The sequence below is a fragment of the Equus asinus genome, chromosome 7, assembly GCF_041296235.1.
Source record: "Equus asinus isolate D_3611 breed Donkey chromosome 7, EquAss-T2T_v2, whole genome shotgun sequence".
Taxonomy (NCBI): domain Eukaryota; kingdom Metazoa; phylum Chordata; class Mammalia; order Perissodactyla; family Equidae; genus Equus; species Equus asinus.
This window is the reverse complement of record NC_091796.1, coordinates 79,784,380-80,046,953: the sequence shown is the minus strand read 5'-3', so window position 1 is coordinate 80,046,953 and position 262,574 is coordinate 79,784,380. Positions and strand designations below refer to the sequence as shown.

General features: G+C 39.0%; 1 protein-coding gene across 10 annotated transcripts; it reads right to left on the bottom strand.

Annotated features, from left to right (window-relative positions):
• Positions 1-29,422: 29,422 nt before the first annotated feature.
• PCNX1 (pecanex 1) lies at positions 29,423-200,182 on the bottom strand. 10 transcript variants are annotated; one of them, XM_070513902.1, is made up of 37 exons: positions 199,543-200,182; positions 167,852-168,060; positions 157,524-157,629; positions 152,373-152,418; positions 151,446-151,535; positions 142,507-144,213; positions 131,634-131,766; positions 125,738-125,922; positions 112,018-112,108; positions 110,217-110,274; positions 107,847-108,064; positions 101,623-101,776; positions 98,709-98,741; positions 95,928-96,099; positions 95,340-95,450; positions 87,000-87,091; positions 80,116-80,225; positions 79,601-79,706; positions 78,145-78,237; positions 75,190-75,340; positions 72,648-72,789; positions 71,745-71,922; positions 69,163-69,271; positions 68,202-68,331; positions 65,103-65,161; positions 63,146-63,361; positions 57,300-57,553; positions 55,406-55,636; positions 48,311-48,411; positions 47,382-47,532; positions 41,068-41,298; positions 39,939-40,213; positions 38,351-38,556; positions 35,706-36,148; positions 35,151-35,291; positions 34,910-34,946; positions 29,423-34,762 (listed from the first exon to the last, which is right to left on the bottom strand). In XM_070513902.1, exons 1-37 carry the CDS (start codon positions 199,693-199,695, stop codon positions 34,725-34,727), a joined length of 6,960 nt encoding a protein of 2,319 aa, XP_070370003.1. In that variant the 5' UTR covers positions 199,696-200,182; the 3' UTR covers positions 29,423-34,724. The 10 variants fall into 10 exon arrangements, with proteins under 10 accessions (XP_070370003.1, XP_070370001.1, XP_070370004.1 ...); XM_070513900.1 differs by having other exon boundaries at positions 29,423-34,946; positions 107,847-108,049; XM_070513903.1 differs by lacking the exon at positions 131,634-131,766 and adding an exon at positions 116,204-116,343 and having other exon boundaries at positions 29,423-34,946; positions 125,820-125,922.
• Between the last annotated feature and the right edge of the window lie 62,392 nt (positions 200,183-262,574).

Sequence of the window (262,574 nt, the reverse complement as noted above, 5' to 3'; positions counted from 1 at the left end):
AAATCATAGGCTGGAGCAAGTTCCGTCACCGTCCTCCCAGCCCTCAGGGTCCCTCCAGTGCCCCTGTCTGCAGCAGCAAAGCAGTAATGTGTGTGTGGAGTCCCAGCCCTAGCATCCCAGGGTAGGGGGTGGAAGGGTGAGTTTGAAGCAGAAAGAAAATTAATCAGCGTCACAGGGAGATGAGTGTCCCCAAAGGAAGGAGCTTAACTGTAGAGTGAGGGAGAGTCGGGGAGACACCAGGGTCAAAGGGCAGGAGCTCCTTCTACACCTCCTGCCCAGAGTCAGGGATCAGGGGCTGGACACTATTTCACCTCTGACGACTTGTCACAGGGAGCACCTTGTTCCAAAGACACCACGTCTTGCTATTTGAGGAGCTCGCCAGCTCCAGCCACGGTGTGGGTTTGTGGGGGGCAGAGGGTCTGAAATACCCCATTAAAGGGCTCAGTCCTCTGGGGTCACTCCGCCTCCTCTCACAAAATGCAAATACACTGAAGACGGTAGCACATTTGTTTTCATTCTAAGATATTTATCACATGCTTACCATGTGCCAAGCACTTCTAAATCATTTTAGAACCCTAAATTCCAGGCATTTCTACATCATTCCTCCCCTCACAGGAGAAAACATTAGCCCTGTGGTGAGCCCCGTGAAGGGAGTTGGGAAATCTGGGTGAGGAAAGTTCCTGAGCTCAAAATGTTTAGGGAAGTTCAGGCCAGGGAGACAGGAAGTGGATTTGTGGCTGCCAGGGGCTGGGAATCGGGACAGGAAGTGACTGCAAATGGTGCGAAGTTCCTTTCTGGGTTATTGGGAATGCTTTTAAATTAGATTGTGGGGATGTCGCACAACTCTGTAAATACACCAACAGTCATTGAATCATCCACTTAAAATGGATGACTTTTGTAATATGTAAATTATACCTCAATAAAGCAGTTTTTAAAAAAGCATGAAAGTACCTCAAAAGAAAGTTTTTATGGACACTTGAGCAGATAAGAAGAAGAAGACATCCACGGAGCACTCTGCAGTCTGTGGCTGGCACGGTGTCTGCTGCCGTTAAAAGTCAGTGAAGCTGAATTCTTGCTTCTGCCACCCCGCCCCCCCATGCCAGGGCTGCCTCTGCCCCCCAAGCCCCACCGAATCCAAACCATCATCTGTTTATAATCCGCGTGCGGTCCTGCCTCTCCATCTCTCTGCTACTCTGGGTGGCCAGGAGGGCACGTGCACTTGGGGTCAGCCCTAGGTGGGCTCTGGCATTCAGCTCCGTCCTCGGCTTCCTATTTCTGTGCAGCCTGAGATGGAGATTCAGGAGTGAGGTTCAAGGGACTATGGCTGTGGGCTCCTACTCAGCTTTCACCCCAGTTCTGCAAAGAGGTTACTGGACTATGGCTCAGCTTTTAGTACAGTGGGGATATTGATCCCTATTCTCCACTTGCCACTCATGTGTGTGTAAAGAATAAGACATCATTTGAGCATTTCCGGTCTCCTGGCATAAAACAATCAAAACACCATCCAACCCCAGAGATACAGCCTTGGAGCATTTCGGGTTGAATTAGCAGGCTGTTCCATTGCAGGTGCTGCAAATTCAGACCCTGGACCCACACCAGTGGGGCTGATCACTCAGTGATGAGCCTGGGGATTAACTAGGGCAGCGCTGTTCACACTTTATGTGCATATGCATGACTCGAGGGTGGCCCCCCAGATTCTGCATCTCTCGTAAGCTCTGGGTGATACCCAGGCTGCTGGTCCCTGGACGACACGTTGAGGAGCTTGCATCTAGAGCTTCTCTGCCCAAGCTGCAAAGCTTCTGCTTCTTCTCCTGGAGCATCCAACTGCAAGGGAAGAGGCAGGACTTTTCCCAGCAGAAGTTCACAGGAGCCACTGGGCTCTCTGGGAGTACACCGAGGGACTCTTGCCTCTGCATCAGGTCCAGGCTCGGTGTCCTGTGGTGGCTTCAGGCTGGGACAATAGGAGAGGCAGCAGCTGCCTCACCCCACCACCTCCCCCAATGAAGAAAGAGATGAGCGGCTGAATAGGCGTGAAGGGATATGCTCCAGCTGAGATCAGTTGTTCACCACAGACTCCCTTTGCGCGGGAGATGGCAGATGCTGTATGTCCCCTGCTCAGCATCTTTAAGGCCCGACTCCTGCAGGAGATGGATGGGCTCTGGAGCACTGCCAACAACAAACAAGAAAGAATTTGCTGCTAAAGGTAGAAACAGCTACCCTTGAAATCATGTGGCTATTCTCTGAGTCAGAAAACATTTGTTTAGCATCACTAGGTGCAAAGCACAGCCGATGAACACAGAGATGATTAAGACCTGGCCCTCATCTCTGGGAGCTCACTCCCTTGGCGCAGTGTGAAATGTGAATGACCTGTGATACACTGCAGGGCCAGTAGGCCCAAATACAGAGAAAAACTGCCTGGAAAAGGGAGACCCATTGTGAGCCTGGAGAAGAAACTCCTGTGGAGGACGAGGCATCAGAAATGAGTCTGAAAGGATGGGTAGGGTTGTGGTGGATGGAGATGAGCAGAGGAGAGTTATCATAGTCTAGGTGGGAAAATAGGGAAGGGGGAGCTGAGCGCACGTTCGCAGAATGGATTGGATGTTTCTGATGAGGCGGAGATCTGTGGTGAATTGTGTATACTAGGCATTCACGATGTGCTGGGCACTGTAGATGCTGTGGGGCTGCAGGAAGTGGCTAAAAGGAAATACTCTTAAAATGATAGCACATTTGTGCCTTCTAAAATATACAGAAGCCATGGCAGAAAGGGCCGTGAGGAAAATCTAGAGCCGTGGAGAGGTTCAGAGAAGGGATACATTCTTCTGGACCCTGTCTTTAGACAACTGTGGGACCTGGAAAGCAGACAAGCAGGCAGACTATCCCATTAAGCAGGAGCGGACCCTCTGATCAATGCACTGGAGCTTGCAGACCGGACTAGGAAGTTTGGCCCTTTCTCATTGGCATTCTGCCTCCACTTTCAGCAACTTCTCCCCACATGCCTGATGATGAAGGATCTGGTCATACCCCACGGCTGTGTAGCTGTGTCCTTGACCAGCTGCTGTGGCTGTGAGGGTTACCTGACAAGCATTAAGAAAAACTTTCCAGAACCTGGAAACAAGGCCAGGAGGATATTTCCATGTCCTTTCAATGTCATGCTGAAATATTGTTTAACAGGCTCACCCAAGGATTAGTTATATTCTAGGAGAATGTAGTATTGTTTGACTACATTATTTACTTTTAGTTAAGGGCTCAGCCTCTGTGAAGTTACACGTTAGCTTGTAGAATTGCATAGATGATTCCTGTCCAAGAGAAAAGATAACCTCTAAAGTTAGGGTTAATTGTGCTGTAGGGCATTAACGAGTTTTGTATGCACTATGGATCCAATATTCTTTCTTTAATAGGATTATGTAACCCCCGATGCCTCCAATGCTCTTTGAACCAGCCTTACCATTTTATTGTTTCCGTCATTCATGAATGAGCTGAATAAAGTTTTTGTTGTGTTCATTCTATATTTGTAAGAAAGTCACGTTTTTAACTTTTGAACATTATACTTGCCCAGATAAAAACTGAGGGTTCAAAGTGTTAAAGAGACAAAAAGTCTGATTTGATATTGTTCAATAGTATTAGAGCTTTTTCATAGGCTAAGATGGTCATTACCAAAGTCCACTGTCAATGAAAGGAACCACAGACCCCAGAGGAAATTCATGAGAAGGAAGAGAGCATATAGACTACTTCAGTAAGTTCCTGGGTGAGCTCTGGGATTTTCTCTTGTAATGTGTGGCTCGGGCTAGAAGCCCCCACAGACTTGAGAACATTGGCATAACCATCATGCTTAGGAAACAACAGGAAAATATGTGAGTGTAACTTAAAAAAGGCTGTAATCTTGGGGACCCCATGTTCAGGGACCTGGACCATGTTGAGCCTCATCCCAGCAGGGCAGAGGACAGGTCACCGTGGGCTGTGCAGGACCCGTTTTCAACAAGATGCCATGTGGCAGCAATAGAAGCCATGGTAAGCGAGACCTCAGCCTTGCTGGAGGCTGGTCAGACACCCCCACCCTGGTGTCTCTCTGCCTGACATTTGGAAGGAGGCAAGTCCTGGGGACTGAGCTGCCCTCAGTCCAAAGGGCAATTCAAGGCCTCAAGAGGAAGGTGTTTGACTTCCTGCAGGTGGGCACATGAAAGACAAAGTGAAAATAAAAAATATACGTAAATTTGTACCCCAAATGGTAAACTGGGTCACACCAATTATATATACATGAAGATAAAGAAGAGATTTTCTTTCAAATAAGAATCCACAGATGAAAAGGAAAAATTTGGAGAAGTCTGCTTCGGAGCTGTAGGCAAGCATGGGAGGAGGAAAGGGACGTGGAGGAAAGCATGGGAGGAAAGGGGAGCCTCAGAGAGCACAAGTCCTCCAGTGGTCTCCTGGATCAGTCTACAGGGCAGACCATGGGCGCCAGGATGGGACTGTGTACCACTTTGCCACATAACAAAGCAGCCCACACTCAGCAGCATGAAATAACAATCATTCATTATCATGGATTCATGGGCTGGCGGGATCCATCTGCCAGTCTAGCCTGGGCTCAGCTGGGGGATCTGCTCCTCACTGCAGGTCCGTGGGCTGCTCTGCTCCACCCTGTGTTCAGCCGGGGGGGCCAAGGCTGGAGAGGTGACAGTTACCTATGCAAGAGGACAGGCGGAGGCATATGAGGCCTCTCAGGCTCAGAACCACACACGGTTACTTCCGTCTACATCCTTGGCCAAAGTCAAGGTCAAGGGGGTGCTCTTTGCCTATGATAAGGCTATGGCAAACTTTTAGATGCAGGGAAGGGTAAAGGATTGGGTCCAGTCACTCCATCTGCCCCAGAGAAGAGGCTAATGGCCTTTGGAAGCCCTAATCTCCCGTATGTCTGCCTCTTTCTGGCATGTCAAGGAGAGCTAGGCTGCCTCTAGCCCACACGTCCACATCCTCAGCGAGCCTCCAGGGGGAAAGGGGCTCAATTGTGTGACTGAATGGCACTGGGCTGGCCAAAAAGTACAGCCTTCTCTCAACTCGTTCTTTTTTTAAAATGTCTTCCTTCCTCCCACTACTCTGGTGAACATTTTAATAATTCCAGAACTGTTTCCTAGAGTCCATTAAAATGGCTCTCCTTCCACCTCATCGTGCAGAAGTTTCAAATCAGCTTAATTAATGTGTTGGCATCCCAGGGATGACACGACATGTCGAATGGACCCCAGTGGAGACCCGGTGTTTACCAGGTGGTATCTGTAATTATCAGTAAAGTTTCTTGCAGCCCCGACTGCCCCCCGACTCCCTATTGTAAGGACGGTGAAGAATTCTAATGACTAGACCAGGGACCGTGATTTGGGGCTTCAGGACACAGACAGACAATCGGGGAATCAAACAACCAGGGTTATTGTCTATTGAGTGTGAGCTCCAGTTATGTGTCAGGTGCGTGCTGGCGGCTCTACACACACCGGGCAGGGATGGTCTCTCCCTGGAAGAGGGATGGGCCACTCTGGGGAAACTGGTGGGTGCTGGGAGCAAGATGGCCTCCACTGGGGGAAGATGGGGCCGGGTGTGTGGGGGTCACTGGCCAGGATTCAGGGGCTAGAGAGGGTGGGCAATTTCTGAATGTGGCTGAAGTTAGAAACCCTTTCATACCTGATTTACTGACACTGTAGAAAAACTGTAGAAAACAATGTGATCACTAAGAGATCAAATTGTTGAGTAATTAGGGGACACTCTGGAGCTGAAGCCTTGATCTCTATGACAGGGGTCCCCAGCCAAGGTCACACAGATGGAGGTCAGTGGAACGAACAGTCGTGCTCACCCTGCTGTCATGCCCACCGCCCATTGTCCCTGAGGGAACTGAGACCAAGTGGACAACACTGGCTTCGGTGAGTTGCGGGCCTCGTTCTCCACTAGTCTCCCAGCAGGAGAGGAGCAGAGTGCTGGGAAGCCAGACAGCTCAGTGTTCCTGCATGACCCTGAGTGGCAGCAACGGCCTGGAGTCCTGCTCCGCGGCAGCCTGGAGAGATCCTCCAATTTCCTCTCCGTGAGGAAATTGCAGCCAAGATCTGATGCCTCAGCTGATTCTGCCCCGACAGTGTGGATTTATCAGGGAGGGACCCCCAGCAGAGGAAGGCTACTGTCATGGTAGTGACATGGGTGCTCACTCTGTTTATTCTGAATAGTGAATGAAATGTGTCCGTATGTATATTCCACACTGGAGATGCAGAGCACAACAGTTACACACATGTTCTCCCTAATCCTTAACACAACCTTGGGAAATACATATTATGATGATTATTCCCGTTTTACACACATAGCCAAGTCTTTATTCAGCAAGAGCCAGGCAAAAGCTTGTTGGTTCTGTGCTCAGCCAGCCCTGGGGATGGGAAAGGACAGTGGGGTGGGGAGAAAAAGTAGCCTGGAGGAGAGTGGATGGGCTGGCTGAGGTGACAGGGCAGGCTGGCTCCAGCCGTTCAGTGCCCGGCTGACAACAGACACTCAGACATCCCTAGGGAGCCTCAGAGGGGCCTGAAGGACGCTGAGCTTCCGGAAGCTCTTAGATGCAGGTGTGAGTTACCCTGATCTAAATCTCTAAGGGACAGCTGACCTCTAAGGCCGGGGGACAGAAGCTATGAAACCTGGACTGTATGTATGCACTGAGTCCCTAATATGTGCTAGGCATTGGACCTTTACATACATTGCAGGGTTTTTTCATTAAAATTGAAAACGAATACAAGAATACATGCTTGTAGAAATTCAAACAGTGTGAACGTGTGTAGAACAAAAACTGAATCGCCCTCGACACGTCTGGCCCTTCTACTCCTGGCGGCTCTCCTGTCCCTCCTTAGAGACGCTGTTTCTCCCACGGTGGACATCGTGGCGTGTGTGCTTCCAGACCACTCCATAGACAGTGATATTTGTAAAATAATAACATGGCATAGACGAGTGCTTACTAGGACCAGATGCTATCTTGAGTTTACACATAGACACACACTCACTTTTTTTCTTTTTTCTTGAGGAAGATTAGCCCTGAGCTAACATCTGCTGCCAATCCTCCTCTTTTTGCTGAGGAAGGCTGGCCCTGAGCTAACATCCATGCCCATCTTCCTCTACTTTAGATGTGGGATGCCTACCACAGCATGGCATGCCAAGCGGTGCCATGTCTGCACCCGGGATCCGAACGGGGCGAACCCCGGGCCGTCAAAGCAGAAGGTGTTCACTTAACCGCTGCGCCACCGGGCCAGCCCCACACACTAACTTTTTAAAAACATATAGATGCGATCACACCCTACCTATTTTTCTAACTTGCTTTTTACTTAATATGTTTCTGAAATCTCTCCATGTCACCACTTAAAAATCTGCTGCTTAAAAAAAAAAATTATTTTATCTTAAAAAAATAATGCATGCACACGGTAAGAACTTTAGCCAGAAGGATGCGAATTGGGAGGTGAAAGTTTCCTGGCTGTCCATTTCATTTTGCTCTGAAGCATATACTTCTGTTAATTGTCTAGGCAAATCATTCACATATATGTGTCTTTAAATCTTTCTAGTTTGAGAAATAATCGACATACAAATTTTTTTATTTAATAGTTTGGCAACTCCCTTTTCTCACTTCATATATCTTGAACATCTTCCCTTATTAGCAGATAAGCATCTACCACATTCATTTTTAACTGTAGTGCAGTATTGCACTGAATGAGTTGCCATTCTCTATTTAATCAGCCCTGTACTTGCAGATGTCATTCAGACTGTTATTAGGGTTTTTGCAATTATAAAAAATGCTGCAGTGAACACCCTTATGCCTACAGCTACACTTACATATGTAAGTGTTCTATCAGAAATTGCTCAATGGTCTCTGTTAACCAAACTTCTCTGCTTTCTTTAGTCATACAGCCCCTGAATTTTAGTAGGCACATGGCTGCCTACAATAAAAACTACATTTCCCAGCATCCCTTCATTTAGGTATGGACATATGACTAAGTTCCAGTCAATGGGATATAGCAGAAGAGGTGTGTGCCACTCTGGGATTGTGAACTTAAAGGGAAGGAGTGTGCCCCCAGCCCTTTCCTGGTTGGCCCTGGGTGGAATGTGGATGTGGTGGGAGCCGTCTTTCACCACACGGATGAGGGCAGTACTCTAGGATAGAAAAGCAAGAAAATATGGAGCCTAGGCCCCCAATGCACCCCACAGCACCCCAGCCCTAGATTGATTAAGCTGGGCTGCTGTGTTCCGGAAAGAAATATATCTCAATTGTGTTTAAGCCACTGTTATTTTGGGTATTGTAGCAATCAATCCAATACCCTAATTAAAATTAATATATTCACAGGATAAATTCAGAGCAGTGGAATTGCTTCAAAAAGTATATGCTTTTAAAAAATTGATTTTTAATGCCAAATCGCCTTCCACAGCTACCATACTAAGTACTAAAAGTATTTTTATACTCCCACCAACAATATATGAAGAGGCCCACTTTACCACACCCTTGCCAACATTGTGCATTATCAAACTTAAAATGTTTGCCCATGAGTTGAAAAATATCTCATAATTTTAAAATTTGCATTAATTTAATGATGATGGAAATTCAGAGTCTTTGCCTATGTTTATTATTCTTTTTATAGATTATCTTCAATCTTTTTCACAATTCTGTGGGATGTTATTACTGTCCTCATTTAGTTTATCCTCTAGAATGTTAAGTAACTTGTCTGAGATGACACAGCCGGTAAGTGGTGGGGCCAGCTTTGAATGGTTGGACTCACTCCAGACCAGAAACCAGGGCTCTCTTCCCTGCACCACACCTCTGGCCTTGCAAGGCTTCCACCTCCCCCCGCACCACCTGTATATTTACTGAACAAGAACTTGAGGACCGTATAGGCAAACCGCCCTCCACAGCCAGGTCCAACTGGGCCCATTGGAGCATCCATAAATTAGTACTGTCAGCTCTGACTTCAAGTAGTTGGGACTCATGAACTTCTGCATAAGACAGAGGGAGCTGTGCAGTCTCTGCCATCCCCATTGAGCAGGAGGGTCACCAAGCCCGACCATCTCATAAGAATCTTCAAAACTATTTTTTTCCTTTGGTTTTGTTTATTATGTCCAACACCAGTAGAGAAAATTGTCTTTCCAAGTAAAGGCTGTTGCATCCTCATCAATACCCTACATTCTAGGCCAAAAGCACAGCATCCTGACCTAAAGAAGAGGCGGCCTTTAAGCTTCAGATTCCTCATCATTATATCGGGAATAATTAGAGCTTCTTATATCTTTGCATGTGTGTGTGTGAAAGAGAGAGAGAAGAGGAAAGGAGAGACAATAAATGTAAAGTGCTCTGCGTCTAGTAGAAACTCCATAAATCATACCTCTCTTTTTATTGTTAGGGCTCCACTTCATTCCATACACCCTTGAAGCTCACAGTCTTGTGAGGTATACACATTTATATTGATCCAACTTTTCTAGCCCCATTAACTCATTTATTCAGAAAACATTCGTTGCTCAGTCTTGGCATCTTTGGGCATGACATATGGAGAACAGTCACGATGTTACTAACAGATGCATGATGCTTATGCTGGGCCAGGCACTGTTCTGTTCTTTCCTTGTACCGACTCCTTAATCCTCACAACCCAACCGTAAGCCATAGGATCCCCACTGTACAGTTGGGGAAGTCCGAGTTCAGGGGTTAGTGAGTAGCCCCACCTCTCAGAGGCAGTAAGCAGTGAAGATGAGAACTGAACCCTGGCAGTCTGGGTAGACTCCTTATACTTCTTATCATTCTCAAACTGTTGTTCCCAGGTGCTCCTCCCCGTGGAGAACATCCTTGTCACCTTCCCTTCCAGGCCTGCCTCGAGCAGCCCCTTCTCTTTGCTGCCCTCTCCCCCGAGTCTTCTCAATTCCTGGCTCTATTGTAGGCACTCACTAAGCCCTGACAACCCACCACCAGCCCTGTGAGCTTCCTGGGGGGAAGGATGTGTCAGATTCATCTGCTCATCTGGGGCTTGGTCTGGCTTAGTCTCTACATCAGGAAGAATCAAGGCTGGGGATGGAAGGGCCACATCCAGGGGAACCAGGGCCACCTTCATGCTCCTAGCAGTGAGCCTGCTGCAGAAGGACAGGGCTCACCCTCTCAAGAGGTGTGGCCTGCGAGCCCATTGTGTTTTAGGCCCCAAGGGAAGATCCTGGTAGAAGACAGCCCAGTCCTAGGGAAGCTGGCGGCTGACACCAGTTTGAGGATGAAAGCGCAAAGGTGGAGCAGGGGGTGGTGGAGTGGCAAAGAACATTTCTCCCCACTCTAGGAATGGGGCAGTGACCTCCCTGGTCAAGTGGACTGGAGAGAAGAATTTTACAATGGTGTCTGGATTCTTTGGGTGGTAGCCTTAAAGATGGGATGGAAGGGCTGACACCATAGCAACCAGGGATACAGAAAACCTCGTGGAAACAGGGGGGAATCTGCTGTTCAGAAGACTCTGTGGGAACCCCTTCCCCTTCTGAGTCAGAGCGAGGGCCTCACAGGTTCATCTGATCACAGAGGCTGTGAGAGCAACCACTGCCTGTAGCCCCTGGTGAGGGCTGGATGGAAGAGGACGAAGGGGAAGGGGCCTGTGGTTATAGGACAGAGAGAGGAGCTGCAGACTGCCCCATTGTCAGGCAGCAAAAACTCAAAGGCGATAGGAAACAAAAGGATGCTAAGCTATTTTCTCCAGGCTCGGTTCAGCCTGGCCCCGGCTGTTCCATTTGTGTTTTGTGTTCTGGGAGATGTTTCCCATAGATCATGTGCTGAGACAAGAGAGCCAGGCGAAAGAGTACAGGCTTCAGGAGCCCAAGTACAGGCTTCAGGAGCCCAAGGTTTGATGACCATGGGTGGGCCATGTGCCTGCTTTGGCATGTCCAGACCTTAAACCAATTCAATATAAAAAGGGAAAAGTCCAGGGAATTCCAGTCTGACAACAAATTATTGTGAAGTTTTTGCCTGATTTGAACCCATGTAGATTTCCAGGTGGACCTGGGAAGGACTCGGGGGCCAGAAGGGGAGCTTGCTTATGGAACTTTGGCCTCCATCTCCAGCCAAGAGCATTGGACCAGGAATGCCTTGAGGACAGGGGTAGAGGATGACTCTCTTTTGGATCCCTAGCCTTTAGCACAATACATGACATACATGGGGTTATCAATGTTTTACTGATTGAGTAAATGAATAGATGGGTGGATGGATGAAATGAAGACCAATGATGAATCTAAACAACTCTAGTTTAAAGTACCATTCGTTAGTAAGACCAACCCTCCCACTACCTGGTAAGTGACTGGGGCCTTGTGTTCACATTACCTCCTTTCTCAAGGATCACAAGTGCTTTAAGATAACTGGGCCACACCTGGTAAGATGTCCTGAGGTCTTCCTACTGAGACTTGGAAACAAGAGAATTTCCATGTGGAGGGTCCTCAGGTAGACCTTTTGGTCTATCCAGGGCCAGTGGTTCCAGGATGAAATCATTAGAGCTTTGGAAAGATGTTGAATAACTCTATACCTCAGTTTCTCAATCTGTAAAATGGGGGTAAACATTACAACTATCTTGGGGCTAGCCCAGTGGTGTAGTGGTTAAGTTCACAAGCTCTGCTTCGGTGGCCTGGGGTTAGTGGGTTCTGATCCCAGGTACAGACCTACACACCACTCATCAAGCCATGCTGTGGCAGCGTCCCACATACAAAATAGAGGAAGATTGGCACAGAATTGCCATGCCCAAAATGTCCATTTGGTTGTTTGTCAGCGGGTTTAGGGAACAATTTGGGCTACTCACTCAAGCCTCCAGGAACAGTGGAATTGCAAGAGGGGAAAATGTCATAGAAATAGACTATAGTTTAACGATTCCACTGTTTGGTGTGAACACAGGTTAGTGTCTTTTTTCTGACACCAAATCTGTGGAGTTTTTCTACACCAAGTATTTCTCTGACATCAACTGCGTGTCTGACAATTCAATTCAATTCTTACACTAACTACGTGGAGTTAGCAGAGACCTCACAGTCCCACAAGCCTGCCCCCACTTCAGACACCAGTCACAAGTCCCAGAGGCCCCCTGTAATTCTGACCGACCAGCTATAAGTTCAGGTGTTCCCATGACTCTCTCCTCAGGTTTGATAATTCACTAGCATGATTCACAGAACTCAGGAAAGCCCTTTACTTACATTTATCAGTTTATTTTAAAGGACACAACTCAGGAACATTCAACTGGAATGGAAGAGATGTACAGGGCACAATGGGGTGTGCAGGGCCTTCACGCCATGGCTGGGCACACCACCCTCCCAACACATCCATGTGTTCACCAACCCAGAAGCTCTCCATACACCATCATTTAGGGTTTTTAATGAAGCTTTCACTACATAGGCACGATTGACTAAATCATTGGCTGTTGGTGATTAAACTCCATCCCCACCTCATTTCCTCTCCCTGGTGTTGGGAGTTGGGGGTGGGGCTGAAAGTTCTAACTCTCTAATCCCATGGTGAATTTTTCTGGTGACCAGACCCTATCCTGAAGCTGTCTAATCCCCCCATGAATCATCTCATTAGCTTCCAAAATAGCAAATTCCAAGGGTATTTGAGGAGTTCTGTGTCAGGCACTGGAGACAAAGACCACATATTTGTTTTGTATTACACCACAACAGGTTAACGCCAAGCCGTGGATGTCTCAGGCTGACGGGGAAGGAGAGTTTTTGAATCAGGAGACAAGAGCGTGACAGTGAGAGGTGTCCTCTGTGTTCACAGTCTCCTGCGTGGTTAGTTGGGGCTCAGACTTCACAGGACGTAGGTGATGTGGGGCCCCCTATTACCTCATTATGCCGTAACCAGGCTATAAGATCTCTCAGAGGCCAGGCTTTTTGCAAAAGCTGGGAGAGGGCACATCAAACTTCAGTTTTCACTCTTTCTGCCCTTGCAACTGCCCTTGCAGATGGAAAGAACAACTGAGTTTGCTTTCTCTCTGCAAACCGCCATGCTGATAGACGGAGGAACCAGAGCCTGCTTTCTCTCACTGTGTCGAGTGCAGCATCCTCCAGAACGCAGCAAAGGCGGCATGAAGTGAGCCTACCGGGGCGTCCTCCCCGGTCGTGGGAGGGGACTACGGACACAGGTTAGCATGTTTCCTGTTGTCAGTGGTGGCGAGATTTATAGGGGCCTTTTCCTGTCTTTGTTCAAAGCACTGACACTAAGGGAAGTGGTGAAACCATGGGCTATGCTCCATTTTAGAAATCTGATATTTGGAGACTTGCAGATCTGAAGAGTTGGGGCTTCTCATGAAGATCTGATACAGAAGTGTTATCCAGAGAAGGAGCTGATTCATTAAGAAGGGTGGTGGACATTTACGTAAAGCTTCAAACCACAAATGTTTCACCTCTAAATTTTGTAGACTTTGTTAGCTATTTTCATTAAGCATTGTGTGAAACAATAGGATGACTGGTTTCTTTACCCTGCCCTACATACCCTGCATACATTCTTTATAATATGATATGTGATCAGCTTACAAGGAAGGATTTATTCATGAGTCTGTCAGGGATTTTCAAATGGAAGACCTTTAGGAATGCAGAGTAGCTGTTATTTTTGTGCATGAAAGTATGTGAGCCCCAGTCCTCATCCCCAGTCAGGCCACTGGGTGGGAACGATGTGGTTACTGATGGTGGGAGAAGAGAGATGGTGGGAGTTTCCTGCAGAGGGCCCATCACTGAAGAAATCTCTACTTCCTGATTTGACCCAGGTTTTTCAGGGATAAAACAAGCCTCGATGTTTGATGGGGAAACAAAAAAGTAACCATTTTCCAATTCCCAACACACATCCCTATCTCTCCACAGTTTCCGCCTTGCTCGGCTCCCAGCAAAGCAGTAATGGGTCCAAGCTGATCAGATGGCAATGGAAAGGGGTGTTTTCCCTGGTACCTGCCTATGTGCATCAAGAGGGACTCATGATGGCCAACAGCACAGTCTCTGTCAAAAGTGGGTAGTAGCAGCAGCCAAAAGGTGGAAGCAATCTGAGTGTCCATGGGTGGATGCACAGAGAAACAAAATGTGGTGTAGACATACAATGGAATATTATTCGGCCCTAAAAAGGAAGGAAAGTCTGACACATGCTACAACATGGATGAACCTTGAGGACATCATGCTAAATGAAAGGACAAATACTGTATGATTCCACTCACATGAGGTACCTGGAGTGGTCCGGCTCATAGAGACAGAAAGTCGAATGGGGGCTGCCAGGGGCTGAGGGGAGGGCATGAGGAGTTGTTGTTTAAAGTTCAGAGTTTCAGCTTTGCGAGACGAAAAAGTTCTGGAGATGGATGGTGGTGATGGTTGCACCATGTGAATGTACTGAATGCCACTGAACTGTCCGCTTAAAAACGGTTAGGATGATAAATTTTATGTTATGTGTATTTCACCACAATTTTTCAAAAAATTAAAAAAGAAGGAGGGGTAATGGTACAGGGTTGTTGTGAGGATTAAATGAGTTAATTAGTGTAAATCAGTGGTTCTTTACTAGGGAGACCCCCTCCCCTTCACACACAATGATCTGGAAATCGGGTGGGAAATTCAACCTGTTGTTACTGGTACCTCCTCCTGCACACCCCCCAAAGGTGAGAAGAGACTCTGGGCTCTTGCACAGGGCTAGACATCCAAGGAGGCTCTTCTGGCCTGCAGCCCACCCAGGGTTATCCCTGGTGGCCCCTCTACAAGCCCGCATGATGCCCGGAAGGCTGAGGTTGCCAGCTCTGCTGCTCCACTGCCCAGAAACCTTTGGGGTGGTCAGGAGTCCCAGGGTTGGGGTTCCAGCCTCCCCATGCCTCCCATGAGGTCATCCTCCTCTCCTACACTGTCCTGGCCAACGCCCTGCCAGCTCCCCGCCACTGTGAGGACCCTGCAGATCTCCACCCGCTTCCTACTTGCGGGGATCTCCCCTCTCTCCTAGCGTGACTCCATCACCAGCTGGGTGGTGACCCTGACCTTCAACACAGGCTTACTTCGAGGCAACTCAGGGCAGAGCTGCCAGGCTGGTGGCTGGTCTGTCATCTCTCAGCTCCAAAGTCCCCTTCCCCACTCCAGAGGTTACCGTTGTCTTTTGTCAGCTGTATCCTTCCTGGGTCTGCCAGGAAGGGCCAGAGAGAGACTGGTGGGTAGGAGGAGGGAGAAGGGACAGCTCCGCACTTTCAGCACTGCTCCACCCAAAGCCCTTGCAGTCCATTCCAGGTTCAGCTGTTTCTTCCACCCTCCCAGGATCAGCTGTGTCCTGCCACCTCAGGGTACCGCAGCTCCAGGCAGAGCCCCTCCTCCCACTGACTAGGTCCTGAGAACCCAACCTCTTCCATCACCAGCTCTGCTCCTTCAGGCGTCCCTTTCCGCTCAGTTTTCCCTCGCCTGTTTAACCAACACGTCATATTAAATTCTCTGTTAAACCAGACTGCGTGGTTTCTACCTGCTGTCCTAAGATCATGTGTGGGGGGTGGGCATGCCTGCCCGCATCCTACACCGAGATGCTGCCTCCTACAGTGTCGTCAGAAAACTGCCTGGGATGAAATGATCATTTTGAGTTAACAGAACACCAGAATTCCCTTACTGCAGCATATTCAATTTGTCACTGTCACCTGTCCCTGTCCACCAGGGTGGAATTGGGGCAGCTGGCCATTTGTCCTCCAGAGGCTACCACTCACTTGCTCCTGAGAGGGAAGGCTGAGCCGCCTCAGACACACAGGGTGTCCCTCTGCGTTCTGTGAGAAGCACCAGCCTCACAGCCCCAAGCGAGGTCTCCTGTGAGTCAGCGAAACAGTGGAAAGAAGGCCCTTTGTGCAATGTTGATTCAGTCAGACCCGGGATGTTCTAACGGGCAGTCATGATGTTATGGTTTATGACTGCAAGGCCCACATTTAGCCAGGAGAAAGAACTCAGACGGGGCAGAGGTGAATAGGTTCAGGAGTTGAGCAATACACGTGTGAACGGGCCAGGGTAGAGGAAATGGCACTTGGCCAGGGCAACTACCGGTGTGCAGACCCCTGAGTTACCCAGGTTCCAAGGGTCTTGTCACTCAGTTATTTTTCTGTTCCTCACACCTGCTCTGGAACGTGTGGGTCTCGGGCCCTGTCCCGTGTGGGCTGAGCTCCTGCTGCCACCTTGTGGCCGTTGGGTGAGGGACACCAGGAAGGTAGAGCCCTGCGCCCCTCCTACACTTTCGCTCGCTGAGATGGGGAGATTTCTGGACTCAGAGCTCCCATCATTTTCTTCACACTCCTCAGCACACTGCTGCCCCTTGTGAGGGCTCAGCTCGCATGGAACGCACTGTCCCTGCCACGGGAATCCTCACGGTCCACAGCCGAGGGTGCCCTTCCTTATGCACAGCACAATTCAGTGAGATGGGACACACACGGTGGGGGGGGGGGGGGGGCGCTGAAGGCGGGGTGTCACTGCTGACAGGGCAGGCACAGCTGGAACGGCACTGACACTAGCTCTGAACTTCAGAGCCCTGCAGGAAGGAGTCGTTCCTTCTGAGTCGGGGATCTGGGTGTCTCTTGAGAGAGGAAAAACAGGAGCTCCAAAGCTAAATAAAAAGCTCCATCACATCACAGCATTGTCTTTTTAGCCACATCCCTCACTCATGCTGCATACTGAAATCTTGGCACTGTCCTGACGCTTCCGTTGGTGTATGGTTTCCAGTCGTGAGCCCCTGGAGGTCAAGGACATTTTGTGTGCATTACCTGGATCTAGCAGAGGGCTGAGCACAGAGAAGGTATTAATGTTTCTTCAGTGAGAGAACTCCATGCTATCTGATCAGCACATCCTGTCGAGTCTTCTTCTACAAGTTATTCTCCTGTCTGTAGCCCTCACCTTTGTTGCCAGGGCCAATGTAATGGATGCTGTGTGCCACCCAGATTTCCCTTCACAATGAGATGCCCATTCCCCTTGACCCCACAGAGCTAAGGACCTCCCCAAGAATTGGCCTCCTTCCAAAGGAAGCTACTTACCCACGGTTAAGCCTCTTCCTGGGGGCAGCCCACATCCAATAACCGGCCAATGCTGGCAGGGGTGACTCCAGCCTCTGCACCTCACATTGAGGTAACTCTGAAGGACCATGGAAGATCCAGAGCTTCGCGTGGGTTGGGCTGAGGCCTGTGTTGTGACTGCATCGCAGATCACCTTTGCCCTCTGCCCCAGCATGCTTCCTTTATCCCTCACAGGTTGAGGGCTCTCAATGCCCTAGGGAAAGACAGCAAGAGGCTGAGGACAATTACTTGCCTATTTAAGTCAGAGGGGCCTCCTTGGCAGTAAAGAGATTCTCATCTCCTTCAGCCAGAGGGCCAAAGCAGCAGAGGTGCAGGCCAGGACATAAGTGAAGGGAGCAGAACTCCAGAAAAGACTGAATTCTCAACCAGGCAAGTCTGCCGTGCCAGGGTCAGGGCCCCAGCTGGGAAGGGACTTGAGATGGGGATCATGGCAGCTCCAGAGCTCCCTGTGAGATTGGCTGTTGCCTTTGTTGTAACTGCATTGCAGTTCCACTTGACGCTCTTGAGAACCTTGAAACCCCAGATCCCCAAACACTGGCCTGCAGGTGTGACCCACTGCCCCCTGCATGAAGACAACTCAAAGGCTTCCCCTTCGTAATCTGTTCCCACCCCGCCTCCTGGCTGCCTAGCCAATACGTGGTCAAGTCACACCACCACGTGGCCAGAGAAGTGCTGGGTCAGTGAAGGGAGGAGAGTCCACAAGTCCCAGGAGCCGTAAGACCCCATCAGTGTGCACTGGCAGAAGCAAGGAGAAGATAGACGGGACGGATCTGGAGGATGGCAAGTCCAGGGAAACAGAATGTAAGTTCTGTTTCTGTCCTGTTATATTCAGAACATAAGAATAAAAAGTTGGATAAGAGAGAGTTTATCGATATAACACTCTCCTATCATAGAAGATTGATATCCTTGGCAAAGTCCCTAGAAGATTATGCAAATATGGGATAGGTTGGTTTCTAAAAGTTTGGAAAAAGCAATAGTTCATACTAAGTAAAACAAAAATGCCAGAACTGCCATGGTAAGTGGTGGAGAACGGGATCCAAGGCCCAGAGAAGTGGATATGCTAAAATGGTATATGATCCAAGGTCAGAAAACCCACCAACTACGTTCCATGGGAGGAAGGGCCAGAAGGACACTTTGTTTAGCAAAATGATGGGAAACATGTTGGTGAGAGGGGCACCGGCACTACTGAAAAAGCTCAGGGGTGGCAGCCCTCTGTGGGCCAGGGCTGACACTAGGAGATGCTATAAGACAACTGGCTTCCCTGATAGCAATGGGATGATCGAGTCTCAAATTAATAGAGGCTGGGAAGCACATGGCACCAGAAGCAAGGTGGATGCAATGACTGTAATAAGGAGTGAAGTCAGAGCAGCAGCCAGGGAGCCTGACCCAGAGAGAACATGGAAATGGTTAATAGAACATGGCACCTGAAGAACAAGATAGACAGATGGGCAGCCAACACGGTATCATGCAACCTAACAATTAAAAGAAATTGAGGAGGCCAACGAAAGTACTCCAACAAAAAAATCAGAATCTGTTGCCCAGTTTCTGGCCCTGGGCCAGTTTTCAGACCTGGAACTCAGTGACTAAAGGAAAAGCTCGGCTCGGAGGAAGGATCCTGCAATACTACGGCAACATATACGGGATGATTACCTCTGTCCTTCCCCAGGGGACCTATGAGCCAAGGGGAATATCCAGAGTCTAAGGCCTGGTCGGACACAGAAATAGGACATTGATATTGGGCACCCAAAGCATTATCATGACCCCTGTTTGAAGGCAGGTGGGGGAGAAATATGGGGACCATATCAATAAAATACACATAACGTCCTGGTGCAGGTCTGAGAGTGGGCCCCCTGGGTCCACAGACCTGCCCAGTGGTTATTTCCCTAGTCCCTGAATGTATAACCAAAATGGGTATATTTGGTAGTTAGGCAAACAAACTAGTTAACCAACCACACTGAGGAAGACCAAGTGGAAGACTAGGACCCCCTGAACCCCACCCCGCACCAGCAGAGAGAGTAAATCACAAACAGTACCATATCCTGTGGGAATGAGAAGCCATATAGAGGAGAGGGGTGGTGGCCCCCATATTCCCAACTGATTCACCAGTCAAGTCCCTACAAAAACCAGACAGATGTGGTATCTTTGCTAGAGAAAATTAACACTGCTTCAGGGACACAGTGGTACTTGGTATACGGCTACGCAGGCAACTGTATTCTTACCTATCTCTATTGCGAATGAGGGCCAGGAGCAGTTTGCATTCATATAAGGTGGATAAAACTATACATTTAGGGGCTGGCCCGGTGGCAGAGCAGTTAAGTTCACACGTTCCGCTTCTCGGCGGGCTTTGCCAGTTTGGATCCTGGGTACGGACATGGCACCGCTTGGCACGCCATGCTGTGGTAGGCATCCCACATATAAAGTAGAGGAAGATGGGCACAGATGTTAGCTCAGGGCCAGTCTTCCTCAGCAAAAGAGGAGGATTGGCAGTAGTTAGCTCAGGGCTAATCTTCCTCAAAAACAAAACAAAACAAAACTATACATTTACCGTCTTGCCCCAGGGCTATGTTAGCTCTTCTGCCCTCTGTCAACATACAGTCTGAAGGAAACTGGACCTTGTAGACATGCTGCAGGACATCACATTGGTCTACTACACTGATGACATCACATCAATCAGACTGGATGAGCAAGAAGTGACAACTATTGTGGGAGATAAAGCCTATAAAGATTCAGGAGCCTGCTGGGACATCCCCTTCAAAGTAAGGACTCATTTCTCCCCTCACTAAAAAGGAATCATCATGCCCCATAGGTCAATGTGGATTCTAAGGTCAGCAAAGTTCATTCGTGGAATACTACTCTGACCCACTTGCCAAGTCACATGGAAAGCTTTGAGTGGGGCCCAGAGCAGCAGTGACTGCAGCAAGTACAGGCTATGATGTAAGCAACCTTGCCACTCGGTCCATACATCCTGGTAGAACTTATGGTATTCAAAGCACCTATGATGGTAAAGGGTTTATGTAAACTTAACTGGAGAATCACTGTAGATGCACAGAGTTCTGGAGTAAGGCCATGGCATTTGTAACAGAGAACTGCCGTTGGAAAACAGCTCCTGGTTTGCTGCTGGGCCTTGGTAGAGTGTTTGATCACATGACTCGTCAGACATATAGCCATAAGTCTGAGTAGGCCCAGCAGCAAACCATTCTAAGATGGAAGTGGTACATAGGGCATTAGACATGAGCAGGGGCAGAGGCAAAAGTAGGCTGCATGAGCAGGTGGCCCAGAGTCCCTCTCATGTCATTCATTGCTGTCACACAGGTGCCTTTCCCTCAGCTCACACCTATGGGCAAGATGGTAAGGATGTGTTCCTTATGGCCAACTTATAAAATAAAAAAAAGCCAAGTTTGCTTGATAGGTGGGTTGGTTTGGTATGCAGATACAAGCCCAAGTTGGACTGCTGCTGCAATATACCCCCACTCAGGTGGCCCTTTACGACAGTGGTGAAGGGAAATCATTGCAAGGCAAGAATCAGGCTATCTAGTCATCCACTCATGTGGGAATAGAACAGCCCCCAGGCCAGTAAAAAAGCATGAACCCATGGGAGTAGCAAATAGCTTGGCTGGTTGGTCAAGAGCCCAAAAGGAGAAAGATGAGGTCAGGGACAAGGGTAGAGGCACATGAATGGATCTATGGGAGTGGGCATGGAGTAAAAAAGATGTTTGAACGCACGTTAATGGGCACCAGAGAGCATCCACTATAGAAGAGGCACTAAACAACCAGGTTTAGTGACCAGTTGACATCAGCCATCTTCTTCATTAGCCACTCCTGTGCTGGCAAATGGGTGCATGAAAGGAGTAGCCATGGTGGCAGCAATGGAAGCTATATAAAGGGATTCCTCTCACCAAGGCTGATCTAGCTACTGATGCTGCCAAACGTTTAACCTGAGAATACAGAGATCACTGCTGAGCCCTGGATACAATACCATCCCTCAAGGAGAAGCACCATCCATTTGATGGCAAGTTGTCTACGTGGGACCTCTTCCACTCCAGATGGGGTAGTAGACTATTTTTCTTGACCAGAATTGACACATTTGCCTTTCCTGCTTGTAGGGCTTCAGCACTGATCATACGAGGGTTTACACAGCATCAGATCCACCAACACAGGATCTCACATAGCACTTAATCGGACCAAGGGACTTTACAGCAAAGAGGGTGGAACAGTGGGCACATGGCCACGGGACCCACTGGTCCTATCACGTACTATAGAAGCTGCTGGCCTGACAGAACAATTGAGTGGTCATTTAAAGGTGCAGTTGAGGCACCAGCTTGGAACTGATATCCTGTGATGATGGTGCACCATCTTTCAGGATGCAGGATACATCCTAAATCAACGACCATTCTAGTGGTTCTATGGCCCCAAGAGGTGAAACACGTGAGACTGGGAACCAACAAGTAGAAATGGAAACGGCTCCACTTATCATCTTTACCAATGACCCACTCGGGGAATTTGTGCTTCCTACTCCCACAATTATAGGCTCTGTGGGTCTAAAGAACCTGGTTTCCAAAGGGGATGAACTTCCACCAGGGGTAGTGCTGCTGTCACACAATGGGAGGAGAGAACACGCCTGACATCCAGTTGCTACACTGGGGTGTCTCTTAGTAACCTTTTGCCTAATTTAAACGGAAAATGGTGAGTCAAATGCAGCAGCCACTGCTTGAGAAGGGCACTGTGGCCAGGGCCTCAGAGATCTCCAGGACGAGGGAGTCTGGATCACCCCAGCAGGCAGGTGTAGAGGTTAAGAGCAGGTAAGCACCTAGACTAGCAGACGTGCCAGTCAAGGGGAAATCTCAAAATGGTAGTAGAGGAGGGAGCTATGTAGAAATGAGCAGTACAAGAACTGGAGTGGATGTTGTGGTGCTCTGCCCAGATTCCAACTCAGGACGGAGGGAATCATTCCCCCAAGCTGTGGGGAGTGTGGCCCTCCCTGGGAAGTGTCCTCAGCATCTTGTTTTAATTCAGAACATCTCAGAAGGGCCACCTCAGCTCCAGATCTCCCCACGGATTTCAACTAAAGCCTTTGTTGTCATGCATCACAGTTCAATTTCTTCCTCTGCTCAATCGAGCTTCTTGTGCTCCCACACACATACTGTCCCCCCTACCACCCCCCCAGTAAACTTCCTGTGCAAAAATACCAGGCTCAGAGTCTGCTTCCACAGAAGCTAACCCACTGCAGTCAGCATCTTAGTCTAGGCCAACACTGCCTCAAGGCTGACTTACCGCAACAGCCTCCAGTGACTTCCGCAGGGCTTCCCGTGCAATTCAAATGTCCAGCACATCATCGAGGGGAATTTTTTCTAATCTTGCCTCCATCATGCCACTTATCAGTGAACATCAAGGTAGAACAAACTTGTACCTCAAACTATGCATTGTCTATAGCACTTCCTTAACAGATTCTGATTAAATGGGAGCTATTTTATAACTTTGTAAGTTGTAGGTAACTGATAAGACACGTAAATTCTGGCCCCCCTACTAGAGGTTCAATTGATGCCCCCCTCTAAAAAACAACAAAAAAAACCCTGTCTCCATTTTAAATTCAACATTCCTTTAAGTCCATATAAATTTGTTTTTTTTTTTTTAAATGTGAAATTTGAACCCGTTAGAACATTTGGTTAGTTCTCCAGATTAATGCATCAAAGTCTTGAACATGTGTACCTTTTTATATCTGAGAGTGAGGATTTTACCTTCTGCTGAAAACCATCTTTTAACCCTCAGCTTCTGCATACGTAAGACAACAGTAAAAACATCCAGCAGGTTTGTTGTGAATTTATCTGGCACACAGTAGGGACTCACATGCTTACTGCAATCAACCCTTTTCAAAGAAAATCATTACGGCTTTATATTGAGTCCTTTCACTGAAACTTGCAATGTAAATGTGTTTTCCAGAATCTCTATTCTGGCAGCAGTTGCCACTTGCCAGCCCTTTGCCACAGACATGTCAGCAACTTCAGTTTCTTTCCATTTTTACATTGACGGTGTCTCATCAGTTGATGACTGTAATTTATTATCTTCCGTCTTTGAATAGGGAACATTTCCAAGATCAGTTTACTTTACAACAATACTTTTCAGGACAAACAGACCCCAAATTTTAAACTTTCTTTTTAAAAATAGAATGTACTTTTTAGTCTCTTTAAACATTTGTTTGCTCTTAGTTTACAAGTTATGAGTCAGAAATTCTTTGATACAGTCCCACCCCTCACCAAATTGATGGTGCATTTGGAGAAAGTAATTAAATTCTTCTTAGTTAGAAATGTAACAAAGTAGGAGTTCTGGTAAATCTATGTCCTCTGAACTGTAAGATAGAGAGAGGGACTTTTCCAGGCTTAACCTAGTAAAATCCACACCTATGGCTAAGACCAATTCTCCCAATCAAAGCAGGAAGGGCCAGGTGTGGCAGTGAGCAGTGCAAGCGTCTGGGCAGCAGCGGAAGCTGAATGTGAAAGAAAGCTGGAGCCTAACACAGTCGTCTCACCATAACTGAAGCAAGGATGTGACAAGAGAAGAAACGTGGTCTGCCTGGAGTCTAGAAAAAGGAAGCCACAGAGCAAAATCTGACAGTGTTTACCACAAAGACCTAAAACTGACAAGACATAAATATTCTATTCCTAGGAAAATTATAAAACATGCTTTTCCCAAGCCAGGAAAAAAGATGACGTTCAGAATTATACATGTCCTTGTGCTCTAATTCTGTCCATAAACTGACATCTGATGACCAACGTGGCCTACCACTTCTCTTCTGATATGAGGCTGGGGGTGCCCCAATCTCTAGAACTATAAATTAATACACTGGTACTTTGATCAACACATGGATCTTCTACTACTTTCTTTATCATTAATTGGTTCTGAAGTTAACTCAGGTTCTGAAGAAAATCAAGTTTCTAAGGCAACTTAGTTCTGACAAAATGAAGAGTACTAACTCCTAACAAACCCTAAAGTCAACCACATTAGGACAGCCAATCGGCCTTTCTGGAACCTCTCTCGTGCCACATTAATTCTAGCTCTTACACCATCTTTCTTACTCCTTTATCTAAAACACACTGTGCAACTTTCACTACAAAGTGATCTAATGAAAATTTCATCATGGAAAAAATGCATCCTAAATTTGACTTTATTCTCCATGTTAGCTAGAAAAGCAGGGGCTGAGGATCTTGCATTTTTTCAGGCCCAATGTCCAGTTCCCATTAGGCTTGCTGTGGTGGCCATGGGCAGATTAGCCAGTGTTCGCCTGAGTGGTTGTGCCACCACCCGATGATGGGAGACATGGAAGTTCCCCTGTTGCTCGGTATTGGTCATTTCTTTGGCCCTCTCACCCGTGGCCCAGATCACATGTAGGTTTTTGTGATGTGCATTTCCAGAGAGTGACCTAATACAGGTTGAGAAACAGAGATGTTAACTAGGGACATATTGAAACTTTCAGAATTGGACAGCTTTCTGGTTTCCAGACAGGAAAAGATATTATCTTTTTGCCTCCTGTCCTCTGGACCCGTATTTGCAAAGAAAAAGTACGTCTAAGGTTACACAAAATGAATCATAAGCCTCTGGACTGGCTGGTTTTCAGTAATTAAGCCACTTTGTTTCTCCAGACACATTCCACCCAGCTCAGAAGAGAGAGATAAAGTTCACTTTTACCTGAAGCACATTTCAGTGCTTAGGCTATCAGTGGAGATTTTGCTCCATTTACAATGAATTGAAAGGTTAAACTTACGACTGGCAAAGGACTTCGCACTGGCTACCTTGTCTCTGCTACTACTCCAGGTCTATCACCCTGGTGTGTCACATCTGATACAGGAGGGTCAAGAAGGACTCAGACAAATCACTGCCTAGAACAGAGAACATGGAAAAACCCACAGTGTTGTGACTTAAGAGGAAACAGTGATTTCTAAACCACAAATAATGTGACTCTGTAATCTAATCACAGCTTGCAGGCCTGAAAATATTAATGAAACTCTGTGTATCTTTCATTGGGCCACTTGTTTTATCTGAGATGTCTGCCCTACCTCAGTGATACATTTTGGACTGTATGGGAGACAAACTTCAGAATAGCTGCCACACCCACATCTACTTCTGAGGCCACTGATCCTGTTTTCTCTCAGCTCCTGCTATCTCAGAGGACGTGGTTTATACCATGAGACCCTGTGCATGCCACTTGCCGCCTCCAACCCTCTCCAGCATGGGTGGCTACAGTCTGTAGGTTAGCTAGCAACTTAAGACATGGCTGGGCTGGAAATGAAATAATACCATAGGTAAAGTCAAGGGGAAGGCAAGCCAAAGCTTAAGCAACATGATATTATGATACAGAGATAGAGGTGAGGATGCCAGTTGATAGTAAGAAAAGGATTAACATTTCACATGGGACATTCCCCCTCTCCCCTCAATAATGGCAAATTAGCTGACCAACCCTTCAACCAAAAACAATGAGAAAAGCTGTACAAAATATAAAAATATATTTGAAGGCACTGAAGAGCTACTAGAGAAACTACAACTTTAACGGTCAAGACCTCAAGAGAGAAGGGAAGCCCAGACACAGGACTGGCACTTGGTGCCACATCTGCCAATCTGAATGCAGCGGCTGAGAGGCTGAGCAGAGCTTTGGAACTCTCACAGGCTGGAGTGCCAATAATTACAATTCAGGACCCACTAAGGATGAAACCCAGACTTTAAGCATGGACACCTGAAGGACTATGCCACAGGAGTCAAGGTGAACTAGAGACAGACTGGACCTTCAACTTCCAAACGGCTCATTCTTTAATTTCCTACTTTGTCTACCAAAAGTAAACGTACAAAGTACTACCTTGAGGAACATAATACCATCTATACATTTTCATACATGTTATTTCATATCAGAAATAAGCATGCAAATAAAAGACAAAAACTGACTGAGAAATAAGAGAAAAAACAAAGGAAACAGATGTTCAGGAGGTCCAGATATTAAAATTATTAGACATAAACTTTGAAATAATGGTGGTTAATATGTTTAATAAATTAAATAACAAGAGAGAATATCAGCAGTTAACTGAAAACTATTAAAAAATCAAATGGAAATGATGGAACTGAAAAATACAAAAACTAAAATCAAGAACCTAATAGATCAGTTTGACAGAAGATTAGATATAGCTGAAGGAAGGAAGAAATAAACAAAGATATGTAGAAGAAAATATTCAGATTGAAACAGAGAGAAACTAAAGACAGGAAATTCAGAAAACAAGATAAGAGATAATAGATGGGAGGGGAGAATGACAATGTGGCAGAAGGAATATTTGAAGAGAAAATGGCCAAGATTCAAGAGACAATAAAAAACTTAGGCAAGATAAATACAAAGAAAACTACACATAAGCTAAACATGGAGAACTACTAAAAATCAAAGACAAAAATGAAAACTTAAAAATAACCAGAGGAATAAAAAGGCACTGCCTTTTAAAAGAACAGTAAGACTAAAAGAAACCATGGAAACCAGAAGATAATGGAGAGGGCCAGCCCCATGGCCAAGTGGTTAAGTTCGCGCACTCCGCTTTGGGGGCCCAGGGCTTTGCTGGTTCAGACCCTGGCCGCCGACCTAGCAATGCTCATCAGGCTATGCTGAAGCGGTGTCCCACACAGCCGAGCCAGAAGCACCTGTAGCTAGAACATACAACTATGTACTGGGGGGCTTTGGGAAGAAGAAGAAGAAGAAGAAAAAAAGATTGGCAACAGATGTTAGCTCAGGTGCCAATCTTTAAAGAAAGAAAAAAGAAGATAATGGAACACTATTTTTGAAGTGCAGAAAGAAAATAACTGCCAATTTAGCACCATATCTCATCTAGGAAAAAAAAAGACATTTTCACACCAAGAAAAATAAAAACTCAGGGAGTTTGTTATTAGCAAAGCAAGAAACAGTAAAGGGAGTTCTTTGGACAGGAGGAATATTATCCAAAATGAAACCACAAAAATACGGAAAAGAATAAAGAATAACAGAAAGAGTAAATATGTGGATAAATCTAAATTAACATTTACTATATTAAATGATAATAATGCCTTTGAAGTTTTATATACGGAGGTAGTTTAAAACATATAAGAGTTAAAAATGCATGTACAAAAGATGGGAAGGTAGTGATGGAGTTAGTCCAGGAGATGATAAGGTACTGAGTAGGCAAGGTGTAATTTCAATAACCCCTAATAGAATATTAAAAAGATGTTTAGGTAATAAGCAAAGGGAGGGGTATAATAATGCCAATGACTTATTCCAAAATGTGGCAAGAAAGGAGAGAAAACACATGAAAAGATAGGACAAAAAGGAAACAAATAGGGAGATGGTAAATTTAAGCCAAAAATATCCATAATTATCTTAAGTGTAAACGGACTAAATACTCCATTTAAAAGAAAAAGATTATCAAACTGAATAAAAAATCCTAATTATATGATGGTTTATAAGAGTACACCCTAAATGTAAGAGATAGGAAAGTTGAAAGTAAAAGAACAGATAAAGTTATACTACATAAACCTGTTAAGCTATACTAACATAATATACAGTAAACTTTAGGGCAAGAAGTATTACTAGAGATGAAGAGTGCATTTCATAATGATTAAAGGCATCAATCAATCTAAAGAAATCTTCTAAATTTACATGCACTTAATAATGTAGCCTCAAAATATATAAATCAAAACTTGATAGAACTAAAAGGAGAAATAAATCTGAAACTATAGACCAAAAAATAAAAATTAACAATATATAGGATCTGAATAATTTAACAAAATTGACTTAATTGATATATACAGCATAAAAGGCTTTCATAACTGCAGAATACACATTTTTTCCTCAAATGCCCATTGGAACACTTACTAAAATTGACAATATACTGAGACACAAAGCAAGGCTAAGCAAAGTTCAAAGGATTAATATCATACAGAGTTTCTCTGACCAGTTATTAAGCAATAACTAGAAAATCTCTAAATTTTTGAAAATTAACCAATATGGGTCTAATTAACCCACCAAAGATAACATAATGAAAATTAGATAATTAGAAATAATAACGGAAACTGATAATAACGATTGGAATGGAAATATGACATATAAAATCTTGTTTGATGGAGCTAGAGCCAATGCTTAAAGAGCAACGTATAGCCTTAAAATGCACATTTAAGGTAAAACCCAAAGAGTTAACTGTCCATCTCAAGAAGTCACAAAAATTGCAGAAGCGTCACGAGACGTGAGGCAGCCCAGGGAAGAAACAAGATGTCAGACCTATGCCCACCTGAGTCTGCTGACTCTGTTCCAGGTCTACTACAGATGCATCCCAAAAGACACCCTTTATTCCCCAGGTGGTCTGAGTGTCTATTTCTGAAAACAATACTCAAGTTCTGGAAAACTATGTACAGATGTGTTGTGGACAGCGTGATCAACTCCTCTGCATGCATTGTGCAGCAACCACACAGTTTGGGGAACGGACTCCAGGTTCAGGGCTAGGCTCTGATTTGTCTGAGCCAATCATGGTGATTCTGTTTCTCTTGATAGTGACTAGTTTAGAAAATTAGCAAAACATTTTTGGATCCTTTAAGAGAAAAAATCCTAAGTATACTGCACTTTAAGAATAATGAAGAGGTTTTATGGGACTCAAATTTCATGTCCACCGCCCTTTGAATCTGTGGATCTAAGATTAATGTAGCTCATGTACACAGAGAATTCCTTTCTTTAAAAGATGTGTTTCATTTAACTGACATGTTTCCTGTCATTAGAAAAACTACTGTCCTTTAAAGACTAAATATCACCATATTCCCAGTTGTGCCACTGTGATCCAGGGCAGGAAGACAGCAAATTGTTTGGGACTCCATGCAGATGGCACATAATCTGCACCCTGCCCGTTTTGGTTGTTACTAATAGTTAACGTGATTCACTAAAGGTTAATAAGCAATTCAATTAAGAGTGTATCTATTCTCACTGTAAGTCAGCTTGCACTTTCTTTAAGTACTACAGATGAAATCAGTGGGTTAGAACACACCCCAAGTTAGCAGTTGCCTGATTTGAATGACCATAATCCAAATGTTTTTTCCTTTTTCTGTATTATAATTTAGTGTAAATAGAGAGCACATATGCTTTTTTATCATTCTACATTTTCCATCTAATATTATATCATTAATATGACACATTAAGATAAATTCAGAAGATGTAAACTACAACCTTCCTACCAATGTGAAAAGATATCCTTTTAATATGAAATATGTACATTTTTACTATAAACTGAATCACATGTTTATAGGCCAAATCTTCTGTTTAAATTATTTCAGAACCAAGTACATGTTTTAAAAATGTGCAATGCAGAGCTTAACATGGTGTACTCTAACTTTTCTTAATTTGACAAAAATGGACAGAAGGCAAAATGAGAAAAAAATTTATTTCCTCAGTGTTTATCCACTGTCAATACTGTATTTTTGATGCAATATATTTGCAAAGAAAAAACAATCTCAGCTTTTATTTTCCATTTTAAACAACTACAATATATTTACAAGCTCTTTAGAATAACAAACACTCAGACGCACACACACTCACAGACACACGCGAGTACATATATCCTTATCTCTGGTTTATACTGAATGCTGGTAGAGGCAACGAATACTTTCAGAGCCCATGATCAGAAAAGAGAAACCCATTTTCCCTCCTCACACCTACATCCCTGGAATCACTTTTAGTATTCTTCCTTCCATTTCCTCATGCAGAGCTCACTGCCAGACTTGTACACAGTTAAGGTAACCAGTTTTTACAATTTATTTTACTTAAACTATAAGCTTTTAAAAAGCATAAGCAGACATGATTTCCTCCCATTTCTATTATTTTGGTTGTAGAATCAAGCTTCGTATATAAAAAATCTTGTTTAACCACAATTACACTAAACCCAAGAGTCATCTGGAGCAGCCATCTCATTCTCTACTACTCCTCTGTTTTAAATTCCAGGGTATCTAGCACCCCATCTGTGCAAGCAATACCCAGGAATTCACCCTTCTCACAATCTTAGATAACCTTTGTTCCTTCCAGCTGGCTCCACTGAATCACAAATTGTCAGGTACAGAACTGAGGCATAAGAAAAAAGGTATAAGCCTATATAATAGGTATAAGTCTTAGGACGGAGTTGTCATATAACCTTGCGATGACAATCAGCTCTGGTTCCCACAAAGAATGTTATGCTGCTTCTATAAAATGGCAGATAATGAAGTTCAACTCACAAACAGAACTTATTCACTCTAATTCAGAAAGAATATGTGGCTAATAGGCAATAAAGAGAAATTCTTATCACACAAAGTTCTTGACAGATGACTCTGGTGAGGTTTTCAAAGCAGAAAATATACTTCTGTTTCAAGCAAAATTAATACTCCACTCACACACCTACCAGATTTATTTGTATAATACTTAATTCCTTTTCCAATCACAGTTCTTACCTAAACATTTAACAAGTTAAAAATGAGAAGGCCTAGGTGACACCGAGATTTTTTTTTTTTAAAGAGAAATGAAGAAAAGAGAGGCTGGTTTTTAAATACTCAATAAAAAAAGAAACTACATATATCCAACGTAATATTAAAATTTATGCTGCACAAATACATGGTAATATCTAATTTTCATCTTTCTCTAGATCAGTAAAACTCAATTTCCACATGAGACTGAAACAGAAAAGTTCAAAGTCCATTAACAAGTTCCACATACCATCTTAGCCTTGATTGAAATTATTCTCTCCATTCATCTTAAGGAAAAGTCTCTAGAATAAAAATGGATGTTTTGTACTTCATCTGAACAATGTATCGTATCAAAGGAAAAAATTGACTGGGTCTGTGTGTAGGCAAAGTAATTTTATATGATTACATTACTCTACAAAAAGAACAAGAATGAATACTGAGGACTTAAAAAAAAAAGGGCCTTGTCCATATTTATGAGAAAGTAATGAAAATAAACACAAAAGTAATTAACAATCTGGGCAGCAGTTTACAGTTTAGTAGTTAGTAAACGTAATTGAAAAAATTCTCATGCAAAATTGCTAAATTATCTTTTTCTCAAGTCACACATTTGGGAGGAAAGGTTTTTGAAAGTTAACTAAAAGAAAAAGGTAATTTTAGACTCTAGGCAAATCCTAAGTTTAAAAGACCCAGGTCTGGATGAATGACTCAGTGCAGCAATCGACCAAGTGAAGACTTCCTGAGCAAAGGCAGGAGGATGCTGCTCAGGAGCAAAGTGGAACTGATTAAGGCTAAGCTGCCCTTGCTTAGATTTGAGGTTGTTTTTTATATTTTGATATGAGATGGAAAAATAAACCAACCCAGGAAGAAAAACACATCTTCTTAATGAGCTGTAGTTTCCTACATAAAAACTTGTATTTTCACTGCCTGACATCTGGTACACAGAGTAATTTTCCATATCTCACTCAGGATAGAAATATTGTCTGTAATTCTGTTTCAAGGATTAGTACAACTATCTCAGATGCACTAGAAATATTTTAAAAAATACTTCAAATCTAACGGAAGTTAATCTTCCAGTAAAGGAAACTCAAAGAAAGAAGAACACTGATTAAGTCTGTTCACTAATTTCCTGGAAGGTAATTAATCTCCTCTTACCTTAAAAATATAACAGCCTCAGCACCTATTTTCCCAAGCCCCTTAAATATCAACATCTAGACTCTTGGAAAAATTAGAATTCTTTAGAAAAAAAATGAACGTCTTATGAAGTATTGAAAATGGTGTAAAAAGAGGGCTCACATCAAGTTATAAGCTGGAAGATTAACCAAAAGCTGAATTTTGAGTTAATTTTTTACCACTGAATGAGAGGAAACAAGAAATAAAGCTAAAAATTTATAACTCATTCCAGGACTCTCTCTCAAAAGGGGGAAAAAACAAAATCGAACAAGAAAAAAACCAGACAGCTATCAATGAAACTCTATTTAAAAGAAATAAGTAAAAAGCTACTGTTTTAATTATATATTTTTACTTTCAAATTATGGAACTTTGAAAGTTTTGGCAATTATGAACTAAAGACACTAACGTCTGTACGCTGGAGTCTTGTACATGCACGAAAAAGCTCAGCAGGGATTCAAGAGCTCACTATTCCCCAAGGCGGGCAAATAAGACAGGGATGATCAATGTAATTAAAGTGTGTATATTTCTATATAATAATTTAGGTCAAATTTTCTTCAATTATCACTGTTTCCCCTGGTGCAATTATTAGAAAGTATTATGATTTTTAAAAGACTATCAGTTTTAGATTTAGACAATAAGAACAGGGTTCTCTTAGGGTTCCTAATTCATAAATTCACTAGTTAAAGGGCTATCTGATAACAAAATTCGACCTGTTTCAAGAAAAATGTCCATTAGTTGCTACCCTAAATCAAGACCCAATATATATGTTCTGTATAAAATCTAGTTTTTTTATTTGAAATCTGACTTTTAGAGCGTGTGATGTGTTTAACAATTGGGGGTGTTAGGGTGGGGAGCTAGGAATAAAAATAATTCTAGCCCTTCTGATTGAATCATCTGAAGTTCAGATTATTTTTTCTGTATAGGAAAATGAACTATCTTCCACTTAAGAGTAAAAAGGCTCCACTTATATTCTCATCTAGGCAATGCACACGAAAAGATCATGTTCATTTCAAAAACAGAACAAACAGAAGGGAGCATCATTCCTCCTAGATTTTAAATAAACACATAGAGATAGAAAGATCACAATCAATTTCAGGAAAAAAAAAAAAAAGCCTGAACCCTCACGGCATACTGTAGATTTGCCAAAATGAGGCAAATACAAAATATAATGATGGTATCAGGAAAACACATTTTAATTGGTCGATTTAGAAAGGGTACCTTTGTGTAAAGGTTCAGAAAATCATATCACAAATGTTTTTAAATAGTAAATTTTGCAAAGTGTAAAGTCTGGAAACATCAACACGAGGCACATTGGGTTGTGAATAATCACAAAAATTTGAAAAAGGAAAAATAAATAGGTTTTGGAGTGGAAACTCAACAAGATGCTGTATATTAGCTATTTACTTCCTTAGTTTTCATTCCTTCTACTGAAGTGTTATACTGAACTGCAGATCTACATCAGAATTAGAGGGAAAAACAGTTTCTCTCTCCTGGCGCCTCATCAGAAGATACCTTAAACCCCTGCTAATCAATACAGCAGCCACTAGGCTCACGTGGCTAATATGTACTTGAAATAAACCTAGTGCCACATGTTGGAATAGTAATACTTTGGATATATTGGATTAAATAAAATGTATAACTGAAATTAATTTCACCTGCTCCTTTCTACTTTCCGTTCACAGGGGCAGAAAGATGGCTGCTCCTACATGCTCAGAGACGTACAGTCTTCTTTGGAGTTTCACACAAAAAGGGAAAGTTTTCTGAAGGATTTAAAAAATGCCCAAAGTTGAAAATTAAATCTAAATTGCAGTTCCCACCTAGCCCAATTGTAAATCTGAGTTATATAGTTCCCCGAATACACGCATTTAAAAAAAAACAATAAAATTTAAGTTATGAGACAACATATGAATTAAGTCAATTTCACAGTTATAAATATTTCAAATTACAGCTATACATTATAAATTACAGAAAATAAAATTCAAGTAATAGAAAAAGAAGAGAGGAGGAAAATAAAAGGCAAAGTTATTAAAGAGGGATATAACAATAAGAACTGCACCATTGGGACAATTTTGTTTGAAAAATTTTACTTAACTGAACTGCATATGAATAACTTCAAGAGCTAAGAACTCTTAAAATAAAAGGCAATCAATCCTTTCTTTAAATTCCTTGTCGCTCATCTTCTTCTTTGAAAAGCAAAGTATTTTCTTCCCAGAACTGAGCCCAGCAGCGCCTGCCCCAGTGGAGAAGAGCAGAGCGCCAGGGCACGCACCGGCTGCAGCGCGTCTGCAGTGTGGACACAGGAGCTGGCAGTAGTGTTCACAGGACTGAGTCACTGACTATTGGCTCTGGGAAACGCCAAGGACGAAGCTATGTATATGCTGAGATTCAGTAATCATCTTAAAGAAAACATCCAACGTACTGGCATGAAGTACAGACTACTAACAGAAAAATAAGCAGCACAGTTCCTGCTACGTATGTTTACAAGGAGAGGAAGGGGTTAATCCCAAAGGCAATTTAAATAATGGTATTTTATTTTTATATATAAATAAATGTTCTGAGAAATCTCAGACTTTAGTGCATTGCTGTAAAAAATTAGTGCAGTTTTTTCATTAAAGTTTTTAGCTCTCAAGGAATAAGATAAATCTATGTCTGTTCATAGTCTCTTTCACACTGTACATTAAACTTTTATACCACTATATGTCAAACTGAAGGTTTCTACACTGGTCTGTTTTTAAAAATCAAAGTAAATGGATTTCATGTTCTATGACAAAACATGGCAGTTATTTTTGGCAAAGAAATTAGAAAAATATGAGATCATAGTTTAGAAATCAAGAGTTTGTTGATTTAAAGCATAGGCAATGCATAGGAAAAAACTGTTTTTAAGGATGCATTTTAACAGAACTTTATCCTTCATGCAAAACGTTTTCTCGGCGGCTAACTTAAAAAAATATTTCAGCTTTATTTGGGGATGGAGACAGTGACAGGAGTCGGGGCGAAGGAGAGGCGCTTAGCGAAGTCCACTCTATGTCCAAGTCTCTCCTACATAGGATCAAAGTGACACCTTCAGGCATCTTCTGCTCTCTCCTCTCTTTTTCCGGTGTCTTGGAATTGAGAGGGAAAGAAATATAGTTATAAAACACTGGCTCACACTTCAGCCCCAAGTTCTAGTACACCAGTTTCAATTACAGTCACATATTTATCATCAATCTGGACCAGAAGCACTGTCTTGTCGATGTGGGATCTAGTACCTGGATCTCTGCTGCAAGGCACCCATCGGTGAATCACCTATTGATTCAGAATACAACAAGAAGTTAGCGGCAAAGACCTTGAATATACTCACAAACTCTTATCCTGCACTAAGGATTAGAAGTAGCAATTCTGTTTGATAACTAAACATAAGTACATAAATCAGCTAAAAGCATGCATAGAAGTCAGTCAAACTACAAAAAAGGCAGAGCACCAGACCACTAGCTTCATCAGAGAACTTACATGGCCTTCCATGCCCTCCTGAGGACTCCAGTCTTTCCAGCTATTTCTCCCAGCTTTTAATCGAACACCCTCATCAGGCCACTGCAGCTCTTTCCTTTTTGACAGGTTGATCCCATCCAGAATTTGACTGGGATCCACAATCTATATTGTAAATAAACAGGGATCATTTCCAAATCATTTTTTTCCCTGATGATGAAACATTATATAATCTCAACAATATTTCTTTCACAGTGCTGTGTCTCAAGTTCTCCACTGCCTATAATGGCATAAAAAACAACCTAAAGAGCCATTGCCCAGATTCCTTTTAGCCTACTGGTAGACCTTACTGCAATGGCCAATGGCAACAGCTAACTAGGAACAAACATTACCACTGAAAAACTGCTTGCTTTCAGCTTTTACGCTGGTAGAAACTTTTCTTTCAACAGCTAAAAGTATTCTAGTCTTCAGACTAAGTAGTATCAGGTGTGTTTTCACAAAAGTCCTTTACTCAACCAGCGTGAAATAAAAACAAATGAGGAAGAGAAACAGCGCAGGAAGAACACTGGGCTTACTCACCTGGACTCTGTAAATCACCTCCCCCTTTTTGGCATGTGAATTACTGGCGGGACTTAAGGTGTTGCCTGGCTGTGCCTCAGTGGCACTGCCCTGACCTCCGTCTGTCCCAAGAAAGCCCACGAGAGTGTGATGCTTGCAGGCTGGGATGCTTTGGCTGGAGCTGCTGGAAGAAGGAAGGCCATGCTGCACACAGGCCATGCCGCCCTGACCAGAGGGCTCCATCTGGTTGACCATGGAGAGGCGGGACTGGATGGATGACGGCAAGTTTCGAAGCGATATCTGACTGGTGGAAGAGCGCCGACAAGGCACAAATCCCGTGGTGGACATCCGCAGAGATGAGTGCCGGCTGCTGTAGCAGTAAGAAGACTGGCTGGCTACTGAGGCCCGAGCAGGGGACTGTCTGACCAGACTTGACTGCACCGAGTGGGAGCTGTGGCTAGTGCCTAGGGTGGAGAAACAGCAGGAGCACTCACTCCAAGAGGAAAGATTCAAACACAACTCTTCCCTTGTAGGTCCTAGGACTTTCTCCCTTAAGCAATTACTTGGCAAATTTATAGAATTTAACATTTAAATCTAAAACTTTTAAAACTGTCAAAAAGAAATAAATATCTGAGATCTGTTTTCTTGCGCAGTTTTTATAACATTATTATTTGCTGAAGCTTTTTAAAACTAAAACTTGGCATAAGAAAGACACAACTAAATTTACAGTAATTATTGGGACTTAAGGTTGGGACAAATAGTAAAATATCTTTCACAGAAATATGTCAGAATAACAAGAATACCTCTTTAATACATCAGAAATGATAGATCTCATGGAAATGAGACAGCGAGAAATATTAAGGATCTACTATATGTAACTACTATTTCTTAAAGTACAGTATTAATGCTCTTTCAATCTGTTCCAGTGACAAGCTATACTGCCTGTAGAGAGAGAGTGATACCACACTGTAATTTCCATATATATATTAAGGGATTACTACTAAATAACACACTATCAGCGATACTGAATTCTTCTGTATTCTTTTTCAAATGGCTTCATGATTCTTCAGATTTGTCCTTTTCCTGATTCATAAGTGATGTGAAGATTATTAGAAAACTGCTAATTAACTGAAAAAATAGCTACATGGACTTTTTATCTGAAAATAAAAAGAGCTAATCAATGTAAGAGCAAAAGATATTTAAAGAATCATATTGAAAGTTTTAGGTTTTCACTCAGAAGTTAAAAAATGACATGCCAACTGTTGATCACACACCTATTTAGAATCTTAATAATTCCAGTGCCATAGGATTTTTTTTTTGCATGTGTGTGAGAGGAAGATTTGCCCTGAGCTAACATCCATTACCAACCCTCCTCTTCTTTTTACTTGGCTTGAGGAAGATCAGCCCTGAGCTAACGTCCATGCCAATCTCCCTCTACTTTGTATGTGGGATGCCTCCACAGCATGGCTGATGAGTGGGGTAGGTCCACGCCCAGGATCCAAATCTGAGAACGTGGCTGCCAAGCAGAGCATGCAGAACTTTAAGCACTTGGCTGCAGGGCCGGCCCCTGGACTTTTTTTTTTTTTTTTTAACTCAAGTAAATGTCTTAAGACTTCATCTCATCCCTGCAAAGAAGTGGGAGAAAGGACAGCGCTGGATCAACCGACCAGTCATATGGCCACAGATGAAATCTGATTTCTGCTGCATATCAGGTGGACGGCAGGTCTCATGTAAAAGGTAAATTAATAAACAGATACCTTATTTTGGGACAGGGAAAACTTTCTTAAATAGAATACAAAAAGTACTAATCATAAAAGATCAATAAATTGCTCCATACTAAAACTGAAAACTTCTCATCAAAGAAGGCACACCACTCTTCACAGGAAAATGGAAAGCCAAGAGATAGAACAGGAAAAGATATCTGTCGTACAAAATACTGAAAAAGAGCTCAAAATCCAGAATATACAAATATAAATAAGAAAAAAACCAAATAGGAAAATGGTCAACAGACTTAAGAGGCAGTTCAGAAAGAGGAATAGCTGATAAACTCATTTAAAAGCTTCCATTCTCAGCATCAGAGCAATGAAAATTAAAATAATAAAATTAAAGACCACCCCTTCTCCTGTCCCTCTGAACAAGCAGGGAGCAGAGGTGGAACTGATAATACTCAAGGCTGGTGAGAGTTTACAGGATGGGCATTCCTCTACACAACTGGTACAAAAACTTTCTGGAAAGACTTTTGGCATTGTGTCATGAGTCTTAAATATTCTCATAAACTTTGACTTAGAGATTCCATTTTTAAAGTCTCCGGCCTAAGAAAAAAGTGTTTACAAAGATTATATACAAAGATTATTACATTCAGAAGAAACCAAATCATTCTCCAATAGGACAGAAGTTATATTATGTATAAATAAGTTATATTAATTAAATATTATTAGTCTTTAAAAACGATACTTTCAAAGAAATATTTCAAATTATAAACATATATTTATATTATTATATATATAAGATTAATATAAACGAGGATAATATCCAACTGCGAATCAAACAACATACTCTATTCATATATTTCCCTATGTAATATGTTGTCCTCTTTATACACACATATTAACCAAACACTACAGCTAACATGCTAACATTATACACATAATTTTGTTTCATACTACCGAGTGTTGGAGCATAAGAGGTGACAGGCGGATGGAGTCCTGCTCCCGACCCCTGGCCTGGATTTCCGGTGCCTCCTTGGAACACAGTGCTGTGGGGATCATTGGCAGTTGTTGCATTGTTACTAGTGCAGGAAGTTCCACCTCCAGTATCGGAATCTTCAATGTTGCCACCGCTGTTACATCCAGCTCCACAACCTTTCCTTAACCTAGGAACAAATACCAGAGTAGGAAGCATTATCCCAAGATCACTTCAAGGTAAGTATTTTATCTTTTCCTAGCTTTTCTGAACGTTTAATGCTACTAATGTTCAGCTTTTGAAAGTCTTTATGGTGCAGTCAATATTAGGAACAAAAAAAAATCTGTCACTATGTGTCTATATCCCCCTCTTGCATTCACTGCCTCCAATCTTCCCCATCAACTTCACTTTTACACACTCTATCATCTTTCCTACACCGTAATAAAGAACTGCACAGAACACAGTTGTACCATTAAGGTCACAGCTGGAAACAGAATTCTTGCCAGCGTCTATTTAATGCCTCTGAACTATGCAACCCCCAAAAATCTAATTTACCTAAATTAAACCTAACTTACGCTGCAGCACACCTTAAACAAGCTGCTGTGGTATTCCTCTCTCTCTCTCTCTCTTTTTTTAAAGTGTTGGGTGACCAGCTGTCCTGGTTTGCCCACAACTGTCTCTGGCACTAAGGATCCTGCACCCCAGGAAACCCCTCAGTCCCGGACATGCAAGGCGCTTTCAGCATAATACATCATTCTGAAAAAGTTTTCTTTGAACGCTATCCTGGTTTGTGTTCTTCCTTAGCCTGAATAGGGACTGATGTTAAAATGGTGAGATTTCAGTCTTTAACGTTGGAAATTCCCAGAAGAATTTAAAAACACACCATTAAGAGTTTGTTGCTCTAATCCTAGATCCTGTTTTTCTTAAGCTATGATAATTTAAGGCTCTGAGTAACAACTCTTAAGAAATTGAAAATAACAACCTGTGATTTTTCTTCACCATCCATCAAATTATGATATTCCTACACCATACATCATAATTTACTAGAAAAAGGAAGAGAAAAAGTTCATGTGCATTCCCGAAGACACTACAGATTTGTGACATGAGTGATAACTGGATTGTTAAAAAGGCAGCGCAGCAGTGTCTGCATCGTTTGGCCAGGAGTTCATGTGTTGAGTGCTCCCCCTACTGCTGAAACGGAATAAAAGAGAACTTGCACAAGTCTCTCACGTTTTTCTCTAATTTGGCCTGTTTGCTGACCCGCACATTCCAATAGTAGTAATATGCTGCAACGGAGAGTCAAAAAAATTAAAGAAAGGATACTATTCAAGATACTATTCACTGAATGCTAGAGCAGTGGTTCTTAATCAGAGTTGTACATTAGATTTATCTACTAAGAGTCTGAAGGTATAAATGCTCAGATTCTACTTCCTGAAGTTCATGTATAACAAGTCGATGTTATGCTGTGGCCTCTGTATTTTTCCCTCCAGCTTTCCGGTGGTACTGATGCACTCTGCCTACATGAAGAGGGACAGGATACACCACCACGAAAAATGCAACTTTACGGCTCACCTGTGCCAGGTTGATACTATAAAGTTTCTGATATTTCCCAAGCTGATAGGTCCCCCAAGAATTTCTTTAAGCTGTTCATGGCTATCAGAGTAAGAAGTTGTCAGGGGTGAGACAAAGATTGGGTAGCCAATAGGCTGATCACAAGACGAGTTTATCATGTTTCTCAGAGCCTGCTTTGCATTTTGGATGCTGCCTCTCTCTGGGTTACGGTTACGCAGAAAAACAAGCTCCTGCTGTTGCCCAGCCCAAAGACCTCGGACACATTCCTTATTCACCTGAAAACCAGAACACACAGGAATTAGGTGAAGGGGCCAAGAATGAAATTCATATAAACAGAAGAGCAGAAATGGGAGGGATACAAAACACATCATGATAACCAACTGCGAAAGCAGGAAACAAATGTAAGCAGGTTACATTTGAATAGGAGTTCACCAATTTTCCACTGCCATTAGCAGGCTGTGAAGTAATAAGCACCTACAGAGCTCTTCCCTCTGCTCTGTCATATAAAGTGGAGTCCATTTAATTTTCCAAATTGGAAAAGTATTGAATTTTGAAACTGAGATAACAGACATTTTTGATAGAAATGAGAGGTAATAAATATTTAGAGTTGAAAGGATGTTTGTGATTTTGGGGACTGATTAGATGAAGGAGAGAAAAAATAAAGCATTACAAACTATCAAAATAAAATTTCAGAGATTAAGCCTCTTAAAGCTATGAGATGTTTTAAAAAACAAGGAAAAGTTAGAGTGAGCCATTTACAGTTAGCTACTGATCACTATTAAGTACAAGCTATGCTATTATTTTGCAAGCTAGTAATTACATCATGTTAGCATAATGGTGCCCAGATTGCATATTTAATAGATAAAAGACTGCCATAAAATGGATGAAAGACTGCTACAATAGAAATAAGCAAAAATTTTAAGGCTTTATAGTACTTGAGAAAATTTCAGAGAACAGAATAAATTACTGACAAAATAAATCAAATTAAGTGCTCACAGACAATAAATGTGAATGTAGTATGGTCATTTTTTTCCTATATAAGAGTTTAATTGAAACTCTTTTTAAAAGTCTGGATAAGTTACCTAAGTTCCATTTTTTTCAGACACAAAAATATGCCTCAAGAACTTACTTTAATGACCCTGAAGCTAAGGTAGCGTCTGTTCAGCATGATGATTTTATACTCGTTGGTGCCATCATCCATGACGTGCCGCAAAGCCAGCAAGGAGGGAGAGTTGGCAAGCACTGCACTCCGCCAGGCAGGGTCCCCTTCGTGGGCTATTACAAGGTTCTTTTCATGAGATACAATGGCTTCATAGAGCACAGTAGGGTCATCGTACTCATCTGGAGAAGTGAAATGATCCTATACACAGAAATAAAAATACGTCTTTTTTAGGAAAAGAAGAGAATGACTTCCAGGATGACAAAAACTTCTATAATTACTAAATCAGTTACTAAACGAAAATTCTTAAAAACCAGGTTATGTGAATATTTCATATCAGCACGTCAACATTATTAGAGATAAATTATGGATTCTTATCCAGGTCAGGAACTCACTTATTACTGCTACACTACTTTTGTAGATTCCTCAACCCAATCCTATCCTCTAAACAAATATTTCCAATTCTTATATATTTTGTTTTCCTCATTCAAGTTGGTTTTTCACATCTTCATTCATACACATTTTTTTCTGTTAAAGGATTATCTCACTGTTATCAGTTAAGGAAGGCTAAAACTACATAAATGTGTCTAAATTGTGTTTCTTTTAACTAGGCACTTTTCACACAGAGCCACATCTCTGGAAGATTCTAATGGATCATTTATCCCCTCTCATCTAGTTAAGATAGGGCTCAAAGCTATGAGCTCTGAGGACAGATTAAGGGTCCTAGTCCTGGAGAAGCTAGTGAAGTCATCCCTTAAAAAACCTCTTGGTCTTAATAACTACTCATTCATTTCATGAGCAGTTATTTAATGTCTACCATGTGCAAGAGTCTATGGCAGGCAGCACGAAAGAAACAAAAGAGAGTGTGAAATGCATCTCTTGTTCAGAAACCTACAAATTAACAGGGGATACAGGAAAGGTACCTAAATAACCATAACACAAACCTGAATTTCTGAAATGGCATGTTAATAAGGAAACACAAATATTATATTGGCTGCCTTCATATTGGTAGTATAGAGGGTTGACACATTTTCACATCCAGGTAAAGCAACTCATCTCTTCTCAAGCCAACTGACCAGAGTGTGCTATCTGAGGGGAGATGAGTGAGGGCAAGGAGGCAGTGTCCCCAGGAAAGCAACTCCAAGCCTGGGGGTGGCCTGCAGGGCAATAATAAAAGTATTCACTGTGAATGTGAATAATGCTTCAAAATGTAAAAAGTTCTCCAATACACTATTTCCTCTAAGTCTTACAAGCCTTCAAGTAGGTTGAGCAGATAATAGCGGCATTTTACAAATAGCAAAACTGAAGCTCAAAGAGGCTTAGCTGCTTCCTAGGTTTATGAGTATTTTTTCATTCTGATTTTACAAATTATATGATTATAAAAGTTAACTGAAAACCTGTCAAGTCTAGTTGATGTGATTAGGGAAAGCTACACGATACAGGTGGGAACTGGGGGCCTACGATGGTGCCAGGCACTGTGCTAGGCACTGGGGAAAACAGGAGTGAGCAGGACAGACACAAGCGCTGCTCTCATGGAATCTAGGGGCTAGCTGGAAAATAGTGAGACAATTAGAAAACGAACTTTTAGCTAGATTGTGGGGCGCCTCACTGGTGCCTTGTCCAGATTTCTTTTACTAGGCTGGTGCACCCCTCTCTCCACTGTTTTGAGCATCGCCTCTTAATGGCTCACAGCTGTTCCCTCTTCTAAGAACTGCCTTCAGCTGTCAGAGCTGCCTGGGGGGGGGTGCATTTCCCCCCAGGGTTTATTCTCCCCTTGGTTGTGGGGTATGAGGTATAGGACATAATTCTTGGTGATATTCATAGCCCAGAGCTCCCCTAGACTTCAGCAGAAGCTGGAATTCAGCTGAAACACATTTTTGCTTAGCTCCTTCCCTTGTTCTTTCCTACTTCCATCACTTCCTTGCATATTTTCCTGAGGGCACCCTCTCAATTAATCTCTTGCACAAGAATCCTACTCTGTGACTCTGCTTCTAGAGAAGGTGGCCTAAGATAGCATTTACAACTTAAAATACTGATAGGCAGTTCCTGACATCTGTATATCAACTCTCTTTTCTTTAAAATACTGAGTTCATTTTTTTATACCAGCAGATAGCAAGATGTCATAAGATGTGCTCTCTTTTAGTAAACAGTTCCATTAGGGAAGGAATGACATCATTATATAGTAGTATCGGTACAATTATTATTGTTGTTTATTTTGGTGAGGAAGACTGGCCCTGAGCTAACATCTGTGCCAATCTTCCTCTATTTTCGATGTGGGATGCTACCACAATGTGGATGGATGAGCTGTGTGTAGGTCCACACCTGGGATCTGAACCTGCGAACCCCAGGCCTCTAATGCAGAGCCTGCAAACTTAACCACTACACCACCAGGCCACCCCTGGTACAATTATTTGAACAGAAAATAGAAGTGCAAACATAGGCAATAATCACATTCTTAATAAAACGGACACAAAGTTGGAAATAATCAAGCATGGTAAAAGTGGAGAATGTCTAATCTTGTCCAAATATTTCTTTTCACTGGGCTTAAAATGGTAATGAGTATGTAAAGTTCTATATCATCATTCAGCAGTGTTCTAGTGGCAAAATATCTGAAACAAGCAGAACGTCCATGAATAGGAAAATGGCTGAATAAATTGAGTAAAAATTATACTCTGGAATACTACAGAGCCATTACAAAGTGTGAGGGGCCTCTATAGGTACTGACTAGGAAAGGTGTCCACATTATAGATCAATTTAAACAGCACAATTACATCTTTAAGGAGGAAAATATTTATATAGATAGAAATGTCTATAAACTGGAGGAAATCAGAAAAGATATGCATTAAAGTATGGGCAGTGACTGCTTCTTGGGGGTGTTCTCCAATGGTCTAGGGTGATGGGAAGATGCTTAATTCCTGGGTGATGTTTACTTTTTAACATTTAAATAAAAAGAGATAATCTTCCCAGTTCTTCTAGGAAAAGTTTTCAGAAGCATTTTAGAAATACACTTGAGAAGTTATGAGCAGATACCCAGGAAATACAGTTTTTTGAAAACAATGAAACTCATTCATTTAACAAACATTCATTGGCTGCCAAGCACTGTGCTAAGCAATGAGGACGTGAAGATTAATAAGAAATTATCCCTGTCCTCAAGGAGATCACACATTGTAAGATTTTCATCACTTACCACTTGTAAACCAAATTGGACTTCGACTGGTTTATTTTAGTTCTAACAACCATGTAATCCCTAAAGAGACTAATAAAAAAGGAAGAACAGATAAGGGGGTAAGCTATTTTACAAACTATTAAATAGAGAGCAGGAGAGAACACATGAAAAGGGCAATTTGCTTAATTTCTCTGAGTTTTGGTTAAACTTCATCTACAAAATTTGGATTAAAATAATTTTCTGGGTCGTGGTGACATAATGTGGTGATATATGAGAGCACTAATACATTATTCAGCACTACATAATTATAAATATGCACACTATAACAGCTTTAATTTCTCAAGTAAAAACATGCAACACTTTGGACTGGAGAATTAAAAAATAAAAAAAGAACTCTAAAGGAAAAAGCAAAAGTAAAAAACACCCATGAAGTACTAAAAGCACACTATCAAAGACTGTTTGAAAGGCAAAGGTTAATAGAAATTTTATGTTTTTAGCTCTGGAAACAGAATCTTTTTTCTTAAGTCCAGTTTGAGGTAAAATTTACATACCATAAACGGCCCCCATTTTAACAGTGCCGTTAGATGCACTGTGACCAACAGGCACCCGTGTAACCACTGCTACAATCTAGAGAACGCTTCATCACCCCAAAAAGTTCCTTCCTGCCTTTTGGCATTCAGTCTCTACGTCCCAAGCATCCACTGATCTGCCTTCTGTCGCTAGAGATTAGTCTGGCCTGTCTTAAATTTTATATAAATAAAATCATACACTATATAGTCTTTTTACTTCTGACTTCTCTTGCTCTGAATAATGTTTGAGATTCATTCATGTTGGGGCATCTAACAGTAGTTCATTTCTTTTTATTGCTAAGTAATATTCTATCACGTGGCTAGACCATAATTTGTACATTCATCTGTTGATGGACATTTGAGTTGTTTCCAGTTTGGGGCTATTATGACTAAAACTGCAATACACACTTGTGTGTAAGTCTTTGTGTGGACATATACTTTCATTCTCTTGGTAAACATCTAGGAGTGGAATTGCTGAGTCATATGGCAAGTGTACTAATGCTTGCTTTTAATATATAAGCCTATTGTTCACTTTCGTGGATTTTCATGAGTATATAACACATAAACTTTGGAGATGACCACTTCTGAGTCACACATCGATCTTTTCCTGGCCCAAGAGTCCCTCATGAACAACCCAATGTTTGGCTCAAAGTGATGCTCGATAAATGGCTGTTGTTTATTACTTTATAGGTCAATCTCTACCCTCCTTGAAGGTTATCAGAATTACAGGACTTCTCCAGGTTGCATTTGCCTTGTCTACCTCCTCCCTTCCCCCAACCCTGCATTGCTCCCAGGTTCCCGATTCCACCTCTTTGTCACTGTTGTTGCCAGTCATGGCTAATGATGAGAGTGTGGTGTACCCGAGTGTGTTGGGCCTGATTATAAGGTAAAGAACCACTGTCACAGGCAATATCACAACTGAAGAAACATGTAAGGAAATGGATCCAGCAGCAATAGGCAAGAGCACTTGTAGGGAGAGACTGGGGCAGAGACCTAAGGTATCAGAGGCTTGTGCCTCAGTTTCTTCTCTGCAAGACAGAGAGAAAATATCTGTCATAATGTCCAGAATTAACTGAAGATGTCTGTCAGGAGTTGTTAGATAATAATGCTATACAAAACAGAGTATTTCCTACATTGCTGTTCATTGCTAGTGCCCATCAAATCAATTCTGACTCCTAGCGACCCTGTGGACAGCAGAGTGGAACCCTGCCCAGTCTTCTTATGCCATCCTCTCACCTTCTGGGGCCATATCAGACAATGCTCCACTGCTATTCACAGGGGTTTCATGACCAGTTTTTTTGGAAGTGGGTGGTCAGGTCCTTCTTCCTAGTCTGTCTTAATCTGGAAGCTCCGCTGAAACCTATCCACCATGGGTGACCCTGATGATATTTGAAATATGGCAGCATAGCTTTCAGCATCACAGCCACACGCAGCTGCCTCAGTACGACAACCGACAGATGGGGGTGGGTGGTGGAGTGGGGGTGGGTATGTGTGGTGGTGGTGCTGACGGGAAACGACCCTGGGCCATGGCGGTCAGAGCGCCAACTCTTAACCACTAGACCCTCAGGGCTGGCTATATCCTACATAGCAGATACATAATTGGTACCTTTTGAGAAGTGCTGAGGTTTTAAAAACATTTTAATCCGAAGTTATCTTTTTCTTTTAAATTCACTGAATTTTGTCTCAAAACTCTAAAGCTAGTCTGAAGATACACAATTCCATTTGCTCCCAAATGTATATTTTCCCAATTATCCTCAAAAAGTATTACATTTTTCACAGATTTTCAAATAATATATCCCAGTAATGCTCTTAAATGAGACATTAGCTTCACTGCAATACTTTAACCACAGTAAAATCACTTAAAGAATAATTCCTCCTTTATCTGAGGGAAAAAAGATTCAATCAGATTTGAGCACAAGCAGATGCATTATAATGAGTCTTATCACGTGGCCTCTATCATCAGATCTGATAACTACTGTCAAGTGGAATGACGAGAGCCGCCAGTGCCAGTACTTAACTTCAAAATACATTCTTGACAAGACCCAGGGCTTTGGATATGCATTTTTGGGCCTCATTTTAATTTTATTACCCTACTAGGTTATTTAACTAATGCTAAATCTGTCCTAACCATCTATTACTCTAAATAACATGCTAATGAAACTCACAGTTCAGTAACAGCAGCATCTGCAAGCCTGAGATGTTGCTACACTGCACTGGAGTCAGCTAACCTCACCCACAGCAGAGGCGTGAATCACGATCACGGGAAGTCAAAGCAAGTATCACAGAGGCCAAAGACTTTTATTTCTGGCTTGCCACTGCTTACATTTTTCCTCAAGCTCATGCCCAGATCAGTCACTCTCTAATATTAATATTCAAATTTGCTGTTAGAAAAACAGGTTCAGGCTTCTAAGATTTAATCTTGCCACGAATCATGTTTTTCTTTGTTTCAAGTCATAATATTCTCAAAAGTTCCTAAGAAACTAATTTGGAAGTCAAGTGAAGAAGTACCATTAAACACCAGTAAAGCATTAGAAATTTTCTCTTCTTACCTGATGAAGTTTGATAGACATGCGGATTCCGGGGACTACTACTTTCCTTAGCAATTCCATGTCAGCAAAGATCCATTCATCTCGAATTGAAGAAATACGGAAATCTCCCTTAAATAGGGCATGCAATCCATAGAGGAATGACTCTAAATTACTGTTAAGATTGGAAATAAAAGTTTACATACTTTGACAAAGGTCTTCCATTATGCTGATTCCTACATGAGGTTGTGCATCAGAATCACCTAAGAGTATTTTGAGAAAATACCGATTCCAAGAACTAACGTCAGCACCCCGAATCAGAATCACAAGGGACAGAGCCTGTTTGACCTGGCACCCCTGTTTATGAACCACTGTAACGGAGTCCATGAAAATAAACGATAGGCAAAAGTCTATAAGTTAAAAGAAATTAAGGAGGCCTAGTGGGAAACATGTCATAATCACAGAAGAAACTTAAGATATGTGGAATTTCTTAATTCTAATTCATTTGGACGCATATGTCAAGAAATCTAGTTTATATTTAGAGACCCAAAATCTAACATACAACTATAGTAAAAGTATCAACGCTCTGGACAAAAATTGCCAGGAAACATGGAAAAATAAAAAGAGGTGAATTGTTACAAAAACAGATGTATATGGGAGGAGATAAATCAAATATTATGGAGTGATTAGTTTTTAAAATGTCTTAAATCCATTAAATTCTCATTATCAATAGTCGCCCATATGTGTGAATTTTAAAAGCCAGTTCTGTTAACCACTTAGCAGAACTCAATGATGCTCAGCAAAAAGATCTACACAGCACAGCACAGCACAGCACAGAAGAGACCTATGCACAAATTACCATAGAAGGCCTCCACGGAGAATTATTTCAAAGTTTTTAGATGTAGGTTATACAGCTTCCCACAGTCTTCCTGAAACAGAAATGCCTTCCTTACCTGGACATATGGTGGGATGCAGTCCCCAGAGCTCTCCGTCCCAGAACACAGAGTCCATAACAAAGAGTCACCAGGGAGGAATCCTTGTCTACATCCACCGGCTTTAAAAAACGAAGAACAGAGGTCAAAAGGTACAAACTTCCAGTTATAAAATAAGTCAGTCATGGGGATATAACGTACAGCATGGTGACTATAGTTAGTAATACTGTATTACATATTTGAACATTGCTAAGGAGTAGATCTTAAAAGTTCTCATCTCAAGGATAAAATGTATTTTTTTAACTACGTATGGTGATAGATGTTACCTAGCTTTATTGTGGTGATCATTTCACAACAAACACAAATATCGCATCATTATGTTGTACATCTGAAACTAATATAATGTTATATGCCAATTATACTTCAATAAAAAAATAAAAAAGAAAAGCAAAAAACAAAAAATGCTAGTTATCAGAAAAGTATATAAGTATTTAACAAATCAGAAGATATCTATTTAATAAATCAGAGAAAAGAGGAATTATGTACTAGTTGAGTTCCTCATCTCTTCAAGTAAAAGTTCTAATGAAAAGAAACTTAACAAATGAAGTATAAGTGTGCATGAGGAGGTTCTTTGGAATCTTTAAATAAAATCCAACACTTCATAATACTGGAACATACTGAAAAGAACTGGCTGTGTTATAGAGTGCTAGGATCCTAGCTAAACATCTCAAAGCACTTACTGAAATATATCATTACTGATATTGTCCTCTCCTAAAAATACAACATTCTATCTATTAATTAGTTATTTCTGGACTTAACCTGGCAAGCAGGCTATTAGTGACAGCTGTATTAGTCTATCAGTGACCATAATCATAGTAAAGAAAATCAAATTGATATCTGTAGAATATTGCTTCCCCTCAACTTTTTAACTTTTTTAACAACTCCATACCTTGATTCTTGACTATTATATATAGTAATACATAATGATTATGTATACACAACAAAATGGTATACCTTATACAATACTATATGTAGGAATACTATATAAAGGAAATCTTGGTAGCATCTCAATTACCAAGAAACAATCCAGGGCAACAGTTCTCAAAGTACAGTCTTAGGACACAACATCAGCATACCTAGGATATTATTAGAAATGCAAATTCTTGGGCCACTTCAGACCTATGAAATCAAATTCTGGAGCAGGAGGTGGGGGTGGGGAGGTCCAGCAATACACTCCAGGTGATTCTAATGTATGCTAATGTTGAAGAATCATGGATACAGGCTAATAAGGAGCTTAATTATTCTAATGTTGCCAATGGTATACATTTTTGGCTTTATAAACCACTAACTTATAAACAAAAACAGAAGTTGTCTAAGGTACTAACTTAATATTGATTGGTTAATTTAATTACCATTAATTGGGTAATTTAGTTAATTAATAGTAACTGTGTAAGAGATATTCTAGTTGCTTGCCAATTAGTTGTTTCAAAGATATACACAGCTATAGCACATATCCTAGTTTCTGCAGCAGATTCTTTGAACGAATTTTGGGTCCAAGTTACAAAACAGTAGATAAAGAATTTGAGAGCACTTGTTTTAAGAAATAGGAAAGAAAAATAAAAGAGAGAAGCGGTGTGTATAGACTTGAAGTTACATAAACAAAATAATACTAAAGGTATTAAATGGGTGGTAAAATTATGGATGATTTTCTTTCTTTCTTTTTTGTCTCCCTCCCTCCCTGACCTAGTCAACTATTTTTTGCAGAAAATGTACTGCTTTTGTGATAAGAAAAAAAAATTTTTCTTTTAATTGAGTTCAGGCTTCTGCATGCGGCCAGGAGGGAGTAATAAAGACCAGATTTAACCAGGTACCTAAAACAACCAAAGACCTGGACAGAACATATCAAACAATAGTTTTGAGACATTGGACACTAATCCTTGAGAGATGGGGAAAAAATGAGGTAGCCCTGTAAGAGTTTCCAGGCCACAGCACAAGGAAGGGCAACACAGGTGGAACCTAGAGGTCTCCAAGTTGAGGAGATAGCTGGGAGTCTGGGGTGGTCAAGGTGGCTAGAGCTGGCAGGGCAAAGTGCCAAGGAGGAGGCAGCTCCATAGAGAGAGCAAGCTCTGCAGATTTGCAGAGGGTCCCTCTTGAGTCTTCAGCAGATTCACGATCAGCACATGCAGCACGAACCCAAGGCAAAGAAAAGAACCATTGGAAAGGGGCAGAAAGGAACAATGGAAAAATCTCGTGATTGGCTAGAGTACTCAGAAGAGTACTGTCTCAGTAATGGGGAAAAATCAGCCCCAGATGAAAGGCTGCTCTGGTCTCTCCTAAGAAGCCCTAAAAAGCAAGCCCTGAAAAGATCCAACTGTCCTCCAAGAATTTAATTCTATCACAGGACAAAGTTTAAGAAGGTTTACAGGAATACAAAAATACTCAACACTCATCAAGGTAAAATTCATAAGGTCTAGCATACAATCAAACATTGTCAGGCATGCAAAGTAGCAGGAAAATATGACCCATAATTAGAAGAATAATCAACTAATCACCCACTCAATCAAAACTGACCCAGAATTGAACAGATGTTAGAATTAGTCAACAAGCATATTAAAAGAGTCACTTTACCTGTATTCCATAAGTTCAAAAAGAGAGGAAAGGCTGAGCATGCTAAATAGAGACATGGAAGATTTATATAAAAGACACAAATTAAACCTCAAGAGATACAAGAAATGCAGTGTCTGAGATAAAAAAGACACTGGATGCAATTAATGGCATATAAAACAAAGCAGAAGAAAATAAAAGACCTAAAAAATGTAGCAACCCGAAATCATAAGGCTTCTAGAAGAAAATGTAGGCAGTACACTCTTTGACATCAGTATTAAAAGGATCTTTTCAGACACCATGTCTTCTCAGACAAGAGAAACAACAGAAAGAATAAACAAATGGGACTTCCTCAGATTAAAGAGCTTCTTCAAGGCAAAGGAAAACAGGATTGAAACAAAAAAACAACCCACTAACTGGGAAAAAATATTTGCAAGTAATACATCCGACAAAGGCTTAATATCCATAACATATAAAGAACTCACACAACTCAACAACAAAAAAATCAAACAACCGTATCAAAAAATGGACAGGAGACATGAACAGACATTTCTCCAAAGAAGATACATGGATTGCCAACAGGCACATGAAAAGATGTTCATCATCGATGTGCATCAGGGAAATGTAAATCAAAACTACACTAAGATATCACCTTACACCCATTAGAATGACAAAAATAACTAAAACAAATAGTAACAAATGTTGGAGAGGTTGTGGAGAAAAAGGAACCCTCATACACTGCTGGTGGGAATGCAAACTGGTGCAGCCACTATGGAAAACAGTATGGAGATTCCTCAAAAGATGAAAAATAGAACCACCATACAATCCAGCTATCCCACTAATGGGTATCTATCAAAGAGCTTGAAGTCAGCAATTCCAAAAGTCCCACGCATCCCAATGTTCATTGCAGCATTATTTACAACAGCAAAGACGTGGAAGCAACCTAAGTGCCCATCAACAGATGAATGGATAAAGAAGATGTGTATACACACACACACACACACACACACACACACACACACACACACACAATGGAATACTACTCAGCCATAAAAAAGAACAAAATCGTCCCATTTGCAACAACATGGATGGACCTTGAGGGAATTATGTTAAGTGAAATAAGCCAGATAGGGAAGGACAATCTCTGTATGACTCCACTCATATGAGGAATTTAAACATGTGGACAAAGAGAACAGATTAGTGGCTACCAGGGGAAAGGTCGGGTGGGGGGTGGGCACAAAGGGTGAAGGGGTGCACCTACAACACGACTGACAGACAATAATGTACAACTGAAATTTCACAAGATTGTAACCTATCATTAACTCAATAAAAAATAATAATTAAAAAATATAGCAATAAAAACTATGCAAAATTAAACACAGAGACAAAAATGGCTGGAAAAAAAAAGGTAACAGAGCAACAGTGAGCTATAGGACAACATCAGGCAGCCTAATATAAATGTCATTGGAGTCCCCAAAAAAGGGGAGAGAAGAAGACTGAAAAAACATTAAAAAAAATAATGGCTGAAAAACTTCCCAATCGGATAAAAACTATATATCGAGGGATTCAAGAAGCTCAACAAACTCCAAGAACAAGAAACATGAAGAAAACTGCACCAAGGTACATACATCATAATTAAATTGCTTAAAATAATTGATGAAGAGAAAATCTTAAAAGCAGCCAGTGAGAAAACCCCATCATGTTATACATAGTATTTCTACACAGGGGCAAAGATAAGAATGACCAGAGGCTTCTCATCAGAAACAACACAAGCCAGAAGACAGTGTAGCAATTGTTAAAGTACTGAGAGAAAAAAGAATCGGTTCTACTCTGGTAGCTCTGTTACTGTTGGAGAAGGCATGTGTCTTACATTCTCAACTGCATTAGAAATTCTCACAAAGAACTCTTTTTTCCTTTTTTGGGGGGAGGAAGATTAGCCCTGAGCGAACATCTGCTGCCAATCCTCCTCTTTTTGCTGAGGAAGACTGGCCCCGAACTCACATCTCTGCCCATCTTCCTCTACTTTATATGTGGGACGCCTGTCACAGCATGGCTTGCCAAGCGGTGCCAGGTCTGCACCCTGGACCCAAACCGGTGAACCCCAGGCTGCCAAAGCAGAATGTGTGCACTTAACCGCTGCGCCACCGGGCCGGTCCAACAATCCTTGCTAACACTAACAACAATGGTGAAAGAAATGCATTGTCATTTAAGAAACAGAAAGCAAAGTCAAGCTGAGAAGAATGTTTCCAAATCGCATTCAGGTAATTTCAACACGGTTAGTCCAGGGCCACACTTACAAAAATATAATTTCAAGCTGTTCAGAAGACAGGTATAGCTAGCATAAGGGAGATTATTTCCTTCTAGCATACATATAATAAGAGAAGGAGTGAAGAATGATGTTTTATTTCTGTGTAATATGCAAGTTAGAACACTATCTTAGAAGGAGAGTCTCAAGGCAACTTTTTTAACATTGAGGTTGAGGGTACCAGAACTTGGAGTCAGCAAATCTTTCTGGCTAATTAACTTCCCTAGGAAAAGGCTACTCTGGGAACAGGGATTCAGAAAGTAGAATGCATGGTTTTAAGGAGATGGGGATAAGCTTGTTGAACTTAAAAGAAAACTTGTAGCATGAAGGGGAATATATGTACAACTGATAATTTTGTCCTAGAGGGGACTGCAGAGCAGAATATAAGTCTGACTGGCATAGTAATTGGAAAGCTATTGGAAGAGACCAGGAATATCCAAATTTGGAGGTAAACCTTCTGAACATGCGATTTATTAACAATTGGGAGGAGGACTTCCTTGAGCTATGTCTATGACCTCAGCAATAATCTCTAGCAGAAGGGTCCTTAAATTTGAGAAGAATGGAGCCCTGTTCCTGAGTAGGCAGATGGTGAGTTCCTAGCCCAGGTGACCATGGTTAAACCAAAACAAAAGTAAGCAATGTAGTCTAAGCGAGAGAGAGGCTATCAGAATAATATGACCACTCCCACCACCAAAAATAAATCCAAGGATTTGAGAACAGTATACAAAGCATTCTAAGTATATTTCATTTATACAAAAATAAACTGCTTATTAACGTGTTTGGAAGAAAGAAGTTTAGCTTTGAGGTCCTCCATCTCCAGATATTGCCTGCTGGTCCTTTTTCTAAGCCTCTTCCGAGGTTATTTTATTCTATTCTTTATTCTTTCTTTAAAAATATGCTGCTCTGCTTAGTATCTGTTGTGCATCCAGTATAAAAGCTCAAAGGATACTGTTCAGCAAGGAAGTACAAAGATGCTCCCTTTCTTATCGATGAGGTGAAGAGCAAAGAGGTGATATGATGCGGTGCCTTACTCTAAGTAGCTGTAAAGGAAGGACTAAAACAGGTGCTACATCTAAGGACAGTAAGTGTGTACATCCCAGACCATGAGAAAGTCACTAGCTGTCAACGTGGCTCACTATGCTCCACCATACCGAGTAATCCTACACATGGGATGCCGGTGGTTCAACTACATAAGACTCCTGCTTGGAAAGCAATAGCGGTGGTAGGAACCAGCTTTTGGAACCATAGGCCTTGGTATTGTGGTTATGTTACATGGAATCTAACCAGGGGGGCAAGATTGCCACGAGAACCATGAGAGCTAGAAGAAAAGTAGCATTTGGTGAAGTCTATAATACACCTTACCTTTAGGATAAGACAAGTTATCTGAAGTGTGGATTAGAAACCACCTGAATTACAATCACCCAGAGTGACACAGATTTTCAGTCCCCAATCACCCAGTGACACAGATTTTCAGTCCCCAATCACCCAGAGTGACACAGATTTTCAGTCCCCAGCCTAGACCTACAGAATTAGAACCTCTTAGGGGAGGCCCAGGAATCTGCATTTTTACACATTTCCTAGGTCATTTTTTACCATGTTAACACTTGGAAGCCAACAGTCTGTACAGTATGGTAGCCACTGGCCCACATGGGCCAGTAAATTTAAATCAAATATAATTAAATTTAAAATTCAGTTCCTTAGTCATATTGACCATATGTCAAGTGTTCAATAATAGCCACATGTGGTAGACTAGTAACTACCATACTTGAACGGCCCACAATATTTCCACCATGGCACAAAATTCTATTAGACAGCACTGGTCTAGACTGGATTTGGGACAAAGACATTAAATCATCCTTCAGTCTGATGTGTGTATGTGGTGGGATGTAGTCTTTAAGAAGGTGCTACACGTGATCTGTAACCTAATTTGTGTACATGTACGCAAGCGTGGGGCGGATGGGGTGCTATCTGGACAGTGAGATTATGACACTACAAATGAAAAGAATGAGGGAGGCCACTTTCTTTAACCTGTTTTGGCAGAGTTGGTTCATTTGGCCCAACTACAATGAAACAGACAGGTTCTGTTACCCAAATGGTTAGAAAGAGGAAAGTCTGAAAAAATTGACCTTATAATAACAAACAGAAATATTCTTTCCATCTTTGGAAAACTGATTTGAAGAGTTATAAATGAAATAAACAGACTTTACCTTTGCTCTTCGGGAAGAGCAATACTCTATCCAGTTGAGGTAAATCACACAGAAACTCTCCCTGGATATGCCTGCTAGTCGATGGTCATAGTCTTCATCAATGTTTGGATTAAATGTTGGGTCCACATCAACATAATTTCGATCTGCACACAGACGTAGTCCTTCCTGCATTGTCTCATTAGCTAGCCATTCCTCTAGCTTAGAAGAGGTTGTAACATAATAAATGATACCCTAACAAGGGAAAGATAAAATTCAGGCTAAATCACAATTTGAATTAACTACAACTCCTCACTAAATAAATTCCAACTCTTTATACTGGTAGTATGACAAAAAAATATTCTAGCTGGATACTATAAGAACATATTTTAAGAATGCTGTAATAATATACCTCAGGCCTTCCTGGATAAAAAACATTTAATACTTTTAAAATCATAACCATAAATTCAGCAAGGCAACTTCAAAACAATTCTAGTCTATTGATTTTAGAGCTTTGGAACTTAGGATCTTTTAAGAGATGTGAAAACCTTCTATTGTGGTGTATTTATTTTGAGAAATTTCTCATAGGAAGCTACTAAACCATCTTGTGATCCTAGGTCAAATTATAGAAATGTAAAACCCTAATAAAAAAGCAACAGAAATATACATATTTAGAAAATGCCACATGCACATGTAAAAAACATAAAATCAATCTCTTTCGCTTCCTGAGGTTGGATTTAACCAAATATTAAATAGAAGATTCAAGGTTGACCCCAATCAGCACAAATAAGGTGGTACATAGAGGCAATAACGCAAGATATGGAAAATTCAAATATGGGTCATTAAAATTTGACACATACTTTCCTCTTGAAAAGACTGGCTTTGCCTACAAGCCCCTAAATAACCATGCTGTATTTCTGTAAAATTGTTAGCAAAAACAGAATACCTCTGCAGTAAAGAACTAACCTTGCCCAAAGAAAGTCTTGGGTCCTGGGAGGTAACCTCTAATCCCTTGCAAGTCCGGCCTGATAAGAGTCTTCGTTCACCTGGAGGCTTAGAGTCATGACCTCTAGAGGAGCTGGAGACTAAGGCTGGCCATGTGGGTGGTTGGCCGGCCACATCTAAGTGACTGTGCACCAACAAAAACTCTGTACACTGAGGCTCAGGTGACAGTCCTTGGTTGGCAACATTCTCTAAGCATTGTCACACAGAGTTGCTGGGAGAAATAAGCATTGTTTACACAACTCCACCAGCAGAGGACAACTGGAAGCTCATGCCTTGGTCTTTCTGGAGCCTGCCCTACCTGCCTCTTCTCTTGGGCTGATTTTTAACCTGTAACCTTCCACTGTAATAAATCCTAACCAAGAGTATAATGGCTTTGCTGAGTTTTTTGAATCCTAGTAAATTACTGAAGCTGAGGGTGGTCTTGGGGACCTCCTAAATCTTGCAATATTTTTATTCAGTTTGTTGAAAGCAGTGGTTAACACCAAGGGCTCAGGAATCAGACAAGCCTGGGTTTTAAATCCCTAACTCTACTTGCTAGTTAGAGAACTCTGGGCAAGTTAACTTCTAATCTTTAACTTGTTTATTTGTAAAACGGAGATGCAATATTCCTTTAGAGAATTAGGTAAGATACACGTAAATGTATGCGTGCATATGTGCGTGTACATTCCTCAGCACAGTGCCTAAAACATATGAGCTACAAATGGTAGCTGTTAATACTAATGAACAAATGGAATAAGTTCCACAGAAGAAAGAAACAGCAAAACCTTCACAGGTATATTTCACTGACTGTACTGGATACTAGAGAATTTAAATCATGACTTAGAAGCAAAGCACAAGTTAAAAAAATATATGTATGTCTATTCCAAGAAGAGCAGCCGATCATCAGAGGACCTAAGTAGGCACACACCCTTACCTTGACATAGTAAGTGGTGAGCACTTTCCGAAGATCAAAGACTTGAAGCATAGAAGCAGCACTATTGTCAGTGATGCTATAACCCTCCAGAATATACTTGGTGACTACCACTTCCCAAGCTAGCCAGCGCTGGCTAAATGCAGCATTAAATGAAAGTACATGAGGAATATGGCCAGGTTCACAACAGCAAAATCCTTCATCTTCTTCAACACCTTCAGTAATGGCTTCTACTTCTCGCTGTTGACAGTAAGTACCTTAAAAAAAGAGACAGAGAGAGACAATTTACAAAGGGGGAAAAAACATGAAGTGGAAAAACAAATGCTTCAAAAACATAAGGAATTTAGAAAAAAGTTACATTTTATAGCAACTAAAAGTATATGACTGATTTGCCTTAGAATGTGTGTTAAACTGCAGTAAGCTCGAGAAACTAGACATATGTATATTTAGCTCCTACGGAATCACAACGTGTATCAGTGCATCCAAGGTTCTGAGAATTTGTGCAGTAAAGTAACTGCCTTAATTTTGATACATCGATTCCCAAACTTTTCAAATTTGGGTTTACAATTGCATTCCTATCAAACAAACGCCAAATGAGTAAAGGTATATCTCATAAAGGTCTGAGGTAATTCAAAAAAAGGAGAGACGAATGAGAACTAAATCATCCTAGGGCACACAATACAGATAGACATGCAGAACTCAAAAGAATCTGAGCTCTATTTACCAGTATCATGTCCATGCTGCAAGCAGAAATATTATTACATATCGTGCTTATTTGGCTATATAACTTGTAATAGTTCATTATAATTTAATATTAAACACATAATCAAAATTTTTTCTGTTGCCAATTCCAACAATAATTGGATAAGATTACATAATCAGCCTTTGAGGCTTACCTGCTGATAAAGTTTCAATGGGGTATGAGGTCTGATTAGCCTGCACTAGCAAATAATTCTTTGAAGTTACATTCTTTGATACAAAATACTTATCAAACAGGCATTCTCCACATTAGTTTTACTGAAGTAAAAATACAAAATCAGATTAAATATAGAATTAGAACAACAACAATCTAGTGCCAGCAAAATATCATCTATCACATTAAAGTTAATTTTTATTTTGTTCTGTGGTCTTATTTCCATTTAATTTGTAAACTCCTTATATTATGTAAGGACTATAAAGCAATTATACTTAATTTTATAAAGGCACATATTAAAGTTATATTCTAATAAAAATAACTTAAGTGAGACTGCACAATAATTTTTTTCCTTTAAAGAGCTTTTATACACCATCCACGTTTGAAATACACTTCTTTGAGAGGAAAAGATGCCATGAAACCTAGCCCCATCTGGTGATGGAGGTGGTATGAGGAAAGAGAAGGCTGAAGAGGTAGGCTTGGCCAAGCTAATACACTGTATTATTTAGTTATCTAGAACCCTCAACAATTCTATTATTTCATTTTCTAGTTTAATTACATTGGTGAACACTTCCAAAATAATGTTACATAGTGGTGACACGAAAAACCCTGTCCTGAACCTGACATTCACAGGAATGCCTGCTGTGGTTGACCATTACACATGATACTGACTACAGACACACATACACATTTTTTTTTGAATAAGGATGTACATAATTTTATAAAGTATTTTCAAACCAACATTGAAAATGAAATTTAACCAAATTTCTTCTGGCATCTTTTGAGAGAATCATATTATATTGTTTTTCTCCTGGGACCTATTGAAAGAAGATGAATTCTATAATTTGCTCTTTTTTTTTGGTGAGGAAGATTGCCCCTGAGCTAACATCTGTGCCAATCTTCCTCTATTTTGTATGTAAGATGCTGCCATAGCATGGCTTGATGAGTGGTGTTAGGACCGCACCCAGGATCCAATGCTTCGAACTCCGGGCCGCCGAAGCAGAGTGTGTGAACTTAGCCACTGTGCCACTAGGCTAGCCCCTTAATTTGCTTTTCAACACTTAATTTAAAAATGAAAAATGGCTGAATTAGTGAGGGGTACTTAAAAAAAAAGTACTACTGGTTTCTGCTTACTCCGGGTTTTGAGCATTATTATATCTAGAGTCATAAGTGAATCAAAACTATAGTTACTCTTTTAGCCAGTTTAGCCATATTTGACATCAGTATTACACTGGTTTTGTAAAAAGCCTTGAGAAATTTTCCTTCTTTATCCATGTGCTAGAATAGATTAAAGAGGGCAGAAGAATTATGCAATTTCTAGAAGAAACTTCCTGAGCCTGGGTTTTTAAAATTGTGGCATGAAGTTGGGTCTACTGCTCAGGTTTTATGTATTATTAGTTCATTTTATTCATTTTGTCATCTTTCTGGGAAGTCAGTCAAAGGTTTTTCAGTAAAGAAAGTAACGCAATGAGAGCCATAGTTTGTGCAGGTCACTCTGTTAGCAGTACATAGAGAAGATATGTGGCAAGAGGGAATTTGGAGTCTTGACATTTACTCAGGAGAGACAGAATGAGGTCCTCGTTCAGAGGAGTAGAACAAAGTGAACAGAGTAATCGAATTAATGTGGGATGGTCTTACTCTACTGTAAAAACCCCAAGAATATTTTCTACCCCAAAGCACCCTAGTAATACATTTTGCTTAGAAAATGGTCAACAATAAGCACAGAAATTAATATTAATAATTGAAAAAAGAATTTTGAGACTTGGAAAGGGATTCTAGAATATCTATGAGGAACTATTACCAATTGTTTTCTGGATTAGCTAGATCTTTTGGTCACTTCATAGTGAATAAAACTGGTGAAAATAAATACACCTAACAGTTATGAAAACTAGACATGTTAAAATTAATTTGAATAAAAATTGAAAGGAATCCAATCAGCATAAGAATTTTCAACCCATAAATTTTGATTTGGAAATCCGCACCTGGTAGAAGTAACATTTACAAATAAAAAGTTAACATGGTAGAAGTGGTAATCAGAAAATTGTGATAAGACAAAAAACTGACTGATAACCCAAATCTGTGGCATAAAATTTGCATGGAAAAGAAATGAGAATGTCAGTAAAATAAAAATGGAAATAAATATGAAGGGGTTTAACCAAGACCTATAGGAAACTGATCAAGAAATTTATTTTAATTAAATGTCACTTAAAATTTAGGACCTATTAGGAGAGACAGTAAAATCAAAGGAATTAAACTAGCTTAATGGACTATTACCCAGAAAATACATCAAGATGCTCAGCAGATCCAAACATCTGCCTGGGAAAATACTGACACTCTTGATGAATCTTTTGAGGGGTAGGAGGCAGATGGGATAAGGGAAAACACTGAGAAGGAAAGAAAAGAACCAAAGATTACAACATTTGAGCAAGAATACAATCAAACCTCATGAGAAGCCTGGAATGAAGAGAAAGGGGGAAAAACCGCATACTTACATTACCTAATCATTCTACAAAATTAACTAATTATGCATCACATGCTAACTGCTCTGACGGGTGCTGGAGACACCATAATGAATGAAGCAGGTATGATTCCTACCCTTGAGGAGTTTATAATCTACAGTAAAGGTTTAAAAAACAGCCTTGAGCCAAATCCAAGCTAAGAATGGTTTTTATATTTTTAAAGGGTTGTTTAAAAGAAAAATCAAAGAAGACTATGCAACAGAGAATATGCATGGCTCCAAAAGCCTAAATTATTTACTATCTGGCTCTCTACAGAAAAAGTTTGCCAACCCTTGGGCTAGAGAACAAATAAACACAAACAAACATAAAGTTATAACTATGCTAAGTGTCAAGGAGGAAAAATGGCAATATGAGAGAAGCACATGGAACAGGTGGTTAGAGAAGGCTTGTCTTAGAAAGTGACACTTAGGCCAATACTTGAAGATAATTAAGGAATTAGTGGTGGAAGATTGGTGGGGGAAGGGGTATGGGTGGTACTTCCTGGGCAAAGGGAAGGGCAATAAGGAGCCTCAGTAAAGAATTTAGCACAGCTGAGACACTGAAGGAAGGCCACTGTGGCTGGAGTGAGTGAGGAGGATGGTATAAAGTGAGGCTGGAGAAACTGGCAGAGGCTAGATAAGGTGGTGTTGTAGGGCATGTGGAGGAGTTTGAATTCTAGAATTCTATTTTAAATGCAATGGGAAGCCACTGAAAAATTTAAGCATGGAAGGGACATGATTGAATTTGCCTTAAAAAAAGTCACTATGGCTGAGTGAAGAATTATAGGTATCCCTTGCTATCCAAATCTGGCCACGTTCAGATAGTAAGGGGTACTGTGTATCCAAATCGGTTTGAGTTGAGTTTGTTTGGTAAATAATGAGAGTTTGGATGGCAAAGGATTTATGCAAAATTTTATTTGAATCTATCAGTACCAGAGAGTAAAAGTTGGGAGAGTGAGAATTTGGATTGATTTTTGATTTGGAGAATTTGTGATCAATATGGTGGAACAGAAGACGACAAGAAGGATTATCCTCCAATTCATATACATAGAAATGCTAGATAAAATTTTAAGCCTCCCCACATACATTTGTAAAAAAAAAAAAGTTAAAATTAAAAAGCAAAGGTGAAACTTTCAGGGGCCAACAATTTAAAAAGAAGTTCATGTCAAAGCAGTGGCAGGTGTAGTGGGCAAGGGGGGCCAACTCTCGAACGAGTCTAGTTGGATTAGATTTGAACGGCACTGGGTAAGACTGCAGAAGAGATGGAATTAAGGTCCTGGACTCCTGATGGAGATGCAGAAATAGGCCATAAAACAAGAATAGGACACTTTGAAAAAGAGAGAGGATGGATTATAAATATCTTACAAATAAGAAACAAACATCAACAATTTGAGTGTTGCGCAAGTCTTATCTCCAGTGAACACAGTAAATTTAGAGAAGCATTTGCTCCACTAGTAAAGATATTACATAACAAAGGTGCAAGACTTCTGATTTAACACCAGGGTGAAAATAAAGCTATAGGGTATAGGTCTGATCTGATCCTCTAACTAGTTGAATGCTTTCTGATTTCCTATTTCAGGTTAAAAACACACAAGGCACTTCTTAGAATAGATCAACACACAGCTTGGATGCTCTCTCTAAAAACTCTCAAGTCCAAATGTTCCCTAGATTGGAAAGATATGCATGCATAGAACTTCAATTCCTATGAACCAAGTCTCTCTTCATGCTTGCAAGATATTCAACTTACAGCAGTTGGTAACATCAAGTCAATATGTTTCTGAATGCATGATTTTCTTGTAGAAATAGCTTCATTTGTCAGTATATAAAATTGCTGAGGGCTAGTAGGGGAAAAGGAGTAATTGCTTAATGGATGAGGGGTTTTATTTTGTGGTGATGAAAATGCTTTGGAATAGACAGAGGTGGTGGTAGCACAACACTGTCAATGTACTAAAAGCCACCGACTTGTTCACTTTAAAATTGTTAATTTGATGTCACATGAATTTCACCTCAATAAAAAAGAAATTGTTGAGGACAAACGCATGGTGTCTATATGAAAATAACTTGGTCAGCTACTCTCTGCCTCACACAAAAACACAGCATTTACTGCTATCAGCCATCTAACAAATATATGCAGCTGTCACAAAAAGAGACTGACAAGAGAGCAAGCGCAGAACAACAGAAGTTCAACATCGCTAAGAAAACAAGTCAATTATACACTAATGACACTACCTTTATATATACAGCATACCATAAAAATTATTCTTCTCTGAATGTGAAGTTTGGGAAAAAATCTAATAATTACTCTTTAATAACTTTTCTCATTTCACAATTCTAAAGACTAAGGATCTAATTTTATGATAACTTTTGATTTGAAATGTAAATACACAAAACTTAGATGTCACAGGAGTATGTTATAAAAATAAAAAGCGAATGTCTTACCTCTGAATTCAAGTCCCCGCAGCTGGAAAGTGACCAGCCCATTGCCTATCTCTATAAGGTGCACTAATGCATTGAGGTAGTCAGAGGCAAGAATGAAACAGTCGCCCGTACTGTAGTTGCCCCACCGGCCCAGGAGCAAATCACCACAGAGACTGTGTTGTAGGGATCTGGTTAAATGTTCATAAAAGATGGAATTCAGATTGTTGTCATCTGATCCTATAAGAAGGGATCAAAAAAAAGTTAAATTTTACCCTAAGTACCCTTTATATCAACAAACAAGACTGTTAAAAATATTAAAACTAATTTCCAGTTAGGGTTGTATCTGCAGTTTTTTGACAAGGAAACTAACAGTCATACTCTTACAATTTCTATATAAAAATGAAATACAGGGTAATGGGAAAAGTTCAGAATTTGCAGTTAGACGTCACATAACCTCTCTGACTCTCTGGTTCCCGTCCATAAAATGTGGGAATTAGATTAGATGAAAGCTAACGTCTTTTCCACCTCTTGAACAGTCCAGGATCCTTTCTATTTCTGTTCAATGAACCACGTCTTTTAATTAAAACCAAGCAAGAGAAATGAAAAAGATAAGAGAAATTCAACTAGAACAAAAAGATATACCATATACCAGTAAAGGAAGTGGATAAAGCAATACAAGATTTGAACAAACGAGACAGCCCAAAACAAAGAGGAGACAGTCAGTCAAAAAAACACTGTATATTGAGATGGCTAAAGCTAGCTTAATAGAAATAAACTGTATATACAGGCACAGCAGCAAAGGACCTACATAACTTATTAGAGTCATTCTTAAGAAAACAATTAGGATACAACAAAACCCAATAAGTGAAATGATCATCTTTAGCAGCAACCCATCCAAGGCAATAATCTCTAAATGGGTGCCCAAAGCACAGCACTGGAGAGTGGCAAAATATACAATGCTTAATAATTATTTTAAACTCAGCCTAACTAATAATAAAACAAAGAAAGGAGAACTCCAGACTCTAACTTCAATAAAATGGTCACATCTAATGCTCTGTCCGCCCATACAAAAGCATGCATATTAATTCAGAACATGGTCTTTTTGATATGTGGGATGGCATCAACAACATCGTGAGAATTCTAAGCCTCTTACAAGAATATACCAGAGCTGAGATGGTTGTTCTATCTACCAGAACATGATAATGACAGTCAATAATATCAAGTAACTAGTCTTCCTTAAAACAATTTTATTATTATGAATCAATCTGATGACAGCTTCTCAAGTAGACAGAGCATTTGAAGGAATCTGCAAGTCAAATGGATACAAATAGTCCAGTCTATTTGGGGGGTGATATTTCTTCCAGTGAAGTAACACTGTAATTCTGGTTGATGTGTTAAATCTCTTATGGTGGGGGCAGTGAGATTCACCCTCTCTGTGTCAGATTACTATGGGCAGGCCAAAAAAAGGATATTTCCCAAATGACAAAACTAAGAACCAGACTTTAGGTACAGTAACACCACCAAAACGCCACCCACTGAAGCACTATCTTGAGAGACTATTTGGCCTCCCCACGTCATCTCTATATACAATAAACTAAATGAAATGAAATTAATATTTACCTAAGCAGTTGGGGAAGGGGGGAAGCAAACATACTAATAACACATATTGGTCAGACTGCACACTCTTCAACACACCTCACCAGTTTTTACTTTAACTGTGTTCCGTTTTTTAACAGTCTTCTGAGTGGCATTTTTTTATTCCTACCAGCACTCTTAAAATGTATTTTATAAAAGATGACATATAAGTTGTAGATACTTTAATTCACATATTTGTTGCCAAAGAGAAACAAAATAAAACAAAGGATATTTAGTTGTTAAAAAATGAGCATTTGGAACCATAAAGGATCCCCAACAAGTTGGGAGTGAAATATATATAACAAATTCCTTAGACTTGCTTCTTTACTCACAGAGCTATTACCTGGATTTCTATCAAGCTGGGAAGCCAATCTGGTGTTTGAATGATCCACTCGTTTTGTGCTGAAGAGGGCAAAACAAAACATTTTTAGTATCCATTTTTATTTTTTAAAAATGTCTAATAATTAAAAGGGAGAACACTATGCAATATAGATGAAATAAATATTATCACTTTATGAATATCTCTGAGAAAAATCTTTGATTAGCATATTGATAAAACTCCTCAGTAGCATAATTTTAGGGGTAAGGTGTTTAATTTTACTCTCCCACCTCTATCTTACATAAACACAGCAGTTATTTCCTAACTGGTGTTTCACTAAACAGCGTGTAGAAAGACATTAATAAGTCTAATGCCAAAAAAAAAATTATCAGATTGAAAAAATGCATGCTGTATACAGTTCTTAGAAATACACAGCCCATGAAAGATTCTTTGCAAAGGGGAGGTACATCTATTAATGCCCGGTGGTACTGTGCTCTTTAGAACAGTGGTTCCCAAAAAGTGATCTACAGAACCCAGAGCAGGTGACTCAAGATCCTTTCAGGGAGTTTTCCAGATCAAAACTATTTTCATTGCAACAGTGAGCTGTTTGCTTTTTTTCACTATGTTGACAATTGCACTGATGGTGCAAAAGCGATGGTGGGTAAGACTACTGGTGCTTTAACATGAATCAAGGCAATAGCATCAAACCGCACTATTTTTCACTGCCAAACATGTGCAAGAAAAAATAAATAAAAATTCAAGTTTCACTTAAAAATGCCCTTAATGAAGCAATAAAGAACATTAATTTTATTAAATTGCAGCCCCTCAGAACAGGTCTAATATTATGTGTAGCAGAACACCCAGGAAGCACTTCTGTTGCATTCTGAAGTGGGATGGTTGTCTCAAGGGAAAACATCTGTGCAATTGTTTGAAGTGTAAGCTGCGCTAGCTACTTTCTTTCACAGAACACCATTTTTAATGAACGGCTGAGTAAACTATGATTATTCAGACTTGGGCATTAGACAGATAGTTCTCAAAAATGAAGAAAGCGAGCCTGTTATTTCAAGGAAAAGAACTGACAACGATATCTGTTGCCAATAATAATATTCAAGTTTTCAAGCAAAATTTCAAATTATGGAAAACTTCCGTCTACACCACCATGAGCGTGATAGCTTCCCAATACTTTAACACTTTTCTGTTGAGACTGGTGGTGATATGAATGAATACTTTTAAGAAAATATTGTATAATGAAATGTGTCAAAATTTGGAAGATCTACATTACTCAGTGAACCAGTATTTTCCAAATGATTGATAAATGTTATAAGATTGCACAGGTATAGGTATATACATGGGTAAAAGATACATTCAAAGCTTAGGACGTATCAATGGATTTTGATGTAACACCGTTCCAAAATTCTATGGATATGGTGTTAGATTCCACATTGCAACCAATCTTTAGGAAACTACTATTTGTCGACTTTTAGTGAAAGATCAAAGAATATCCACAATTGTCTAAAAAAGCTATTAAAATCTTTCTTTTCCAACTATATGTCTGTGTGAGGCCATATTTTCTTCAATACTTCAACCAAAACATCATAATGCAATAACAAATTCAATGCAGAAGATATGAGAACCAGGCATCTTTTATTAAGCCGGACATTAAAGACATTTATAAAACTATAAAAACAATGACACTCTTCCTACTGATTTTTTTGATGGGATGGGAAATATAGTTATTTTCATTACTAATATGCTATTTCTTACTAAATTTTTTTTGGTGACATGAGAAATATAGTTATTTTCATTACAAAAATGTTATGTTAACATGCAATAAGTTTATTGTTGCTATTTTTAAATTAATAAACATTTAAGATTTTGAGTTTTGATTTCTAATACAGTAAACATTCATAGATAAAATCCATATCAATAAAAACTCTTTGGAGGCTAGAATAATTTTTACAATTGTAAAGGATTTCTAAGACCAGAAAGCTTAAGAACTGCTGCCATACACATTATTTTGGACTAAATTTAACTTGACCCAGAAGAATAAGATATAAATAACACTGAAACTCACCAAAAAGGGAAACACTATAAGTGGTTTTATATCAAAGACCAGAGCAACAAAAGTTTCAAATCCACAAGCTAGTTAAGGTGAGACTACCACTCCACCCATTACAGGTGCCAATGTGTGAAAGCGTACAGAGAAATGCAGTCATGGAGATGGCTGGTAGAATTATACATCAGTACAAGCTCTTTCTGAATCAATATGCTAATACATATTAGAAGCCTTTAAAATATTTACGCTTCATGACACAGTAATTCCCCTTTTAAAAATTCTTTCTTAAATTTAAAAGAAAAATAAATTCGAAGAGATTACATACAAGAATAGTTTCTAGGCATCAGACTAAACAGCTGGCCTAAGGAACTAAGCCTAAGTGGAGAAAACACTATGTACAAAGATGGTCATTAAAAACTTATGCTCATGAAAACCCAAAAATAAGCTATAAAAAATTTAGCTCTAGAAATGGTTATTTCCAAGAAAATTATAACTAATTATGACTTATAATGATGTAACATTGTACAGCATAAAGTTTGAGTATTATTAACATGGAACAATTCTAATATCATTAAAAAAATAAAAACAAGTACATTCATCTAGAACTATGTTTAAAAAATCTTATAAATAGGGGCTGGCCCCGTGGCTGAGTGGTTAAGTTCTCGTGCTCTGCCTAGGAGGCCCAGGGTTTCGCCGGTTCCGATCCTGGGAGCGGACATGGTATGGCTCATCAAGCCATACTGAGGTGGCACCTTGCATGCCACAACTAGAAGCACCTACAACTAAAATACACAGCTACGTACCGGGGGGCTTTGGGGAGAAAAAGGAAAAATAAAACCCTAAAAAAAAAAAAATCTTATAAATAGAAAAAAAGGTAGAGAAAATAAAGAATTATTCTCTGACTCTCTAACTTTATATCATTTTGAAACTTTAAGAGTATTTATAAAATCTCAGCAAAATACTTCAACACAAAAAATCATTAACCATGAATTACTTATAATAATACTGTCAATAGTTTTCCTTGTAAAAAAGGTAAAAATTGGCTTTCAAATTTTAATTTTACTCACTTATAGTCTCTCTCCCAGAATTTCACAGGTCGAACATATGAAGTGATGAATATTGCACTTCCCAGAAAGGGGTTTAGCGGAGTAGAAAAGAAGGCCGACACAGCAGCCTGAACAAATAACATGGCTGAATCTAAGGGAAAATTGGTTAAGGACCTTAACATTCATCCAAGTGCGTGCACACACACACACACACACACACTCATCCAAGCGTGTGTGCACACACACACACACATCTGAGCATGTGCTCACACACACCAAGACATCTCAGAAACACACTGCCATGACAGCAATTAGAAAAATGAGGTTCATCAGGGATTACAGAAAGGGTGTCAGTGAACAGTCTAAGGGGGTAAAAGTGAAAGACACAGCCAGGCAAGTACAGCCTGGCATGATGCTTTGAAGGGAGCCAAATAAATATTTGCTAACATGTATTTGGTGAAAGTCCATATATCACTCTTGGGTAGAGATGCTTGGGTTTAACTTTCCAGAAGATAAAACTAAAATGTACAGATACAAAAAGTTTGCATTTCAACATTTATGCATTCCTAACCTGTATTTTTATTTAGAAAGTACTTTTAACAAATGATGAGAAGAGAAAATTTTGGATATAAAGTTTAGTTACAATCATGTTTATGAAAAATGGTTTTTATATTCATTAAAAATATATCTGAATATTTTGTATTTAGAAAATTCATGGACTTTAATATTCTCTATGTAAACATAAAATTTTAAATAGGCATTACTTACTTATAAAACCTTAATCCTTCTCTCATGTTCAGAGGACCTGCAGGCCGCAGATGTTAACACAAATTAAACAATCAAAATCAGTATAGGTGTAGACCCAAAGGACTGCGAATTTCTGATAATTTATCACACGGCAACCTATACTCTATGCCTGCAAACCAACCCTCTCATCAAGGATACCACTGCCTTTCTCATAAAACTTATCTTGGAAGGATACGGGGCACGGCAAAGGGCTGAGCGAAGGCGTGGAAAGCAGAGCCCCACGTGATCTGCCAGGGGGCGACGTAGGTGTACACGAACCGCAGTTTGTGCAGGAGCTCCCAGAGCTGCAGGAGGGAAGGGACAGTCAGCAAAACAGCCCTAAGAGGGAAACGGCTTGACATTGTCTGCCACGGGCCTAAAAGGAAAGATGTATCAACTGCCCAAACACTGCATATCTTTTTAAGTAAAGACAGTTAGCTAATCTCTGGATTTGCGTTTCTCTCAAAAATTCTATGCCCTCTATTGGCTATTTTACTACTACTACAAGCAAAACAAAGAAAGGCAGAAAATCTAGACGTCTGCAAAGCTTAAGTAATACACATATATCTTTATTCTAAGACACAGTTTCCTCAAATTTTACTTTAGAAACTACATTTTAAATGCAACGTCAAAAGGAATTTGAAAGCAGCCAGGCAGGGGATAAAGTTGTAATACAGTTGTCACCGCCTAAAAATTTAGAAGTGTGTTAGGCAACTGTTCATAATCTCAACTGTTACTGTCAATGGAAACACAACACACATTTTAAACTTATTTAAATTAATATCTTTTTTGTTGTTGAACCTGGCTTCAACATGAAACAGAATAACTGTGTTTGCCCGACATTGCCTCTGCATGCTGGGCAACACAAGCCCAATTCTCAAAATGGATCACAGAATCTTAAATGCAAGAAGTTCTGACTTCTTTGGTGCCATGATCCAAGCACCAAACACCTCATATTTAAATCCTTTAGCTGATTTACAAATGAATCTATTTAACTTCCAATTTAAAAAAGAAATCACAACTTCAACCAACTGGAAAATGCAGATGCACCCCTGCACTCTCCCCATGACTCAAAATTACACTGGCAACCCTTGGCACTAACATGATCAGGATGACAGGAATAAAAGTAGCATATATATGATCAAGATGCCACTGCAACTGCTTAAAAGAGTGATTCAGAAAATGCTCCAGATTCTAAATATGAAACAGACTGTAATCAAACTTTGTAATACTGAAGAAAAAAAACGATATGCAATTACATGGATAAGTGGTTATTAAATCAGTAGTGCATCTTACAATGATATCTTAAAATAAAAAATATATCTAAAGAGATCTCTTGAATTACTTGCTTATTATCACTGTTAAGTTCTATGAAGTAACCATATAAAACCAAACTGCTTACGGGCAGAACCTTTTCTGTTTTGTTCACTGATGAAGCCTAAGCATATAGAACACTTCTGGAACATGATGTGCTCTCAAAAACAACTTGCTTAACAAATGAAAGTATTAAGAAAATCCAAACCAATGAGAGTTAAGTGTAGTGACTATTTCAAGGATTGTTTAGTTTATATTTTACTGCAACTTTCACTTTTTTCCAACAAATATAATAAGATGCAATACAATTTTCAATCTAAATACTTAAATTTGTGAGAAACCACATGCTTCTTTACACAAACAATTCTCTGATTAACTTTCTGGCTTCTTCTTTTGGTTAACCATGCTCACTAGAAGAGGAAATAAATGATAAAAATGCACGCAAATTAGTGATTGAACAAATACAATACTGCTGTATTTTAGAAGCTATTTAGCACAATGTTTTGAAATTGACTATCACTAAAACCTTGTTCAGATTAATGATTTTCCATTTGCACTGTTCCCATCCTAGGTCAGACCTCTATCACATCTAAATTACTGTCATAATCTCTTAAACTGTTCTCCATACCTTCAGGTTCTCTCTTCCCCAATTCATCTCAAATGTGGCTGACCAGGCTACCTTTCCTAAAATTGGGCTTTCATTGTGTTTTGTAGCTGCTCATATGCTTCAGCTCTCTGTAACCTATCAAATGGGATAATATATGTCAAAGTCCTTTGTATGTGGTCAGTGTCAACATGAAATCTAAGCTCTATGTAATTTACAAATAATCTGACTGCAGAACCTATTTCATTTAGAAAGGTAGTGTTGTTCAGCAACAAGTTTCTTGGAATGGGAGGAAGAAGACCCAGATTTACCATCTCATTTGTAAAAGAACTGAAAGCATCTATCTTGCGGGTGGGTAACACATTTTACAAGCATTCTGTAAACTTCAGAGTATTCTGCAAATGTCACCAAACTAATTTCTGATTGTTCCCACATGGCCTCACTACCCTCAGCATCTACCATCTTCATTCTCCTATCAGGTTATTTCCTCCCTCCATCTACCCAGCAGCCCATAGCCCAGTTCAACTATTATCATGGCTATTTCTAAAATTATTCAAAACCAAACACCCCTTTGGAAGATCCCATATATTTAAAAATATATTCTTATTAGTGTTTCTCTAATTTTTCCATATAGCTTAATCTTATCTTCCTAGCTATAGCAAGAAATATGTTTTTTATGGATCACAGTGATGCATTGTCGAAGAATTCTAATATGCTTCTAAATAACTGGTTGACTGAAGAAAGACATTACTTGAAAGATAATGAAGCAAGTGAAATGCAAGCATAATCCTCACTCAATAGTAAACTACTTAGGGAGATACTTTTTACAGAGGAGGATATTCCTTGCAGGGCTAAATTACCTTATTGAAGAGGATGGACATGAAGAAGAGATCCAACAGCATGGTCTCTGAAAACGCTTCATAGTCAATTTTGAAAAAGAGCACAGTAAAGATGACTGTGACATACTGATACGTAGGGCTGCTAAAAGAGGATCGTAGCAACTTCAGACCAGCAATGGTGATCATTAAAGCACCTAATCTATAATATAAAGAAAGCATAACTCATCAACCAATGACTGAAAACTTTAGAAAATCCACTAACTTCAGAAAAATCACCACTTCACTTACAAAGCTCAAAGAACATATCAAATTTAAACTTCTTAAAATGATTTATATAACAAAACATATCTCATCCTAAAATAAACTATAATGTTCCCCTTTAATAATATGTATTACAATTCTTATCCCTTACATAAACAAGCATGCTTAAAGAGTTAAGTATTGCAATTTTGACAACTAGTTCTCCAGTTTCTCAATAATTCTATTGCTTTAACATTATCAGCATTCAGCACATGAAAAACAAATATTAACACTTACCCAACAACATGTACCTAGCCTAGTAAGTAGGCCTACAGGATGACTGTATAGGCAAGTGACCACCTATATGGTCTGATTTACACAGTACAAGGAAATAACCATCTCCCAAAGTTATCCTCTAATATTAAAAATTAACCTTATTTAATAAACGTTCTCTCATAAAATATCAGTTGACAGTGAGATGTCTGGAGTAGTGATTTGCCAAGAGCAGAAACAGATGTTCAGAAAAGGGAAGTCAAGGACAAAATTTCTTCTGAATTTTTTATCTTACAGTGCCTTGTACCAAAGAGACACTCAATGATTATTTGCTATTTGATCAATAACTTAGGACATTGTTTATGACAGCCTGCATTCGTCAAACTGAGATCAGAGGAGTACTGTACTTACTCTGTATCCAGTTTTTTTGGACTGGCAATTGTCTCTGCACTGTTACTAAGTTCACTGAGAACAACCAATGGATAGATGATATTCTTCTCCACAAAAAGAAGCCACACATGAAGTTTCTCAAACCACATCATAGTGGCTGCATCTAACAAGGAAAGAGAAGTCAGGATGACCACACCATCTAATGAACAAAATAGTTCGGCAATGTGATGAGAAAGAAAAATCTTACAACTCAAATTCACCTCTACTATAAATAAATAATTTAAGAAATCCAGTACTTCAAGGAATAGTCAACTTCTATGAATTTTTAGACACATCCAACTTTGCAACTTAGATGTGACTTAAATTGAGATGAATTTCATTTGAAACTTTAATTCTTGAAACTTCAGGTTTTAACCACAACCTTTTCTCATTTATGCCTATCACTTTTGGAGAAAAGGTTACTAAAGATTATTACACTGTCCCTTTCCCCATAAGTAAATAAATGATCTATTGAATTATCTGTCTTTAAAATCCCAAGATACATATATACACACACACACACAATCATGCATCACTTAACAATGGGGATATATTCTGAGAAATGTGTTAGGTGATTTCAACATTGTACAAACATCAGAGTGCATATACGCAAATCTAGATGGTATAGCCAGTACACAATTAGGCTATATGGTGCTAATCTTACAGGACTACCATTGCATATGTGGTCTGTCATTGACTAAAATGTTGTTATGCGGCTCATGACTGTATATATAAGACACGTATCCCAGGACAGAGATGAAAGGCTGATATGTTTTGGATTCACACACTTCATAAGGGTCACTTTTATTGCTAATAACATTTTTTCCAATAATTTAATATTATTTCATTGGGGAAAGTGTCCAGGATAAACAAGTATTTAAAATAAAGTTCTCTGGCTATCTGAAGACAATGTCACCTGGCTTCAGGAAGTTCTTTAATGAATAATATTTTTCTCTCAGGTGTTAAAATCAGTAGAAGGGAAAAAAATCAACTTTGCTAATACTACTACTTTCAATAAGTCAAAAATTTTATGTAGAATCAAAATTTGTTAAAATTTAGATTAAATGTTTTAAGATCAAAAATAAACAATATGATCAATGATTTACTTTAATGAAAACTGCTCTTTAAAACAAACCCGATAGACTTATTATTTATATATGAAAGCAACACTAATGGTCTACCATCAAAAAAATATCATTCCAGGTTATTTTCCTTATGGTAAGAATGGACCAGTACAGATTCTTATACAATTTTATGACATTTTCCCTTATTAAAAGAGCACATATTCTGTAAAAGGTCTTCACAGTGACATCAGTCTGATGTGACATTATTGCAATCTACACATTAGTGCTCCGGTGGCGTGCTTTGGTTAAGTGTGCACGTTCCGCTTCGGCAGCCTGGAGTTTGCCAGTTCAGATCCCAGGTGCGGACATGGCACTTGGCAAGCCATGCTGTGGTAGGCATCCCACATATAAAGTAGAGGAAGATGGGCATGGAAGTTAGCTCAGGGCCAGTCTTCCTCAGCAAAAAGAGGAGGATTGGCAGCAGTTAGCTCAGGGCTAATCTTCCTCCCCCCCAAAAAAAATCAAACTGGTGATCAAGATTACAGAACCACAATGCTTTAAGCAATTTTGCTAAAAGGCCCAGGAAATTGGCTTTGAGAATGCAAAGTCAACTTCGATACAGAAAGCTTTCAAAAGCTTCAGAGTTCCCTAAAGAATTTATCTTCAAACAACTGAGGAATTTCCTCTCTACAGTAATTCACTAACTGAAGAAAAAGTTTGACGAAAAAATGTTGGCCTGTTTAATCAGTGGTATGTAATAAATGATTACATAGATAGGTACAACCTTTTATTATTTCTCTAAAATGAGGAAGTATAATATATTACAGGTCATGAGCCCAATGAACAAGGACTGAATATTTATAAGAAGAAAGAAAAGTCAGGTTTAAATTGGTAAGCAAGAAGCTTGCCAAGTGAACTAGCCTTCTGCCTCTTTTTGAGTCATTTTATACTTTATCCCAAATCTGAAGAAATAATAGCATTTATAAATGTTTTTAACTTCTTTTCACTTGATCAACTCTTTTAAATCCCTCTTCGGTAGAGACAGGAACAAAGACCTCTCTATCCCTCCTATGTTTTGAGTTAAAACTATTCCAAATAGAAGTTTCAAAGAGGATTAGGTTGCATGCATATGACAAGGAAAACTGAGGGAAAGTGTAGGGACTGGAAAGAGAAGTCACAGACATACACAGAAGGATTCATCAATGAGAGGTCGTGAAGAACAATTTGGAAGCAGTAAGTTTATTCTGTGGAAAGTTGGCATCGCAGCACTCACATTTACACTTGAACTGAAACTAAAGCATCCTGCAAAAGGTTTGACTCATTACAGCTTCAAATCTGAGTATAAGAAACACAAGCTAAAGTGTTACTTGATGATACTTATTTTAACTGTCATCTGTCAAAAAAGTAAAAGAAAAAAATCCATAGTATTAAGAAGAAGAGTGTTCTTTTAAAATACTTACTTCGAACTTCATATTGATTATACTCCACTGTCTTCAGCAGAGGGTGAGAGAAACAGTGCCAGGGCAGCTGTTTTCTAACTTGGGGCAGTACGTAATGGTTTACAAAACCTACGAAGCCGACCAACGCATACAGCACATACTTGAGAGCAGGCTAAAAGAAGCATAAAGTTGAGAAAATTAAAAGTGATTCTGAGACCCATAAGAGAACTTCTAATTTGTCAGTTCCATTTTCCATTTGATAACGGAAAACAGCAAAATCAATTTTAGGTCTGAAAACTAAATATTTGTCTGAAGTTCACATTTCTATATTATGTAGTTTTTCTGATTAAATCAGCTATGAAAAGTTAGTGACTGTTTCTATATTACAGATATTTAAAAATGTGTTAACTACTTTCTTTGGTGTCTCACACTGTTGTGTAATTGAGAGTGGTCCGAGGTGTATCGCTTGCCGCTCCATGAAAGCTCTATATGACTTGCAGAGTGATGTATTAAATTGTTTCAACTAGCAGAGATAAAGGACATAAGCTAACTAAAAGTAAGTCGGAGTGAATAAAATGAGAAAAGAGCATTCATTTTTCATGCCTTCACGTGGTATACCATTAGAAGAGAGTTTTTATATATGATTAAATTTACAAAAGAGGAAAACAAGTACCATTACTTCAAACATTCAAATTAAAAGTCATATATTTGGAACCTCTGGAACTTCGTGGACATGAAGAAACTCCATCTGAGCCCTGAAGACCACTGGACCTCACTCAGCTTGCAAAGGACTCAGAAATTAATAGTTCAAAATGGAAGAGAAGACAAACAGGCAAAAATGTTAAATAAAATCAAACAATATGACCTTTGCTTCCAGTCAAATGGAATAACAGGAATTTACTCTCCCACACGAAACAACCAAAACAGAAGAAAATATGTGAACCAATGGCGTGCAATACACTAGTCATAAGGAAATGAACGGTGAACCCTGAGAGGAAGGAAACAGATGAAGCCAGTGTCAGGACTGCCCCAGCTTACTCCCTTGAGAGAGTTTCCAGGTTGCATGGCAGGGAGGGGAACTCATGTGAAGCATGGAACCCCCTGAGTTGAAGAGAGAGAACTGAGAGCCTGATGAGGCCAAGGCAGCTAGAGTTTACCAGAAGAGGCAGTGTACCAAAGAGCAAACTGCAAGGAGCAGAACTCAGCATCTGCAGGGTCTCACTGGAGTTTTCAGGGGAATCAGCATGTGTCTGAGGAAACTACACGAGGCCAGGAAAAGCACCCATGAAAGGTTTAGAGAGAATGGTGTCCAGCACTCACACAGGGCTGGGACCAGTGCCCATTCTCACAGGCCAGACTGGAGAAGCTCTAGATTCACAGGGCACGGGTCAGAGTACTCAAAAGGCTAGGGCCTCAGTAGGGGGAATATCAGCCCCAGACCACACACAGCTCTGCTTCTAACTAAGAAATCTGAAAAGCAGACCTGGAAGGATCCAACTGTTAACAAGTAACTTAATGGTGCTGAAAAGTAAAGTTCAAGAATATTTCTAAAATACAAAATTATCCAATACACAAGGTAAAATTTAAAATGCTTGGCATCCAATCAAAAGTTGCCATGCACACAAAGAATCAGGAAACTATGACCCATGAGGGGAAAAAAAAATCAACTAATGAAAACCAAACCATAAATGACACAGAAGTCAGAATTAGGAGACAAGGACATTAAGAGAATTAGAACTGAATTCCACATGTTCAAAAAAGTAAGGTGAGGCAGCAGAGATATAAAAAAAATCTAAATCAAACTTCTAAAGATGAAAATTATAAGTTCTGAGATGAAAAATACACTGGATGGGATTAATGAAAGATTATACATTACAGAAGAAAAGACTAGCAAACTTAACATAGCAATAGAAAGTATTCAAAATTAAACACAGAAAAAAAGAATTAAAATGAACAGAGCATGAGTGCATTGTGGGAAAATTCAAGAGGCCTAAGACACGTGCAACTGGAGCCCATGAGTTTGGGGGTGGGCGAGGACAGCAGAAGGAGAAGGACAGAAAAAATACTGAAGTAATAACGATGAAAATTTCCCAGACTTGATGAAAACTGGATTCGATGTACCTCAAGCACAAAATCATGAAGAAAATTATGCGAAGGAATATCATCATCAGACTGCCGCCATGTGGAAATAAAAGCACGAAGAGCACTAAGAGTGGTAACTGCATGGCCTACAGATGAGCAGAACTGTACTGAAGGAAGAACATGTGTGGCGCCTTGTCCACACCTGGATCTCATTTAGATGACGAGCTTATGGACTTCCAGCTGTGCCGGAATGAGACTTTTGGGGGTTTCAGGAGGAGACAACTGCATTTTGCATTTGGGAGGGATGTGAATCATGGAGGCCAGAGGGTGCACTGCGGTAGTCAGTGTCCAACATGGTTCCTGTGGCCCTCACTTCCTGGTAATTAGCCTGCTTGTATTCCCCTCTGACAATGTACCAGGGTTGCCCTGTATGCCCAGTAGATACAGAAGAAGTGGGTGGCAGGACACATCTGCTATCAGTTATAAAAGACTGCAGCTTCAGTTTCGGGCTTTATCTCTGCAGGATCACTGGCTCTGGGGGAAACCAGTGGACATGTCATGAAGATACTCGCACAGCCTACGGCAAGGACTATGTGGAGAGGAACTAAGGTCTCTGGCCAACAGTCAGCAAGGAACTGAAGCCTGCTAATCACAGCCTCAACTGACTGTAGCCCCACACAACTGCAGTCTCATACCACACCCTGAGCTGCGATCAGCTAACTAAGCCACTCTCAGATTCACGACCCGGAGAAACCAGGAGAAAATAAATATTTGTTGTTAAAACCAAACAAAGAAAAAGTCTTGTATTTCAGCATTATAGACATACATTACAATCAAATTAGAAATGAGTCCCAAGTTATTTTCACCCAACCAAAAGAAAAAATAATTCCTTACCTGCAGTACTGTGAACACTGTGCTTACATGAATAGCGAAATACAGCACACCAATTACAATGCATACTACTAGGTCAGACTGCAAACGCTCACTCTGTGGAATCAAACAGAATTACCAAACAATCACATAAAATTAAAAAAAAATCATTCCTTCATCCCCACCTTGAAAAGTTTAAGAAACAATTCTTCACTGATCTTATTCTTTAGCACTTCCAGATATTTCTTCCACATAATAGTTACAATAAGTCTTATTTTCTTCCTCAATTTCTTCATGTTTTGGTTTGACACTGCAATACCAAGGAAATTAAACTAAACTAGTTCCACACACTGTATAACATATCATAACAAAGCCTTTTAGAATGAAGATTTTTTTCCCCCATTAGTCTGTAAGTTTTACTTTTACATATGGGAAAAGGAAATGAGGTACTTAAGTTACCGTATCCTTTATAGGGGATATCCTTTTGGAGAACAAAGTTATATTTTCTTCGGTCTTCTGAAACGTTGAAACTGTATGCATATATCCTAATTTACTTACTGGATTTTGGTTCTTTTAGTGGTTGTAGTAAAAACCAGAAACCTCTTAGTATCTTTGGTCATCAGTTGACCCATAGATCTATGCTTTTAAGCTAAATTCAGAAATATCCTACTATATTTAACATGAAATGTCCTTTGCTAAAATGGAAACTAAAGTCAGAAAAATTTAAGTTATGTCTCGAGGCAGTTCTATATTTCCAAAGTTTTCTAAAGCATAGTCCAGCGAAGATAAAAATTACGTCTAATTCAAGCCATGAATAAAGTCAGTCTTTCACAAATGGAAATAATCTAAAATATCTTAGAAAAAGAATGTTTTATGTTTTGTTCCATAAAGCAGATATGAATCTATAGAATTCAATTTACAAATAATTACTGAAAGAATAAAGGAAACATTAAAATTCCCAAAATTAGAAATTTAAAAATATTACTACATTTAAAGTATATTAAATTAATACAGGTATTTGTTCTTTCCTTCAATCTGAAAAATAAACACACACATACTCTTCAGATTGCCCTTAAGAAATAAAACAAGCTAAAAGACTAGCAATTGACTTACAAAGACACAGTTTTTATCCATAAGAACAACAAAACCAATCTGATTTACGTTAATATTCATCTTTCAAATTCTAGTTTAAATTGAATAGGATTAAGAAAACAATGAAATCACTTAATTTCATCTGATCTGAAAAGGAATGTTTAGCACACTGTTATAGATATAAATGAACTTTGAGGAATGAGCATTTCTTACATGTTAAAACTTGAAATAAAGGCAATCAATGATATTCAACTATATATATAGTTATGATACATAATTATACATTTTCCTCCAATTACTAAAGGCCTTCAAAAAATACTCACTACATAACATGATGAACTGTCTAAAATTTATGTCTTCTAGTTGATTTTAAAAAGCTAAAACTTACAACAGAATTTCTAAGTTTTTCAGGCAGTGGATCTTTTACTTCAGACAGAGGGTCTTCTGGATTTTTCTCTTCTGTTTTTGGAAAAACCTTGGATTGCACCAAAGAGCTTTACATTAAAAAAAAAGAGAGAGAGAAAATAATAATAATAATAAAAAAATACATAACCTGAAAACCAGTACTTCAAATGGCAAATAAAGTTTATGATAGAAAACCAAGTGACCCAAGTATATTTAATCATTAGCAAATGATAAATTCTGAAAAGTTCGAGATGCCATAAATAAGCATACAGTCAGAATATTTTTATTAAACATAGCTTTAATACTTAGAAGAGAAAAAGCTAACACTCTCAGCCAATGTGGTTAGAATGACCCAGAGTTAATATATTTTGAAACCAAATTACAGATTAAGTCAATAGCACTTTGACAAGGCATTCAGAAACAGATCCTGAGAGCTAAATTTGAAAAAACTGCCGACATTTAAATTTCTTTAGTTCAATAACAACTGATTTAACTTACAAAAGTACAGATGGGTCACTGCTTTGTCGGCTGAGATGATAGGATACTGCCACTAATAAACCACAAAAAATGGAGAAAAGTACTGGAATATGCTGGCCATCCCAAGAATCCTGGTGAAAAAGAAAATTGGACAAAACAATACGATTTTAATTTATAATTTATCATATAATCCTTTTATGCCAGTATTTTGGAGAAAGATAATTAAAGTCAACAAAAACTTTTTAGCCCTATTACTAATTGCATTTTATTCCAGATAAATTTAGATTTATTACTTTCTGATGAGCTGGAATTGAGCTGCTACATCAACATCAGATTTCTTTTGGTACTTAAAGCTCTATTTATACACTAGAAACAATACATTTGATTCTGATTCGTGTTGCTGTCAATTTCTTTCCGACTTTTAGGTAGAATTAAGCTTATGGTAAATGATGTTCTCCTTTTTGAAAAAGAAAATGGCTCAGTGAAGTAAATTTTTGATTATAAATAATAATGGAGTAGGAAAAGGTAACACATGACAACACATTAGGCAAAACAAAATGCTGACAATTGGGGTGCTACTTTCTTTTTTTTTCCTGCTTTATCTCCCCAAATCCCACCCCCCCGTACACAGTTGTATATCTTAGTTGCATGTCCTTCTAGTTGTGGGATGTGGGATGCCACCTCAACGTGGCGTGACGAGCGGTGCCATGTCCGCACCCAGGATCCGAACCCTGGGCCGCCTAAGTGGAGCACGCGAACTTAACCACTCGGCCACGGAACCGGCCCCGAGGAGTGCTACTTTCTTGATGGCTTTGTTCATAATATGCCATTATATCCTCCAGAGCACTGAGCGGCTAGTCTTTCTTGAATGAATGAACTGCACATTTCCAGAAATAAATAATACAAAAAGCCAACCAAACACGTGGGTGTGGATTGTAGATGGGCCATGTCTGCTCTGCTCAATGCAGTGTCTCTGGAGTCCACTAGCATGGGACCTGGTGCAGAGTAGATAATACTGATAAAAGGAATAGTTAACAGTTCTGAAGTATGGCCTGTGAGGCAAACACCATTCTAATCCTTGGTCTTTCTCTGGGGATTCAAGATGGCAGAACGGCAGGAGTGGGGAATCAAAAGGTAGTTTATTTACATAACTTGCTTTGTTTTCCATTTAATAATAGTCTTGGAAGTTGTTCCACATCACAACATAGAGACTTTTTAAATAGCTATAGCAAAATCTTATTATTATCATACTGAACACTATGTGTCAAGTCCCATTCTTAGAGCTTTGGAAGTATTTCCTAAATAATTCTTACAGTCATCCTCGGAGATACAAACTATTACTCCCAATTTATAGGTGAGGAAACTAAGGCATGGAAAGTTTAAGTAATTTGTCCAGTTAAGTGGTAGAGCCAGGAACTCTGATATGTTTGAGTTTACTGAAAGGAAAGTTAAACAATATGTGAAGAGTTTGAGAATGAAAGAGAGAAATACATAAGAAAACAAAGTAAAGGAGAAAACAAAATATATGTAGGAATAGCATTTGGATAGTGATAATAAGGTAAACATTTCAGGTGTCTGAGGTAGACAAGGAAGACTGTGTGTGGTGGAGATGTGGGGTGGGGGTTGGAGGAAAATTAAGCCTACAACTTCCCAGAGTGCAGTCCACAGATAATGCCTAAAACTGAAGAAAATACAAGAAGAGAAGCAGAAGTTAGCTACCTAGAGATATGGGGGCAAATACCCAAAGAATTGAAAATGGTACTCTGCGAAAGGGATAAAGGAGCAGGGGACTGCTGATCCTGGTAATAAGTTTTATAGAAATATTTAACTCTTTAACAGATATGTGTGTACAACTTTAGTAAAAATTAAAAAAAATAAAACTAAAAAGAGATGTCCAGTACAACCACTTTGGAAAACTGGCAATTCCATTTCTATCTATTTACCCAAGAAAAATGAAAACACGTGTCCATAAAAAGACTTGTACAAGAATGTTCATGGCAGGCTCATTCCTAATACCCCTAAAGTACAAACAACTCAGATGTTCATCTCTAAGACAGTAAATAAGCTGTGACATATTCATACAATGGGAGTAAAGAGGATTTAAAACTAAATGGGATACTTCTCTGCAATAAAAAGACAAACTACTGATACACATGTGGATGAATCTCAGAAATATTACATTGAAAAAAGTATGTCAGCTACAAAAGAGGAAACATGGTACGATTCCATTTAAAGTTCTAGAACAGCAAGCCTCTAGTAAAAGTCATTGGAGCAGGGGGACTGGGAAGGAACATGAAGGAACTTTCTGGTGGTTTCTGACGGGACTATCTTATATCTTGATGGGGTGTACATTACACAGGTATATGCATTTCTCAAAACCTACTGACTTGTGTACTTAAGATATATGGATTTCACTGTATGTAAATTCTGCCGCAATTAAAACACAACAAGTATTTGGGAAAAAACAAAAGACGTCTGCCTGTGTTTGACAAATGCTTGATACTACTTTTTATTGCTCTCAGACAAAAGAAAAGCACTCCTAAATTGATCTGAAAGTGATTTATTTCACGTAGATTATGAATTTAGGATAATCATACATTCAATGTTAATTCATGAATATATAAATAGTTACTGCCACCTTTATTGAGTCACTAACTAGAAAAACAAAAAGCAAAATAAACTCAGCCACCTCTGAGTTTTTAATAAACTCTTTGATTCATAAGTGGGAGAAAATTCAGAAACTATAAAAACAAAACCGCTTAGGGAAGCTGATCTGGTTCAAAAGATTAAAAGGTAGGTTTGTTCTACCCACCATAGTGGGTCTGAAAGTTTTTGCTTTATTATGTAACAGCCCCAAATCTAACAATCTCTTAAAAATATGAAAACATCTAGAAAGTATACACATATTAATAGGATGCACTAAAGTTGTCTTAAAGAAAAAATTTTAGGGGCCAGCCCTGTGGTCGAGTGGTTAAGTTCGCACACTCCGCTTTGGCAGCCTGAATTTCACCTGTTTGGGTCCTGGCACGGACCTATGCACTGCTCATCAGGCCATGCTGTGGTGGCGTCCCACATAGAAGAACTAGAATGACCTACAACTAGGATATACAACTAGGTACTGGGGCTTTGGGGAGAAAAAAAAGAGAGAAAAAAATTTTAGCTTTTAATGAGCTAAAAAGTTCAAGGAAAAACAGAGTAAACATAAGAAAGCAGAAATCAGAAAATAGTTGTAATAGTTTACATTAGTGAATAGATAAAAAGAAAGATTAAACCAGTCCTAAAGGTATGCAATAATGTCTGCCAATGAGTCTAATTGTCCAGAAGTAACTACTGCTATGGATTTCTTGTGCATTCTTCCATAATTATTCTATGTATATACAAGCCATCAGATGTGTTTTAAAGAAAAAAAGGCACAAAGGAAACATCCATTTTTGGGCATACTGTCTTTCTATTTAAAAATAAATAAAATGCGGGGTGTGTACACACACACACACACTATACACAATGGAATAGGATTCGGACTTAAGAAGGAAAGAAGGAACTCCTGTCATTTGCAACAACATGGATGAAACTAGAGGGTGTTATGCTAAATGAAATAAGCTAGAGAGAAAAAAATAAACACCGCATGGCATCACTTGTATGTGGAATCTTAAAAAAAAAACTTGAACTCATAGAAACAGAGCAGAGCAAAGTGGCTGCTAAGGACTGGGAGGTGGGAGAAACAGGGTAAGCTTGGTAAAAGGGTACAAACTTTCAGTTATAAGATGAACAAGGTCTAGGTGGGGGGTGGGAGAAATGGGTAAAGCAGGTCAAATGGTACAAACTTCCAATTGTAAATTGTATCTTACCTGGGATGAACCGTACAGCATGGCAACTACAGTTAATACTGTACCACATACTTGCAAGCTGCTAAGGGAGTAGATCCTAAAAGTTCTCATCACAAGAAAAAAAATTTGTACCTATGTTTTGTGACAAATGTTAACTAGACTTACTGTGGTGATCATTTTGCAGTATGTACAAATATTGAATCACATACATCTGAAATTACTATGTTATATGTCAAATATACCTCAATAAAAAACTTTAATAAAAAATATACCTAGAAATTTAAAAAAAAGATGGAAGGTCTAAAGATCTAATAATGCATAGCATAGTGACTATAGTTAATAATGCTGTATTGCATAATTGCAATTTGCTAAGAGAGTAGAACTTAAATGTTCTCACCAAAAAAAGGTAAACATGTGAGGTGATGGATGTGTTAATTAACTCAATGGGGGGAATCCTTTCACAATGTATACATAAATCGCGTTGTACACTTTAAGTATCTTACAATTTTATTTGTCAACTATAGTTCAATAAAACTTGAAAAAAAACCCAAATAAATAGTATGTCTTGGAAATTATTCTATTTTAGCACATAAAAATTGGTTTAATTCTTTTTCATGGCTGTATAGTAGTCCATTGTATGGCTATATCACCATAATTTAACTACTCGCAAATGACAGATGTTAAGTGATTTACAGCTTTTTGCTGTTAGAAACACTGCTATAATTAAATCCTTGCATATAATCTTTGTTCACTTACATAACTAAATCTGCAGATTTACTATATTATAATGGGTGACATAGAAAACTAAAATAGTCTAATGCAAATGCCATGCCCAAGAAAGAAGGAAAGAAACATATCTTCCTTCCTGCCTTAGGACACAAGGTTCTAGACGGTAGTTTTACAGCTGCTCTTCTGCAATATAATTATAGTTAAATAGGCCTGTACACACCAGACTAGAAAACTTGCTGCACCATTAACTTCTATGATTACAACATCCAAATAATGACTCATTTTCCAAAACACGACTCAAAATACAGACCTAAAGCCTTTATAACTGGGATGACTTACAGGTAGCACACCTGGGAGAAGGCTGGTTTTGGATCTTGTTGCCTGCAGTTCCTTCTTGGGCTTAGCTCCATCAACTCTCTCTCTCCCTACTCAATTCGCCCCCTCCCCTTTTAAATGCAATCAAGTCTCAGATCTTTGAAAAGAGTAAAGACCAGAATACAGCCCCCATCATGTGCACAAGTTTCCCAACGACATAGTAGAAAGAGTAGAATACATTTCTTTAATATCCATTCAAACTTAAACTTATATTAATCCAGCAGCCTCAGCCAAAACACCAAAGAAGCTGTTTTGTTAAAGTCACCAATATCCTGCTAACTGCCAAACTCAACAAAAATTTTTTTCAAACTGTATTGCCTCTGAAGTTTCCTTTATGGGATTCTGTTCTAGCCATACTTAAAATACTGGCATTTCCCAGGGCTCTATCACATCCATTTTCTCCTGTCAATCCAGGTTAGCAGTCTTTTTCTTATAATTTTGTTGATGAATTCTAAATCTTTTCATTGTTACCTCAAATCTCAACATATAACTGCCTACTCTGCATCTCTGGATACTCCATAAATGTCAACAAATAAATGTGTCCAAATGTGAACAGTCACCGTCCTTACTAAACTCAAAGATTTCCAATCCTGTATATCAGTATCACTATCTAGGCAGTTGTTCAAGCCAGACCTTACCCAGAAGTCATCCTAGACCCTACTCTAGCTCTTTGTTCTTTATCCACAGACCCCCAAATACATTCATTGAATCCAATTTTAATCAAGTCCCTTAGAATTTCAAGAATGCAGCACAACAGTCTCCCTACTTTCAATCCTTCTTCCTTATATTGCAATCTCCTTCACACTGGGGACCAAATTATCTTACTAAAATGCAACACTGATCACTTCCTTGCCTTACCTCCAATATTCTGATGGTCATCCATCTCCACCCCAATGCATTCAGGATAAAAGATATTTCATAATCCACCCGTTGCTTACCTTTCCAGCCTTATTGAAGGCCATCTTTCCTCATGTACTCAAACCTCCAGCAATTCCAAATTATTTGCTGTTTCCTGTACACAACACACTTTCTTTACATCTCCATAGCTCTTCAGCCCTTGTTTCAATTAGCTAATTCTTATTTGTCCTTCAAGTTTTGGTTAAAAAGCCACCTCCTTGGAAAATTATCTTTAATTCCTTTAGGATGAATAAGGTGTATCTTAATTTGTATACCCATACATTGTTTTCATAGCCTTCATCACCTTCTACTGAAAGTGTTGGATGACTTGTTAATCAAAGCCAACATGTAAGCAACTTAAAAGCAGGACATGGTGTTTAGCATAGTACTGAGCACACAGTAAGCACTCCATAAATGCTGCTGAATAAATGGAGCAAGGAAGGACGCTATAAGTCACTTTTCATAGTCCATTCAATCCTATCATTCTCTGATTATCTTGCATTAATCATAAAAAATAATAATACCAGGAGGGGTTGACAGTTATTTTTGAGAAATTTTAAAGTTTTTTGTTTACACTTCAGTGACAATCTTTTTAAAATGGAGCTAATAAGGCTCATTCAGCTCCTTCTAAACCAGTAATGACATTAAATTTCAGTGCATTAAGTTTTGCTAGAATGTATCCTAAATTGCACTCCTTGAACTTTTCTCATAAGTTTCAAGAAATTTTGATATGAAAAGTAGTTATATATAGTCTTAACTAGAAGTATAAAATTAATTTCATATTCTGTTATTACTATGCCCACCTCAATCCCAGGCCAGCCTAGTTTTTAATAATCTCTTTCTAATATAAACCAATGATTACTGCATGGAAAAGGGTCTTCTTTTAATAACAGTTAACTATGAAATTGCTTTCAAATTAGAAGTAAATGAGAATGAGAATAATATTCAAGGTATGAAGATCATGGAAATTAATGCTAATGTGGCACTGGAAAAAAAAATCATTATTAGTCAGTTTAAAACAAGCTTCGTAGAGAAAAACAGCCTGAAAGACAAAACCTACTACAATGCGTTGCTCACCTTTAAAGCTCCATAACACAATCCATACAGTAAGGCCACTGCCACAATGCTACAGATGAAACTGTAAAGTGCTGCAAGCAAGCTTGTAGTGGCTGGATGGAAGTGGAAAAAGAAATTAATATTTTATAAACATTTATGGAAAAACATATCTTATATGGTGCACTGAAAAGTATTAAAATGCCATAATATCGACTATAATTAAATAGCTATTTGATTTTTACAAATTCAGTTACTTCATCCTGTCCTTTCACAAGGTTTTGAAATGACAAAGGTTTACTATCCACAATTTTTTTTTTGTGAGGAAGACTGGCCCTGAACTAACATCTGTTGCCAATCTTCCTCTATTTTGAATGTGGGATGCCACCACAGCATGGCTTGATGAAGTGGTACTAGGCCTGCACCCAGGATCTGAACCTGCGAACCCCAGGCCAGCAAAGTAGAGCACGTGAACTTAACCACTGCACTAACAGGCCACCCCCACAACTTTTGATAAAAGATAAAATATTCACCTTGGAAGTGATGAACATTTATACATAGCAGGAAAAACTGTACTTATATTATGCTTCAAGAATCTATCTTATTTACAAAAGTATGGGAAAATGAGGCATGCTGACATCTGAAAAGGAACTAGAGCTTTATTAAGTATTCCCTGAAAGATACCAGTCCATGTAAATAGAACTGGTGTTACCAACAGAAGTAAATTTATATTCTTCCATTATACATATATAAATATGCATTTATATTCTTACATTCTTATTAATTAATTCTCACAAAAAAGTACAGAACTGACTACCAATAATAACAAAAAATAGATCCAATATGATTACTAGGAATAAAGAACAGGGGATGGCTAAGATAGCTATCCTTTATTTTTAAAATATGGATAACAGATTTTCTTTAATGGTAATTTTATGTGGTGACCATAAAAGAAATCTGTAGGAAAAAATTTTCTTTAGGAAATGTTAAAAAACTAACACCGGACGTCAACATCATGGTGGAGTGGACTTGCCTGGGATTCTCTTGCCTCCAACATACAACAAAAAGGGGCATCCATACTGCAACAGAGGACATCCTAACACAACACAAAAACAGCAGAGAGACTTGAAACCATACGACGGAGGGCGGAGAGGCTGAAGCCCCCCTCGGAGGAGCTGGAATGGGGTAAGAGAGAACTTCGCTACCTCCCCTAAAGACTGTGATCTGCAACCGCGGGAGATTCCGTGAGGGAGGGAACGCGGGAAGGGTTGCTCACAGGATCACCAAGGACTCCCTGGGCCCTTGCAGCCTAGAGGGAAGCCCTCTAACTGGGCGAGAGCTTTCGTTGGGGGGACCTCATCAAGCCAACACCCCAGGAGACCAGAAAGCAAGAACTGATCAAGAAAGCCCAGAGTGCAAGCAGGAAAAAGCGCATCTCCACCCACCCGCCCCGGGCCGCTCCAATGCCAGCGATATTAGCTGGAGGCAGAGGGCTCAGAATACATAGCTCTAACCCCCACCCAGTGGCGATAGGCGGTAACTGCAACTGAATAATATCAGAATGCGTAAGACCCGACCTTTCAACATCAGACACTAGATCAAATCTCTAGACCAGAGAGAAAACAACAAGCACCCAGAACTCAGTCCTGAGGACACAGAAATACATAAGCTAAAAGACAATGAATTCAAAACAGCTATCATCAAAAAACTCAATGAGGTAAAAGAGAATGTAGAGGAACAATTCAACAAATTCAGGAGCTACTTCAAAAAAGAGATTGAAACTATAAAGAAGAATCAATCAGAAATATTAGAGATGAAAGACACAATGGAAGAGATAAAACAAAATACAGATTCCCTGAACGCTCGAGTGGACATCACAGAGGAGCGAATCAGCATAAGCGAACACAGACACATTGAAATGCTCCAGACAGAGGACCAGAGAGAACTCAGACTAAGAAGAAATGAAGAAAGTCTCTGAGAATTATCTGACTCAATGAGGAAATGCAACATAAGAATTACAGGTATTCAAGAAGGAGAAGAGAAGGAAAATGGAGCAGAAAGCGTGTTCAAAGAAATAATGGCAGAGAACTTCCCTAACCTAAGGAAAGAGAGGGAAATCTGTGTGGAAGATGCTTCCAGATCTCCTAGATATGTCAATGTAAAAAGACCTACTGGAGGTCATATAGTAGTAGAACTGGCAAAAATGAATGACAAAGAAAGAATACTCAGGCCAGCAGGGCAGCAGAAAATAACCTACAAAGGAACCCCTATCAGACTTTCAGCGGATTTCTCTGCAGAAACCTTACAGGCTAGAAGAGAAGGGAATGACATATTCAAATCTTTAAAAGACAAAAATCTTCAGCCAATAATACTCTATCCAGCAAAAACATCCTTCAGATATGAGGGAGAAATTAAACCTTTCCCTGAAGTTAACAAAAGCCAAGGGACTACATAGCCATGAGACCCTCCCTACAAGATATCCTCAAGAAGGCCCTCATACCTGAAAAAAAAAAAGGGAGAAAGGGATCCCAAAACACAGAGTAAGGAGATAAATAGGTAGACAAAATCAGAATAGGATAGCAAATATTCAACTATAGCATTAGGCTAACGGGAAGGAAAACACCAAAAACAAAGACAATCCTGTCATTTTAACCACAAACTCACAACACAAGATGGAGTAAGATATGAGGAAAAACAACTTAGGAGGGGAGGAGGAAAGGGAATGAATCAGTATAGACTAAGGAAATAAGAGGCCATCAGAAAATGGACTATCTTATACATGAGATTCTGAATACAAACCTCAGGGTAACCACTAAACAAGAAGGCAGAACAGAGACACAAAGAATAAATAAGGAGAAAATAAGAAACACATCATAAAAAACTACATAATTCAATGGGTAGACCAAAACACACCAGATGAGAAACAAATGAAATGCAGGAAAATTGGAAAACAAGTGATAAAATGACAGCATTAAGCCCTCATACATCCCTAATCACCCTAAACGTAAATGGATCGAATTCTCCAAGAAAGAGACACAGAGTGGCAAGATGGATTGAAGAACAAGACCCAACATTATGCTGCCTCCAGGAAGCACATCTCAACTCCAGTGACAAACACAGGCTCAGGGTGAAGGGGTAGAAGACGATACACCAAGCTAATGGCAAACGAAAGGAAGCAGATGTCGCAATACCTGTATGAGACAAAGCAGATTGGAAGATAAGGCAGGTAAAGACAGACAAAGAGGGGCAGTATATAACAATCAAAGGGACACTACATCAAGAAGAAATAATGCTTATAAATATCTATGCACCCAACACGGAGCACCAAAGTCCATAAAGCAACTATTAACAAACCTAAAAGAAGATATTAATAATAACACAATAATAGTAGGAGACCTTGACACTTCACTCACATCGATGGAGAGATCATCCAGAGAGAAAATCAACAAGGAAACAGTGGAATTAAATGAATAGCTAAACAAGTTGGACTTAACAGACATACATAGAACACTCCATCCAAAAATAACAGAATACACATTTTTCTCAAGTGTGCACAGAACATTCTCAAGGATAGATCATATGTTGGGAAACAAAGCAAGCCTCAATAAATTGAAGAAAATTGAAATAATAACAAGCATCCTCTCCCATAGTAATGCTATAAAGCTAGAAATTAATTATAAGAAAAAAGCTGAGAAAGGGACAAAGATGTGGAGATTAAACAACATACTATTGAACAAGCAATGGATCATTGAAGAAATTAAAGGAGAAATAAAAAAACATCTGGAGACAAATAAAAATGATAACATACCAGACCAACTCATACTGGATGCAGCAAAACCCATATTAAGAGGGAAATTCATTGCAATACAGACACACCTTAACAAAGAAGAAAAATCCCAAATAAGCAATTTCAAATTACACCTAACTGAATTAGAAAAAGAAGAACAAACAAAGCCCAACATCAGCAGAAGGAGAAAAATAATAAAAATCCGAGCAGACATAAATGCAATTGAAACAAAAAAGGCAGTAGAAAGGATCAATGAAACAAAGAGCTAGTTCTTTGAGAAGATAAACAAAACTGACACATCCCTAGGCAGATTTAGAAAGAAAAAAAGAGAGAAAGCTCACACAAACAAAATCAGAAATGAAAGAGGAGAAATAACAACAGACACCACAGAAATATATCAGGTTATAGGAGAATACTATGAAAAACTATATGCCAACAAAACAGATAATCTAGAGGAAAGGGATAAATTCTTAGACTCTTATAACCTCCCAAAGCTGAATCAAGAAGAAAGTGACAATCTGAACAGACCAATCATAAGGAGAGACTGAAACAGTAATCAAAAGCATCCCAAAGAATAAAAGCCCAGGACCAGGTAGCTTCTCTGGGGAATTCTACCAGACTTTCAGAGAGGATTTAATACCTATCCTTCTCAAGCTATTCCAAAAATTATGGAAGATGGAACACTTCCTAACACACTCTACAAGGCCAACATCACTCTGATACGAAAGCCTGACAAGGACAGCACAAAAAAGGAAAACTACAGGCCAATATTGCTGATGGATATAGATGCAAAAATCCTCAACAAAATTTTGGCAACCCGAATTCAGCAATACATCAAAAGGATCATACCCCATGATCAAGTGGGATTTATACCAGGGACACAGGGATGGTTCAACATCCGCAAATCAATCAACGTGATACACCACATCAACAAATTGAGGAATAAAAACCACATGATCATCTCAAGAGATACAGAGAAAGCATTTGACAAGATCCAACAGCCATTTATGATAAAAACTCTTAACAAAATGGGGATAGAAGGAAATTACCTCAACATAATAAAGGCCATATAAGACAAACCCACAGCCAACATCAGACTCAATGGGCAAAAACTGAACGCCCTCCCCGTGAGAACAGGAACAAGACAAGGATGCCCACTATCACCACTCTTATTCAACACAGTACTGGAGGTTTTGGCCAGAGCAATTAGGCAAGAGAAAGGAATAAAAGGAAACCAAATAGGGAGTGAAGAAGTGAAACTCTCGCTGTTTGCAGACGACATGATCTTATATATAGAAAACCCCAAAGAATCCATCAGAAAACTAATACAAATAATCAACAACAACAGTAAAGTTGCAAGGTACAAAATCAACTTACAAAAATCAGTTGCACTTCTATACTCCAATAACGAACTTACAGAAAGAGAACTCAAGAATACAATTTCATTTGCAATTGCAACTAAAAAAATAAAGTACCTAGGAATAAATTTAACCAAGGAGGTGAAGGACTTATACAACGAAAAGTATAAGACATTACCAAAAGAAATTGATAATGACATAAAGAGATGGAAAGAGATTCCACACACATGGATTGGAAGAATAAACGTAGTTAAAATGTCCATACTACCCAAAGCAATCTACAGATTCAATGCAATCCCAATCAGAATCCCAATGACGTTCTTCACAGAAATAGAACAAAGAATCCTAATATTCATATGGGGCAACCAAAGACCCCGAATTGCTAAGGCAATCCTGAGAAAAAGAACAAAGCTGGAGGTATCACAATCCCTTACTTAAAAATGTACTACAAAGCCATAGTGATCAAAACAGCATGGTAGTGGTACAAAAACAAGCACACAGATCAAAGGAACAGAACTGAAAGTCCAGAAATAAAACCACACATATACAGACAGCTGATCTTCGACAAGGTGCCAAGACCATACAATGGAGAAAAACAAAGTCTCTTCAACAGTGTTGAGAAAACTGGACAGCCACATGCAAAAGAATGAAGGTAGACCATTATCTCACGCCATACACAAAAATAAACTTAAAATGGATCAAAGACTTGAAGATAAGTCCTAAAACTATAAAACTCCTGGAAGATAATATAGGTAGTACACTCTCTGACATCGAACTAAAAAGGATCTTTTCGAACACCATGTCTTCTCAGAAAAGGGAAACAAACAAATGGGAGTTCATCAGACTAAAGAACTTTTTCAAGGCAAAACAAACCAGAATCAAAACAGAGACGACTCATCAATTGGGAGAAAATATTTGCAAATCATATACCTCACCAGGGGTTAATCTCCATAATATATAAAGAACTCACACAACTGAACAATAAAGAAACAAACAGCCCAATCAAAAAATGGGCAGAGGATAGGAACAGACATTTTTCCAAAGAAGATATACAGATGGCCAATAAGCACATGAAAAGATGTTCAACATCACTAGTCATCAGGGAAATGCAAATCAAAACTACACTACGATACCACCTTACACCTGTTAAAATGGCTATAATCTCTAAGACTAAAAACAACAAATGTTGGAGAGGCTCTGGAGAAAAGGGAACCCTCACACACTGCTGGTGGGAATGCAAACTGGTGCAGCCACTATGGAAAACAGTATGGAGGTTCCTCAAAAAACTAAAGACAGAACTACCATACGACCCAGCTATGCCACTACTGGGTATCTACCCAAACAATTTGAAATCAACAATCCAAAGTAGCATATGCACCCCTACGTTCATTGCAGCACTATTCACAATAGCCAAGACATTGAAACAATCCAAGTCCCCAATGACCGATGATTGGATAAAGAAGATGTGGTGTATATATATATATACACAATGGAATACTACTCAGCTGCAAAAAAAGACAAACTCATCCCATTTGTAATAACATAGAAGGACCTGGACGGAATTTGCTAAGTGAAATAAGCCAGACTGAGAAAGACAAACACCAGATGATTTCACTCATATGTGGAATATAAACAAAAACACCTGGACAAAGAAAACAGTTCAGTGGTTACCACGGGAAGGGGTGTTGGGAATGAGCACAGGGCGTTAAGGGGGGCACTTATGTGGTGACAGACAAGAAATAATGTATAACTGAAATTTCACATCAATGTAAACTATTATGAACTCAATAAAAAGGAAAACAAAAAAACCCCAAAAAACAAAAAATTAACACCTTGCACAAGTTTGTAAATCATACTATGACAAAGCTCGCTATTATAAATCACCTACACTAAACCCTCTCCATAGTATGTAGATTAATTAATATAGCACCTATAATAGTCCCTAAATACTGAAACTGTCTTCTATTCACATTAAGCTATGTCACAGACCAACCCAGTTTTAAATCACACGCTTTCAAAAAATTTTCAAAACATTAAAAATGCTCTAGATACACAGCAACACAGAAAAAGCTTAGTTTCTATTTAAAATTTAAGCCAGGGACTAGCCCGTGGCTAAGTGGTTAAGTTGGCGCGCTCTGCTTTGGCAGCCCAGGATTTTGCCGGTTCGGATCGTGGGTGTGGACAGGGCACCGCTCATCAGGCCATGCTGGATGGCATCCCACATTGCCCAACCGGAGGGACCTACAACTGGAATATATAACTATGTACTGTGGGGGCTTTGGAGAGAAGAAGAAGGAAAAAAAAAAAGATTGGCCACGGATGGTAGCTCAGGTGCCAATCTTTAAAAAAAAAAAAAAAATTAACCCATAATACCAACATTTTATCACCAAAGATTATTTCAATGCACATACCTGGAAGATTTAAACTGCAAATGTGAAGTATGAAGAGAAAACAGACTATAAAGTTACAGTAATTTCTTTCTCTTTCATATTTTTTCTCTAGTTGTACACTCATCTTTCATTAAAATTTTAAATGGTTAAACTAAATAAGGGTATATTTTAACCACAGTGGCTGCCCATAGGGTTATTTTCAAGTTCTGCAAACCATTATCTATTCCAGAGTAATACTGGTATAGTCTTATTTATTTTGAAAATAAAATATACATATAATAGGGGAATAAATTTCTAAGTACATCAATTCATATCCACATATACTCTAAAAACAGAGATATTTCTAAAAATCTTATTTAGTAAAATGCTTTTACTCAAAACATTCTCATTTTGGTGTTCCCATCCTAAAGAAAAAATAAAGCTCTGAAATCAAATATATAGTCCAAATACATATGCCAGTTCAAAATCCACATATAATACTATTTATCAGAGCTCAATCTATTTGGGATAGATGATCTTCTATAATATTTTGTAAGTCTATACAGGTTCCATGTAAACTCACTATAACTTTTAGTTTTAGACAATAGTATTTTATCACTTCTTACAAATCAACTCCATTATTTCTGGATCTTTCACTAAAGTAGCAGGCTTGACTACTTTTTCCTATCTACGTATTAATTCCCACTCTGTCTTTAATTATTAAATGTCTTTTTCTTTCTAATTTCAATTCTAAAATGAAAACCGGAAAAGCATTTTAATATTCAGTTTATTACTTAATTATCTGTAAACATAATACTGTAATCTGTAATCTTTATAAGGAAATACCTACCATTACCACCAAAGATATGAATATCCAATTGTTCACAAAGGTACATTACAAATGTATTCACCTGAGGCAGGAGACCAATGAAAAATACTAGTGGGAAACAGAGTGTAAACACTATAGAAAGAAAGAGAAGTATATTAAAGATAGTATTCCAAATGCATCCTTTTGTTCATTTATGATAAAATAAATAATAAAAAGAAATCCAAAATTAATATATAACTACTAAATTTTTTAAAAGATATCATTTTAAATTTTTTCTGTCTACATAATTGCTTGGGTATTAAATAATCTTTTCAACTATAAAGAACAGCTTTTAAAATTATTTCAACCATTCTCACATAAGGAACCTGAGATAAAGAATCCAAAGGAAATCTTCCACTGTGTCTGCTTCAAATGCAGAAGAATTACTATATTTGTTCATCATTAACTTTTTTCATTCATAATAGCCCTATAGTTTTGTTTCTCACTGAGAGGACAATAAACAGCAAAATAAGCCTACTAAAACTATTTTTACCTACATAATTGATCTATTTATTCACTAAGTGTATACAAATAAAGGTTAGGATCTGAGATATTTTAAAGATGACTCACCTATAACTAAATCCCTGGCTGATATAAGCACCAGTGGATTGGTGAAAGTTATTCCATATAATTTGAACTTGTTTGTAGTAAGGTTTCTGCTACCATAATCCAAGAGCCAAATAAGACCACAACATAAACAGAAATAAACTGGTCTACTGTAGGCAATGATACGATTATGACCCTGAAAATGATATTAAAAAAGAAGTCAGTTTAGTTAATTTTAAGAGTCACAATTAGCTATTGAGGTTTTTGGTGGCCTATATTCTAAGGATTCAAAATGTTTCCAAATGGAAGCCACGTTTCTGACTGTGGCAGAAGAGAATTATAAACATGGAAAGGAAGACAAATAGAATGAACCCTATGATACTGGATTGAAATTAGAGTTATCAGTATGAACTCACTGTTTTTAATATGAATATAAACAGATATAAGAATAGCTATGTGTGTAGATGTGTATGTGTGTACATACACATACACATATTTCCTAGCTTTATCCACTGAGAGGACCTAGAAGTAATGACATTCTAGTAATATAGATTACTAGCATCCAGATCTTAGTTCATAAATAGCACGAGTGACTAAAAAGAACCAGGGTTCCATACAGCAATGGCTGGGTTGGGGCAGGGGTTGGGAGAGTACAAGATGAGCCTGGAACATTTGGTTGTGCCCAAAAAGAAGGAAGTACTTAAAGAATGATAAGGATATGTCAAAAGGACACAGAGGGCAGCTTGATGGAATCCCAAAGCCCAAATCAGGGACATCTTGAGCATCAAAATAAATAATGATAATAACAGCATAGTCCATTGAATAAAATAAGAATCTGTCACTCCACACCCATACAAAGAAATTAAGACAGAAAGGAAGGTTCTTCCTTACAGTAAAAAGTCAACCAATAAATGTAGAAGGAATGATGGAATTAGAAAATCACTATTTAGCAACCATCAAATGATAAGTGATTCAGGCAAGAAACATCAAATAGACATTAAAAACAAGTGAGTAGAAGTTTGCCGGGCAATGCGACATACATATACAATCTCAAAGTATCTCCATATGAGATATTTATTAACTACAAGAGAAAAATAGTGACATTACATTACAGGAGTAGTTCTAAAGAGAGTAGGAGGTGATTTTTCCCCCAGAGCGAAATTTGGCAATGTTGAGAGAAATTTTGGTTGTCACAATTGGGGTGAGCGTGCTAGAATTGGCACCTAGTAGGTAGAGGTCAGAGGTAATACTACACGTCCTACAATGCACAGGACAGCACTCCCCTCACAAACTCTTAACAAAGAATTATTCAGCTCAAAATGTTACTATTGCAAAGTCTGAAAAGCCCTGCCCACACTACCCTTAGCTAAAAGTGCAAAGTTCACATCAGCAGTAGAAGGATAAATCAACACAGTGTGCTTTCTGATAGGATGAACTGAGAAGAACACATCACTTTTGTAATATTCCTACCAAAAAAGCACGTCCTGTATCTAATTGAGAAGAACCATCAGACAAACTCAAATTGAGGGATAGGCCACAAAATAACTGGCCTGTACCCATCAAAAATGTCAATATTGTGAAAAACAAATTCTAAAGAACTGCTCCAGGTTAGAGGCTAAAAAGAACAAATGCGTTATCAGGGATTTTCCATTGCCAACTGAGATGCTAGGAAACACCTGAGTAAGATCTGTAGATTAGAAAATACTATAGAATCAGTGTTAATGCCCTGATTGTGAGAGTTACATGGAATTAACATAAAGGAATGCCTTTGTTTCTAGGAAACATACACGGAGGTATTTAGAGGTAAAGGAGGAACACGTGTACAATTCAGTCTCAAACAGTTTAGAAAAGCGTGTACGTGTGTGTTGGTGAGAAGAACCAGAGAGGGAACAAGCAAACAGAGTAAAATGCTAACACAGGGATCCCAGGTGAATGGCATCAGGAAGTCTTTGTACAATCCTTGCAACATTTCCTAAGTCTGAAATTGCGACAAAATAAAAAGTTAGAAACAATACTTCCATGTATTATTACACTTGAAAAACATTCATACAAAATAATAAATAAAATACTGTTGAAATAAAATCATTTGCTTCCTTGTTTTGTTTTGCTCATCTACTCTCATTAAGTATTCCAGTGTATGGGTAAAAATAATAATTCTATTCAAGAAAGAAGGTACCAGCATAAACTGTTCTTGGAATCTGTTTTTTAACTGCTTTAAAGAGAAGCCCTTTGGTCTTTCTATTAAATAAACACTCTAGAGTAAGGTCTAAAACCAGACTTCACAACAAAGAGTGTTAGGCAGCTAATGCTTTTGTCTAAAGTCACAAAATGATTAACAAGGTTTTTAATCGCCTTAGTGTCCACAGGTCTAAACACGAGATCAATGTATTACTTCTTTATTCTTGCTCTTAATGATTACCTAAGCAAAAAAATGTAAAGTTTTTCCTACTTCAAAATTCTATTTCTCAATACATATTCATGATTTATTGTTCAAAGTTTATTAAATGCAAGCTATCAAATAACCATGAGTTTATATGAACCATGTCTCCCTAATTGATAACCTCCTCCTGAAAGAGGTTGTCAAAAAATGAATTATGCCCAATTTCAACCAAGATTTAGAGTCTACAATTACAATGTCATTTTACTTCATGCTAATAAATCACCTATATTTCTCTAGTAGTGTGTCAAAACTCAGATGAGAAAATAATAACATAAATCTTAATTCAATGTGACATAGGGCTAAAAAAAAAAGGCTCTGATAAATGTTAAGGAACTACCAGTTACAGGTATATTAGAGTGACTTACATGTCTGGGAGAAGAAGAATCTGGTTGAACACTCTAAAAGTGAAACAGAAAGATAGATTACACTACTGAAGTCCTGGTAATTTTACAAGCAAGTTTCAAAATGTCTGAAGTAATTTCAAGTGAATACCCCACAGATAAGAAATGACCTACATTAGTTCTGTTGAAACTCAACAGGAGATGAAACATCAGCTCCAGATACTGGTATCACTGTGATATTAAAAACATCTCAAATCTTTCTTGACTCTTCAACTTATTATGGTCAATTAGTCATTTGCATCTAGCTTAATGTTTCTGAAATGGCATATGGCAGACAGATCCATCTTACTGCTTGGCTCATGACTACACATAAGCATAGTTAAGGTAGAATGCTTTCTTATGCCACATCACTCCATTCAGGAAAGGCACAAAATATGGGTTAGCTTAAAGAAGAATTCTAGCTCTGCCCACAAATTCCAAACTTACTAAACAATTCAGTGGTATTTGTATTAAATATATTATCTGCATTTTCACATCAAATAAGATAAGCTATATCCTTGTAAAAGACTTTATCAACTTTTCACAAAAATGTTCAAAAGGTGCAGCCACTTCCTGAATCATGACTCTTCTCCCAAGTTCATTTCCAACGCATACCAAATAATTTAACTAGGATGGGCTACCATCACCCTAGTTCTAGAGGGGACCAAGGTCAGAGTTTGGCATGTGGCCCTTGGCTGGATATGAGACCAGGTGATCATTAAACTTTCAATTCCAACATATAGTCTTTAAAAGCTTCTGTTCCAGCCTTTCTTATTTCTGTTTATGATATTAGTCTTCTAGTCAACTAATTTCAAAAATCTCAGGCATCTTTTACCTTTTCTAACCATACTAACTTGAAAGCAGTGGACAAAACTACAGGACACTGGAGGGACTACAAAACTACAAGGGACACTGGAGCCAAGGAATGAATTTAAATGGTTTAAGGCAATAAAGGGATGGGTTGAAATGGAAACCAAGAACAAAGACCAGAAATTTTAACAGAGGATCACAAATTTAATCAAAGGTACTTGGTTGTTATTAGGGATCAAGAAGGATGGAGCAGAGGCTCTAAGATTTTGACTTGGTATACTACTGTCAAAAGCAAAGGAACTGAGAAAGGAAAATATTTATCAGAAGATGATCATGTGCTATTTTTTTTTAAAAGACTGGCACCTGAGCTAACATCTGTGGCCAGTCTTTCTTTTTTTTTAGTTCTCCCCAAAGCCCCCCAGTACATAGTTGTATATTCTAGTTGTGAGTGCCTCTGGTTGTGCTATGTGGGATGTCGCCTCAGCATGGCTTGTTGAGGAGTGCCATGTCCGCGCCCAGGATCCGAACTGGCGAAACTCCAGGTCACTGAAGCGGAGTGTGCGAACTTAACCACTTAGCCATGGGCCGGCCCATGATGTGCTATTTTTAAAATGTGCCAACTGCCTGTTAGATATATAGGACTAAAGCTTATGAGAATGGTGAAGACTTTGAGATATAAATCTGGACATAATTCATACATAGAGGCAACAAATAAAACAATAAAAGAGGATGACTTCACTGGCAAGGAACTGCAAACTGAGAAGAGGGCCAAATAAAACTCTAGAGAATTCTCATAAATTAAGAAGTGGTCAAAAGAACAAAGAGGCATCCAAAAGGGAAAACAAAGATATCTGAAAAGTAGGATAATTGTCAGGGTAGTATAGTCACAGAACATCAATGAGGAGAATATAGAAATGGAAGGTAGCATTCAGAGGTATTATATGATGCAGCACTGGCAGAGAATGAAGACTAAGAAAAGGACACAGATTTGGCAATTAGAGATTATTAGCACCACAAAGACTGTAATTTCAGTACTGCATTGAGGAAATGAGTATGGATGGGCCTTGAAGAAACAAGCAGCTGACATAGGTGGTTTATTCCAGATGTCTATCTATAAATGGGGAGAGGAAAAAGGAAAGGAAAGCTGATGGTATGAAGAGAACTCAATACTTTTCACGATGGGGCAGGGTTCTGCATGTCACCATATATCAGGCAAATAACCAATACACACAAGGGTATTTACTTAAGAAAGAAAGGAAAGAAAACAGTCCACATTAACAGTCCACATGATTTTGCATGGAAGGTGAAAAATCTGGTATTTCATTCTCCCATTTTTGGAAAGCTTAAAATTGATAACATTTGGCATTTTAGAGCCACTGCTGAACAACAGCAAAGGGATACCAACCTTCTGCTTTTGGTGCCCCTAAAGAACATATATTCTAGTTTTGACTAGGTCCACCAATGATGGATTTTAATAAATTTCACCTACAGAACAGAAGGCCTAAAGTATGGGAGTGGGAGAGTTAATATTGATAAATTAAAAAGAAATGAATTTCAAGAATGCAAATTCTTGGGGCCAGCCCTGTGGCCGAGTGGTTAAGTTTGCGCGCTCCGCTACGGCGGCCCAGGGTTTCTCCGATTCGGATCCTGGGTGCGGACATGGCACCGCTCATCAGGCCACGATGAGGTGGCGTCCCACGTACTACAACTAGAAGGACCCACAACTAAAATATACAACTATATACTGGGGGGATTTGAGGAGAAAAAGCAGAAAGAGAAAATAAAAAGGAAGATTGGCAACCGTTGTTAGCTCAGGTGCCTATCTTTAAAAAAAAGAATGCAAACTCTTATTTTTAACAAATGCCCAAATATTTTCTTTTAACACAAAAATACAGTTTTTAGGAAACTTCATTTACATAGCATTATTTTTTAATGTTTATATGTCCCTTTTGTTCCCTATCCAATCTAACTTAAACATCCAAGGAAAATAAATCTAAAAATTATCCTAGTGAAATAGTGAATGATACAAAATCTTCTGCATTGTAACACAACTATTATTCCAAAGTCTGAAAAGAAGAGACGCTGGTACCTTAAGTAACGAGTACTGACAGCTGGCTATGACCAGGCAGAACTGGAAGACCCAGATATCTCTGAAGAAGCCTTGAATGAGAAGAACAGATCCCAAAAAAGCCACAAGAATAGCCAGGATGACAGCTAACACATTTTCCAGGATCTCACGATTTCTGCAGACAGAAAAATGTATATCATCAACACAAGAAATTAATCAGAATGAAAAAAGGGAAGACATCAACGGAAAGTTCATATTATGCTTCCTGAGGTGTTTTCTGGTACTGGGTTTGAATAAGATTTTGGACTATACTGAAAAAGAAACTAGTTTATGTGGAAAATTAACACAAATTCTTATGTGCAAATAAAGCATCCTACAGTGGATTGTGAAGTTTTAATTTTAACACATAATATAGTTCTAATTTCTATTTTAAAACTTTACTCTTCTTAACATCTCCTTTTCTGTCAAATTTGTTGCAGAATAACTAAGCAACTCAGATGGCAAATAAAGGAGATACACAAAGGATCAAGTCTGAAAAACAAAATCTCAGGGCAGGCCCTTGGCATAGTGGTTAAGTTCCACATGCTCCACTTTAGTGGCCTGGGTTTGTGGGTTCAGATCCCGGGCGCAGACCTACATGACTCGTCAGCTATGCTGTGATGGTGACCCACATATAACATGGAGGAAGACTGGCACAGATAGTAGCTCAGGGCTAATCTTCCTCAGCAAAAGAAAAAAAAGGAAAAAAAATCTCAAAACAGTTTCTAGAAAATTAAATTTAAAACAATTATTATATATGACAAAGGTTGTAACCAAATTTTGATACCAGTGGTTTCATTTTCCCCATCTCTAAATCATCTGAAATAATCTGAAAACTAACTTATTAGAATTACTTAAATACAGGCTGTTACACATGTTGAGAATGAAGGCAGTGATAAAGATGATCAATACTGCCTCTGTCAAAGTTGCTCAGACAGTTCTCTTTTATTAAACTGACACTGTAAAAGAAACAATATGATGCCCAAGACATTACACAGAGCAATGAAAATGATCTTTATATGTCTCACCAAAAGGTAAAAATCTGTCTCATTACTTCTTGGGGAAATTTGATTCACAAAATGCTAAATACTTGCTAAGTCTTGTTCTGTTTGTTTTTGGGGGGTTTTTTGGTGAGGAAGACTAGCCCTGAGCTAATATCTGTGCCAATCTTACTCTATTTTGTATATGTGATGCCGCCACAGTGTGGCTTGTGAGCAGTGCGTAGGTGCACAACGGGGATCCGAACCCGCGAACCCCGGGCCACTGAAGTGGAGAGTGCAAACTTAACCACTACGCAACAGGCCAGCCCCTAAAAGTCTTGTTTTTAAAGAATGTTTTCTGACTCAGGAACATGCTCAGTACATCTGCTATACAAAAAAAGCAGGACACAAAACTGTGTATATAGGAAGATATAAGTCTTGTTATTCAAAAAACATACACACAGGGTAAAAAAGATGACAAATCAAAATGATACTACTAATAATGGTCTATCTGGGTAGAATTGTGGTTGGCCTCTTTCTGGCTTAAAATCTTTCTGCATATTTAAATTTTCTATAATGGGTAAAGAATTACTCTTATAATCACAAAATGTTTTTACTAATTTGTTTTTTAAGTCAATGTCATATTTATAATGATCACTTAACCTAAGAAATAAAATTCACAAACATCTCTACTATGTCATTTGATAGTTGTATCAGATTAAAACGAGTTCAATAGCATTTTCAAATCAAGAAACACTGGTATTTTCATTGATCTTATATGGCAGTTGTGGAATTCCGGATTTGCCAAATCCAATGATCCTTGTTGTCCCTGCTACACAAAATACTTTCTATGTTGCTAGACACCGAACATGTGCTCTCTTTTGTTTTTGTTTTCAATTTTGATGAATCAAATTATCAATTTGTTCTTTTATTGATCTTGTTTTTGGTGTCACATCTAAGAAATTTGGCCTAACCCAAGGTCACAAAAATGTTCTCCTATGTTTTCTTTTTGTTTTTAAGACGTTTTATTGTTTTAGATTTTACATTTAGACCTATGATCCATTTTGAATTAATTCTTGTAATATGGTGCAAAGTAAGGATACAAACTCATTTTTTTGCATATGGAAATCCAATGGTTTCAGCACCATTTGTTGAAAAAGCTATCCTTTCTCCACTTCACTGATTCGAGATATTACTTTGATCCTATCTAAGCCTGGAGTTTCTTTATGGGAAGGTTTTTAACTTCAATTTCCATTTATAGATATAGGACCACTAAGGTAATGTATTTCTTTCAGAATGAACTTTGATGATTTACCTCTTTCAAGAAATTTGTCCACTGTCAAATTAATTTACATACAGCTGTTCATAATATCCATTTAATACCTGTAGAATCTGTAGTGATATCCTATCTCATATCCCTGATATTGGTAATTTATACCTTCTTTATTTTTTTTCCTGATCAGCCTGGCTAAAGATTTACCAATTATATTGATCTTCTTAAAGATGGAGCTTTTAAATTTCCTTGATTTTTCTCTATTGTTTTTCTGTTTCCTCACTGATTTCTGCTTTGTTCTTTATTATTTTCTTTCTTCTGCTTACTTGGACTTAATGTGCTCCAGTTTTCCTAGTTTTCCTTCTAGTTTCTTCAGGTTTAAGGTGAAGTCACTCATTTGATTTTTTTTCTTATTTAGTGCTATGAACTCTCCAGAGTACTGTGCTAGTAACATTCCAAAAATTCTGATATGCTGTGTTTTTTTATTCAGTTCAAAAACACTGCCTAATTTTCCTCTTGATTTCTTCTTTGATCCTTGAGTTACTTAGAAGGGTTATTTAGTTTCCAAATATTTAGGGATTTTCCAAGTTTTTCTTGCTATCAATTTAAAATTAACTCCACTATGGTCAGAGAACACATTAAGTATGACTTGAGTCCTTTCAAATATGACCTTTGTATTACAGCCCAGAATATGGTCTATCTTGGTAGACGTTCCATGTGCACTTAAAAGAATGTGTATTCTGCTGTTATGAGTGGAGTGTTCCATAAACGTCAATCAACTTAGGTTGGTTGACAGTATTGTTCCAGTCTATTATATACTTATTGATCTTCTATATATTCGTTCTATCAATTATTGAGGGGGGGTGTTGAATTCAATTATAATTGTAAATTTGTCTATTTCTATCAGCTTTTACTTAATGTATTTTTAAAGTGCTGTTTTAAGTGTAGAAACACTTAGGATGGTTAAATCCTATGGATTAAAGGACCCTTTATCATTATGAAATGACTTTACACTTGACAATATTCTTTGCTCTGAAATCTACTTTGACATTAATACAGCCACCCCAGCTTTCCTTTGATTAGTGTCAGTACATTATATCTTTTTCAGTCTTTTAGTTTCAACCTATTTCTGTTTTTATATTTAAGTGCATTTCTTGCAGGCAGAACAGAGTTGAGTCCGGCTTTTTACCCCAATTTGACAATTTTTTACTTTTTTCCAATTATAATCTTGTCATTTATTTTCTATCTGCCAATCTATTCTTAATCTTTCCCCTCTTTTTCTGCTTTCTTTTAGATTAACAGAGTAACTTTTATGAATCCATTTTATCTCTTTTTTTTACTTACTAACTATAACTCTTTTGTTATTTTAGTGGTTGTTTTAGGGTTTACAGTATACATTTTATGACAGTCTACTTTCAAATGATGTTATATGACTTCACATATGGTATAAGAAACTTATAGTAGTATATTTTTATATATCCCTTCCTGGCCTTTATGCTATTACTGTCATGAATTTTTACATTTATGTATGTTATAAGCCACACAATACAGTATTATTTTTGCTTAAACATCCAATCATCTCTTAAAGAGATCTAATTAGTAAGAAAAATCTTATATATTGTTATCAATGTAGTGACTTACCATTTCTAGTAATCTTTATTCCTTTGGGTAGGTCTGTATTTCTATTTGGTATTACTTTCCTTCTGCCTGAAAGACATTCTTTAACATATTTTGTAGTGTGCGCCTGCTCACGAAGAATTCTTTCAGTTTTTCCAGTCTGAAAATGTCTTTATTTCATCTTGGTTTATTAAAAGATATTTTTGCTGGGTATAGAATTCCAGATTGACAGGTTTTTTTTCCTTTCAATACTTTAAAGATGTTGCTCCACTGTCTCCTCATTTGCATTATTTCCCATAATAAATCTGACGTCTTCCTTATCCTCATTTTTCTAACAAACTATGTCCTGTTTTCTCTTGCAGTTTTTAAGATTTTATCACTGGTTTTGTGCAATTACATGTTTTGGTGCAGTTTTCTTCATGTTTCTCGTACTTGGGTTTCACTGAGGTTCTTTAATGCAGATGTTTAAAGCTTTCATCAAATTTGGGAAGTTCTCCACCATTATTTCCCCCCAATTTTTTCTGTCCCCATCTCTTCTTGAAGTTGTCCAAAAGGTTACTTTTACTTTGTTTCGATGTTCTTTTCTTTGGGGGATGGGAGTGGAAGGATGATACCTTTTTCTTTCCATTTCATTTTGGATAGCCTCTATTGTCATGCTTTCAAGTTCACTAATATTTTCTTCTGTAATATTTAGTCTACCATTAATGCCGTCCATTGTATTTTTCATCTCAGACACTAGTTTTCATCTCTGTAAGTCTGACTTGGGTCTTTTCTTATATCTTCCATGCCTCTACTTAACTTTTTTAACATATGGAGTACAGTTATAATTGTTTCAATGTCTTTGCTAATTCTAAATCTGTGACTGTTACAGGTTGGTTTCAACTGATTCATTATTTTCCTCATCATAAATCATATTTTCTTGTTTCTTTGCATGCTTGGTAATCCCTGGATGCCAGACATCATGAATCTTAACTTACTGGGTGCTGAGAATTTCTGGATTTCTAGAAATCTTCTTGAGCTTTGTTATGCTACTTAGAAACAGTTTGATCCTTTCAGATCTTTTATGACTTGTTAGGTGGGTCTGGAGCAGTGCTCATGCTAGGGCTAATTATTCCACATCTGTAAGGCAAGACTTTCCTGAGTGAATATCTTATGCAGCATAAAATATGAATTACAAGTTCCTTCTATCTGGCCGGTGGGAACAGGCACTTATTTCCTGCCCTGTGTGAGTGCCAGGCACTACTTGTCCTATTTCCTTCACACAGTTATTTCCCTGGTAGATTCCTCACAGACATTCACTTATCAATACTCTGCTGAATAGTCAAGGAGACCCACTGCAGAGCTCTTGAGATTCTCTGTCTGATATTCTGTCCTATGGACTCTAGCTGCCTTAGTCTCCCTGGACTTGCAGCTCCATCTCCTCAACTCTGGAAGTCTGCTAGGCTCTACTTCAGTACCTTCTCCCGGTGTGGCAGCCTGGGATCTCTCGTAAGGCAGTAAACTGGGGCAGTTGTAGGGCTCACATAATTTGTTTCCCATCTCTCAGCAATCACTGTCCCTTGCTGTCTTGAAAACCACTGTTTCATTCATTTTGTCTGCTTTTCATTGTTTCAGCTAGGAGGGTAAATCCAGTCCTTGCTACTCCATGTTGAATGGAGGCAGCATTTGGTCACCAAGTTCATGATAGACTAATGTTGTTTACTATTAAGACTAGTGCTAAGAAATAGGGAAACAAAAGTTTCATCTTATACCTTTTTATTTAGGGTCATATTACCTATAACCTTATGATCATAAACACCACATATTCTCTGGCTTTTAAGTACAATTGCATGATTCTTTTTTTTGTGTGTATGTGTGTGTGAGGAAGATTTGCCCTGAGCTAACATCTGTTGCCAATCTTTCTCTTTTTGCTTGAGGAAGATTTGCCCTGAGCTAACATCTGTGCCAATCTTCCTCTATTTTGTATGTGGGTTGCCACCATAGCGTCGCCACTGACACGTGGTATAAGTCTGCACCCAGGAAATGAACCTGGGCCGCTGAAGCAGAGTGCACTGACCTTAACCACTAGGCCACAGGGCTGGCCTCAGTTGCATGATTCTTATTGAAAATAAAAAGAATGATGTTGTATAAACATTAATTGCCACAAAAAAGTTTTTAATGGATTCAAGAGAGTTAATGTTTGGGAACACTATTAACTTAAATTTTATTCCAAAAGGACCAAAACAGGAAACGTTTTCCAACACGGTAACCAAGTAAAAACCTCAATGGGTAATTAGGGACATTTCAATTTAAAAATAAAATCTGTGCATATATTTAATATCACACTATATTCTCACCTATCAAACAGAGCCAAAAGTGTGAGTCTGTCAAAGTTAATGCCGATCCATAGCTGCGGCAGGATCCAAAAGCGATAATAGTGTTTAACCTTTTGGGCAGCTTCTTCTGTTGGACCATAAGTTGCTGCCAAGTCAGGGCTTAGATCAATGTCTTGTTGTTCCAACAAATCTGTATCAATGGTCAATAGTCTGTTCAGCCGAATCTGCGGAAGAGAGAGCTAAAAGAAAGTCAGCATTAAAAGGTTAAAATATCTTTAACAAGTCATGACTCAAGGGCTACTCAATTAGCCTGCAAATTATCTGAGCCCCCTTAATTTTCAACATTAGCCCACTTGTGGATATTTTATGATCATTAGAAACTACAGCCATGCACTGCATAATGATGTTTCAGTCAACGACGGACTGCATGTACAATGGTGGTCCCCTAAGATTAGTACCATACAGCTTAGGTGTGTAGTAGGCTGTACCATCTAGGTTTGTGTAAGTCTAGTCTATGATGGTCATATAATGATGAAATTGCTTAATGATCCATTTCTCAGAACATATCCCTTTCACTAAGCAACATGTGACTGTACTGATGGTGACAATAGGAAGTGAACTAAAACAAAGCAAAGTAATCAACAGGCCTTTTGGAAAGGTTGTATTAGGAAAAGTGTTTGAAATCTTAACATTTTATGATGGTGTAGCTAGTAAACCCATTAAAATCACTTACAGTGAATCACTAATGGCTTCCCCTCTCCCTGTCACATTCATGGTCCTTTCTCATTAAGCTATGAACCTCACTGCCATGCTAAATCTAAGCTCCATGGCCGTGGATCCAATGCCTTTGACTCTCATTTCTTCCAACAGTCTCTTCACTGTTACTGTTGTTTTCAAATCCCTCTCCACACCCCTTTTTTTTGTTGTTTTGGCAGGCTGCTAATCTGAGGCTATACAGGAAGTTACCACCCTACCTATCTTTTAACTTTAACTCATCCATTCACCAGTTCTCCAGTATCCCCTGCCTTTGAAAGAATCAAAAGTTTACTGCATCTAGCATAGCACTAGCCAGTAGTTTGCTACCTCAAGGCTCCCATATGTTTAACAGTGGAAAATAATAAAATAATCATTTCCCACTTTTGCTTTCCTATGGAGTTTCCAGGAATACACTACAGCAAAAAAGTGGGGATAGCCTTTTCTTTTCAAACACATATGTGGGTAAAGCCAAGAAAATTTGCTTCCTGTATATAACAAAGCCATTTCTATCACTAAGCACTGACAAATACTTCCCCACGTTTTTCTTATCCTCTATGCCAGGGTTTTCAATCTTGGCATTACAGGTATTTTCAGCCAGATAATTCTTTGTTGTAGGGGCTATGCTGTCCACTATAGGATGTTTAACAGCAACCCTGGCTTCTATCCAATAGATAGAAGTATTCCCCAAGTTGTGACAAGCAAAAATGTTTCCTGACATTGCCAAATGTCCACTAGTTGAAAACCTTTTCTCTATGCCAACTCATATCTATGGTTTTAAAACCTTGCTCACAATTTATCACCTTCAGAAAGGTGCTAATAATTAATCCCTTTGGTACTACATTTATCTATATATCTCTCTTACATGTTGCTTATAAGGATTTCATCCATTTTGTCTTTTCCAACTTCAATATATACATCTTGATGGCAAACGCAGTGTTACCTTTTTAAATTATACCCACTGTATTTCATGTGGCATTTTTAGTGATGTCATCACTAAGCTTTCCCCCACACACTGGTATATGAATAACTAACAGTCAACCAATGGATAACTGCACCAAAATCATAATATTCAAAGTGAAGTTTTAAAATGGCACACATAAAAATGGCACAACCAGGGGCCGGCCCAGTGGCGCAGTGGGTAAGTGCGCACGTTCTGCTTTGGCGGCCCAGGGTTCACCAGTTCGGATCCCGGGTGCGGACATGGCACTGCTTGGCAAGCCATGCTGTAGCCCACATATAAAGTAGAGGAAGATGGGCACGGACGTTAGCTCAGGGCCAGTCTTCCTCAGCAAAAAGAGGAGGATTGGCGGCAGATGTTAACTCAGGGGTAATCTTCCTCAAAAAAAAAAGAAAAAAAAAAGGCACAACCAGATTATGATACTGGTGAGAAAATGGACCTTTACACACCCTCAGAAGTATAATAATTGATCAATATATAGCTAATTAAACTTTATGGTGTTCTATGTTTGTTTTTTAGCAAAGGACTTGTAACACGAGATTCACAATGGGACAGCAAAGGTGATTTTTCCATAGTTTTCAACAAAATTGATATTTTATAACTACATCTATTTTTCTGATTTGTATACTTAGTTAATCTGAAAATATATCATTTTATAAAAATAAAGGAAAACCTACCACATCATGTGGATAAAACCGAACTGAGGTAGAACTGGATACATGAGAATCCGTGTCACTAAAATAAAATGAAAAAGACTTTAGGGAATAAACAGTTTGTCAAGTAGTAGGAAAAAACTACTTTAACAATTGGACGATATTTACATGTCCTCACTGCCTCATGTAAACTTCAAAATGCAAAACAGCATTTTCCTAGAATTGTGATTAAGAGCATAGCCTCTGGGTCAGAATATCTTAGAATTGTGATTAAGAGCATAGCCTCTGGGTCAGAATATCTATCTTTAAATTTCTTCATCAACCGAATGAGATCTTGCACAAGTTATCCAACCTTTTTATACCTCAGTCTCCTCATCAGTAACATAGGATAATAGTACCTCTATCACAAAGTCCTTGTGAAAAGTGTTTAAGAAAGCAATTAATATATTGCCTGGAACCACAATAAATTTTAGCTACAATAGCCTACAACATGACAACTCAGTTTCTACAGCTTAGTCAAGTTTAGATTTCAAAATGTGAAACCTTACCAAGTTTATGGTATAAAGACTTGTTCTTAACTTGAATTATATTAAACATAATTTTTCCATTACTCCACCCTCCTACTGTTTTTACTGTTACAAAATCATCTAAGACTTGAATTTAACATTTTTGACAGGGTGCATTCTGAGAGGGGACTAAGAAGCTCTGGAAAAAGTATAGTTTTTCTAAATGTTCTATCTTTTCAGCATGCTAAGCTAAGTGACTGTAGGATCTGATTGCTTTAAATGGCCCCTCAGATCTTAAAAAACCACATGAACTGCCATAGAGGTGTAACATTTAAATAGGTGTTCCCCATCATTAAATGGAAGTCCTAAAGTAAGAATCAAATGACCCTTGTGAAAAAAGTGAGCTAATTCATAATAGATCTCAAAGCAGCAACTTGAAGAGATGAACAGTAAGATTAAAATTAAAAAAAATTTTTAATGCATTCTAAATAAGTGATCATGTTATATGATCAAGATTTCTAAAATCTTATTTGCTTTTCTCCTAACTTCTCCATTATCTTATATGACTCCTTCCTAAAAGCAGGAGGGAAAAGAAACTAAATGTAACATATGACCCATATTTTAAGAAATTCTTCCTTTTTATAGCTAGTAAACAAATTGTAAAACAAAATGAGAGATGATCATTTAAAAAAATACTTGACCAAAACCCTTACAAGGAAATAAAATTTTTAAATTACACAAAGAAAGAGAACTGATGGGTTTGAACCTAGTTGTGTAAACATTTTTCTAATAAGCTTTTTTAGATCATGGAATATCTATGTGTGCGCGCGTGTGTGTATATATATACATCAGATCGTCTTCGAACCTCTGACTGTCATTCTTATTAATGAAAACATTCCTGGCAAATGCTTTCGCTCTGGTCCATCTTGCGCCAGTCCAAGAATTTCACCTCTAGCGGCGCAATACGAATGCCCCTGGCCGTCCCTCTTAATCATGGCCTCAGTTCCGAAAATATACATATAGCATGAAATCTATAGTTAAATTCGGAACTGTGCAAACCACTGTACCACTATAAGATCCACAGAAAATTTGTACTTAATTTTTTAAAACAAGGAATCGCTTTTAAGAATAATGCCTTCTGTCTTCCATAGCAAAAAATTCTAATTTAACTTTCTAGAAACTAATGCACTAAGACAAATTATTTAAGCCAATATAAAATACTGTTTTTAAAATAACTTTTACGTCTCAAGGCTTAATAACTTTAAATGTGTCAAATATATACAAGTTCAAACACTCTCCTAATATGACTTCACACATACCAGATATTGGATGCTCTTCTTGCTGCTGGTTCAAAATTCACAAGTGACATATCACAGCCACCAGTCTCATAAAGCGTAGAAGAGAACTTACCTAGCAAATAAATGATTTTTTTAAAAAGCCATTAGAATACTCAGAATTTTGTTGTCAAGAAACACTAAATTTTAAACTTGTTACAATTTAAGAAAAATGTACTATAACCTTCTTTTTCCAAAATACTTTAAAAACAATGATCTGCATGTAATTCAGCAAGATGTGAACTGAAAAGGAATGATAAACAGTGAGGCAAAATGTCAACATACATAATCAGGTATTAAAAGGGATTTAAGTCAGCTTTGCAATACCAGTCTCCTTCTCTTTTCACCTCTCAGGACATTCTCAATTCAAATAATCAAATGAATAAATTTAATGTGGTTTAAAAGTCATCTAACTACTACTTGCAAGTGGTGAATGGCCATTTGGAAAGCTGCTTAAGTTTTAAGATAGCTCAAATGACAAAGCAAGAAACCTGTGTGATTATCTTTTGTTTCGTTTTTTTTTTTTTTAAAGATTTTATTTTTTTCCCTTTTTCTCCCCAAAGCCCCCCGTACATAGTTGTATATTTTTTGCTGTGGGTCCTTCTAGTTGTGGCATGTGGGACACTGCCTCAGCGTGGTTTGATGAGCAGTGCCATGTCCGAGCCCAGGATTCAAACCAACGAAACAGTGGGCTGCCTGCAGCAGAGCGTGTGAACTTAACCACTCGGCCACAGGGCCAGCCCCTTCTGTTTTGCTTTTATTAAGAAGAAATGAAAAGTGTCAAATGGATCTAAGGAAGTTCAATGAAAGATGTATAATGTTGGTGATATTTAAATTACAGTATTTAATGAGCATTACTAGTTGTAGGATTCCACAAGAACTCTATGCAAAAATTTAGGAACATCATTTGCGGTAGCCAAATATCTCCACAAAACTGATTAAAGTTTAGAAATTATATTGGTTGTAAAGAAACATAGGTTAAAAAAACTCTCTTAAAATGAATTCTATAAGATAAAATGATTTCTGATAATAGAATTTAAAAAACCTGAATACTGTCTAAAATGTACTCTTCACCTTGACGATCTACGGTAGCTTTATGAATGGTGGGGAGGGAGTGTAAGTGGAGGAATATAAATTCCCAGTAGGGCACTGAGATGAGATACATAACACTGCAACCACTTGGGTCTAGTCCAGGATGCTTTTTGAGTATTTATGTAGTTTTTGTTTTACTAGTTGGAATTACTGTGGTTGTAAATATGAAGAATCTTAAAGGGTAATTTCAACTGATGACAGGGCTATAAGATTTCTCTTCCAAGACTATAATGCAAACAGTATACAATAAAGATTTTTAAGTGAAATCCTTGAAAAATGACAATGAAAGTCCCCCATGATATTTTAATAATATAACTAATGGTTCACAGACCATTTCAACAACTACATCATTCTTTAAAAGAACTAGAATCAGAAAAAGTAGTTTATTAAATAGGATTCTTAGCATACTCTCTATGGATCATAGATAGGATATGCAAATATTTTATTTTATTATGGTGTTTTCTGTAGTTTTTTGGTCAGAATAATATATTCCTGAGATAAATTAGAAAAAACCCATCCTGTGAAATGCTCATTCATTTGCTGTTTTTCAAGGAAGGATTATTCAAATAATGTGGATTATCTAAAATCACCTTTTAATCCCCTTTTAGTCATGAGTCATTCACTCTTAGCACCTCTAACAGAAACCAGATTATGAACTAAAATGAAATTATACAAGCTGTCATTTCGTTTACTTGATGTATTACTGAAAAAATTTCTGAGGTGGTAGGGTGGGTTGCATAAATTGTTACTGAAGAAAAAAATTCAACAAAAATACTGGCTTAGGGGCCAGCCAGGTGGCGCAGCAGTTAAGTTCGCACGTTCCACTTCTCGGCGGCCCGGGTTTGCCAGTTCGGATCCCAGGTGCGGACATGGCAAAAGCCATAAGGTGGTAGGCATCCCACGTATAAAATAGAGGAAGAGGGCATGGATGTTAGCTCAGGGCCAGTCTTCCTCAGCAAAAAGAGGAAGATTGGCAGTAGTTAGCTCAGGGCTAATCTTCCTAAAAAAACAAACAAACAAACAAAATACTGGCTTGACTGAGATTTAAGAATTATTTTTAGGGGCCGGTTCCGTGGCCGAGTGGTTAAGTTTGCGCACTCCACTGTGGCGGCCCAGGGTTCGGATCCTGGGCGCAGACATGGCACCGCTCCTCAGGCCACGTTGAGGCAGCGTCCCACATCCCACAACTAGAAGGACCTGCAACTAAGATATACAACTGTGTACGGGGGGGTCTGGGGAGATAAAGCAGAAAAAAAAAAATCGGCAACAGTTGTTAGCCCAGGTGCCAATCCTCAAAAAAAAAAAAAAGGAAGATTGGCAACAGTTGTTAGCCCAGGTGCCAATCTTTTGGGGGAAAAAAACCAAAAAGAATTATTTTTAAATTGTGACTTTTTATGCTCTGCTCTTTCCCTACTTATCAAGGATAATCAAAGATTGGCTGTGCTACTATAATTAACTTACGTTAATAGAAAAAAGATACACCTGATTGAATTCACAGATTGCATAAACGCAGAAGAACTATAAGCTCATACTAAATGACTAAATCAGAGAGTAACAAATTGCTGGGAGGGTCTGGCTACTGTGTGTGAAATCCAGTAAGAATGGAATGCACAAATATAAGTGTTTAAATATTATATAATTTTGTGTATATTTTAGAAATAAGTTAATTCTATATTCAATAGAGTTTAAATTATTGGAGTGTTACTCTGAGTATTTAAGCCTTCCATGAAATTTTTAGTAATATAAGTTCTGTTCTTGATATACTGAAAATAATAAATATTTATATGAAACTGAAATCAAGTAAAGATATTATTACTCTTTGTAATTTTCAAATGGAACTGTAAAAGAACCTTACGTCATTACACAACTATGCTGTCTTTATGTATAGATGCCTAGTATGAAACATATAGAAATAGTTGCATTTTAAATAAATATAAATATAAAAATAAAGCATGTTCCCCAAAAAGCTTTTTAGAAAGACAGCTGGAAAAATTGAGTAGTTTTATTACTACATAAATCTACAATTCTGAATGCTTCTGCAGAAACCAGTGACTAACAAGTAATAAAATTTAGAAGCATAAACCATGTTTAAGAAAAGGGCAGCTATTATTTTAACAAATGTGCATGATTTCAACAGTGCTTTTTTTTTTTTCTTAAGAAACTTTTGTCTACCTACTAACTTTAAGAACACGTTCAGGTTCCTAAAAATATACATGGCACATGTCAGAACAAACTAACATTGCATTAAGGTTTCACGGTATATTCTCAACTTTACTCCACCAAAAGAACAGATTCTATGTTCCCCTTCTATCTTTGGGCTTGGCAATTCACAGCACTTTAGAAGAAATTTTATTCAGAAGAAAAACAACTCAGAAAAAAAAAATTACACTAAAAAGTATTTAGCTTAAGGCTTCAGTGAAAAACTTAGTCACATTTTAATGTATTAATATGATAATTTACTAAAGTCATCTTCAAAAATAACTAAAACAGAAATAAGTATATATTGCTATTGGTTTATAAAGATGAAGAATATCTTAAATTTGTACAAATCTTCTTGGCATACATAACAATTTTACATATAACTCATTTGAGATTAAAACCATAATCACAGTTAACCTTTAGATCCAAAGTAAAACGTGCCCTTATTAATTACCCTATTTTAATATTCGGTATTAAGAAAAAATACTTCAATTTAAATACTGATTATTTCTAATGATTATGAATTGGCGAAAAAGCAGAACATCGATGAAATATGTCCTCCTCACATGAATTAAGATTATAAACTAAGTCATCTCATCATAATTCAAGTCCCAGGTCATAATTTAATTTTACTTAACAGGATGGCTGTTGTCACAATTTAAAAAGAAAAAAATTCATTTCTGACAAAATAATACTGGAGGCTGGAATTTCAGACAATAAATGATATTGGCCATGACCAAGCATCTCCAAAGACAAAGAAAATAAAGTTATGGTCACCTGGTATTTCTCAGTCTTGGACATTCAATAAGGACGACTATGGTCTACAAAAATTAATTACACAGAACATTTTTTTGAGGTAGGAGAATTTCAAAGTACTAACCATAGGTCAACACATAAGTGATGAGCAACAGGAAGATGAGTAAAACTGGATACTGACTTAAAGAACAAGGACACTTGAAGCATTTGCCTGAAGCCATGAACGGTGCAGCAGACAAATTCAAAATAAACACTGGCAAAACACTGATAAAAGACAAGAGAAATTAATGCGATTCTCTAACTTGTCCTATCAATAAAAATCCTTGCCATATGACACAGAGTTAAATGCATGAAGACTGTAAATCTAGCACTAGCCTAAGAAACCCCTATTTGGTTCTTGATCTCTCACTCTCATTTTACCTGTGTGTCCTGAAAGGAGGTGGTTACTAGGAGGACAATTGTCTGGAGGGTTTTTCTAAGTCTTCCAGTACCAACAACACAGGAGGCCTGATTTCCTTCTTTGGAGCCTACCCCACTCCCCGGCACCCCTGCCCCCATTCATTCTGCATCCTCCAAGCCTAATCTTGATCCAGTGTCTTAGCCGACTTCTCATTTTTCTAGTATTACTCTCAGGCGAGGGAGGGGCTACAAGAGCAGAGATATGAATATATTATTATACTTTTAAGAGAGAAAGCCTTTAAGGCTAGTTCCAATTTCTTGGATAGCACCCCCCTTATTATCATGAGTAGTGACTAGAAGTCTCTGAGGAAATATGAGTTTTCAAGCAGACAGAAATGACTCAATTTATTGTGGCTTATAGGTTAATGGACTTGTTTCTCCCTAGACCATGGGTTAGCAAACTTCTTCTGTAAAAGGAAAGATAATAAATATTTTAGGCTTTGTGCACCAGACAGCCTCTGTTGGAGCAACTCAAGTCTGCCACTGTAGCATGAAAGCAGCCATAGAAAATACAAAACAAATAAATATTTATTTTATTCACTATATTTATAAAAACAATTATCAAGCTAGATTTAGCCCTAAGGCTGTATCTGCCAACCCCTGTCCTAGACAAGCCTTAGCTTCTAAAACCTCTCTAACTCTTGTTCTACAACGAAAACAAGTCACTATGCTATTCTTGTAATTAAAAGTTTCAATACTGAGAATCAGTCCTTCTTATGGGAATGTGCAACACTGTTAGGTTTTTAGAACAGGAGAATAAGGCAAAGGGCAGCTGTAAGAAGAAAAAGGCTGGTTTAGAAGAGAGCTTTTGAGGACTAGTAAAGACAGACAGATGTCTCTAGCGGTTGGAACAGTAGAAGGGATTTATTTACTGACTCGGCCACTGTTCTCTGGTTCTGACTTAACATGACATGCCTTAATCCATTGTTAAGTCTGCACTCCCACTGCCTAATCCCAGTCAGGGAACCTCCCAAAAGTGCATGAATGGAGTTCATATTCTGCTATGATTTCATCATCTGTCACATTTTCTTTCAAAGGGACAAGTCCTCCTTATTTTGGTAAAGTAATCCATAACAGTGATATTGATGACATTACAACTGGTCAGGTAAACAGAAAGGCAAGCCACAGAATGGGAGAAAATATTTGTAACTTGAATCTGACAAAATAATTGTATCTAAAATATCAAAAGGACTCTTACACTCCAACAAGACAACCCAATTTTAAAGGTGAGTAAAAGATTTGGACACAACTCACAAAAGAAGATATATGGATAGCCAATAAACACATCCAAAGATACTCATCATCCTTAGTCATAGGAGAAATGTAAATTTAAACCACAATGAGAAACCATTATACACTCATTAGGGCTAAAATGTAAAACGCCAACAAGAGGAAATGTCGGCAAGAATGGGAACAATGGAACTTGCACACACTGCTAATGGGAATGTAAAAGCACTTCTGAAAAGTTTAGAAGTTTAATTCACGATAGCCCAAATGTGGAAACAACACAAACATCCATCAACAGATGAATGGATATGCAACATACAGTATGTTCATACAATGGAATAATACTCAGCACCAACGAGGAACAAACTACTAACCCATGCAACAACATGATGAACCTCAAAAGCATCACACTAAGTGCAAAACTAAACACAAGAGGCCACATATTTTATGAGTGCATTTATGTGAACTTCTAAGAGAGGGAAAACTATGACATAAAGCTCATAGTGGCTGCCTGCAGCAGGGGCGGAGGAGGGACGGACTGCAACGGGGCACGAGAAATCTTTTGAAGATGATGGAAACGTTCTGTATCTTGATTCTGGTATTTCACAGGCGTGGACGTCTGTTAAAACTCATCAAACTGTACATGTCAAATGGATGCAATTTATCATACCTAAATTATTTATCAATAAAATTAATTTAAAAACAAAGCAGAAAGTAAAAAGACTGGTCAGTTAAGAGTATAGGTAGATAGCTGAAGGTGAGACAGCACGTAATCAGTGAAATTCCCAGAGGATATTAGTCAAGATTTTGGAGAGTGAGTGACATCTGTTGTTTTGTTTTGTGTTTCATTTAAAAACACTATGCATGGATGATTCAAATGTAGTACGGTATATAAAATGAAGAAAGCTCTCCCCTCCCCAGAGACAGTCACTGCCAAGAGCAGTTTCCGTGTTCTTCCAAACAACTTTACCCACATTTTGTCCCAAGACAAGTGGATCACTCTCCTCATACACACGTTCTAAAATTTATTTATTTTGCTTACTATATAGCCTAACTTTTCACGTCAATAAAACAGATGCATCAAGTTCTGAACATTACACTATGTTGATGTACCATCACCTCTTTCAGAGCTTCTCTAGTAACAGACATTTAAATGGTTTTAAGTTTTTCAAAATTACAAACAATGCTACAATGCATATCCATGTACATATATCTCTGCATGTTTGTAAAATGTATGGATTAAAAGATAAGGGCATTTGTGGTCTATAGTTCTAAACTGCCCTCCAAAAATGTTCTATCTTTTAGTTGTCTATTTCTCCCAATCCTTTCCAACAATGGACATTGCTATGCATTCAACAGACAAAAAATATCTCACTCCTGTTTTCAATTTGCAACTTAAAAAATTATGAGCAAGGTTGAGCTGTTTGTCCATGATTGCAAGCTCCTTGTATTTCTTTGAACTCTCAACTTTTCTAGTAGGTTACTGATCTTTACTTATTGATTTGAAATGCTAATTGTCTTATTGTGGCAAAAACTGATGACTAACCTCCAGCACTCATCCTTTCCTTTGTCATTATTTATTATCCTTTATTATTTATTGATAGGATCTTCTCCACACTGAATTCCATCTGGGCATATGTCCACCTAGTTAGAAACATCTCCCAGCCTCTCTTGCAGCTAGAAGTTGCCATGTGACTATGAATGGGCCCAGGGCAGGTAAGAGAAAGTGCCAGGCACATTTCCCAAGTCACAATCTAAAAGATAAAGGCTAGCTGTCCTTGACATTTTTTTACAGCCCTCCCCCTTCCTATTTTCAGGGAAATGCCAACAACTGAAGCAGTCACTATGGACCAGGCAGGGAAGCCACATGTGGAAGACAAGAGAACCAACCCATCTGCTAGGGATGGCTCCCAGTAGACTTATGAGAGGAAATATAAACTCCTCTTTTATTTCACCCGTAATTGGCGGGGGGGGGGGGGGCATCTCTCCATTCAATAATCTAACCTATTATCCAACTAATGCATGTATTAATCAAGTTTAATTTAGAATCTTAAGAATGTTAATTTTAGAAAGCGGAAAATCTAGTCTAGTGCGTCATTGAATTCTTTACAGCACAGACTAGAAAGAGACAATTAGATATTTCAACCAGTCCCTGTTATCTCCTGTAAAATTCCTAGAGCACTTCACGCATCCAAACTTTTAAAATAATATGCCAGTAGTCTTTCCACAGTAACAACAATAAACCTCTCAGCATTATCCAGGAGACGAGTGTTAGAGTAGATAAAATAAAATTTGCCTAGGTTTATTTTTAATTTATAATATTTGTGGGGATAAAACAGATACTCTCAAATCCTGCCAGATAAAGCGTAAACTGGTACAAGCTTTCTGTAAAGCAATTGACAGTATACCTCAAAGTTCCAATAAAGTTTATTCCTCTTGACCAATGATTTCATTTCAACATATTTATTCTAAGGAAATAATCACAGCTGTACAGAAAGGTTTATGTAAAGGATGTTCAGCAGAATGTTTATTATAATAGGAAATATCAGGAATCACCTTGAAGACTAACAATGGAGTTAGTTAACCAGTTAAATAAATTATAATAAATAATAACATTAATAATAATAGCAATGATCATTTATGTAAGTGAGTTACTACTGCCAGGCACTGTTCTAAATGCTTTGCATATTTTAATAGCTATAATCCTCACCATAGACCTATAAAGTAGGCATTATTATTGCTTCCCTTTGATAAATGTGGAAACTGAGGCACAGGGAGAGAACATAACTTGCACAAGGTCACATAGCTAAAAAGTGGTAGAGCTTCGATTTGAAGCCAGGAAGTCTGACTCTAGAGTCCACTACACTATACTGCCTTTCATGTAGGTCCAAGTGATAACATATTACACAGTCACTTAAAAATAAGTTAAAGAACAATTAATAACATAAGGAAATGCTCAGACATGCTAAGTGAAAAAAGCAAGATGCAAAACTCATACAGTAGTACGAAAGTCACACAACATGATCCCAAGTCTGTTTTAGAAAAGTATATACATGTGTGCATGAAAAAAGACAGAAAGGAAAAAATTATAAAATGTTAACAATGAATATCCCTGAGTGATGAGATCACAGATAACTTAATTTTCTTCCTTATATTTTCCAGTATTTCTGAAATTGTATTTCTATTACAAGGATGGGAAAAGCACATTCTCATTTTATCAAAAGGAAGTATAAGTAGAATATGCCTCCCAAACCTCATAACACTTCTTTCGGGGCCAGCCTGGCGGCACAGCGGTTAAGTGCGCATGTTCCGCTTCTTGGCGGCCCGGGGTTCGCCAGTTTGGATCCCGGGCGCAGACATGGCACTGCTTGGCACGCCATGCTGTGGTAGGCGCCCCACATATAAAGTAGAAGAAGATGGGCACGGATGTTAGCTCAGGGCCAGGCTTCCTCAGCAAAAAGAGGACTGGCAGTAGTTAGCTCAGGGCTAATCTTCCTCGGGGGAAAAAAAAAAGAAAAAAGAAAAACAAAAAACAAAACACAACAAAAAACCCCAGTTCTTTCTTGTAGATATAATGAAGCATTTTTATTGTCTCAACAAAAATAACACTTTAGTTTCACTTATATAGACTTTACATTGCCCTCCCCCGAAAAAAGGAACAAAAGATAGAGTTCAGTATTTTTTGTATTCAAAAACATCAATAAAAAACAAGATCAAGGTTGTTGCAAAAAGAATATAACTTTTTGTTTAGATGAATGAAAATGATTTACCATAGCAAAGGGGACTGGTGTACAGGCTGCAAGGTCCCTTATCAGCCTCTTGACTCTGTATTTATAGTAATGAGGAAAAATAGCCCAAAATACTACAGAGTAGCATGTAATAATCTTTAAACACTAAAGACTAATTCCAATAAACGTCACTAAAAGTATTATAAATCATGAGTCTCTGTTTTTTAAAGTAAAAAATTTAAAAGCCTCCAAATCCTATTTCTGCTTAATAATGCACAGCTGCTATAAACTGCTTAGTAAGAGGGACAACAGGGTGCTGCCAGGTTTTCTTCAAGCCTTTTTCTAGAACTGACCACATTTTCAAGTTAATAAATTCTGTACTGAAGCGGATTATCTCAAAGAATACCTTCTTTGTCAATCCTTGTAATGAAACAAAAGAAAATCTTAGGAAAATGAATTCACTCATCACTTTTTGAAACTCTAATACCTTAACGATATTAAGAAAGTTTTAAATTCGTCAAGGGAACACTACCTATGATGTTTATGTCTTGATAAACATAAAACTCCATTATCCTGATTTCTCGTCTATATTGTAATAGATATTTTCTCACATGAAAATAAAACAATTTTATATATACTTTTTCAAAGCATATCCTCACCACTGACCACTACTAATTTCATACACGGAAAAAACAGATAAACTTTCCTGTTTTATCTGATCTTAATAGAACATTTGCTCTGAGATCTCACATATTAAGAGTTTAACTATCAACTATAATGGCATATTTCATCATTGTGTCAATTTATTAGTCTTAACTTACAAGACGAGCTGGGATTAACATAAAAACTGAGAAGTGACTGTCAAACTTTATAGAAAAAGCTTAACAGATATAAAATAGAACTTTAAGGCTACCTGAATTCAGAGCCTCTTGTATAACCTTATCTGGGCACTAAGCCACAGCTCATTTTATTTAGTATTACTGCAGTTTAATTCAGAATACACTATGAAATCAACTGATAATAAACAAGTTCAATGAGAGACTGATAAGAAGAAAATTAACCTTTAAGATGTGTGGTTTTTTCCTTTAAAGAGCAACATGTTACATTGAAGGATTCCAGAAATTCTTTGATGGTAATTTCCTTTTCAAAAATGTTAATTTCAAAACTCATGCATCAATTACGTCATTTGAACCTTTATCTTAACTAAGTTTGCAGGGAAATAAAGTCTATAAATAAGAAAGGAAACCAGGGGCTGGCCCAGTGGCGCAATGGTTAAGTGCGCTCAGTGGCCCGGGGTTCGCCGCTTTGGATCCTGGGTGCAGACATGGCACCGCTTGGCAAGCCATGCTGTGGTAGGCGTCCCACATGTAAAGCAGAGGAAGATGGGCACAGATGTGAGCTCAGGGCCAGTCTTCCTCAGCAAAAAGAGGAGGACTGGCAGCAGATGTTAGCTCAGGGCTAATCTTCCTCAAAAAAAAAAAAAAAAAAGAAAGGAAGGAAACCAAATTTGTCCCACCAGGTTCTAAATGATAAACTTAGAAATCAGTTCTTAAAATCAATTATGATTAACAATTCTGCCTGCTGAATACAGATGATAAAAATATATTTTCCTCTGCTGAATAAGCTACTAATAAAATCCTTATCATACCATGTTCAATGAACATTTCCACCATGTCTAATGCCACCTGGTAATCTTGAAATGCTGGTTAAAATGCAACAAGGAAATAAGGATTCTCAGGGTTTAGTACAGGAAATGGATGTGGTTATCTATTGTGACACCATGGAGTAAAGATGTAGAAAACAGTTAAGGAAAACCACCTAGGCCTGGAATTAAACAATGCCTGACTGCACGTTTCCTTTAATCCAAAAAAGGCTATTTCTTAGTTTAGAAGTAAACACATAACTACTACATATATATGTGTACGTATACAAACATTTCTATGGACTCAAACATGCATATGTATGAGTGTACATATATGTAAGTTTGAGTGTCTATATGTGTATAAGTGTGTATACATATGTATGAGTGTTTTATATAAATATGTATATGTATACATTTTCACATGTAAAAATTGTACAGTTAAAAATTTTCAGTTGAAGAAGTTAAATTTGGAAGGAAGCAATCCTTTGTAAATACTCCATACTTCTAAGAAATATCATGGCTAACTTTAACATATTTGAGTATACAATACCCAAATTCATTCACAGAAAATTACCTTACTACCGATAATTAAAATCACATAGAAAACTAAACATGCAAAAAAAATAATCTAGTGGAATATATTATAAAAATCAGTATCTCTATCAATTCCTTTATGTTCAGCTGCAGTTCATTTTCAGAATCTTGTTTGGCCAACTTCACGTGCTATGGAACAAGAACACACTGTCAATTGCTTGCTTGTTTTGTGCTAATTATTACCAGGCATTTAATTCAGCAGCATTCAGCTACCACAGGCCAAGAACTAGCTATCAGAAGGCAGTTAACACAAAAGTTATAATCCAAATTTCAAGAGGGTATCCTGAATATTCACCAGTGGATGCTAAAGTCACTTCCAATCAGAAGAGTCTTATCTTCAGAACTGTCATTACAGTTCATATGTACGTATCTTCAATAATTTCCATGTGGATTTAGGATAAGACTTTACAGTTAAAGCTTGTTTAGAGGTTTTTTGAGCAAATTAATAGAGGAAATGATTATAGAGGAAAATCATCTGTTTCATTTTATGCTTGATTTGACAAAAGTCTAAAAATCCAAAATGGATCAAAACTAAGCATTTTATTTCAGCTAATCTACTACCACAAACCCAACGGGCAGTGGTGACAGTGATTGTAATTTTATATGCACAAATTGAAAAGTCCTCTGTTTATAGAAACTTTCAGTTAACGTGAGAGAAATATCAATGAAAAGATACTATTAACTGAACATATTTGCAACTAAAAAAGCATCACTGTTTTAAGTCAAAGAAAGTAACTAAACTGAAGTCTACCTTACTCACTCTCTCTCAAGCACCCTCCTTACAAACTCCCTGGCCTCTTCAAACTACAAACCCAAAAGCAAAGGCACTCTAAAAATTAAAATGTTTTATTGCCTTCTCATTTTACTTAGAAATCGCCACACATTCTAATGTTACAAATAGCTTAGATGACCATTTTCAAGTTTCTAGAAGATTTGATTAAAGATGATTATTTTCATCAATATGCATATCTAATACTTATTAATATCTCTCTGTAACTAAGGATTTTTACAAATTGGGAAAAGAGTAAAAAATAAATAGCATATGAAACTTTATTACACCTAATTTGGGTACCTTATACCACATATCCTTCTAGTCAAAGCATTAACTGGATTATCATCTTTATAAATGAAAGGCAGATATAACATGGATAAACAAAATCAGGGTGAGCTAATGTAATGCTTTCAAATGTGTATTTCTGAAAAAGATTTTATTCTTCAGTATATTTACTTAAATTGTTATTAATCTGCATTCTGAGCACACGGAAGCTGAACTGTAAAAAGATATAAAAACTAAAGCAGTATAAAATACTGTCTTTAAGGCACAAAACAGATATTTGAATGGATATGCATCACTGAGGTTTTAAACTATACCACCCCTCTAGGAATTAACTAATTAATAACTTATATTTATACTTATAGGTGTATAAACAGGAAAAAGCAAAAACTTTACAAAGTTATTATTTGATATTAGCATACAGCCATGACGTCCGCTGAGTACTGCATTTAGAATTATAGTAGGTCCTGCTTCAGGTGATGAAGACTGAAGTGAAATATAGAATACCTAAAAAGAAATATAGATTCTACAGTAATAGATCATTAGAAAGTATTTTTGCCTTTCCTGCAGCACATTCAGATTAACTGAAGGAAGTTAAGGTTTAATGAAAATAATTTTTTTAAAAATCAACATTTTCCCACATGGTACAAGTGCCAAGAAATAACAGAACTGCCCAAATAATTATAAGAGAATACTGAAGCATGAACATTTATTAATACTTTTAACTACCTATTAATAATGAACATGCTCAAAAGAAAATGTAGAATGAGTACAAAGAACAGAAAAGGGAAAAGCAAAAGTCAAGTCTTCCTTGCACACAGGGCAAATTCTATGAAAAGTGCTCTTACACTTAGTCCCCAAACGAAACTCTCTCAAGAAAGAATTGCAATCACTGTTACCCATTATCTGCTGATTAAAGTTTTGTATCACCAAGATTACATAAGGCCTGCATACCCAGTTCATCGTGCAAACTGCTGCCGCCTACAGCAGATGCATTGTCATGTGACGCTTCTAAGTGGACACTCCCATTTCTCACCAGCAAGGAGGCACTAGCACTGAGCACTGCAGCCTGGGAAGGGGGGCGGGACTGGACTTTGACCTGGGCTGTGGACTGCTGGCTTTGCTGACCATCTTGAAGGCTAGGAAAAAACATGGATTGGGGAGACATTACAGGGAAGAAAAGAGAAAACAACAGCTAGAATGAAGTCAATACAGAAAACTGATTTTTAAAAAAACCTTTTTCAACATAACCTAAGACAGAGCCAAGAAACTTTGTAAAATATACAGATTATACTGCCAGCTTAAATCTTCTGGTCTTTAGAAATCTGATTCGTGGTGACAAATGCAGTAAATAGTTAATGTATATATAAAGCAATCAATCTGAGACTTTTTTCCACCTCAAGCCAAAGCCAACAAAGTTCTAGTATAAGTAAAAAGAAAGAAGCAGAGAAGAACCACGAGTACATTAAATATATGTGGGTTGTAGCTGGTCCCCAACTGATAAATCCTATTTTTCATTCTATCTGCATTTTTATTCATAACCTTGTAATAACAATTCTAGAATTGTTATTTCAAATATTCTGGCATCTCAAATTCACAATTAAACAAGATTTCTAAGTACTTGAAAGGAAAAGAATTTTTATCAAATGCAACCAAGATGACAATTTTGAATCAAAAGAAAATCACAAACTAGTGCAAGAGAAACAGAAAAACAGTCACTCAACCAAGTGAAACTCAACTGACTGTGGATGCTGGTCTAAGTCATGAATACACACTACATGCATAAAGTGTTCTTCCGTGAAAAGCCTACAGACTTCTGAAACAAAGCCACAGGCTTTATATAGAAGGTGTCAGTTAACAAACAAGAACTATGTTTCCTTAACAATTTTATTACCTTCTCCAATCTATAAGAGTTTCATTAACAAGGACTGATCCTTTTAGAAAATTTTAAAAATAATTTGGAAACCAGTAATTTTTCAAGGGAAATTAGTCTTTTCTAAATTTTCTAAATACTTAGTATTTTGTGATTATAAATTTATTATTGATTAAAATTTTTTATAAAAATTATCCAAATTACCTAAAATTAAAAAACTATTATTTTCTTAACTTTTTTATTTTATATATATTTTTAAACACTGCAAATTTTAATGTTCTTGGTATAATACTCAAATTTAAACTGATGAAACTCATGAAAACATTCTTAGTATAATTATTTTATGTCATTTTCTACATGATGCTCAATAAAACTCTGCATTCTGTCACTAAAATTACTAGACCTTTCAGGGAAAAAAAAAAAAGAATGCTACTTAGGATGGCCTCATTCAGTTACTTTATCACTTTCATGAGTATCAGCTTCTCTCTAATCCTCTGAATTCATTACAATCGTTTCTCTGATGCCAATAAAAGAACAAACTCATCTTCCACAGACTGTGAAGAGAGCTGTAATTTGAAGTAACCATGAAATAAAAGACTAAGTAAAAAATACTGCATATTATTGCTTAAGCCTGTGGTTATGGCAACAGAATACACTCTGGAACTACACTGCCTGATACAGCAGCCACACATGACTATTTTTAAAGAACTAAACTTTTAGTTCCTTAGTCACCATCCATATTTCAAGTGCTCAATAGCCATGCAACACAGGTAATGGGACCACAGCTAAAAGTTACCAGAGTGGGCGGAAGCTAGTAGTCAGTGTCTACCATATTGGCCAGCACAGGTAATAGAATATTTCCACCACCACAGACAGTTCTATTAATCACCACTACCTGGAACGTTTATTTTTCAGGCTTCTTTTAAAGCCAATGAAAAGCATATACTCTAAATAAAGTATGGGGATGTATGCAACATACATAAAAACCAAGTCTGCAAAATGTTGACTTGTCAATGCTTACTGGCATTATTTTTTTAAGCCATAACTACAAAAATATTCATTTAATAACTTCTTTGGACTAGATGAATCTTTGTACAATAGACATAGATCTGGTCTTGGGAACTAATATAATCAAATACATATGCATCTTCTGTACATATATAATAAGTCTGTTAGTCTTCCTCAGAAGCTATCTAACTTATCCACAAACCTTCCAAAATGACCAATTTCACAAGAGAACATTCTGAGTAGTTCAAGTACTACGTCCTTTCAGGTTCAGAAGACAAAAGAATTTTACAGAATATATACTCAAATTTTCTATCAATTTCTTCACTTAAAGTCATAAGGGTGTTAAACGGCAGTTAGATATATTTTAATGTGAACATATTTGAGAATATACTAATCTTCAACATCTCCAAATATACAAAAAGGTTTTCAAAATAGTAGGCAATGCATAAAAATCAACTCCAGAATAAAGAAACAAAGGAAATGGCCAAAATCTATGTGGTTTAAATGTAAAGTTTTTGAACATCAAAAGTTAGTCATAAAATTTTTATGTCCCTTGAATTCCTGTTTTCAAAATCCTTCAACAACAACGAAAAAGCCTGAGATTTTTGCAGAAATTCTTAGAAAAGCTATTTCTGGAGGGCTGTACTTCACCTTAAGCTAACTAATACTTGACAAGAATTAATCCTTTTTTACAGTACCAATTATATATCAGAACTACCAGCTTGAGAAAAGGTAGTGACTATTTTATAACGCATCAAAAGGAAAGGTAGAAATTTAGGTCTATAACCATCGCTATCAAAAGCATCACTGACATGCAATCTTTCTAATTAACATTTCTAATTTAAATGATAGAAAAATATAATAGTCTTGGTCTTTCCTTCCCCTGTACCACTTTTTTAGTATTTGTCACATCCTGCCTTATACTGTTAGTTATCTCTGTATGACTCTCCCTAATTAAAAAGTAAACTCTAGGTGTACGATCACACTACTGCTAGGAATCTCCAGATGCCAGAGAATATTCAGAGTGTCTTGAACAGACTGCACGAACATCCAATATCTGAGGGATTCATTCCTGAGCACCACAAAACGATCCCTATGGAGTCCTAATCATGGACCCTCAGTTATTATGATAACCTCATTTAATTACAGATCTTTCAATCTAACGATATTTTAAAAAATAAATATAAGAATACACTACAGCTTTTTCCCTTCTCCAAAATGCACTATTGATTTCTTTTCATTCCAGTCCAATAACTAGAGTTCTAAAAGATATCACATTTAGGGTGATATAAATACAGAACTCTTAACATCAGTATTATAAAATTTGCAAATATTCGTCTTTGCTTTTATCTCTAGTAATTGGGAAGAGCTAGCAAGGGCCTACAAAACCGACCTACAAGGCTAACAATGAAAAAAAACTTTTAAAACTAATTCTGAAACAGGATATTCTAACAAGTATAAAAAATACATACAAATTCTCTTTGTGAGGAAATCTGATGATTCACTCTCAATCCCTGGAGACATATATTTTACCAAGTTGCTTTTTAGACTGCCAATTACTTAAACTATTTATTAAAGTTTAAACTAAGTTAGTAGGTTTTACTAGTATCTATAGAGTAATTGTAATTAAAGTACTACCACATCTATTCCATTTCTTTTTGACAAACAAGTTTTTCAAGTTCTGCATGACCATGTCATCCCATATTTAATTAAAGATGAGATTATTATTATGTAACTCACACTCAGAATTAATACCAATATACTTTACCTGATTATTTTTGCAATTAAAAAAGAAGGTTTTATTACACTGGTGGTTCTCCCAGTTCCTCACACCTACATTTTATCTCAGTGCACCCATGATGAAGTCAGCTATTTAAGATAAATGCAACCTTTGTAACTGGAAACCTCTAAAAATCTACATGTTGACTACTGGAAATCTAGTTTCCAAGAATTCTAAGGTGAGCCCTTTATAAATGAGTTTCACACCATATCCTCATTTGAGTGTTGATATATTTAAAACCCTACAAAAACATGGAGAAATCCTACATGATTGGCTGGAGTTAGAACTCAGTTCTTTAATATTCCACCAGGCAGAGAAAAAAACTAATTTGTCTACATTTGTTTGGTGAGTGGGATCCAGCAGCCTCATTTATAGCAAAGAATAAAAGAATTTTTAAAGACTAAAAAGAGAAGGTTAAAAAATGATTATAAAATATCAATATGGAGTGAACTGGAAAGTAAAGATATCTATGGCAAGAATTATTCAAGGGGCAAAGAAAGAAGAGGTTAGAAAACACAAAACAGCAAAAGTAAAATGAAATGCTAAGCCCTTTCTGCATGTTGGGACTACATCCCAAATCCATCAGCAGAAAGAAAAGTTACTTCAGGGAGCAAAGCAAAAGAGGTAGAAAAGAGAGAGCAGAGGTGGGTTCACAAAAAGCAAAGGTTTCTACACCACATGATTCTTTTAATTGCTGCCTTCTCATTTTTACATTTTAAATATTGGTTTAACTAATCCAGACTACTTTTTATAGAATTACCTATTACTGCAGGATTAATTAGGAACATGACCTACAAAAGATGAAGTTCCTGATTATAACATAAAATCCAGAAAAACAATCAAGTTCTTAAATTCCAGGGGAATATAAAAAGAACAAGATTTTACAAGAGAAGGGGTTAAACTCTTCCAAACTATCATGAATTCAACAGCTGTAAATGCTCCTCGTTTTGAATTTCAAATTAAAATGTAGGGAAATAATTTGGATAATGGTGCTTTTGGACACAGAGATTAATAAAAGTATATGGGACAATATACACACTTGCTTAAGAAAGCACATGTAAACTGTTTTTGTATTCTTAAAATAAATTAAAGCACAAATTTTTGTTTTGTTTTTTTTGCAGGGAAAGAGTCAGCCTGAGCTAACATCAGTTGCCAATCTTCGTCCCTTTTTTTCCCTCCCCAGAGCCCCAGTGCATGGTTGTACACCTAGCTGTAAGTGCCTCTAGTTCTTCTCTGTGAGCCACCACCACAGCATGGCAACTGACAGACGGGTGGCATGGTTCCGTGACCGGGAAATGAACCCAGGCTGCTGAAGAAGCAAGAGCGCCGAACTTTAACCACTAGGCCATCAGGGCTAGTGCTGGCTCAAAGCACAAATTTTTTTAATAGATTTTTATATTTCTAATTCAAGACATACACTCATTAGATTTGACACAATTGAGAATAAAACACTTATTAAAATTTCAATGGAAAATTATTTCCAATATTATAAATAGATGCTTTCTTAATTAGGAATATTGGAAAAAATTAAAATATTTTTTGTTCAGTACACTATAGAGGTTGAAAAATTCAACAAAGATGTACTTACAAGTATATATATATATATATATATATATATATATATATTCAATTAGTCATACTTTACCATAAATTAAATATTTTAGTTCTGTGTTATTTACTAGGTCCTGGTGATTATGAAATAAGATACTAATTTTTAAGCAATACAAAATAAAACATATATTTTAGTGAAATAAAATAATCAAACCGGCTTATCAAGCTGAGGTCAATTATCTGTTATTCCTCAACAAGTTGACCATTCAGTTCATATTCATATTAAATACTATCAAGATGTTGGGAAAGATGTTGCATTAATATCAATTTGGAGTAGGAAAAAAAATGAAATGCTGACCTAAAGCCTCTATTTACATTTCTGTAACTGCCCTAAACTGATTTTTACAACTTAAAATTGACTAAACCAAGCTGATCATTTTGTTTAAATAGCGCAACATAAGGCATGCATAATGCAATAGGTCGCATGCAAAGAAAGCCTAAAGAGCTTAAAAGCATAGGAGAGAAACTGGAAGAAAAACAAAAACAAAGCTATTTCAATGCTTTCTTGAGACTGACAGAACAGGTTAGAAGGTCTGTTACATGCAGGCTAAGCATGGTGGAATTTTAAAATACCATACCTTAGGGGTGATCCGATGAGCAATGTAGGAGGGGTAGGGTTACTCCCTGCATTGTGCCGGCGCCGCACTGCCTGGCGCCTAAATGTGCTGCGTTCACGGCGAAATGCCACCGCCTCCTCGCTGGCCTGTGCTGCTGCATCAAGACAGACTTAGGTCAAATCGGAGCCTAGTCAGAGATGTACCTAGCAGCTGAGCCTGTCTCTCCCTCGATTTCCCACCCTTAAAGGTAAAGGGAACTAGTCTAATTGAGCCAAATCATTTTCATACATATCAGGGAATACACAAGTATGTGTCGTTTATGTAAAGATAATTGTTTCTTTAAAAATAATGTTTTTGATCTACTATCTGGCTTCATCATCTCTTCAACCTCAATTTCCTATTTTAAGAACTCTGTTGTTTTAAATATTTTTCTAAAGGCCTCATTTATTTAGTCCTATAATTCCTCTATTCCTCCTTTAATTGTCAGTCTTAAAAGCACAGTATTTGTTAGACTAATAGAAATGGGGCATTAGTTTCTTACTCTCATGAGAACGGTAAAAGTAGCAATGACAGTACTTCACTTCTGATGCTGGGGAGTAAGGCAGTAAGTTTATCCCACACTACCCTGTGCCACACCTTTGGCAACATGAAACGGACCCAATGATTGCTAGGCTGCACAACTAGTTTTTTAAATGTTCAATTCAAGATAGCATGAATACATCTTAACTGTGAAGTAGTTTGCTGCCATCAAACTCTATTCAATTCTATGCCCCCAGCACAAGTTCCCTCAGCATTAGGAAGCAAATACCAGCAAAACGGCAAGTAAAGAAACTCATAAACCAAAAGCAATACAGTACAAACTAAAACCAAATACCACACAACGAGATAGTCACAACAGCTTAATAGAATTACATAAAATTTTATAAAACCACACTAATTAACTTATTTGAGTTTCTAAAACAAAATGCAAAATATTTATTCATTTGAATTTAAAACAATTGTTTCCTAGTGATCTAAATATTTTAGTAATCATTTAGAGTTTAAGAAAGGGCATTTTGATTCTAATATAAATAAAGACAAAACAACTTAGTACAGAAACATTCTTTCCAAACATCTTAAAATTTGTGCTTTTTTTAGTAAGCATGAAACAGATTACAAAATCAAGAATGTTATATTTAGATTTCAGTCCTATTGCAAGCCTCTCTGACATTTTAAAAGCATTACAAATTCTCAAATCATTATTCTGTTTAACAATAGCCAATTCCATCAATCTGAATGTTGATTTTAATAAACAAAGTATTCTTTTAAGTGTGTACATTTTTATCCCCTCCCCAGGTTGCACCAGTGAGTATTTTTTGTGCATTTAATCTGTAACGATTAGAAATACAGGGCCTACCTCCAGAAGGCACCGACTTCTGTGTCATATTTAGAGGTTGTTTTCTTTTATTGAAGGAACAACAAGCAAAGAATTATTTCATCCATCTGGCTAACTTCTGCCAGTAAGAAGTCTAAGTCACGAATTACAGACACTTTATTTACATTACTTCTTTTTCAGCTTACACACTACAGAGACAGTCTAAAGTTAGGCAACTAAATAAGAATTAGGTTTTGGGGCTTTGGATCCAAATCAAACTTGACTCCTTGAGCTAATATTCCTTTTTGTTTTTCTCCAGCTTTATAAAGATATACTGAAAATTCCTTTAAATGTGAAAAAGCTGTTGTGATGTAAAAGCTCACGTACGCAAAAATTATATATGATCTGTGAAAACAGATGATGCTGATTGAATCTGGTCATCTAGAATCGTGCTGTCCAACATGGTAGCCACTACTTACATGTGGCTATTTAAATTAACTAAAATTACATAAAACTAAAAATTCAGTTTACCAAATTCATGAACCATATTTCAAGTGCTCAACAGCTACATGCGGCTAGCGGCTACCATTACTGGACAACACAGATACAGAACATTTCCATCATCACGGAATGTTGTGTTGGACAGTGCTGATCTAGGAAGTCAAGGATTCCCTTCTGTCACCAGAATCTGCAAAGTATATTGTGTTCTTTGCTATTTCCGACAACCATAACCTCAATAAAAAGAAACTGCAACCAGCACTGTCACAAAGGAGAAAACATGTATTAGCAGGGCAGTCATTGGATGAAAGAGAAAACAAGCCACATGAAGAAAGAAATGAAAACTTAGATGAGTGACTGGTATACCTATTAACGGTTCTTAGACATCAGTAAGGTTAACTCGGGTTATGGAATTTAAAATCACTCTTTTAAAACTCAACTCAAGATTTATTTTGTGAACTTACATTGAAAATTTCTTTTCTATCATCGTAACAAACTACTGCAAAATTTACAGGTCAATTCACTTCATTAGGAAACTTTCAAACATTCTCTCTAGTTTTAGTTATTTTGGTTCAACCAAAATAACAGAGCAAAATTTACCTAGATACAATGGATAGATATAATATAATCCATGAAATGTACTAAAATTATTCAGAAGGATTTGGAAAAAAAGTAGTAAGTGATAACTGAATACTGAGCATTGGAAGAAGGGAAACAGGAAACCGTTTTCTTTACGATCTTCTTTCTACTGAAGACTTAATGGTACCAATTTTAAGTAAAAGCTAGTTATTCCATGGGATGAAAAGGCAAACTACAGTGTCCATTTACAGTCAAAACATTCTTTGGCTTCCTCAGAAAACACATTATTTTTTGCTATTAATACACCATTTATATTTTGTTATCTGCAAAATAAATACATGTTAACCCCACTTACTTTCTTAATAAAATAGTTTTGGAAACATATCAAGGTGAAAGTTGAGACATCCACTGAACAATGTATTAAAATTATGATTACTCCCTATGTTATCAGGTATAAATATCTAATGCTAAAAAAATTTTCAATGTTTGCTATAGCAATTACTTTAACAGTAGCTAGTATCGCACATTCAACTGAAAACACTACGCTATGATTTATGGTCACAACAAACAAGACTAAACCACGCCCCTTGGGAATGTGCTGCTTCTACAGGACATTTCTATTTGGAATAGGGCCCAGAGGGGGCCAAGTTCTCTTAGAGCCAACAAAAGAAAAGCGTCTTTAAAGCTTAAAATAATTTGCTGTAAGTATATTCAGTCACATAAATTTTAGCCACATTTGATGAAAATTCACTTCTGCAATCCAACTGCAATATTTTTGATTCCTTTAACTTATAAGAGAAAGAAAACAAAACAAAATCTTTTAACTAGGGAGCTAGACAGGAGGGAGAAAACACTTAAAAATTTGGTTTTGAAGTTGACATTGCTTAAAACCTAATATCTCCTGAAAAAAAATGAAATTAACTAGTATAATAATAAGAGCATAAAATGCAAATAGTGAAAATTTAACACTCTAGGTACAACTAAATTTTATGAATGTGTAGGTAAAAGAGAAAAACCCCCACAATCTGTGGTTCAAACACCATGAATGAGAAGACAGATAGAAAATACTTTCAAGGACATTTATTTAGACAACTGTGAATTTTTTAGCTTTTATTTTTAATTACAAGAGTCTTGACTTCCTAATCATTTCTTTGCATTAAGAAAACTTCAAGAGACTATTACGATCATAGTAAATTTAAGAGAGAACTTCAGATAATTTAGCTCTTTACTTATGAGGTAGTGACACATCAGTTAAGTTTAAACATTTACTGGGTGCCTAAGGGCAATTCACGCACAAGGCACAGATATCCTAAGACATGTTAGACAGTTGTGATCTGATCTATTTCAAAAGATCCAAAAAACCCACAAAACCCACAATACACACCTCCCACCTCAGGTGCTACTTCCCATTTACTTCAACGAGTTGAGAAAAATTCTAAGCATTCTATACTGAATTATTTTAGTGCAACTATTTATTTTTATATGGGGGTATTGAAACAACAGACTACCAGTTTGTTTTACTCTGTGAATGAGAACAGGGAAAGCATTAAAGGCACTAGCATAATCTCAGGATGGCTGGGATGCACAAAAGAGCAAAATTCAGTGAGGTGGGAGGTAAGGGTTGTCTGTATTTTATCTCAAAAATTTCAAAGTTATGGGGACTGGGCCGGTGACATAGTGGTTAAGTTCACATGCTCCACTTCAGCAGCCCAGGGCTCGAGAGTGTGGATCGTGGGTGTGGACCCACACACTGCTCATCAAGCCATGCTGTGGCAGTGTCCTACATACAAAATAGAGGAAGACTGCCACAGATGTTAGCTCAGGGTCAACACTCCTCAAGCAAAAAGAGGAAAATTGGCAGTAGATGTTAGCTCAGGGCCAATCTTCCTCACCAAAAAAAGGGGGGGTGAGTTATGAACATAAATATGTACAGAAAAAGATGCCACTTAAAAATGATGTCAATCATACAACTGATTGCTTAATGAAAGGATTCATATGTAAGAAGTTACTTTCTAGTTGTTACGTACTGCTATGGCTGGCCTCTTGTGAAGCTCATTTGATATTAAAGGAATTAATAAAAATTTAGACAGAGGAAAGTGCTCAAGAAAAGTTATTTTCAGTGGGGAGTGTTTATTGTAGGAAAAAAGGAGTAAATTTGGAAAGATCACGAAAATAAACGTGTGTCTTTTGGCACCTCAAACAGATTAGAAGCAAATGCTATTAGGAAATGAGACTCTAAAGAAAGAAGGGGAAAATACGAAACAAGTAAGTGTATATATACACATCAGAAAAATAAAAGATATATACAAACATTCTGAAATACACTGAAATATTCCTCAAGATAAAAACTGTTTACTTAAGAATACAAGTTATATGAAGAAATGAACATTGAAATGATTTTGCAAAAAAAATTTTAAAAGAAATATTTTAGTCTAGGCATGAAATCCATTTTATCTAAACATCTTTTCCCTTTCTTACTTTCCATGTCTGCCAAGGATGATGCTAACACCAGCATGCAAAGATTTTGTTCTAATATAGAAACAAATACTTATAAGCGTCATTTTCTGGGAGGCCAAAGAACAATGAGAACCTACTGCACGACTCTTAAGTGTTCCTTCTGAGTTAAAATAATTTCCATCTGTGAAAACATTTTAAAGGACCACTCGACATTTTGACAATCAAAGCAACAAACAACAGCAAACAACAAAACTATTAGCTGTGTCTTGAGACAAAGAGAATTTGCACATCCAGGGCCGGCCCAGTGGCTTGGCGGTTAAGTTCGCACGTTTTACTTCTCGGTGGCCCACGGTTCACCGGTTCAGATCCCGGGTGTGGACGTGACACCACTTGGCACACCATGCTGTGGTAGGCATCCCACATATAAAGAAGAGGAAGATGGGCACAGATGTTAGCTCAGGGCCAGGCTTCTTCAGAAAAAAAAAAGAGGAGGATTGGCAGTAGTTAGCTCAGGGCTAATCTTCCTCAAAAAAAAAAAAAAGAATTTGCACATCCTTATTGATATTTTCGACAATCCCAGGCAGCCAAACAAATACAGTTGGGTAGACGAAATGGTTTCAAGAAATTAAATGATACTCTAGAGTCATAATTCACAAGAACAGTTCCTAAACGATATAGTTTTACTTTCACAGGTAGTTCCTAATCTTTTTGTTTTTAAAGATTGGCACCTGAGCTAACAACTGTTGCCAATCTTTTTTTTTCCTGCTTTTTCTCCCCAAATCCCCCCAGCACATAGTTGTATATTTTAGTTGTGGATCCTCCTAGTTGTGGCATGTGGGATGCCGCCTCAGCATGGCTTGATGAGATGTGCCATGTCCGCACGCAGGATCTGAACCAGTGAAACCCTGGGCTGCCGAAGCGGAGTGTGCGAACCTACCCATTCGGCCATGGGGCCGGCCTCCCCAATCTCTTTTAATTCTTTGCAAATAGGGTGAAAGATACAGAATCTCTAGCAGAAAATTGCACTTAGAAACAAATTTTGTATCTATTTTCAGGAGATTCATCTAAAAAGAGGTGATTAGTGAATACATATGTGAAGTGACATACATTTGAAAAGAGAAACTTCCTCACAAAAGACTAAAAGGCATTAGTGTACTCGTTTTCATAATAAATCTACAATTTCCACAGCACTTTTACATATTTCACCTCATTAGAGTCTGACAGTTAACTGTGAGACAGGCCTACACAGTTACTAGCCCTGTTTTACAACTGAGGAAACTGAGGCACCGATTTAATGGCTTGCTATAATACCCAGTTAGTAATTAGAGACAGTATTAAAATGTAACTGTTTGATTCCTTATCCAGAACTTCACCACTGCTAGAAAGAAAACTACTATATCTGCTCCTACCATACAAAATCAGGCATAGCCTGATTTTGGGAATTGTACAGACAAACTCTTATATATCTTACCAATAAAATACCTCTTTTCTTGATATGTTTCAAGAAAAGACAATTTTTCCAAGTAACTGAAGCAGCCAAACTTGTTTACTACATTTAATGAGCATTCTCATTAAATTTGATTCTACATGTCTGAGCTTTCTTCTCAGTATAGACTAAGAGAATCTTTCCTTAATGAATCTGCATCAGTCACATATACATTTATTACCGCATTATGCTGTACTACAGCATCAAGTTATGATACTACGGTGTCCCTGAACACTATCAACATTAACAAGTCAATTTGCCCCTGCATTTACTGACCCCAGCCAGTTGTGATTTTTGCTTTGGTTTGTATGGTTGCTCCGGCTTCCCATTTTGTGTTAGCAGTGTAGTCCTGTGGCTGTCATTATTTTAGCATCTGCAAGCACCCCTCCCCCCCTTTTACTAATTTACGTCTTCTAACTTGCCATGTGGACTGGAGCATCAGGAAATTAATTTCTTAGAATTTAGAGGGGCCGGCCCTGTGGCTGAGTGGTTAAGTTCGTGCGCTCCACTTCTGCGGCCCAGGGTTTCACCAGTTTGGATCCTGGGCACAGACACGGCACTGCTCATTAGGCCATGCTGAGGTGGCATCCCACATACCACAACTAGAAGGACCCACAACTAAAATATACAACTATGTACTTGGGTGATTTGGGGAGATAAAGCAAGAAAAGAAGAAAAAAGATTGGCAACGGTTGTTAGCTCAGGCACCAATCTTTAAAAAAAAAAAAAGAAGAAGAATTTAGAGACCCCCTATTTAATAAGGTACAAAAGCTTTAATTCACATGTTCTTGTCTGTTCTGTGGTCTTCGTCTTTTCTTTCTAAAGTTCAGTGATACTTGGGTTCAAAATAGCCGGCCTTGAAGTTACATGTATGGCACAAACTCTCATAAATTATTGAGATTTGCCTTTTCTTTGAATAAAGTAATATTCCCTCAACAAAAGACTATCTTTGGTTCCCAACACAAAAATATTATAATAGGATTTCATGCTTATGGAATAGTGACCCAAACATTATATTTAAAATAATTTTCTCAAACAGAAAACCAGAGGTTAAGAAATTCAGAAAAAATACAAAGAATAATAGACCAAACATAAACCTTTCCACTCTAGTTCTTCTTTATAATCTGCTGACTCATGCAGTAAGTTTAAGCAACCCAAAAGAAAACGAATTTTTAAAAGTAATACAGGCTAGAAAACAAAACACTTTTCTATCATATATAACTTGTCTGTACTTTTTTATTCTTAAAATATTAGTCATAAATTATTAAAGATACGCTTTATAATTATAAAAGAAAAATTAAATGCAAAACCAGAGATCAACAAGAAAATGCGTCAGTTTGAATCTAAAACTTTTTTTCTAGAACATTATTTGATGAAATCCAATTTTAACCAAAGTACTTGATTAATGGTGAGAAGTCCTATAAAAATAATCACTTGTGGGGCTGGCCTGGTGGCGCAGCAGTTAAGTTCACATACGCTGCTTCAGCAGTCTGGGGTTCACAACCAGTTTGGATCCCAGGCACAGACCTATGCAACACTTGTCAAGCCATGCTGTGGCAGGCATCCCACATATAAAGGAGAGGAAGATGGGCACGGATGTTAGCTCAGGGCCAGTCTTCCTCAGCAAAAAGAGGAGGATTGGCGGCGGATGTTAGCTCAGGGCTAATCTTCCTCAAAAAAAAATCTCTTGTTACATGACTGAATATCAAAATGTAAGTTATATGCCACATTGCTGCCAAAATAAGATCAAAGTCCACATTACTAGATTAGATGTTAATAAAAATGGTTTTCTGTTGGTATTATGTAAGAAATTAGGAATTCAGATATTATTCTTGTTTTTACTATTGTCGAGCTTCACAATGGTACAATGAAAATCTAATATATTTCTATTTTTAATCATTTTCTACTTTAAGGACAGGATACATTTGAGTAGCATAACAAACTGGCCTGTATAATAGAAATGCCAGTACTATTAAGGATTTACTATGTGCCAGGCACTGTTCTAAACATTTCACATCTACTAATTCCTTTAATCCTCACAACAACCCTATGAGATAGACACTATCATCACTTCCATTTTATGATGAGGAAGCTAAGGTTTAAGAAGGTAAGCAGCCTCCCCAGAGTCACGACCACAGTGGAGCCCATATACTAACAAGAGTGGATGACACGTCACTATGTTAGATTATTCCTATTTTAGAGGATTTTACTTTAGTACTTTAAAGTACATTTCCTAAATTCCATCCTTCCACACTACCAACACCATTCGGCTTAAAAATAAAACGAGCAGAAATTGTTGGAGAAGTCATCAACACCCCTAAATTCATTACGGTAAGATCTATTTATGGTTTATATCTAGGCATATGAATGGTCAAGCAGCATCCTCTGTTTTATTGACATATTTCAGGAGTACAGTATGTAAGGTAGAACAGACAGACCAAAAAATTTCTCCTAAATTGCCAGAAAGGACCATAACAATTAATGCTAATATAAAGAAATCTTTACCAAGTATTTGAGAGTCTACGTAATTTTTAAATAATGACAACCAAAACACATCCCCTCCCGCTACCTCCAATCTTCCACAAACAAATCTCTAATAAAATGTGATAAAAATCAACTAATTATAAATCCTCAACACATTTAAGCAGTTTAGTTTTGCTCTCATTTTTATTCTAAACACAGTGAAGCTCAAATAAAAACAGCCCCTATGATGCCTTCCTTTGGCAAAAAATGTTTTTTAACAGCCCAGAGACTATTATATTTATTCCATCAGAGTGCATGGAAATTTTTAGTTCATTGTTTGTTTCTTAGTAATAGTGAACGGTTTGTTTTTTAAAGATAAGAACACAAATAAATGAAAGCAAAGCTGGACTCTGGAAAAATGAGGCTCATCTGGGTCAAAGATCTGCAACGAGAAGCAAATAAGACCTTCCACATGACTTTTCCTGAAGAACAGAACACTCCACATTCCCTGTGAAAAGGAAGTGACATCTCAAACACGAAGACATGAAGATTTACCATAGCTCTTGCACATAGTTTTTTCCTATTTACATTTCAACAATTTTTAGAACAGCAATATTTTCCTATCACAGCACATTCACTCTTAAAATTTATTTTAATGCAACTTTAAAAATTAAACTAAAACCCAAGAGTTTCTTGCATGTCATGAACATATTGAAATGATTTGCATGAGAAATCACTAAAGGCATTTCAAATCTTTTACAAAAAACAGAATGATAATCACATCACAGACTCAAGGGAATTTTAATTACTATATTGTCACCAAATGTTTATAATCACTTCAGGTATAATCAGTTCTTAATATTTAAGTTTGATAGACTATATTCTTCCTTAGGTACTAAAGATGCTTTTTTGCATTATTATTAGACATTAATCTTTGTTAGAAACTATTCCAAAAGAAACAAGAGAATGTTTACCACAATATGGACTTTTAAAATACTCTAGGTGAAACTAGAATTCTTTGAGAGAAAAAGCACGTCCCTTATGTTTCAGAATGTTTATATACACAAAATACTCAGCTTAACTTTCAGTAAGAGACTGAACGTTACTACACCTACAGACTAGAAACTTTAAAGACAGACGCTTGAATGAAGGGACTGGGCTAGAGGGTAAAAAAGCTACAGTGCCAACAACAGACTTCATCTGATTCTGCTCAAGAATCAGATTCTGTAGTAAACAGAATAAACAAACTATTCTGGGCAGGAGGAAAGCGCTAGAAACAACTCTGAAATGAAATGGCCACAACACGCTGACAATATAGAATCACCCATTGAATTTTGCACAATTTCCCATAAACCTGAAATAAATAAGCTATTACTTTAACCAAAACACCACCACTGTTATCATAGGGAGCATCATATTTACATTAAGGCATATTAAGTGGCAATATAAATTACAAGTGTCAATTTAATAAACTGTAAGTGTGAAGTTAAAGAAAAATATTAAAATGTTAATGCCTGAAACTTGAGTAAGCAAGAAATAAAACCAAAGAGACAGACAAAAGTTCACAGACAAAAGCCACAAGTTCTCAAAGTACACAGAGCTAAAGTAATATTTGGAAAAATCTTATATAACAGGTTGAGTGATCTAATTCTGAAAGTTCAGTGGCACACACTGCATAAGAGACGACGAAAAATGGTTTGGTGCCATAATAAAATTCTATATTCTGTTGCTGCTACTGTTGTACAGAGAAGGAAGAGGACCAATTTTTGTTATTCCTGGTAAAACATTAAAGGGGCAACTGGCTTAGAAAAGGTGAATGCCATCAAGAACAAATTGATATATCCAAATAATACAACTGAAAAAATTATTTTCTTGGTATTCATATCAAAACCTTTCCTAAGATAACCATGTCCTTCCTCACGGAAGAAAGTTTGTTTTGATAACATCGTGGAAGGGGGGATATAAACACAAAGTATACTTTAATAAGTACTACTCTGATCAAAAGAACCAAAAATTGCTGTGACTCTTGGGGAAATTTCTTCCTGTAATTTACTTACCTCCACTGACTGCATCTTGCTCTTCACCTTCAGGAAATGCAACCTGGCTTGGCAAGCTATTCCTAGATCGAGTGACTGTCTCTAACTGGGAAGCCCGTCCCAATAAAGATAGCTCATCTAGCACCTCTCCCTCTTTGGCCTCGAGATCTGATTTTGAAGTGGTTAAGGGTTTTATACTTTCGGGCGCCATTAGCCTACTGGAGTCATTCAAACATGCTACCGTGCCACTGTCTAGGCTCAACACTCGGGCCCGAGTCTTGGCACTATTTGTGCTGGAAGTCCGACGTGCTGTCCGCTTTTTGCCAGTTCCTTCAGGACCCAAGTGGGTTTTGTGTGCGTGCTCCGAGTCAGTGCCCCTTTCTTTAGGGATGTGTTTGGTCTTGAGAGCACTGCATCTGCCCTCGGGAGACTGACACGAATGAGAAGTGGTGCTAGAAGAGCTATCACTGCTGAACTGGTGAGCAGACTGGACACTTGAAGCTCTGCTCAAGTCACTCTGGTCACTAGAGTCCTCATCATGACAGAATATAGCACTATGTGGCTTGGTACCAGAAACACCTCGAAAGGAAACGTAGTCCCTATGCCGACTTGAATCAAAACTGCTGGCCCGTTTTTTTCCTGTCCGTCTCCTCCCTGACTTATGGGCGGAGGCTGTCCGGTGGATTAAGCTAGAAGATTTAGGTCGTACATCCCCTTCTTTTTGCTTTCCACCAATGTCTTTACCAACTTTTGAGTCCACGGAAACAGCTGACTTATCACTCTGCTCCTCTTTGTTTTCGGCAGTTTTCCCAAGTGGTCTGTCCCCCTGTGAAGTGAACTCATTTGCATGGGGATTTTTATTGGCTTCTTCAGATGCGGAGGTGCTGAGACCTCTCTGATTGAGCATGTTATCAGAAGTATTAGAATCCTTGGCCTCTTGAACCCCACTATTTGTACACACTTCCAAAACAGTCTTTTCACTACTAGTCCTTTTGTCACTGGCACAGCTACTCTTGTCGTCTGCGTCAGCACAGCACTCTTTTTTCCTACCACTTTTCTTCCCTACTTTAGGAGACTCCTCATGCTCTGACAAGATGCTCTCTATGTGAGTTGAGCTGGTCTGTTCACTTTTATAGCTGCTGACAGTACTGTTAGTGTCACGGTCCGTTCCACTGCAGTAGCTCTCTGTTGACCCACTACTCCGCGTGCTCAGGCTCCTCAAGCTGTCCATGCTTTTGTCTGCTTTCAAAGCTTTGCTCTTTCCACTTTTTGTAGGTGGTTGAGAATTACTGTTTTTCAGCTCACCAATAAGCTGAAACTCCCCAGATAAACAAGAATTTTCCACCAAGGATTCTTTGGATCCAGAATGAGGCTTGGAAGATTCTAACTCACTAACTGGATCTAAACCACGTCTTTGCTGATAGAGAGGGAAGTCATTCAATGAAGTGTCTGGAAAAGCCACAGCAGAGCTAGAAGTCCGTGGTACGCCTCTCGGCCGGTGATCTTTCCTGTAAGAGTGTGAATGTAAGGGGACGAGAGAAGCTACTTCTGTGTCACAGGCACTGGACAGAGACTGCTCGACGTGGTGGTGGTGGCTATGACCTGGCAGGCTCATTTTGTCACTGAAGTCCCTTGGTAAGTCCTGTCCACAAGAGGATAAGGAAGGCTGAATGGAGATGAAGGAATCATTGGAGACCAGACGGAAGAGCTTGCGATCAGTTGCCAAATCTGTTTCAAACACATATTTGGAAATGTTAACACAAATCTATGATCTGCTTTTCTACCACTTAACAATGGAAAGAATTCACAGCGTTATACAGTAAATCAAGTATAAACAATTTCTCAAGCAGTTCACTGAATAACAGTCAGCCAGTCATTCGCAAGAGCTGGTTTCTATTTCACAGCTGCACAAAGAAAGCATTCTACTAATGGAATGAACTGAACTTTCAAATCTTCGACTGGCCTCAGAAAAAGTTCTATAGACTAGCAACAATAAAATAAGAGGCAACAAAGGATTATATTTAAAATGGACCTAGACTTTTATGTGAGCTCTGTCTCAAACTTACTGCATGACCTTGGGTTACCTTTCTAAACCTCTGCTTCCTCATCTGTAAATACGATACCAGTCTCCCTGAGTAGTATGTACCATGGAACAACTGAGATAATGACACACGCTGTTTACACAATGCCTGGCACAATTAACAGTAGAGATCAGTACTTTACCTCACTAAAACAACACAAAAATCTTTTTGAAAAAATGATATGATCACTTTACAAATTAACAATAACCTAGAGTAATCAGAAACAGAAAAACACCTGAAAGGCTGACCAATGCCTAAACAAGATATGATATAATGCTTAAAATATCTTGCTGTTCATAATGGTTGAAAAGATTAAAACAATAATTACAGGGTAAAATATTGTATTTTCTCTTTCACCATTGATGCAACAATTATAAAATGCCTCATGAAAAAAATACATATCCCCCTCTCCCTGTAAAGACCACTCCTTTAACCCTCCATTTAGGGCAGTGATTGGTGACTGGAGTTACCATATACACTATGTATGTAGATATAACTAAATCCATCTACCTACCTACCTACATTGTAATTTATCTTGAAATAAAGCATGACAACCAAACTGCGCGATAGCTGATTTTTTAATACTCTTTGACAGACAAGAAGAATGACTGACTCTGCTGTTAGTTCAATAAAAAGAAAAATTATTGTCTTATTGTCATAACTGTGCAAAAAAAAAAAAAGGATTCTTTACTACTCAGCCATAAAAAAGGACAAAGTCGTCCCATTCACAACAACATGGATAGACCTTGAGGGTATTATGTTGAGTGAAATAAGCCAGACAGAGAAAGACGAACTCTGTATGACTCCACTCATAGGTGGTAGTTAACATATGGACAAAGAGAACTGATCGGTGGTTGCCAGAGGAAAGGGGGCTGGGGGGAGGGCACTAGGGGTGAAGTGGTGTACCTACAACATGACTAATAATGATGTACAACTGTAATTTCACAAGGATGCTAACTTTCATAACCTTAACAAAAAAAAAAAAAGATTCTGTAATAAGCCAGACTCTTCCCAGTAAAGTCTTAACAATAAAAGAATACATTTTCCCCTAAGATTAATATAAAATAAGAATGAACTACTGGAAATGTTTATGTACTTTAAAAAAAATCTAAATCTAGTTAGGTCTAAGGAATTAAAAACTTAGTGACAGCCTCTAGAATACCTTACAAATTGTGATTTATAAATGACCTATTAGGCTTTATCTGATGTTTTAAAGTCTTCAAGATGAGTAAAATCCATGTTCTTTATCATTTGTTCAAAACAGCTGCCACTGCACTTGGGTTCTTATATTCTCTAAATACTAAAATTTAAAAGTTAGCACTGTATTTACTTTTTTGTAGTATTAAATTATAAAGTTATTTCTAAAAACTCTAATAATTATGCAATGGTGCAATATTCATATTTCAAGGTTATGAATTTTACAGAGCAAAAACTTAACTGAAACAAGTAGCTGAAAATCACTAATTCTAATATACAACAAAAGACTTTAAAAAACGCTAATGGTCAAAACCAACTCCCTTCTAAGACATTAACAGAACAGAAATTTAAGTTTTTCATTTTAAAAGACAGTCAAACTTTAATATATGCACTTTTTTCAATGTTGCTAAATAAATATACTATTAAAAAAGTTTAATTTTGTCAGGAAGAACTTTAGGTGGTTTCAGGAAATTTTCAAGTAAATACACTTTCTCAGACATTTTTCTTACTGGTAGCAATATAGTCAAAGACAGGCTCAAACCAACACAGAGAAATACTATTTTTCACATAATTACACTTTTTTCAGTGCTTACCACTAGCAGTGTTAGGATAAGAAAGGCATGCTCACATACTGCTCTTGGTATGGCAAACTGGCAGAACTAAAGCAATCTGGTGATATGGCCGAAAGCCTTCAAACAGTGTATTCACTCATCATCAGTAATCTATTTCTAGAAGTTGCTGCTAAAGGGTAAAATCAGATATGTATATAAGATCTTAGCAAGAAGTTGTTCATCTCAGGTTGTTATAAAACTTCTTAAAACATAAAAAATATAATAATGTCCATTAAAAAAAGAGGTTGAATAAATTATACTTTCTATGAATGACACCATGCAGGAACTAAAAATGTTTTAAAAGATTATGCAATAATACGAGAAAATACCCAAATGAAAAAGACAGCACTGTATAACAAGTATGATTCTAATCTGTAAGAGTTAAAAAGAATACTAAAGGGATATGTGCGTGTGTTTGTAGGAATGTTAAAAGCAACACACCATATTTAAAGTCCTGATACATGTTACAACATTCTAAGTGAACAAACTCAGACACAAAAAGCCACATAATTCTATCTATATGAAACGTCCAGAATAGGCAAATTCATAGAGACAGAAAATAGATTAGTGGTTGCCAGGGGCTAATTGCAGGAAGAAATGGGGAGTGTAATGGGTATGGGTTTCTTTTTAGGGTGATGAAAACGTTCTGGAATTGAATAGTGGTGATAGGTCTACAATCTTGTGAATATACTAAAAACCACTGAACCGTATACTTTAGAAGGATGAATTTTATGGTATGTGAATTATACCACAACAAAAAAATAAGAAAAAAAGTGATATACGAAAAAAATATTAACAGTTACGTCAGTGGCAAAAGTGTGAATTATTTTCTTCTTCATACTTAACTACATTTTCTAAAATTAACATGTATTACTCTTATAAACAATCATATTCTCCTTCTCTCTTTTGAATAATCTCCATCAAGTATAAAAACATGCTGTTTTCGCTCTTACGTATTCTTACAAAATCCAAATCTCTCATTTATCCACACTTCCCCTGCTATCTATCACCTTACGTCTCTGATCCCCTTTACATAAATTCACCAAAAGAGTAGTATATACTCATTGTTTTCAATTCTTTCTCCTCTAATTCTCTCTTACATGTATCCCAAAACCACTCCATAAACACTGTGCTTATCAAGGTCACCAACGACCTCCACACTTACATCCAATGGTCAAAGTCTCAGTCTCCTATCACTTGACCTTATAAGCAACGTTTAACAAAGCTGATCACTCCACTCCCCTGGAAACACTGCGATCCGACACTCTATCTCACCAGTTGTTCCTACTTACTCTCCTGGATTTATTAAACCAGAGTGGCTCAGAGCTCAATCCTTGGAACTTCTCATTTTTCTATCTACACTCTCTCGTAGATCTCATCCAGTTTTCTGGCCCCATGACAATTAAAATTCAGAAATATCTGTAACTGTTCCTTCATCTTCTACCCAGCCCCTGTACTCACACGGGGATGGGCTGGAGTTCTGATCTCGAGTAGATAAGACATGAGTGAGGCTGGAAAGGGAAACTAGACAATCCCTTCTCTGAAGGGAAAAAGCAGAAGACACTTCTCCACATCCTCAGTTTCCTCCCAATCATCCTGAATCCTGTTGATAAAACGCATGCCAACTAATCAACTGCTAACCAACTAACTAAAGGTCACTGTCCTGTAAATCCAAACCAGATAGAGAATTTAGAAGAGCCCCAACTAATATGTAAGCTGGAATGAACAAGTGCCACTAGGTGGTGCCAAACCGTAGCCAAGACCAACACCAATTTGGATCTAAACTCCAGGTCAGCTAACCATGCAGGTTTGCCCTGTGAGTTTATGAACTTCATGATAATCCAACACCACAGTTGGTGTTTACACTCTGATAATTCCTAAGTTTCAAATCTCAACCCAGACCTCTTACTTGAAATCCAGACTTATCTAATTACCTAATCATTGCCACTTAGAGGTCTAACAACAGCATCTCAAACCTGCTATGTCCAAAACAAATCCCTCTCTCACCCTCCCCCATGTTCTCCCCACCCCTAAATCTGCTCCTTCTCAGTCAACCCCCTTTCAGCTAATGGGGACTCCATCCCTCCCACTGCTTAACCCAAAAACCTTACAGTCATCCATGACTACTGTCTCTCTCCCGTGATATCTCCAAATCCATCAGCATCAACACATCCTCTCATTAATACCTTCTACATACTCAGTCAGACTACTTCTCATTACCCTGATCTGTGCCCTGGATTATTGCAATAATCTGCTAACTGAGCTCCCTGCTTCAGACTTTGCCCCTTTTAATATATTCTCAACATAGGAGCCAGTGATTCTGTTAAAATGTAACACAAATCAGGACACTCCTCTGCTCAAAACCCTTTAGCAGTTCCTCATCTCACTGGGCATTAAAACCAAAATCTTTAAAATGGCTTGCAAGACTATATAATGTGTCCCCTCACTTACCCCACACCAGCCACACTACTTCTCAAACCTGACAAGCACGTTCCTACTTTAGGACATTTGCCCACACTCTCATCTCAGCATGGAGCGAGCCCCTCCCCTAAACATCCTGACAGCTCACTCCTGCAGCTCCTCAGGTCTTTGCTCCCCATGAGAAAGCCTCGACCACGCTATTTAAACTTACAATTCTCCCTGCCCTCACCACTCCCTACCCTCTGTCTCTGTTACTACATATGCTGCATTTTCGATTTATACTAGGATGATCTCATACTAACAGTATGGAAGTCACATGAGCAGACATTTTTGTCTGTTTGTTCACTGATTTATCTCCAGTACTAAGAATGATGCTCAGCATGTAATAAGTATTAGATAATATTTGTTAAATGTTAACTCCATGAAAAAATGTTACATGATAAAAACAAGTTATAAAACTCTATGAAAGTACTACAGTATAGTGATTAAAAGCATTATTCAGGGACTGGACCGGTGGTGCAGCACTGAAGTTTGCACGTTCCGCTTTGGCAGCCCGAGGTTCGCTGGTTCAGATCCCGGGTGCGGACATGGCACCGCTTGGCAAAATCCATGCTGTGGTAGGCGTCCAACATATAAAGTAGAGGAAAATGGGCATGGATGTTAGCTCAGGGCCAGTCTTCCTCAGCAAAAAGAGGAGGATTCGCAGTAGTTAGCTCAGGGCTAATCTTCCTCAAAACAAAACAAAAAACAACGCATGATTCAAAACTAGATCTCAATTATAGACAGCCACTTTGTAGCTGTGTGACTTTGGGCAAGTTTCTTATTACTTCTCTCTAAGCCATGATATGCTCATCTGTAAATGAGAATAATAATGGTATTAACTTCAAATGCTTACAGTGAAGATTAACTGGATGAACGCATATAAAGTGCTTAAAAGAAGACCAACCTGAATCAGGCATTGACAAACTAAAGCCCATGGAGCCAAACAGGCCCTCTGTCTGTTTTTGGAAACAAATCTTAGTGTAACACAACCATGCCCACTCATGTATGTGCTGTTTATGGCCCCTTTCGCTCTACATGGCAGAGTTGAGTAATTGCAAGAGAGATCATATGGCCTACAAAGCTACCTGATCTTTTATAGAAAAAATCTGCTAACCTCTAACCTAGATAGTAGTATGCACTCAGTGAATGTCAGACACCATTATCTATGTCATTATGTATCTTCAAGGATAGGTTTGTGAGTATATAATTCTCAACTGGCCAGACTACAAAATTCTTGCTTGTGCATGGTACTTTCCAGATATAAAAGAGATAAATGCAGTAGCACTAGCCCCTCTAAGATCATTACTTAGTTTTTGAGACATTCTGATGATTACATTTTATAGAAAGTGATATTGTAATTTTCAAACCAATCAATTCACATTTACTTTTATAAGAAAATAGTTTCCAGATCATACAGTATGTTCAGAAGTATTTTTTTAGAGGAGGAGGGGTAGATTACTAGGAGAAGTCCACAAAAGCAAATAAGCAATGATGGGGTACTACAATTCCAAAAAAACAAAGTTGTGATAAACTTAAAATTCCAAGTACCAGTAAAAAAACATGCTTCCAAGAATTGGACCTGGGTAAAATATTAAATTAATGGGAAAATGTCATAACTTGTGATCTATTTGTAACTTCATAAATAAGTTTCATAATTAAGTAGAGGAAATTTATCAGCCTGCCTATCAAACATCACCCACAACCACAACCACAGGCTGGAAACAGGGAGACAGGTTTCTGTCTCATTGATTATATAACCTGAGATAATCTCCACTTGAAAATGGGGAGACATAGCCATCCTTTCGTATTTGAAAATTAAAAATCAAATAAGAAATGTGGCAGTTCTTAAAAAGAAGTCCATAAAATCCAACATTTATAACGGAGTTGAATAAGGAGGGGAAAAAATCACTTAACACCAAAATTTCTATTTAAATCTGCTATAGGAGTCGCCACATTGGAGGCAGACATACAGTTTCTCAGTAAATCATTTCTCTGTTAAAACATATCGTTAGGCAAGATACAAAGCAGTTGGCATTTAGAGGTCATAGTGAATGGAAAATAACTGTTTCACATAGTAGGTTATCACTAAGCTGGGTAAGACACTGACCAACTAAAGCAGGTGTAGATTCTTATTTTCCATCTCTTACTCAGTCTAGGACATCTGCTCATAAAATTTTTCCCTCTCTATTTAGTTGGCAGAACATGTATAACTGAATTCCAGAAAGCTAAAAGTACTTATAACACTGTATTACTGATGTCCTAGTAAATAATTTTAATGTTTCTCAAAAATACCATAATAAGTTATTGTGCCAAAACGTGAGTGGGCAAATTCTATAAACCCACTCTGGTCACCACAATACATAACATCACTGTGGAATATAAAGTTCATGGGGTTGGCCCAGTTGCACAGTGGTTAAGCTCACACGCTCCACTTCAGTGGCCTGGGGTTTGCCAGTTCAGATCCTGGGCACAGACCTACATGCTGTTCATCAAGCCATGCTGTGGCAGCATCCCACATAGAAGAACCAGAAGGACTTACAACTAGAGTATACAACTATGTACTGGGGCCTTGGGGAGGGGAAAAAAAAAAGAAATATAATGTTCTTACCTTGTTCTTCACTTCCTTCCTTACAAAGACTAGAGCTCTGGCCCAGACTTAAACTGATATCGTCAGAAGTCTTAGCAGTGTCTGTATCTCCTACAAAGGTAAGAGAAATGTGAAGATGTTATATTAAAAGTAAAGGCTGTACAGTGTGGCATAACAAGGAAGGACATCAAGTAGTATAGTAGATATCAACTATACTAGTTTACTATATACTATACTGTATGCTGTACCTACTAAAGTAGTTTTTGTCTATCAAGGGTTACAACAATGGAAGATGCATTGAACTATTAGGAAATGTCATAAGACTATCAGACAACGTAATTATCCTCACAGCACTACAAACCAAATAATATGGAAAGCTTCACATTGTTAGCTAATAAAACTATTTCTTTAAAAGAAGGAGTTTTTAAAAAGAAATGAGAATTATGTAATAACTTGAAATAACAGAAATTTCCTTCCCAGGGAAAATTTTAAGCTAAAAAATTATAGGGTAAAAATAATATGAATTTATCCGAAATAGACGTGTAGACTAAAAGGCAAATATAAGATGTATAGAAAAATACTTTACATTTTTAGTGTCTTATTTGTGCCCAATTTAAAGGTTTCACATTAAATTACTCAGCTTTCCATGAATCTCACCAAAACTCATGAAAATATTTTCCCTCAAGACAAGAAAGTTTCTTATAGATCAAAATTTATACTTCATGCAATGTAATGCAAATAGTCAAATACTTTTGTGAAATTTGGATGATGAAGGGGGAACACAATTTAAATCAAATAACCTTTAACATAAGATACACAATTTTATCTACAAAATAATTTCAACAACAATTTTTCATTACATGTGAATATTCAATACTTAGTTATCTTTATTACAACTAAAAATGAAATGGAAAGTAAGAGGCAACTTTGATGTTAGATCATGTCTACCTTTAATAGTTGCTGCTGTTCCAAGACGAGATGAACCAGATCCAATCTAAAACACGACAGGAAGTAAACAAAACTAATTAAGATGGTAGCTACGTCACCATCAATACAGACAAGCAAGAGTACCAAACAAAATTATCACATTATCAAAACATGTTATCAGTCACTTTTATCAGCATTAAAAGATACCCGCTGGGCATGATACATCAGAATCAGACAACCCGTTTGCTGTGGCACATGCTGCATTTCTATTACAGATGTGCTGGGATCCTAAATGCCTCTTCACACTCAGGATTGATGGAGCTCCCAGGGCAAGATGTTTCCAACCTCAAGCAATCCATGTCATACAATTATTATCACTTTTTATATTACATCACGACAGGTTAATGTTATGAAAAAAGCAAAACTAGGTATTGAGTCTACCTGAAATAAATTTAGACTTATCAGACCATATAAAGGGAAGCTTTGGAGGACAAAATATTAACATATGCTATGAAGAGTAACCTAAATCTTACTATCAAATTGTTAGCATATCAATATGGACTTTCCCTGAGTTCCAGACAAAAAGTAAGTACTTCTTTGTCGATCACTATAACATATTTAAAAAGAACAAAGGCATCAATAAAAAATGTACTTTTAGCACAAACTATAAACAGAAAACTAAAATCTACTGAGCTTCTAGTGCTTATAATCAAGATGGTATAATATTTCTTTAAAATTTCACAGCCATTATTTATTACACTACCATAAAAACCATATAAACAAATACAAATTCCACGAAGATATTAAGGAAATCACATATAACAACAATGACAGTTACTAAATCAACAAGTTTAAGTCAATAAGTAACTCTTTCCATAACCTGTTTTCAAGGGATTCAAAAAGAAAATAGTCAAGTAAATTTAACACCTTAGAATAAAATTAGGAACATTCATATAAACTTGTATTTTACGAAATCTTTCCTTCACTAGGTCAATTGAACAGGAGTTTACACTAAGAAATTTGCTCAAAATACAGGTTAATATGGACTTTGAAGGGGTATGAGGGACTTTCTTGATCTGGATGACAATTAAATGGGCACATAAATATGCAAAAACCTACCAAGCTGTACACTTAAGATGTGTACAGTATGCTGTATAAAAGTTATATGGAAGTGAAAAAGTAAGTAAAAATAAGCATACACAAACAGGTTAAAACTACTCAAAAACTCTTGATGTAGCCAATAAAAAAATGAACTTTGCAATATGTTTTGAACTGTTTATTAAGCTTGATTCTCTTGATTTTTCCTAATTTCTGCTTTCAATTAGCCATAAGAGGCACTGCAACTAGACAGAACTAAAGAGGTCAAAAAGCATTTTACTGCAAAAGAGTGTTTCACTCTTACCATAGCTGCCATACAAGTTATAGAACTAACATATGTAATTTTTCAACTAGAATAATAAATATATAACCTCCTGGACAGAAATTTAAAAATAAGTAAGCAAACAAAAAAAAAATCACTGTATGCACATCCTTCTGGGAATTTGAAATTAAAAACAAAACAAAAAACTTTGATTACGGTAGTCATTTGCTCAGAACCTCAGAGTGTTCCCTTTTTCTTTCCTTAACAAGCTTCCCATTCTGCTAAGATGTGGGGCATACACATATGTCTTTCAATCTGTGACAAGTGGGCCTAGTCTCTGCTCGAGGTGCATGCCTTAGTTCTGTCAACGAATGCACGGGCGAGGTTGCTGGAGCGCTCAGGGAAAGATTCTTTCATGTCTGAGGAGAAGACGACCAAGGACAACTTCTCTGCCCCACACTGTTGCCTGCTTCGTACTTTTCAGCATGATCATGACTGAAGCTGCTGTGTTCACTCTGCAATCCTGAGGGAAAGCCAAAAACTATGGAATTGCCAACCCAGAGCCCTAACCTTATCGAGCTACTAAACAAATGCCACACAACTACCTCCAGAATTAGGTGATAAACAAACTCTTATTTCTTTAAGTCAACTTAATTAGTTGAGTCCCATTATTTGCTGACAAAAGCATTCTTAATGGATACAGTGAGTGGTTATATTTTATTCTTTGTGCTTTTCTGTATTATTAAAGTTTATCCCCCCAAATATAAAAGGGTTGTGACTATTTACATGTGAAACTACAGGGGATTGAGAATACAAACTACACTACATCCAAATAAAAGAATGCAACACATTCCCCAAAATGTCACTCTAGAAAAACACTCAATGACATTAACGTTCCAGATACATTCAGTAAAGAGAACCAAGTTCTAACCAGCATGCACACTATAACCCACTTTGTTAAAAAAGGGTTTTGACTATGACTACGATTTCTATTTTCTTCTTTCCCTCACTTGCTAATTTTCTAAAAGTGAACGCAGTTAGAAAAGGAAAAAAATTATGAAAAAAGTGGTATCTTCATGCACTTAGAAGTGAAGTTTTTTACTTAACTAGTTTGCATAAACCAAAATGGCCCAGGTGTTTCTTCTCTTTGATAAATGCCATAGGAAGGCTCCAGGAAGGATTATGGATGTCAGAGAAAAAAAATTTCTTCCAGTCAAAGAACAATCAACCAAGGCCACCTCCTCCACGAAGCCCAGCCCCCCTCTATGTGGAAACAATTATTTTCTCCTCCGAAATCATTAGCCCTTTTTCTGTACCATTTCTGTGGCCATTATTACACTGTATCTTATATTTCCTTGGTAATATATATCTGATTTATAACTTTGGTTACTTACAGCACATCTACTATGAAATTACAAATGCTTTGAGGGTAAGATCCTCTCTCCACCCCAGACAAATAAATTGCCTTGAATACAATCAGGCACTAAAATATTTGAAGTAAGACAAGCAACAAGAAGAAAGAGAGGGAGGCAAGGGACACTAAAAAAAGGGGGGTAAAAAGAAAGGGAAGGGAAATGGAGAATAGAAGATGGAAGAAGGGTAAAGGTGGCAAGAAGGAAAGAACGACAATGACTAAGACAGAGCCACTACGTTCAAGGAGCTCACTACCTAGTACAGCAGACATTTACATACACAACTACCATCCTGTGTAGTGAGTGCTACCTAATAAAATATGCACAAGAAACATGGTCTGTCTATATTGGTAATATCTCTACCAATTTACAAAAAGCCTAACTCTACTTCTTTCACTTCAATTTCCCTAAAGGGTAACAATAATTACGTCAACCATTTCTTTTGTCATAAACAGGAGAAAACAAACACCAAAATCCAAGCAGCATAACCGCCTCCAATATTTGCCCATTTTTATTCAAGAGTTAATCTTGTAAGGAAAACCAAATTAGGTATGCTGTGCATTTACATGCAGACATGCTCCAAACAGATTCAGGATGGGACTCCATCCCTAAAACAAGCAGGGCAAGTTCCAATAGACATGAAGTCAAGCGGAGAGTGACCAAAGGTAGATGGCCACTGCCGTCCCTTTCACCTGTCCTACTGAAAACATGAAAAGTTTCAGCTCTCCAAAAGACTGTGGAAAAACGTAGGCTACTCCTGGGGGTCATCTAACACTGCCGACATTTGTCACTAAGAAGAAAGGCCAGGGTCAATTAAGAATACATAATATGCAGCCATATTTAAGGACTAAGTCATTTCATTATACAAAAAAAAGACTGAAAAAGCACAAGACCAACAAAAACAGCATCAAGGATAGTAACACTTCTCTTCAAACTGGCACTGTAAAAACTGAAACTTAAAAAGTATCAACCTAATTAAAATGTCACAGCCCTTCTCCACAATGTTCTTTCCTTTTTTTTCTTTTAACTCCAACATTTCCCACTCTATCTGCTTGTCATGGAAAGAAGACAAATTTAAGGACCTGTTTGTTCTATACTATATTCAATCAAAACTAAAATTGTTACCAAAAATACATCCAATTAAAGTTTAAATCATGAAATGCAATTCAAATAGGAGCAAGTCTTCTATCAAAATATATCAGGAAACAAGACCTTACTCAAGATTTTGATTCATAGAATATGGTGTTTTTTCTAACAGCATTCTTAGATAGTATAGGACTAACAACGTGCAATGGTAGAATACTGTGGCACAGGGTCCAGAGAATTAGGTCTGCTAATTATCCATTTGTTAAATGTGCCAGGTCTGATTCTACCTCTAAAGCTTTATTATCTATATAGAAAAGATAATTAGCAATCATTAACTGAAAGTCAACCATGCACAACGTAGTATAGTAGTGGAGAAAAGAGGAAAATTACTCTGTAGAGCCTTATAAACTGCCACACATCATCATACACCAAAAACTAAGTGCTAAATAAATAACATAAATAAGTGCTCCACCTGCAAGAGAAAGGGGCCGTACCACAAGGTCTTTGAAAATCTCGAGGCACAGGGATATATAATGAAAGGGCTAACATAATGACCACAAAAACCCAGAGTTATCAACAGTTCTACTATGAGAAGATCTCTGAAGTTTCTCGCTAAATTTACTCTTTTATGCTTATATAATTTTACTCTAGCTACAGGAGTCATTTGCTGAGATGGCACGCAGGAGTAACTGGGACTTTGGTTAGTGTGGAAGACCTTTAGCATGAAGAGGAAACGCGGCAGCGAAGGCGCAGCTGAGATTAGACAGAATGGGAGCACAGCAGGCTTCGGCCAAGTTTTGAGATAATACTTTCAGAGTTGTTATTTTAAGTTAAAAGTAAAAGTTACACAGCAGAAAGACATTAAAATTGGCAAAAGGAGACCTGTCTTCTACTTCCACCTCTACCACTAACATCTTGAACACTGAGATTTTTGAGGAAGTTACTTCTTTTTTTTTGCCATCTTTTAAAACTAGGGCTACCCACAGACATCTACCCCTCTCCAAGGCAGAGAATGCGAAGGTCAACAGATGGTGCAGGGCAGAAGCTCCATTTCCTAAAGGCATTCACCACAACTGTCTTGATCAAAACTATCCCCAGGCAATAAGCATGTGGTGCACGCCCAGCAAAAGTCTACCTAATTGATGTGAAAATTCAGTTGAAAATAAGAATATTAATAAAATATTTAAATAAACAATAAAAAAATTATTAATCAGCAAGGTAAACCCAAACATCAACTAACACAGACAAGAGAATACAGGAGACCACCATCAGGAGAAAGGAAAAAAGTAAAATAAAATCGCATGGGTTCCCTACCTGGTTGCTTGGATCCAGGCCAGAGTAAGAATTTCTTGAACTGCAACCAACTGGGGGTGTTGCCTCTCGAATGAACTCAGACATTTCAATCCCTCCACCAGGATCACTGTTGGAAAAAATGAGAAAGAGTGTAACTGTCATTATTCTACAATCAATGGTTTTCTTTTTATTTTTTTAAATTATACTTTTTTCTATAAAAATAAGAGGTTCTCATTTTCTTTTTTTTTGAGGAAGATTAGCCCTGAGCTAACATCTGCCACCAATCCTCCTCTTTTGTTTTTTGCTGAGGAAGACTGGCCCTGAGCTAACATCCCTGCCCATCTTCCTCTGCTTTATATATGGGCCACCTGCCACAGCATGGTTTGACAAGCGTGCATATTTCCCCACCCAGGATCTCAACTGGCAAACCCTGGGCCACCAAAGTGGAACGTGCAAACTTAACCACTGTGCCACCAGGCCGGGCCCCCTCATTTTTTTCTTTTTTTGAGGAAGATTAGCCCTGAACTAACATTCGCCACCAATCCTCCTCTTTTTGCTGAGGAAGATTAGCCCTGAGCTAACATCTGTGCCCATCTTCCTCTATTTTATATGTGGGACATCTGCCCCAGCATGGCTTGATAAGTGGTGCATAGCTCCATGCCCAGGATCCAAACCAATGAACCCCAGGCCACCAAAGCAGAATGTGTGAACTTAACAGCTACATCAGTGGGCCATCCCGAGATTCTCAATTTTAATAGAATAGTAAAAAAACAAAAAATGATCATTCATTTGTAAGTCTGATAATTTGAACTAGTTTATCCACACCACTACTTGAAAATATTTAAAACTCTCCCAACCTGTCTAAACCCAACCCAACATTACAAACTGACCTTAATTACAATTATAGCATACTAGGCAGCACATATTTTATATGTGCCACAAAACCACTCTAGCAAAGAAATGATTTGCCTTTTGTTTCCCAAGAGCAAAGAGCCACTGGTGACTGTAAACGCAGAAAGCAATGTGATCTTCCACTGCCACTCTCCAAAAGCACAACCTGACGGCGCTGCGTGACACAATGACGAATACGCCAGAGAACAGCCGTCCTGGTCAAACTATTTGTATCTGTATTTTTGAAGTTAACAGCATTTAAGTGGGATACTAACTTGTTTTACAGAACTGGAAACCTAAGATTTTAGATTTGTGTGTATTGAGTTAGAAAGCTTAAGTTAAAAAAGTAAAATGATGTTATATAGTAACAACAGGTCTTAGAAAGACAAAAGAGAGCAAAGTACTAAGTCCAAAGAACTGAGGAAGTCCGCACACAATACTTAAAGACAGCAGGATCCCAAAATTAGAAAAAAGATCATACCAAATTTCAAAAACCTTAGAAAGTTTTATAACAACGTTCCTTAGAAACAAAACTTTTAGAACTCAGGCCCGAAAGTTATCATCATCCTATTTTTTGCCCAAAGTTTTCACTCATTCTACCTAGTATATACAAAATAAGTACTCAACAAATTTTTTAGCTATTATTATCAAGGATAAAACTCTAGTATATATGCTAGACATTACAGTGGAAATAAACTATCTTGCCATCCAGCATCTGATGCAACCTCCTGGTTAACAACAACAAAAAAAAACCAACCCCAAATTCTTCTGTGAACCACCTCATCCCAAACTCTCATATGGCTTTGGGTAATACTGATCCCACTCTCAGGTTTAGAGTTTGAGCTCAACTAGCCAAAGTCAATCAGCATGTCCTATTCTGCTGGTCACAGAGCTTAGTTCTAGAACAAGCACATGACCCAACCCAGGGTAGCATGAGTATTCTATTGTTGAGAGAGAAAATTTCTCTGTATCTGCTAGTCCTAATGCTGACAAGATGTAAGGCCTGGAGCTGCCGGAGCCATACTATAACCATAAAGGGAGAGTCTGTCTAAGAAGGCAACTAAAAGAAAAGAGCATAGCCTGTGAAGGGAACCAGGATCATGAAGTGATTATTTGAAACTGCACCTTGTCATTTTTGAAGACATCCCTTACACATAGACTTTTTAGTAATGTGAGCCATAAATTCCCTTAAGCCTGGTTGAATGGATTATTCTGACAGCTGCAATCAAAAGATATAGGCAAAATAGAATTTTCTTGCAAGTATACCTTTCATTTAAGTATTTCTCACAATAGCTATTTGAATTCTGGTGTGTTTTCATTATGAATGGTCTAATGAACTATCATGTCCCTGTTTGCTTAATGGGTTTCTAACTGTAGGCCACTGACTATAGTTAGCTAATGAATGTTCAATAAGGAAAATTAGTTTTCTAATTTGCTATCCATTTATAAAAATAAAACATACTGGAACTCAGTTACAAACGTGATGGCCAATTCAACATACAAATGTCCATGCATGAGAAAAGTAGAACACGTTCAAGTCTGTTATAGCTGTTTGGTGTTACATAGGATATACAGGCCAGAATGAGAAATATTTTTCCAATTTGGCAAAATCTTAACTGTATATATAGACAGCTATCACCACACTGAATCAGTGATGAGTAATAACCAGTAATATCACTGTTATCTCCACTGGAATGCATTCTGTAAGTCAGATTCCATGGAAATCAAAAGATGAAGAGCAAGATGGAGATTAAGGAATAAAATATTCAGCAGCAGAGAAAGGACAGAGAGCTCATCTTGCTTACTTTATATACGTCATCTTTACTGATATATAATTCACATACCATCCAATTCATCCATTTAAACTGTGCAATTCAATAGTTTTAGTATATTCATAGTTATGCAACCATCACCACAGTCACTTTCAGAACAGTTTTATCGTGACAAAAACAAATCCCTTTAGCTATTATCCCCCGACCCCTCCTAGCCCCCTCAGCCCTAAGCAGCCACTGGTCTACTTACTGTCTCTATAGATTTACCTATTCTGGATGTTTCACATAAATGGAATCATATAATACGTGGTCTTTTGTGACTGGCTTCTTTCACCTAGCATAATGTTTTCAAGATTCACCCATGCTGTAGCATGTATCAGTACTTCACACCTTTTTATGGCCAAATCATATTCCGTTGTATGGAGAGAACACACTTTGTTTATCAATTCATCGATTGATGGACCATGTTGCCTAGTTTTATACATCACTTCTGATAACAAGTGCAAATGATTACAATCTGAACATAAAGTTATTACTAATAACAAATAAAAGCAAATATTTACTAGGTACTTATTACATTCCAGTCACAGGAGTATGTGCTCTATTTGCATTTTCTTGTGAAATAGTCCCTTAAAATCTGTGATATATATATATATATATATCACTATCCTCATTTTACAGATGGAAAAATTGAAAACCAAAAGGTATAAAAACTTGCCTAAAGCCTCAGAGGAGTGAGCAACATAAACTGAGTCACCGGTATAAGGAGCTCAGGTGGGAAGGGAGGATACAAATAATGCTTACTCAGCACCCTAAATGTGTTATCATACCTATTCTTTTGCCCCACACTCCTGAATGTAGGTACTCATAACTAGTAAGGCCTGAGACAGGATGTGAACATCAGGTCTGTACAACTCTAAAGCCCACAGTCTAAGACACCATTACCGTCTTTCAACAAACAGGAACTGAAGCTCTCTTTACAGTTCAAAACCAAAAGTAAACAGAATCATCTAGAGCAGGGTATCTTAACCTCAGCACTGTGGACATTTTGGGCCACATAATTCTTTTTTTTTTTTCTTTTTCTTGAGGAAGATTAGCCCTGAACTAACTACTGCCAGTCCTCCTCCTTTTGCTGAGGAAGCCTGGCCCTGAGCTAACATTTGTGCCCATCTTCCTCTACTTTATATGTGGGATGCCTACCACAACACAGTGTGCCAAGCGGTGCCATGTCTGCACCCAGGATCCGAACCGGTGAACCCTGGGCCGCCGAGAAGTGGAACGTGCGCACTTAACCACTGCATGACTGGGCTGGTCCCTGGGCCACAGAATTCTTGACTGAGGGGGACCATCCTATGCATGGTAGGATGGTTAGCAGCATCCCTAACCTCTACCCACTAGATGCCAGTAGCACTCCCTGTGGTTGTGATAAGCAAAAATGTCTCCAAATATTGCCAAATGTCTCCTGGGGCCTAAAAATCACCCCGAGTTAAGAAACAATGATCTAGAACTAATGCTCAATGGCCAACATGGAATAGGAAGGAGGTATTAAGGGAGCAAAAAAGATGAAGGAAAAACTGGGCAGCTCCTTTAGCAGAAAAAAATCCTCTAGCAAAATTACTGTACCTCTTTCTTCTCTACAAATTCAAAAGTAGAACTTTGAGCCAGCTGTAGGTGTCCTAAATATATAAAATGACTAAGAATTTCCTTTATTAGCAAGACTCGCAGCAAGGGAGATTTCGGCACATACCTGGAAAGTATGGTAGTTTACAATTCTCACAGAAGAAAATGGACTACTGCAGTAAGCAATACACCAAATTCAGATGATCTCTACCTTTATGCCTTAATTTCCCCATCTGCTAAAAAAGAAAAAATAGCAGGCACAGGGACAGGCAGAGAAGCAGAAGGGGTCTAATCCAAATTATAAAGGAGACTTCTCAAACTAACGTGGATTATTAGTATCACTGACAGCTCAGGCTTTAATCAGAAACTTCACGGCACCATTACAGTACTAAATTTACAAATCTAATTGGGATGTTCACAAAAATACGAATAGATACAAACAAAGTCCCTATGCAGATTAAGTCACCTTCAGAAAATTTAGCCTAAAATTCACCTATATATAGTTGAAATGCATCCTTAATTTACAATATTGCAAGCATTACTGCCATGAGAAACAGAGAAAATATGGTCTGTCTCCAAAACATTTGTATTCAAATCCTAAAATTCAATGTACTAATTTCCTCCCCTGAAACATCAGAAATGTAATACAAACATCAATGACTTTGACTCTTTCTCTAAGATAAAGATTTAATAAGCATATCTGAACTGCTGTACCACAGCCAGTGAAAACCATAAGGCTCAAGCAGTCCTACTATACTCATTCAGCCATGCAACAAACTGACAGCTATAACATATCAAGCACAGTGACAGGCTCTGGAAATACAAATATTTATTTTCTTGTTCATTTCTTTTCCGCAGAAGCGAATGTGAGATTCACAAGTCAGAGGGTGGAGGAAAGGAGATGTTGAAAACAAAAATCTACAACAAAGATCTTATTTGATGGTGAAATGCAAAAACACTCTCTTTAAGAAAAAGACAAGGATGGATACCAATATTATTTCAATTTAGCCATGTGCTAGAAGTGACAGTCAATGAAAAAGTTAAACAGGAAGTATAAGGACTGGAAAAGAAGAAATTGTCATCATTTATAGAAAATCAGGAAATAACCTATAAAGTTGATCATTAATCAGGGGGTTTAAGATGCTGGATACAAAATAAACCGCTACATTTAAATGGAGAGAAACAGAAAAGGTAATTATAAAAAATTTTTCTAATAGGAGAAAAACCATAAAATAATTTGGCAAATTTAACAAAAGCAATGCAAGCCTTTTAATGGAGAAATGGTCAATTTCTTTGAAAGACATTAATGAAGACTAAGTAAATGAAGAGATTCAATATTTTAAAGATATCGATTCTCAGAAGAAGAGTCTACATATTCAATGTAATTAATTCCAACAAAAAAATCTAAATTCTTACAGACTTTGCCCAGCAAACCCCAAGATTTCTATCAAAGAGCAAAGAGCCAAGAATAGCAAGTCACTTCTGAAAAAGAACAAGGTAGGAGGTTTGCCCCGTCAGATATCAGAGTCATGTTATAGCTGTAGTATTGGGACAGTGTGGTAATGGCACAGGCACAGACAACTAGATCAACAGAACAGAGAGCCCAGAAACAAACCCGTTATACATGGAAACGATTTACGACAGAGTAAGCACCACACATTGCCAAGGAAAAGACGGTCTGTTCAACAAATACTGATTAAACCAGCCAATCATGAGGAAAAAACAAATCTTGAATACCCATCTGATGTCACAGATTAAAATAATTTCCAGTAGAATTGAAATTTGAAAAAAAGAAACATGAAACTTTAAAAATACAATATAGCAGAGTATCTTTCTGATCTCTGTGTAGGAAATAATTTCTTAAACAAGACACAAAACTGCTAATTACAAACAAAATAAATCATATATTAAATTTAGGAATGTATGATAATCATCAGAAAGCTTAAGAAAGCTAAGTGGCAAGCCACAAACTGGGAGATGTCTGTAATGTATATAACCAATAAAGGAGTAGTATTATGAATATATATTTAAAAAAACTTCTATTAATCAATAAGGAAAAGGCAATTCCAAAGAAAAATGAAACAAGACATGAATGGGCACTGGAAAGAACAGAAAACTTAAATAGACCACATATATATGATAAGACGCTAAATCTCATTAGTAATCAGAAAGGTTAACTGAAAGTCACAATGAGACACATATAACACTTACCTATTAAAACAGCAAATTTTTACAGGTTACCAATATCAAATATTGCTGAGGATATGGAACAATAAAGATTTTCACACACTAACGGAGAGAATATAAACTGGTACAATCATTTTGGCAACCAGCTTGCCAAATCTGTGAATTACCTAATGAAACTGAACATGAAAATACCCTATGAACCAGCTTATATACACTAGATATACATGCGTTCCAAGAGACATAAACGATACTGTGTTATCAGAGCAAAAAAACTAGAAATAATCTGAATGGCTATCAACAGAAGAATGGATAAACTGTAGTCTATTCTTACAGTGGTAGACTATGGAACAACAAATATGAATAAATGATAGCCACAAGAGTCAACATAGGTAAGCCTATAAAATACAAGCTTCTGTACAAAAAAGCCCCTCAGAGAGAAAAAGATACAGTGTGATTCTCATTAGGATGTCCTAAGGTAGACAAAATTAAATAATATATGTTTAGGAATATCTACAAAGAGTGGATAACAATAAAGAAGAGCAAGGGAATTATTAACACAAAATGCAAGATAGTGGTCACTCCTAAAGGGAAAAGAGTAGAATGAAAGGAGTAGGGGAAGGAGAGACGATGGCTTGCACTTGTAGGACGCCCTGTTTCTGAAGCTGTGTGGTGGGTAATTAAGTATTCACTTGAATATCACTCTCTAAATTATACATATAATTGATATACTGTTTGGAAATACATATATTTCACAATAAAAAATTTTTAAAACTAAAAGAAAACAGAAAACAATTCAGTAACAGAAGCAACTAAAAATAGATACAACATCCAGAAACACTAAGAGCTAATATTACTGAGTGGTTAGTATGTTATCAGGAATGGTTCTAAGTGCTTTACAAATGAGTTCATTTATTCTTTGTACTAACCCTATGAGACAGTACTATTACTTCATCATTCAGATGAAGAAGCCGAGGGATAAAAAGCTTCAGGAACTCCAAGGTCACATGATTGGGAAGTGACTCGAGCCCCAGCAGCGGAAGTGCGGTCTACATACTGCTTGCTGACCTCCTATATGAGGGGATGTACTTCCTAATAGAAATAGAGTAGACTTTAGAAATATGCAGAACCCATCAAAAAAAATCTGAAGTTTTATGAGATATTAGAGACAAGTGAATAAACGAATATACACACACCATGTCCCTGAATAAGACTCCCTATTTTAAAGTTTGAGTTCTCTCCAAATTTAATTATCATCAAAATTCTAATGAAATTTCGGAAAAGATAAGCATACAAGAGAACACCTCACAGAAAACTAAGTATATGCTAGAGACTAACCAAGATAATAGTGAAAGGAAAACATCGAAGAACTTATACTGCTAGGTATTAAGTGTAACAGAAAACCATAAAAACAGTACGGTATAAACAGAAAGACAGATCGACAGGGCAGAAAACAAAGCCCAGAAATGAACATAAGGATATATATGTACATATGGTACACAAAAAAGAAAGCATTTAAAATTATTGCGGGAAAAAACACATTATTTACTCAATGATGTTGGCACTAACAAAACCTAAAAAAAAAAAAGTTAGAGGGGCCTGCCTGGTGGCACAGTGGTTAAGTTCACATGTTCTGCTTCGGCAGCCCTGGGTTCACCAGTTCAGATCCAGGGTGCAGATCTAACACTGCTTGTCAAGCCATGCTGTGGCAGGCGTCCCACATAACAAAACAGAGGAAAATGGGCACAGATGTTAGCCCAGGACCAATCTTCCTCAGCAAAAAGAGGAGAACTGACAGCAAATGTTAGCTCAGGGCTAATCTCCTTCCAAAAATAAATAAATAAATAAATAAATGTACATATTTAAAAAGAAGTTAGAATATTTTCAGATTGACTACAATTTAAGAATAAAAAATAAAATGATAAAAATATTGAAAGTAGATACAGGTGAATATTTATATAATTTGGAGAAGAAAAAATTCTATACAACTTGATATCAAAAGCAGAACTAATAAACATTCATAGACTAGACCCATAAAAATAAATTGTGGCATACAAATATATAAATAAAATGCCATAAACTGAGGAAAAGTATTTGCTGCAAAAGAGTTAATATCCTTCATAAATAAATATCTTCTCCAAATCAATAGCAAAAAACTAACCATCAATAGAAAAATACACAATTCACAAAGTAACAAACATAAATGGCAACAACACAAGAAAAATACCTCCATTTCACTAGTAATCCAAAAACTGAAAAATTAAACAAGATATCTACCAGTTTGTGAAAATACTAAATACTCAGCATTGCTAAAAGTGCAAAAAAAGAAGCCCTCAAACTGCTGGTCACAGTAATTAAAAGGTAAAAATCCTTGGAAATTGGCAACATATATTGAAAAACTTAAAAATGGGTATAGTTTTCTAGTAATTCTACTTCTGCTACGTTGATTAAAAATTTAGTCATTTAAAATTTAAACATCACAGTGATCGAATATTTAAATTTAAATTTGACAATAACTGAAATAACTAAAAACAAGATAAATTATGGTATGTCTACAGAATGGAATACTGTGCACGCATTAAAAATAATATCACAGAAAAAAACGTTTTCCCTACTTCAAATATTCCGAGTACCTATCAGTGCCAGACACTGTTTTAAAACATGGGAATATAACACTTTATAAGAAAAACAAGGCCCCTGCCTTCAAGAAGTTTACAAATGCAAACAAAGGATTAAGTAAGATAATTTCAGATACCAATTAATGCTATGAACAAAATTATTACAAGGGTAAAGTATCTGTTCAATGAACAAACAGGGTAATCAAGTTAGGGATGGAGAAAATGTAACTAAAAAAGGATAAACAAAGGCTTTCAATGTACTGGAAAATATACAGAAACATAACCTGTCTTAACAGATGAGTACCCACTTTTCGTTACATTATTTCTACGTTGCTACCTGCAATATTTCACGTTGTACGGAGTGGAAGCGTGGTGCAGTGGTAACGGCCGGAGCCTGGCTGCCTGGATGACCTGACGCTTCTCCCCTGTCCGCACGTACAGCTTCCACGTCTGGACGTCAGGCTAACAACAGCACCCACCTCACAGAAGTGTTGTGAGGACTGAATGAGCTTATTTATGTCAAGTGCTCATATAGTAACTGTTTTTCAAATGTTGTATTAGTGGTATCTGTTATTTCTATAAAGTCACCAACTTTTGACTATAAAAAAGTAAATCCCTGTCAAAAAGAGAAAGTGGGTGAGGGCCAGGTAATGTGACAGAATGTGACTGAGAGCAGTAGGGGGAATACCTGAGCTGGAACCTGAAAGAAAGCCTCCAGGAGGAGGTGACCCACCGAGCGGAACCCTAAGAAGTCAGTCAGGCGAAGACACAGGGAGGAAGAGCTACGTTTCTAAGGTGAGAATATAAAATTGAAAAATATTTACAATAGATTAAACAAAAAATGTAGATTACAAATGTCAAGTAAAATGTTATCACAATTTGCTTAAGATATACTTACATTTTATTTATATGTATAAATAAAATATAAATGCTAAGATTTATAAGCCATGCTTTATTATTTCTTTAAACTGTCTTTTGTTGGTTTTGATGTTTGGTGTAAGTAACTACTATACAATTATATATAACTGTCATTGTTCTAACACATTATTTAGTAATAAGGCCAAGTATAGTGATTTAATCCCCAAGACATGCCAGTTAGCTTTGCTGTGACCTAATGTGACAATCTGTACTTGTCACCCTATCTATAGTGGTAGGATCCACCATTTAAAACCACATAAACAGAACAGACACAACACAGTAACACCATCATTGTACACATGCAAGATCTACGTCATTACAAACTGAGGGACATGGGTTTTCTCACCTTGGTCCATTGCTGTCTTTTCTCCTAGTTGAAGAGTTGCCTTGTTCTGCTTTGGCTCGCTGATCTGTGAACTCGTTTGCGTTCCTATCTACAATTTCTCCAGCATCAAGTGCTCTGTGGAGTCGATAGTTGACCATCTTCAGAACAATGAAAACAGCAGCTATCACAGGACAATAAACTGCTACTATAATCATGGAAGAAGGAAGGGCCTTTAAGAGAAAAAACATAAAGATAAGCATTTTAAAACATTTTATATTTTATTCAATTAGAGAAATATGTAACTAAAACAGTAAACATGAACATTTCACACATAAAGCAACAACTATGTTACTAGCACTAAGTTGTAAAAGTATAAGACAGCGCTGTTCAGTACAGTAGCCCCTAGCTAGATGGGCCTACTGAGCACCTGCAACGCCGTCAGTCTGAATTGAGATGCGCACTAAGAATAAAGTAACACTGGATTGTGAAGACTCAGTATGAAAAAAAGAACGAAAAAATCTCAATAATTTTTACATTGATTACGTGTTGAAATAACATTTAGATTATACTGGGTTAAATAAAACATATTATTAAAATTAACTTCATCTGTTTCTTTTTGTGTATTTTTAATACGGCCACTAGAAAATTTTAAATTACATATGTGGCTGGTATTACATTTCCATTGGACAGCACTGATATAAAGTCAACGCCAAAAAAGCTTATAATACAATTGGAGATCTAAGGTATCACATTACATAATAAGTGAATAAGACAGGGTTGTGATCCAAACATACATAACTCCTGTTTATGTGCTCTCTGTAACTTTTATAAGGATATAAACATTCTTTGTGTTCTAGAAAATTGCAAGTTAAAACTGTCAGGAGAATAACTTTAGACTTGTGACTGTAAAACCAGATAAGACATGGGAGACATGAAAAATGCAAACAGATTTTAAAATACTTAAAAATTTTAGTCTGCCAAATAAAAAGAATAAAAGAATAGAGAACAGAATCAGGCAATAAATAGACTAATTGAAATATCCTGGGCTGAGACTGCAGACCCATCAGACTTGAGGATTCGGTGATGTGGACTTGAGTCCCAGGGCTTGGAGACCACCTCACTTGGAAGGCATGGCCTCAGAGTCACTGTTGGCAGAGACCATAAAACTAGGCTCAACCTGGGCTGGCCTGGTGGCACAGCGGCTAAGTGCACACGTTCTGCTTTGGCGGCCCGCGGTTCGCTGGTTCAGATCCAGGCAAGCCATGCTGTGGTAGGCGTCCCACATATAAAGTAGAGGAAGATGAGCACAGATGTTATCTCAGGGCCAGTCTTCCTCAGCAAAAAGAGGGGGATTGGCAGGAGATGTTAGTTCAGGGCTAATCTTCCTCAAAAAACAAAAACAAAAAAAACCCCTAGGCTCAACTTATGTCTACTTTCATGAAAAAAAATCAATCTGGATGTCCATACTCCAGATTCTGCAAGTCTCATAAGACTAAACCTCAGGCATCTGAGAACATGGCTCCAAATCTCCTTGGAAAGGTAACCTCAAACTGCTTGAGATGACAAAATTGAAAATGTCCTGGCACACAAGGCAGATTTAGAACACAGATGATACAAGTTAAAAAAAAAAAGTTGTTTGGGAGGCAGAGAGAGCGAAAGAGTGTGGGCTGGAATTGGAAGGGGCGAAAAAAGGTAAATCAAGCCCACAGTTTAATACCTTCAAGCTGGGTGTGGGCATAATAGGTAAGTATCTGGTGTTCTACATACTTGGATTAAGAAGAAGCCCTTCATATTAGTGGATCTAAAAAATCAAACCTGTGATTCCAATTTTAAATGTTAATGAATAACTGATTTAGGCTTATAATTTTAAGTTGAAAAATGGATTTAAAATTTTACAAAAATCCATAAATATCAGGTTTAGAAGAGTTAAGCACTTGGAAAGATTGTCAGATAATTTAAGTACTTAAAAATGAATGCTAAATTTATAAATGCAATTAAATTAAAGGGATCTTAGGCTATATAAAAAAACCAAACTTCTTAAAAACGACTGTTAAAATGTGTTCAATTTGTAAAGAGTTGAATTTAAAATTCTAAGTTGTTTAATTTACAGCGTGAACAAATCTAACATTCACTGCAAAAAAAAAAAGTGCCCTGAATAAACTTTTCAGAGTAGAAAACACACAAACATACTCAAATTGACAAAAATTTCATAGACACACACATAAACAGACATACTGCTTAGAGTATTTACAACAGTTCTGCATGACGCTGGTTACCATATTTGTTCACATAAGAACTAAAATTCCTGGAGATGGTTTAGTTCAACACCCTCATTTCCAGACAGGAAACTGAGACCTCCTAACTTTGAATGACTTAGCTAGGATCACTCATCTCAACAACATCTTAATGACAAAAGTAAGCAAGGTCTCACATGCCTGTGTCACTGCATGTTTTACTACATACCGCAATACCAATCCCATTTTCAAACGTAAAATGTCAATGAAAAATGAGTCAGAGTTCCCTCATTATCCACCACAGTCCACATTAAGATTAAAACGATTCATTATATTAATTAAGTGGATACACAGAGAACAACTTCACTATTATTATTCCAAGTGGCAGACAAATTCAATGGAAATGTTAATGGTCCCTCCAAATGGGAAAAGATAAAAGAGACGACTAAATATTGAATGGCTACCATATTTGCCTCTACAAAAAGAATCAAAGATTATGAATGCTTAATGCAGATCTAAATAAACTCTTTCTAGCTACTATTATATTGCTAAGAGTAATAGATAACTGAATGTAAAACTACACTAAAATGTGCAAGATCTATAAAGTACAAAATTTCTTTCTTTAAGACACTGAACATCGAAAAGACTGAAAACAAAATAAATACTTAAGTGACCATTTCATAGCGGAAACCAGTATCAGATGATTAAAACTTGAATTTTCTACTCAAACTACAAAAGTGACCCACTTATTTCACACTATGTGGTTTAAATGCTGAAGCCCTGCCAGTGGTTGTGCTGAGGTTTCTAGCGACAGAGGACGGCTGTGCCGTTTCTCTTTTCCCAAAGAGGGTAAAGTGCACGGACACACCTTGCGCTGTTCCGTGACTCCGATTAAACTTGTTCTCTACTTGCATTACTTCATGGGACTCTCAGCTGATCCCAGCGCAGCTGACAATATTGGTATTGCTCATAAATGGATCCTAAACCCTCCCTGTAACTTTGCTTCACTAATATTATAAGAAAATTTTAAATGGTTTCAGTGGTCTCCTGAAATCAAACACCAAAAACCTAGAAACCAGTTAGGTCACCTATGCTTCAGTGGTATGGATTATATACCAAAAGGGCAAACCAAGTGGTATTTACTATTTGCTTTTAAATGTTATTAAATTAGATATATCAATACTGTGTTTTCAAAGAAAGATTTTCAGAGACACTCAGAATCCTATCTATCAACAAGCAACATCTGATGGGAAAGTAGGTTTTTTTCTGAAGAAAAAACTTTTATAAAATAAAATTGTTTACCTTTCTGTTAAAAATAATTTTTGTATCCCATTCAACCATCCAATTCTAAATTAAAACATTTACTTTGAATTGTTTTGGCAAGTACTTATGGTTAATTATGTTTCACAACAATGATTTAAAAAGTTACTAGTATTTCCAAAAGGACGTATTTCATCTTTGAAAGTTATAATATTTCATTGTAGATGTCATCCTCAAGTTAATGCTGATGCAACCAAGCACATTAACTGCCCTCTGGTAAGAAAAGTCGATCTATTTTATCTTCACGTAAACATCCATCTCTACTTATAAATTGCTTTAATAAAAAGGCTGGTTTTCCTTCTTTCCAAGGACATCACAGACAGTGCACAGTAGAGAACGAAGGTGGGGCAATACTGGTTACCACAAGGCCCTCACTAAATAACCAGAAAGGTAACAGCATTGCAAGCTCAAGATAAAGGCCTGCAGAGTCATCACAGGCTCAAGTCCTCTTCTTATATGGCTTACACATCTATCTTACACATCTTATGCATCAAAGGTCACGACATTAAAACAGACAAGCTGGATATTTTTCTGTTCTATTATGCTATGAGACGTTAACTTCTTGATTTTTGAGATTTGCTTCTTATGTAGTCATACTCTAGTATTCAGACCAGTTCAGTCAGAAATCAGCAGTCTGTAACTTGAAGGTTAACCAAATGGCAGACATCACCCACAACTGAGGCCAAGGCTGTGAAAAACTTTTTTTAACAAATCCCTTAAAATAGCCATCATTAATGCTAGAGATCATGTATGCTTGTTTTTTCCACTATTGCAACTACCTCATTATTTAAGGCAATGTTTATGAAACTTTCGGCACCACAGCCTTAATGGGCATTCAAGCAAACATGTGAACTGTATATTTTAAGTAAAGATTCATCACATCTTAATTTCTTAAACTGACAGATGGATTAAAGACTTTAACGTAAAGAGCAAAACTTTAAGACTTTTAGAAGAAATATAAAAGAATATCTTTACGATTTTAGAATGGAAGATTATTTTAAAGCATGATTCTCAAAGCACAGACTATAAAGGGCTGATGAATTAAAATTAAGGACTTCTGTTTATTAAGAGACACTATAAATTAACTGAAAAGAGAAGCTACAAACCAGGAGACACATTAAAACACATATTACTATATATATGTATATATTTAGATATGTATGTGTATATACATAATATAAAGAATTAATATATTATAAAGAATTTCTTGGAAATCAATAACAAAGAGGCAAAAAAACCCAATGAAAATAAAGGACAACAGACAGATCTCACACAGGAAAGGAAATATAAATAGCCAATGGAAACACGTCCACCTTCATCAGTAATAAGAAAAATACAAATAAATAAAACCACAACAAAATATCATTTAACATCCATATCCATGGAAAAAAATTAAGGAAACAGACAAAAATTAAGTACAGAGAAACAGAACTCTTATAAACTGCAGATAGAAATATAAATCAATAGATACATCACCCAAGCTTCAGCCATTCTTCTCATAAACACAAAACTGAGGGAAACTCTCGTACATGCAGCACTACAGGATTTTTACAAAGAAAATGGGGGGGAAACGCAAGTGAAAATCAACAGGAAAATGGAAAACATAGACTACCAAAGGAATATGACAGTGAAAATTATGGTTACAGGCAGCAACATAAACTATACAAATACACTATGTATTATACTCTAAATGTAAACTTATGCTTTACTGTATTTTCTTCATTTCCTGGTAATGAGTATGTACTTCTTTTATAATTAGGAAAAAAAAGCTAAAATTTTAATAGTGATAAAAAGGCTTTCATATGAGAAAAAAGGTATATTCGCTTTCATCTTTTACAAAGACATCATCTATATTCATCTCAATAATGGATGAGTTGGCAATAGGTCAAGTTCCACATCAAGGCAGTTTCTCACCCCATTCCTTATTTGCAAAAAGTTAAAAAAAAAATCTTAACAATTACACATCCCTGTGAATGGCAGGAAGTGTTAATGGCCGCCAGACAGCTCTAGATATTCAGATCAAATATAGACCCCAAAACTGTGATAATCCTTACCAAGAACTGCATTAGATACTTTTAATAAGATCGTCCCTCTTTAAGAGTTAGATGGCTAGAAATGCAAATCAAAACTACAATGAAATATCACCACATAACCATTAGGACAGCTACTGTCAATGAAAAAATTAAATAAATAAAAAGGAAGGAAAAACCAGAAAATAACAAGTGTTGGCAAGGATGTGGAGCAATTGAAACCTTTGTGCACTAATGATGGGAATGTAAAATGGTACAATCCTCTGTGAAAACAGTATAGCAGTTCCTCAAAAAATTAAAAATAGAATTATCACATGACCTAGCAATCCCACTTCTGGGTATTTATCCAAAAGAATTAGAAGCAGGATCGCAGAGATATTTGCACACCCATGTTCACAGCAGCATTATGCACAATAGCCAAGAGGTGAAAGCAATGCAAATGTCCATCAGTGGATGAATGGATAGACAAAATGTGGCCTATGCATATAACGGAATATTACTCAGCCTTAAAAAGGAAGGAAATCCTGTCACATGCTACAATATGGATGAACCTTGAGGGCACTATGCTAAGTGAAATAAGTCAGTCACAAAAGGACAAAATACTGGATGATTCCATTTATATGAGGTATCTAAAGCAGTCAAATTCGCAGAAATAGAAAGCACGACGGCAGTTGTCACAGGGGCTGGCGGGAGGGAGAAATGAGGAATTGTTAAATGAGTAGAGTTTCAGTTTTGCAGGAGGAAAAAGTTGTGGATTGCAAAACAATGTGAATATACTTAACACTACTGAACAGTATGCTTAAAATGTGTTAAAGTGCTAACTTTTATGTTATGTGCTTTTCACTACAACTTAAAAAAAAGTGAAATGGATATTTCACTTTGTCTTCTCTCCAGTGAGGAAAGAAAATCAAATATTGAGAAACAAACTGAGAGACTAAGCCATTTATACCAGTTTAGTCTTCTTAAATTCCTAGTTTCTCCTTACCATAAATTGTGATATTTCAGCCAGGAGTGATAGCTTCAAGCTATTCAAGATGCCAAATATATTTCTGACAGAACTCTTGAGAAAGCCACTTGGAATCACAGAAATGGTCATACTAGAATTATCACAGTCACGATGTAACCTTCTTATCTTACAGTTCATTTCAAAAACTCAAGTGAGGGGGCTGGCCTGGTGGCACAGAGGTTAAGCGCGCTCATTCCACTTCGGTGGCCTGAGGTTTGCCAGTTCGGATCCCGGGCGTGGACATGGCACCACTTGGCACGCCGTGCTGTAGTAGGCATCCCACATATAAAGTAGAGGAAGATGGACACGGATGTTAGCTCAGGGCCAGTCTTCCTCAGCGAAAAGAGGAGGATTGGCAGGAGATGTTAGCTCAGGGCTAATCTTCCTCAAAACAAAAACAAAAACAAACTCAAGTGAACAATTCTCCCCTGTGGCTAGCAGATAAAGTTTCATGACAGACAACTAACCAGGGACTAGGAGGCAGAGGGCCTGTCAATACTATAAAGGAAAATTTTTAAAGAAACACAAACATGAAAACTGTATCTCACTTTCTCTCTAAAAAAGCAGATTAACTGTAGGGGAATCATACAAAGTAAAAAGAAAAAATTAGGTTAGCCTTTCAAAATACATATAGATACCCAGAAGGTCACATTTCTACATAATATCTCCTTAAATTAGACATTTTTCCTCAAAATGTTTAGCTAGAAATTTATAACTAATAAATACAATTGTCCTTCTCCTGAGGCCTTTCTGTGCTGCCTTATGATACCCTATAGTTCAATATCCAGTTATAAGAAAAAATGGAGTAATAGTTTTGTTTCCAAGTTCAAAACACTAAATTCATTCAGATCCTTCTTTTCAAGTGCATGCTTCTCTCCTTGTGTGATTTAGGATCTTTAAAAGTAGTTGGTTCTTCTAGTGAGCTAAAAGGGAAACAACCACTAGCACATTTAGAAAGAAAAACTGAACTTAAATTTCTCTTAGCTTTAGAGTTCCGTCTGCTCTGCCGATCTGTTGTAGAAAAGGGACTAAAAACTAAATGATAGCAAAAAAGGTGTCTGGTGCGTGAAGAAAAAAATGAGCAGAATTTAAAAGCAGTATGCCTTATGCCCCAGGCAGGGCGAAAAACCCACAGACACTAACCCTGCCCTAAATTATAAATCCCATCCATCAATAGTATCTGGACTAACTTTTCTTAACACTTTTTCAGAAGAAAAACTAGAACGGTTTTAACACCAAGGAGTGCTGCCTTCTTCCCATAGTCTGCCCCCAAATCAGTCAGTCCTATGGCTATTTTCGATGGGTACAAATGACGGATGGGGAGAATTATTTTTTGTAAAGCTCTACTGAGATAGCCAACTGGCCCTGGGTTCTAGCTTTTCTACCAGCATACCTGAAGCTGGAGGGAATACCTGTACTTACTCGTCCTAATGGAAGATGCCTTTTGGCTTATTCACAAAAGGGATAAATGGATAAGCTAATTCTGACATTGTGCAGAATTCAGTTCCATATCTGTACCACCTTTCATTTCTGGCAGACAGAGAGAATGTTGGGGGAAAAGGGGAGAAGGGCTTAGTAACCATATATTGCCCCTAAGTTATAGAAAATGACTGTTAATTAGGGGTAAGGGGGGAGGTTAGATCAGAAAGAAAATGACTGTTTTTAAGTCTTACAGTTTTCATATGCAGGCTGCCCCAGAGGACTCAGAAAAGGCCCTCGCCTCACATCACAAGCACGGCCCTAGGGACTCGGCCTCTTGCCACAATCTCCTTCGGGGGTTAGGGTAAAGCATTCCAGGTAGATGTTTCCTTTCAGAGGATGGGGTTGCAGGGGAAAAGGAGAAAAGTACTCCGAATGCTGAGACCCAGGCAAACTCTCTCATAGGAAAAAAAAAAATATATATATGTGTGTGTGTATATATATATATAAAATTTTCCATAAATCCAACTACACAAAAGAGTCAAATTTATTTCAGAGGGCCAGCTGGGAACCTCCCTAACAAACTCAGAATACATTTTCTCCAAAGGCAACTGGTTTATAAGTGAACTTAATCCTACTCAAATTTCTGCAGAAGTTTGAATTTTATCTACATAATAAATATTCTAATACAAATAGAATCACTAAAAATACTAGATATTACCTTTATCTGCTTATATTTGCATCTTATATTCACGTCATTCTAAAACATATATTTGTATTTACATTTTTAGCTATAGTAGAATGCTCTTCTTAGGGAGGCAACATTCAAAATTTATTACATATTACCCAGCTGAAAAGGGGCCACAGTAATATAGTACATACAATTCATCATCAACATAGATGTACTAGGAGATGGAGATGGGCAGCTTAAAACACATAAGACAGGATTATACACTTTCAAGAATTTTCCCATACTTTTATTTTTCCCAGCAAGAAAACAAACGCTTTTAGACAATTTGAATCTATAAATTTTGGTGAAAGTTAATGTATTTATAGCTAAAATGTTATGTAAAACATATTTATATATACTATTTTTCTACTCTCCTATTTCATGAAACAATTTTGTTCAATACACTCACATATATCTCTAGCAACAGAGCGCTCATCATCACAAAAGCCATTATGAGTTATCTAACAGAGGCTTACATAGCACATCAACATCATTTCAGGACAGATCGTTTCTACCGTTTAAGTTACAATACTTTTGGAATGTACATATCATCCTGTTATTGGAAATTCTGTTTATCACGATACCACTTGCATTTCATCAAAACAACTGTTCTTTTTTCATTCATCTCATAAACGCATATTCCTAGCTCCATAACCTAATAACATATTGCTTTTAACTTAATTTTTACTAATTTATTATCTTGACATTTAACACTTGCAAATTATGAAGTTATAACCTTAGCAACAGTTATTATATTGATGTTAAATTTTTTACGACTTTTTAAAAAACCAAGCCAGTGTTGTCGAAAACATAATAATGCAATTTGGGGAAAAAGTAACTGAGCAAGCAGCAGGTAACATAAGAGACTTTTTAATGACCCAGATAATATGGTGACTCTGCTGAGGGATAGCTGGGGGAGGGGAATCTAGCCTTATATTAAAGTATATATACCAATACAGCGGACTAGAGATAGAATGAAACGAAACAAGAACAAGACAGTCAGGGGAAAGACTCAAGTATACTTGAAGAGCAGAGCTTTCCCTCAGCTTCCATAACCATCTTCAGATTAGTACAGACAACAAATGGGAGGCAAAAGTCAACTGTCACATAATTCCAAAAGGGTATCCAAACAATTCCTGTCTAGAAGAATTTGTCAATAAACATAGCACATTGAAGCTCTGAAAATTTATCAAAAATGAAGGTAACAAAGAGGTAGGCCCCCAAATACGACTACCCCACAATCTAAATTATATAGATGGAATGAGTGATTCACAAGAATCCCTTCCAAAACTAATCCATCCTATCCTTTATGCTGAAATGGTTTTCTAATGAGATTAAAGTACCTATTCCCAGGCTAGCAAGCAGTAGCCAATCTAAAGTGTAATAAAAAAATAACTGATAGGAAATTATAATTGGTTTTTAAAATATGTCAGAATAGCAAATAAAAACAGAAAGGTAGAGATATTTATGCATCTAAAATAAAGAGACTGGTACAGATTCATCTTTCAATATTATATAGATGGCATTTTCTGAGACTGGACTCTCTTAGCAAAAACTTCCCCAAATGAAAGCATAAGAACATAACTTGAGAGGCATCAATGTTATGATTTACATAGGCTTTTTTTTTTTCTTAAGATTGGCACCTCAGCTAACATCTGTTACCAATCTTTTTTTTCCCCTTCTTTTCCCCAAAGTCCCCCAGTACACAGTTTTATATTCCAGTTGTGAGTGCCTCTGGATGTGCCATGCAGGACGCTACCTCAGCATGGCCTGATGAGCAGTGCCATGTGTACTGTGTACGCCCAGGATCTGAACCGATGAAACCCTGGGCCACCGAAGCAGAGCATGTGAACTTAACCACTCGGTAACAGGACCAGCCCCCATATGTTTTTCTTTTTTCTTTCTTTTTTTTTTTTTTTTTTTGGTGAGGAAGATTGTCCCTGAGCTAACATCTGTGCCCAATCTTCCTCTATTTTGTATGTGGGACGCCGCCACAGCATGGCTTGATGAGCAGTGTGTAGGTCCACACCTGGGATCTGAACCCACAGACCCTAGGCTGCTGAAGCACAGCACATGAACTTAACCACTGTGCCACTGGGCCAGCTCGCATATATTTTTCTGAGTAAACCTAAACATCCTGGACAGACAGTGGGCTATCCTACACTAACAAGTATTTTGATTACTCTCTCCCTTTGGAAATTAGTAATGTGACTTTTCGGTGTATGAATCACTCTTTTATTAATCAATCTAAGTAAATTCAAGTAATTTGATAAAAAACAACTCAGTAAATTGATAAAAACAATTCATCTAAATGGTAAATAAAAGGACCAGGAAGCTGTCTCATAAAACCCAACTTAAATAGCTTGATCTATTTCTTTATTCCATTTGTTTCTGATATATTCTATTGAAACAATTTTTCAGGATTCATCACAAGTGAAAACAGGAATTCACTAACAAAGCTCTGTCAACATGACTCGAATTCTGAAGAACAGCACCTAGCTTATTATCTTTTTACTGTACCTCACACAATGCCAGTTCAGGATATATTCAGTGAGATTATTTTATAAGCCAATACATATAAAATAATGGGATTCTTCCTGCACTTACTAACCATACTCCTATAGATATAGTATACAAGCACAAAATTAATAATAATAGCTCAAATTTAAGGCTTAAAAATCAAAATAATTTAATTCAATAACAAAAATATTAAGTCAAAGGACAAAACCATGAGGATCAAGTATAAATAATTTAAAATAAAATATTAATACACAGAAAAACATCTCATTTTCAAAAGTTACTGGTTGATTGCATTTTTACGTTTCACTAAAATTCAGTGGCATAAATTGCAAGCTGAGATCCTAACATGAGAATCAGCAAGATTTACAAAAGTATATTAGCTCTCCTAAGTATATTAACAGAACCCATACATCATTTTTGCCCTGAGCTCACTCAATTTGCTTGAAACAGAATGACAGTATTGCATGCTGTATAATCCACTTCTACCTTTAAAAGTAAATGTGAAAATTAGGTAATGCATTACATACTAGATTTAAGGTGAGGTAAATATGAAAGATGTGTAACAGAAAAAAAGAATAAAGGAGAGTATAGCATGTCTTACGACCACCATTTCCTGATTTCCCATAAAGGCAACTCTGACACACTTAACTCAGTGAGTAACACTTTATTCATTCATTCAACATATACTTATTTAACACCTGTTAAGTCCCAGATACTCTCCTAAGGAATGCTAATACTGCAACAAACAAGATCCCTTCTCTCCTTGAGCTTCTTAGAAGAATGAACAATTTCGTGTTTTCCCAAGCACCAGGGGCTTTAAATGGATTATCTCACCATAGCCCTTTGAAGAAAGTACTGCTGTTCATTTTACAGATATGAAAACTGAGGCTATGAAGTCATACGCCACGTAGTAGAAAAAGGATTTATATCTAGTCTGACTTCAGTGGTTAAGACTTGTTTTTAACCACTACACTAGACAGTCTCCCTCCAAGGCAGTGTTTCTCAACTTTTTTCTTTTTCATCCTCCTAAGAAGCCTTTTTAGACATTTTTTTCCTCATCACTCCCTGTGAAATAATAGAAAACACATATATATTGGTTTCTGACCCTACTTCCTGGCATAGAGCTCCTAAAATTCTTGGAATGTTCTAAGTGATAAGAGCAAGAGGAGCATCTTTTGTTCTAATATTTGATCTTCACTCTGGTTCCTGACACCTACATTCCTTGGAATTTCCTGGGTGATAGAATGTCTTTTGTTCTAATGACGTAACTCTTGGTGGGCTCCCGGATGGGGGCTGATAACCAGAAAGACAAAGCAATCATTAGAAGCTTGGAATTTTCAACCTCACTCCCCATTCTCCAGAGAGGGAAGAAGGGCTGAAAATGGAGTTAATAATTGATCATGCCTACGTGATGAAGCTACTATAAAGATCCCAATAGTATGGGGTTCAGAGAGTTTCCAGGGTGGTGAACAGGTGGAGGACCTGGAGAGTTGGCACACTCAGAGAGGGCATGGAAGCTCTGCACCCCTTCCCACATACCTTGGCCTCTGCATCCCTTCCAGTTGGATGTTCCTCTGTATCCTTTATCATATCCTTTTATAATAAACTGGTAAACAGTAAGTAAACTATTTTCCGGAGTTCTCTGAGCCACTCTAGCAACTTAATCAAAGCTGAGGATGGGGTCATGGGAACCTCTGATTTATAGCTAATTAGTCATAAGCACAGGTGACAACCTGAACTTGTGATTGACATCTGAATGGGGGGGCAGTCTTGGGGGACTGAGCCCTTAACCTGTGGGATCTAACGCTATCTCTAGGTAGACAGTGTCAGAAGTGAATTAAACTGTAGGACAGTTGTTGTCTCAGAGAACCGCTTGGTGTGGGGAAAACCCCCCACACATTTAGTGTCAGAAGTGTTCTAAGTGTGGTAGCAGTATGAGAGAAAAAGAAAAACACATAAAAATGTAGGTTTTCTAAACACTCTCCCTCATGAAACTTTACCACCACAGATACACTGTATATCTGTATGTACTGTATGTGCACCTGTACTTTATACATAAAAAGATTTTTTCACCACCACCATCACCCCCTCAAGAACTAATTTTCACCCCCTTGAGGGTGACATCACATCCACTGAGAACGCAGACTCTAGAGCAAAGTCTCTCAGCCCCAGCACTGTTGACACTTTGGGGCAGAAAATTGTGCTGTAGGTGGCTGTCCTACACATTATAGGATGTTTAGCACCATCCCTAGCCTGTATGCTCTAGAAACCAACAGCACCACTATGCCAAAGTTAGGTTAAAATCTCCCAAAAAAAGTTTCTATCTGTACAGAGATGCAGCTAAGTAGTAACAATTGCTTCTCTTGCTGCTATTTACATATTCACAAGGACTACTATTCCAGGTTCTGTTCATAAAAAACTGGAATGGACAGGATATAAGCAGCCTGCAAATGCTGCATCTCTGTAGCTGGAGTGAAGGAGCATGTGTAACAGCAAAAGTGGCAAGAAGGAAATAGTATTTTATATAAACACAGCAGGGCAAGAACCCCACATAAAACAATAAGTGAAAGGACATTAAATTTTAATAAAATCCATTTATAATACATGCCACAGAACAAGGCTAACTAACCCCTCCCTCCAAAATGATGAGACAAACTGTCTCACTTTAAGTATATGCGAGGACCATAATGAAATCCCCGGGAGAGCACTGTGCTTTATAATGGGCTTCCACTGTATTCACAGAATATGCTGGTCAAGAAGGGAAGCCAAGATTAAGGATATAATTAGATGGTGATGGGAAGGGCAGCTTTGAGAGTTGCAGATTCAGAATGCACACTGAAAAGTATCAGGGGACACTTAGCTCATCTCAAATCAATCACAGGTAGGCTTTTAGGAGCAGATTAATCAGAAAAGTGTCTTATGCGACTGAGTGGAGGAGGTTGGTGGAGGGTGACTATGGTACTATGGTGGTGGCCCAGAGGTCAAAGGGAAGAAATGACAGAGGCAATCTGCATAAGCCTGAGCCAGTGATTTAGTTTCTGGGAGCCTCTGCTTCCTCATCTGTAAAATGGGAATAACAGTGTCTGCTTTCACCGGCTATGAGGAGGATCAAATGAGAAAACTTGAAAGTAGATGGTACATGAGCATAAAACAGCACAATTATTTGACGTTTTTAATAACATTTAAGCAATGTAGTGACAAAACTAAGATGAGGAAACAAAAAGACCTCTCAGTAGAAAAGGTTCAGAGGAACCAAAGATGAGCTACAAAAAAGCAGATGAGGTAGGTAGGACCTGCAAGACCTCAGAACACACAGAGGCGAATATCAGTCTGACCATGAATGAACAAAGTCATTGAGAAATAGAGAAATACTTCCATAACATGGTAAAGAAAAAAGAATCTATATTTCAAACAAAATCTTAGTGTGCTTAATGGTAAAACACTAGAATTTCTATTAAAATAGAGAACAAGGCAAGGCTGCCCATATATTCAGCGTGCAAGGCAATTACACAACAGAAAAAAGTATACATACTGGAAAGAAGTTAAAATTGTTATTTATAGATTTAACTGCATACCTGAAAATCCTTTTAAAAATAAATAGAAAAGTTATTAGAATAAGTTAATTCCATAGTCTGGTTACAAAATTAATAAATTAAAATCAACAGTTTTGGCCAGGATCCTGGAACAGGAAAAGGACATTAGGGAAAACCCAAAGAAATCTGAATACAGTATGGACTTTAAGTTAATAATGATGTATCAATATTGATTCATTGGTTGTGACAAATGTACCACGGTAATCTAAGACGTTAACAATAGGAGAAAATCAGAGCAGGATATAGGGGATCACTCTGCACTATCTTTGCAACTTTTCTATAAAAATAAAACTATTCTAAAATAAGTTTATTTCTTAAAAATCAACAGGTTTCTAACATAAAAGCAGTAACTAGTAAGAAAGATAGTGGAAGAAATGGTTCCATTTACACTGTTAGGAAAATAAAATCTATGGGGCCAGCCCTGCAGTCGAGTGGTTAAGTTTGCGTGCTCCACTTTGGTGGTCTGGGGTTTCACTGGATCAGATCCTGGGCACGGATATGGCACTGCTCACCAAGCCATGCTGAGGCACCGTCCCATATAGCACAACCAGAAGGACCTACAACTAGAATATACAACTATGTACTGGGGGGCTTTGGGGAGAAGAAGAAGAAAAAAAAAGGAAGAAGACTGGCAACAGATGTTAGTTCAGGTGTCAATCTTCAAAAAAAAAAAAGCAAACTAAAATCTAATAATAATAATCTTAAGAGAAAATGTGCAAAGTTAACATAGAAAACTTTTTTCTCTTGCTGAGGAAGATTTGCCCTGAGCTAACATCTGTGCCAATCTTCCTCTATTTTGTAGGTGGGTTGCTGCCACAGCATGGCCGCTGATGAATGGTGTAGGTCTACACCTGGGAACTGAACCTGGGTCAGTGAAGTGGAGCACACCAAACTTAACCATGAGGTCACGGAGCTAGCCCTCATAAAGAAAACTTAAAAAAAAAATCTAGTGAAGGACATTTTAAAAGAAATGATCACCTTAATTCAATCTTATAAAGATGTCAAACTTCCTTCTCTAAAGTAATCCACAAACTCAATAAAAAATTCAATAGCATCACTGGGAAACTTAACAAATTGGAAGAATAAACATGCAAGAACGGCAGGAAAATAATGAGAAGAAAGAATAACAAGGCAAGACTACTACTACGAAAGAAAGATATATGAATAGATGAAACTTGGGTTAAAAATATAGTAGTCATGTAAGAACAGACATATTGATAAAACAGAAAATGCAAATACTCCAGTGGGAACTCAGATTACGAAAAAGGTAGCATTTAAACCACTGAGAAAAAGATGGGATTGTTTAATAAATTAGTTTGATTGGGACAGTTGCTTGTCAAAAATGGTTTTTTCAGTAGATGCTGATACAGTGCTTACAGCAAAATAAATTCCGAATGGGCTAAACTATAAATGAGAAGTTTGCAATTACATTAAAGGCAAAGGACTAATATCTTTACTATATAAAAGCTCTTAGAAATCAATAAAAAACAACCTTGTAGAAAATGGATAAAGCACATGAACAGTTCATAGAAAAATGGGGGAAAAATGACCCTTAACTTAGGAAAGCTGCTCAACTTCATTCAAAGTAGGAGAAACAGAAATTAAAACCACTCTAAGATACTATTTTTTACCTACGAAAATAGCAAAAATATGTGAGGCTGTGGCACACATGAGCATAAACGGCACTCTCACACACTGCTTGCAGGCATGCAAAGTGAGTACTACAACCCCTCTGGAGGGGAATTTGGCAGTATCTTTCAAAGTTACAAAAGCTTTACCTTTGACCAGGCAATCTCATTTCTCAGAATTTATTTCAATACCATACTTGGACACGTGTGATGACATTTGTACAAATTATTTACTGAAGCATGGTTTGTGTTAGCAAAAGGCTGCAAACAAATTAAATGTCTATCAGCACAAAACATGCTAAATGATACATCCACACAATGGAATACTATGAAACTATTAAAAAAACTGAACCCATCAAACAAAAGTCCAGGATCAGACAGCTTGACTGGTGAATTCTATCAAACATTTAAAGAATTAATACCAATCCTTCTCAAACTCTTCCAAAAAACAGAAGAGAAAGGAACACTTCCAAACTCATTTTACAAGGCCAGCATTACCCTGACACCAAAACCAGACAAGGACGCCACAATAAGAGAAAATTACAGGCCAATATCCCTGATGAACATAGATGCAAAAATACTCAACAAAATATTAGCAAACTGAATTTGATACTACATTAAAAGGCTCATACACCATGATCAAGTGGGATTTATTCCAGGGATGCAAGGCTAGTTCAACATCTGCAAATCAATCAATGTGATACATCACATCAACAAAATAAAGGACAACAATCACATGATCATCTCAATAGATGGGAAAAAAGCATTTAACAAAATTCAATATCTATTTATGGTTAAAAAAACTCAACAAAGTGGGTATAGAGGGAACATACCTCAACATAATAAAGGCTATATATGACAAGCCCACAGCTAATAGCATACTCAATGGTGAAAAGCTGAAAGCTTTTCCTCTAAGATCAGGAACCAAACAAAGATGCCTACTCCAGCCACTTTTACTCAACATAGTATTAGAAGTCCTAGCCAGAACAATTAGGCAAGAAAAAGAAAGAAAAGGTATGCAAATTGCAAAGAAATAAGTAAAACTGTCACTATTTGCAGATGACATGATACTATATAGAGAAAACCCCAAAGACTCCACCAAAAAATATGGGAACTAATAAATTCACTCAGTAAAGCTGCAAGAGACACAATCAATATACAAAAATTTGTTGTGTTTCTATACACTAATAACAAATTATCAGAATGAGAAATTAAGAAAACAATCTCATTTATAGTTGTATCAAAAAGAATACCTAGAAATAAATTTAACCAAGGAGGTAAAAGACCTGTACGCTGAAAACTATAAGACATTGATGAAAGAAACTACAGACACAAATAAATGGAAAGATAACCCATGATCATGGATTGGAAGAATTAATACTGTTAAAATGCCCATACTACCCAAAGCAATCTAAAGACTCAATGCAATCCCTATCAAAATTCTAACGGCAGTTTTCACAAACAGAACAATCCTAAAATTTGTATGAAACCACAAAAGACTTCGAATAGCCTAAGTGATCTTAAGGAAGAACAAAGCTGGAGGAATAACGCTCCCTGATTTCAAACTGATTACAAAGCTATAGTAATCAAAACCATATGGTACTGGCATAAAAATAGACACATAGATCAATGGAAAGGAATAGAGAGCCCAAAAATAAACCCACACATATATGGTCAATTAATTTACAACAAAGAAGCCAAGAATATACAGTGAGGAAAGGACAGTCTCTTCAATAAATGATGCGGGGAAAACTGGACAGCCACATGCAAAGAAATGAAACTGGACCACTATCATAAACCATACACAAAAATTAACTCAAAATGGATTAAAGACTTAAATATAAGACCCGAAATCATAAAACTCCTAGAAGAAAACACAGGAGATAAGGATACAAAAAGCAGTTAAAAGTGAAAAAACAGAGGGGCCAGCCTGGTGGTTAAGTTCTCGTGCTCTGCTTCGGCAGTCCAGGGTTTGCAGGTTCGGATCCCGGGTGTGGACCTACCACCACTCGTCAGGCCACACTGTGGAAGCATCCCACATGAAACAGAGGAAGACTGGCACAGATGTTAGCTCAGCAACAATCTTCCTCAAGCAAAAAAAAAAAAGGAAGATTGGCAACAGATGTTAGCTCAGGGCCAACTTTCCTCACACATAGACATAAATGTCTACTAAGCATATTTAAAAATGTGGAAAGAACTTATTATTAAGGAAACAGATTAAAACAAGATGTCACTTTACACTACCACAGTGAAAGATCCACAATAACCAACGTTGGTGAGAACAAAAGGAAACAGGTCCTCTCGTTCACTGGTGGGAACATAAACTGGTATAACCTTTTTTGAGGAGTAATTTGACAACATCTAGTTTAATTTTAAATGTGCCTACTCTTTGAACTAGCAATTTCTTTTCAAGAAACTTATGCTATAAACTCCCATGAGTAAAATCTTACACATACAAATGTGCACCACAGTATTGTTTGCTTTTATTTTGGACTATAAATACTTTTATTTTGGACTATATATACTTGAGTACTGCCTGGAACAGTTTCTACAGCTAGTATGATTTTTATGATAAAAAATTTAATAATGGTTTTTTAACTGGGGGGTAAAATTCTTGAGGAATATACTATAATGGGTAAAAAGTGCTTATATAAGCATTACTATTATCAGTACCATAAAAGTCTCCACTGTAGCCAGAATCAAAGTTATTCAGTAATTTATTGACTGCTGAAAAAAGCAGATGAGTTAAACCCCCACCTCTGCCAGAACAACAAGCTGTTTTCCGACATTCACAAATAACAGACAGACCTCCCAGGCAGTGACTGTAACTTGAGGTGTCCATCAGAACCACCTACGGGCTTTTTTCTGTTGGTATATTTAGGGAGAGTTGTTTTTCAAAATACACATGCCCAGAATCTCCCCCCAGATACTGATTTATTGCAGTGGATCAAAATAGGACCTCAGGCAAGTTAATTCCCCGTTATTAGATGATGGTTTTTTTTTTGTTTTTTTTTAAAGAAAGGTAATGAGAGCTCTGTCCCACCTATCACCTGTGTGGAAGCCTGTGTCACACACAACAGGCCAGCGATTTTCAAGTGGAGTATCATGACAGACAGTAGTAAAGAATATAAAAAGGATTCCTAGTAATCTTCCAAAGCTGCTGAATAACTTCCTTAAAAAAAAAAAGGCAGATTCAGGATTATCCCTCCATTAGCCTCACTCCAATCTATGTTGTGATATGCACGCTGCTACAGGAGAAGGAAAAGAGATGAGCAGGGAGTCAGAACAAGCAGAAGAGTGGAAGGCATGTAGTTTGAAATCATCCCACAGAGAATTCAATTCTCCTCACCCTTATTAGTAAGCAGAAACACATCAAGTTATAATTAGCTGGAAGCCACGTGTCAACACCTAGAATGCCGTGAAGAGCTATGTGGTGCACTTGGTGATTTTAGGTACTGTGACTTTTCCTTATTCTTCCTATGGATATGTCTTTAACAAGGAAGAAAGCAAAATACATACACAGTGACAGCCTGAATAACACTGACACCGCACAACGATGGGAACAGAAACGACGCTATAAACATCTGTAAATTGTATAAGATTACCAAACCCACAGCAAAGCAACAATGGAAGGGAAATTAGCAGTAGAACACGAATCAGGCTAAAAATCATGTTAAAATTTGTGAATTCTAGGAACTATAACTTTGGACAATAAAACAAGGTTTAAGTTTACAGGAACTACAGAGAACAGAGAGGGAAAAAAACGACATCACAATCAGACCAATCCACAACATAGAATATTCCATAAGATAATTAGCCTAGACTTTTTAAAAGTCAATTGGATGGTGGGGCTGGCCCTGTGGCCGAGTGGTTAAGCTCGCGCGCTCCGCTGCAGGCGGCCCAGTGTTTCGTTGGTTCGAATCCTGGGCGCGGACATGACACTGCTCATCAAACCATGCTGAGGCAGCGTCCCACATGCCACAACTAGAAGGACCCACAGCGAAGAATATACAACTATGTACCGGGGGGCTTTGGGGAGAAAAAGGAAAAAAAATAAAATCTTAAAAAAAAAAAAAGTCAATTGGATGGGGAAGAAATGACTAAACTCTAACTGGATCCCAAGTTTGGAAAAACTGGCTATAAATGACATTTTGGGGATAAGTGGGGAAATTTGAATATTAACTAGATGTTAGATAGTAGAATTATTAATTGTCTTCAATGTGATAAAGGTGTTAAGATTATGCAGGAGATGAAGCCTGCAGCATTTAAGGGTGAAGTGTCATGATGTATCAGGTGTGCGTGAGAGAATGGATAGACACATATCATGCATTCGCATACAGGTGAAGCAAATATGATTTTTTTAAAAGGTTCAGAATTGTTGAATCTAGGTGGAGATATGGGGAATTATGTATTATTCTTTCAACTTTCTTGTTTATTTGAAAATCTTAAGAAATAGGGATTATGCTTATTCTTCAATAGCACATACTATATATTTCAATATTCCTGTGGTATAAAGGACTGAAAAAAAGTAAGACTTTTTGATGATATAATTTTATTTAGATTAGCCATATTTATTCTCACTTTAAAAAAAACCTTTAAATTGAGGATTACTAAAACGCAAAAAAAAAAACCAAACCACTTTATGCCCCTGCAAAGTTCACGTGGGTTCTGTCTTAAGGGTCGGTGATGCTTGTGGAAATCATCCATGATGCTTCATTTGTAATGTACATTGTGGCATAAATAAAAATACTGCTTAGTGCAAATGATAATTGGTTTACCGAGGTTTTCCTAACTGTTTGTTTTTACATGGTACTTTCTTTTAACCATTCTAGATACTTACCGGAAACATACGATCAGTGGACATAAATAATATTCTGAGAAGTTAAAAAATAATTCACTGAGAAAGCTTTAACATGTTGGATATATTACAATAAAATACTTGACAGCAGAGCAAACCACTACACCCAAGAACATACATTCTTTTAAGAAACAGACTTTTCCCGAGAACATTCATTTGCCTGGTGGGAAAATTATGGGAAATACTGTTTCAGCAAAAACAACAAACTCATAAAGGTCCCCCATCGTAGGGCTTTACCATATAGTGCCTATATAACGGCACTATAACATAACGGCATATAGTAAATGTTTTGAATGTATGAATCTTCCTCTGCATAAAGCCTTCTAGGAAATAAAGGCATCCTCCTTCCAATTCCTGAACACTTTATGACACATAAGGGATTAGTCATATTCTACCTGGTAATATAGTTACTTGTCTCACGGCCTCTAATTTATAAATCAGGAAAAACAGCATTAAATAGGAAGCTAAGATACTGGTGTCCATGCTGCTGTGAATGAGGTCTAACGTCTTTTTTATCTTTAGAATTATTTTATTTCATACAGTTCTTCCTATATAAGATTTCTCAATTTTAAAATAGCCTAACATAGGTTAATGGTCAATGCATGATTTAAAAATCATTCAGAATATCCTCCTCTTTTGTACACCTAAAATGTATCTATCACCTACATAAAATCTTGTACTAATTTTTCTTAAAAGACACAATTTGATAAATTGTTATAAATTGTAAAATTCCTAAAGATAGAATCCCAGTATGGTAAAGGAAAACAGTAAGAAAACCACATTAAAGGTGATGATACTAAACGCAATACGTATATTATCCTGGATTGGATCCTGAAACAGAAAAGGGATGCTACAGGAAAAACTGGTGAAATCCAAATAAAGTGCATAGTTCATTAATAGTACTGTACCAATGTTAAGTTCATTTTGATAAACGTGCCATGGTTATGTAAGATTTTAATGTTCGAGGAAGCTGGGCAAAGGGTATACAAGAACTCTACTATTTTTGCAACTTTTCTGTAAATATAAAATTATTTCAAAATATAAAGCTTTAAAGATGGTAACTATGGTGGTTGGATCTGTTTAGTTTATGTCTAGACAGCACTGGGAGTGAAGACGGGTAGCAGAAGGAAAGCAGCCAGATAGACGTGATTCAAGCTTCTCAAATCTGTGACTAATCTTCTCGCCGATTCTCAGGGCACTTGGCACCCAGGGTTCTATTTGGTTTGTACAAAGCTCCACAGAATAGGACTTTTTTTTCCTTACAACCTCAAAAGGAAATGGCTTGCTTTTCCCTAGATTTTCTTTTTTTTCTTATCATAATAGAAGCAACAGAGACTAGCACCAACGGTACAAGTTGCAAAAGATGCAACCCCCAGGTTCTAACGATAAAGAAAGAGAAGGAAAGTCTGAACTGTTTAACAATTCTACTAAAGTAAGCATTTAATCAACCTTTTGGGGGACAGGCAGAGGAACCAAGGAATCAGAATCAGTAGCTACTTATTTCACTGAGATCTGGTAAAATTCATCAATATGCTACAGAAGTAAAATCTACAGAATATTTGCTGTAATCTGCCCTTTCCCATGCCATCACTCTATGCTATTCCAGTGTTACTATTCCCAGGAGTCCCAGGTGTCCCAGCCCACCCACAAAACAATTCTCCGCCTTCCCCAGCTATGCAGACACAGGAAAACGGTTTGATTTAACCCAGATTAAATAAGAGAGAGAAGCAATCAACCTCCTCTTAAAGAAACATTTTTGCTTGTTTATCAGTTACCTGCTATGAAAATTACCTGAACACAGAATATAGGAAAAACCAGATAAAATTTATGTGATATATGTTAGTGCGGTAAACATCCTTAATTTGCACTAAGAAAAGTTTGAATTAAAAAGTTCTTAAGGGGCCGGCCTGGTAGTATAGTGATTAAGTTCATACTCTCTGCTTGGGCAGTCCAGGGTTTGCAGGTTCAGACCCCAGGTGCAGACCTACACACTGCTTACCAAGCCATGCTGTGGTGGTGTCCCACATACAAAGCAGAGGAAGACTGGCACAGATGTTAGCTCAGGGCCAATCTTCCTCACCACACAAAAAAAGGTACTTTAAGGGAAATTCCACCTATTATCAAAAGCAGAATATTGCTGAAAATAGTTTTATTCAATATTTCACTGAATAAGAAATTCACAACGGTAACACACTATTTTAAAAAGTGTTGAGTGGGCAGGGCAAGACAAGAACTCTCAATCCTGTTGATGAAAATTTAAATTAGTACTACCTTTTGGGGGGTCCATTTGGCATTTTTGACCATTTTCTTCTTTTCAAAATACTCTCTTTCCTTGGATCCTATACCAGGCTCCTCTCTTCATTTTCCTCTTACCTTTCTTGTCTCCTTTGATGACATTTAACTGCTATTGGGTCTTGGGAGTTCTGCCCAAGCCATTTTATTTTTAATGAATCATACGTTCTCCCCAGATCTTACCTACTCTCTGGCTTGGATTATCCCCTACAAAGCTGATAACTTCCAAGTAAATTTTACCCCAAATTTCTCTCCTGAACAGTCCTCTTCAACACTCTGAACTCATGTTCTCCAACCTCAAAGGTTCCCTCAAAATTACCCGGCAATCCTACCATCCTTGCTAGTGAGTTCATTTTCCCATTCTCCAAAAATTAGGATAGCATTTCACCTTCTGGAGATCCCCCTCAAAACGTGAATGTCCTCCTGACCTCCCCCTCAGTGTCAGCAGAAAACATTCACTCTGTATTTGAAGGAGCTTGCAGAAATCATAAAAGATCTACCACAACTTCCATCACCAGTCGTTTATCCCTTGTTCCATCAGCATTCATCCTTACCTCCTCCCTCTTTCTGAGGACGATTACTACCTGTGCTCTCTGGACTACAAACCTATTTTGCCTTCTCAGGAAACTTGCATTATTATCTATCAATTTCTCATTCTCTCATTCATTTTCTCTCTCAATATAAAGATTCACTCAATGTTTGTAAAATGAATAATTATTTATCAAACAAAAATATGCATAACTTTTAATCCAACAAGTCTACTTCTAGGAATTTATACAAAGACTAGTACTACACAGATTTAACTATGAGAACAGTTACTCTAGTGTTTTCTAAACAGCTAAAAACTACAACCTATATAACCAATAACAAGAAAATGATTAGATACACTGTAACACATCCATACTGTGGTCTACAACAGAGCTATTAAAATTGTTACTTTTGGGGCCGGCCTTGTGGCGTAGAGGTTAAGTGTGCATATTTCACTTCAGCGGCCTGGGGTTCACCAGTTTGGATCCCAGGTGCAGACATGGCACTGCTTGACAAGCCATGCTGTGGTGGGCATCCCACATATAAAGTAGAGGAAGATGGGCACGGTTGTTAGCTCAGGGCCAGTCTTCCTCCGCAAAAAGAGGAGGATTGGCAGCAGATGTTAGCTCAGGGCTGATCTTCCTCAAAAAATAAAAATAAAAAAATAATAAAATTGTTACTTTTTTTCCCCACATGGAAACATTCACAATTTATAGTAAAGCAAAAATAGGAGGCTTCAAAACAATACAAATTTTATGAGCCCATTTTTTGGTAAGGAAGAAGCATAACACATATTTACAAGCTCCAAATACGTTTTGGTTACTAAAACGTTAGACTAGGTACATGGGATTACAGTTAGTTTTTATTTTCTTCTTTTTACTTATCTATAATTCTGATTTAGCATATCAAGTTGAAGAAAAAGATTCTACTGCATTGACAAAACAGAGAAAAATCTAAATACTGAGCAAATACAAGTACAGTATTAAAGACTACAAAAATTGCAACAAGAGATGAAGTATACAATTATCATTAATTTAAGTTAAAACGCTCTATTTGGGAAGAGAAAATGTTTTTGATATTCAATAAAGCTTTCCAATTTCTTTGAGTCCTCATAAGACCTATCCTCAAGTTGGGGTGACACGTTTTACATAAAGCAAAAACTGGAACAAGGTCCTCCTCTCCAGGAGAACGGACACAGGTGAACCAGCAGTAGTACAGTCAGACAAAGGGAGACTGCTCGGCAATAAAGAGGAACAACATGGATGAATCTCAAAAACACACTGAGAGAAAAAGACTTACACACAGTCTACCCTACATGACTCCACTCAAATCAAGTTCTAGAACAGGATAAACTAACCTATGACAGAAAAAAAAATCACATTGACTGAAGGTGATCGACTGGGAAGGGCAAGTAGGAGTTCTCTTGGGTGATGCTAATGTTCTACAACATGATGGGTTTGCACTGCACAAGTGTATGCATTTATCCAAATTCAAAACTCATTCAATGGTTCACTTTGACTTGCGATGTGTGCCTTTTAGAACTCTAGCTAATGGTATGCAGGCTGAAGTGCTCAGGGGTGACCTGTACTGATGTCTGCAACTTACTTCACATGCACCCCCTATAAAAAAAGGTCTTGACAGAGGGATACACAGATGGAGACACATAATTAACAAACTGTAGAATCCAAGTGGTAGATACAATTCTTGTCTTGCAACCTTCCTATGTCTGAAAATTCTCATAACAAAATGTTGGGAAAATTTAACTTTCAGCAAATTCAGCTAAAGAAATCAAACTACCTGGCTAAATCTAGGTATTCAAAGGCTGGAAAAGAAATAGAAACTTTCCTACTTTTTCAATTACCAAATAATTTTACGATTTGGAGTAATTTCTCAAATGGCAGAAAACATTCCATCTTTAACAAAAGACACAATCATTTTGGCAATCAGTTGACATTTTTGTAAATTCACAAGGTTTCCTACAAGTTGACAAATATGGCTGCCTTCTTGGAAACTTCATTTGTAAAACATCTTTGGATGATCTATCCCTAATTTATTATAGGTGACAGAGAGATAAGAACTATGTATGTGTCATAGCCAATTATGGAAACATTACATTCACCTCAGTACCAAATACTGAAAATACTGGTAAGAAAAGGCACAGGATATAGGTCAAAACAGACCATCCACCACTAATTAAACTTTCCTAAAGGGGACAGAAAATACTCTAACACTAAATAATCATGCTTAGTTGCTAATTTATAATACGATAACTTTCTTAATTAAAACTTTTAAGGAAATATAAACTATAAAACACGAAAATTTCAGTCTTAGTCATCATAACAAAATCTTGTTTACAGTGATCTTTAAAATATTTTTAAATCTTTGGGAAAGAAAATGGTTTGAGGGCCTCAGAGAAATCCTCACTAATAAAGGCTTATCATTCTGTAGACGATAAAGATCAGCTACAGAAAATAATAAGATAACCAGGAAGAAAAAGTTGAAACCTTCATAAATTTTATATCAAAGATTTAGTTTCTGAATATAATCTCTCCATAGATTTACATAGTATATATTACTGTACATATCATGTGTATTACACGTATGTGTATGCCTAACTACACAAAGTTTTATAATCAAAAAACTATACATGCTGCATTTTGAATGATTTAAGGGTTTTCAAGAGTCATTCTGTATTTGACTTGTGTCATGCACACTGATATTGAAGCGAACCCCCAGATACGATGTGACTCCACCTATAATACAGCCTACCATAGTACTTCCCCCTCCCCCAACGACTCTCTATCAGTTAAGCTGATAAGTCTAAAGAAGGTTCACACATATTATAAAAAATTTATTTAACAAATATTTATTTAGAACCTAATGTAAGCCAAGCACGAGAGTAGACACTGGATATACAAGGCCAAATAAATCAAACATGACCCCTGCCCCAATGGAACTTACAAGGTAAATAAAGGTAAAAATACACGTTTGTGATAAGAACTATGGAATGAAGTTATAGGACAGAATGACGGAAAAAAGGAGAGAGAACCCATTTATGGTTGCCAGGTTAGGCCTCCCTGAGGAGATGCTATTTCAGCCCAGCCCTAAAGACCCAGCAGCAGCCAGCCCTGCAAAGAGCAGCTGGGGAGAGTATCCCTTCAGAAGACCCAGCCGTGCAAAGACCCCGGGAGAACGAGCTCGGCGGGCTGAAGTCACAGAAGCACCACAAACTGCGGACAGGGCGGAGCCGGCTTCAGTGAGGCCTTGGTTAGGATGTTGGATTTTATTCTGAGTGCAAAAGAAAATCATCGCAGGATATTAAAAACAGAGAAAGACACAAACAGACTTACTTTGTGGAGAAAGAGCTATTAAAGGGCAAGAACAGAAGCTACGGTAGCAGTGCAGACAAAACAGTGTGAACTTGGAAGTGGAGAGGAAGGTCTGAGATAGTCTGACAGCAGAATCAACAAGACTTGCTCATAAGGTGAGGTATGAGCAACTAAATAGATGACGGTGCTATTAACTAAGATGACACAGACAGAGTAAGAAAACAAGTGTTGAGGGCGGGGGGAGGGGAGGTTTAGTGGAGAACCAAGAACAGTTTTAGACGTGATACCTTCGAGATGCCTCTGTGACAGTCAAGAGGATATGAGGAGAGGGCAGCTGGATTTAAGTGAGGGGCTGGGAGTTAGGGGCATACTGATCAAGTTCTTTAAATTGACCTGGATGCTTATAAAATACAAAGTAATGGGCCACACTTCAGACCTTCTGCATCAGAATGACCACGCACATGTACACATTTGTAACAAGCTCCAATGATGCTGATGTCAACTGGAGTCTGAGAACCACTGATGGAAATAGATTTTAACGTTACAGTTCATCACCTAGGGACATAACTCTTTATGGAAGAAAACAATATGTTGAGCAGTATATTAAGATAATGGTTTGACTCGATAAACCCAGAGCTACCTAACACTGTGCTAATCAGCCATTCTTTCAAGGGACATTTACTGAAGGCCACTCTGAAGGTGAATAATTTCTTTTATAAATATTTTCTTACAAGATACACATAAAATATCTCATAAACGAGTAAATCAAGGTTCAGAAAGGTGGAAAGTCTTGCTCAAAGGACACACAATCAATAACAGAGCCAAGACTCAAAAAGCAAGATTACACCAATTCCAATCTGCTTTCCGCCACATGAAAATGCCACAAAGCTCACCATCTGTGACATGTCATGTACAAAAATAATTATAACAAAACAAAATGGGATGAGGGCTCAAACAGAAAGGTCAATGAAAGTACAAGGAAATATTACTTCTTGCTTTTCACTACTTAAGTTTTATAACTGCAGAAACTATAAATTCTACCCTTCAAAGTATCCACAAAAGCTCCCAATAGAAACAGCATTTGCCCCCTATGCAGAAAGTCCTAAGACTTTTCCTAACTCAGCATGCTGTCTCTTCACAGACTTTAGGTCTTTAAAAAAGAACAAGGCTGCTTGTACAATGGCTTCAAAATCCCTGTGCAAATCCCAGCGCTTTCTCTGCCTAAGGTCACAAAGCAAGTCACTAACCACTAAACTTCAGGTGTCCGCATCAGTAAAATGAGGACACAGGGTTTGGGATAAAGAACCTACACACGCACTTAATAAAGTCATTATTATTCATAATTACTTTTGGAAGAGCATACAAATAATAATCTATAACTGTCTGAGATTTTATTTGAACAGGAAATGTTGCATTTTGCTTCAAGTGTATCCTTCAAAGTACCTATCTCAATACTGTAGTACTACCACGTTTCCTAAAACGTTCACAAATCCTCTTTGCTTACTGTCCCCAGACGATCAATCCCCACTATAAGCTCAGGGTCACTCTGTACTTACCTTTTCACAACAGTTCTAAGGCTTGTAACTGTCCATCATCCCTGAGGTAGACTTCAAGTTCCTTGAAGGAAGAAGCTGTGTCTTGTTCATTTCCAATCATTCATTTAGTATCTGAGTACTTACTACATGCTTGGTGCTGATCTAAGTCCTGACAATGCAGCAGGGAACAAAATAGAGTCTCCTCTCTCTTAGAGCTTATATTATAATAAGAGACATTAAGTAAATAAATATATATCAATTAGTGATAAACGCTATTAAATGAAGGAGAGTAGGAGAACTAGGAAGTTGCTATTTTACATAGGTTATCAGGGAAAGCCTCACATATACCTGAAACCTGAAATAGATGGAGCAAGTCATACAGATATCTGGAGGGGAGGAGTTATCCAGACAGAAGGGGAAGAGCAAGTGCAAAGGCCCTGAGGCAGGAATATGGTTATTGTGTGGGAAAAACTTAAGAAGGCAAATGTGTGTGTGTTGGGGGACGGGGGTGGAGACACAAGTGAGGGCAGGCTCTGAGAGCAGAAGAGTGCCATGATCAGGCATGTTTTAAAGAACCACTCAGATTTCTGTATGGAGAACAGAGAATAAAGTATGGAAGCAGTAAAACCTCACCAGAACACTACAATAATCCAGGGAAGACATAAGGGTGGCTTTACCAAGGGAGTGATGCTGATCATTAGCTGAATTCTAGTTAGATTTTGAAGACAGAACCACAAGATCTGTTGATGAACTGGATGTGAAGAGAGAGAGAGAGAAGAATCAAAGAGAGCTTTTAAAAGATTTACGAAGAGTAGTGCTGCCATTAACTGAGGCAAGAAAGTCAGAGAAGCAATTTTATTTTCCCAGAAGCCAGCGAATTGCCCAGTACATAGTAGACACTCAAACAGTTATTTGTGAATTAAATTCAACTGAATAAACTCCCAAAATGAAGCAGTAAATTCAATGTATTGCTTTCCATTTGCTTGAATTTCCTTTAGTAACGTTTGTTAATTACACAGAGACTTAGCCACTAACACAGCTCACATGCTAACATAAAAACCTCACCCTGGGACACAGCAACAAATCCTCACATCTCAAGAACCAGTTTCACTTTTAAATTTACAATTCTCCTGGATATAAGAGAAATCTGCTATGAAAGCTCTGTGCCAGCCTGAGGATTCTTACACCCAAAGTAATTAACCTGTTCATTAATGATGTCATGTTCCTGGAAGGTAGAGAAGTGCAAATAGAACTCTCTAGGCCAGAATTAATTGAAAATTATTACAGTTCGTGATAAATTTCCAGAATGGGACAAGACTGAACAAGTCCCCTGAAAAAATAAATCATCAGTCAGCAGCATTTTTTTAAAATGGCTTTTTTACCTCAAGCAGTAAGTGCCTTCAAGAAAATGTCAATGAAAAATTAAAATCTGCTTGACAATGTGAAATTTAGCACATCTTCCCCCAGGCAGGCACTTTTCCTGCCAATTAGTGAAAATGAGTTTCACTTAAGAAAGAACTGGGTGTCCTCACCTTTGGCACTTCTTAGTCTACTCCCACATTTTCTAATCCAGCATCCTTACTTATAGCTCCATGAAGAACCACAAAGTTAGCAGAAATATATTCAAATGAATTCTCCTAAATAAAGTGACCATCCTTAACTGAAGCTTAAGGATCATCTCTCTTCCACATTAGCGTCCCTAATGTGCCACCCCTAACCTAATGTGTTTTTAAAAATGGGCTTATAACTTTCAGGGAAAATACAGCTTAAAAACCTAGATCATTCGGAGAAGCTGATCGTACTGAATTCAGCAACAGGCAGCACCTTCCTCTCCCCTATCAGTATAAGGCCTTGAACCAACCCAAACAAATCTGCTGAAATGCCAGCCAGATTCCCCGTATCTCCCCCGCTCCCTCCCCCCCAGAGCTGGCCCGGCGACACCACAGCCACTGACCACGGAGCTGCACAGAAAAGAACCAGTGGGGAGCAAAAACAAAGGTTTCCAGAGGCAGGAACGTTAAGAGCCAGGTTTTCAACCACCACCTATTAGCGAGTAAGAGGCCGGACGACCCACAAACACACTCCAAACGGAGCGGCACGCATTCTTCCCCTCTCCCAAGGCCCCGCAAGCGGATCGGAGGCGAGGTGGAGGGAGGGGACTCCCCGGAGAGAAGGGAAAGCCGCCTGAGGTGCAGGGAGTGCCCAGGGGGTGCCCGCGCCCGAGGAACGGAGCGCACAGAAGCGTGCGTGCCAAGGATGAATGCGGCGCCCCCCTCGGAGCAGCCTGCTGGGCGCCTTCCACCAAACCCTAAGGGCAGGGAACCCCACTCGGGCTCTCCCTCCCGGGTGGAACGGCTGCAGAGGCTACAGGTTCGGGTCCTCCTAAGAAGGGGCCTAGGAAGCGACTATTTCCCAGGAAACGGGTTGGGTGCGCGGGGGCGGGCGGGGGGCCGCGGCTGATCCGTTTCCCCGCTCGTCACTGACCTGGGGGATAGCCCTCCAAAAACCCGAGAGCGGGGAGTCGCGGGGGAGGGGAGCGCGAGCGGGCGGCGGGGCGCGCGGCCCGGGCAGAGGAGAGGGCGCGCCCCCGGCCCGGAGCCAGGGAGGCGCGGGCGGCGGGGCCCGGGACAGCCGCTGCTCCCCGCCCGCGGGCAGGGCAGGAGCCACCCTCTCCCCGCCCCCACACTCACCATGTAGAGGGTGAAGGGCAGGCCGAGCAGAAAGAGCCACAGGTAGAGGTGCAGCGCGTTCACGAAGGTGGCCTGGTGCGGGTCGTAGTACCAGCCCCCGCTGAGCGCGGCCCACACCCCCTGCCGGAGGATCTGCAGCGTCTGCGACCCCATCCCAGCCCGGCGCCGCCGCCGCCGCCGCCGCCGCCGGCCCCGCCCCGGCCCCAGCTCGGCCTCGGGCGCCGGAGCCCGCAGCTGCCCCGTCTATCCGCCTCCGGAGCTCCGGGAGAGCGGGCCGGCGCTCCGGCGGTCGCTAGGGCTGCTGCAGGAGGAGGAGGCGGCGAGCGAGGAGGAGGAGACCGGGGAGGAGGCGGCGAGCGGTGGGGCGGAGGAGAACGGAGAAGAGGAGGAGACCGGCCTCCAGGGCGCCGCCGCCATCTTGTCTCCTGACACGCGAGCCGCAGCCAGGCCCCCGCCGCCCGCGGCCCGCCAGCGCCGCCGCCGCCGCGACCCCCGCGGCCGCCAGCCCTGGGCCAGGCGGAGAAGGAGGCCCGGCGCCCGGGACGGACGGGGAGCAAGCCGCGCCCCCTCCGGCTCCTCCTCTCCTCTGCCCCCGCCCCGGGGCCGGCTCCCCGCGGGCGCGCGCAGCGCCTCGGCCGCCGCGGGCGCCTCCTGCCGGCGCCTGGGAGAAGCGGACGGCGCGCGCCCGGCGTGGGGCGGGGGGCGGGGCGTCTCGGAGACCCTAGTCTTCACCCGGCCCACGAGCCTGGCAAGTCCACCCACCGATCCCTAAGCCGGGTCTTTCTCTTGGAAACCTCGTCAGCATCCTGCCTGACGTCTTATGAGATTTATTAAAGCCCTAAGAACAACGAGGCTGATATCTGAGATACTCATTGAAGGCCCGGGAGAATTAGGTACAGATGATGGCACTGTTGAAAAATCACAAACGAAGCCAATTTGAGCAAGAACTGTGTTGGCCCTTGGAGCGGGCTGGAGGCCCTTGGGTGAGAAAAACAGCCACATCCAGGATTGGGAGGATTTACTACTTCCAAAGACAGATAAATTAATAGAAATTGCAAAAGATGTAAAAGTATGGAGTGGACAGGTTTATTACTGTACACGGTGATTTTCTTTTTTAACGTGCTGTAACTTGTAGCCATTTTTATTAATGGGCCAATCTAAACAGGGTTGAAAGATTAACTGTGACTCCACCCCAAGTCACAATAGGATCCTGTACTTCTCTTTTTATAGCTATGAAGACTGGGAATCATTCTTGGCTCAATGTAATGTTTATAAGGCATGTCTCATCTCATTGAATGAAATTTTTTAAAAAAGTTTGAAGTTTGAGTTTATGATAGCAGTAAAAGTACTCTATATTCCTGGATTAAAGTTGCTATAATTAATGAGAAAAGTAAGCCAGCCAAAAGAAACTGGTGACAATTTAAGAAGAGTATTGAAAAACCACTGCAATACTTGCCAGGGCCATGCCACTCTACAGTTCAAACATTTGCATACCCAATTCGTTTAACCTTCACAACACTCATGTGAGGGCAGCATAGAGGCTGTCCTTATTTTATGGATGAGAAAACCAAAGCTCAAAGAAACTAAGTGATCGTCCAGGTTCTCATAAGAACCGAGTGGTTGAGAAGACCTCTGGAACCAGCAGCCATCCTAACTGCACGGACTGAACTTTGAAAGACTATTGCTCAGCACTCTTCACCTTATCCATTCAGATAAGAGTTTGCACTGATCAATAACTGCTCAGCAGCTTCTGGTTACCTGTGGCCAGTTTAAATGTGTGACCAGTTGTTCTCAAAGTGTAGTCCCAGGACCAGCTGTGTCAACATCACCTGAGAACTTGTTAGAAATGCAAATTCTCAGGCACCACTCCAGAGACACTCTGGGCGTTGGACCCAGCAATCTGTGTTAACAAGCCCTCCAGAAGATTCCAATGTACCTTAAAAGTTGAGACTGCCACTGTAGAACACCATCCCCAGCCTTGCTTTGTTTCCTTATAACCACAGTCATTGAATTCCAATAAGATACCTTGAAATTGAGAGATGTGAACAAACACTGGCCAAAATATGCTTTTAAATATATTGGTATGTCTAAAAGCAAAATTAAGATTAAATAATGCAATTTTACAATGAAAATAGTGGCCTTGAGGCTTGGCCATAGACACAAGGTATTGTAAAGTGTTCATTTCTTTCTTCTAAAGGAGACAGGAAAGCTCTCAGAGCAGGTTTTGGAAGTGATCCCAAGCTTTCCAACACAAAGAAAGATGTAAACAAGGATAAAATTCCAAAACCACATCAGTTTCCACACCAGTAAATATCTGCTGTAGTTTAATGTAAAAGGATTAACGGTAATAGGGGTGAGGTGGACTGGAAAAAGTGGAGACTAGAACTAGATACGTCCATGGAATTAGAGGCTGACCCAGCGGGGGTGATGAGTTGGCAGCCAGAAGACAGTATCTGGAGGGTATGGAACGGGCAGCAGCCAGGAAGGCAGCCAGCATCAGTCTGGTTCAACACAGAGAATGTGAGTGTTGTAAGCCAATGGGCAGCTGGAACACAGCCTTGGGAAATCCAGGAGCAGACAAAAATTGGGAAATCATGGCTAACATTAAGAGAATATGTTGCTTATAGCAAGGCCCCGGCCTCAGTGCTGTCTTCCAGGTCTGGATTTCTCTCCCTTTGGGGAACTGATGAAAACAAATAGAATTCATGTCCTTGAGATGAGGTACTGGGCAAGTTTTGGGGGCAAGGACTTGGAGTCAGGGCAACAAAGATCCAAAGGCCAGATCTGGCAGACAGAGTGAAACTTGGAAACAAAGCAGGAGCTCACTACCTAGAACTGAGAAGGAATTTCACACTGATCGTGGTTGCCTCATGTCAAGATCCCAGGGTGTTAATATAGAACTCCATTTTCCCTCCAGGATGTCTGGGATTGACCCAAGAGCCCAGAGTTGGAAGTCACATGGCACCAGCCACTGAGTAAAATGGGGTCAGTGGGATGGGCAGGCCCAGATGGTAGAAAAGGCAGTTATAGACTACATCTTTCAGCTCTGAACTGGTAAAAGCATCTTAGAAAAATGCTAATTAATTGGCTTAGGGAGTTAGCAACTAGAAGAATTCAATGAAATGAATGACCTTTCGAAAGACTGACTCAGTCCTTGGAGTGGGGCTGTGAGGGGAGAGAATCCTACAGTGCTTTTTTATCTGTAGCTTTCAAAACGTTTCTGCATGCTGCCACAAGAAGCTTCCTATTTTATAAACAGGAAGCCAAGGCACAGAGAGGTTAAATGATTTGCCCAAAGTAACATACTCCATCGTACCCATAAAATACAAAAGCAAGACAAAAACTAAGGAATCTAATTTGCTAAGTGTTAACCCTCTCAGCCATGCATAAAAGCCGTTAATAACGTTACACTAAGCATGTCAAAGTTAGCCGCCATGACATATTACCAAACCACCACCTGACATTTGCTCATCTTTCAGCTAATTCTATTAAAATAATACTTCCTGACTAGCTCCTAGGCCTCTTGAGGACTGGGAATGTTCTGACAGGAGATGCTCACTCCTGCCTGAACAGGACAAAGCTGAGTGTGCAAAACCTTCTAATAACCCCCACCCAAGCCCACCTTGGAGCAGAGGCATGCAAAGTGCAGCTCCGGTCAGTTTATGTGGCAGCAATTATCTACTTTAGCTATTATATGCCACGTGTCCTGACAACAACCCAAATACAGCAAGTATCCGTGGCTTCCCCATCACCACCGTCTCAGACCAGCCCTTCTTATTCAACCAACATTTTCCGACTCGCTCAGACTTGAAACCTCATATTCCCTCCCCAATGGTCTAGTTTCCTACAGTCTTTCTCCTGCTCAATCCTTCTTTTACGTTGCCAGGTCAGCTGTCCTGGTGGATGCCCTCATCAGCTCATAGCAAACAGCTTCCTGTTGCCTCCAGTTTCTCTTCAAAACCATTCTACATTCCACCAACAAATTAATCCACTTTTCCCATGCCCCCCCATTTCTCAGACACTTTCAATTCTCTTCCGTTGGCTACATTACTAAAGGCATACTCCATAGCCAGGCATTCTAGGTCCCCCGCAACCTGAATCACTATTTTCTCTGACTTTTTCCCACGATGAACCCTTTTTACTGGTGAATATCAGCATACTGTTTATTTATCTTTATTTATCAGCCCATCCACTTATTAGTTTCTCCTTCTATGCTCTTGACACCATTTGCCTTACACAGAAAACCTTACTCCTCCATCTGCCTACTAAAATCCACTATGAATAGTACTTCAAACCCATTCATATATTTTTTGAATAGCCTAGAACACATATATTCCACTTATTTAGCCCTTAAATGTATACTACTTTATATCCCTCCAACTAAACTGTACCTTCCTTGTGGGCAAGTCAGCCTATCGCACAATGCCGAGCAGAAAGCTATTAATATCAATTGACACTCAGTCGAGGTAAGTTGAATAAATGAAGCAATGCAGAAAACTTTGCACAAAGTGTCTTTCATTTAAAGATTTTAATCTGTTTCAGCTTTTGTTTGGTAACTCTTCAACATTCAAAGGCATTTCTCTGGCTTAGAAGAAATATGGAATAAAGGTGAAGATAATTTGGAAGAGAAAGGAAATGCCCTAGAGTTCTTCCCTGATTCTCTTTTTAGTCATTTGCTATATATCACTTCATATCACATCAGGAAAACAAATGTCAAGGCAGGGGAAGGGGAACTTCCAAAATCTTACATAATATAATTGTAAAATACCAATATCTGAATATGGAGCTAAATAAGTGAAATAAAGCAGCTCATCCTTCTCAGAAATCTCAACTCAATCTCCGTTTTTTTTTAAATGGTAATTCCATCTGATGAGTACTTTAGAACATGTTTTAATCAACACTCACTAGTTCAGTAATTCTCGCTATGGTTTTGTGTCATCCTGAGGGTATCTTCTGTTATATCTCCAAAAACCCAATTCACTTTTCTTAAACTCACAATACTTTTGGGCCAGGGCAATGAAAAGAAAGGGGAAGTATACAGGATATCACAAAACTCCCCAAATATTGAGAATCCCTGAACTAGAAACAATATACATACACGTTATTTCCCATCTTTTGACATGAAAAGATTCTTCTACGTCAGTGGGATATGTAATGTGTTTAGCTATAGCATATTAAAGAGCTTGTTTACCTTTCTGTTTCAGCCAAGGTAGCTTAATTCCAGCAAGAACTATTGGGTCAATTAACGTAACAATTCTCTGAAGAGCTTCCCCAGTTACTAGTTACCAGTGTCATCTGGAGGACCTGCCTATAGTTATCCAGAAATGAGAGAGGTGTTAGCTCTGGAGGCTGGATGTCTGACTCCTCTGGTGAGGAGCACCAAGATCATTCCTTGATGAGAAGCAGTGTTTGGTAGTCAAGGATCATGGAGTGTGGAATCAGATAAACCTGATTCCAGAGTTTCAATCCAGAGTCTGCTATTTTCTAAGTTAATCCTAGCCCCAAGTCAAGAAATCTGAGTAGAATTGAAGAATCCTAGAGAATTCAATGGTGGGGCCTCATTGCATTTAGTTTTGGTTGCTGGAGCTTTTTTCTAATGGCAAAAAATGAACATTCTAATGATGTAATAAAAAGATCTTTGCCTTGGAGATTTTTCACAGCTTTCTTTATGTAAACCTTGACAGCACGTGGGAATTTATTTCTTGCTAGTTTTGTTTGTTCCTTTGGTTTGGTTTTTTGGTTTTGTTTTTATTTTTAAAATTTTTGTTTTTTCTGCTTTATCTCCCCAAACCCCCTTGTACACAGTGTATATCTTAGTTGCAGGTCCTTCTAGTTGTGGGATGTGAGACGCTGCCTCAACGTGGCCTGACGAGCGGTGCCATGTCCACGCCGAGGATCCGAACCTTGGGCCGCTGCAGCGGAGCACGCAAACTTAACCACTCGGCCACGGAGCTGGCCCCTGTTTTTGTTTTTGCTTTGCCTATTGTCACTGAAATTCAGCAGCTGTTAACATCCATAACCATTTTCTAGTTATATACAAATGGTGTATTTTGTATATACCTCCCAGGGGAGTGATACATTTAGGATAAAATTTCTCAAATCAGTAGAGATTATGATGCAAAGTAAAACTTCCCCATCTTTCCAGTTTTCTCACTCTCTTTCTCTCAGTATCTCCATCTTTTAAACTCATTATGCTCTCAAGTCCTGTGACAAGCATTTTTCAATGTGTAGTCCATGAACCGTCCTAATCACAATCTCTTAAAAACATAGAATACCAAATTATGGTACATCTATAAATAGGGTATTGAAAAACTCCTTCAGTGTTGGGAATCCCTAATTTAGAGAATTAATATAAACACCCATTGTTTTCTATCTTTTGATGTTAAAAAATAGAATTCCAAACAGTCAATAGAATATTGAAGTAGCTTTATAATGATCTGATATGGACAGATCTGTAAGATATATGGTTAAGTAAAAAAAAAGTAGAACAGTGGATAATATGCTGTTGTTTGCATAAAGGAAAAAGAATATATTGTATGGGATTATGTACTGAATGTCCCTAACAGGACATCTGACAAAACGGCAGCAGGAGTTGCCACAGGGGTGAAAAACTTACTTTTCGTTGTGTATCTTGTAATTTCTGAATTTTATGTCATGCGCAAGTTACCCATTTTGAAAAAGTAATTAATAACTTGGAAAAATAATGCAGATCTTCAGATTCTACTCAAGACTTAGTAAATTGAAATCTCTGCCATGGGGCCCAGAGATCTGCATTTTTAATAAACACCCTGAAACAGCACAGAAAACGCTGACCAGCTTGAATTAGTTTGCTTCCTTAAAACAGGTAATCGAGGGGCCACCCCATGGCTGAGTGGTTAAGTTCACATGCTCCGCTTCAGCAGCCCAGGGTTTCGTGGGTTCAGATCCTGGGCGTGGACCTAGCACCACTCATCAGGCCATGCTGAGGTGACGTCCCATGTGCCACAACTAGAAGGACCTATAACTAGAATATACAACTATGTACTGGGGTGCTTTGGGGAGAAGAAGGATAAAAAAAAGATTGGTAACAGGTGTTAGCTCAGGTGTCCATCTTTAAGAAAAAAATGCAAAACAGGTAACTGAGTGATCAAACCTTGCCAGGTGGGAACCCATAGCCCCAGGACGACCCCGGCCTTCAATAAGGAAAATCTGCTCCCGGCAACTTGGTTATCATATACGGAGTGAATCGAGACTAGCCAATCAGCTTAGTAGCTGGACTCAGCTGCAGCTTAGTAGCTCCTAACTCCTTAAATTTTGCCCTGAACCTTGAGTTGGGGAGACAGACTTGAGAGCTTGGCCTCATGTCTCTTTGCCTGTCAACCTTGAAATAAAGCTTTTTCTTAAAAGCCGGTGCCATAGTATTGGCTTGTATGCATCTCGGGTAGTAAACCCTTGCTTGGTAACTTCTCTATTCTGCAAACCAGTATTGAGAACCACTGTTCCACCTTTCCTGTCTTTTCTTTTTTTTTTTTAATTTCTTCCTTCTTTTCTTTCTCCTGACCCCTCTACCACCACCACCACCACCACCACTTCTCCTCCCCTCACTTCCTCATCTAGTTTAGGACTCACAGGTTTGCAGTTCAACCGTTCCCTGGCTAGTGCTTTTACACTCCTTTGCCTCCCACCCTCGCCATCAACCCCAGCCATAACACTGATGGAGCTACTTTTTCTGCCCCCAGATCACAGGCTAACTTTTCACATTCTAATCTCAGGCGCTACCTGAATTCTTCCTGGTAATTCTTTGGTTCTTACTCAGTACCTGTTCCATCCCTCTTAATGACTTTTAAAATCTCACCAATGTTCTCAAGACACCTATACCACTCTTACTCCCAGAGCACAAAGTAAATAGAGGAAATCAGACTGTAATTTCTCAATTTCCTGCCCTCTTCTAAATTTATCTACACATGCATCTCTCTCTCTCTCTTTTTTTTTTTTTTTGGTCTTCTCTTAGTGGAATAGATGTTGCTCTGCCTAAGGAAATCCCTCCATCTGTATCTGGACCCCATCTCCTGCAGTCTCTAAACCATGCTCCATCTGTTAACCTTGTTCCCTCAGATACCATGAGCGTTCTCTTTCTAATAGCACTTTCCTTCAGCCTATAAACAGGCACGTCCCATCACTAAACCTTCTGTCAACTCCAGCTTCCACCCTCTTTCTCCTCTCCTTCACAGCCAAGTTTCTTAAGAATGGAACGATGCTCCTCACCTGCCTCCAACTTAACTCTCATCACTGCTCTTGCCCAAGTCACCAGTAATTTCCCAGTTAACAAGTCCGACAGACACTTTTCAGTTCCTATCTTATTTAATCTTTTTGCTTCTGGATCATCGTTCTCTCTTCCTGGTTTCCTCTTACTTCCCTCCCTGATTATCCCAGACTGGAGTCTCCTTTACGGAGTCCTCTTCTTCCTTCAGGGTTGTCGGTGGATTAATAAGGGGGAAAAAGACTATCAGCCACTTCCAGGATTCTCCTTGGTCCAGAACATGCTAAAGCCTCCCAACCTGAATCTTGTAGTGACCCTCAGCCTGTGGGAATTCCCAGAAAATGAAAACAAACTCTGTATGAGGGGTGATTAGAAATACGACACCTCAAAATTATTGGCGAAAATCATTGTCTCAAGAACAGAAGAATGAGCTCTGCTTTAAATATTACAGCTGTTGTCTAAATTTGCTTTTTGGGTTTTGTTAGTTTAAATTCGTCACTCCTAAGAGCCTCAGGTTTACTAGAAATTCTTAAACTTCCTAATCTCTAATTTATGAAGAGCTTTTAATAAGCATTTATTTATTTACTCTTCAGGCTTGATATTTTGAAAACATGACATTAACTTATTGGGGGTTTGCTGGGCCCAGCCTCTCTACCATTCTGCTTCCACGTGGCCTTTTGGGCTGGTATTTAGTTTTTCATCATAAAAGTAACACATTCACATTTTTTATCTGAGGAGAAATATAGAAAAGGGAAATAAAACTTACGCAGTAGATCCCCTGCCTAGGTCACAACCACTGTAAGTGTCTGGTATCTTTCTTCTCAGGATCTCTGCCCCTTCCCCCAACTACTTCTGTACCATATTCTAATTGGAGTTCAGAGCCTGATTTGGAAAGTTTTTATGTCAACACATGCCATGTGCCTTGGCAGTTTGCTAAGTCTGAGAAACTTCAGGAGGCATTTTTTCCTTCTGACTTACCCATGTGTTTCATTTAGATTCTTGGAAACATATTTCTCTGTGGAGCATGGGTATTAGCCTGCAGCTTCAAGTAACAGAAAATTCCATTCAAACTCACATAAACAATAAGGAAAAGTATTGCTTCATATAACTGCAAGTCCAGGAGCTAGAGCAGGATTCAGGAGCAGTTTAATTTAGTGGCTGTGGATCTATTTCTCTGTAGTACCCTGAGATGACCTCCTCTCTGTGTTGGCTTTGACTTTGGGCTGCCTCCTTCATGGAGGCAAAATGGCTGTAGCAGTTACTGATTTCACATAGAGATGCCATCAATTTGGGTGGTCTACCTAAGAGCAAGGAAACTTCTTTTCCAGAAGCCTCTAGTATGTTTGGGGTCACATGCCTATTCTTGAGTCAACCTCTGTTCTCCGGGCAATGCCACACAGACTTTAGCCAGGGTTTCTGAACCAATTACTGGCCATGGGAGTGAAATAATCCTTAGACCAAGCAGTCCCAGATGTGGGCTGAGACACAGGAAGTATGGTGGGAGGGGCAGATGCCTAAATAAAACTGGATTATGTTAAGAATCAGAGAGGAAGAATAGAGATTGAACAGACAACACACATGGGTTTAGAGACTTGGTCATTCAATTTTATTTATTTATTTGGCTTATTCTTTTGGCTTATTTTTTTATTTCCCCTTTAAAAAGTTTTAATGGGTGATACCTTCATATAGTTCAATATTAAAAAATCCTTTCCACTGCTGACCCCAGCCATACAGAGATATTTTGTGTATATACAAGGGAAAAAATTATACATATGAAAATTATATATATATTTAATTACTCATATCTGTGTACATACGTACACTTAGTATAGCATGCTATACACACTGTTCTGCATCTTGCTTTTTTCACTGAACAATATATATTGACAATTATTGTATCAGTACATAAAGTGCTTCATCATTCTTTTTTTCACAGCATTGTATTATACTACATGGATTTGCCACAATTTATTTAACGCCTATGGATGGGCATTTAGGTGGCTAATAATGTTTCCCTTTCAAAATGCTACTATAATGGATAATATTGTATATATTTCATTGTGTACATTTAAGGAATGTCTAAAGCATAAATTCCTAAAAGTGGAGTTAATGCCAATTCCTCTACCTAGCGGTTGCACCAAATTACATCCTCACTAGCGGAGGATGAAAATACCTGTTTCAGAACATCAACAGGGCATGTTATCAGACTTTTGGATCTTTGATAATTTGATCATTGCAAATTTACATCTCAGTGTATAATTTTAATTTAAGTTTCTCTTACTGTGAGTGAGGCTGAGCCATTTTCGAGTGCCTTGGAGCCATTTGTGCTTCCTCTTCCAGGCCCTGCCTGTTCATATTCTTTGCCCATTCTTCTAGTGCACTGTTGGTTCTTCCTTTCTGATTTGTAGGAGCTCACATGTTAGGGAAATTAGTCTTTTCTCTGCGATAGAGCTGCACCTGTTTCCATCCAGTTTGTCATTTGTCTTTCGACTTTGCTTATGGTTGTTTCCATGCAGAAAATTTTGATGTAATGAGAGTGAATGTATTAACCATTTATGGTTCTGCATTTAACATCGTAATTAGAAAGGACCTACCCACTCTACAGTGAATAACTCTCTTTCGGTTTCTCTTTTAGTTTCTTCTAAGACTTTGACGGTTTCGTTTTCTATCTTTAAATATTGAATCTACTTGGAATTTACCCCAGTCAGGTGTGAGGAATAATCCAACTTGGATTTTTTTCTATTTGATTGACTTTAATTTTATGCTATTTCATGACCATGTCCTTTCTTGTTTTGTTTTTTTTTTAAGATTTTATTTTTCCTTTTTCTCCCCAAAGACCCCCCGGTACATAGTTGTGTATTTTTTTTTTTTTTAGTTGTGGGTCCTTCTAGTTGTGGCATGTGGGAAGCCACCTCAGCATGGCTTGATGAGTGGTGCCATGTCCATGCCCAGGATTCCATCTGGTGAAACCCTGGGCCGCCAAAGCAGAGTGCGAAAACTTAACCACTTGGCCTCGGGGCCAGCCCCAGCTGATCATGCCCCTTCTTGTTTTGTGACACTCAGGTATTGCCAATATTCTCTATAAAGATTTTTAAATCTCTGTTTTAATTGACTTTAATTAACGAAACAATAGCCCACAGAGTTTCTGTAACTTACCTTAGGCAAGGTATATTTTGGAGGTTGGTGAGAGGATGGAGTAAAAAGGTCTTGAAATCATACAAAGAATAATGCTTGTTGCATTTTCATCATCTTTGCAAATGTGCCTACTCAGGACAAGTACTCACAATATAAACAATTAAAAACAATGAAGTATGGCTTAAGCGAATTAAGTCACTTAAAACTGGCACATTTAATGTTCTGCTTATGAATGTAGGCCCTTTTTAAACATGGCACCATGAATTTTTTTACTCTAAGGTAGGATCGAGGCAGGTAGTTGGCTCCCATGTGCATTCTGAGATGCTACTGAGCCCCCAGAGTCTTAATCAAGGGCAGCCCACTATGGGGTATGAAGCCCCCTTCAAGGCTGCCCATGGAGAGGGAAGCCCACCAGCAAAGACAGAACAGAGACACATCTTGTTCCTTAAGCTGTGGATTTGGGCGGTGGGACTGGCCAAATCCAGATACCCAGAGACATTTTACTCAACTCCTGTTCACTGCAAGGAGAATGTAATATGCATTGTGATTCTCTAGTGGGATAGAAACTAACATCCATCCACAGCAGCAGAGTGTCATGGTCACTGCTGAATAAAAATCCTTTGACAAATACAAACAGACTTCTGCTGTAGCACTGTCACATCGCATTACAGTCATTTGTTTACTTCTCCATCCTTCCCGGGAGACGGGGAGTTCTTTAACGGCAGAAGTTCTTTGTCTTCTTTGAACCCTTATAGCTTAGTACGTTCATCCCTCTCTATAGGAATGTGCTCACTGCATGCTTTCTCTCTTATGTGGGCAGGCTACTTACATATTCCACTCTTCAATAGTCACCATTTATTGAGCAGCTTCCGCATGGCAGCCACTTTAGCGCTTCTTATGCATTGCCTTTTTCAATTCTCACAACAGCTGAGGTAGGTACTATTATTTTCCTTCACTGTAATAGTGAGGAAACTAAGGGACAGAGAGGTTAAGCAACTTACCCAACGTCACGCAGATAACAGACAGTGGAGCCAAGATTCAAATCTCAGATGGTCTAACTCCAGGGCCCACTGCTCTTAATAGCTACATCACATTGTTTCTTCTTGGTCTGTTGGGAAGAAAAAAATTCTATGCAAAACAAGTACTTGCACTTTGACCTTCTAGAGCAGTGTCATATTTATCCTATAGGATATGGGTTTTTCTTGTGATTACTGTTATTTGTCTAGGAGCAAATAGAAACTTTGATGCTCTCATTTGAATAATACCACTCCCACCCGACCCAGGACAGGGGAAGAAGACAGTGAAACAAAGAAGGCTAAATTGCCTTATAGAAGAAAGAAATAATTTGTGAGTTTTTAGCTGGCAGTTCAAGAGACACATAAGGGACAGGAGGAGTGCGATGTGAGAGGGTGAGGAACTCTGGCAACTGCATGGGACAGCTAAACCCTTTGCAAGTTCATGGGCAGTGAGAAATTTCCTGTGGTGAGGAAGACCTGAGAAATTCACAAATGGCCCTGAACCGTCAGCAGTAGTTTGTAACCCACAATAAGCATACGTCAGCAGTAGTTAACTCACAATAAACACACGTAAGAGGTGTTTTGCGGGAAGGGAGAAAGAGGAATGGTACGCAATGTGGAGCAAAGTGGTCCTGGGAGGGGGGCTGCATTAGGAAGGCTGCATCTGTTGCAAAGGAGCTGAAAGCAACAGTTTGGAGCAGGCAATAGCAGTAAAAAACAAAAAAACAAAAAAACCCAAATAGCATCAACAGCCCACAGCTAAAGCAAAAGTCACCTGGAAACCCACAGGAGCTCTTGGGAGTGACTTTCCACTCGTGGGCTGAGGGCTTGAGCAAAACTGACTCCCAAAAGCTGAAGGACATAGGGACGGCTGGGCTGTAGGAACAAACTTTTCTTCCCCTTCTGTGATTGAACCTGGTGGCAATTCGCTCAGCTGCACTGATATCAATTTCTACCAACATGCTGATCGTACTAGGGTCAGCATAGATCAGGGTTTCTTAACCTCAGACTTGTTGACAGTTTGAGGCAAATAATTCTTTGTGCTGGGGGACTATCTCGTGCATTGTAAGATGTTTACTGGCATCTTTAGATGCAAGTAGCGGTGGCATACCAGCTCCCAGCTATGTCAATCAAAAATGTCTCCAGACATTGCCAAGTGTCCCCTGGGTGGGCAAAAATCACAACAGCACTATTTTGTGTAAAAATGGCTCCCAAATGTATTTCCAGGGTTTGTACTGACAAATTGAAATGGCAAGCAATAGGATATATTGGAGTAAATGAGGAAGCCATTTGGTGTAAACCTAATTCGGCCTGACTTTGTTTTTTCCTAAAGGCCCTGACTGTGGCTGTTGAGCACGCATTGCATATCTGCTTTAAAACATTTACTATGGCAAGAACAAATGGCCTTAAGATAAAGGTGCAACTTCCCCCTACGTTGGCATTTCCTTAAGGATAAGCATCTTTCCTTAGGCTAGGAACTGATTGCTGTGCTCACCTTTGACCACCCAGCCCACCTGTGACAACCCAGCTCGAGACAGCAGACCTGCCACCCTGCTGTGTTCACCGAGACAGAAAACCTACCTGCTGTTTCCATCAATCGCTGTGCCGACAGAGCAGTCTTGCGACTACTGTAAAAGGGACATTTCAATCATATGTGAAACATCCTGTTTGGGGGTACATAACCACTCTGTGCACCTCAATTCTTCCGTACCCTTTCTTCCTTCGGGAAGAAAGGCCCTGGGCCATGGTCCTCAGATTTTAGCTCAGGATAAACTCTCCCAAATTTTCATTTATAGATTGGTTATGGATTATTTTTGTCGACAGTACTAAGTCATACTAAGTGGCACAGCCTCTGAACATCTGGAGAGCAGCCAGGAGTGATGCTGCACAGAGTTGCCAGTTCTTATTTGCGTAAGAACAGTATTTACAGTTTTCTACAGCCTATATTGCCAACCCTGGTGGGCTAGTGGTTAAGATTGAGTGCCCTCACCTCTACTGCCCCGTTGTCATACTGTGGTGGCTGCGTGTTGCTGTGATGTTGAAAGCTATGCCACCAGTATTTTAAATACCAAGAGGATCACCCATGGTGGGCAGATTCCAGTGGAGCTTCTAGACTAAGACAGACTCAGAAGAAGGAGCTGGCTACCCACTTCCAAAAAATTGGCCATGAAAACCCAATAGCAGTGGAGCATTGTCTAACATAGCGCCAGAAGGTGAGAGGATGGCCAAAATGATGGGGCTGTGTTCTGCTCTGTTGTCCACAGGGTCACTAGGAGTCAGAATCCACTCGATGGCACCAACAACATAAATAGCCTGTATTACAGACAGAGTAATAATATTGTCATTAATAGAACACGGTAGTTTTAATATTATGCACAAATAAGAATTAAGAGTTGGTTATACAAGTTTTCCCTGTAAGCAAAAGTCCATTACATTAGTGTTAGGGATGAATACCCAGCTTTGATACAGAGCAGTGGCTCAAAGGAACCAAACTGTGTGCCACCATAGTCAGATCTGTTGGGAAGTCTTCATGGTGAGCCACAGTGATTCTCCACTTTCATCTTTTAGAGAGATTCAAGATGGCTGATGTTCACACAAGCAATGCACTCTCATGGGAGAACCCAGATGCAAACTTTGGTGAAACCCAGTACTTTACAGGGAAGTAAAGCAGGGCAATAACTTGCAATCATGACAACTATTATTGTCTCCACCAGCCATGGTCTTTTAGTGTTATTGTACAGATCAAACTCATGTGTGTGATTCCCCAGGTAGCTTGCTGCAATTTGACCCACTCTCCTTGCTCAAAAAGCACATTTGGAGATGAGAAAATGAGAGAGACTTTACTTACTCTGATTTATGATTCTAAAATACATCACCATCAAATCTAATTTTTTTGTTAATGACAAATTATTGTGTGACGCATCTCACAACTGATTGCCACACAGTGGAATACAGCCTCTGGTTTATTGGGAAGGATTGGGATTCAGAGAGACTGGGTTTATTTCTGGATTGCAACTCATCTGTAGAATACTTAATAAAATAACCCCTTTATCTCACGCTTGTTGAGAAGATTAAATGAGGTTTAAAACAATTGGCTGTAAAATGCTAAACAAGTGTCAGTCATTGTCATTACCTCCCACTACACCCAGCACCTTGCACAGACCACCAAGTCTATTCCGTAGCCCTCTAGGGTGTCTGGCTTTTTCCTGCTCCAAGACCATGAAAGACCCTCCTCAGTGGTGCGGTACATACATTACTGTCTTAAGGTGAAAAACTAATTTCTGTAAATTGGGGTGAGTTGATGTACTTTTCCAACCCAAATGTCAGGTCTGCTTAAGGAGCTGCTGAAAGAGAGGGCTTATCTCAGCTCCTATTTCTCACTGCTCCTGCAAAGTAAAACAGCAGCTGAGAGCCAAGAGTCTCTGACACCAGTTCCTTTCTCAGCATTATAGGTCAGTAGCCTGGGATCTGACATTAACTATTAGGAATTTCTTAAGCAGCAGCAGACTGGGAAAGGCAACTGCTGGTGCTCGAGAACTATGTTAAAACTCATTTTTTTTTTTACAGTAAAAGTCATGAAGATAGACGAATATGCTGAGCTGACTCATTCCCCTCAATATAGAGCAGTCATCTTCATGGTGACATTCATCCTGACGATGCTAAACAGGTGACCTATTCTGTCAGCAACGGGATCCAGAGCTGCTGGAACACCATGTGTATCATTATGTCATCTAGGGGAAGAAGGTTGACTAAGGCTCCAGGATCCCAAGGGCTTTAATTAATAGGAAAATTTGATTCAATAGTAGGCATTAAATAAATGGAAGGGAAACCAGGCGTTGGATTGATAAGGGTGGGGAACATAGGCAGGAAGTGTGTAGGAAAATGCCCTGCAGGCTTGTAACTGGCACTATTGTAAGTCAAGGCTAGATTATCCAGGAGGCTGGAACAGACTTTTAGCCACAGATACAGAGGCTGGGGCTACCTCCCCGATCGTTCCAATTGTGTTCTTGTCTCATCAAGCAAACTCCACTTCCTTTCTTCATCTCCTGCTTTCTAAGTGCTCACTAGCTGTTCTGCTTGTGACTTCTCTTGCAGGAACAGGAAGCTCAACTGTTCCTGCTTGCGTAGGAACAGGATGAGGAAGATGTCTCAGGATATTTCTTACCCTCCTCTCTCCACCTCCGTGAAGATCTCCCACTCCCAATGTCCACAATCTGCTCTTCTTTGCTTAAAAAAATTCAGACCATCCCCTAAAGCTCACCTCTTCCATGAAAGCTTCTTTGGCCTCTCCAGCACACACTAATTTTTTCTTTCCTCTTAACACCTACAACTTGTACATAACACAGTTGATGGATACACACACATATTTTTCTCCGTCTTTATGTGCTTTGACCTTTTCTTCCCAAATACATCATAAACCCCTTGAGGACAGGAACCACATCTTAAACTTTTTGAAATTATGTGCCTCATTCTATGATTTGACAGTTAGCTCAGCTGAAGCCCTAGAATATCTCTATGGTCTGGGAAAACGTAAGGAGCCCTGAGCTGGTTTCTCCACAGAATAGCATCAAATCAGTCTTACTGTTGGGCCTATACAAACCTTCCTCTGATTCCAGTGGCAGGCCTCATGCCTGGAGATTAACAGCAGCCTGCATCTGGGTCCCTTTCCCGTGACCCTTACTGTATCCCATTTGTTCTGGATGGGGTGTACTCTCTTGCTGCCATCAATCTTCCTGAGGACCCAAACCCTACCTCTGAACTGCATTCTCCGAGGTGCATTCTCTGCTGCTCATTATCCAGAACAGCTCATTTGGATTTCAAACTGCTCAGACCTCTCTACTGTGTGGGTTGTGCTCCACCCACCCGTAGTTCATCTCTCACCCTCCTGTACTCTGACTGGCTGGCCTGCTTCTCGGTCTTACTCTCTCTGCCAACACCTTCTGGGAAGGCCTGCCTTGCTCCAGGGTTCCTGGCTGGCCTCTGAGTCCTTTCCAGTTTGCCATCATCTGCGCCATCATTCTGAGATTTTAAAAAAATATTTGCCTCAAAGTTGGAGAGAAGCAGATGATGCGGGGTCGGTGAGCCGAGGAGTCAAAAGAAAGATTTCTTGGACTCTCAAGATCTGGCAGTAGTGCTCTTTTATGTAGAGAATAGTGTGGAATAGCATGGGGACACGACCCATGGGCAGGCAGAGCTGCTGCGTGGGGACAGGGCCCACGGGCAGGAGGAGCCGCTGCTGCTGCCCCCGCTACTGCTGCAAACATGGGTGGAGAGTAAGGCTAAATTTAAGGCATAGGTATGTAAGTTATCTCTTTACAAGACAAAAAAAGTTAAAATGGTACCAGCGCCGGTAGGGTCCAGCCATTGGGTGGTCCTGCAACTTTTAGATAAGAATCAAACCGGATTGAGTAAATGGCAGAAGTTACCGCTTAAATATTATCTTCAGCTAAAGACAAAGGAAGATTTGGGGGGGGGGTCAGTTACATGAGGTTGCCAGACAGTGAACAACTTAGAGTTCTTGCCTTCCCCATTAAGAGTTTCCACAGATAAGGCCATCCTGCCTTCCTCCTGGGGCAGAGGTGGAGGCATGGAGATTTCCTTCACAAATTCAACTGTCTCTCATCAAAGGGTGAGCAAATTCCACTCCTCGGAGCCTGCTTCTCATCTGCAGTTTTAAAATTAACCAGCCTAAAATCCTCATCAGCAGACAGACACACACACACAAAAACGCCCATACTCGCAAATTCATCTTATCGGTTGAGAAGATTTCCACTACTTTGCTAAATTTAGACTCTCCCTTTTCAGGCATTTGTCATCATTTCTAAGTCTTCCACTGTCCAGCTTGGAATTTTCTTTAAATTAAAGGGGCTCTTGGAGATCACTTACTCCAACCCTCTTATTTTATTCCTAGTCTCTATTTTACTACCCCACATTTATGCTTCTATTTAGAAGCTAGTGGCACAGGAATTTTGCTAATGATGACTTTAGCAAGGAATTCTCTTTGTCTGTTAGTAAATTACCATAGTGCTAGAAGATTTTATAGAAGGTCTCAACTTGGTAATCAGTTCCCATCAAAATGCGTTTATCCATTGCTAAAATGAGGTAATTTCCTGTTCATCCCCAGAAAGGAGACACATACACACAAAAGTACACACACACACTCACACTCCCAATGTGATCAGCCAGCTTTCTGTCTGGAACAATCAAAATACCTCCCAGGTGGAATGACAGCATCGTTTTATTGACGCTGAAATGGGAGAGTGATAAAGCAAGTCCCAGCAGGCACAGCAGAAAGGCACTGCTTTTATGATTCATATTTCAAAAGTGATGCCATGAGACCAAAAATGCAAAGCAGTTTGTTATGTTTTGGCAAAAATGTGGTTAAGGGCAGTCACCTCCACTGTGCCCATCTGAAGGAAGGAACCCCACTGCTGATTTCCCAGTCCCCCTGAGGTTGCAATGGACACTTGGATTTTCCCACAGCCATTCCCTCTCTGTGCTCTATGCTGTGAGCGTGCTAAGAAATTGCAGTATTTTCTGTGTACGTGGTGATCTTGCTATGGCTTTGGAGGTACTAAGGAGAAAGGCAGAGGAACAGCATCACCAGAATTGTGTCCCGCCTAGCCTCACCTCTTGACTAGGAGCTGTCTTTGGACACACCTTCCAGACCCCAAATCCACAGGCGGCGTGTGTTGCTTCTCCCTCTGCTCTGCTTGCAGAGGGAGCTCTCCCCACTTTAGAAAACCCCCGGGAATTCCCTCCACCTGCAGGTTTCTAGCAACTTGTTTTCTACTTCTTACTTTGACTTGTCTCCTCTCAGACTTGAGTAAGGAAAACAACGTTGGGTTAACATTTTCTGAGCCAATTGTGGGATAGTGCCACTGGGAGGAAAACAGGATAGAGCTCAGAAAAGATGGGCTTGAGTCAGATCTTTGACGTCAGAGTGTTACAAACGCTCTTATTTAAAACGCAGGCACTAATGTTTATCAGCTCATGTCATCCATGTTACACTTAGAGTTCCTTGAGTAGAAGCTGCTGCCTTCACGTAAACATCACTGCATCTGGAGACTTATTCCTGGACATTGGTTATGAGTCAGTGAAAAACCCCAAATTGTCTACAAATCAGTCGGTCTTTTACACTTCCAGTTTACACAACAAACACGTCAAAGGGCTTAGCTCAGTTGGCTGGAAACTCCCCCAACACAGTTTTATTTTGAAATCATTGCTGGTATATTAATACTAAAGGAGAGGCTTACAACAAATGAGTTGAAATGAAAGCAGAAATGAGGCAGTTTGTATAGTTTCAATTTCCATGACTCAAAACATTGATCAGTCGACAGTGCCGCTCATCCAGGAAAACCAAAACTTGTCGTTATACGAGTCACGGAGGCAGAATTCTGAGTGGCCCCCGAGACAGCCGGCCCCTGGTGTACACATGCCTTCTCCCGGTTATCAGTCAAACACTAACCGAGGTCCTGCTGTGAGAGGAATTTGTAGATGTAATTAAGATCCCAAATCAGTTGGCCTTAAGATAGGAGATTGTCTGGGTGGTCTCAACCTAATCGCATGGCTCTTTAAATCTGGATCTAGAGGTCAGAGACAGAACGAGTCCAAGAGATTTGACGTATGAGAAGGATTCAACAAAAGGGAAATTCTCCATTACTGGCTTTGAAGATGAAACAGCCAGATGGTAAGAAATGCAACAGTTTCTAGGAACTGAGAGTGGGCCCCAGCTGACAGCCAGCCAGGAAGTAGAGACCTCAGTCCTCTAGCTGCAAGAGACTGAATTCTGTGACAACCTGAATGAGCTTGGACAAGAGCCCTGAGCTCCAGATGAGAACACAGCCTGGCTGACACCTGGATGCAGCCTTGTGAGAACCTGAGCAAGAAGTCATGCTATTCGCAGACGCCTGCCCCACAAAAACTGTGAGATAATCAATGGGTGTTGTTTGAAGGTGCTAAAATTTGTCACTCAGCATAGAAAACAAATGCACACTCCATAAATGGTTTAAAAGCTTCTTATCGGAGAGCAAAATTCAACCTACTCTGGAGAGAAATCTCCCAACCTTTGTGAACAAAATCTATCAGGCAAGCCCGTGGCTGCTCAAAGTATGATCCAGACCAACAGCATACACATGGCCTGAGAGCTAGTTAGAAATGCAGCATCTTCAGGCCCCATCTGGATCTTCTGAATCAAAATCTCCACTTCAACAAATCCTCCGTGACTCGTATCCATATTAAAGTGTGAGAGGCACTGGTTAGCATTCTAATTCAGAGCTAGAGATCTGGCATCAGCAAAACCTGGATTCCCAACCCGACTCAACAGTTTTACTAGCTGTATGGCTTTGGACAAGTTGCTTAAGCTCTCTGAGCCTCTATTAATGTATAAAACGGAGCAAATGATAGTACCAACTTCATAGGGTTGGGGTGAGGATTAAATGGAACAGTATGTAAAATGCATTAGTCCTCCAGTGCCCGGCATGCAGTAAGAGCTTAATAAATGTTGGTTGTTACTGGATTGCGCACTAAGATGTGCAAACCACGTCAGTTGGAGACATGCAGGGTCACGTGGTGAACGTCCTCCTGATGAAATATGTTGTCACGGACTCCTCAGAGGCTGCAGAGGTCATGACCTTGGTTTTCTACACCAGTATGCATCCCCTGACACGAGGCTGGGCCAGGCGTGCCCTTCCATCACAAGCACCATCTCTTGTAACCACCTGTGTCTCCCGTCAACACCTGCTCTCCCCCCACATCTCCCCTGCCGGCATTAACCTATTAACCTCCCTAGGCTCCCCTCACTTAGCTAATGAGATCTGCCAGAAGCCACAGAGACGGTTGTCAGAAACCCTGAGCAGGTGGTGTCCCTGGATACGGATGACAGCTCACCCCACAGAAAAGATGAATGGCTATGCTAGCAGCAGAGCACAAGCCGTGTGGCTGGTTTAACAGAAATCTATGGTTCTTTTTGTTTTTACCGGAGGGAATGATGACAATAGTGACAGCGGCACTGAGTGTAAGGACAAATGAGCACACCAACGATTACAAACGGCCAGTACGTAAGTGAGACATGTCGTATGTGGTCAGTTCTTGAGAGGCCCGGCTCCCATCCTGGTTTCTCTGCTCTTGACAAAGGCTGCTTCTCGCTTGCTTTATCTTCGCAGCCTGAGCCGAAGAAATCTCTATGGTTCAGTATAAATAATGAGGGTGATATTGATAATAATACTAGCTCTCATTTGTTGAGTGTGCCAAGTGCTTTTTGTGTATCATTTCTACTCCCTGTAACGACTCTGTGAGGTAGACATTATTATCTTCCTTTGCAACCAGGGAAACAGAGGCTCAGAGGGGTTAAGTGGCTTGTCTCAGTTTACACAGCAGATAAACAGTTTGCCCTTGGACTCAAACCTGGGTCTGCGGGGGCTCTGAAGCCTGTACTCTCTTCACTTCGTCTGTAGAACATAGCTGTTGTCCTGACTCTTTGTCTGTCTTTTGACTCTCTTCCTGGATCCTTTACTTGGGCCTTTGACGATTCTCCTAGTCAGCTCCTGAATTGCCTTTCTCCTCTCCTTCCTAGGTTTGTACCACATCTGGGTCCTATCTTTCTGCTCAGATGCTCAGCCGCTGTCTGGCCCCTGGACACATATGGCACTCACCTATTTCCTATTGGTCCATGTGGTTCTCAGCCAGGGGTTTCCTCATCTCACGTGCTCCTAAGTGTGCTGGTGGGGCTTGACACTCCTACACTCTGGGTAACTCTCCCTCCTTCGAGACCCTGCCTCACAAGTAGTCTGCTGTATCCTCCAGCCTGGCTCATGATTACAGAAGAATGTCTCCTGGACGTTCCAGGGGTTAAGGTAATTAAACAAGGAGGCCATTAGGCTGGGGTGGCTCTAACGCCTTGGTAGCCTATGTAAGCAAACCAAAACCTAAGCCAGAGTCAACGTGCTCCAATCTGAGAGAATGAAACTCAAGAACAACCATCACAAACACCCAACTAGGCTTTCCCAGATAAGGCAACTGCTTAAGCTATAGCCAATCAAATAATTTCCTTGCTTTGCTGCTGCGTCTTCTCTGTAAAAATTCTCCCCTAGCTCCTGCCGGGTGGAGCATTCTTAACCACCTTCAGTTTGGTGCTGCCCAGTTTGAATTGATGTATATGCTCAAATAAACTCTTGAAAAATTTTAACGTGCCTCAGTTTACCTTTTAACATAGGGAAACCACTCCGCCTAAGTTCCTCTCTCTGCTCCTGCTCTGCTCTGCCTTGAATATTCTTTCTTTCTTTCAAAACCACGTGCTATTGCCCAGCTCATACCCGATTCAAAATCCGCTCTATTGCTCACAGAATAATACCTTGACCTGGAATCACATCCCTTCATCCTCCGGCCTCAGTGACCCTTCCAAGTTCAAATTCTATTTTCCAGCCTACTGCTCCTTGTCCATTCTCTGTGATTTTCTGCGGGGCCTTTGCTCCTGCTCCACTCTGCCAGGAATGCTCATTTTCTTTGCACCATTTCTGTATAATCCAAGATCTAGCTCAAAATCCATCTTCTCCACAAAATTGGTCTTAATCCCCTGAGCTGGATACAATCTCTTCCTTTAGTTGATGCGCTGTAGCACTTTGTCTGTATTTCTCTATGATACTTAACAATTTTATACATTTCACCATAATTAATTATATACATAATTCCCCCCCCCCCCCTTTTAGACTATAAAGTCTCTGAGTGAGGAGAGTGTCTGCTTTTTTTTTTTCTTTTTGGTAGCCTTACAGTGCCTAACGAAAAGCCTTGATAAGTGATATAAATTTATTGGTCCATCAGCTGGATGGTAGATGGATGGATGGATGGAGGGAGGGAGGGATGGAAGGGAGATCATAAGCACTGAGACTCTGGCTGGGCTTTTTCAGCCAGGCAGCTGTGACAGGAGAAAGGCTGTACCTGTCAGGTGACCAGGCCATCATAATCACAGAAGGGGAAGAATAGCTTGAGCAAATGAAGCATGCTGGGGTAAAATCAGGCCAAGCATGTTCAACTTTTTTTATTTTTATCAGACTGTATCAGTAGGATTCTTTAAAATATGAGAAACAGAAACCCATCTTATTTTCAAACCAGCTTCCATAGTAAAGAAATTTATTGGCATGATACAGAAAGTCAGAGGTAGGGGAAGGTTCAGGACTGGTAGACCCAGTGGCTCTTTCCACTTCTTTGCTGTGCTGTCCCCAGTGCTGACTTCATCCTAACGCAAGTTCCCTGTTTTGGAAGGCTTCTAGTGTTTATTGGGCTAATCGCCTCCCTTTTCACCTTCTATTAACTTCTTTCTTAAGGATAAGGAAGCATATTTTCCAGAAGTGCCTAGAAAACTCCTCTTCATGACACATTGATCCAAATTGGACCAGGCCTGCCTACTCCGGACCCATTCACTGGCAGTGGGGATGCGGATGGGACTCAGACCACTCAAGGCCCAGCCTAAGCTTTGGGGAAACACATGATGGAGAGTCAGTACAAAACCCATTCCACAGCAGACTGTTTTACGGGTACCACTCCCATTGAGGGTTGGCTCCTGTGGTCTTACCATTTTAGACAAACAGCAAGCAATGGAAAACATGTCATTTAAAAGATCTCATTGACACAGATCTTATAATATACCTGCTGGCCTGAGAGTCCTTCAGTGCTTGTGCAAATCCACTGGTTGGTCAGTAGGGTTTATTGAATACATGCTGTTTAGATAGTACTATTCTAAGCACTGTGCAAAGTTAGAAAAAGAAAAGGAGACAATAAAGTGACTTAAAAAAACCTCAATTGAATGGGTGTTGAGGGAAATAGTTCCATTTTAAGGGCAGCATTAGTTCTACTCAAGTATTTTCCAGAATCTGGAGTCCCTTCCTCCTTTCTTTATCCTCTCTTACTGAACTCTCCGTTTTCTTGTCACTATTTTTCTCCTCTCTTATTCTTTGCTCATTTCAGAAAAGCTATAATATAGCAGAGATTAAGAGTGCAGAATCTGGAATCAAACTTCTTGGGTGGGAATTCTGGTTTTGAGCCCCATTGTGAATTTCTGGCAATTATTTCATTTCTCTAAGCTTCTATTTTTCATTGGAAGTCATACCTAATAAGTATACCTACCTCCCTGGATGATGCACATTAAAAACAATTAATAAGGGTTAACTATCTTAGTTTTGTTCCTCATTTTATTCCTCTTTTAGTTGTGCACATTTTGTGTCCCATTCGTCCTTGCCAAATCTGAGTGGTAGATGGTTAGGAAATTGTCAAGAGTAGAGTGTACAGAATCAACTTTCTAGTAAGGAATGGAATGGAAGCATTTCAGTTCCTTCTCTTTTCTTCATTACAATTAGAGCATTTAAAGAGTGCTATTGAATATAATTAAGGCCAAGATGAAAATGTGCAAAACCAGTTGAGAGGAACACATATGTACTGCATATGTAAGCAGGAGAATGAATGTTCTAGTCCATGTAAAAATCTCCCAGCTGACAATTCCAGATTCATCTAGGTCCAGTTTGCTCAATTAGTGAGAGCATTTTCTGATGAGACCGAGATTGTGGCTTTAATTCCAGAATGTAGTGACCCTGCTTTATCTATTTTATGACTACAGGCTGCTCCCCTCACCCTGGCCAGCCGTCTGTAAATGCATCCATTGTTTAGAGGATGATCAATTGGAGGAGTCTGATTGAAGCAGTGCAAATCTGTCACCTTAATAGGAAAAAACAATTACAACCCAAAGTACATGCTGTCATGGCAGTGAAGTTGTGTTATGTTTATACATGAAGAGAGCACATACCGACATCACTGTAGAGATCAGAGAAGACAAATAGGTTTGAAGACAAAGGTTTGACAGTAGTTGACAACCTACAAGAAAGATTGGTCTTGTGTCCCTTGCCTTCAATGCCCCCAGCTCTGCCCAGAGACCATTTGGAGAATTACCATCTATACCTCCCAACTAGACTCATTTGCCACAACTCCCTCACATGGGTAGACTTTCCTGCCACTTCTTGTTCCTCTTCCCAACTTAGTTTCTCTCCAAGCCCAACCCCTGCTAGTGTTATGTGTTGTCTTTACTATGTTTCTTTATATGTCATAATTTAAGGGTTGCAATCCCTTTTGCTACAAAGCATGTTTCTTTGAAATGAGTCATATCCTTGTAACCAGGAAGTCACCTTGATTCCTACATGATTTTCCCAGCAAGTTAATGTGGCAAGTGACCAGGACAAGCTCTTCCACATTCACAATAAAAGCATGAGTTATACGTGAAAACCTTAAGAACAAGGTGAAATGGATAGTGGAAGTTCTGCTTGGTTTAGTGTCTTTAAGAGTTGTTACCCTCTTCACATTTAAAAAACTATCTGGAGAAGCTGAGAGTGTAACATTGAAGCTGTGAAGACATTGCCCCCTGTATCGATACAATAAATAAAAGAAAAAGGGCTACACTATGGATCATGTTTTTAATTTTGATGCAAATAGTTTGCTTTTGAAGCAAATGTCTGTGTCTAGGTCCCATGTCTCAAAGAGGGAAGGCTGAACTCCTGAGTGAGGACATCAAAGAAGTGACCAATACTGGGTGCAAGTACTGATTTAACTATCTGTTTTTTTTGTTTGTTTGTTTTTATTAGAATTGTTGCTGTTTTTGTTACTACTTTGGATTCAAAGTTCCGTAGTTTTGAGAAGTCTGCCCTAACCCTATTTCCCCCATAGACTCTGTTATTTTCAAAGCACAATTTTTCAAATGTGGGAATTTTTAGGAATGCTTACGTGTTATACCAGAAATATCTATACTTGTTTACATGCCTGTGCTAGAACAGTGCTTCTGGGACTTTAATATGTGTACGAATCACCCGGAGTTCTTTTTAAAGTGAAGATTTTGATTCAGTAGGTCTAGGGTGGGGACTGAGATTTTGCATTTCTAACAAGCTCCCAAGTGGTGCTGATGCTGCTTCTCTAATGATGACACTTTGGATAAATAGCAGAGTCTTAGAATACATTGTGAACTTCTTGAGAACAAGGGCTGTGCCTTGTTCTTAATGTCCTCAGTGCCTCTTATACATTGACTCAATGCTTGTTGAAAGAATGAATAGACGAATGAATAGTCATCGCCTCATGGCTGCACACCCGCCTCCACTGCCCTGTAGTAGCCATAGACGGCAACGAAAGTCAGAGTCAATCATGTGCCCATACCCCCAAACTCATTCTTCAGCACATTCCCTTCCCTGCTAATGAATTGGGGCCAGTGCAGTCGGTGGCCCCAGCATAGCAGGAAGAAGAGGGTTGGGATCCTGGAATTTAACCCTTCAGGTAAGAAAATAGGTTCAGGGGCCGGCCCCGTGGCCAAGTGGTTAAGTTTGCGCACTCCGCTTTGGCGGCCCAGGGTTGTGCCAGTTCGAATCCTGGGTGTGGACATGGTACCACTCATCAGGCCATGCTGAGGCGGCATCCCATATGCCACAACTAGAAGGATCCACAACTAAAAATACACAGCTATGTACCGGGAGGGCTTTGGGAGAAAAAGGAAAAATATAATGTTAAAAAAAAAAAAAAAAGAAAGTAGGTTCAGAGATTTACTTTTAATTGACTGTGATTTTCCATGGCAGCATAACCTCTCTTAATTTGTTTTCACATTCATTAATATTATTGTTAAATATCTGGAATGAATTTCTATACAGTTTGGTCTGAAATCAGTAGTTTCATGAGGGACAAACCACCTGGGTCAACAAGAACATGCTGTCAGGGCTCCTCTTTATTAGCCCATGTTATATGGTACAAACTGGGAGTTAACAATTGGCCTTAAAAATTCCAGACTGTGAGACCTAAAGAAGTGGATGGACTCTGACCAACTGAAGAACTGAACAGCATCCAGAGCCCTATAGGAGTGGGTCATACTATTTCCTAGAAAATCTGATGTAACTACTTCTCTCCACCTCCACTGCTACCACTCAGATCTAAGACACCACATCTCTCACCTGCATTAGCCTCCAAGCTGGTCTCCCTACTTCTGCCCTTGCCTTCCTCTTGTCTATTTTCAACCAAACAGACAGAGTGATCCTGTTACTGAACCTGAAGTGAGTTCGCTCACCCATTGCACAGCAAGCCAATCTCTGACACTGGGTGTGGTGGAAGAAAGTAGGAATTTTATTTTCCCACAGCGCTGAGCAAGGAGAGAGGGCAGCTAACACTGAAATCCCAAACTCCCCGGAAAGCTAAAAGAAAGGGTTTTTATTTGGGGTTTTAGGTAGCGGGGCGGGGTGGGGGGGGGGGGTGGGGAGAATATGGCCTTGCTGGTCAGAGCTTTCCCACCAGCCTGTCTTTGGCCTTGAGACACTTGCAGAGAGGAGGGAGCCCATGATCTTGCTGCTCAGCAGCTTTCCCACCAGCCAGTATCTCTTTGCGGGGAGGAGATGATCCAGGTGCTTGTCCTTGACGGTGTCTGTCTCCATGGAGGATAGTGGATTCTGGAGCCAGGAAGCCAGAGAGTAAGCAGGGAATTAGTGTTTTGGTTTTAACCCCATGTATGCTGGGTTTAACGTGGGGAAACTGATATCAGGGTTGATATCAATCCTTTTAAATGTAAATCAGATTATGTCTCTCGTTTAGTCAAAGCTCCCCAATGGTTTCCCATCTTAACATGGAGTAAAAGCCAAAGTCTTTACAATGGCCCACAAGGCCCTGTAGATATACCCCCATACACACCCATTACCTCTCTGATTTCATATCCACCAGTTCTCCCCATCCCCCTCCTCACCACATTTATGCTGCTCTAGCCAGATGGGCCTCACTCTTATGTAAATATGCCAAGCCTACTCCCACCTCAGGGCCTTTGCACTGGCTGTTCTCACTGCCTGGGATGTTCTCCCAGATGGCTGCATAGGTTACTCCCTCAGGTCGTTCAAGTCTTTGCCCAAATGTTGCCTTTTCAAAGAAGCCTACCTGACCATCTTTCTGAAAATGGCAATTTGTCTCTACTTGCCCCTGATCTCCTTTGCCCTACACTTTTGTCTTTTTTTTCCTATAGCCCCTACTGCCTTGGAACGTACTATGTTTCTATTTGCTTATTATGTCTATTCTTTACTGTTTATCTTACTTTACTAGAATGTAAGCTATACTGGGCAATTCTTTCTTTTTCTTTCTGTCTCTCTCGTTCTTTCTTTCTGTCTCTCTCTCTCTCCCTTCCTTCTTTTCTTTCTTTGTCTTTCTCTGCTTTATTTTTTGAACAAATGAATGTAAGAATGCAACTACAAAAATTACAAGGTTGTTCTCTTGGAGTCAGGGGAAAGCAACCCTGTATGAATGTTTATGTGCTCAGAAAAGGTGGACAAATAAACTTATGTGGGTTTTGGTTGATGTTTTTTCAGACCCATTATTTTCATGTACATAGGGGAAACTGAGGCAGCCAGCCTCATCTTGCATTTGAATGCTTTCTATATGCCAGGCATTATGTATACTCATTCATTTAATACATGAGTATATTGTATCTCATTATTATCTCCTTGCGCAGCCTAGCACTTGGAGCTCCTTGGAGATAAAGCAATATTACATTGCAAATCTCTATGGCATGGGCTATGAAGAGATGGAGTTAGAGAGAACTCCATAACCACACTTACCTCTCTGTTTATTCCGCAGCCCTGATCTCTGCTACTGGCTCCAACCCTCTGATCTTGTCTTCTCGCACTCAGTCCTGCCTCTCTCAACCCCTTTCTATCTTCTCCTGCTTCTAACTCAGATACCCACTCTGGTCCATGGCAGCCTGCATCCGTGAACATTTGCCTGAGCTTCACCATTAGCTCTAGGTCAAATCGAAAAATAGGCTTCAGTTTGCACAACTGGCCGGCAGGCTAGTGTAAAGAGTGGCATTGGTTCTAGCTGGAAGTTATTGTATTTCTTAATAGCATCCTCACTGATATTGGAAAAAGTTGAAGACAAATGGTCTCATGAAAATCTTGGGGTTGCTGAATTATAACTTTTCTCTGCATTAGTTTTAACTTCGTTTGAGGGAGGGCCTGGCCCCACACCAGGTTGAGGAAGGAGGTTTTCTGTTGTTCAGTAGCATTCTCTCCTTTCCACCCAAATGCAGGACTGGCAAGAAACCGTCCAGGAGAACTCTGTGCCGAGCATGGAAGATGAGCTCTGTAACATGGTCTCAGGGCCGTTATTTGTTGAAATTGTTGCCCTCCTTACCAATTTCTCCTGCACCTCCGGAGGGGAGAGGCATCTACAAAAAATTAAATTGTAAATACTGTACTAAACCTTTACACCTTTGCTCTCTTTAATCCTTGTGAAGGCCCCAGAGTTAGGTACCATCATTACTCCCATTTTACAGATGAGGAAACGGAGGCTTGCACAACTACCTTCACAAGCCCAAGACCACATAGGCAGTAAAGGCATAGAGCTGGAATTCAAATCCAGGTCCATCTTACTCTAGCTTTTAGCACACTGTCCTTTGCTGCCTTGTAAAATACAGGATGGATTTTGAATATATGCCACTGGAGGGAGATTCGGGGGGCACTCTGAGACAACAACACAGGCAGTTGGGTGGCTTTCCCTGTCTGACGTTACGGATGAGCCTGTTGGGGGAGTATTGTTTTAAGCCACACTTTGGCTTAAGGCTTTGGGGTCACTCAGCAGTCTATAACACAGTCTTTCTTTTGGCTACGATTTTTGCACCTTTGTGTGCAAATGGCCATGAAAACAGTTCCATTTTAAGCAGTTCAAAAAATACTTGGTGCGTTAGTTTGCTAGGAGTTCCACCACAGAGTGCCACAGACCAGGGGGCCTAAATACAGAAATGTATTTTCTCACAATTCTGGAGGCTAGAAGTCTGAGATCAAAGTATTGACAGTGTTGGTTTCTTCTGAGGCCCCTTTGCGTGGCTTGTAGGTAGCTGTGCTCTCCGTGCGTCTTCACACCATCTTCCCCAAGTGGCCTAATCTCCTCTTCTTATAAGGGCCCCAGTCATGCTGGATTAGGGCCCACCCTAATGACCTCATTTTAATTTAATTACCTCTTTAAGGACCCTATTTCCAAATACAGGTACATTCTGAGCTGCTGGGGATTGGAACTTCGATATATAAATTTTGGGGGGACACTATTCAGCCCATAATACTTGGATTGGTAAAGTACCCCTTGGAAATAACCCTGGATATAGAAGCAAGATCTTCAATTTCAAATGCAAAATTAGTAATCATGTGTGTTTTACACGTGATTCTAGTAATAGATATATAGGTAATGATATATATAATAACATTATCGAAATCATTATTCTAATTTTTCATCCTTTTAGAACATAAATGTATTCATGCTGACGGTGAAGTTTTTCAGGAATTGAGGTCTGCAATGTGCAAGGAGCCAGGCCAAGGGTTGGGGACACAAAAAATAAGAAGCCATGTGCCCTCATAGTCACACTGCTTATAGAGTGAATTTATTATCTTAAAAATCATCTCAATTTATTATTACTTCTGACTGAAAAATCAATATCAGCTTGTCAAAGTGAGAAAAATTCAAAAATTTATAAACTAGGGGGAAAATCCCCAGGAATCTCTCTCCTTAGAGATGACCTCTAAAGAAATGGTTTTCTTGTGAGGAACACTTTTTTAGAATGTGTTCAGCCTAATATGTAAAACAGATAACAACAGAGCTCCCTTACAATTCACCTCCCCTCTCCCTACCTACCTGGGCACCTCAGTGATTCAAACCCTTCTATATATGCTGTATTCTTTTCTATTCCTGATATTTAGATAGCTAATAGTATTGATTTATTTTTCTGATTGGATTCCTATGTATTAAGTCAGTCATATTCTTTAAGGAAAGGTAGACCCGGGCAATTGGGATCATGGCATCTATTACGGGAATACATCATAATGAGAGATTTAGTCTCACCAGTTGCACCAGTCTCCCTTGGTTCTAGATTTTCTGATACTGGGAGATGCAGTGAACCTCACAGAGAATAAGAAAAGTTTAGCCTCTTTTTAAATAAATTTTAATTGTGGTAAAAAAGACCCCATATAACGTAAAACTCACCATCTTTATCATTTTTAAGGCTACAGTTCTGTACTGTTAAGTATATTCACATTGTTGTGCAACAGATCTCCAGGACTTTTCCATCTTACAAAACTGAAACTCTGTATTTGTTAATCAACAACTCTCATTTCCCCATCCCCCACTCCCAGCAATCCTCATGCTGCTTCTGTCTCTATGATTTTTATTACATTAGATGCCTCATATAAGTGGAGTCACACAGTATTTGTCTTTTTGTGGCTGACATTTCATTTAGCATAATGTCCTCAAGGTTCATCTATGTTGTAGCATGAGACAGAGTTTCCTACATTTTTAAGGCTGAATGTTATTCCTTTGAATACATAAACACCACATTTGTTTGTCCATTCATCTGTTGATGGACACTTGGGTCTTTTCCACCTCTTGGCTATTGTGCATAATGCTGCTATGAACATGAGTGTGGAAAACTTTAGCCTCTTGTTTCTCCTTGTTCATTTGTAGAATTTAAGCTTTCCCAAAGACTCTTTGATGGGTTATTTTGCTGCTGCTCAATCTAGAAGGTTCCTCTTTGCAGAGATTGTGCTTGGCTTCCTCCAAGTGCATTGCCCTGGTCACAGAAGGTGCATGGAAGCCCTAGTCCATTTAGCTGTGCCAGGGTGGCTGGGTTTGATTTCACCTGGCCGTCTAAACCACAAGAGGCGCCTGAACCTGCTTTCCTTAAAAAGGTAGCTATATATATATAAACTTTCAGAGTTCCTCTATTGGTTTATCTAATGAAACTTGACTTCAAATATTCCTTCCATCCTCTCTTTGCTTTTTGGTCTCTTGCCTGGAAAAAATATGGCCCAACTGATGATCCCTACATATGCTCTCTGTCTGGCCACATATGCAAGGATAGCCAATCAGCACTGGCCAGGTATCCCTGCACAGGCATGGGCACCAGTGTCTTCTGTTGTGGGACCAAATGGTACTCACTGCCAGAAATCATAACCAAGTCACTCTGCCATATTGAGAAGAGAGTTGGCTGTTTCATATGGCCCATTTGGGGAAACTATTCTGAGCTTCTCTCTCTTTCCATCCATACTCACTCCCATTCCCTGAGCCTCTTCCTCATTCAGCTAACTGGGATGGCGGTTGTGATGGAGAGGGTTTCATACAGGTGCACAGATGGATTGCACATGCAGCTGAGCAGAGACACCATTGGAATGAAGCAAGGATGACTTCAGGAAGGAAGAAAATTGCATAGGTGGGTGTCACTTGCCTTCATTCTTCAACTTTCAGCTTAAATGCCATTTCCCTGAGTCCTCAATCTAAATTGTGTCCTCTGTTATACACTTTCCTGGAACCCTATACCTTTCCCAAGTAATGCTTATCAAAATTTGGCAGTTATTCAATCTCTCTCTTTTTAAGGGTTTTCATTTTCTCTGTAGTTTTTTTTTTTTTTTTGGAGGAAGATTAGCCCTGAGCTAACATCCACTGCTAATCCTCCTCTTTTTGCTGAGGAAGAGTCGCCCTAAGCTAACATCTGTGCCCATCTTCCTCTATTTTATATGTGGACACCTGCCACAACATGGCTTGATAAGCAGTGCATAGGTCCATGCCTGGGATCTGAACCAGCAAACCCTGGCCACCGCAGTGGAGCACATGGACTTAACCACTACACCACCAGGCTGGCCATTCAATCTCTCCTTTTTGATACACTTTCTTCTCTTGGCTTGCATGAAACCACACTATCTTCTTTTCTTTCTACCTTTCTGGCTTATCCTTCTCAGCATCTTTTGCAGGTTTCTTCTCATATCCTTGACCCCTAAATGTTAGAGTCCTCAGAACTCAATCTTTGGGCTTCTTCTGTTTTTTCTCCACACTCAATCTGTAACCAAGGGTTCTGTCTCTGAACTTGGTGCCAATTCAAATAACGAGAACAGAGTTTTGGGTGAAAAAGAAAAAAAAATCAGCTTTTATTTTCTTTGCCAGGCAAAAGGATCATGCAGCAGGCTAGCACCTTAAGAACTGCTGGCTCCCCATGAAGAAGTGGGTAAAGGGTTGTAAAGCTTTTCTGCTTGTAGGGAGGCGGACCCTGTGACCTTGCATTCGCACTTTCCCTTGTGAGGGAAAGCATTTAGCCTTGTGAGGCTGCTTGCAGGCGGGGAGGTGGTGAGATAAGGGAATCTGCAGGTAGATGTTCTTGGTTGTCTGTCTCCATGGTGGATGGTGGATTCTGGTGTCAAGAAGCAGAGGAGTTGGGGCCTGGGAAGCTTCAGTTTCCTGATATTCTCTGGACATCAATTTCCCTGTAATAAAATTCAAGGACCTGTGATTAGCCAAAACTTTAGCCTGAGCCCAACGTGAGGCCATCTGCGCTTTAACAATTTGTAACTTCTCTTTGGTGGTAAAGCTCAGGGAGTTAAAGTTTTAAGAAATAGATATTTACATGTGAGTGTAACTTAAGAACCAGGGAAAGGGGATGAGTGCTTTTAGTTTTAACCACATATGGGCTGGGTTCAATGTAGGTTCGAGATCAGAGCTGGTATTAATTAAAATACTATAACAGATCCATTGGTGGTCTCATCTAGATTCATGGCTTTAAATACCATCTCTATGCTGTGACTCTCAAATTTGTATCACCTCTGAGCTCCAGACCCATGTATCTAAGTGTCTACAGGGCATCTCTACTAAGCAGTCTGAAATAGGCAAATCAGACTCAGTAAAGTCCAAAACCAGTTTTATATTGCATCCCAACCTCTAAAACTAGCTCCTTTTCTATCGCGGTTAATGGTAATTACATCTTTCCAATTACTCAGGCCAAAAGCCTTGCTGACATCCTCTCTTCTTCTCTTTCTCTCACTACCTACTTTCAGTTTGTCAGCAAATCCTGTCTGCTCTACCTTCAAAATATCTCCAGAATTCAATCATTTCTTACTATACCCATTTGTCTTGGCCATCATCATATTTTGCCTAAATTATTGCAATAATCTCCTCACAGGCTTCTTACTCCTGCCCTTGACTCTCTGCAGTCTATTTTCATCACAACAGTCAGAATGATCCTATTAATATGTAAGACAGATTATGTTATCCTCTGCTCAAAATCCTTTAGCGATTTCCATTTATACACAGAGTAAAAGCCAGCCCTTCCTTGGATTCACCAGGCCCTGCACAATCTGGTCTCTGTTACATGTTCTCTTCACATCAGCCACTTGTGCTTTTCCACTGACTGTTTCCTCTGCCCAGAATATTCTTCCTTTAGATACCTGTAGGGCTAGAACCATCAGTTCTTTCAGCTCTTTACTCAAATGTCACCTTCTCAGGGAGGTCTTCCAACCATTCTATCTGCTATTTTTTTCCTTGTTATTTTTTTCTTCTTAGGCTTTATAAGGCTCTACCATACTTACTATGCGGTTTATATATTTATGTTGTTTATTTTCTATATTTCCTAATAGAATTTAAACTCCCTGAAGAAGGGATTTTGGTCTGTTTTGTTGACTATATTTCCGCAGTGCCTAGTATGATGTGTGGCACATAGTTGGCTCTTAATGAATATTTGTTGAATGAATGACTGAATGAGTTTGTGTGATTAATGTATCTGATTCCCTTCCTAGAATGTGAGCCCCATGAGACCAGAGACCAAGCCTGTTTTAGTCACTCCTGTATTCCTAGAGCTATCACAGGACCTAGTGGACAGTAGATACTCAGTAAGTAGTTTTTAAATAAATAGTTGAAAATATCAACAATGACAATATTTGTTGGAGGGAACATGCTGATGCAGATGTCTTCACATCTATGAGACTGCCTAAGCAGTCCCCAAATTAATCTGACTAACACTGGGTATTGTTAGCAGTCACTTTTCATGTACACTTAGGGTCTGACAGCTTGAAATGATGTGCAATACTGTGCGGCAGTGGTGTCACACCACACTTGGAGTTTGATTCTAAAGTTAACACATAGGGCAAAAATCATATATAGAAAAAAATCACCGTTAGAAATCTCTTAAATCACCCATACAGTGCAGATTACATGGTTTTATGTATTCTGTGCCATCTCTCAGTAAGTTCAACAGAGCCAGTTTCTCCCCAGAGTTGGAACAGATGGCCATGGCTGTTTCTTTGGTTGAGCACCAGATGAACGAGCTGGCTTGAATTTAAGGGCCATATTGTAGAGGAGAAAATAATATATATATGTATATTTTCATCTGTATTATTTTCTTTTGTTGAACATATAGTTGACTTCAAGCAACTTAAATACTTGTGTACGTAACTCCATTGTACTACTTGGTTCTCAGTGTTGTCAGATGCTTTTCATTGTTTATCATGGAGACACGTGTGAAGGAGGTGGAAAATAATCCTTTGGAGGCATTGCATTAGTTGGCATAACCCACAGGAGAATGCCAACCACAATGATTTTCCAAATTAAAAAAAAAAAAGCCCTTTATCTAGATTGTATACAGGCTCTAAATCCCTACAAAAAATAATAAAGAGCATATATGGAGTGCCTGCTATGTTACTGGGTACTAGGTTCTTTATGTATATCGTCTCATCAAACTGCCTCATAGCAACCCTTTGAAGATGGTGTGATAATCCCTGTGACCCTGCCGTGAACAGCCAGGCACGCAGGCTTGGCCCACTGCCTGAAAGAACACGCTAGCTGTAGCCAACGATGAAGACACTCCGAGCCCAGGACAGAATCCAAATAATCCCGTCCTTTTCTCTTAGGCTTTCTTTCAGTCCACACCGAGTCTGCCTTTCAGGGCTGCTTGGAAAACGCTTCCCCCACCCCGCAAAGGTAACTGGGGTATTATCTATTAAAAAAAAAAAAAGTCATAAGAGTAGATCAACTTATTCCAAGAGTTCTGTATTATGATTCTCACTTTATTGGGAGGGTTGGAAAATTAAAAATTCCATTTTGATGGGAACTTATGAGTTACTCGTAAACTTTGTTTAAGGGCTGGAAGGAGTCACAGTCACTTCCCATGTTCCTCTTTTGAACATGTTCTCTACTTAGCGTCCTATTTTCTACATCGGATAAATTCTTTGCTTCAATCTGCTCTCAAGGAAAAGACAAAGAAACAACTACTACTACAGCACCATCACTCCGGATAAGCGGTGTTGGAATATTCCACCTTGTTCTCTTCTTACACTACCTCATATGTTTTTTCCTTCTTTAGCTTCTTTAGGTATCACAGTTTCTTCCACATCCACCCAAAACATATTTAATATTGATCATAAGCATAGTCCATGTAGGCCAATATTTCTAAACCCTCCATCATTTTCTTTCAATTTCCTTTCTATCTCCTCTTCCTCGTCCTATCACTGGCCACTGTGTTCAGTTGGGGACAAAGGACTCTAATTGACACTGGTGAAGATGGGAAAGGAGCAAGGGAGAAGAGGCAACGACGTGGAAATTCTGCTTCTCACATTTATAGATGATGACAGTGGTTCTTGGGGACTTTAAGTAGCTTTTCCCATGTTACTCAACTACTAAGTAGCAAAGTTGGGAGTTGAACCTGGGTCAGTAAGGCTCCCAAACACCTACTGTTTCCATTACACCACACTGCATACGATGCACAGCAAAATCCCACTAAATGCAGATATTAGGCAACAATCATGGGCAGGCTTTGTGTGAAGAGATGGACTCATGTATGATTCACTAAATCGGTCTGGTAGTGTGACCTCGGAAAGAGAGACCAGACTAAGTGAAAGGCTTTCTTGAGATCATCAACAGCATGAATGACGAATGTTTACTCTGCATGGGACCATGCCACACGTTTTAAAGGAGACACAGAACATTCTATAAGAGTGCGCTCAAGAGACAATCTAGCTAAAGAGAAAAACTGTGCATTGTAAGAGGGCACCTCCTAGAAACAGAGAGAGCACACTCAAGCTGTACAATTAAGGGGAGTTTAAGGGGAGAGTCTATTCATAAAGGTGTAGGTGAGGTTTAGGGAATTGGAAAAGGATAATTTAGTACCCTTGGGCCACCAACAGTGGGATTCTGTTACTTCCCCCTGCCACACACACACACACACACGTAGGGGCAAAGGGAAAAAGCCGAGCATAGCTTCATGAAGGGAGAGGGACACTCCTGTTTGCCAGGAGCTGTGACCTTCAGTAGAGAGAAGCATCCAACCCACGGTGACCCATCAGGGAGGGAGCCACAGTAATAAATATCTCAAGTTCACTCTTTCCACTCTTCAATCTCCTGGTGGTGCTTCCCATTAGCCAACCCCAACCAGAAGCTAGAGGGCTAGCATTGATTCCATCCATAAAGACCAGTCTCCCAGAAACAGCAAGGAGTGAAAAAGGATAGAGAATGAATCTGAAAGGGCAAATAAATGATATTTTAAAACATTGGCCCACCATTTAAGTGTATTGTGGTGGTTTCTAATTATGAGTATTACTGTAAGTTATTTTGTGAAACAATTTCCTCTTTATGCACCTTCAATTCACAGTATCATTTTTATATATCCTGATGTCCTCTTATTAGGTTAATTTTGAGTAGGAATGGACCAAACTAAATATTGAAATAGACTGGCTTTCTAGCTCACCCAAAGTGAAAGGCTAGGTGAGCTTAAGCTTTCCGAATGAGTGCATTTCAACTGCATTGCATTAGCAATGTTTTTGCTCATTCTTTTTCCGTTGTGTAACTTTATTTCACTCACTCAGACTTTTCTGCATCATTTTTCATATCTTCTTTTCTTCCATTTTTGCTCTCTCCTTTCCTTCAATAAAAAGGGCTGCTTGGCTCACACCTCCATCAACAGACTCTTGGAAATAATGCACCATGGCAGATTTTCAAGGATTTTTCTCTTTCCTCCCTCCAGAGAGAAAAACAAAGGAGTAAGGATGGCTTGAGGGATTGGATCAGAGCATTGTTTTACTGGAATTTGCAGCTGTTTCTGGGTTGCAGAAGTCACTGGAGGGAAACAATGTGCTCAGGGACTGAAGGAAATAGTTTGGCTCCAATCTGTCCCAAGTCATCTGGGGAGAAATTTTCTCATTGTTACAGAGGTTGCTACTCAACAGAGATTTTGCTTCTCTCTACAAAGAGTATGTGTCGGGGAAGAGGCATGGGGAATTCACATATGATGGGAGCAAAGAAGGCAAAGGCAAAAATTAACGGACCTTTGGTCAGGGCACAAACCATTCTCTGGGCTCTGGCCTAGATGTGTACCTCGTGAAAGGTTCAACATTTATTTCTAAGAGCCAAGGGCTGAGGTGAGTCAATGAGATTTCCGTTTTCAGCCAGCAGGCAAAATAAAGATGGATTTTATAAGTCAGGTGGATCTAGTTGTTGAATGAATGTGTGGAAACAGTCCAGTGGAAGATTTTCAAATGATATTTATGTAGGAGACTCATTTTGGCTTCTCATCAGTCAAAAAAGACTAGATTTATGTGTTTGAGTATTACTGGCTCTATAGATACATAGAACAAATAAATCCGTTTATACCTTTGCATTCACATGTATGCATTACTGGTACTATTTGAGGAAGCCACTGAAATTGTGTTTTCCTCCCTGGGTATTATCTCTGCCATAGATCCTATGATGTCTATGAAAGGAGCCTGTAGTTAGGCAAAGATCAGGCTGGGTGGGCACCTGCAGTCACCTACCTAACATCTATTCCAGCTCCTCTTGGTAGATATTTCAGTTTACTTTTTTTTTTTTTTTTTTAAAGATTTTTTAATTTTTTCCTTTTTCTCCCCAAAGCCCCCCCGGTACATAGTTGTGTATTCTTCGTTGTGGGTTCTTCTAGTTGTGGCATGTGGGACGCTGCCTCAGCGTGGTCTGATGAGCAGTGCCATGTCCGCGCCCAGGATTCGAACCAACGAAACACTGGGCCGCCTGCAGCGGAGCGCGCGAACTTAACCACTCGGCCACGGGGCCAGCCCCTATTTCAGTTTACTTTTGAGTTTATACATATTCCCTCGACTGATTTTTTTTTTTTTTTTACAAAGTTAGTGATATGGATTGAACTGTATTCCCCCTAAAAAGGTCTGGAAGTCCGAACCTCCAGTACCTATGAAGGTGACCTTATTTGGAAATAGGGTCTTTGCAGATGATCAAGTTAAGATGAGGTCAGTAAGGTGGGCCCCAATCTACTATGACTTGTATCTTTATAAAAAGGGCAAATTTGGACACAGAGACAGGCATACATAAAGGGAAGACAACGTGAAGATGCAGGGAGAAGACAGCTGTCTATAAACCAAGGGACACCTGAGGCTACGAGAAGCTAGAAGAGAGACAAGGAACAGATTCTCACAGCCCCTACCCTGCCAACACCTTGATTTCAGTCTTGTACTTTCCAGAACTGTAAGACAATAGATTTTTGTTGTTTAAGCCAGCCAGTTTGTGGTACATTGTTTTGATAGCCCCAGGAAACTAATACAGTTGGTTTTGATGAAATCTTCTATATAATCCTTTCATTTCTTTGATGAAGAAACTGAAACTTAAAAGGTAAGATTATTTAGGCAGTCACAGAGCCAGTCCAGGACAGAGCTCTAAACCCCCAGATTATCTATACTCATTGCTATAACTGATCTGGTTTGGATAAATCACAGCAACAACAGTTTTTTGTTGTTGGCTCAAGACAATGGAGAAACGACATCCCTGCCTTCTAATGTATATGCTACTAGACTTTGACTGTTTGAAACAAGACTTTGGCATTATTAACGTAGAGTGGGAATGCTTATTCTGTGACTCTCACGGTCAGTGGATTTCACTTATGTTCACTGACTCACCCTTTAAAAAGCTACAGAAGCTCGAAGAGATTGTTAGTGGATTATGTATCAAAATTACACCTTAGACATGAAAAGGGGTAACTATCTGGGGCACTTCTTGGGAAGGTCAACAACAATTTCACCTACATCTGGCACCTTCTCTTACAAGAATCCAAAGTTCTGGTGTAGCTGTTGGAGTTCCTGAGCCAGACAAAATTGTGAATTGTGACAGGCTCAGTGTGTGTCTCACTTGCAAGCTGTTGGTTCTCTGTTGGGTCACCGGGGAAAGCCTCTCTGCTGCCCTGCAACAAGAGCCAGTGGTTCCCATCCTCAGAGTAGGAGGGAACTCATCCCGCACGCCCCATTCTCCTAGGACCCAACATCCTGCCTGTGCTGCCCTTCCTGGGCAGTGGGGGATGGGAGGGTCCACTAATCTCTCCATACCTGACTGTCTTTTGGTTCTTACTCAGAGCTCTCAAGGCCAGTCCCCAGCCTCCCAACTGACAAGAGAGGAGTCAATCCTTTTGCTTTCTCTCTCTCTGGATGCCATCAGAGCCCACATCTCACACATCTTTCCCAACCTTCTCTGCCTACTGCTCCCAAGTAGTCACTCCATGACAGAGAGGTAGTTAGTAATTGGTTTTGAATTAGGAGAGGACGGTAGCACCCTTCATGCCTTCAGCATCTGGCTTTGGTGAATCAACGGAAAGCACCACACACTAAAATGTTCAGTTTAAGTATAAGACTTAGGGCCCAAAAGACATGGATTACCAATATAATAACGGAAAGAAAAAACTTCTCAGAGAAAATTGAAATTCTTTTGCCTGCAGGAAAGTTTTGGTTTTATAACTTGAGAAGCGGAGAGGAATTTTGGTGAAGAGGGGTGGTCAGAAAAGAAGGAAAGAGCTGTCTGATCACTATCTGATCCAGTTTGATTCCCCATGGTTAAGAGGACAAGGGCCAAAGCTGACCCAACAGTTTAGTGGTTACCGTGAGGTTCGTAGATCTTGTAGATGAGATAGCTCATTTTCTGATAGCCTCTTATCTCCTCGGCCTAAGCAGTTTCCATCCCTTCCCTCTTCCCCGTCTAAGCTATTGTTGTCACAACTTATTCCATTTTGCGCTGTGAGTTTGTGATTAAAATGAAGTGATTATAGTTATTTTTGATGCTTCTCTTCTCTTTATTTTTAATGTTATAATTTTTTCCTGACCTGTTCTGATAGAGAGCTGTGATTTTCTGATTTTGTCTGTTTATCTCCTTGCTCAGGTGGTGTAAACACTTTCTTGTTTTTTTTTTTCAGGTATGAGGACCTTCTTGATCATTTCTTGTAGGGTGGTCTTGTGGTGGTGAACTCCCTCAGATTTTGTTTATCTGGGAAAGTCTTTATTTCTCCATCACATCTGAAGGATAGTTTCTCTGGATAGAGTATTCTTGGCTGAGAGTTTTTGTCTTTCAGTATTTTGAATATATCATTACATTCTCTCCTAGTCTGCAAATTTTCTTCTGAGAAATCCACTGAAAGCCTGATAGGGGTTCATTTGTAAGGTATTTTCTTCTGCCTTCCTGCCATTACTATTTTTTCTTTGTCATTGGCTTTTGCCAGTTTTACTAATATATGCCTTGGAGAAGATCTTTTTACATTGATGTAAATAGGAGTTCTATTAGCTTCTTTTACTTGTACTTCCAGCCTCTTCTCCAGGTTTGAGAAGTTCTCAGCTATTATTTCTTTGAAGAAGCTCTCTGCTGCTTTCTTCTATTCTTCTCCCTCTGGAATACCCCTGGAATTCTTATGTTACGTTTCCTAATTGAGTCAGATAGTTCTTGGAGAATTTCTTCATTTCTTTTTAGTCTTAATTCTCTTTCCTCCTCTACCTGAAGCATTTCTGTATTTCTGTCCTTCATACTTTCAGCTCTGTTTTTTAAGGATTCTAGATTGTTTTTTTATTTCATTCACTGTGTTCTTCATCTCCAGCTTTTCTGTGTTTTTTTTTTCCTGAGGAAGATTGGCCCTAAGCTAACATCTGTACCAATCTCCCTCTTTTGTATGTGGGTCACCAACACAACATGGCTGAAAAGTGGTGTCAGTCCTCACCCAAGATCCAAATCTGTGAATGTGGGCTGCTGTAGTGGAGCATGCCAAACTTAACCACTAGGCCATGGGGCTGGCCCTCTGTTTGTTTTTTTAGTGTTTCAATCTCTTTTGTGAAGAATTCCCTCTACTCATTAATTTTATTCTTGAGTTCATTGAACTGTCTTTTTGAATTTTCTTGTAACTCGTTGAGTTTCTTTATGATAACTATTTTGAACTCTCTGTCATTTAGATTGTAAATTTCTGTGACGTCAGGATTGGTTTCTGGACACTCGTCATTTTCCTTCTGGGCTGGAGCATTAATGTATTTCTTCAAAATGTTTGATGGAGTGGACCTTTGCCAGTGCACAGTAGTAGTATGTGGTTGGTGATTCTAGCTGCCACCACTGAGGGGCACATGAACTGTGTATTCAGAGCCTGCTGTCTCTGCTGGCAGTTGTAGCCATCCATTGGGAGTTGTGCTGATAGAGCTGTCTGCATTTGCCTACTGGCTGCTCCTGCTTCACATACACAGACTCCGGTGCTCTGGTGCAGATCCCCTGCCCTGACCCACTGGCCAAGCTTGTGCACCAAGTGTGTGTGAGGAGTGCTTTCTTTCCTGTGCGTGTTCCCACTCTGCCCTCACTGACAGCTGGCCTGGGCTACTCAACGTGGGGGTGCCTACATGGTGTCTGAGCCACCTCAGTGTGGAGCATTTCTGCAGGTTGGGAAGCAACTCCAAGAGCAAAAGTGTCCCCTTTATGGGCTGCCTGTTACCCCACCTCCTCTCAGAGTCACATGCTGGCTGCTGTGTAAGATCTTGTGCCCTAGATCACTGCTGCTGGGGATGGGGAGGAGATCTGCTTACCTCCTTCCACTGCTTCCCAAGAGATCCAGTACCCCTACCTTCAAATGTGTGGCTGTGTGGATCTCTCAGATGTCCTATTGTGCTGCGTGTATGTCCTCTGTTGGTTAGTGAATGTCCTTTTCATTGTTTCTTAGTGGGGAGACACTAAGGGAACAGCTCACTCCACTATGATGCTGACATCACTCCTCCTTGACCCAACAGTTTAAGAGAGACTTTGTGAGATCCCAGCAGCACACGGATCTTCTTTAGGAAAGCCCACATTATGACTTTCAAGAGCCTTAGGCACTTTTGCCTTCTTGGGCCCCTTCCTCCATAAGAAATATTAAAAATTGTATTTTACAATTGTATTGATATAAAGGTGAATATATTAATATTACACATTAAAACATTTTCTTTGACCCTAAAGTTCAGTTTTTGTCTTCTGATTTAAAAAAATACTTAAAATTATTTCATGGGCACCGAAAAGTATTGTGGGCTCTAGGTACTGTACCTACTGTGCCTAACAGATTAGCTGTCCCAGGCTTTAGAGGTCTGGGAACAAAGTGTGGCATAGAGTTAGGAAGGAGGCCCCTCTTCCAGCTTCTGGATGAAATTCACGTCCACTCTGATATCCCCATAGGAAGAGGCTTTGGGAAGATTCAAAGACAGCATTCATGGCATGGGGTTTGGCACTCTTATAATGGGTAGCGGCATAGACAAGGCTATTTAAAGTGGTTCTGAGGTCAACACACATAAAATAAGTGGGAGTTAAAGCAGAGGACAATCAGGATGGACGACTCATGATAACCATGGTGACAGACTGAGTTTTTTATATCTTGAGACATTAATCAACACATTTTCCTCCTACAAGTCCTCATACCTGTCAAAATGTACTATAGTGGAACCATTTTTAAATGAAGTCAGAGCTCCCTTTCCAGAGAAACTGCTTTGCTGTCTTGAACCTTGGACTGGGCCAAACCTTTGGACTGGGCCAAAACAGCAATTATTTTACAGGTAATTGTTTGAGAAGTCAGTAGAGGAGTGGACATCCTGATCACAGACTGAGGATTGTGGACTTTCTGAAGATAGAATCAATAGTCCATGAATGTTTAGCCAAGGGTAGCTCTCTGCCTCAACTCCAGTTAACATTCTTTGTAATATATCTTCTCTTCTTTTCTTTTAAAAGCCCCTGACTTTCAATCCCTAGTGGGATACTATTTGGGTTTCTACTTGAATTTGTGCTCCCTGAATTGCAATTCTTCATTCTGAAAAAAGTGCTTTATCTCTTAAATTGGTTTCTGTTTTTGTAGGTTGACATATGGTGTCAGAAGTGAGATTGGAAGTGATCTCACCTTCATGGACTGGCATTCCCTGGAAATGTGTTTAATACCAACATGAGCCCCTTTGTGTGCTCAGCTGCTTCCAAGGACAGCTGACTCCTCCAATTGTGGGACCCCTCAGGTTTGTACTTCCTTCTCTTTCGGTTGAGGTCTTTTCCTTTCTCTGAAATTCTGGGGGCAATAGCCAGGATTGACCACGAGATAATTGTTTCCAAATTGGCTCATGGCTATTGCTGCCTGGAATAGTCTCCCTGCTTGGGCCATCTTACAGCAGCTCATGGTAATGCCATCTGGAAGGGTTTCTCTGTTTGAGGATGCTATGGCTACTGCCATCAGGGGGTTTATTCCCTATCTGGTGATATATACATTATGTGTGTATGTGTGTCTGTGTGTATATATACGTGTGTGTGTGTGTGTGTGTATACATATGTATGTATATATACATACACATGACATCTTCTTTATCCATTCTTCAGTTGATGGGCACTTGGGTTGCTTCCCTGTCTTGGCTATTGTGAATAACGCTGCAATGAACATAGGGTGCCTACAACTCTTTGTATTATTGATTTCATGTTCTCTGGATAAATACTCAGAAGTGGGATAGCTGGGTTGTATGGAATTTCTATTTTTAATTTTTTGAGAAATCTTAATACTGTTTTACATGGTGGCTGCACCAGTTTGCATTCCCATCAGCAGTGTATGAGGGTTCCCCTTTCTCCACGTCCTCTCCAACCCTTATTATTTCTCATGTTGTTAATTATAGCCATTCTGATGAGTGTGAGGTGGTATCTCATTGTAGTTTTGATTTGCATTTCCCTAATAATTAGTGACATCAAACATCCTTTCAAGTGCCTCTTGGCCATCTGTGTATCTTCTTTGGAAAAAGGTCTGTTCATATCCTCTGCACATTTTTTGATTGGGTTGTTTGTCTTTTTGTTGCTGAGTTGTATGAGTTCTTTATATATTTTGGAAATTAATCCCTTGTTGGATATATTATTTGCAAGTATTTTCCCCAGTTGGTGGATTGTCCATCAGTTTTGTTCATATTTCCTTTGTCTTGCAGAAACATTTTAGTCTGATGTAGTTCCATTTGTTTATTTTTTTCTTTGGTTTCCCTTGCCTGCATAGACACAGTATTCAAAAACATGCTAAGACCAATGTCAAAGAGTGTACTGCCTAAATTTTCTTCTAGTAGTTTTACAGTTTCAGGTCTTACATTCAGGTCTTTAATCCATTTTGAGTTAATTGCTGTGAATGGTGTAAGATAACGGTTTACTTTCATTTTTTTGCATTTGACTGCACAGTTTTCCCAATACCATTTACTGAAGAGACTTTCCTTTTTCCATTTTATGTTCTTGGCTCCTTTGTGGAAGATTCGCTGTCCATAGATGTGTGGTTTTATTTCTGGGCTTTCAGTTCTGTCCCATTGATCTGTGTGTTTGTGCCACTACCACGCTGTTTTGATTGCCATAGCTTTATAGTATATTTTGAAGTCAAGGATTGTGATGACTCCAGCTTTGTTCTTTTTTCTCAGGTTTCCTTGGGCTTTTTGGGGTCTTCTGTTGTTCCAATAAATTTTAGTGTTCTTTGCTCTATTTCTGTGAAGAATGTCATTGAGATTCTGATTGGGACTACATTGAATCTGTAGATTGCTTTCAGTAATATGGACATTTTAACTATATTTATTCTTCTAATCCACGAGCCTGGAATACCTTTCCATTTCTTTATATCTTCTTCAATTTCTTTCAGTAATGTCTTATAGTTTTCAGTCAATAGGTCTTTCATCTTCTTGGTTAAATTTATTCCTAGATATTTTATTCTTCTTGTTGCGATTGTAAATGGGATTGTACTCTTGACTTCTCTTTCTGCTACTTTGTTATTAGTGTATAGAAATGCAAGTGATTTTTGTAAGTTGATTTTGTGCCCTGCAACTTTGCTGCAGTTGTTGATTATTTCTAATAGCTTTCTGGTAGGTTATTTAGGGTTTTCTATATATAGAATCACGTCATCTGCAAACAGCAATAGTTCTACTTTTTCATTTCCAATTCTAATATCTTTTCTTTCTTTTTCTTGCCTAATTTCTCTGGCCAAAACTACCAGTACTATGTTGAATAGGAGTGGTGAAAGTGGGCACCCTTGTCTTGTTCCTGTTCTCAGAGGGATGGCTTTCAGTTTTTCCCCATTGAGTATGATATTGGCTGTGGTTTTGTCATATATGGCCTTTATTATGTGGAGGTACTTTCCTTCTATACCCATTTTATTGAGAGTTTTTATCATAAATAGATGTTGGATCTTGTCAGATGCTTTCTCTGCATCTATTAAGATGATGATGTGGTTTTTATTCCTCATTTTGTTAATGTGGTGTATCTCATTGATTGATTTGCAGATGTTGAACCATCCCTGTGTCCCTGGTATAAATTCCACTTGATCATGATATATGATCCTTTTAATGTATTGCTGTATTCAGCTTGCCAATATTTTGTTGAGGATTTTTGCATCTATGTTCACCAGTGATATTGGACTGTAGTTTCCTTCTTTGTGTTTTCCCTGTCTAGTTTTTGTATCAAGGTGATGTTCACCTCATAGAATGAGTTAGAAAGCATTCTGTCTTCTTCAAGTTTTTGGAATAGTTTGAGAAGGATAGGTATTAAATTTTCTTTGACTGTTTGGTAAAATTCTCTAGAGAAGCCATCTTTTCCTGGACTTTTATTTCTTGGGAGGGTTTTGATTAATGTTTCCATCTCTTTACTTGTGATTGGTCTATGCAGATTATCTATTTCTTCTTGTTTCAGCTTTGGGAGGTTTTACAAGTCTAAGAATTTATCCATTTGTTCTAGGTTATCCAATTTGTCAGCACGTAGTTTTAATAGTATTGTCTTATAATCCTTTGTGGTATCCATTGTAATTTCTCCTCTTGCATTTCTTTTTCTTTTTTTTTTTCATTTGAGCGTCCTCTCTTTTTTTCTTAGTGAGTCTGGATAAAGGTTTGTCAATTTTGTTTATATTCTCAAAGAACCAGTTCTTTGTTTCATTGATCCTTTCTATAGTTTTTTTTTAAGTGTCTATTTCATTTCTTTCTGCTCTAATTTTTATTATTTCCCTCCTTCTGCTGACTTTGGGCTTTGTTTGTTCTCCTTTTTCTAGCTATGTTAGGTGTAATTTAAGATTGCTTATTTGAGATTTTTCTTGTTTGTTGAGGTAGGCCTGTATTGCTATAAATTGCCCTCTTAGTACCACTTTTGCTGCATCCCATAAGAGTTGGTATGTTGTGTTTTCATTTTCATTTGCCTCCAGGTATTTTTGTATTTCTCCTTTGATTTCTTCAATGATCCAATGGTTGTTCAGTAGCATATTTTTTAGTATCCACATATTTGTGACTTTCTTAGCCTTTTTCCTATAGCTAATTTCTAGTTTCCTAGCATTATGGTCAGAAAAGAGGCTGATATGATTTCAGTCTTCTTAAATTTATTGAGGCTTGCCTTGTTTCCCAAGATACGGTCTTTGAGAATGTTCCATGTGCACTTGAGGAGAATGTGTCTTCTGCTGTTTTTGGATGAAATGTTCTATATATATCTATTAAGCCCATCTGGTCTAGTATTTCATTTAAGGCCACTGTTTCCTTGTTGACTTTCTGTCTGAATGACCTATCCATTGATGTAAGTGGGGTGTTGAGGTCCCCTACTATTATGTCAAGTTCTCCCTTTAGGTCTGTTAGTAGTTGTTTTATGTACTTTCGTGCTCCTTTGTTAGGTGCATATATATATTCAAAAATGTTATATCCTCTTGGTGGAATGTCCCTTTTATCATTATATACTGCTCCTCTTTGTCTCTCATTGCCTATTTTATCTTGAAGTCTGCTTTGTCTGATATAAGTATGGCAAAACCTGCTTTCTTTTGTTTGTCATTAGGTTGGAGTATCATCTTCCATTCCTTCACTCTGAGCCTATGTTTGTCTTTAGAGCTGAGATCTGTTTCCTGGAGGAAGGATATTGTTGGGCCTTATTTTTTAATCCATCCAGCCACTCTGTGCCTTTTGATTGGAGAATTCAATTCATTTACTTTTAGAATGATTATTGGTATATGAGAGCTTAATACTGTCATTTTATCTCTTATTTTCTGGCTGTTCTATATTTCCATTGTTTCTTTTCCCTTGCGTTTCTGACTGCCATTTCATTTTGGTGGTTTTCTGTGATGATTTTCTCAGTTTTCTGTTTATTTATGATTTGTGGCTCTCCTTTGATTTTTTGTTTAGTGGTTACCATGAGGTTTGTATAAAAAGATCTCATAGATAAGATAGTCTATTTTCTGATAGCCTCTCATCTCCATTAGCCTAAGAGGTTCCATCCTCCACCTCTTCCTTTTCTGATTTATTGTTCTCACAAATTATTATTTTTTTGTGTTGTGAGTTCATGATTAAATTGAAGTGTTTATAGTTATTTTTGATACTTTCCTTCACCTTATCTTTTATGTTATAATTGTTTACTAACCTATTCTGATACAGAGCTGCAATTTTCTGATTCTATCTGTCTATTAATCTCTTTGCTCAAGGTTTTATAAACCTTTGCTTTTTAGTTTCAGGTTGGAGGGCTCCTTTCAATATTTCTCATAAGGCAGGCCTAGTGGGGATGAACACCCCAGCTTTTGTTTATCTGGAAAAGTTTTTATTTCTCCTTTGTATCTGAAGGATAGTTTTACTGGATAGAGTATTCTTGGCTGAAAGTTTCTGTCTTTCAGTATTTTGAATATATCATTCCACTTTCTCCTAGCCTGTAAGATTTCTGCTGAGAAATCCACTGGAAGCCTGATAGGGGTTCCTTTGTAGGTTATTTTCTTCTGCCTTACTGCCCTTAATATTTTTTCTTTGTCGTTGACTTTTGCCAGTTTTACTATTATACACCATGGAGAAGGTCTTTTTGCATTATGTAGTTAAGAGTTCTATTAGATTCATGTACTGGTAAGTCTATTTCCTTCCCTTGGTTTGGGAAGTTCTCAGCTATTATTTCTTTGAACAAGCTCTCTGCTCCTTTCTCCCTCACTTCTCCCTCTGGAATAGCTATAATCCTTATGTTGCTTTTCCTAATTGAGTTGGATATTTCTTGAAGAGTTTCTTCATTTTTTAAAAATCTTAGTTCTCGCTCCTCCTCCACCTGAAGCATTTCTATATTTCTATCCTCTAAATCACTAATTCTGTCCTCCATAATGTCAGCTTTGTTTTTTATGGTTTCTAGATTATTTTTTTATCTCATTAATTGTGTTCTTCATCTCCAGAGTTTCTGTTTGTGTTTTTTTTAGAGCTTCAATATCTTTGGTGAAGTATTCTTCCTGCTCATTAATTTTATTCCTGAGCTCATTGAACTGTCTTTCTGAGTTTTCTTGTACTTGTTGAGTTCCTTTGTGGCAACTATTTTGAATTCTCTGCCATTTAGATTGTAAATTTCTTTGACTTCAGGATTGGTTTTTGGAAACTTGTCATTTTCTTTCTTCTCTGAAGTGTTACTGTAGTTTTTCATGGTGTTTGATGAATTGATCCTTTGCTAGTGCATTTGTGGTAGTATCAGGTTGCAGATTCCACCTGCCACCAATGGGGGGGGGGGAGAGCAGGGGCTGTGTTTTCTGATCCCATCCCATGTACTGGAAGTTGTGTGGATAGGGCTGTTCTGCATTTGTATGGGCTAGCTGCAGCCACTCTGTAGGTTGTGCTTGTGTGAGCAGGGCCTCTGCACAGAGCGTGCAGGTCATGTACCACAGGCAGAGCCTCTGTGCTTGGCAGGGGGCCCACTGAGCTGCTGCATTTAGTGGGTGGGTGCCTTTGTGGGGGCTGAGCTACCACCACTCAGTGGGGAGTATTCCTGCAGGCCAGGCTACCACTCCAAAAGTGTTTGAGCAGGCTGGGCTGCCCCTGCCTCCTCTTGCAGTCACACTGGCTGCTGTTTGAGGATCTGAAACCTGGTTTGCTGCTTCTTGGTGGAGGAGAGGGATGGGCTCACCTAGCTCTACTGCCTCCTGGGGATCCAGTCCACCCACCTTCAGATGCACAGCTGCGTGGATCTCTCAGATGTCCTGTTGTGCTGTGAGGGAATCTTCTGCTAGTTAATGAATGTCCATTTAGTTGTAACTTAGAGGGGAGAGACACAAGGAGCAACTTACTCCTCCATGATGCTGATGTAACTCCTCTCAAATTTTTATCATACACCACTACCTAATAGATTTGTTGTGAGATTAATGCATTTAAAATAGTTTGGTACAAAGTAGACACTCAATAAATGAAATAAATGAAAGTTACTAGTTAGTAATATGTGATACTGTATTAGGAAAACATCTTTGTGTAACACCTGTATAGTACTGTGTGTAACAGGACACTTAACAAAGCAATTTGATGATAATGGGACCACTCTGTTGTCTTATAAAATCTCTTTTTACTAAAGTTGCTAGATTCATCTGGAATTGGTACCAGGCTCTCTTTGCAAAATAAGGATCTGCTGGGGGCCAGCCCCGTGGCTGAGTGGTTAAGTTTGCATGCTCTGCTTCGATAGCCCAGGATTTTGCCAGTTCAGATCCTGGGCACAGACCTGGCACTGCTCATCAAACCATGCTGAGGTGGCATCCCATGTGCCACAGCTAGAAGGACCCACAACTAAAAATGCACAACTATGTACCAGGGGGCTTTGGGGAGAAAAAATAAAAATAAAAATAAAAAAATAAATAAGGATCTATTAGCAGATCTTTTAGTTGTGGAAGAGATGGGATTAAATGGAAAGAGGTTAATTTTATAAATGATTATTCTGACACTAAGATACATTTAAATTTGTAATTCACAGGATTCAGAGAGGGTTGAAATATATATGTTCTTTCTTACCATTGACCTTTTGCACTGCTGGAGATGCCTCCAAAAACTGTTGCCTCATTTGCTTGCAAAAGCTCCTTTCTGAGTACATCATAATTACAGTGAACTTAAAATCTCCCAGGCAGGATTTTTAATTGAGGAAGCCTATGATCACATTGTTAGAATTTTTAATGTTAGCTACATCGCTGGTGATATTTAATGATGTGGAAACTATTATCTCTGATATAATACTATATACTGAGATGTGATTTCACTGGAGTGGTTCTAACACAGAAGAAAAACAACTAAAAGGAAGTGCTCCAAGATGCTATGGGTGATTGTGTTATGATGGTGAGTTAAGGAGCATTTATGATCTTTTTGTGAGCTCCTGGCTTGAGTAAAGGCATAATTCAAACAGGAGTTGAGACATAAGGGAAGAGATGAGTGTAAACCTCAGCCTAGGTCAACTGCGTGGAGCCAAAGGAATAGATATAGCCATGGATGGGTGGGCCCACGGACAGAAGCCAACCAGGAAAATTCCTCTAAAAGGTGAAGAAACAAGAACTCCCAGGGCTGGAGTTTTGTGTATAATTCACTAGACACCCACTAGACAAAAAGAAAGAGGGAGGGAATGAGGAGAAAGGTGGAAGAGAGTGAGAGAATGTCACTGAGTGTCTTGTCAGGACACAGAGAGGACAAGTTTAGATCAAGAACTGGTCTGCTTAATGCAGAATTTATTTTCATTTTACTTAATGGGTTTGCTAGACAAGCTGACTTACATTTGCTATTTTCCTAGTGTTTTATATAAGCATTTCCATTGTCTTTCAGGCTTTGATGGAAAACTAGCTTCAGTTACATTTTGTTAAATGAACGAGTTTCAATGAGCTCTAAGTCAGCCTCATAAATCGGCTTCTCCATTCCTTAATCATTTATTCTGCTCTTTTATGGATTCTCTCCCATTTATCTCTTTTTAGCATGGAGTTATCCTTAATCACAGCATCAACTCTTATCCCATGTTCTCGCTCCTATCAGTCCTCAGTCCTTTCTCTTCCTTCCGCCTGTCCAAGGTCTTTGCTTTAGCAGACTGTGTTTTATATATTACTTTGTTCTCAACTCTGCCCCCAGACCGGACTCCCAGTAACATCTTATCTAGGTACTTCCTCTGGTGTCTGTCTTTGTGTACAAACTTGGCAAACGTCTTCAAGCAAGAGTGACATATGGTGCACTCCTGAAACAAGAAACTTCCCACAGGACGTGTCACGAAACTGGGGCTCTCAGAGGATCTGGAAGGCTGGAATTAAGTGCTAATGTGAGAAAAGTGTTAGGGAGGTCTCAGGCCAAACTTAGACAAAATTGTGAAGCTGGCATAATTTATCTTCAGAGCTACCACTCTCCTTTCAGCCCTCACCACCCCTCTTCCAAATTTTCAATGCCCACATATTCTTCCGTGATGTTCTGGTCTCCTTTTCTGGGTTTGCCCAACCTGGACAACCAGTAAGATTTTGAATCTAATTTTCTGTGCTTATGCTTATTCAAACATACATTTAATTAGCTTTCAAGAAAAAATAAAAGGACAAAAGATTTGAAGAGATGCTTCACTAAAGAAGATATAAGGACAGCAAATGAGAACGTGAAAAGATGACCAACATCAGTAGCTATTAGGGAGATGTTAATTAATTCCACAATGAGATACCATGGCACAGTCACCAGAATGGCAAGTTAAATCACCATCAAAAAATTTAAATATTTTAAAAATTAAAAAGATTGAACGTACTAAATATTGGTAAGGATATAAAGCAATTGGAAGACCCATACCCTGCTGGTGGGGATGCAGCATGGTATAGCCACTTTGGAAAACAGTGTTGACAGTTTCTTACAAAGGTAAAAGTACGTGTACCATACGACCCAGCCATTCCATTTCTAGATATTTATCCAAGATTAATGAAAGCAGATGTCCACAAAAGACTCGTATACAAATGTTCATAGCAGCTTCATTTGCAATAGCCCCAAACTATAAACAACCTATATTAGTCTACCTAGGCTGTCATGATAAAATACCACAGACTGCACCCCTTAAACAACAGAAATTCATTTTCTCACAGCTCTGGAGGCTGGAAAGGCCAAGGCCAAAGTTTCAGTAGGCTTCTGGTTCTGGTAAGGGCTCTCTCCCTGTCTTGCAGGTGGCTGCTTTGTCCTCACCTGGCCTTTCCTCTGAGGGTACTTAGAGAGACAGAGAGAGAGAAGGAGAAAGAGAGTGAGTGAGCAAGTGAGCTTTCTGGTGTTTCCTCTTCTAAGGACACTGATCCTATGGGATCAGGGTCCCACCTTATGACTTCATTTTACCTTAATTACCTCCTAAAGACCCTATTCCAAAATACAGTCCTCTTGGGGGTTAGTGCTTCAACATATTAATTGGTGGTGGTGGTGGGGGGCACACACTTCAGTGCATAGCACAACCTGAATGTCCATCAACAGGGCAAAAGAGAAAGTAATTAGGGTGTACCCTTACAATGGCATACTACTCAGTAACTAAAAGGAATAAACTACTGATGTACTCAACACTGTGGATAAAACTTGAAATAACCACGTAGAGCAAGAGAAGACAGACAAAAAAGATGTACAGACCAGGTGATCCCATTTACATAAAATCTCAGAAATGCAAAGTCATCAATAGAAACAGAAAGTAGGTTACCAAATACTGAGAGGTCTGCCTATAAAGACAAATAACAATCAAGAACAACAAAGTATTTTCTTCTAAAACATATTTTGAAATCTGAAGAAAATTATTAAACCCATTTATATGGCTTTACTTATTACTCTATATTCACCTGTCTCTGGAGAAATGGTGTGCACTGCCTGCGGAGGCCAGGAAGTCACCTGAGAAATCCACGCCCATGAAGGTATGATGTCTGATCTGTGCACCTGTGTATTCTTGCATAGGCAGCAATTAGCACTAAGGTGTCTACAGAATGATTGATAGTCTGCAACTTCATTTATAATTTCAGCATGTATTTAGGATAATATCCCAGAAATTTGCATATCATCCAGGGGTTCAGGCTATGTCCCGAATCTCCCAGGCTCCTATGTAGAAGATGTTTCTTGCTACCATCCCCATAGGCAGCAGGGGCTAGTGGGTGCTGGCCAGATCCTGGCAGGGACAATAATAGCCAGTATGTGTGGACTGGTAGAAATGAGGCCTAGCTATCTCTCATTGCAAAAAGCATGGCCACAATACTATGTAGCTTCTGCGATCAGGAAGCAGAATCTGTTTACCCATTCCTTGAATTTGGGCTGGGCTTTGACTTGCTTTGACCAACGGGATGTGGCAAAAGGGACATTGTGCAAGTTCCAGAACCTAGGCCTAAGAGATCTTGCAGCTCCACCATGGCCCTCTTGGCACACTCCCGCAGCCACGTGAGCCTGCATTAGCCTACTGAATGACGTCAGCTGGAGAGAAGCAGCCAACAGCTAGCATCACGGCCCTGGTCCTGTAAGTGAGGTCATCTTAGATCATCCTGCTCCAGTCAACCCACCAGAAGATTGCAAGCTTGTGAGTGACCCCAGGTGAGACCAGCAGAACTGCCCTGGTAAGTCCAGTCCAAGAGCAGAATCATGAGCTAATAGATGGTTGCTGTTGCAAGTGGCTAAGTGTTGGGGTGGCGTGTCATGCAGCAATAGATACTTGCGATGCTGACCTAAGAGCCAGCCATTTGTGAAACCTTCAGCAGTTCCCGGTAAGCTTCTAAGAACCAGTTTCTAGTGTTTTCACTGGCTTGCATCATAATAGTGGGCAAGTCACTTACCATCTGCACCTAAATTATTTTGCTCTTCAAACGAGAACATCATCACGTATTTCAGAGGGTGTGTTGAAAAAATTATTCTTGTAAGATAGATCTATATGTAGTTGTGGGGGAGTGAAAAGTTTAACTACATAGTTAGAAAGTGGGTCTATTTTGATAGCTTTGGCTAATAAGGTTTCACTGTTGAGGCTGTCCTTAAGTAGACTCAACGTCAGGCTGTTCTGGTTTCACTAGCAGACAGTCTTCAGATTGCCGATTATCGCTTCTTCCTTCTTGACTCACTCCCCTCCTTCTCCTCTCCCCATGTCCTTCCTGTCTTCTTTGGGGCAAGAGATCTGGGAGGGATGTTGCAGCCTTTTATCCTTTTTGTTCAAGAAAGCCTGCAGCTTATTTCTCTCTCTCACTCCTAGCACAGTGCCCTGTATGTATTAGGTGCTCAATATATGTTGAATGAAGACACGATTAGACTGCCAATGCTTGGGGAGAAAGGCCCAAGGAAGGTAAACATTTAATTATTTCATTGAGAGAGAAGCTGACTTTTAAAAGGGGCACCTGCTGAAGCCCCTGTCTAGGATGGGTACAACAAAGAACCTGGGGGCAGATCCTGTTTTGCAAGAATTGTCTGAATTGGCTCTTTGGTTGTAAAAGATAAAGCCAGTGGTGGCCCATTGTCCAGGAGGAAGGAAGCAAATGTGTGTAATCCCTGGCATGTGGTTGACTGTTGGGGAGAGACTGGAGAAATATGCATGGGGGGCCACTCGAATGAAAGGGATCTAAAGACTATATCTCTTCGGCGTTGAATATTATTACATACTTCTGATGCTTGAGATGATCCCAGCTAAGGTCAGCAGGCAGGAAGGGACACCAAGACTCTTCAGGGGGCAACTTATTCGATGGCAAGGGCAGCCTGGAATGGCAATTTGGGCTCAACACCAGCACTGGGACCATCATATTGGAAAGGCTGGTGTGGGCACAATGTGGCTAAGGCTGGAAACGTTTCCTGACCAAGTCACCTGGCACTTTGAATGAGCTTTGGAAACAATAACTGTGTGTACGTAGGAAACAAACAGATGACACTTTAGGAGTCCAGGCCTCTAGAGCTGTGGCAAGACTGTGACAACACCCACGGGCTAAAATTCTGGCCTTGTGTGCCAGCGTGAGGACAGACAAGCTCTTTCCCTATCCTTTACACTCTGACACCTATTTTATCTCTGATTGAGAGTGTCGGGTGTAGAGCTGAAGTCTCTGGGTTCAAGCCCCAGTTCTACCAATTACCATCTTATAGGGTTGTTATAAGGATTAAACGAGAGATACGTGTAACTTGCTTAGAACAATACTTCACACAGAGTGAAAGGTCAACAGATGTTGGCTGCGTGCTTTCACAGGTGTCGACACCTTTTCGCAGGTGTCACAAGGATGGCGTAGGGCCGTGCAAAATGTTCTTTTTTTCAATTGTGGTTCCATGGGCAGCAATGACAGACCCTCTGGCTTTCCCTCCATGAGGCACTTGGAATGAGTGAGGTCTGGTGCTTTGTCATGACCACCATCCACAGCGCGTTCCGTTGCCCGTGATGCTGTTTTCAGAGGAATGTTATGTTCCAGGTGTGGGCTTCAATGCCGTGTCCTAAAGAACCAGCAACTACCGGCACTTTAAGTGTCCTTCAGCATCAAGGTGGCTCTCTTTGTCCTTCAGCATCAAGGTGAGCATATAGAAGCATATGTGGGATTTAGGGCTATCACCAAAAGTAGCCTCAGGCAGAAAAGAAGCCCAGTCTCGCAGGGCAAAAGTGGACTCAATATTTCTGATAGGACTTTGAAGAAAAATGTGACCTTGCTTTGTATACCTTAACTGGAGTGAAGTGGCTCATCCCAGTTACTTTTGAATTCCTTCTCCCACCGTGGTTCTGAAAGTGTGGTCCTGGACTAGCAGCATTGGTGTTACCTGGGTAATAGTTAGAAATGCAAAACTTCAAGCCCCATGTCATACTTCCTGAATCAGAAACTCTAGGGTGGGGTCCAGCAATCTCCACAGCAAGATCTCGGGGTGAATCTGGTGCTTATGAAATAGTTGGAGGACCACTGTTTTACAGCATCCCTGACAAATGGTTGCTTGTCCAACTTCTGCTTGACCTCTTGTGATGGAGAACTCACCACCTCTGAGCAGTCCCCTTAAACATCTCTTCCCCAACCAAATTCCTTGTCGTTTTCTCTCATTCGTTCTAATTCTACCATAAAACTGAATCACTTTGGGGGAATTAAAGAAAACTGAGTACCAGGTAACTTACCTTGTTAACGTTATGTTTAGTCAAGAGTTGGATGTGCATTAACTTGTACTGTTTGGATTCTATTTCTTTGCTGACATAATTTGCACAATTTATAGATCTTGCATAGCCGTGGAAGCAGATACTTTAGGGTTTCTGTATCCAGATTCTTTGTCAAATATTTACTTCCCAATGAAACATCTATATATATAGATTAAGCAAATTCTTATACTTAAGGAAGTGAGTTGTAATGTGACAGAAGGCATGAGATAGTGGAAAAAACTCTCTCTGATCGAGTGGTAAGAAGACCTGAGTTCTGGTCCCAGGTCTGCCATTGGTTAGCTCAACATTATGGACTGCGCCGTTTACTCTCTCTGCACCTTAGTTTCCTCATTTGTACAACAAGGGGATTGGAGTAATGGTCTATTATTTGAGATTCTGTGAGTCTTACTTTGGGAGGCAACCTTCATAAGATAAGGAATGCATTTTCATGAGGGATCTGTGTTGACTAGAAAGAATACATAATGTCCATCAAGAAAATTTATGACAAAAATCAAAGGCCTATTTCATCAAGCACCACTTGCGTCCTGCTTTGGAATCTGGGTCCCGATTCTTTTTGCTTTGGAAATGAGCAATAGGTGGCTTGGCAGAAGACAGAACAGGTGTGTAAGGAGCGAACAGGGGCTTTGGAGAAACAACAGACTTGCTGTCCTGAAATATGCTTCAGCCTCCAGCTGAATGACTTGTGTAGATTTCCATGAATAAAAACCTCATGGTAAATATAGATACATTAAAGGGTCTTAAAAATGGGATCTAGACTTGGGCTGTAGGCTTGGGTTGTGGACATGAGGCAAATTTCCTCTTTCTCTTACCCTTTCCTTCTCCTATCCATGAACTCTTACCTAAAAAGGAGATGTCTCGGGACTCAGTTACAAATAACTTATTGGCTAATTTAGTTCAAAAGATTTTTATTTTTTGAGTGATGATATTGGCATAGCTATAGCTTTAAAGGAACAATTGAACAACTGAGTCAAGGGAATGGGTGCCCTGATCTTAGCAGGGCACCTGGGGATCTTTTCTATGTGTGCTGCTGTGAGATGACCCTCTGTGTTCATCTCAGCTCAAAATTCAGATTCCCCAGAAAGAGGTTCTGATTGCCCAGCTTAGGTCCTACGTCCACCCTGTGGTCAGGGGAAGGGTTCTGTGATTAACAACCTCACCAGAAGAGCATGGATGGGGTTGGGCAGGCCCCCAAAAGTCTGCCTGTGTGTGTGTGGTAGGAGTGGGGTCTAGTGGATGCTACCAGGGGGGAAGGGGTGACGGGCAGACAAATGTCTTAGTGTTCAAGCCTCCAGAACTTCTCGGAGACAACTGCAAGTGACAGCAACATCAGGCAGCACCAAAGTCTCCCAGGGCACAACTGGGTAATTTCAGGAGCTTTCAGGGCCAGCTGACCAGAAGACTGACATCCAGTGACTGGTTTATATCATAGAGGGTACAGCCAACTGCTTTTTTTCTTCTTCTTATGAGCCTTATAATAGTGAGCATTTAATAATATTCAGTGACTGACTGACTGACTGAATGAATGATGTAAGTCTTACATGGGCTAATGCAGGAATTCTTTTCTACATTAGTCTGAGTTGAATTAATTTAGAAACTGCTTAATCATGAATCTTTTAGTTGCAAGTGATCAAAGTCCATCAGAGCTCTCTTTAGCAAAAGATGATCCTTGCTGGGATGTCATTTCTGGCAGGCGGGGATGGACTTGAACCGAGTCCTGAATGCCAGGGAGCCTCTGCCTCCTATCTTCCCTCCTCTTGAACCTCTGCTCCATTCTTCCTTTCAAATGAGGCAGTTTGGCATTCTTTAATTTCCAGTCCACCTTGTCAGAAAATAGCTGTCCATGTCTCCAGGATTTTTATCTCCTCTTCTCAAGAGCCCAGGGTGACTGAGACTGAATTTCCTTCCTTCCCATTCCAAATCCAGAGCAGGGACTCTCCATGGCTCAGCTTGGGCCAGGGGTCTGCCTCTGGTTCAATCAACCAAAATGATGAAAATGGCGCTTGGGGAGGGAGGCACCATTATGATGTGGATTTGGCTAGAGGAGCAGATCTTGGAAAACAAGGGAGATTTGAGCAGATGATCCAACTGGTGTCTCCTACAGAAGCCAAATAACATAATATTTGCTTCCATTTATATAATACTTTAAGAATATTTGACCTCATTTGATTCTTGGCCCAACAGTATGAGGTAGGCAAATTAGGTATTAACAGTCTTTCTTCTACTATCTACTTTATTTCACTCTGCCGTGGGGTCTGTTTTTTAATTCCTGTCTCTCCCATCTGGCTTTACATTTATTGAGGGCACAGACCATATCCTATTTATCTTTGCATCTATATTGCCAGAACCTAGCTCTGGGCTCTGTACTCACTGGCATCTGATTGATGTTTATTAAGTTCAATTTCTATTTTTACAGTTGAGAAAATTGAGGTCCCGAGTATTGAATGGCTTACTACAGTACACATGGCTGGAGGGAAGAGAACCTGATGAATTGCAACCCAGTTCTTATTCCTCTATGTATCCAGAGGATGATTCTTAACACTACGGTAGTCCCCCCTTAATCATGGGGGATATGTTCCAAGACATCCAGTGTACGCCCCAAACCGCAGATAGTACCAAACCTTAAATATGCTATGTTTTTTCCTATAAATACATACCTATGATAAAGTTTAATTTACAAATTAGGCACAGTAAGAGATTAAAAACAATAAATAATAATAAAATAGAACAATTATAACAATATACTGTAATAAAAGTTCCATAGATCTTAGCAACCTCAACAATGATTTTTTTCTTTCCTTGTTAAGAACTTTTACCTTTTCACTTAGAGAAAGCACTTTCTGGCTTCTCTTTGGCATATCTGAATTTCTAGCATCACTACTCTTGCATTTTGGGGCCATTATAAAGTAAAATAGGGGTTACTTGAACACAAGTCCTGTGATACTTCACCAGTGGATTTGATAACCCAGAGGACTACTAAGTGACTAACATGTGGGTAGTGAATACAGCGTGGATATGCTGAGCAAAGGGATGATTCACGTTCTGGGTGGGATGGAGCCCGGCAGGCAAGATTTCATCATGCTACCCAGAACAGTACGAAATTTCAACCTTACGAATTATTTATTTCTGGAATTTTCCACCTAATATTTTTGGACTGCGGTTGACTTCGGGTAAGTGAAACTGTGGAAAGTGAAACCACGGATAACGAGAGACTACTGTACGGATAAGCCTCAGGATCCCCCACTTGTAGCGTGGCTTATGCTAGATTGTCGACTGAGAGAGAGGTTCTGCAACAACTCAGAAAGGTCGTGCTTTAAGGCAGAGGGCCCAGGCTCTGATGTCAGAGGCCCGAAGCCTGGTGGTCTCCAGGAGAACGATCTCAGCTCTCCAAGAAAGTCTTTGTCAGGAGGTAGATGAGCAAGTCAGGAAGACAGGTTATTAAAGCTTTCATTTCCTTGGGAGTTGACACAGGCATCCCAGCTGTCTGACATTTGAAGTAGATGGGAGAGAAAGGAGAAAGCTGAGGGGGACACTGCATTTTGGGGAAGCTTTCCACTACATGGCGGGAGGCAGTCGGGGACAGCTACAAACTGGGGTCTATGGTCTCCGTTCCGAACTGGGTTAGATCTTCCAATTCTGACACTTACCAAATCACCTGGGCAAGCCCTTTAAGGTGGTGGATCGTTTTAGAAGCACTATTATCTCTATTCAAAGTAGGACAAACAGGAATGGTGCCAGGCAAAGACGAAGAAGACCAAGTCCTTTCCTCAAAGATCTCATGGTCAAGGAAGAGGAGCAGACGGAAGCGCAAAGTGGCGAGGGCTCTAAGTGTGGGTGGGTCCTGTGTGACCCAGAGAGGAAGGCTCCCGTGAGTCTGCAGGAGAGTCAGGAAAGGGTTCCCGGGGTGCGGAGCTTCAGAACTGGGTCTTAAAGGATAGGCAGGAATTCACTAGGCGGGGGAAGTTACATTTGCAGGAAGTGGTGAAATTATAACAGGGTGATTATGAAGAGCTAGAATTACAGAAGGACCTGAGGGTGACATTACGACTGTCAGATATTGTCAGAGCCTTCACCTTTATGCTGTGTGGGCCACGCATGGCCATCTGATTCCAGGGGTACCAACCAGGAAGGCTCTGAAGTCACAGGCTCTCAAGATTCCTTTTCCCCAGATTGCGGGCCGTGCCCATTCCTCTGTCTATCTCCATTTCTTCAGAGCTAGAAGAGATCTTGAGGCACGGTCTCGTGCCATCCTCTGCACCAAGATAGGCATAGATTTGTTTCCCCATTTCATAGACCATGCAGCTGTGGCAGAGAGAAGCTCCAGTCGGTAAGTGGGGACATAGAACCCAGCACTGTTTCTCCTGGAGTTCTTGCTATCCTCTATCAAGACACTTCTTTTCTTTGGTCCCTTTTAAGTTTTAAAACCCCATTTCAGGTAATTCTTGAGGTATTATTTATTTATACTTCAAGTTTCAAGTTGTTTCTTGGCAGCAGGTTACATACAGGAGAGAAGCTGAGACAGGGAGAAGGCAAACAGAATGGTGGGGGCTGAAAGCTTCACAAACGAAAGATGAACTTTCTTGGCTGTTAGTGGACTCGGCACCTGTAGCCATGCTGCCCAGCGCAAAGGCTCCTCACCCAAACAGACCTGGGGAGCCTGAGAACCAGGACCACTATTTTCACAGCCAATGGCTGGAAGGAATCCAGCTGTGTAATTTTCATGGTTTGAGGGTTTATCAGAATAAACTGCCTTATGCATTTTCCTCTCTCTTTTCCTCTCACCCACCCCTATTAGTGACCTAGTGTTACAGCCCCAGAAGAGAGTTACAGCTGAGACAGAGGAGTGGGCAAGTGAGGGAGAGGAAAGAGGTGGAGCAGGAGGAAGAGAACTGGCAGGCACACGCAGACCCAGCTGTGGCTCTCACAAGGGGCACACATGAATCAGCCTGTGTATGGAGAGCTGTGGGGAGAGGGGCATGGAAGGGGGTCACTGTTGGGGTAACCGAGTGACAGCAGACAAGTATGCTGACTGCGGGTTATTAATAGGCACTAGGACATATATTTGCAACCAGTGGCTTAAATTAAGAACAGAACAGTCACACCTAGCCAAATCCACGCCCCACACCAAAGACACCTGAAGTGTGCAAAGTGATCGTTCTGATCCTGGCTCACCCAATTTAGTCAGGGGCTGCCCCAGCTAGGAGCAGAGGGAGCTTTGTTACAATTCTGCCCCGGGAGCACGCAGCCAGCACAGGGCACCATTCTCCTAAAAAGAAGGGAGGGAGGGAGAGAGGAAGGGACTGAGAGAGAGAAAAGAAAACAACACCTGGAGGTTGCTCAGGTCCATAACCTCAGCTCAGGCCAAGCCCCTAAGAGGTTTTCTCTTCCCCCACATCCAGCCTCTTGTCTGAAAGCGGAAATTGTTCTATTCAACCATGAGGTACTAATTCTACTTAGGACACTCTGAGCCCCAGAAGTGGCGCATGGAATATGCACGTCAAGGGGCAAAGGATAACCGTAGACGCCCAATCCTGACGCAGGAGGGGTGAGGAGGGGTCCTGGTCAGGAATGGTGATGGGGGTGTGGGACTGAGTCCAGATCTCAGACTGCCTCTGCACCCTCCTCAGGCCCCTCAGACGTCCCCAGTCCATCCTCCCAGCTGGGAGAGCACCTCGGGACTGGGGGTTCTCTGAGGTGGGGCCTACACTGCGTGTGACGCGGGCTGCAGGGGTTCGGCCTGG

Excerpts from the sequence above, each read along its gene's own strand:
- PCNX1 (XM_044773901.2), bottom strand. The coding sequence starts at position 199,695 with ATGGGGTCGCAGACGCTGCAGATCCTCCGGCAGGGGGTGTGGGCCGCG. Across the intron at positions 47,533-48,310 it reads GCATCCCACCATATGTCCAG|TAATTTAGAGTCATTCCTCT; the intron begins GTAAGGAAGGCA and ends CAATCTTAACAG. Across the intron at positions 41,299-47,381 it reads TGTCTATCAAACTTCATCAG|GATCATTTCACTTCTCCAGA; the intron begins GTAAGAAGAGAA and ends TTCTGTGTATAG.